This window comes from Patiria miniata, unplaced genomic scaffold (assembly GCF_015706575.1).
Source record: "Patiria miniata isolate m_02_andy unplaced genomic scaffold, ASM1570657v1 HiC_scaffold_7, whole genome shotgun sequence".
NCBI classification, from domain to species: Eukaryota; Metazoa; Echinodermata; class Asteroidea; order Valvatida; family Asterinidae; genus Patiria; species Patiria miniata.
In genome coordinates, this window is record NW_024037074.1 from 20,763,105 (window position 1) to 21,006,897 (window position 243,793).

General features: G+C 39.6%; 4 protein-coding genes across 13 annotated transcripts; 3 read left to right on the top strand and 1 right to left on the bottom strand.

The window, feature by feature from the left end:
* Positions 1 to 15,324: 15,324 nt before the first annotated feature.
* Positions 15,325 to 62,779, bottom strand: LOC119745520 (ubiquitin-conjugating enzyme E2 Z-like). 2 transcript variants are annotated; one of them, XM_038221908.1, is made up of 8 exons: positions 62,704 to 62,779; positions 62,110 to 62,233; positions 56,058 to 56,127; positions 47,245 to 47,432; positions 34,702 to 34,813; positions 33,576 to 33,691; positions 19,648 to 19,738; positions 15,325 to 16,676 (listed from the first exon to the last, which is right to left on the bottom strand). In XM_038221908.1, the coding sequence occupies exons 2-8, from the start codon at positions 62,193 to 62,195 to the stop codon at positions 16,494 to 16,496; spliced, it is 846 nt and encodes a 281-aa protein (XP_038077836.1). In that variant the 5' UTR covers positions 62,196 to 62,233; positions 62,704 to 62,779; the 3' UTR covers positions 15,325 to 16,493. The 2 variants fall into 2 exon arrangements, with proteins under 2 accessions (XP_038077836.1, XP_038077835.1); XM_038221907.1 differs by lacking the exon at positions 62,704 to 62,779 and having other exon boundaries at positions 62,110 to 62,323.
* Positions 62,780 to 74,403: 11,624 nt separating this feature from the next.
* Positions 74,404 to 107,152, top strand: LOC119745326 (39S ribosomal protein L45, mitochondrial-like). 2 transcript variants are annotated; one of them, XM_038221613.1, is made up of 7 exons: positions 74,404 to 74,547; positions 86,456 to 86,714; positions 91,723 to 91,787; positions 93,321 to 93,472; positions 97,246 to 97,294; positions 99,626 to 99,775; positions 105,360 to 107,152. In XM_038221613.1, exons 1-7 carry the CDS (start codon positions 74,521 to 74,523, stop codon positions 105,588 to 105,590), a joined length of 933 nt encoding a protein of 310 aa, XP_038077541.1. In that variant the 5' UTR covers positions 74,404 to 74,520; the 3' UTR covers positions 105,591 to 107,152. The 2 variants fall into 2 exon arrangements, with proteins under 2 accessions (XP_038077541.1, XP_038077542.1); XM_038221614.1 differs by having other exon boundaries at positions 86,477 to 86,714.
* Positions 107,153 to 122,442: 15,290 nt separating this feature from the next.
* Positions 122,443 to 163,168, top strand: LOC119744565 (ubiquitin carboxyl-terminal hydrolase 8-like). 3 transcript variants are annotated; one of them, XM_038220542.1, is made up of 19 exons: positions 122,443 to 122,641; positions 124,880 to 125,069; positions 129,914 to 130,058; positions 131,170 to 131,255; positions 133,775 to 133,923; positions 135,965 to 136,124; positions 139,639 to 139,801; positions 141,001 to 141,148; positions 141,435 to 142,201; positions 142,713 to 143,355; positions 143,799 to 143,988; positions 145,642 to 145,735; positions 146,076 to 146,206; positions 147,686 to 147,902; positions 148,327 to 148,563; positions 149,060 to 149,202; positions 154,201 to 154,361; positions 158,918 to 159,006; positions 162,971 to 163,168. In XM_038220542.1, exons 2-19 carry the CDS (start codon positions 124,969 to 124,971, stop codon positions 163,022 to 163,024), a joined length of 3,678 nt encoding a protein of 1,225 aa, XP_038076470.1. In that variant the 5' UTR covers positions 122,443 to 122,641; positions 124,880 to 124,968; the 3' UTR covers positions 163,025 to 163,168. The 3 variants fall into 3 exon arrangements, with proteins under 3 accessions (XP_038076470.1, XP_038076471.1, XP_038076472.1); XM_038220543.1 differs by having other exon boundaries at positions 122,443 to 122,626; XM_038220544.1 differs by lacking the exon at positions 122,443 to 122,641 and adding an exon at positions 123,741 to 123,886.
* Positions 163,169 to 169,577: 6,409 nt separating this feature from the next.
* Positions 169,578 to 236,869, top strand: LOC119718743 (CUGBP Elav-like family member 3). 6 transcript variants are annotated; one of them, XM_038188142.1, is made up of 13 exons: positions 169,578 to 170,037; positions 170,294 to 170,376; positions 186,344 to 186,392; positions 190,518 to 190,646; positions 191,673 to 191,752; positions 196,197 to 196,364; positions 198,096 to 198,261; positions 199,382 to 199,537; positions 208,842 to 208,922; positions 212,098 to 212,259; positions 216,797 to 216,976; positions 220,142 to 220,298; positions 232,091 to 236,869. In XM_038188142.1, the coding sequence occupies exons 1-12, from the start codon at positions 169,629 to 169,631 to the stop codon at positions 220,267 to 220,269; spliced, it is 1,791 nt and encodes a 596-aa protein (XP_038044070.1). In that variant the 5' UTR covers positions 169,578 to 169,628; the 3' UTR covers positions 220,270 to 220,298; positions 232,091 to 236,869. The 6 variants fall into 6 exon arrangements, with proteins under 6 accessions (XP_038044070.1, XP_038044073.1, XP_038044069.1 ...); XM_038188141.1 differs by having other exon boundaries at positions 169,579 to 170,037; positions 198,093 to 198,261; XM_038188140.1 differs by having other exon boundaries at positions 169,580 to 170,037; positions 198,084 to 198,261.
* The last annotated feature ends 6,924 nt before the right edge of the window (positions 236,870 to 243,793 follow it).

Here is a 243,793-nt window from a genome sequence, read left to right on the forward strand (position 1 = left end):
CGATGAATATGTGCGCGTTCACGCGAGGGGGGGTGCTGATGGCAGATTGATCAAGTCGGAATTGCTAACTTTTGCACCACATGTATGCACATGCTCTGCAATACATGTACACACACGTACGTACAATACACGTGTTGCACAATGTGCATACAGTGTGTCACCAACCTCGTGCCCCGTGGGTACGATCTTGCAGCGCCATGTTGTTTCCCATCACGCGCCCCTGGAGTCGAGGCTGGTGTGTACGCGCATTGTTATACGGCACTAAAGTGGAACGCATGCTGAAGTGTACATTGTCGCGCTTCTGGAAAGACGTAAACTATTAGTGATTTTGAGGATTTTTTTTTAAGACATCGACTGAAGGCAATTCCGACTTGAGTCAAGTCTAATATCGTACAGGCATCGCGCAGTTTTGAATATTCGTACGTGACGAGACGCAAGCGCATTATGGGCGCGCCCGGCGGGCAATCTTCGAAATGCCCGCGCAGTACGCTCTGAATAGCCAGTCAGCATCGTTTACGTGTACATCACGGCCAGGGGTTAGTGAAGGAACGCGCACGCGCCCATGGAGTCGAGGCTGGACCACTGATCTCTATATAAAGACTGGATAGCTAATAAAGAGCCGCACAATGTACGAATTTGACGCCATATTGGTGAGACCGGCTGGTGATCTACAAAGGACAAGCTACCGTCTTTATAGACAGCATGATTTCTTTTGTAACGTCGCGGTTCACTTGACTTATATTTTGGCCACCACCACTGACCAACTGACCAAGGTTTTATAACTGGAATTTTTCTAACGTCGTGGTTAGTTTTATAATGCCGCAAATCACTTTTTCGGCGTTTTTGAAATAATAATCACTACTAGTCCAGCGGATATGTGAAAAAATTGTGCACTTCTGCATAAAAGCATGAAACTTGGCACAGATCTTTATAATCATATGAGAAAATGTTTTAGATGTGAAGCCATCGCAAATTTACCCTTTTAGGGGCGTGGCATTAATTTTTAAAAAAGGGGGGTGGGACTTGTCGTGCCCAAAGTGAAAACGGTTGTTCCCACTTGTTACAAAAGCAGGAAACTTCAGAAAGACATAATTATATAGATTATAAATGTTTTCCAGACTTGGAGCTACCACAAAAGTACCTTTTGGGGGGCGTGGCAGCCATTTAAAAAAAAAGGGGGGGGGGTAAATTATTATGACCACCTTATAAAATATTGTGCCCATATTTCATGAACGAATAAAACGTCCCCCAGACGTTTATGTTCGTCAGAAAAAAAATTCCAGATGTAGAGCCATCTCGAACACACCCTTTTGGGGGCGTGGCAACCATATTATGAAAAAAGGGGGGCGGGGTTTTCATAATGTCCACCATGGAAATATTGTTCCCACATTCACAGAGAAATGTAACTTTCCACAGATATTGACATTCATGAGAAAAAAAATTCAAGATGTAGAGCCATCTCGAACACACCCTTTTAGGGGCGTGGCAACCATATTAGGAAAAAAGGGGGCGGGGTTTTCATAATGTCCACCATGGAAATATTGTTCCCACATTCACAGAGAAATGGAACTTTCCACAAACATTGACATTCATGAGAAAAAAAATTCAAGATGTGGAGCCATCACGAATACACCCTTTTAGGGGCGTGGCAGCCATATTGAAAAAAAAGGGGGCGGGGCTCTCATTATGCCCACCATGGGAAAAATGTGCCCATATCTCATAAACGAATGAAGCTAATTCCCACAGACATTAATATTCACCAGAAAAAAACTCAAACGTGGAACCATAGCAAACACACCATTTTAGGGGCGTGGCAGCCATAGTAATATGGGGGGGGGTAGTCTTGATGCCCCTATAAAAAAAAGTTGTGCCTACCTTTCATAAATGGATTTAACTCCACACAGCAATATATATATGAGAATCTTTCTTTTTTTGAATGTGAAGCCATCACAAACTTGCCCTTTTAGAGGCATGGCATCCATTTTCAAAATGGGGGGAGGGGGGGGGGATACTCAATATGTCCACCGTGGACAATTTTGACCGCTTTTCACATAATAAAATCTACCTTCGATAGCTCTTCTAATGTGTTGGAGTAGGGCCGCCTTTACAGTTGGAAGTGACTGTTGGCAAACCCTTTTTTTCTTACACTCTTGCCTCATCTATATCAACCCAGTTACTGGTTCTGTCGTCTGTAGAATTATTATTAACCTCTCAACTGTAGCAATTTCTGAATTGGGGTATAAAAGGGGGTACCTCAATAAGTCTTGGAAAGACTAGTGTTACTTCTTCAAGTACATTGTGTTTCCCATACCTTTTTTGTGACAGACCCAAAGGCAGCAGTGTCGCTACTGATTTGTGTAATGGATGTGGTTGGGGGAGGAAAAAAACCCACTTATCAGAGCTTGATATACCATTTCTAAGAGAATGGCGGGGTTGTATGGTGGGTGTACACAGATTCATTAAGTGTGAAGTCATAGTGGACGTGACCACCACGGTGAGGAGGAGAACATCGTGTTGTGACCCAACCTAGTGTCAATGCGGCGCAACGGAAAGGGGGTAGGGGGATTTTTCAACCTCCCCCCCCCCACCAGGAGAAAAAGAGAACAGATAACGAACAAATAAAAAAATAAAATGAAAGTCAATATTTTACTTCACATTTAACGTATATTAAAAACTATCGAAATGGCCATGAAATGTGACTGTTTTAAACAGCGCCCCAAGCGTCATAGACACCCCCCCCCCCCTTTAAAAAAAAAAGGATTTCCTCATTGGCCCTTAAATGTTAAATGTTAGAGTTTAGGGCTGCCATTGTGTGCTGTGTATTCGTAATTATGAAATCACTCTGGAATTTAGATGTGCATTACAATATATGTACATGTACTTACATTGAACCCTGTAACTTGTTAGCCTAACGGTACTTACCCATGCTCTTTGGTGTAAGTCATTGTATTACCAAATCAACATTTTAAGAAATGAACAACAAAATATAAAACTGCAATTGTGGGCACAGTCAGCAGGCCCCTCACGCCTCTAAAAGGATGAGTTTGCTGTGGCTCCACATCTGAATTTATTTTCTTTCACGAAGTTGGTATGAAGTTTACTCATTTATGCAAGGTAGGCACAAGGCTCGATGGTGGGCAAAACAATTATTAGTAGCACCCCCTAATTATTTTTTTAAATATATGCCATGCCTCTAAAAGGGTAAGTTTGTGATGGCTTCACATTCGAAAAAAGAAAGATTCTCATAAAATATGGTCTGTGTGGAGTTAAATCCGTTTATGAAAGGTAGGCACAACTTTTTTTTATAGGGGCATCAAGACTACCTCCCCCCCCCCCATATTACTATGGCTGCCACGCCCCTAAAAGGGTGTGTTTGCTATGGTTCCACGTCTGAGTTTTTTTTTTCTGGTGAATATTAATGTCTGTGGGAATTAGCTTCATTCGTTTATGAGATATGGGCACATTTTTCCCATGGTGGGCATAATGAGAGCCCCGCCCCCTTTTTTCAATATGGCTGCCACGCCCCTAAAAGGGTGTATTCGTGATGGCTCCACATCTTGAATTTTTTTCTCATGAATGTCAATGTCTGTGGAAAGTTCCATTTCTCTGTGAATGTGGGAACAATATTTCCATGGTGGACATTATGAAAACCCCGCCCCCTTTTTTTCCTAATATGGTTGCCACGCCCCCAAAGGGTGTGTTCGAGATGGCTCTACATCTGGAATTTTTTTTCTCATGAACATAAACGTCTGGGGGACTTTTATTCGTTCATGAAATATGGGCACAATATTTTATAAGTTGGTCATAATAATTCCCCCCCCCTTTTTTTAAATGGCTGCCACGCCCCCCAAAAGGTACTTTTGTGGTAGCTCCAAGTCTGGAAAACATTTATAATCTATATAATTATGTCTTTCTGAAGTTTCCTGCTTTTGTAACAAGTGGGAACAACCGTTTTCACTTTGGGCACGACAAGTCCCACCCCCTTTTTTTAAAATTAATGCCACGCCCCTAAAAGGGTAAATTTGCGATGGCTCCACATCTAAAACATTTTCTCATATGATTATAAAGATCTGTGCCAAGTTTCATGCTTTTATGCAAAAGTGCACAATTCATCGATATTTTGTCACATATCCGCTGGACTATACGGAAATGTGTCCCTTTTAGAACATCATAATATGTGTACGTGACCAAAAAGCGCGTCAACTGTTGATACAACGCGCGCGTATTTACGCGTAGAACGTTCGTGTTATACGCGGCCATCTTTGTGAGACCGGGGGCGAATTGGTCAATATGCAAAGTCTACTGTGTGAATGTTGTATGCAATCCGCTATCCAGTCTTTATATAGAGATCAGTGGGCTGGACTCGAGGATACACCCACTGGAAAAGCCACAATACAACCCACACACTATAGAGCGAGGACCCAAGGCACACTACGTCTTAGACTTGACCCAAGTCGGGATTCTGTATGGTCCGTGTTCCGTGTATGTATAGTGCGCCGTCCCCGCTCATCAGTAGCACGCCCTCATGCGCCGCCCCCGCTATGCCTATGTGGATCGAGAACCCCGACTTACGGATCTGCCACACGTATGTACACAACCAATGAGCTCATCTACCGAAAATGGTAGCGGCCAACCAAATTGCAGAATTTTAGAAATAAACATACATCTTTAATAATGAGAGAACTTTGACCTTTGAGCTTGGCGTGAATGAATATGTACATATTCTGACTTATACGACCTCCAGAGAACAATTGAATGCATCCCCTGGTGTCTTTTAGAAGCCACCGACGATTGTGATGAAGCTACTTCACTTTTCTATGACTTCATCGAAGCGGCTGTGATTGATGTTGTACCAGTTGTCCGTCCACGGCGTCCATCTCCGCCATGGTTTGATGGTGAAGTTCGCCACGCCCTGAAAGCCAAGGAGCGTACATTTCGCAGGAAGAAGAAGAGTCCAACTCCTGCCAATTTAGAACTCTTTAAAGAAGCTCGATCTAACTTCAAGCAAATTGTGAGGGGGAAATATGCCAATTATTTATCCTCTGTAGCTGCAGACATTGGTAAAAATCCAAAGCGTTTTTGGAGTTTTATCAAGACTCGATCTTGCTCCCGTCAACACGCCTTGCCTTCAGTTCTCCGCAATGAAACGTCAGGATTTGAAGCAGCAGATTCAGCTGGTAAGGCAGATCTCCTGATGGATTGTTTCCAGTCTGTCTATGTGCCAGCATCCTCTGATGAATCCGACGCCACCATGCCTGTGCTTCAATCTTCGAACTTGGATGCTATGCCAGCCATTAGCATCACCAAATCTGATGTCATCTCCAAATTGTCTGATATTGATGTCTCCAAAGCCATTGGACCAGACAATTTATCAGGCTTTGTGCTTAAATCTTGTGCCAATGTACTTGGTGGTCCCTTAACATATTTGTTTAATAGGGCTACCCTTGAGGGTTGCTTTCCCTCTCGTTGGAAAGCTGCTAATATTGTTCCTATCCATAAATCTGGCAAAAAACACAATGTTGCTAACTACAGACCAATTTCCTTGCTCCCTCAGGTATCCAAGGATTTTGAAAAGATCTTAAGTGAGCATATCATGTGTCACGTCCAACCAGCCATCTCCGAGCAGCAGCATGGTTTCATCTCTGGCAGAGATTGCTCCACCAATCTAACATCATTATTGCAGGAGGCTTACCATGCTGTTGAACGGAGGGAGCAGTTGGATGTTATCTACACTGATTTCTCTAAGGTCTTTGATCGTGTCAACCATGATTTTCTCTTGTATAAACTCTCATCCTACAATGTTCATCCAGGTATTCTTCTATTGCTACGTAGCTACCTTTCTGGAAGAAAACATAGAGTTATTGTTGACGGGCATTGTTCTAAGTGGAATACCGTGCCCTCTGGTGTTCCCCAAGGCTCTATTTTAGGGCCTATTCTATTCACGTTATTCGTTAATGATATCACTCAACGCTTAAGCAATAAGTGTTTACTTTGATGGCCCCATCTAGAGTATTGTACAGTAGTGTTTAACTCCATATCTGCTTATCAGGCTCACAGGCTTGAAAGAGTCCAACAACGCTTTCTTAAGTTCATGTACAAGAATCTCAACAATAACAATGATGTTAATAACCTGGATTATCCTGATTTATGCGACCTGTATAGACTCCCTACCCTAAAGCACAGAAGAGATGTCAATGATTGTATGTTTCTATATAAACATTTACATAACTGTTACAATATTACAGATGCCAACCCATACAAGTTACATGCTCCAGCACGACGGACAAGGCATGCACACGAACACATCTTCCATGTCCCATGGAGTCGCGTTGAAGTGACAAAGCGTGGATTTGTTTCTAGGATCTCTACCACCTACAATGGGCTCCACGGGAAATGCGATGTGTTCGGTGCACCGTCTCTTCATTCTTTCCGTAGACAGGTGTCCCGTGCTCTTTCAAGTGGTTAATGTATGAATTTTTTACTTTTTTAATGCATTGTTGCTTTCATTTTTAACTCACTTGAATGAATCGTCATCGATTACTTCAAATATATGTATTACCATCCGTTTTTTGCAACTCCTTTTAATATTTTTATATCGTCATCACTTCTCTCCAAATTTATTTTCTTTCATGTGATTTGTTTTTATTATTTGTATTTCTGTAACAAAACTCTTGCTATCTTGTTTTTTCTTAGATAGTGTATTTTTTTCTTACTTTTTTGTTCTGTTTTCCTTTGTTCAGTTTTGTTCTGTTCTGCTTGGTTTGGATTTTTGTTTTGTTTTGTTCTGACAGAACCTTGCTCTGTTTGTTTTTGTTTTACTTTGTTTTCCTTGTCTTGTCTTGTTTTTGTTTTGTTTAGTTACGTTCGTTGTTTTGTTTTACTCTCCTTTTTTTCTCTTCTTTTTGTTGTTTTGTTTTGTTTGTTTTGTTGTCTTTGTGTTTGTCTCAAGTATATGTGCGTTGTGTCTTCTGGTTTTTTTTTTTTTTTTTTTTATCCATTACTTTTTAGCATTTTATATATCTATATATGCATATCCAATGAAATCGTCTCCTATCACATAATTCACAGTGCTCGTTTCATCCCTATATACATATAATTTGTTTTTAGTTTGTTTTTATATCATCAATATATATTTTTTATAATGATTCTTTTTGATCATATTTGTGTATATATATTTATATTTTTTTTTTAACAATTGTGTAATATTTTTTAACCAGTCCTGTAATTGGCGGTTTGTTCTGCTGTTGGATGTGGATAATAAATAAATAAATAAATAAATAAATAAACATAACTTGGATCTTTGACATGTACATGATGTAGCCGATTTGAGGTGCCGTGCATTTGAGGAAGCTAGCATGGAACACTATCATGACTATGGACGCAGCTATTGAATTTGCAAAAGGTATCCTTCGCCTTGCGGACGGCGACTTCAAACCCAAACAGACTGAGGCACTCCAAAGATCTAGTGGTAGGCGGCGGAGTGGAAACACACATTTTCTTCATACGCACTGGTGATGTCGTTACCGTTGTCACTGTCAGTTGTCATTTTGATTGCGTGTCATTGTACTTGGCAATAAAAGAACTGGAGACGTTCTGGCTCTTTTCGATGTTAGTGATCAATGCAGCGCACGGACCACGTACCCGAGAAGTCTCCTCTCTCAAATCACAATCAATACTGCGACCTAGGATTCGACATATTCGCGACTGGAAATCATCTCGCTGAATAGAGAAATACTTCTTATATAAAATCAATTCTCTATCACAAACTAGGCAAACGCGTCGCCGCACTGCCTTCAACGGAGTCGCCATGATGCTTGACGTCCGTAACATAAAACCCATAGAAAGTTATACGTACAATGGACTTCGACATTTCCATAAACCGGTCTCATTGAATAATGTATATTGGTTTGGAATATTCATTTTGCAATACCCTGCTGATCACAGAAATTGTAATCGAAAAGTTCTATCAAATATAACTTTCTTTCATACGCATGAGCATTATGTTTTAACTAAAAATTTCCTGAACTACCAGACGATTTTTCCTACGTCTATACCTTGCTTAGAATGAACTAGTCTAAATGTTTGGCTACTTTGATTGGCACACTGTTGGCATATAGCCATGCATAATCATGTAATGCATATGCAAATATGCACGTTGACGCCGGATCGCGGAACGGCAACCAGGTGAGGGCGCCCTATATAAGCTAAGGCCATTAATATTACGGCGTATGGATTTAATTCTGAACAACGGATTGAACAAAGCAAGGTAAGTCAAACTTGGGTCAAGTCTAACAACGTCTAGGTGATACACGTAAAATATTATGCACAGCCCACGTTCTATTATTCATGGTAGTGCACGCGTGGGGTATGCTCAGAATTTTCCGAAATGTGTATCTATTTATGGTTTATAAACAATGATAATCCTGAATCTCTAACACAAGTAATATAGTCAAGTGTACCTCATGGTTTATAAAAACAAAACCAAATTAAAAGTGCATAAAACAGTACTTTACTGGTATGTAAACCATAAAAAGAATGCACTAACCAATTAATTGACAAACAGCGCCCCATAAAGAAAAGCCAGCACTGAAGGAGGCTAGGAAAATTAACATCTCCTTTTTAGATATCGGATAAGCAGAGAAAGAAAGTAGATTTGAATAAAAAGACCAGCGAAAATGTAAAATTTGTTTTTCTGCTATTGTGACAGCAATAAGGGAATAAATGTGTGTTTCGGAGGTATTAGTGCAGTGCCCGTCTAAAATGTGCATGTTCGGGAAGCGCAAATTGCTTTGCCGCAGGTATTGGTTGCATGCTTGCAGAGTTTTTGAGAACTGCTCGTGCAAACAACGCACGCGATTCAATGGTGTTGTTTTCACAGGTTGAACGCACACTCACGTCAAAGTTTGTGCCAAGTTTGAAGTTGTTTGGGCGAGTGGTTCTCGAAAAAGCTGCAAAAAATAGCGCAGATATTCACCCCTACTGGACAATGGTATCGCCCTGCAGTAAGGTTGCTCAGTCGACCGCCTACAATGGTCGCTCAGTCGGCTGCATAAATGTGCCTGTGCAGCCACCACGTACGTTTACATACGGAAACATGGTATGCAGTGCTATTCACCCATACTGGACAATAGTATCGCCCTACAATGCATGTGCGCGAGTCGGTGTAGCATGAATTTAGGTTTTATGAAATACGGACTCATTGGTGGTATTGCGCATGCTCATGCATACATAATTAGGAGAGGGGCCGGTCACGTGAGAGGGTTTAACCAATAAATGGGAAAGGGTCCGATTTTCATACGAGCCCGTTTTTATGTGACACCGGTCCATTTTGCATTGTTTGCGTCATATTGAGCACGCGCGCTTTAGCTTGAACATGACGTAAACAATTGAAAAGAACATCAGTGCGTGGTGGTCTACATATACTGGCACGTTTGCCTCAGAAAATAGTACTTTTTTGCAGCTTTTTCGAGAACCGCTCGTCTAAACAACTTCAAACTTGACACTGCACATTCTGTGGTCCCGAGCAATACACCCGCCGATTTTCAACTTCACACGGTGCCCGGTTCTAGAGATAATCGACGTACAGACAGACAGACACACACACACACACACACACACACGTTCCTGGAATTATGAGCTCCGTGCGCTACCAAAAGAGGGCGCCGTTTTACCTAGCAACGACGCCTCATGGGCGGGACATTTCACTGGTTGACGCGCACTGTTCCTTGTGTGTGACCACTGATCTCTATATAAAGACTGGATAGCGGATATGCATACAACATTCACACAGTAGACTTTGCATATTGACCAATTCGCCCCCGGTCTCACGAAGATCGCCGCGTATAATACGAACGTTCTACGCGTAAATACGCGCGCGTTGTATAACATTTGACGCGCATTTTGGTCACGTACACATATTATGATGTTCTAAAAGGAACACATTTCCGTAGTGATTATTATTTCAAAAACGCCGAAAAAGTGATTTGCGGCATTATAAAAGTAATCACTACGTTAGAAAAATTGTAGTAAACCTTGGTCAGTTGGTCAGTGGTGGTGGCCAAAATATAAGTCAAGTGAGCCGCGACGTTACAAAAGAAATCAAGCTGTCTATAAAGACGGCAACTTGTCCTTTGTAGATCACCAGCCGGTCTCACCAATATGGCGTCAAATTCGTACATTGTGCGGCTCTGTATTAGCTATCCAGTCTTTATATAGAGATCAGTGTGTGTGACGCACGTACACCAGGGGATTTGTTCTATGTACACGCAGGGGTCGCGCTTCGCAGCAAATGAATTGCAGTCAGGCAAGATGGCGTCAGTCGGTCACCCCCAACTGTACTCTCTTTGCCGGTGAGGGGGTACTTGTGAACGGAGCGGATAGTAAGGACTAGTGCAGTGCCCGTCTAAAATGTGCATGTTCGGGAAGTGCAAATTGCTTTGCCGCTGGTATTGGTTGCATGCTTGCAGAGTTTTTGAGAACTGCTCGTGCCAAGTTTAAAGTTGTTTGGGCGAGTGGTTCTCGAAAAAGCTGCAAAAAGTAGCGCAGATATTAACCCCTACTGGACAATGGCATCACCCTGCAGAAAGGTTGCTCAGTCGACCGCCTATGGTCGCTCAGTCGGCTGCAAAAATAATGTGCCCGTGCAGCCACCACGTAGGTGTACATATACGGAAACATGGTATGCAGGTTGACCGTAAGGTCATGGCAAAATTCTGATAAATGCAATTCAAAAATCTGTCGGATTTATCAAAAATCTTCCAAATTCCCCAGATTACTCGAAATAGACTATAAACACTTAAGATCACATGCAGATGTTGTAATATTGCCTTAATTTAGGTTCAAATTACATTATAAACAATCTATAGCCACCTAAAGTTAGTATGTTAATAAAGATGTTATAAATGATGTATTTAAATTTCAGGCAAAACGCGGTTGCCGCAAGCCGGATGAAATCGACCTGGTTAGACCAGGCAACCTGTCCTACTTTGCAAGGGTTTGTTTAAAAAGATTGAAGCTTTTTTATAACAAATGTACCATATTTTTTTCAAATTTACAATTTTTTTTTACAAATTTGCTATTTTCTGAGAAATAACCATTTTTGAGGAATTCTGTCAGATATCCACCAAAAACATCCATTCTGTCAAATTTTCTGTCCTACTTTGCAAGTGTTTGTTTAAAAAGATTGAAGCTTTTTTTAACAAATGTACCATTTTTTTTTCAAATTTACAATTTTTTTTTTACAAATTTGCTATTTTCTGAGAAATAACCATTTTTGAAGAATTCTGCCAGAAATCTACCAAAAACATCCATTCTGTCAATTTTTCTGTCAAAATCGTTTTTTTTAGCAAAAAATCTGCCAAAGCCGAAAATCGGCTAAAACGGTCACTATGATGGTATGCAATGTATATATTCACCCTTACTGGACCACGGTGTCGCCCTACAATGCACGTGCATGTCTAGGCTATTATACTGGCACGTTTGCCTCAGAAAATAGTACTTTTTTGCAGCTTTTTTTTCGAGAACCGCTCGTCCAAACAACTTGAAACTTGACACTGCACATTCTGTTGTTCCGAGCAATACACCCGCCGATTTTCAACTTCATACGGTGCCCGGTTCTGGAGATAATCGGCGTACAGACAGACACCCACACACACACACACACACACCCATTCTGGAATTTGTATTCCTGTGGAGACATTTCTTTGTTCTCGTGTAGTAAAGTTTTCGAGTTTGAAATTGAAGTTTCAAAATGCTCTTATTTTAAACAGAATTAATTTCCTGGGCTGAAATTTGGACTAAATATCCCTTTTCTAAAACTCTTCCATTTGCGACGGATCAACCTACCTTGGAAATTCCTAGTTTTTGAGTAAAATCCATATATCTATTTCGTGAAATTCTTGTGGAGACGTATTCATCTATAGAAATGTTCTTCTGGAGACGTATACAATCTTTTGTTCCCTATTGTGTTCATGTCTCCGTAAGGTAGTAAATTCCAGCACACCCGCCAACACACACACACAGACTTGTTTCACATACCTAGTGTGGACTTTCCTTTCTTTTCGTGTAGTTAAGGAACACCAGTGGAAAAACTCATTTTTCTCAAACTGTGAAAACTCTTACAACCCAATTTTTTTTCAATGATTCCCTTTAGTGTTTCTCTTCATTCTGCTACAGATAAACCTAACCCAAAAATGCCTCTAAACCTGTTTTCCAGAAATGGGGAAACACTGTGTGGACGTGGGCAAGTCCACACTTCGTCGCTGCTACCTACATTATGTGGACGTCTTTTGTTCGGAAGTCCACACTGCGTATGTAAGACAAGCTCACCCCCACACACAGATTCCTGGAATTTTAGTATAGACTAGCGCAGGGCGAGTTGAAAATTTGCCTGTTCGGAAGGGGCAGAGAACTGCTCATTCAAACAACGCGCACGATTCACTGGTGTTGTTTTCGCCTAGCTCCATGGTTGAACGCACACTTACAGGTTAAACGCACACTTTCTACACATCGTCATCCCCTAGCACTGATATTTACCCGTACTGGACAATGGTATTGCCCTACAGTAAGACTTTGCTCAGTCGGCCGCCTGCAGTGATTGTTGCTCAGTCGACTACAAAATGTACCCGTGCAGCCACTGACGTACGCGTACTCACGTACGCGTACACACGGAAACATGGTGGGTCCTAGCTCTATGGTTATATGCAGTGCTATTCACCCATACTGGACAATGGTATCACCCTACAATGCATGTGCCCGTCCTTTTTCCATTGTTGCGTCATACTGATCACGCGCGGTTTAGCTCAAACATGACGTAAACAATTGAACATGTGCGTGTTTTAGGCAATAATCTGCCACGTTTGCCCCCCAAAATGTTCCTTTTTTGCAGCTTTTTGGAGAACCGCTCATCAAAACAACTTCAATCTTGGCACTGCACATTCTGGTGCAATACACCCGCCGATTTTTAACTTCATACGGTGCCCGGTTCTGGAGATAATCGAAATACAGACAGACAGACAGCCCGACAGACAGACAGACAGCCCGACAGACAGACAGACAGACAGATAGAGATAGATTCCTGGAATTATAGTAGAGATTATAACACTCCGTTTAAAACCGGTGTGAGTCTGGATGGGTGATAATTCCAGACTCACACCGGTTTTAAACAGAGTGTTTAATACCGACGGAACACATATTTATTTCCTTTCATAAATACCTTTTTGGTCAAAAGACCCAATCTTTTCGGTCCAAAAATCAAAATAAGTAAAAAACTAGACGTTGTTAACCATTTTTTTCAACAATTTTACTTCATGTTTTACGAAACACCCCTCTGACTATAATATGGAATGCCCCTCCACAATTGCGTGCGCGTCGCGCACTCCACCTCCATGGTCGCGCGTACTGCGCGATGTCGCGCAAAACGCAGCTGGGCTTGTGTAGTGTGAATTACTGACAGATCAGTGGTGTGAATATCGGACTATGAAATAATGATTCACTGGTAGTATTGCGCATGCATAAGTGGGGAATTTGAACGTTCAAACAATGGAACGTTAAAAGGCACCGGATTTCATGGGAGTCCAACTTTCATGTGACACTGGTGTTTAAGACCAGCTAGCCATGTCTTTATCATCCGTTTACGAGACGGGCTCTCGACCAATGGGAATGCCTAAACTGTCTTAGGTATTTATGAATAGATGTTTAATGTATGCATTTAAAGTACGGTTCTTATATTATTGGTATTCGGGAAAAAACACTTTTAAACATGCCTAAGAAAAACACAAAATGATGAAGTTATTAAAGCATTTCGTGGCATATTGTGTAAACCAAGTGTCACCATAATCAGACCCTCTCAGTTTTTACAAAAATATTTTACCTATAGCATTTCTTTCAGCAGTTATCCTGCAAAGCGCACCTTAGATATTAAACTTAAAATGATTCCAATCAAAAAATAAGGGGAAATTTCACAGTGCATGCAGTGAAGTCATTCTAACATCTCAGCATATTTAACATTAGTACATGTACTTTGGCCAGAAAAGATGTTTAATTCTTCAGTGATTCTCCAGTGAGGTGATTCATGTCACATGCAACATTATGTTGCCACAATGATGTTACCTTTTGTGAGGATGTGGTCTATAAAATGTTAATAAAGTGTCTAATAAAATGTCTAAATAAACCATATTTAATTTGACTGAAAATGAAGGCATCACAACGAACAAAAACAACATGAATAACATCCAGGTGGCTTTTTGGGGTGCCACCCACAAAGTACTCCCATTCACAACTGTAACTGAACCCTGTGAATAAGCACCACACCAAGGTGAAAATATCAGGGTGCCTAGTGCAATTGTTGCTATTTATATGCCCTGAAATATTGGTTTCCCCGTCAATTTGGAAAATGTGCATTTGAATTTGTAAAACATAAATTCAATTTTGCGCTGATTTTGAGAACGACGTATATCCGGGTTTCATTTTGGCAATAACTAGCATTCGATTTCATTTTGCATCATTCAAATAAATGAATGTGCATAATGTTTCATTTAAATGATTCCAAATACGTGATTAGGCTTTTGGTCGACGGATGCGTTGCCCATTATGACGAATGTGCAATCCAATTCGCAGAAAATCGATTTGTTATTGTGACACGGGCTGAATTGTACATTCTTTTTCACTTTGTCATAATTTACATTCGCAAAGTCTGCATTCAATTTAAATAAAGTATACGACTTATACAAATAATGATGCAGCTTTGATTGATTCATTGATTAATCAATGTATTGTTGGCCTAATTGATCATTAATGTGTTTGTTCTTATGTACACAAAGGCCGTTTTGAAATAGGCAATTGAATTGTTAGAAAGTTATAAATCTTACCAAAATTAAATCAATCAAAATATTCTTGTAAGCATATTACTGGGACAGTAAAGGGAAACATCACGTGTCATGTTACATGAGATCCGGGCGATATTTTGGTTGTTTCTTTGTCTTAATTGTATTTTAATGCTTTCTGTATTTTTTAAAGTTCTCTCTAATTTTATCAGTTGGATTGCTTGGTTATATGATGCGATTGTGGCAAATGCTGAGCAAAAAAAAGAACGATTGTGTTCATCTTAGGTTTTTATATAGGATTTATTACAATAGTTGGTAGGTTTTGAAAGACTACATCACTTTGGTTTTAAAAGCTCAATCATCATGAATATTCCAAAATTTAATCATTCAATCAAACATTCCTCATATGTTACTTTTGTGAACACATAAATGAATTCCAATTCTCAACCAGGCATACGTTAAAATACGATTTCGCGCTAAAATGAAATGTCAATATTGAAATGCATTGCACATTCGGGAATTCGTATGCTGATTTTTTACGACTGAATGCAACTTCATGGAAATAGAATTATCATTTGTTAAATAGAAACAGGGATTTGGAACGTTCATTCTATTTCGCACGAAAGCGAAAGCTTCTTTAACAAATTCTTGTACATATTTTCCGAAATTGTCCGGGAAAACCTATACTCAGAGTCATTCCTCTTTTCAATTCGTATGCTGATTTTTTTATGACTGAATGCAACTTCATGGAAATAGAATTATCATTTCTTAAATAGAAACAGGGATTTGGTACGTTCAGTCTATTTCGCACGAAAGCGAAAGCTTCTTTAACAAATTCTTGTACATATTTTCCGAAATTGTCCGGGAAAACCTATACTCAGAGTCATTCCTCTTTTCAAATAATTATACTTTGATCACTCACAGTTGAAAATTACAAGTTATGTGCACAGGCAACTGAGCATATATGCGTTATACCAATCATTATCTCATTGTGAGTAGCCCATACGGAACAATGTTCTGTTCCTGCATAATACGTATGCATGGAGAGTTGGGTAGGACCGCAATATAGCTATTTAAAGCAATTTGGCTCACTAGTTTTCCATGATAGTTCAGTAAACAATGAGTTGGTCCAGCCTGGCCAGTTGATGCTGGGCTAGGCCAATAACCCTTTTTCCCAACCAAGTAACATCACTAACCATAATTCACAGGAATTACTTTCCTTAGCAATTATGTCCTCCAAAACTACAGAGAAAAGGTAAAACTTCACATTTCGTTCACATTTTCAGTAAAACAAACCCCAAAGGACAAATTTATAAAAAGGCAGTTGCACTTGCCTTAATTGTTCATCCAAATGCTTGACTGCAACAAATTTGTAACCAAAATGCCTAAAAGGGCAAATTACTTTACCTTATTGTAGAAACATCAGGGGTTATGAGCAATTAGGCATGACTATTTTTTTAACCAGTCTGCTTCTGCTGCCTTAAAAGTTTGAAATGCTCTACTGGAAAGGTACGATTATGCATTCGAGTCGGTAACTTGCAGCAATCAGGACAATGAATCTGGCAATGAACCTTGTAGCAGAGCTACATTTCTGACAGCCCAGACATCACAGACAATTTGGATAGTAAAGACTTCTGGTTGTTCTGAGTTTACAGTGCATAATTATAAATATCAAGAAACTTTTTCTGACGGACAAGGTGATGATGTGTCCATTTCATTGTCAGAGGTACTACTGGAGTCTGCCTCTGAGGCTTTGTTTAAAGACTCTTCTTCGTCCAACTTCTGTTTAATTTTTTCCAGACTCATTTTTAACGCATTATACTGGAACTTTCCTCTTCTTTCACCGTACGGGTCCTGTAATAACAACAGGGGAAAATTTGAGATCGACATTAGGTGTTTGAAATGATTACAAAATAATGATGTGAAACATGTTTAAAATTTGTACATTTTTGTTATGACCAATCAAAAACTTTAATAATGGTTAGAATTATTTTCTTCAATAGACATATATATAATATATATAAAAAGAAAACACTGCCATACTCTAACGTAAACAAGAGATGCAATTTGTGTTTAGCAGAAAGGTACATAACCAGATCTAGGTACACTAAATAAGAGAAGCGAAATCATCTCCAAGTGCAGGCATCGAGACAGGTGATTCGAAATAAGGTAAGATGCTACTTGTATTCTATTTTTTGTCTTTTTGCTAATGAGTGCCTTATGGAACCAAACAGTCTGTCCAGAAGAGAAACATGCCAAATAAAAGTTCGATTAGCTCATATTCTGAATTTATTGCATGATATATAATTCTATAATATTGGATGGCTTTGAGGCGGATACAAGAATATATTGCACGAGCTATGACAATATTGCACGAGTCAAAGACGAGTGCAATATTGTCATAGCGAGTGCAATATTATACAAATATTGAGTGGCTCAGCGTGGAATGGGAGGAATATTATCGCAAGGTAAAATCTGGACTTTTCCATTTCACGAGGCGAAGCCGAGTGAAATGGAAAAGTCCAGATATTACCGAGCGATAATATTCCTCCCATTTCACAATTTAAAGCCACTCAATATTTGTTTTATATAACTGACATATAGATCCTTGTCATTTGATATATTTGAACTTTTATTTCAATACAAACCTGGAGGAAAATGTATTTGTCTCTTCCAAACCACCCCTTCACGAAAATGTTTGAACCCAACGCTGTAGCGCTGGCTCTTTGGAACAATACGCGCTACGCTGAACGCGCACACCAGCATGCATTTGCACACAAATACCGCGTCATGAAATATTGAGTGGCTTTAAATTGTGAAATGGGAGGAATATTATCGCTCAGTCAAATCTGGACTTTTCCATTTCACTCGGCTTCGCCTCGTGAAATGGAAAAGTCCAGATTTTACCTTGCGATAATCTTCCTCCCATCCCACGCTGAGCCACTCAATATTTGTATACTGTAATTGTTAACAACAGTGCGCGTATACCTGGCCTTCTGCACGCTTCATGCGTGCGGCGTGTTCCGTGTTCGACGGTACGCGTGCGCGCTACGCTCTGTCGAGTGGTTTGACAACTGTGACTTTCTATGCTCTTGATCAAGCGGGAACCTGCGAAAATGCCCGGATTGACTGCAATAACAATGTTATTGCAAGTCAACTTTTTATGAAAGCATACAATATGCTGATTTATTTTTACCGCTGGAAGCCTGATATAAATAATATATATATATATTATTTATATATATATATTATTTATATCAAATTTATTATTTATATATATATGTATTATTTATATGTATTATTTATATATATATATATATATCGAGCACTGTGAATTGTGATAGAAGACGATTTCATTGGATATATATATATATATATATATATATATATTTGTGGGCATGCTGTGTAGCACAGTAGAGCCAATAGAAAGCGTGAATATTAAAAGTATAACAGTGCTCACGCGGTGAACTCCATGCGGCCACTACAAGTGCACCACAACCAATCTCGTCTATTGCACCGCGTGTGAACGCTCTGGTAAGCTTAGCATTGCCGAAACCAAGCCCTGTCTTGTAATAACACTGTAATAACTGGAGTCAATGATCCGACTCGAGTCCGACCCGAGTCACAATTTTTGGTGACTGGACTTGCTCGAGTCCATATGGGTAAATAACTCGACTGGAGTCACTGTGAGCAAATGACTCAACTCAACTAGAGTCCCTCACAAGAAGACTCGACTCGACTCGAGTCGATCCAAGGCTAAAAAAACTTAAAGGCAAAACTTTGCAAAAATTTGCAATGACTTACGGTGCAAAATATGTTCACGTCACTTTTCTGATACCATACACTGGTCATGAAAATACGTACAACGTGTCACAGACTCCCACCTTGTGGTTCTGGAATGCACAAAATACTATCTTCAATCGTACCTATTTGTACGATAATATGCATTGCAAAACACGACTTATCAGCTTATTGAACTCCCTCTAAAAAATATTTCAATTGAGGGCGCACTGATCATTTGTAAGATCTCTTCAACATAAACACGATGATATGTCTGTCTTCGCTCGTACTCCCCGCCCTGCAAACAGGGCGCTGGGATACTTTGATGAGCTTCACAGAATCTTGTGAAGGAAATGGCATATGACCTATGTATAAAGCATCTGGCTGCAGCTGTTCAAAACCGCAGTTAGACAATATGCGCAAATGCTATCCGAAAACTTCCCATAGAAATGCACACGTTCCATACCAGATGTGATTTCTGTTTCATTGCGGACCATGTGGACACAATTGTGAGGGTCGCATAATGCAATCCGACCGTTCGTGATTCGAAACGGAGCCTGAGCAAGTGACGGGAATTGTAAATTTACAACACAGATAAGTTTTACAGAATTTCCTACATTATTACGCTTTTCAAAAAATAAAATAACATCTCTAAACTGGAATAAAAGAGTAATGAATCAGTCTTAACGGCCGTTTCAAACCTTGCAGAGTCATGACCTTGATGACGCGCAGGTCACTGGTCACGCAAAATCCAGCCAATCAGAGCGTGAATTCATCAGAGTATCCCAGCGTCCTGTTTGCAGGGCGGGGGTACGAGCGAAATGTCTGTCATGTTCCTTTATTTGTTTTGCTCAAAATGGAGGGTTTTCCCCCTTCCAGTTTTCAGTACCGGGTACTTATTTCAGAGGTAGGCTTTCTGTAGCTGATGTGTTTGGGTGAATAATGAATTATTCAGATATTCAGTTTGATTTCTCTGACGATAAAGAAAATGTTAAACACTTTTTGCATACATGTGCAAATTTTTTTTACTGTTAACCTGAGTTACCTGCATGCATTGTCCAGTAAGATGCGATTTATCAGTCACTGTACTCATGTAGTACTCATAAAATTCAGGAAAAGACTTCTTCATCACCTCTCTGAATATTTAAATGCACAGAAAAACACAAAGAGACTTTGTTAAAACAGCATATTAAAACATATTAGAGCACCATGTTACTACGTACTTGCATATTTTACATGTTATAAATCTTTGAAAGATAGAGTCAAAATGCTTAACATGCACAGAACATGTGCTTTCTTTTTTGAAAGAGAATTTTAAACTCATGGTGCTACATGTAAATGTACATGTACAAATGTATCTGCATATTTTCATCTCATTTGTTTGTTCCATTCCTGGGTATTACACAGTGTTGGAGTCGAGTCCTCAAAGCTGAGTACCAAGTTCTCCGAGTACTATAAGGGCCAAGTCCAGGGCAGAGTCAAAGTACACTGTAACGAGTCCGAGTCCAAAGCACCGAGTCCGAGTACATTCAAGGCCGAATGGTTCAACCATACATACAGCATAATATTTGAAGAAAAAAAAACTTTGCAAAATTGCATATACAGTACACACATTTCTGACCACAGTAGTAAAAAAAGTGACAATATAGCTAGAACGATGTTCAGTAAGCAGTACGCATACACACGACATGCACGTGAAAAGGCAAGGCGTTTTGAACACATACAATATTATTTGTGTAAAATTCCCAAGATTTCCCTAGGAAACGGACAAAACATGCGCTTTTTGTAGCACTGAGGATTCGTGAATCGGGAGCCAGTCAAGTCCATGCTTCTTATATTTCCTCAGCGCTGCACGGTTACACGTGAGATCATTTCGGGATTTTTCCCAAGCAAAATCCTATTAGGATTTAAACTTGGGGAAAATCCTGATATAGTCTCACTGGTAACGACTTGAGTTCCAGGTTGCAATGGAATTGATAACAAAAAGAATTTTACTCGATTTGTACTCCCGACTACAGGGGTCGAGTTCCCGAGTCCAAACCAACGAGTCCTTGCCAAAATTCGAGTACAAAGAATCAAGTACGGGCGAGTCCCAATCATTTTCGAGTACTGATGGTCGAGTACGGGCCGAGTACTTGAGTGTACTTGAGTTGTACTCCAGTACGTATTACAACCACCCATTCTAAATAAAAATAATAATAACTAGAGGTTCGCGTTTGTTTAGTTACAAATAAACGCAGAGTGGTCGGGCAGGCAATTTTGTCATTAAACACTGCGGAGATAAGTTATGAATATGTTTATGTATTAAGAACAAAGGATAAAGAATTTAATCCTTTCCAGTACAATCAAGTACTTTGCTTAAAAAATGCATCTTTAACGGTTTGATAAATATCAGTAAACATTCTTTGTACACATACAAGCTATTTCTGGCTTGATGACGTCATAAGTCAAAAACGGGAAGTGGATACTGGTTTATTTCGGAGTGGATAAATGTTCATTGTGAAGTAAAATAATATATGAAAATATGGAAAATATAAGTGTATGTATCGGTATTAATAACACAAAACTTTCGGTTTGATGACGGCACAGAATTTGGAAGCAAAAGGTGAAAATTGTAATGGATAGCTACCATAGGATAGCACCATACATAATGCATCAGAACCAAGTCAGTGGCATTATGTAGACACAAAGTCAAACCCTGATGACATATCAAGATGATGACATATCAAGAGGGATGTCAGCCAGTGAGCTTAAGAAAAGTACAAGATCGCTACAAGGACCAGAGTTCCTCCTAATGCCACAAGAACACTGGCCGAAGGAACCAGAAGTTATGCAACCCCTGAGACAGAGTGATCCAGAGCTTAAGAAAAGCAAGGAGAAAGTGCCGATATTTGCTGTGGAGTCTGAAGAGAACAAGGCGACAAACAAACTACTCCAACACTACTCATCGTGGTACAGGCTAAAGAAGGCTGTAGCATGGATCCTGCGAGTAAGAGAGTATTTGCAGAACAAGAATCGACGTGTGCCAAATGACTTGAAGAGGCCACTAAACAGTAGATGATCTCGACAAGACAGAACAAGCAATCATCAGACACGTTCAAGGACAAGTCTACCCAGACACTGCACACAACCGCCGACCCTGTGAAGAAATCCAGTCCTCTCAACAGACTGGACCCAAAAATGAACAGTGAAGGAGTGATGTGTGTCGGAGGGAGACTGAAGAATTCCAAGCTGCAGACACAAGAAAAACATCCTGTGGTCCTTCCAAAGAAGAATCACATCGTCAAGCTATTGGTGAGACACTTTCATGCTGCATCAGGTCACTCAGGGAGAAAGCATGTTATGTCATTGATGAGACAGCGGTATTGGGTGATCGGAGGAAGAACCACTGTACGACAGGTGTTGCATGACTGTTTTGTGTACAAACGCCGATCAGCTTCACCCAGCATTCAGAAGATGGCCAATCTACCAGAAGACCGAGTAACCCCTGAGAAAACGCCATTCAACTACGTCGGAGTAGACTGTTTTGGGCCATTTTTGGTCAAGCAAGGCCGAAGTCAAGAGAAAAAGGTTCAGCTGTATCTTTACCTGTTTGGCAATATAAGAGCAGTTCGAAGTTCTGCATTCTATGGAGACTCACTCCTTTCTCAATGCCTTGCAGCGATTCATCGCTAGACGCGGTCAACCAGAACTTATCAGATGCGACAATGGCACACATTTTGTCGGAGCTGAGCGTGAGCTGAGGGAAGGGATCAATCGATGGAACAAGCAGCAGGTCCATGAGTATCTTCTTCAAAAGGGAATCAGATGGAAATTCAACCCACCTGCAGCGTCCCACATGGGAGGACCCTGGGAGAGACAGATACGAACAGTCAGGAAAATTCTGAACACTGTTATGAAGCAACAAGTTCTGCATGACAAAAGCCTTTCGACCATAATGTGCTTGGTTGAATCAGTGATCAATGGACGCCCACTTACAGTAGTATCTGATGACGCCAGAGATCCAGAACCCTTGACACCAAACCATCTTCTGCTGTTGCATCAGAACAGCGCATTGCCAGTCGATATATTCCAGAACCAAGACCAGTTCAGCCGTAAAAGGTGGCAACAGGTGCAGTATCTTGTGGATGTTTTTTGGTACAGATGGATACAAGAATATGTACCCTACCTGCAGCAGCAAGGCAAGTGGAACGAGCCAATACGGAACATTGAGGTCGGAGACATCGTTCTCATTGTTGAGGATCAACCGAGAAACCAGTGGTCCTTGGGGAGAGTCGGCGAGATCTACACTGGTGAAGACAAGCTGGTCCAATCGGCAAAAATAAAGACAAGGTCAACCACACTCGTCAGGCCCATCCACAAGCTATGTCTGATGGAGTCTGCAGAAGCCAAGGAGAGATGAGGTATCAACTTTATATTGAAGAGCTTTACACCAGTTTTGGAGTACGGAGTAGGCAAGAGGAGAGTATCATTGTGTCATTTGTGGAATTTACACATGTAAATGATGTCATGCATTGAAGTATGACAGAGGTGCAAGCCTAGCGCCGCCTCTTCTTTGAGTTTTTGATTTGGCCAGACTCCACCCTACATGTATCATGCTGAATCGCACACCTGCGGACAGGGGCACAATGCTTCTCAAAAGTGGGTAGGACGTACCTCGATCAGGACTGATACGAGCGCAAAGCCCTTACGGCGTGGGGTTCGGGGCCCGCTTAAGGGCCCCTAAAAAATTTGGATTCTAGATGCTCTGTGGTGTGATCTGAGGCAATTTCTTACCACTTTCATGCTTTTCAAACTAGTATTTTCTTAGCAAAAGATAATAATTTGAACATCGTTTTCGAGGTTGGAGTCATTGAATCAGCTACCGGTATTCTGAGCTAGCCATAAAGGCGTGTGGTTCGGAGCCCGCTTAAGGGCCCCGACAAAAAAAAATGATTCTAGATGCTCTGATTTCTGACCTCTTTAACCAACATTTTCTTAGCAAAAGATAATAATTTTAACATAATTTTAGAGGTTTTTGTCAGCTAAAGGCATAAAAATGTTGGATTCTAAATGCTCTGTGGTTCGATCTGAGGCAATTTCTGACCACTTTGGCCAATACATTGTATTTTCTAAGCAAAAGATACATTGTAGTAAATAATAGGGCCCTGTAAATGAGACACTTGTAAGTTCAAATTTTTTTTTTTTTTTTTTTTGGGGGGGGGGGGGACATTTGATAGTGTCCCCCACCCCTCAAAAAGTGTGGGGGGGGGGAGACATGTCCCCCTGTCCCCCCCCCCCCCCCCCCCCCAGGATTGACGCCCATGCCTGCGGAGCACCGGAACAAGTCAAGAGAGAAACAGTTCTGTCATCTCGGACAAGCAACATTTCTGAGTTGGACTGCGCAATCTTTGAGAACATTGCAAAACATTTTTTAATCCATGCTTGACGTAGATCAGAGTGCCACTTTAAGTTTGTCAAATCAAGTGATTTTCAGATTTTATGCAAGTTGCATTAAATGTTGCTTAATGGTGTTGTAATTGTTGTTACTGCTGCATATGATTATTGTCCAAATTGGATCTCATCTTGAAATTCTACTGATTGTGAAAAAATATTTTCAAGACACTAAGTAATGTGATTTGTATTTCATGTACAATTTTGCTAATCTCTGTAAATAGTTTGGATTTGATTATGCACAGTATGTTTGAATTCTTGTGAAATTTTGCTACTGCTGGAGAGGAAGTTACAGTGGAATTCCGAATAGATGATACACAATGTGCATGTTTTTTCTATCAGATCTGAAGTCAAGTTGTTTTCTATTTGCAGTTGATTTTCCCATGATGGATCACTTAATATTCCGTGTATTATAGCCAAGTGTTAAAATGTTCATGTTTGTTATTACTAAAGTAACAGTTTCGGAAACTAGTTCATAGTTCAAGTTAAAGGAGCAACATAGTTCAGTGTAATTTTAGTAAATGATCATAATTTAGTATTCTCATTTAAGGGGCCGGGATGTCGCGGGTAGGACAGTTTTCGAGCTCGTTAGTGACGTAATAGGCACAGATTTTTCTTGGTCAACAGAGGGCGCTGTCAGCGCGCCAGCATTGTCACAAATTTCCATAAGTTTGTCGAAATCCGTCAAAAGGTTCCTTTGATTTTTGCATCATATTTTATACGCCCAATGTTATCGAACCAAACTTCTAGAGAGTACAAACCCAACGCACATTTTGCTACACGTTTGCTATTGGGCAATTCTTTGGTAACGGAATTACGGAATGTTGTCACTTTGTCAAGGATTATTCTTTCCCAAGAAAATATGTTCTATGCTAGGCAACTAATCTAAACATGGAAAGGGAGCCAAGACCCAGTAGAATTGATTGACCGCTAAAAAAAAAACCAATCCCACAAGATTACCCTTTAAGGGGCGGAGCTTAATATCGGTAACGGAATTACGGACGGAGGACAAGCATATTTGAGTTCTCGCATAAATTAATAAAACTCTCTGAAGTTTTGAAATTTTAAAATTGGACACTACCTGTTATTTGTAGAGTTCAGGGGTGTTGTTAACTACAATGCAGAACAAAGTTGAAAAAATAATCACTCTTTTCATAATTTGCATTTTAATCACGGTAACGGAATTACGCCTGGGCGGTAACGGAATTACGCCATAGATTTACATGTAATAGGTAAATGCAATACATTAACATTGAATTTAACATAAACTCATCACAATACAAATTTTAGAAGTTTATAAAATGCCACAAGGGGAAAGCTAAGTGAAAATTAGCAGATCAAAATGTAAATGTAGGCCTAAACATGTCTGGGCTTCATTTTTTAGGTCAAAGGTCAAGGTCAAATGAAAGCAGTCTGGTAATGGCTGCATTGCCTGTTAGCAATGTATATTTTTTTTTTACCGAAAATCGAAGTTTACTATGAACAATTGTATTATCGTATTTCACTAGTTTATCGTGGAAAATACAATAAAACTGCACTGGTTGGCATCTCTGAGCAAGGGAAGATGTTAAGTTATGCCAAGTAGAAGTACAAGTACAGTCTGGTACTCAACTTTCATATACTTGTTGTGGAATATATTTTCTGTGGGTACCAGACAACGGCTTTGGCAACACATATTTAAAGGGAATGTACATCATTGGCTTTTGCTGTAATTTTCAGAAATGAACTATTTGAGGGGTTAGTATAATAGATCAAATATTGTTACACTGACATGTTTGAAGTTTTGCGTTCGAAAATGCTGGAAAAACCAAGAAAAACATAACTGTTCAAGTAGTCTGGTTCCTTGACTCCACTAAAGGTAAAATGGATCAATTTATAGATGCCGGAAAATTGGAGGGTAAGGGAACCAGACTAGCTGGCCTGCACCCGTTCATGAACATGTAACAAATAGCAAACACAATTTGGACTGGAAAGAGTGTAAAGTTGGAGCAGTAGTTGAAAAATAGTTAGGTTTTCCAACGGTGGTCGGCCGACCACCGTTGGAAATGTATACAAAAATACAATTTTTGTGAAAATGACCACACCAGGTGTCATAATTTTACAGGATGCTTTAGACTGTCATTTACCAACATCTTAGTAAGGCATTTTGTAAAAACTTGGTAGTTTTATTTTTCGATGTTTGCAAATGTTGTATATTCCCTTTAACGAAAAAGTTATCCACATACCGCAGTGGGAGAATTTTGAATAAAGATAACTGTACAATATCAGAAAGCATCCAAACAACTATTAGCATTTTTTAAATAGTAAAAAAGAAAAAGTTAAATTAAAAAATATCAATGGAACACCTAATTATTTTTAATTGTATAATAGCAAATTATAGAGGGAAATGATTTAACAAGTAATTTAGTATTTAAAGTTATTGTCCAAGGTTACATGCAAATCTCCTATTTAATATGTCATGTACATAATCTGGAGGAAGTGTGCATACTTTGTGCATGCGTAATTCCGTTACCGTAATTCCGTTACCGTTTCGTAATTCCGTTACCACTTGGAAAAATGCCAAGAAATTACTATTTTAAAGTTTTTATTTTTCATTTATGTTTATAGTAGGGTCTTTTCTCAACATACATGATTTGAAGAAAAAAAACAAGAAAATTTGTGAAATAAGTAACTTTTGCCATTTTTTTGGTAACGGAATTACGTGCTAATTTTGACATTTTTAAATGAAGGCCTACACTATATATATATATATATATATTTAGATTTTTAGATTTTTTTTTAATGACCCTGAGTAATGTTAGTAACTTGTAACATCATAAAATAAATCAAATCTTTTCCCTATAATTCAGAAAGTAATACATACACAAAAAATTTTTTTTTTACCAAATCTGAACGTTTTTAATCATAAATTGCAGAAATCACTGTTTTTACCAGAAATATGTATTTCTTTTTCAATTTCGTTTTTGAGCTGAATTCCCCATTTAATTGAGGTCTGGAAAAAGTACAAAAAAAGGTTTAATATGTAAATATTTATTTTTGACATTTTTTGCTCTCCCATGGAGAATTGCCCTATTGGTACAATACAAGGGCATAGAGATTTAAATCGTCATCAAAGGAGTCCTTTTTGTTGTCATCCGTCACAACTATAACACTCGTGTGTCTACTAACTTACATTTCCACATACCGCAACATAGAACATCTGCCTTTCAATACAACATTGAGTACTCTGGACCTCAATTATGGAATAATGTACCATTCTCTCTTAGATGTTCAAGGTCATATAATATTTATAAACGCAAACTTAAATTGTACCTTATGTAATGTAATATATTTTATATGTGATGTGTCTCTGCACTTGGACTTTGTATGCGTGGCGATCCTACTCTTAGCCCATTATTATTTTTCATAACTTTGTTAACTGCTTAGAAGTAAACAATGTCATGTGTGTAATTGTTTTTCTGTTATAATTCGTCTGTTTTTGTGTAATGGCATGCCTGATACAAGCTATGCTTTCAAGGTTTTGCCACATCAAGTGGCCTTTATATTTTGATCAATACCTATAATATTTTTCATTTCTGTCATGAAGAGGAAATAAATGTGTTTTAATGCATTATTTGGATAAATTACATCATTTTTCTCACATTTGAACACTTTTGGCAGCCATGTTGGCGGCCATCCTGGCCGCCATCTTGAATATGAAGTATGATAGCCAAAAAAGGATACCAGAAATGAATTTGCGAGGGTAAAAAAAAGGAATGTTATTGATGCTCTTATCGCATTACTTGGTTGATAACTGACGTTTTCCACTTTTTTACCAATTAGGCGGCCATATTGGCTGCCATATTTGCCGCCATATTGGCCGCCATTTTGACTTTGAAGCATGATAGCAAGAAAAGAGATCCCAAAAAATGAATTTAATTGTTGCTTTTATCACACTATTTGCTGATATATGACTTTTTCCATTTTTTTCCCCATTTTGGCATCCATATTGGCCACCATTTTAGCCGCTATCATGCATTTGAAGCATGATAGCAAAAATGCGATACCAGAAATGAATTTGTGAAGGTCAAAAACCTATAACTAACAATTTCACTTATGATTTTATCATATTATTAGGCTGATAAGGGCAATTCTGTGAAAATGTCATCCTGAGGGTCATAAATTGTTTTTCATGATAAATGGTCATGTTGGCTACCATTTTGAAGCTGATAAGGTACAGAATACAACAAAAAAATCGCTCATTTTTACGTCAAATGCAACATTGACATGAAAATGGGTAAAAAAAACACTTATTGGTTAAAAAGCTTTGAACTTTTAATAAATTGCAATTTTAGGTATATTTTGCCAATTAATTAAGTAAATTTTGACACATTTTCTTGAATTTTGTAATTTTTAAGCAAAAAGCCGCGTTTTATTGCCTAGAATTACAAAATTGAATTTATTTTGCATTTTACCCAAAATCCTGCCGCTTTTAAATTTTACCAAAACATGTGTCAGTCTCTTACCGAAATATCTAAAAAATATTTGTTTAGTCTTTTATATTAGTAAGAATAACTTCTTTTTTTTTGGATTCTCTGTAGTCATCAAGCTATGAACAAAATTAACAAAGAAAATTCATGTACCATTTTGTAATTAATGAAATAAACCATGGTAACAGACTGACGCCTGTGGTAACAGACTGACGATGTACAAGTCTATGGCTCTAGATGCAAGGCATTGTGGGTAAAGTGCATAGTTAAATCAGGGGCCCAGGTGAAGGTATTCTGACCACTACAACTTCAGCCATGTGCTTTGGCCTATTTTCCTGAAATTTGGCAAGAATGTTGGTTGGTAGGTACTTAATAACTTGAACTCATTTGGTTGTGCTACTGCAACCACAAGAGGGCGCTTTGCTTTTTTATGTTTTTGCAATTTTTTGTCAAAAAAAAAGTATTTTTGGCATTATTTGTACATTTTGCATTCAAATGCTTTCAAATGTGGTACAAATATTGTTTGAGTCAATATAGAAGCATTCAAACAAACTTCGCCATCCTACGACAACACTAGAGGGCGCTATATCAACGTTTTGGGCCAAAATCATCATTTTTCTTGATTTACAAACACCTCAGTTGAGAATGCTTATTTTAATGTGAAATGTATCTTAAACTAAAAATACCGAACAACCTTGCATTTAAAACAAACTTGCAAACTGGTGTTTTTATCCCTCCTGCTGCAAAAAGGTCACAGATGGTCAAAATGTCCTCCCTCTCTCCCCGCTGTACTTGCAACACATTCATGCCAAGGTTTGGCAATTTTATCAGTCCAAAATGACATAGGCAACCTTAAACAGTCTTTTTGATGCTGAGGACCTTATTTATGGCATTTTTGAAGAGTAGGACTATCGTTGGTTTCGAGGTCCACATTACATCGTGGTGAGTTCTTTGTCAAATTTATTTTCTTGTTGTGTTTTGTCATCTTTAGTGCAGTGTTACCCAAATATTTCCCACAATATTTTCCTCTATCTGCGACTTTGCTAACTAGTTGGGTGAGTTTAGTAACTGATTTTATGAACTAATGAACTGGATTTTAGTTGTCTTTATAGGATCTAGGAGTGGAGCATGTAACTACACAATTGCCAAAGTTGCCAAGGATGGTCTTATATTTTAATCATTTTCTTAAACATATGCCAGAAATTGCCGAAGATGGATTACATCTTATTCATATAAAAGCTGGAATAAAAAACACTCATAAGTTAAACAATTTGCATATTTTTTTCGGCCATAATATTGTTGTGTGAATGCAACAACATCATAACTCAGTTCTGAGTTGTTTTGAGAAAAACTCATAAATATGTTGTAGTGGCTCGGCTGAATTATTGAGTTACATTAAATTAAAAGATAAAGTAACCTCAGGAAGGTAATTTATTCAGCAACATTTTTAATACCATGTACGTTTCACTCTTTGTTTTAAGATGTGATTTTAAGTTAAAGAACTTTTAATTGAATGAAATCAACATACGTTTTGAGACGAAAATTAGAAAATATAATTGAATTTGTTTTTCTGATAATTTGGTTTCAAGAAAATGCAAATATAAACTTAAATGGTGTCATCAACATGACTGTACAAACAACATTTTGCATATAAATGGTCTGTCTGGTTTGTAATCGATATACGACCTTATGACTTTAATCCATTACCTCATAATGACGCAATATATTTTAATGAAACTCTCTGGTAATAACGTTTAGATAAAGCTCAATAAAAATTCATAAAAGTTGAATTTTCACAAACTTGGCATTTACGTTTTTGCACTGACACAACGATGTGCATTCCACATAGATTTTTTTCCTGATTCCCCCCCCCCCCCCCCACCAACCGACCCTCTTTCAAAGCCAAAAAAATATGACAACCATAAAATTTAAACAGGGTGCCCAAAAAAACAAGTTCGGATGAAGTGACCTAGGGGACTACATGTACATGTATTATTACACAGCCAAGGATGGATTAAAGAGCTCCTGAATAATCCAGTTTGGTATTCCAAAATAGTCTGGTGCACAGCAAGATTTGACAATGTTTTTTTTCCCCATGATAACCACGGCAGACAAATACACACAAGGCTATGGGGGACGTGGTAACCAAATCTGCATTCTGTGCAATTTTTTGTGCAATCGAAAAGAGATGGAACTTTTGTTCGCAGAAAAGTTTTGACACACAAAACACCTAAAAATACTGTGCAGTCCAAATTTTTTTTGCAAAATGTTATATTTCAGAACACAATCATCTCTTCAATTTTCATGATACCTGCTATTAGGGGAGTATGTATGGGGGACCCCCCGTGCACCCCCCCCCCCAAAAAAAAAATCGGTAAAAACTGGAAAAAAGACATATATCAGCCAAATAATGTGCTAAAAACATACATAAAATGGTTAGTTATATGTTTTAAACCCTCAAAAATTCATTTTTGGTATATTTTTTTGCTATTATGCTTCAAATTCAAGATGGCGGCAAATTTGGCTGCCATATTGGTAAAAAATGGAAAAAGTCACATATCAGCCTAATAGTATGATAAAATCATAAATAAAATGGTAAAATATGATTTTGACCCTCTCAAATTCATTTCAGGTATCTCTTTTTTGCTATCATGCTTCCAATTCATGATGATGGCCAGGATGGTGGCCAATATGGCCGCCAAAAAAGTAAACAAAAGTTTAAAAAAAGTCATATATTAGCCATAAAATGAGATAAAAGCATCAATAAAATTGTTAGTTATATGTTTTTTACCCTTGTAAATTCATTTCTGGTATCTATTTCTTGCTATCATGTTTCAAATTCAAAATGGTGGCCAATATGGCGAACAATATGGCCGCCTTATTGGTAAAAAATCAAAAAAAAGGCATATATCAGCCAAATAAGGCCAAAAGAATAATAGTTCTGCTTCCAGTTTCCCTACCTACCCTATTTTGACAGCCCTTACCCTAATTTTCTTATTGGCAAAATGAGAAGAAAAAAAACACCCAAAACCATCACTTTATACCTTTTCCCTTGACTACATGCAGACGCCTCCATATGATCGTACACAAAAAAATTTGGCCAAAAAAAAAAAATCCCTACCTACCTACCCTATTTTCGAATGCCATGTTATTGGAAGCAGAACTATTTTTTTGTTTGGCCTAATGTGATACAAGCATCAATAAAAATGTTTGTTATATGTTTTTACCCTTGCAAATTCATTTTTGGTATCTTTTTTTGTTGTTGCTATAATGCTTCAAATTCAAAATGGCGGCCAATATGGTGGCCATTATAAAATAATAGAAAAACGTCATATAGGCCCTATGATCCAAATAATGTAGCCATGTGCTCTCTAGGAGGTAGAATTTCCTGGACATCTAATTCTACCTCCATGAACTGATCTCCTCCACTGCGCTGCCCTGTACCAGCCCTTTGAGCCTCAGCCGGTATTTTTGCCCCTCAGTCACCCAACGAACAACCTTCTGGTATGCAGCCTGTCAGCCTCCAAAGTTAACAAAGAGTTCTAAGCGGATTAGTGCCTATTGTGTAAACATGGTGTAAACAAGTTTCCAGACTCTATCTTTCCATAGATGGATGGCTGGCATATACTTATTCATTACATTTTGTTTTAGCGTATTACCTAGCAGTTTGGTTTCTATGAAAGTAAAATTTACCAAAAGAAGAAGCAGAAAGTAACCCCTAATTATTTATCATAACCATTTGCCCGTAATTAATTGACTCCCGAGGAAAGTGGCCAGTGGCCAGTTAATCTCTATAGCAGTCACACACTTAAGGGCTTTTGTTGACCATGGAGGATTAAGCGGATTAAATACCCCTCGTTGCTGGGACGTACCTGCAATTATCAGGCATGAACACAATACATCCCCTAGTTAGTGGGTGCCTCAGCCAGACTCTGGCCGGTTGCTTGACCAGTTTGAAGAAGATTAAACTAACCGGCCAAGTTACCGTCTGGCCTATACTTAAACCGGCCGTTGATGAAAGCCCGGCCTTACTACGGTCACTTAGACCACCATCTTCAATTTGGAACATGTTTGCAAGTAAGACAAATCCAGATATGCAGTGCAGTCTCAAGTACATCATCTCAACTTTCACTGATATATATCATTTACATCTATGGCCAATATATGGCTATTCTCTAATTTGACAATTTTTGGCAGTCATATTGGTAGCCATCTTGAATTTGGTTCATGGTAGCAAAACGAAAAAAAATGCTTGAAATGAATTTGTAAGGGTTAAGAGCATGTATCTAATATTTAAATGTATGCAATTATCATATTATTTGGCTAATATATATATTTTTCTCACATTTGACTGCTTTTGGAGGCCATATTTGCAGCCATCCTGGCCGCCATCTTAAACTTGAAGCATGTTAGCAAAAAATGGGATACCAGAAATGATTTTGCAAGGGTAAAAACATAACTAACAATTTTATTGACTCTTTTATCACACTATTTGGCTAATATATGACTTTTTTAAAATTTTGTTTACCATCTTAGCCGCCATCTTGAATTTGAAGCATAATAGCAAAAAAAGGATACCAGAAATGAATTTTTGAGGGTTTAAAACATATAACTTACCATTTTATTTATGCTTTTAGCACATTATTTGGCTAATATATGTCCTTTTTCCAGTTTTTACCAATTTTGGCGGCCATATTGGCCGCCATCTTGGATATCTTCTTCGCATCGGATTTTTTTTTACTGTTAACATCAAAAATGTGATTCAGGACCCTAAAAGACACCCAAAACAATTGGTGAAAGTTAGTTGGGGGGGGGGGGGGGGTGTGCACGGTCCCCCATACATACTCAACTATATGCTTTTGCATGCACACGATGCATTTTTATCCCGAAAGAAAAATTTACAAATCTTGATGTGCACATGCACAGTTGGTATACCAAACTCGCTTATTGCACTGAAACATACCAACCTGGGCGTGAAGACAATGTATGTATGTCATGGCAAAATCAAAAAATGATCAGTGTGTTGTGAATATTCTCCAAGTGGTAATATTTGAGTGTAGCAAGTACTAACCTGAGTGTTTTTGGCATAGATGGATTTTCACTTTCTAACATGTCACAAACAGCTACTCTAATGGTTTCATGGCGAATACAGTCATTGTAACGCTCACAGTCACCTGGCTGTCGTTCCTATCACACACGAAAAAACACAAAAAATACAAACACCACAATGCAAGTAATTTGTTTTTCTGTAAAACTTTTATGTATAAAGCAGAAGCCTTACACGTATTCAAATGTTCAAGATGTACTGTCTGTGCTACATTTATTTTAGAGTTGCATCCTGAATACTAGATTTGTTTTTTAAATTCTTAGTTTTCTAGCTATACAAATGTTACTCCCTTTTAAATGAGACATTGAATAAAAAAAGTTGGCCATGGAAGGAATAATTAATTTAAATTCAAAATTATTTGTGGTCCGACAATCCAATACTTGCAGGATACAGTGGTTCCTGCCCCAAATCAGTATTGATAAAGTAGGGACAGGGAACAGTCAATTGCAGGATGAAACTGGTAGTCCATAAAGGCAACTCAAAGTAAAAGCTTTTTCAGAGGGTTTTGAACGCCCAAAAATAGAAGAAAAAAAAATTGCTGTGGTAGGCAACTGCAATGCCATCTTAGGAAGGTCATCGGTCCCATGTTATACAAAACATGCAACTTTCACTGTGAAGACATGTAAAAGTGAATAAGATTTTCTTTCAACTATTATCAACAATTATTGATGATTGTTATTACTTGCAAGCTCTCCCATGACATCGGAACCTGTAATGAGAAAAAAATCCAAATTGCTACCTTGCTGTCGGCCAGATCGTTGCCGTGTATGCCACGACAATCAACATCATCATTTTTTGGGACACCTTGCAGTTTGCCTCATAAATGCTAATAGGTCATCTTGAAAGATTTGAAGATTTGCATGGCGAAGGTAGCAATAAGATAAGATTTATGTCAGCACCATGTGACAAATTTATCTCTTTTGTAAGTTTGCAAGGTTCTGAAAAGAACAGGGGAAAACTCGACGTTTCCTCAATGTTTCAGACAGTATGCTCTGCCTGTCATCTGGAGACTGCCTGACCCAAGGACGTAACTGCATGTACAGTATAATAATTGTCTTACAAAAATGTGAGTTTTCAAGTGATGGCTTACCTGCTCAAAACCAGGTTCATTGTGGTAGGGATTCTCATTCATGAGTGACTGAATGGAGATTAACACGCTGGACAGAGACTGGGCAGGACTCCAGGCTGGACCTGTCCAAGTTCTGTAACAACAAATGATATAACATCAACAATACAGCTAACTGCAATTAGTCAAACTCGGCTGGACCTAACCGCAATGGTTTTACATGTATGTACAATGTACATGTACATTCAAATTTTATATTTAGCAAATCAAATTGCACAATTCTCTCAGGACTAAGGATTTTACACAATGTATATTCACTTTAACAAAAAAGTAGGTCTAGGTCTGTTCGAGGAAAAGAACATACATGTAGGGCAGTTTATGTTTCGTTTTCATCCCTATGCAGTCAGGTAAATTATATGCAAGAACAATTTCCACGGCTAAGTTTTCCAGGTATAGGAATTTAAAATAGGCATCTTTAAGATAATGTCTCGTGTCCCACTATGATTTCATCACAACGTCACCCCAATTTTGTCTGTAACACGCCCCTCTTTATGTACAGGGTGTCCTGAAAATAATGGTGCATGTAAACCCCGCCATTTTCGCCAATTTACAACTGGAAGTTACTGCAAATGTTTACACGATCTTCAAGGTTACAGATTTAGCTTGAGAATACCTTTTGTTTAATTAAGATTGCTTTTGTAAATCCAGAGATATGTTTGAATAACCGCAAAGCCAAAAAAAACCATTCTGTGCCACTTTTAGGAAGAAAGTGCTTTAAAGATCAGACAATGCCAGTATGGCTCTTTTGATAAGATTATCCCTATGGGTGTAAGACAAACATTCCATTCACAGGATAATGTAGGGTTCTTATGTTGAAACAATTTAATAGTACACTACAGATAGGTTCACTTTTTTAAAACTTCAATGAAAGAGTTCAATTAAATATAAATAAATATTGCACACTCTGCTTAAAAATGTTAAAAATCACCAACAGTAAAGTCATTTGGTTTTAGACTAGGACAAGGCCTATAGTGATTTTAACTGCTTCACAGAAAGTGGCACAAAATGGGTTTCTAGGCTTTGCCGTTATTCAAACATATCTTTGGATTTACAAGAGCAATCTCAATGAAACAAACGGTATTCTCAAGCTAAATCTATTACCTTGAAGATGATGTAAACATCCGCAGGTTGTAAATTAGCAAAAATGGAGGGATTTACATGCACCATTTTTTTTCAGGACGCCCTGTACATACCAAATTCCAACCCAACTGAACTTACATTTCTCTCGATACAAAATCTTTAAGGTGATGTCATGACATTCTTTGTTTAGGGCCAACTTAACCTTGGGATCTTTGTCTGATCCTGGTTTGAAGTCAATCTGATTGCATTTTATGTCAACTTTTGCTTGTAGAAGAAAACTTAAAAGTAAAAAAAAATTAATAACAAATCAGGTAAGTAATTGTTTACAAATGTTTTGTTTTTATGCATATGCAGTCAGGGAAATGATATGCAAGAATATTATTCCACGACTTATTAAGCTAGCTGTTCTTGTAGTTCGCCATCAGAACGTCACTCAAATTATTGTCTGTAACATATCCTCATCAATGTACATACCAAGTTCCAACCCAATCCGACGTATAGTTCTCTGGATATAAAATAATATAATATACACCTTTAAGATTATGTCACATGACCATTTATGACGTCATGATGACATCACCTGTCGAGGGCCAACTTAATTTTGGGGTCTTTGGCTGTGCCTAGTTTGAAGTGTATCAGGTTGCATGTTATGTCATATTGTGCTTTTAGAAGAAATGTAAAAATTTTAAAATTAATCGGGTGATGCCGTCACTTTGGGTTTTGTATACTCTTAACAGTATCTACTTACCCACAAAGTTTCAAGATGATCGGACTTAGCCTTATACGTGGTTAAAAAAATGCATTTTTGATGATGTCATCATGATGTCACCTCAATTTCAGACTACCTACATACCTACAGTTATCTAGATATAGGACTTTAGATATACATGTTAAGGATGACATCACTCTTTGGGGAACAAGTTCACTATGGGCCCCGAAGTCCACACATGGGTTCCAAAGTTCACACATGGGTTAAGTTTTATGGGAATAGGACTTTGCTTTATGCCAAAAGTGTTTGGCTGAATAAAACATGTACAGTCTATGGCATTTCGGAGAGAACAAAAAGAAAAAAAAACAAGTAAAAAAAGGAAAATCTTAACAAAAACTAAGGCTTTTCCGCAAATTGGGGAAAAGCTAAAACAAAATCTTAAAAAAATCTTAACAAAAACAAAGGCTACATATTTTACCAAGCTGGGAATTTTACTGGATAAGAGTTGCGAACTCATGAATTTTCAAAGTACCGGAACATTTTCTACTCGTCAATCATTTTTCCTTGGAAAGTAGACAAACCAAGGTTTTAGAAACAGTTTTTGTTTTTCTTCTACTGCACTTGGATTTATTTTTATCAAGGCTTGAAGTTTCCCATATTTTGTGATGGAAATTTGAGTTCCCCTCTGTTACAGTTCTCAAAGATTTGATTATTGGTTGTCTATTGGGGATCAAAGGGTTAGGATGGCAAGGATGGTAGGGAGAATTGAGCCACTCTCTATCCACCAAATATCCCATTCAGCCTGCATCTCAATTAGCCTCTCCTAACCAAACTCCTACTGCTTGGCGTCTCACACCAATCCCTGTTAAAAACCTATGGCAGAGGTGTGAATGGGGAGTGTCTGGCACCTTAAAACAGGATGTATCGAGGTCCTGAGATGGGCACTTGATAGATACCTAGCAGATACCTAGCAGGAGACTTCAACGCACGCATTGGCTGTGACTTGAACTCCTGGAGTAATGTTATCAGCAAACACGACATTGGCAGCATGAATGAAAACGGTCAGCGACTACTCAAACTTCGTGCAACATACAAGTTATACAACCTATGCATCTGTAACACCTTCTTTGCTGGTTCATATGCCTCCAAAACAACATGGATGCACCCCCGCTCACGAAAACAGCATCAGCATTAACACGAGATTGTGTGGAGGAAGCAACTTCGAGACGTTATTCATTGCCGCAGTCTCCATTCAGCTGACTGTAATACGATCATGCCTTAGTGCGCTGTAGATTGAAAATCAGCACCAAGAAGTATCACACAGACAAATAAAAGCCTACACCAGCCATTGATGTCTCTAACACCAAAGACAGTAAATGTGTGGAGAAATTCCCGGAATTGCTTGGTGGTCAGTTCAGCAAAACATCAACATCTAAATCAACATCATTTACAGGCAGCTACAGAAATGTTATGAAATGTTCCATCTCAGCCTTTGGTGAACACAATGTTCAATGCCTCAATCGTGTACCACTTCGTCGCTACTGGTCAAAGCTTAGTGACCGCATCCAGTCATGTGCAGATACTGGTGATCTCCGAGGCCTGCACAGTGGGATAAGGGAAGCCATTGGCCCCACTCCTGAAAATCGGCCCAACTTCTGTCAACAGATGGTGTACTTATCACTGATCCCAGCAATCAACTAGAAAGATGGACAGAACATTATTGTTCTACCTACTCTCGTGATGCTGTTGTGACACAAGAAGTTCTGGAGTCATTACCATCCCTCAAAGTTCTTCATGACTTGGACAGCAGGTACATTTGTATAATATGCATGAAAGAAAAAGCTGAAAGAAAGCTATGAGCACCCTTCACAACAACAAGTCACTAGGTGCTGACGGCTTACCCCTAAGGTCTTTAAGTCAGGTGGGGATGTGCTGACATCAGAGCTTCACAGTATCATTTATCTGTGTTGGGAGAAGCATTGCATTCCAAGTGTACTTAAAAATGCAAATATCATCACGCTCTATAAGAACAAAGGGAGTCATCAAGAATGCAACAACTACAGAGGAATCTCACTTCTGAGCTTTGCAGGGAAGGTGTTTGCAAAGGTACTCTTTCCACGCCTACAGACTCTGGCTTACCGTGTTCTGCCAGAAAGCCAGTGTGGTTTTCGTTCAACAGTTGATATGGTGTTCACCCTTAAGCAGCTACAGGAGAAATGTACTGAGCAACGGCGTCCCCTGTATGTGGTCTTTGTTGACCTGTCAAAGGCCTTTGACAGCGTGAGTACGACTGGGCTTAATGCAAGTCTTCAAAGATTTGGCTGTCTGGACAATCTTCTCACAATTTTAACTGCTTTTCATCAAGACATGAACGCAACTACACAACACAATGGTAGCTGGTTAGACAAGAGACCTATCATCACTGGCGTTAAACAGGGGTGTGTTCTTGCTCCAACTCTCTTTGGCATCTTTGTGTCAGTATTTTTGTGCGTGCTTACCCCGGGCCATCTGGAATTCTCCTGCACACTAGAAGCTCAGGCAAGCTGTTTAACCTCACTCGTCTTCGTGCCATGTCGAAGGTAAATCACATCAGAGTCCATGAGCTTCTCTATGCAGATGATGCTGCTATTGTCTCGCACACAGACTTTGGTCTGCAATCCTCTTGCAACTCCTTTGCCAGAGCTTGTGATGCCTCAAGATCAACCTTGGCAAGATTGTTGTCCTCCCTCAAGGCAAAGCCAATCCACTAAATATTATGTTAAATGGCTCTACTCTTGGGGTGGTCAAGAACTTCACATACTTAGGAGCAACAGTCACCACCAACAGCTCATTGGATGCTGAGATAAGCTGTCGCATTGGTAAAGCCTCAACAACTTTTGGCAACCTTCGTAAGAGAGTGTGGAACAACAGAAATCAGAGTGTAAACCTCAAGATCCGTGTTTACACATCATGCGTTCTCAGCATCCTTCTCTACTGCAGCGAGACATGGGTAACATATTGTCGTCATGAACGCCCCCTGATTGCTTTCCACTTTTGATATCTCCGGTCAATCCTAGGCATATCCTGGGAAGCTAATGGATACCATGCTTAGAGCTCATTGCCTCCGTTGGACTGGCCATGTTTGTAGATAGGCTCCCGAAAAACATCTTCTACAGCGAGCTAGCAGATTCCCCCCGTCCACCTTGTTGCCCATGGCTGCGGTGTAAGGACGTTATAAAACCCGGCCTCACTGCGTTCGCCATCCCTCTCTCATCATGGGAAGAAATAACACAAGAACACTTGCTGTGGCGCGATAGATTACACAGTGGCTCACATGAATCTGCCGAGAAGCAAAAATCTTCCAGTACAAGTCTTTAAGACTTCATTTTGCAATTCTCCTGAGGCGTTATGTGTTATTACCAGTGTTGTAGTCGAGACCGGATAGTCCAAGACCGAGACCAAGACCTGAAGTTTCGAGACCGAGACCGAGACTAGCTCCTTCAAGGCGGACCGAGACTGAGACCAATATGGTCCGAGACCGATATGGTCCGAGACCGAGATCGGGACCGCGGATAATGAATATCAATAATCTAAATAAAAACCAAGACACATAATTACAGCTGAACAGTCTGTCCTTGAGATGCTGACGTTGATGTGAAGGAAGTGATTGAAAGCTAGGAATCTCTTGTACCTGCTTGTGTCATGCGAGTGCTCTTCATGTTTGCTTCATACCTTAAATTACAACATGGCAACAGAATCTGTTATTGTCACAAGCAATTAAAAAAATTGGAAATAACTCCATATTTCCTTGCCACTTTTTAAAAATATAAAGTGTAAATCTGATGAAGAAAGTCTAAATTAGGAGTACGAAAATTTTCACTTATTTTTTGCAATGTTGAAACTTGACAAAAGTAAAAAGTGAAAGGTGGATGTTTCATCTGTTATAGAAACTCGGACCCTTAACTCCACAGCCACCCCTTGGTTTCAGCTATGACTACTGACGGATATTTAAATGCAACATTAATTTTACATTTGGCCTCCTATAAAACCTGACTTAAAAAAAATTGAAGCAAAAAAAATTGATTTATTTTTTAAAATTTCCGTCATGGAAAATACCGGTAGACTTGTAGACCCAAAAGTTGCGAGGTGGTAACCAGATATGGATTTTTATTTTATTTGACTGGGATTTTGCTTTTTGAGGAATAATGGGGTACTTCAAATGAGCAGCCAGAAAATGGGGTCTCATCATACATTCTCATGGCAACAGTGAGTGGTAACTGGTAAGAGTGTGTGAATTCATTGCTGGAAAATCAGGTAGGAAATGTAATCTTTCTCCAAAATACTATCCCAAATTAAAGAGAAGATTTAGGTCAAAATGTCACTAATTTGGAGCACCTCGTTTATTTTCAGAAATAAGAAATACTTAAGTTAACGCCCATAGGGGTGGGCTAAACTACACAATCCCCGAAAATGGTTGGCCTTTATTGCATAAATTGGTACTTACTTTGCTTTATGTGCCCGACTCAAATGTCCACATTTTGGCTGGTCTCGACCCGAGACCAACCAAAATATCGAGACCAAAGGGGACCGAGACCAAGCCCAAGACCGCAGCTCCCGAGACCGAGATCAGCAAAAAGTGGTCTCGAGACTGGTCTCGAGACCTACAACACTGGCTATTACGGTTACACCTCTATGTTCCGACACCCCTATGTTCCGACTGCACATATTCCTATTCCTAACCCTAACCCTAACCCTAACCGGGAGTAACACAATCTAGGTTGTCGGAACATGGGGGTGTCGGAACATAGAGCAGTCACCGCTATTACTATACCTCATAAATATTCATCAGGCAACCACGGTATTTCATTGGTCCATTCCAGCAACTCAATCGTGTGAAAGTTTTTACTATCACCCTGCGTCTTTGTACGTGCGCGTGACGCACAAAAACCAGGGAGGTACTATCACACACCTGGGTCGCAGCCTTAGATTTGTTCCAGTACTGTGTTATCTCTTAACCATCGACGCATACGCTTTACGTGCATATCGTGGAGATCACAGAACCAGTGAGGACAGTTGTGGCTGTCTATTACGGCATACATCAAAATGGTGACCGGTGGTGCTCGCTTTGCGATTTTAAATGAGGAGGAACTGGGTGAAATTTAACACAAATAAATCCAGTGTTTTGTGTAAATGTTGAAGTTATTAAATGACACAACATTAACTTTTAACATTAACTACATTCTGTTTGTCTTCTTAAATTAAATTAATGTTTCACTTTATCCAAATACTGCATGATCAAAAACATGGTGGAATGGACCAATGAAACACCATATGTTATTGCGGGGAAATAGTGAAAACAAATGACCCCTCTGTGTTGGATGATTGGGACAATCTCCCTTGGCTAGTCCCAATCATCCAACACCTCGGGGTCATTAGTTTTCACTATTTCCCCACAAACCATGTTGTACATGTATTTGTATACTATCATCGACTACGATGTGCAGGCCAAGATGATGAAGTCTAATTCTGTCCTAATCCACCACTATATAATTTTCAACCAAAAGATAAAACACAACAGTCCTGAACTATTTTGAAAAAAAAATCACGTTGTCAAAAAAAAAACGTGAAAAAGTTGTGTAATTTTTACATGAACATATTTTTTTTGTTTTTGGTTCAAACTTGAATTCCTATCTTCTTTCAAGGTGACCTCACCTAGAAAGTAAAATAAAAATATCCTTTGATGTAATAGTATAGTTGATCTGATATTTTATCTCAAAATCTGTCCCGTCTGTCACAATTTACCCCTTTGCTATAACTTTGTCCCCTCTGTCACATTTTTTCAATCACTTCTAGGTTAAAAAAAAACTAAACATACATTTTTTGCAAACTCTTCTGGTTTTTAATATACATGTACTACTAGTCTTTCTTATTTGTGCCTACATTTATTTAGCATATAAATATCCCGTTTGTCACAACATTAATGAGCCTGGTGTTTCCAGGTCCATGTTTTGAATTACTAAGTCAAGTGTTCACTGATTATTGGCATGAAAGTGATTAAATTTAAAAGACAAAAAACATTACATTTCCCAGGGGAACAGATAGCTTTTTCCAATGAAAGTCAATTTCAAAATATGGAGTGGAGTTTCCGTCCCGGCTGTCACGCTGATTTCACTTTGTCTCTATACAGCCACTGAATCCTCTAGTTTCATGGATTGTTTTTTAACTTGAAATAATGAATGTTTACTTTGACCTTATACATAACTAAGATGGTTACACCTTACATATTGGTTGTGGCAGGCCTTTGAAAAAAAAGGTAGTGTAAATCTATCCTGTCTGCCACGCTGGTATTAGTTCAAGTCAAGTTAGTTTTCCCCTATATTCCTGATTAGTGGTGAAATGAAAACAGAGAGGTTTCAAATGTGTTTAACATAATCTAAACATACAGTGCACGTACACAGTGAACATCGCTGTGAACATTGACGTCATCGTGACGTCATCACGTGCCAAGTTACGTTGCATCAGTGGCGTACGCAGGATTTTTTCAAGGGGGGTGTTTCAAAATTGGATGTCGTCATTTATGACGCTAGAAATGAAGATGGTAAATTGTGTTGGCGCCAGAAATAAAAAATAGTATCAGTGGGCTAAACTTTACGCTAAAATAAAAGTCAGGAGTTTGTGTTGGCGCCAGAAATAAAAGAGGGTATATTTGGATGGGTTAAACTCGAAGGGCCGGGAACCCACGACCATCAGTAATCTTTTTGAGCTAAAGCATAGTAAATCGGGAAAAAAAATGTTCTGTGTCTTTAGAGTATGATGAACATATGAGTAAAGGGGTCAATGTGGGCAGTCCCCTCCCTCAACAGCATTTAAACCAAAAAAAAAGAAGAAATTCAAGAAAAAAAGTGACACGGGCTGCGGAAGTGCTAGGATCTGTTCTTGTTATTGACTAAAATCACTCAGCTTCGTCCCCTGGATCTCATGATTCTCATCCGTTGGGAATCTTTGTGTAAACCGCCCCACCCCTAAGGCCAAACTTCAGATACAGGATACATATGCGCTCTGGTCACAGGAGCGGATTCAGACTACCATTTGCCGGGGGCCTAGAATTATTGTAATGAAGGGTCCAGGACCTGCGAAGCCCTTACGGCGTGGGGTCCGGGGCCCGCTTAAGGGCCCCGGGGAAAAAAATGGATTTTAGATGCTCTGTGGTGCAATCTGAGGCGATTCCTGGCCACTTCCACCGTTTAGAAAACGTTTTAAACATCGAAAATTCCATTTAAATTTGTTATTTTTTTTTGTTGTTTTTAAAGTTTGTTACGTACTCAAAGTTGAGAACCATGTTCCATCTCCGTATTTTTTCACAATTTTCTATTTTGGAAAGGGATTTATGCCACTTGTAGAGCCATTCGCTGCTGAAGGTACAAAATGGTGGGGGCACCGCTAGGGTGAAATTATAGCATAGAGGGAATTTGAATCCCGAGACATACCGTTATTTCGTTTTACCGTTTTGGATTTCCTAAAAAACAAAAACAGTAAACGAATCATCGACTGTTTTGTCGTTTTACAGTGTTATAAAACGACAAGCGGTATTAAGATAAATACGGTTTCTCCGTTTTATAAGTTTAGTAAAATTCATTATAGCATAACGATCAATGATTTTTGTTTTACAGATTACACAAATACAGACTGTTTTTTTCATTCCAGTGTCATGGTTAACAGTCCGTGGTGCATTTTGTGGCGGTGGGCAAGGGGGTAGAGGGGGACCATGTTTTACACGAAGAAGTGTTACCTCGGCATAATTAATGCGTGATGTGATTCCTGGCGCGGACCCTGACCCCTTTCTCATGCGATTCAGTCAAGTTGGTGGGGCTTAAAGAGTTCCAAGCAAAATGGCGCTGTAAAACTTCAAGGGAGGACATTACTTTTCACAATGGAAACAGGATGGTAATAAGACGTTTGATGAAGTTGCAGACATTTTGAAGGAAACTGGGGTTCAAGTCGACGCGGCCCTTCAATAGCCAATTCGCAAATTTTGTCGTGAGAACGAAATGTAAGGAGCGGGGCCCAGGCAATGACTCGATCCCAAGGACGCATTAATTAACATTCCGGTGCGTTGCTTAATTGCCGAACCTAAAATCAAAAAATGGTCGGCAAGACTATTGACCGTTTTGTCATTGTCATGATTTTGTAAAACAACACTCTAAAAATAAAGCAACTAACCGTTTAACGCTTTTTACAATTAAAAACAACAACAAAAAGTATTTTTGTGTGTGACTTACATGTAATACCGTTTGACCGTTTTACAAAACTGTAAAACGAGAAAACGGTCAATGGTTCGTTTACTGTTTTTGTTTTTGAGGAAATCCAAAACAGTAAAACGTTAATTTGGCCGGAGGACCAATGCGAGCGCGGAGCGCGAAGCACTTACGGCGTGGGGTCCGGGGCCCGCTTAAGGGCCCCGGGAAATTTTGGATCGTAGATGCTCTGTGGTGCAATCTGAGGCGTTTCCTGGCCACTTTCCCCTGGTTTTTTTAGCAGAAGTTTTTTAAATTATGAGGGGATATTTTGTTTCATTTGTTTCAAATACATATAGGCCTATATACTCTTGCTCTTACAAAGTGTCTTCTGTATTCAAAGCTTAAAGTTGAGAACATGCACATAATTTGTAAGTGTTCCGCGCTCGGTCACATAACTCTCTTTTCCCTCCATATTTTTACATGGCAAAGGGGGGTGTTTAACAGCCAAAACACCCCCCCTGCGTACGCGCCTGCGTTGCATTATATGTGATTTTTCTGCGGTGACCATTTTCTAGCAGCTTTCTGCTAGATCTGACATATATATTTTCAAGGCCTATATCTCCATAACTAAGGTCCGATTGGGTTGAAACTTGGTACGTACCTAGACTGGGATGTGTTGCAGATGAAAATTGAAGTGATGTCACGATGACGTCATCACGTGACATGTGACGTCATATTAAAAGAGCATATTTTGAAGGCCTATATCTACAGAACTACAGGTCTGATTGGGTTGAAACTTGGTATGTACATAAACCGGGATGTGTTATAGATGACAATTTAAGTAATGTCACGATGACGTAATCATGTGACATGTGACGTCATATTGAAAGAGCATATTTTGAAGGCCTATATCTACAGAACTATAGGTCCGATTGGGTTGAAACTTGGTACGTACCTAGACCGGGATGTGTTATAGATGAAAATTGAAGTGACGTCACGATAACGTCATCACGTGACATGTGACGTCATATTAAAAGTGCATATTTTGAAGGCCAATATCTACAGAACTGTATTGGTCCTGATCACTACCGCACATGTTGTCCTATCAGCCTTACATGACATAAAAATACAATAACAAATTATTTTCCTTTTTGATGTGATGTCATCATCGTCATCACGTGACATGGGACGTCATAATTCAAAGCCCTATGAGAATGTAATCACATATTTATATGTCACCATTTAATATATACATAACTACACATCCTTCCTGGATGGAACTTATACTTGAAACTATGTCACATATATGTCACTAAAAAGTTACCGAAATAGCCCTGTGTATGTCCACAAACATAAATCTAGTTTCTTCTCTTTTTTTTTTCTTCCACTTTTTTTCCATAGGATAACACGTATTTTCATTCTGCAGGGCACTTTTGGACTTTTTTCAAATCCGATCGACTTCAAACCTGGCACACACTTAGACCACCATCTGAGGATTCAGGCAGAATCATTACTGACGTCATCATGACCATTACGTGTCACGTGACGTCATCCTAAAAGTGCATATTTTAAGGCCCTTTATCCAAAGAACCAGAAGCCCGTTGGGCTTCAAACTCGGTATGCAGGTATTCCGGGACGTGTTATAGACAAAAATTGCAGTGATGTCACGATGACGTCATCATGTGATTTTATATGAATTATTCAATTTTTGGACCTTTTAGTGATATCTCATAAACAGAACGTGGTAAATTCAAAAATGTTTTTGTAAAAGGTTTGTTAGGTCATAGATAGATGCACAAAATTTCATAAAATGTGTGACATCATCATGATGTCATCAAAAACGTGATTTTTTAAATTCACATATAAGGGTATGTCCAATCGTTATGAAACTTGGTGGGTAGGTAGGTATTGATAAAAGCATTCAAAATCTGAAGTGACGTCATCATGACGTCATCATCTGATTTTTTATTAATTTTTAAAATTTTTGTATTTTCTTCTAATTACTAAAAATAACATAAAATATGATCCGATCGACTTCAAGGTAGGGACTTACCCAGACCCTTAACTTGCATTGTTTCTAAACAAGAGATGTCGCGATGACGTCATCATTACTCATACGACATCATGTACATTTTGCTAATTTATAACACCAAACTCACTTCTAGACAGTCTAATGATTTTTAGAAGAATACATATGTACATGTACATTCCACTTGGATGAAACTCCTTCATGGCAGTTGTTGCTAAAACGGTCGAAAAAGCTCAGCGTTTGCCCACAAACACATTTCTAGTTGTATTTGTTAAATAAAATGAAAATGATCCATACTATTTCTAATGAGAATACTGTTCCATTTTACAGGTATTCAGCACTGGATAGTGTGCCTGACTACCGGTAGATAAGCATTAAATGATTTCTATCCAAATTAACATTTCAGAAACCTGGCTTTGAGCTTAAAAATTGCAGTAAAATGTTTTAATGAACTACATGAAAAAGAACCTTACCCAAGTATACTTAAGCAGACCTTGCCATTTCGATACAAATTGGGATTAAAACGGACCTTTCCTTCTCCTGTAGTGACCAGCTTAACACGCGGTGGCCTTATTGGGTAATCTGGTGGGAACCGGATCAAGAAATGGAAGAAACCTCCTTCATAGGGTGTGTCAAATGGACCTGTTATCAAGGCATGTACCTGGAAAAAAAATAATAACAGAGATAGTAATCCAATCTGTTAGGATAATAGAGAAAGCAAAAAAAGATGCAAGAGTACATAATGAAACAAAGAGGAGTCAGGTTGGTGTACTTTCCTCGCCTTCCACCGCGGTGACCCAGGTTTGATTCCTGCCTCGGCCAATACATGTATGTGGATTGGGTTTTCAGTCCCTGTTTTGGTTCAGTGGATTTCCTCAGAATTTTCATATGGAAATTCCTCCCACATTTAAAACTTCAGAGGATTCCCAAGTTAAAATAGTAAAAGCTTTTGAGTAAAATCTAAACTTACACAGATATTTAGTTTGTGAAAATTTGAAAGTGAAGAGAAAAAAATCTCTAAATGTACATGTAGTATACTAAATTTATATATATTTGAAGAGTCTTTATGCCAGACAAAATTAGTTCAACTTGATTTATTGGTGTTTTATCAGCCTTGATCTCCAGCTGTTTAACCTGGACATTTGCAATGTGAAACCTCCTTCGCCTCAAAGCCATACAACATGCACACCCACAACATCCATGTATGTATTCTAATATAATAACCTGTAGCCTATGATTCAAGGCAAAGTTTTGAAGTAGCCTTTCTGAATTTAGCACAAAGTAACAGCAGGAAGATAGCTGAATTTAAATGTTCTAAATATTTTTTTTAAAATCAGGGCAGGCTATGTCATCAGTTACAGTTGATTGACAGAAGAGATACAATACTGACATCACTTGCTGTTTGCTTACCAAGGAAAATAGGAAATACAAAAGCTGTTATCGGTGAGTTAAGAAGGAACACTGTACTGATGTTCCCCAATACCTATGTTCCCCAAATCCTTAAGGTTAGGGGTTAAGGTTAGGGTTAGGGTTGGGGAACATAGGTATGCACCCCTCTGTATTCACACACACGTACATGTATTTCAAATATCTGGGCATGTATCATTGTTAATTTCTGGAACCACTTAAAAGTGAAAATAATGCCTTTTTCTTAAGAAAGCAAGAACTGATGTGAGAGACGCATTGTGAAGGTTTGTGTATGCATCCATCGAACTAACATAGGTTCATGAAACCTACATTACCTCTTTTAAACTGGTTCAAAACAAACAGTTTATCTATGAGAAATACAAGTAAGTAAAGAATAAATGAGAACATGTTTTGGATTTAATATTTTTGGAGGTAAAAAAAAACAAATTAAAAAAAACAACCCACGAAGCAATCTCTGAAGGTGACTGCAGTTGGATCAGCAGGCCAAGGATCGATAAAAATTCATTTGGTGATGACGAAGTTGACTTCCATACTATGAAACTTTTGTGAAATGTGTCAGAACTGAAAATGTTGCGCAGCGTGAAATCGGCTGCAGAACTAACAAAACCAATTTAGACCAAAGCGGCAACCTTCCAGAACCAGGCGCATCGGCACAAAAAACGATTTTGTTAATCAAAACCAGAGCTGATTGCCTATCATGTGTACATGCAGCTACACCCACTTTGCTCACAGCTCAACATACATCTTTTTGGAACAATGACCACAGATGCTGGGTATCAACATGTCTGCAAAACTGCCTCTACATTGTATACTTACTAGTGGCTAAACCATGATGTCTGTGGTCATTTATTGGCAGTTTTGGCAACCAGCTGACACAGCTTTTGTTTTCGTTAAAGTTTATTTTTTTTACAAAAATGTAACGGGAGTAACCGATTTTGTGCGTCTTGTTTATCATACGTAACACATTTTCTGGATGTCATCTTTGGTGCTTAGGTAGGTCTGGGTCTACTCCATCTACCATGGGGATAACAGTTATTAAACCTTTTCAGTAAGGTAATTACAGCCCAAGGAAACTCAAAAGTACATCAAAAATGTAACGTGAGTAACCGTGGAATTGCCCAAAAGAGGATTCACAGCATGTCAACATTTAACACTTCTTTCATCAGATCATAGGATCAGATTGACTCCAATCTTGGTACAAACAAACAAGACTACAATGCAAAAATGTGTATTGACAAGTGCTATCAAGATGATGTCGCCGTATGGAATCGTTTGGGGAAACCATACCAACTTTTAAGGAACAAACAAAACACATTAAACTAGAGGTTCGCGTTTGTTGTTACAAACGCAGAGTGGTCAGGTAAACAATTTCATTAGACATTGTCCAGTTAAGTAAATGTATATGTTTATGTCAGAAAAAAGGATCAAGAACTTTAACATTTCCATTACCAATTATTTTGTAAAAAAGAATACGTCTTTTAGGATATATTTCAGTAAAGATTTAGGTACACGTACAAGCTATTTCCGGTTTGCTGACGTCATCAGTCAAAAAGGGAAAGGGGGATACTTGTTTATCATTACATGTAAGTAAAAATAACGCATGGAAACTTATGAAAATTAAGTGTATGTAATAATAACAGCAAATTTCCGGTTTGATGACGTCACAGTATTTAGAAGCAAAAGGCCAATATTAAGTGTAACAAATGTCATTTTTGGGGGCAAAAAACAAAGTCATGAGACAGCGATCAAATGATGGATTTAAATTAAAAATAAAATGATCATTGTTGAATTCTCCCCACAGTAACTTCCGGTCTGATGACGTCATGATTATGAAACCTTGCAAATTCATTTGTGGTTGCTCATGCGATATATAGGGGCAATTTAATAAAAATTTGATTGAGAGTTTTAACATTTCAAAGGATTAAACTGTTTTTGAGGTGCCGCTAGAGGGCGCCCTTTTGTGGGATGACGTCAAAATTATGTTTTTGTGTTTGGCATTCCTCATTTAACACTTCCATAATGTATTTGTCTGTAGTAAAATGCTTCCATTTCTATTGCACTTCCGGTAACACCGGAAGAGAAGGTCAAGCAGTTTTGTGCCCGGGCATAAGAAATGTTGCTCACAGCATAGTCTACAACCTCACGAAAAAAATGAACACGATACTCTATTTAGTTCAAAAGATATAATGCAAACTATTTTGTCAAATCGTGCCATCAAATTGCTTGTTATTTGATACCCGATGACGTTATTACATCTGCGTAACACGGTACAAGTTCACACTAGGTTTTATGATCATATCGTAAACCGTTCGGAAGAAACGGTGCTTTTTTTTTTTATTTCAGGCTAATGTCTACATTTTTAATTCACCTAAATTTCAAGACAAGGTCAAGACAAGGTCAAGATACATGTAGTTCACGTACACGACATAAAATGTTTAATTTTAAAATCTGATTACAAGGTTGGAACATGATTGATCATTTTGTTCAAGAGTTATAGGTGACAGAAGATCATCATTTTTTTAACGAAAATCGCTTGTAATTTGACTCCCGATGACGTCATAATGACGTCAGAGTAATATGCACCACTTAGGATGAGGGTCGATATATATTGAAAGTTACAAGTTCATATCATAAACCGTTTAGGAGAAAACCCGCGGAAACGTGCTGTACAGAAAAAAAAAAGATTAATCGTAACAATAATAGAGAGTGGTCGGGTTGTGCCCAACCACTCAATTAATTTCTTTTTTACAATAGGTTTGGCCATAGGTTTAGCAAATTGTGAGAAAGGTGTCATGACATCATCAATACAAAATAAAGACAAAAACTGCAAAAAAGCCCTATGTTCTGTTGCAAACAGACATAGTATCTCTAGTTCTTTTTTCTTTCTTCTTTTTCAGCCATTCCCCATAGCATTTGTACATGTACACGTTTTCATCGTGGAAGGCACTTTGGGCTAAAATCAATTCGATTGACTTTATACTTGGCACAAATTTAGACCAGCATCTGAAGATGTGTGCCGAATATTGATGTCATGACCTCATCACATGACCCTTGATGTCACAATACAGGTACATATTTTGAAATATCTCCATCACTACATGTCTGATTGGGTTGAAACTTGGTATGTACCTAAACCGGGATGTGTTGTAGATGAAAATTCAAGTGATGTAACGATGACATCATCATGATACGTAAGTGGCGCCCCTCTGGGTTGCACTGTGCTATGAGCTCTGCATGTTTGTAATATTAAGCCAGTCCTGTGTTTCCAGTTTGTTTACATTCTCCAACAATCTGTCAAGTATCACTCCAGCATCCTACTAGACTGGTTTTGTGACCAACAGAGACTTCTACTAAAGCAAATCAATGCTCCAAGTTTTACACCATATTTCTGAAACCTACATCAACAAGTATACAGCAGTACATGTACTACACATGGCTAGTGCTTTCTCCATCTGACTGAATGAACCATGGTCTGCATTTCCATTGTCTCTATTGTTGAGATTCTTTGGACCCTGACAGCAACAATTACATGTACATGTACATGTACATGTACATTCACAACAATGCTTACCAGTATCTACTCCTACTCAAGAGAAGATCTATTGTCAATTCAAGCTGAGTGTGCTGGAACCCCACTGCCATTAACCACCTATCACTTACTACAGGACTATGGTATATGTTCTGTTAAACCTACACACCAGGGACATCGCTCAGTTTTAAGACGTCCATTCCATTACTCTTCACCTTCTGCAGTTCCTGCTCATTCGGACCCGCGCCTTGCCCGGCGGGGCCGTGAGGCCACACCATCGGCCCCCGCATCTGTTTCAGTAGCTACATATAACGTACGTACCCTCACCAAAGACAGTCGCTTATATGAACTTACAAATTTCTGCAAGGAACAAAACATTGACATTTTATGCATCCAAGAGCATCGACGAGTTATAATTGACGAAACATCCGTTATTGACGTTGGCAAGGGCTGGACCGTCTATATGGCCTCAGCTCGAACTGGAGGGCACGGGGGTGTATCATTTCTACTGGCACCCCATATCAAATCGGCCATACTTGGCTTCGAAAAGTTACATGATCGAATCACTACAATAGCGATACAACTTCACAACATGAAACTGAACGTTCTGAATGCATACATGCCCACATCATGTGGCAACCTGCAAGAAACAGTCGACTGCATCGACATTATGAACTCTTACCTCGCTTCCAGATCCACACGCGATATAACTGTGGTTGCAGGCGACATGAACGCCGACTTACCTGCTGACGGTATTACCATCAAAAACTACCATGGCTTTCGACAAACAACCTCACCTCATACCAACGAAGTGGCTAATTTTGTTGCATCCAACGAACTCATTGCTATCAATGGGGTTATGAGACAAAAACAATCTAAAATCGTGACATTCTATGGACCTCGTAATCGAAAAGCTCGCCTGGACTACGTTTTCATCAGTCAAAGCAAGGCACGGATCATTCAAAAGGTACAAACGGTGAGATTACAGTGCGTGCGGTCCGACCACGCAATGGTGATCACACGACTCAGTCTCAGAGTATGGCGACCAACAAAACATCACAAGTCCGCAACGAGACCACCACACTGGCTGTCTCTCAAAGTAACCGCCACACGTCGACGGTTCGTGGAAGAGGTCACACGTTTACTTGGCGGACGTGACAACTACCGGTCTGTTGCTGAAGCAATACATGCTGCAGCAGATACAACTCTGCCCAAGTGCAAACGCAACCCACCACAAACGTGTTTATGGGACAACGACCTACAGGTACAACAGGCACGTTCGGCTTTGACAGAAGCACGAAGACGAAATCCGAACTCTGCTCAACTTGAGCTGGAAGCGTTCATTGACGAAACATACAAGCGCCGACGAGAAGAAATAATCAGTGAGGTGGCTGACGAAATCAATAAGCACCATGAAGCCGGACGAGGCAAAGCTGTTTGGAAAGGCATCGCGCATATGACATGCAAGAAGAACAGGCCACCAGCACTTATAGCAGCTGACTCGATCGAAGATCGACTTTCCAAAGTCCACGATCACTTCCGTGACTTGCTCAATGCCCCTCACCAACCAGTCACTCTAGAACCCATTACCATACAACAAATTGACCATGCACCTACCATAGATATCGGCCCAATAAACGACAGAGAACTACTCAAGGCTTGCAAAACCATACCGTGCGGGAAAGCAAGTGGTCCTGACAACATACCATCCGATGTCGCTAGACTGCTGTCAATAGCCAGCTTAACGCTTCCAACCATGAACTCCATCGTGGCTGGTAACCCACCACCCCCAGCGTTCACGACTTCCATCATTGTTACAGTACCGAAGAAGAGCAACTCAACATCGCTCAACAACCAACGTGGACTTTCGTTAATGTCAGTCAACGCCAAGTTGTTCAATCGAGTTATGCTTGAGCGTTTACGCGGCCGAATTGAATCTTTACTTTGGAATCTGCAAGCCGGCTTTCGACCCTACCGCAACACTACAGAGCAAATCTTGTGCATCAAACTCTGTATTGATACATGCAGTGCACGCAATAAGAGCCTTGTTGCTATATTCGCCGACTATAGCAAAGCATTTGACTATGTAGACAGAGCATGCCTACCTGAGATCCTCGAATTCTATGGAGTACCTACGCAAATAATCGATGCCATCATGTCTCTGTACACTAACACTGAAGCATACGTGCGAACATCATCAGGTGACACAGATCGGTTCAGAACAACATCTGGTGTGTTGCAAGGTGACACTTTGGCGCCATACCTGTTCATCATCCTGCTAGACTATGTTCTCCGCATTTCATTATGTGAAGATGCTGATGGGTACACGGTTCGCCGACGGCTGTCTTCACGTAACCTGGCAGTTAAGTTACCTGGTCTTGCCTACGCCGATGACGTTGTACTGATGAGTGATACAGTCGATGCTGCACAGCGCCAATTTCACCGTTTTGAACGTGCTTCAGCACAAGTTGGTCTGCGTATAAACCCGCAGAAAACTGTGGTCATGTACATTGGCATTGACCAAATTTCACCAATCCATACACTATCAGGTGATCCGCTGCCCCCGTGCACAGAGTTCTGCTACTTGGGATGCAACGTTAGCAACAGTCAATCAGCTTTCCAACGCCGACGACATCTCGCATGGGTGGCGTGCCGAAAACTCGATATAGTATGGACCTGTACAGCAAGCAATCACCTGAAGGTCAAACTATTTACTGCCTGCATTGAGTCGGTGCTGTTCTACAGTGGGGCCAGCTGGACGCTAACAGAAACGCTCGCAAAAACCATCGACGCATCACATCGAGCTTTGCTACGCTACGCACTCAACATCAGATACCCCAAACGCATCACCAATGTTGAACTTTATCGCCAAACCAAAATCCCACAGGCATCAACAACCCTTCGCAAACACCGCCTACAACTGATTGCCCACGCAACCAGGCGTGACACACCCCTCTCATTGCTCTTGGACAAAAACAACCAACCTACAGAACCATACCGAAGAGGTGGCGCACTTATGCGAACCTATCAACAGCAACTTCTGGACGACCTGAGGATGGTTGGTACGGACCTGACTCAACTACACCAAGCTCAACAGTAGAAACGAACAATTAATATGTTATTATGCAGCCACTAAGCAACGCCTGTGCGCTGCTCGCGCACAGACGTCACCATGATGATGATGAGATGTGACGTCACATTAAATGTACATATTATAAAGGTCTATATCTACAGAACAACATGTCCAATTTGGTTGAAAGTTGGTATGTACCTTTGGTTGAAAGTTGGTATGTACCTAGACCGGAATGTGTTATAGATAAAAATTTGAGTGGCGTCACGATGACGTCATCACATGACATGTGACGTCATATTAAAGGGGCACAAGGTCCTGAAATCCTCGAAAATTTCATGTTTTGGATTGTTTACTTAGCCTATTTCAAACATCTGGTTGAAAGGAAACCAACCTAATGTCTTACCGTTCCCGAGAAAAGACGGAAAAAAACCCGCTTGTTTACATCGGACACGACGGCCCGGGAGCACGAATACGTTTTTCATGTCGTTCTCAGTGTACGATGTTGTGTGTTTCAGGAACAGCGGTGACCAATCACAAATGCAAAAATAGTGGTTTCTTCAACGTCTGCAAAAGACGAACACTTCACGAATGAAATCACAACTAAGCATTCAAACAGCTCGAATTTATGGGGTCGCAAAAGTGGACCCCGAAATTCGTTCTCGCACGCATAATACAGGAATTACACAAAAATGCCCAGTTTTGAAAGGATAGTTGTGTCGATGTTTATATCCTACTTTTAAATGTTATTTCCGATTAAAATCATTTCGTTCAAAGTGCGTTTTGTAGCCCAATTGGGCTGTTCCAGGACCTAGTGTCCCTTTAAAAGTGCATATTTTGAAGGCCAGTATCTACAGAACTACAGGTTTGATTGGGTTAAAACTTGGTACCGGTATGTGTACCTAGACCAGGATGTGTTATGTATGAAAATTCAAGTGACGTTACAATGATGCCATCATGTAACATGTGACAACATATTAAATTGTGCATATTTTGAAGGCCAATATCTACAGAACTGTGTTGGTCCTGAGCACTCTACCGCACATGCTGTCATATCATTATCAGTCAATACAAGACATAAACAATACATACAATAAAAAATTACCGAAACAGCCGTATGTTTGTACCGGTACATAAACATAAGTAAATCTGTTGATTTTGTCCCGTCATTTAAAACACTGGACAACAGTGCTCTTTTAACTTCTGATTCGTTTTCTTGAATTTTATTAGCATTTATAAATTATTGGGCTTAGACTGACCTTTGTGATGTCCTCTTCCGGCACAACACACATACCTGGGGGAGGCTCTGCATAGATGTTCATGATGTCTCTGCAGTGCAAAGAAATAAGAAACTAACGCACATAAACCTTTCACTTTCAGGTTGTGATTAAGTTAAAAGGCATTTTCACACTAGGGAAAACTCGGGAATGCCCCTGGGAGACACACGGGTGAAATTAAGCCACGGTTCCTACTTTCTTCACAGTAGGGCCATGACTAAAATGTGCTTGTTTATGCATGTCCACATAAATTAAAATCATAAGGATTTAATAAGGCAAGTTTTGTCAGCCTTTTGATGTTTTAAAACATATCTGAATTCGGCACTAAAGAGCTCAGTACTTTATACATGATGCCACGGGTTGAAAACTTTTGAGGCGATATAAACACTGTTTGCGGGAAGAACGCAGGGATGAACTCATGGGTGAAAAATCGATAACCATCCCGGGGCAGCCCCGTGGTGGCCCTGGTTGAGTTTACCACAGGGATGGGTGCTCTAGTGTAGAAAGGCCTGTAAATGGTACATATGTACACATGTCTGTACATAAGTATACACATTGTAAGCCAAATATTTTTTAAATTCATTTTTTTTTTCTTTTGGTGCATTTTGACAACAAGCTTGTACAAGTTTTCTTTTACGACTAAGACAAACAATTGTCTTGGTATCCATGGGGCTTTTTTTACTTTAAGCTGAATGGAAGGAAATTTGTTCTTGTCCCCAGGGGAAATCACAAAACAGTTTTTCAGTCCAATATGGTGTGAGGTACTTTAAGATGAAAATAACGCCAAGATAACAGGATGCTGCTATGATCACTGGAAGGAAGAGGGGTCATCTATAGAATACTGGATATATGTCATTTGTTGGTGAAAAATAAGGTCCAAGGTGTTGCCACTGGATGATGTGTCCAGAGCATAATATATCAAAGTAATGAGCTGATCCATTTCAAGAGCAATCAAGCAGTCTACATAGAAGAGCAAATTGTCTGACCAGGTTGAGGTTCTTCTAGAGTAAATAGTAGACTGAAATCAATACAGATGTATGGCAAGGTAGTGGGAGCTACATTTTTGTTATAATAGAACATTATCAAAGTCTTTTAGATGTTACTAAGTGTCAAAGGAACATGTCCTACTTTAGATCCTAAATAACTCTGTTGTTTACCAATGGAATTATATCAAAATTTAAGATCATATAAACAAGGCATGACAAATTTTATAGAGCGAGTTCCATCATCTTTGTGCACGAGGATGAGATTTAAATGCTATACGTTCCTCGAACGGACATAGATCTGGTCTTCTTCTTGTTCCATGCAAAATCCCATGGACTTTGCACACGTCTTTTCTTGAAGCACCTTGACATGCATCTTTTGTCGTCATTCAAAGGTAGCATACATGTAAGTATAGTAAGTCCATACACTAGCAGGGTTATGTCCAGAACAGTGAGTCGTGGTGATGTCATCATGGGTCACATGATGTCATTTTGTGAGTGTGAAGCTGTTTCCACGTTGCTGTCATTAATATTTCTGTCAGTTTCACTTCTGCAGTCTCGACAATTTTCCTCGTCAGTGCCATCCACTCCTCCTTTTGTCAACAGTTGTACCGGTAGCTGCTCCAGGTTTGCGGTGTTGTGTAGGCGCTTGCCCACCATCTTCAGGTCGTTGTCGAGAACGATTGCTAGTGTGGTCCAAGGGCGTCCTGGCCAACCTTCCATGCCTGCTTCTGTTGTGCCGAAGTACTCGTCGATGAATTTCTGAGCAGAAGCAGGTACATTTCTCGGTAGCCGCAGGACATGGCCGAAGAGTCGACAGCGTGCTTCAAGGGTCCTGATGCTGAGTGGACCACAATTGCAGCAACGATAGAGTCATTTTTGGAGATACGATGTGGCCACCGCATGCCAATGATCTGTTGCAATTGGCTTCGGTGGAATGAGTCCAGTTGGTCTTTTTGTTTTTGAGTGAGGCCCCAGGTACCCGTGTTGTAGAGAAGTACTGGAAGCACGAACGTGTTGTAGAGGCGCAGACAGAGTTCCTCACTCACATGATGACGCAGTAGCCATAGTGTTTTCATCGTGTGGAATGCTACATTGGCTAGCTGCTTACACAGTGAGCGACATCTTAACCATATCCCAACAGTGAGCCGTGCTTCTTTGTCATACACCACTCCTCTCCTTCACGGTCTACCTGACGCTTCATTGTAGTGTGCTCAGTCTTCATGGGGTTGGTGGTTAGAAAGCATTGAAGCAGACTTCCTGGTGTGGTCTGCTCCACTGTGTCGAGAAATTCTCACGAGTACATGTACAAATGTAGCTCACAAAAAGTCTCTGTCATCAGCATATTATGCTACATCAAGAGGAAGACCACCATCTCTATTGCTTTGCATCTGCAGTTTCTCACGCAGGTCATGAAGAGCTGCTTCTAGGTATACCACAAACAGTACTAGAGACAGGCTGTCTCCCTGAGGTGTGCCGATAGTGGTGTCAAAGGGTTCGCAGTTCCCTTCTGCAGGCGGGGCACTAGTGATGTTTTTGCTAAAAGAAGTTGAATGATGCGTAATTCCAACTCGTCAAGAAACGTCTGAAGAACTTGCATCAACCGGTCTCTTCTGATAGTATCGAAGGCACGACTCATATCAAGCCTGAGAACCTTTGCACTCCACTTTATAAATTGTTGTGACTTGGCAGACAGCCAGCGGTAGCCAACACTACATCTGCTGTTCCACGACCTCGACAGAAGCCGCTTTGCCTTGAGAAATTCATCCACCTTCTCATAGATGCGGTTGAGGAGCGGTGCCAACAGCCAACCGCTTCGCTGCAATAGCTACGGAGGATGTCTATCCCGTCATCACCGACGACAGCACTGACGATCCATGGACTGAGGCCAAGTTGCAGATCGACTCCTACTACGAGGCCTTGACGCCCAGTGTCCAACCTGGCAAGAAACAGGAATGTTCTCTACTCCCCAACCAGCCCGACCCCTCATCAAGCAAGACCTCTTTCCAAGAGCAGCTGGCCGTGTTTGTGTTGGGAACCATGCTGATTGTATTAGATGTACAGATTACCGTCGGTATAGAGTTCCAGCTGTCTTGTGCACATGTTGCTGATGAAATATGATTTACTCAATGACGATGTAATCAATGAAAATGTAGATCTTCACCGATCTGTTGGTTCGGAATCGCGACGAGTATCATGTCACGTGGTTTGGTGACGTGCAGGATGAGCAATGAGGAGTTACAGGCGAACAATCCGTGTGCATCAAGAAAATGTGCCAGCGCAGATGTAGAAGTACAGATTACAGTCAATATAGAGTTCCAGCTGTTTTGTGCACTTGTTGCTGATGACACAGTACCTGCGAGACTTTACTGAACTTAGGTGCGATATCATGTTCGTATCTCTAGGTCAGCAAATCAGTCAGTGGCATAGTGGATGGTTTTTCTGCGTGTCTGTGTTGTCTGACCCCAGCAGCTGAACAGTCGAGAAATCTCTGGTCATTCGTTGCAAAATGTTAGAGCAACCTGTGAATACTGTCCATTCGCGGGACACCTCAGAACATCCATTTAATATTTAAATATATCTGCATAATGTATTACACGTAAAAATTGAGGTGATGTCATGATGTTATCATCAGAGTTGTAACAAGTCACTGATTGTTGTGACTCGAGTCGAGTCATTTTAAAGAAGTGACTCAAGTCAAATTAAGTCAAGTCATTAGGTCAAGAAGGTGGAGTTGAGTCGCAGTGTTTAGTTGAGTTGAGTCAAATACTTAGCTCGAGTCAATTCAAGTCACAAATATTGGAACAAAAAGGTACTTTATAACAAAATAAAGACAAGAGAGAAGTCATTTGTATCATTAACAGTTAAAAGAAGTGAAACTTCGGTCTTTTCTGGACAATCTGGTTTGACTTCGCTCGACTTCAAAACCAAATTGCAGTATCCAAAACTGTTTCTGACTATTTAAAAGTGGGCATGCATCTTTTGAATTTTCAAAAGGAGGGCATAAATTTAGCCGGAATTCTAATCCAAAGGAAAGAATTCCACACTCGGACGTCAGTCATCTGCCACTAAACACATCAATGTTTACCTCTCCTTGTGATTCCACCCAAGGAAGCTCCAGCAATGTGAAGCCATTTCAGAAAAAAAATTGTTTTTAGAGCATAATTTGGATGCACACATCAGCTCGGAAGCAGACAGTCTAGGCAGCCATTTTTTGACATTGGCTATTGATGTCTGCAACCAGGTTGACTGATTTAAATCACATTGATTTTAATCACTGATTTAAATAAAAATGATTTTTTTTTAAATCACCGATTTAAATCACTTTTTTTTTTTAATCTTATTTTTGGCAAATTAACTTGATTGAGGGACATTATTATTTAAATCAACTGATTCCACCTTATAAGTGTAAGATGCTAACATTCAAACACCCCTACATGTACTTCATCAGAATCGACTCAATAGTACGGCAGGAAAAATGGGTTCCCATGCACCCCCCCCCCCAAAAAAAAAACACCCCCACAAAATTCCAAGATGATTTTTAGAATCCCTAGGACATGGGATTAAAGAATTTTGATGTTGCCAGCGAAAAAAACATGTCCCATGATGCCCTAATTTGCACATTTCCAAGATGGCTGCCATGCGAATAATTAAAACGCTAAATGTCATACATAATCAGTGACCAATGAGCCGATTTTGATGATCTTTGTGTCAAAATTATGGATTTTTGGGGTGCTGAATTGATTTTCAAGGTTTCCAAAATAGCTGGAGGTCAAGGTCATGTGATTCAGGCAAAAGTCAAGGTCATTTTGGTAAAAAATTCGTCATTTTCATTTACCCAGCTCCCATAGATATGGCCTTCTTATTGCTTTACAAATTTCCCACATTATCCCAACTACCAAATCCATTTAATAGAAAAAACATGTGGCATTTTATTTTGGAATTAAAGTTATTAAAGAACAACGATCAATGAAAAGGAAAGATTTCCATATATATACGAAGTTCACTCAACACTCTGTGTACAAACCCTATGAGAGTGGACTGAAAAATCCTAAGTGTTTTCTAAGAAAATGCTTGTATTTTCTCACTGCTCAAATTGACTTTGGTGACATGAAATTGCTATCTGGGGGCTTGTTAGTCAATAGCCTACAGAGGAAAATTAGTGAACTTCGCATATATGGTAATCTTGCCGACTTTTTTTTTTAATTTCAGTGTAGTCATAATTTAACAGTCCGTGCATTTTGTGGTGGTGGGTAAGGGGGTGGAGCTGGAGGGGACCATGCCATGCACTAAGAAGTGTTACCGTGGTTTAAGTAATGTGTGGTGTGATTCTTGGAGTGACCAAGAGCAACAAAAAGGTAATTGTTTTGTAGTGACTTAATACCGTTTGACCGTTTTACAAAACTGTAGAACAACAAAACGGTCAATGGTTCGTTTACTGTTTATGTTTTTGAGGAAAGCCAAAACAGTAAAACGGAATAATGGTATGTCCCGGAATTGGAATGACCATATTTATCTTCATACCGTTTGACCGTTTCACAAAACTATTAAATGACAAAAGGCACAATTGGAGAATACCCCGCCAATCGATCTATTTAATGCACCTCATAGCCGGCTACGGAGTCACGGTTGATTGCCCTCAATAAACCTCAGCGCTACCTGTACATACTAGGCCTACACACGTCATGCTCCACTGCACTCCCATTCCGTATCGGCGTACTCCCATTCCTTTTGTGTTGCTCCGTTTCTCAAGCATAGTAAAGAGGACTCCCACTTCGCAGCCGCGTAGCCGGCAACAGGGTAGTTTGGTTTGGACTTAGGATTTTTTCAGTAATTCTTTTCCAGTGATTCCAACCAAGTAGCCAGAGATTTTAGGGGTGTATTTCCGAGTGGCGGGGTATTCTGCAATTACTCCTGACAAAATGGTCAATGGTTCGTTTACTGTTTTTGTTTGGAGGAAATCCAAAACAGAAAAAGGAAATAACGGTGTGTACCGGGATTCCCTTCTACCCTACACCCTATGACATGTATGACCCTCAATTTAGGCCTACCGTTTGATTCTTAATATACACTGATGAGTAGCTTTCTGTTGATCCCAATCCTTGCTTGTAGTTGGATCCCAAATAGTCATCTCCATGATGTTATGTACAGGTACAGCACTTCCACTGGCAGACTCTGCCATCATGAGAACGAGTAGTGCTAGTGCTCGTACTGGGTTTTCCTAAATATTCTACAACTAGTACAAAGTACTACTAGTACTAGTAGCCTAGTAGTAGTACTAGTCGGTTCGCACAAAATTTGGTTGGTTCCTTTGGTTTCTCGACCAGTGTGAGATTTGCATCAAGTTTTGATGGATTTCGAATTGCAGGCGTGCCATGCAAGTTGCAACCTTATACGTTAGACAGTAGGCCCCAATAAAAGTAGGACTATTGAAAACTCCATGGTTAAAGTATGCACTCGATCATTATTATCACTGTCGTGCACAGAGTGAGCTTTATGGTCACACTAGTATGTGGTTATGGTCGATCACATTTATGATGACTATAGTTATAGACTATCACAAGTATCATGGTCACACTGACCACAGGACGTGCACACATTGGCACACTGTTTACAAGCACAAGGGAAGAGAAAAGGTGAGCAACTTTTCTAGCGTCATCGAACACACATGGCAAACTAGAGATGATGCTAAAGTATTATGCAGCATAGCACCATGGAGGTAGGAAAGCACTGCAGCATCAACCTCGTCCCCAGTGCTTACTTTATTTCCAACCGCGTTTCCAATAGTCAACCCTGGATAGGAAACTCTGTACTTGTGCTCTGATTGGATACCGCAATTTGCTAGTAATGGATTTTTATCGTGTACTTGGTGCTATATATTCACAACGTGCAGTACGTGTTTTCGCGATCATTCGTCCACGCCTTCTCGAAAATACTAATTTCCTTTCCAATTTGCTCATATTAATATGAAATATGATACTGCATGTTGTCTCGATAAGATCGTAACAGTTTGATTTCAAAAATCGTATTTTCGTAACTCAGCACGCCGTGCTCGCGCTGCTACGAATTGTCTCTGTTTTTACCCCAGACACCGCATACAAAAACAAACGCTAATGTGTAACGCATTTCCAGGCACCAGACTGTTCCTCATTTGCATACGTGTGCAAAAATCTTGCACATGCAAATGATCCAATACCAGGGTGAGAGAGCAGGTAGTGGTGGGCGCGTACTGCTCGACACCCTGGGGACGAGGTTGCTGCAGCATGGATACATAATGCAGTATTATTGTCGAGCGCAATTTGAGTCCCAACCGCAAGTTTAAACTTGCGCGCGCAAGTTTAAACTTGCGCGAGGGACTCCCGAAGCACGCAAATTACACTGCGCCATTTTAATTTGCGTGCTTAAACTTGCGCAAAGGCAATCGCAATCTTTTTTTGCGGGCGGGATTTTCATTGATGAAGAATTTTTTTTTCAAAACACGAGTACATGGAGAAATAATGGAATAAATGAATGAACAAAGAAATAAATAAAAAGGGGAATTCAATTAGCGTCTATGAAAAGAAACATTGAGATTTAGCAGTGCTTATCAGAGAAGTTGTTTAAGGGTACGTGGGGGCGGGGCCGGGGAGGGGACCGGGCAAGCAATCAACTTAAGCACACTAGCGGCGAAGTTGCTTGGAAAGTGCACTGAAGTTGTTCAATAATGGAGACCAGCTTCAAGTTTTTTGCTTTGTAAACCTAATTAGCATTTTATTTATATTCTTGAATGTAAATAAATCATAATTTCCTAGGTGTAACCCGCTGTTAACGTAAAAAGAATGATTATGATCCCTTCAATTGTTCAAGTTTTGACGTTATAGTAATCATTTACATTATTTTTAAAATGCTTTAAATTACATTACATGTATTTTACAATTAAAAAGGTACTTATTCTTAAAAAAATACTCATTAATTTAGCAATTAATAAATTGGACGGTACAATAATTCATATTGTTTTTAAAAATACTTGCATAACATTTCGAGCGCTGTGTACACTTCAAAAATGCATACATGTAATTTGAAAACAAAATTAATGAACGCATTACTAATTTAATTATTTAATTAAATTTATAACAATTATTTTATTGCAGGCTCAATCATTCATATTAATGTTTATAACTTAAAAACGCTATGAATATTAAATGGTAATTATTTTAAAAAGTAAATAAATTTGCAAATGATTTAATTAATGAATTTTTTTTAATTTAATTAATTAATTCGACTTAATGAATAAATATGTTGTTTATTAAACAAAAATCCTAATGAGCCATAAACAATAATACACATCATGATGCAAAGTGCATAAATTGTTCGCATTACCACTCCTTTATATCTCTCCAATTTCCATACAGTCAACATCATTAGCATATTAATAAAATGTTTCTAAAAAAGGCATTAAGGCATTGTCTCCCGAAGCTCAGTGATGCTATTAAATCAGAGAAAAAAATCTGCTTTAAAAATAATGTTACATATCTGCATGAGTATACCCGGGGAAAAAAAATAGTTTAGCGGCTTTGTATGCGTGGCGGGGAAATCTATGTAGTGCGCGAGTTTAAACTTGCGTGCGCAATTTGTAGCAAGGAAATTAATGCGCGCAAGTTTAAACTTGCGCGGGGGACTCAAATTGCGCTCGACATTATTATTTTGCATTGCATATCATGCAGCGCAGTCGCCCATGCCACTGCGTACCGTACGCCGTGTATAACCTGGCCCTCTTGCGTCAAATCCGAACAACATGCTAAAAACGTACATGTACACACGGAGCAAGTCTCTTGTACATAACGTCTGATAATTATGAACAGCATAGGGCGTATCTTCTTTGTTTTTAGATAAGATGAGATTTTACACCAATTTTAATTGAAATAAGGACATGTTGTTTGTGATTGATGTAAGTTTTATGTATTTATATTGTAACGGACAGTCTATGCACACTTTTGTTGTCATTGCTTTCTAGCACCACTAGTGCTCCGGCGGAGGGGCTCCGGCGGCGCGCCCCTGAAGTACCTGCTAGTTTTGGTTCTGGCTGGCGCGCGCTCCGGTGTCACGGTCTCACTTTTCCGGCGTGCTAGCTTCTCCGGGTGGATTCGGCTGATAATTGAGCACGTTACAGTGCACGTTACAAGAGCACGATACATGCTCATGTGTCCGCTGTGCGTACTTTTCCTCGGGATGTATTCTGAAGTCTACCAGGCCCATTAATAACAACACATTGAGGGACACTCAAGAATGTGTTATATAACACTTCCTGTGGATCAAGTCATTCCACGGTCTTGCAAGCATTCTGATCATAGCGTCATGCATGTATGTGTGTTCATGGAGGAATAATTAAGAACGAACTCCTTCGTCGAGTTCCTTTTCGTTCGTGGTCCATTTTGTCTTTTTTTTTTGCAACCACGGCTTAAAATAAATGTTCCTTTCAAGTCTTTTGGGTTATTGGGAGTTGTGCGCGCCACGGAAATTCTGTACTCGACTGGTACTGTAAATATCCTAAAATCTTACGTGCGCCAGTACAACCCTGAATGACTCAGCACACATTAATAAAGTTGACGAAAATGTACACTCGGAGTGCGCAATTTTGTACATGCGTGTTGAAGCGAAATTTCCCTTTCGGAGAAGCTAGCACGCCGGAGAAGTGAGACCGTGACACCGGAAATAGGCTCTACAAATAGGTTGGGTTCTTTTGTTCACTTTCGCGGGTAGGGCTTGGCTTGATTCCAGGGTTGGGTATAGTTGCTACAATTGTATACATTTGTTCAGACTGTGTGCATGTATATAGACGTCTATGCTGCACTGGGAATTGATCAGTTGCAGTTCTGGTAGCGGTGCGGCAAGTTGCCCGCAGAGTCCGCTTGGCGAAATAAATGAGATCTTCTTTCAGAGTTAGAAATCCCGTGTGTCCCCTTTTCTTGCGTTTTGCTGGACTTGTCGGACAAGAGCCCAGTACTAGGATCCCGCTACAAATGGTGGAAGCTGGTGGGATATTGACGGGATTTTGGACTATAATGACTGGAAATGACAGAATCGTGGACGCCATCAACGATGTCATCATTGACGTTCGGAAGGTGGGAGACTCCTTGGAGCGGCAGATTTGTGGATCAGCCCATTCCTCGACAGACGTAATCCACAGGCAACTGGTTCAGCGGTAGGTGTGTTGCAGAGGATCAATAAAATGATCGCCGAATTGGAAGCGATGTACAGCTCCGATGATTCTACCAGTGCGTATCAGGATGAAGATGAATGACGAGCAAGCCTGTTCAGCGGTCCGGGGCAGAAGTTGATGCTAGGCTGGGTTGTCGCGTGAATGGGGAGACCACGAGTAGGGAGGCCGCTGCGAGCGATGATAGCCCTGCTGTTGACGTGGAGCCCCGTCCCGTGATACTGGCGAGCATGGCGGCTGTCCATCGGATCGAGCTTCGTGGATGCACCGACTTTTCCAGTCCTGATCCAACTGCTGCGGAGAACTTTAGCTGCACATCGATAGCTCCATCGTTGCGGACATCTCCATCGATGCACTGTACTGATCCACCGTTGTGGACGGCTCCGCTGGTGCATGCCGATCAGCCGGAGCACGCTGAACTCATCGACCGCCGTACTGCCGGGACAGCAACTCAGACCACGGACAATCGACCACAAGACACTGACCTTCATGTTCAGGTGACGGCAACCGAGTCGGAGCGGCACTATCCCCCGGCGAAAGCAGCCCCGCTGGAGCAAGCAACGACATTGACTTTCAGACCGCAGGTGCAGGTGACAGGGACAATAACGGTAAGCCAACAGACTGCGGATCCGGCGATGCAGGACGCATCAAAGAAGACGAGGCCGAAGGTACAGGGAGTACCACAGAAGACAGGATACCCGTTATGCAGGGAGCATCAAAGGCTGGGAATCCGCCGGTGCAGGGTGCACCACAGAAGATGAGGCCGCCGAAGAAGACAGGGAATCCGCCCGTGCGGGGCGCACCACAGAAGACAAGGCTGCCGGAGAAGACAACAGTGCGTGGACAGACACCACGGAAGACAACGGGGCCAAAGCAAGGTTGGGGAGTCAACGACCAGGTGGCAGTAGTACATCGATGTGACCTGTGTAGGCTACTTGACTGAAGACACTAAAGCTTGCGAAGTGCAACACAGACAGAGACTGGAGAGAAGTTCTCTCTTGGATGGACATTGTTTGGTGAAATAGTGAGGACATCAAGCAATTAGCAATTCGTGCGAACGAATTAGTAATCCGTGCGAACAAATTAGTAATTCGTGGGAACGAATTAGTAATTCGTGGGAACGAATTAGTAAATGACCAAAAAAAAAATTCCACCCTGTCCCTTCACGGGCTTCATGTATTTCCCTTATAACGATCCAAGTATGTGCTAAAAATCTTTGTGATATTATCTTTACTTTTCGTTGAAATTGGAAAAAAAAAGGCCAGGCTACGTGCATATTTGAAAATTGTAACACTGGCGTTAGCAATGTCTGTCAGTCTTTTCAAGCCTCAAAAGTATTAATAAGGTTCCTATCTATTATGGTGTGCAGTAAAAATTTGCATAATAGCCTCCTTCACGAGTTATTATTTGATAAATATCACCCTTTTTGCCGGCTTCCATTGGTCGATACCGAGACCCACGCCAAGTCGTCTCGTGTTGCCGGGCCGAAATCGGTCAACCGTAGCGCATACGGTGCTTTGCTGAACAATGCCTGTGGGTGATTCGGCAAAAAATCCTTGTCGAAATTTTCTTTAGAGAGTTCAAGGTGAAACGCAAGCGTTAGCAACAACAGATTAAGCTGAAATTCGGAACATACTTAGTTGATAAGTGTCTAACTACTCGTGAAATAACAACTTGAGTAGATTCCTAGAAATTGATATAAATACATAGATTTTGGAATTTCTTCCAGATTTGAAGGTCAGCTTTACCAGTAAACAATATTGACGTTTCGGCATCGATAACGGCGATTTTTTCACTGACATGAAGTTTAGAATTTCTTCTTCCGTTATATTTTAACATTTCAATCACACTGAGCATATTTTCTTAGAAACACAACGTTCAAAATGCCATGTTTTTGGGGGTGCAAGAATTTCACTGCTCTGTTATAGCATCTAAGTACGTAATCGGATTAGCTTTGCCTAACAACGGCAGACGCTTTGCGTTAGCAACCATATGGCTGTGAAGATATACATGTGCGCGCCGCGCGACAGCCAATGCAATCGGAGTCGACTTTACTAAATCGTGACGTCATTTCATTCCTAAATCAAGACTGAATGGTTGGATTGGTCAATCCGAAAGCAGTGTTTTGTAATACAACAACTAAACAGCCGGGCTCGATATCGCGTAACATGATACAGAGCGCGTGACACATTTTTTGTATCCATTGTCTATGACGCGCAACGGGTGAATGACCGAAGACCCGATATAGAAAGCGCCCGCTGATTGGTCAAAATCTAGGAGGTCAAAGAGGCCGGGGTCTTGCCTTATTAATCAGCGAATCTGTTCACGCATAATAGACTTTCAGCATTCGCCGTGGTGTACCTGGACTAGTCTGAGTATCACCCGAAAGTCTGACATCTCCTGACATGCAAACTTATGCAAACCGCGCGCCAGCCAATCGGAGTCGACTTTACTAAATCGTGACGTCATTTCATTCCCAAATAAGGACTAACACTGTGATTGGTCAATTCGAATGCAGTGTTTTGTAAATACAACAACAGACGGGAGCGCATTTGCGTAACATGACAACGAGCGCCGCGCGCCTTGACAGTTTATTTTTGTAATCCATGTCTATGACGCGCAGCGGGTGATTGACCGAAGACCCGATAGGCCTATAAAAAGCGCCCGCTGATTGGTCAAAATCTAGGAAGTCAAAAGGCGGAGCCCACGGCATTCGCCGTGGTCTATTACATAGACTATACCCGGACCGTACCGGGTAGCGAATCTTTTTTCCCCAAACGACATCCGCTTTCCATCTTCTGATTGGTCCATTACATGCATATCTAATACCCTGTTCTCCATAATACAAACCCAAGATAGGCTTTACGTCTTGTGAGAAATGTTCCTTCATCACCTTATTATCTAAAAAGGTAAAATGAGAAGAAGTGAAAAACGCTCACTGAGATTCGAACTCGGATCACCTGATTAGAAGTCGGGACGTCTTCCAACCAGTCCACGAATGAGCTGCCAATCGTCGGTGATTTAAACACTATTATTCCTTGACTGTTGTATGACTTATTCTCTAATTTCCCCGGACATCATGAATATGTATTACGCATAGAGAGCGCCCTCTCTTGATATTGTCCGATCTCGTTTGGGAAAAGACATTTCGCGACCGGGTACCCCCTCAATTTACAGGTCGGGGGGGGGGGGGGGGCGGTATGAGCGAAACATACATTAACATGTTATTTTCAGGTGATGCAGCAATTGCGAACTTTTGAAATCCCACGGTGACCGTTTTAGAAGATCTGACAGACTTTTTGGGGAAAAAAGGAATCTAGCAGAAGATCTAGCAGAATGAAATTGTTCAGACTCTTCCAGCAGAATTTTGTAAAATCGGTGATCCTAGCAGAAATAATAGCAGATTTGTTTTGAACAAGTTTCAATCACTTCAAACAAATAAAACCCTTGCACGGCGGGGACAGGGCAGGCCAGGCAAGGTCTAAGCGTTGAGGTTCCCTGACGTGTACGAATTCACAGTAAAGTACTCTATCCATTTGAAGCCAGGCTACCAATTTAACAAAAAAATGCTGAAAGTTTTTTTTCAAGGAAATTGTATATCATCTGCATGTGAGTATAAGTGTTTATAATGTGTTTCGTGTAAACCTGGGTGATTTAGCAGATTTTTGTGAAAACCTAGTAGAACTTTGCGATTTTCACGCACATGCTCAGCACATTATATTATACAGGTATACTTTAAATATTTCAATAATAAAGTTGATAAAAAATATTCTACCGAAATTACATTAACTTACATCAATATGCAATTGTAACTCCACTGCCCCGTGGGTAACTAAACTTCTTCTTATATCAATTAATAACAAAAACAAATTATATCTTTATAACATTGCTAAATCCGACAAAAATGCGAAAACTGAATATATTAAATATATTACTATTTCGGACTAGTTTCTTACGAAATTCTGATAAGCAATCTTGGTTGTCAGTTTGAGCAGGAAAAACCCAACAACATTCCTCACACGTGGAAGGTCATAAATGCATTCCTTAATAATTAAGCTGTCCTAGTAGTAGTAGAAGTAGTAGTAGTAGTAGTAGTAGTAGTAGTAGTAGTAGTAGTAGTAGTAGTAGTAGTAGTAGTATAGTAGTAGTAGTAGAATACTCATATTGCCTATTGTTTTAATTACTATTTTGTTAATTTAGGCCCTAGTATTCGAAGTACACATGATTCATTTGTCGATTTTCTCAATGATCCGAACCCAAAGTTTTTCTTTTTAAAGTAGATGAACAGGAAGTGATTGGTATCGTTAACAACTTACAGAATAAGTTCTGGTCCAGACCTAATTACTCATTCATCTATTATTAAAAGCGCATAGCGCGCACTCGAGTCCACTTGGGTGTTACTTCGTGGTGCCACTGGCGAATAATTATAGACCCATTTCTATTTGGACTTGCTAATCAAAAAAATGAAAAATGTTTTTATATTCGTATCGTTCAATTTCTTAATTATTATAAACCGACTGTCAATACGAATTTAGAAGTAAACACAGGGCCGGGGCGGGGAACGCTTTTCGAACGGGGGGCCAAAAAGCTAAGGGGCTCTTGCTCAGAAAAAACAATTGCGCATCTTCCGTGGGAGTGGAGGAAAAGATTGGTTCCGTTCTTTTCGCTGTTAGCCTATATGACGAGGAACAAATTATGAATACGTTGTCCATCTTGCTCTTTGTGTTTCTTTTGTACCTATAGCTATGTAGAAAGACAATTTTTTTTATCGCGAGAGGGGCACTGTTGCTTTTGATGGCCAGTTTATGACCGCCGTTTTATTCGCGTGAAGAGCACTATTATTTGTTAGGAGCCAGTTTTCCATCTTGAGAGGGGCACATGATTTTAATGTTGTGATCGGGGCACTAATTGTGCTTTTGAGGGGCAGTTTTCCATCTCGAGAAGTTATGGCAAAAAAGAACACCATTGTTTTAATGGTCAATTTTCCATCTCGAGAGGGGAAGACTTTTATTATTTCGAGAGGGTTATTTGTGCTTTCGAGTGGTAGTTTTCCATCTCGAGAAGGAACACAATTAATCTTGTTAATGCGAGAGGGGTTATGGAGGTTCAAAAGTGGACATCTGCTTTTCTGCTGCAGGATAGCAGAAAAGCAGATTGAACGCTTTGCTAAAATGCATTTTTTCTACTTTTCTGCTTTTCTGTTATCAGAAAAGCAGGTTTTACTTTTTGCTTTTCACTGACGGTTCAAAAGTGGGCATCTGCTTTTTTGCTACCAGAAAAGCAAATCGAACGTTTTGTCACGGTGGTTCAAAATAGTGGCCATCTGCTTTTCTGCTACAAAAACTGAACAGATTGAACGTTCCCGAACGCAACAATGCCACTCTAGTACCCACCAAAAAGTGGACGGTTCCAAGTGACTCTGCCTCTGTCGTTACGTCATCACAGCTTATGGCCACTTTTGCTTGAACCATGTAGGATGGAACGCCGTATTATCGCGGTACTTATCACGTTTCTCGTTCGGAATAGAGATTGCCCACTAACCTTCCAGAATTGTCCTGTCTTATGTGTAGTATAACTCTTCCTTTTTAAATTAATATAAAAAAATCTGACGGGTAGTGTGGTTTATTCCGTGTACGATGCCTGTGAAAATAGACATGCGCGGCGTGTGCGAACGGAGGTGGACTCCCTATTATCGCGGTATGCGGGAAGTGGTTTTTATAATGATCCCAACTTTTTTGTTCATAGTTTATGTTTGACCAAAACACCCCCTGAATAAAGTCTGATATTTTCCCTGTAACGTTCAAGTTGATTAAAGACAAAATGTCTGCAGGATGATTTCTTAAGACCCTGCCCTTCCCCCGAAAGGAGAACACAAATCCCTGAGGCAAGTCTACTGATCGGCGATTGAGGGCGCCATTCACTTTACACGGTGTGCCGTTTTATTTTCGCTAACGCGCGGTGCTTATTTTGATCCCGTAAAAGTTGTTACGATTTCGCGCTGCAAATATCGTCGTTCGACTTCATTTTACATTTGCAGCTCAAGAATGGGAACCAGACAATGGAACTTTCATGGACAGAGCGCAATTAAAGATTTATGTTAAAATATAAACGGTACCTTTTAGCAGACACGGTGAGGGAAAATTTTGCAAGTTTTGGAAAACGTTAATATTTATTAAAATCGTTAAAAGTCCCGAAAGACACAACATTTTTTAATCGTCCTTTTTATACAACTCGGTAGAAAATCCTTGATGACTGGTGAACTGGATAAAAATCGCCACTTGAAGGAGTTTTGACACTGTAAAAAGAGAAATTTCCCATGCCGCGATAATAGGGATGCCGCGATAATAGGGAGTCCGACTATACCGTGACAAAACGTTCGATCTGATTTTCTGGTAGCAGAAAAGCAGATGTCCACCTTTGAACCACCGTGACAAAATGTTCAATCTGCTTTTTCGGAAGCAGAAAAGCAGATGTCCCTTTAGCAATTTAAAGTAAAACCTGCTTTTCTGATAGCAGAAAATCAGAAAAGTAGAAAAATACATTTTAGCAAAACGTACAATCTGCTTTTCTGGTAGCAGAAAAACAGAAAAGTAGAAAAATACATTTAAACAAAACGTTCAATCTGCTTTTCTGCTATTTTTTCAGCGGAAAAGCAGATGTCCACTTTTGAACCTCCATCGAGGGGTACTTTTTTTTGAGGGGCAGTTTTGCATTACAAGAGAGGAGACAATTTTATGTGTTAGCGCGATCATTATACTGTCATACGTGTGCGTTTAAGGGGCAGTTTTGTTTTCATCTCGCGCTCGAGGGTACAATGGGGGGGGGGGGGGGCAACGGAGACCATTCCACCTCCCCCCCCCCCCCCAAAAGAAAACGAACCCAATTTTTTTTAAAGGGACGTCGCAATGAAGGCATGTACTGCATGACACCACCATCTTTTCCTTAAAAAAAAAGGGTGCAAGTGGTCAGACCGCACCACATGCATCTAGAAATCCCCCAAAACATTAGGGGCCCTTAAGCGGCCCCCGAGCAGCGCGGGCCGTAATTTTGTTGGACCCACTTGTGCCCTGGATCCGCCCTTTCGGGGGCACATTTATAACTGCAAGAGGGGGACTTTTGTTGGCCTGGTGAAATCTTGGGGGGAGGAAGTGCCCCCCTGCCCCCCCCCCCCCCCCGGGGTTCCGCTGCCCCTGCAAAATGGCGTAAATCTGTGCCGTCGTGCCGAGTGGGGATGGGGGATGACCAAAACCTGAATTGCCCGGCCGTAGACATTTGAAATGCGGGGGGAAGGGGGGGGGGGTGGAGAGGGAATTACACTAGGGGGCGCTCTTCAGGATATATCAATAAGTACAAGTATACTCGCACTTACATCTGAAAAGCTTTGGCACTTTGTTTCTCCATATTTCAGTGCTGTTGAATAGATTTAAGTTGTTGTAATGCTCGAAAAATCCCAGGGGAAAAAATGGGGGGGGGGGGGGTCACCCCCAGCTATGTCAAAGCAAATTTCCCATAGAAATTCATGAAATAAAATGCGACCCCCCCCCCCCCCCCCTCTTGTCTGACACCCTAATTCTTTTTTACTGGTAATAATGTCCGCCTTTCCACAAAATACGGACCGATCCAGCTTGGTTAGGGCATGGAGGAATAAGAACACAGGGGGTAGGCCTATAAATTATGTACACACATTCTGTGATAATTATAGCGTTAATAATCGTTGGATTTTAACAGCGCCCTCATAAAAAGTATGGTAAGAGTATGTTAGTGGTTTTCGGGATATGTTTTAATATATTTGAATTTTTTTGAGATACCGACTTAAAGTTATTCTGAGTTGAGTCAATTCTACCTTCCCACAATCATGACAATCACTTGTATCATTTTTATTTTTTTGCAGAATTTTCGAAACCCCGTATGCTTCTCCTTTCGGCTTCATTTCTGGCTTATTAAACTTCATCTTTGACTTCAAAATCATTTAAAACGTAACCAAATAGGTTTGATATGCTCTAATTATGTGATTCGTATAAGTAAGAAGGACATGACTTGAAATAAGTACAGAGCCGAAACCTCCACCCTTGGGTAATTTCTCTCAATCCGGAACGAGGCCGAACATTCAAAAAGGGCCTTCGTAATGACTACGTTTATTTCTATCACGAGAGGGCGCTATGTCAAAATGTCTGCCATATAAACACAACGTGTTTAATTTTAAGCAAAGATCCTACAGCGCCTCTTGAGGCTACACGCATTTAGTGCAAATCTTCATAGTTCCATCATGTCCATGTCTTCAAGAACATTAAAGGTTGGTTGACAGTCTTTCCCTCGTGTTCCTAGTTCCGGATTTTTCTTAGTTTTGGATAGCCTCTAGCTGGAGTTACCCAGCCCTGAGTTTTATCATTGGGTTGTCTATTAGGGCTGGAGCGCATTTTTCTCAAAACTTGTAGTATTTGCAAAAAAGATTTGGAAAATGTTCAATTTTGTCCCCGTTACACACTAATTGCAACTGCAACTCACCCCAAACTTGCCTGGAATAACCATTACACAGGTCCTTGAAGTAAAAAACGATCCACGATGAAGATTCAGCCTACAATTGCAGTGAAAACAGGAGGAATAACCGCTAACTTGACAACCTTGCTGGATTGGCCAGGACCGCTATTGGTTTGTGCACAAAAAAAATTGTGTACAATGAATGGCGGTCGATTAACAGGCACAGAGAGCGATCGCTGTCAACTACTCGTTTTGCCGGCTGCGCTGGCTGTTGGCGCGTGACGTCACGCGGAAGCGTAACACCCGATGACTGTTTCATGCACTATTGGTTGCGGTTCCAGTACCAAAGCTGTGATGCGAGTGGTAAACCTTATACTAGTGCATGAAACAGTCATCGGGTGTTACGCTTCCGCGTGACGTCACGCGCCAACAGCCAGCGCAGCCGGCAAAAACGAGTAGTTGACAGCGATCGCTCTCTGTGCCTGTTAATCGACCGCCATTCATTGTACACAATTTTTTTTGTGCACAAACCAATAGCGGTCCTGGCCAATCCAGCAAGGTTGTCAAGTTAGCGGTTATTCCTCCTGTTTTCACTGCAATTGTAGGCTGAATCTTCATCGTGGATCGTTTTTTACTTCAAGGACCTGTGTAATGGTTATTCCAGGCAAGTTTGGGGTGAGTTGCAGTTGCAATTAGTGTGTAACGGGGACAAAATTGAACATTTTCCAAATCTTTTTTGCAAATACTACAAGTTTTGAGAAAAATGCGCTCCAGCCCTAATAGACAACCCAGTGATAAAACTCAGGGCTGGGTAACTCCAGCTAGATAGCCTCTAGTCCGAGTAACTTGGACCCAACTAGCCCCATAAATGTGGCCTATTTATGGGACTGCCTCCGTAAACATAGGCCACACATCCACATGTACAAAAACGTGTCGCACTTTGCCAAATTTTGTTTATCACATTTAGGCTTAATTTGTAGGGTTTTTTTGCTTTAGAAGCATACTCACCCTCTTTATAGGCTAATCAGAAAGTGCTGCCTTTTTCAGATGTCTATTTTTCGTGAAATTTCCAGATTCATTTGCACACGTTTGCGTATCAAAATTTCAACATGAAATTTCACAAAAATTAGCCATCTGAAAAAGGCAGCACTTTCTGATTAGCCTATAAAGAGGGTGAGTATGCTTCTAAAGCAAACAAACCCTACAAACTAAGCCTAAATGTGAAAATCAAAATTTGGTAAAGTGCGACACGTATTTGTACATGTGGATGTGTGGCCTATGTTTACGGAGGCAGTCCCGTAAATAGGCCACATTTATGGGGCTAGGACCCAACTAGCCCCATAATTAAACTGGACTGCCTCCGTAAACATAGGCATGATAGGCCACGCATCCACATGTACAAAAACATGTCGCACTTTGCCAAATTTTGATTTTCACATTTAGGCTTACTTTGTAGGTTTTTTTGCTTTAGAAGCATTCTCACCCTCTTTATAGGCTAATCAGAAAGTGCTGCCTTTTTCAGATGTCTAATTTTTGTGAAATTTCATGTTGAAATTTTGATACGCAAACGTGTGCAAATGTATCTGGAAATTTCACGAAAAATGGACATCTGAAAAAGGCAGCACTTTCTGATTAGCCTATAAAGAGGGTGAGTAGTCAGAGTATGCTTCTGAAGCAAAAAACCCTACAAACTAAGCCTAAATGTGAAAATCAAAATTTGGCAAAGTGCGACACGTTTTTGTACATGTGGATGTGTGGCCTATGTTTACGGAGGCAGTCCAGTAAATAGGCCACATTTATGGGGCTAGGACCCAACTTATCGTAGCTGGACTGGAGTTACCCAGCCCTAAATTTTATCATTGGGTTGTCATTTAGGGCTGGAGGACATTTTTCACGTGAACCAGCAGAGTTGGCAGGTCCCAAAAAAAATTCGAAAATGTGCAATTTTGTCCCTGTTACACACTAATTTCAACTGGAACTCACCCAAACCTTGCCTGGAATAACCATTACACAGGTCCTTGAAGTAAAAAACGATCCTCGATGAAGATTCAGCCTACAATTGAAGTGAAAAAACGAGGCATAAACCGACAACCGTGCGGTCATCATGGCGAGGCCCGCAATTGGATTTGTGCACAGCGCGTTTACCAGTTTGTTCTTGCCGGCTGCGCTGGCTGATGGCGCATGACGTCACGCGGAAGCGGATTACCCGACGACTGTTTCATGCACGATAACCGGCAAACTTTGGTTGCCATCCAGCTATGATGCGAGTGGTAAACCTCAACAGTCGTCGGGTTTCCGTTTCCGCATTAGTGACGTCATGCGCCATCAGCCAGCGCAGCCGGCAAGAACGAACTGGTAAACGCGCTGTGCACAAATCCAATTGCAGGCCTCGCCATGACCGCACGGTTGTCGGTTTATGCCTCGTTTTTTTCACTTCAATTGTAGGCTGAATCTTCATCGTGGATCATTTTTTACTTCAAGGACCTGTGTAATGGTTATTCCAGGCAAGGTTTGGGTGAGTTCCAGTTGAAATTAGTGTGTAACAGGGACAAAATTGCACATTTTTGAAATTTTTTCGAATTTTTTTGGGACCTGCCAACTCTGCTGGTTCACGTGAAAAATGTCCTCCAGCCCTAAATGACAACCCAATGATAAAATTTAGGGCTGGGTAACTCCAGCTAAACTTATCGCCTTTTTAACATTTGGACATGACCCATGGGTGGTCTGGCAAATGTAGGGTCCAAGCTAGCCCAGGTTGGACGAAGTCTTCATTGCATTACGACTGACGTCCAGCAGGGGTGTGACATCTCAGCTTTAAAGCTGATTTCAGCTATTTTTGTTTTTGGATTTCAGCTCTTTTCCCTCACTTGCTGTGTAGGCCTACAAAAGTATAGGAGATTTCCAAAGTTCAGCTTTTTTACACCTTTTTCAGCTGTTTTCAGCTGGATGACAGTTCTCTACATAAGACCACCCAAAATTTTGACCAGAGTTTTGTTATGTTTTACCTCGTTATAGAACTTAAAGCTTATTTCATGCCTACATACTCTGTGTCCTTATCTATAGACTATTGGTCCGGGGGGTTCAGGAATTCCATATGTGATGCTGACCGACGTTAATCAGGAAAATAAACTCTAAAGCAACGTTAAACTTGTACCTGTTTGTAGACTCTTTTCATCAGTTTCTCATCACCGTACCGCGTCGTACGAAAGCGCACACGCTAGCGCCCTCCTTGGTTGGTTTTGGGGGGAACGTGCAGTGACGTCACTCCAGCCAACCGAAGTCATGAAAACACTCCACCAATGACCAAAGCCGAAACATGTTTCTGGTCACGGTCGCTAAAACATGCCTGGTCATTGGATAGGCGACCGCGCGCTTACAAGTTAGTGCGCATGCGTTTGAGGGTGGTTACTTAGTCTGGTTCCATTTAGACATGAGCGTCGGGAATAATTGTCAGGTCTGGGAACCAGACTAGTGGTTACTAAGCAAATTGCGCGTGTGCACTGTGCGTTCACGCTGCACGCCACGGACGTACGTCATGCATGTACGACTAGACTCGGCGGCCGGTGAGAAACTGATGAAAAGAGTCTACAACAACCTACAAGTTTAACGTTGCTTTAGAGTTTATTTTCCTGATTAAGGTCGGTCAGCATCGCATATGGAATTCCTGAACCCAGCGGCCCAATAGATAAGGACACATAGAATACTACGACGTAAAAATTGGCTTCTCCAACAAGGTAAAAATATTGAAAATATTGGTCATACATTTTTTCGCCCGGTTTTGAGCACTTCATATCCTGGACTCCCTCCGTAACGTAGGGAGGAAAGGGAGTCCACCTGGGCTAGGGTCCAAGCTAGACCCGTGAACGTGGCTTGTAAACTATGCCACGCTCTCGTACATGTTCGAACCCAGCGAAATCGTCCTTCCGTGACAAAGACTGAACATTGCCTTACCGTGTGATAAGTATTCACACATCAAGCTTTCTTGAACATGTTGAAATCTGCTTTTACGCCAAATCTGGCATTTAAACGATATTCGAGGTAAAATCTGGCAAGATCTCGACGTCCTGCAACCTCCTCCTGATGCATGTGATTTACCACGTGATAAATGCTGCAGATAATTTGGTATCGCACTGACGCTCCGGGCACTCCTGATGTCCGGATCATAAGTGCGATTCCAAACTATTAGCTGCGTTTATCACGTGGTCTCGTTATTGGCCAATCAGACGCCGCCTATCATATGCGCCACATGAAGCAGACGGGTAGCTCGGAGGGCTCCGATAATTTTGCACGCAAATGACCCTGGGTACTCGTCCAGGGCCATTTGTCAGGGTCACTTGTCAGGTTAAAATCTAATTTCTACACGTTCGTATGGGTCTTCAGCGATGGCAAATTTCGTCGAAATGACACATCCTGAACACGCGGACAGGCAAATTTAGATTTCTAGGTGAGTACTTAACATCCATACGAAATTATGTATGGCGGATCGATTTCGCTAGGTTCGAAAATACACAACAGCATGGCGTTGTATACAACGCCACGTTCACGGGTCAAGGTCCAAGCTAGTCCCACTAACTGGGGTGCTAGAACTCCTTTTTTGGCATTTGGGATGTTGGTCTGTCGTACTAGCGTCCCACAACGGAAATATTGTCAAAGTGACAATTTCAAAGTTCACCACAAAAATCACGCAAAATACTTGACAAAAATACCTTTGAAAGTAGTCCCACTAACTGGGTCGCTAGAACTCCTTTTTTGACATTTGGGATGTTGGTCGTACAACAGACCAACATCCCAAATGTCAAAAAAGGAGTTCTAGTGACCCAGTTAGTGGGACTACTTTGAAAGCACCTACATGTACTGGCATTTCCACATATCAAAGACGAAGTAATAGGGCTTCAATGATACTCACAAATATATTTTGGGTTGAAAATCCGTGAAATTCAACCACTATTGAACAGACATCATACAGCGATCATTCAAAAACGCAATGGCTTTTATCTACAACGCATTGTATATGGTAGTATGGACGTACATCATGTACACATACAAACACGTACGTGAAGCAGGGGCCGAGACACGACCGCGCGCGATCTACATGCGGAGTTGTGCTTCACGTCACGCGAAGATCAGCGCACGCACAACGTACGTAAACACACATGAACATGACGGCTGTGTACGTCGGATCGGCAACGCGAGGTTGGTGAGTAAAAACTCAGATTTTCCACCCAAAAAATTGTCCCATGATCCAAATGTCAATCGTTCTAAAACATATAGATCAACCAGCTCAACTTTTTTGGTTGATTTGTGTTTCAGAAAGTAGAATTTCAGACAAAGGTATTTCGTCTATCTAAGGGCATTTCCAAAAGCCATAGAGTGCTGACTCCCGAAAAATCACCATGCTAGAAGGCTGACGGAGAGAAGCCTTCTAATTCTAGAAGTAATTCATGACATGCCATAAGACCCTTTAAATTGTTCTCAACAAGCGGTAATTTTTAGAAAGTAACAAAATATTCTGATTAACTTAGGCCTACCGCTCACAATTAAATGTGTCTACCGAAAGTTGTGCCATCCATTTCTTTGCTAGATCGCCGAGCGCATGTGTGACGTCACTATCGAAGAAAAACGAGTTGCGCTGAATCAACGACTGTTGCGTATAATGATATGTGCTCCTCGCCAAAAGCCCATACTGCCTCCGCTCCCAACTATAGTTGGGCCAGCCCTATTGCAGAACTACAGTTGGGACCGTCCCAACTATAGTTGGATCCCAACTATAGTCATGATAGTCATGATAGTTGGGACCGATGCCATAGTTGGGGCGTAACAGGGTTGAATCGATCCCAATGATGCAAAAAAATGATGAAAACAGTCCCCTTTCCGTACCAAAGCTACAGTTTCAGTTTTAACGTGAACGCGAAGCGTTGTTGGCGTGTCGTCAGAGTCTTTTGGTCTGGGAACCGAGTCAACCGACCACAGACACCGTCTTTAAAGTGCATATCGCGGGCGGCGTCAGACAGGCCAATCACGAGGCACCTCGTATGTATGGGTCTTGTTACACAATACCTAGCTTGAGTAACTCTAGACCCGTGAACGTCGCTTGTAAACTATGCCACGCTCTGTTACCATTTCGAACCTAGCAAAATCGTCCCTATATATGACACAAACTGAACATGGACGCAAAATCTGGCGAAATCGAGAAGGCATCCAAGTTTTGTTTTTGTCCATTTTGCACTGAGCGAAACAGATTTCAGCTTGAAATCTTGACTTTCTAGGCAGAAAATAAGCCACTAAATCCATTTATGGCTGTATAAAAAGCGTCCCCTAAGGTCTTAGCTTCTAAAAACTGATGTAAACTTGATCAAAATGATTATTTTCTGTAAAAGTGATAAAAAGAAAAACTCTTTTTCTGGAACTAATCCATCGATTTTAATCGTGAAAGTAGCTTTCATAAGAAAAACTCCTCGGGTTAACTTCTGACGTTTTAAAACGAGTATAAAGGTCACTTAAAGCGGATAACACGTCATGTTTGTGACCGCCTTCAACCCCCAACTTCGGGGTCATTCGAACAAAAATGGCGATCGTGTGTTGGGCCACGAAAAATGAAAGCTGTAAAAAAACTCATCAAAAGTCACTTTTTTACGTCCAAACTGTAAGAAAATCTTACAGTGACATAATTTTGGTATCATTTCACTCAAGTTTGGGAAGTTGGGGGCAAAAAACTGTTCTGTAGCGATTTAAACTTCGTTAATTTTACGTGTGACCAGAATAGGAAATGTCAATATCGCGAACCCGCTGCGATAGCTAGACTATGCCCAGTACTTCTTGACATACGTTCATTTCACTTAAAGGTGTTAGGGTTGAATCGATTCCGACGATGCAACTGTTACGTCTCAAGTATGGCATCGATCCCAACTATAGTTGGGACCGTCCGGACGCGTCCCAACTATAGTGCGACAGTTGGGTCGGCCCAATGAAGTTAGGACGCTCGCCGCATGGCGCTGGATGAATGACGCCGCATTTTCACTGGTACCCCCAATCAAATCTTCAGATTTCACCCCCAAAACAGTCTTCAAACTGCCTTATGCGCCCCTGTAGGCTTCAGTGGGAATTGGAAATACAAATTAATGGTGGTGGTTAGGTTCACATACCGGTACCTTTGGGAAGAAAAGAGACATTTCACCTTCAATTCGGGAAACATCCTCGTCGCACACTTGTTTGAGATTAGTTTGAGACTGCTATTTTGAATTCAGGAAAAATTAACTTGTGCATGGCTCTGGCTTGACTGTTTTCTGGCTTCGCTCGTACCCCCCGTCCTGCAAACAGGGCGCTGGGAAGGGCAGATGAGCTTCACGGAATCTTGTGAAGGAAGTTGGGATGGCACTCTGGGTAATTTATCATGACCTATGTATAAAGCATCTGCCTGCAGCTGTAGACCGCAGTTAGCCAATGCGCGTAAATGCTATCCGAAAAGTTTGCCATAGAAATACATACACACCATACCGGATGTGATTTCTTTTTCATTGCGGACCATGTGGACAAATTTCGAGCGTCAAATGATATGCATCTCAACCCTTCGTGAATTCGAAACGGAGCCTGAGCAACTGACGGGAGTTGAAAATTTACAACACAGATAAGTTTTACAGATTTTCCTACATTATTATGGTTTTCAACCAAAAACAGGGCACTGCATTTATGAATGGGAATAAGAGAGTGATGAATGACTCAGTTTTAACGGCCGTTTCAAACCTTGCAGTGTCGTGGTCGTGATGACTTGCAGGTCACAGGTCACGCAAAATCTATCCAATCAGAGCGTTAATTGGTCAGCCCTTCCCAGCATCCTGTTTGCAGGGCGGGGGGTACGAGCGAATTTCCTGGCTAGCATCAGACAGACCAATCACAGGGCACTTTGATAAGGCGACCAATCCAGGTGACCAATTGAAGCGCCCTGTGGTTGGTCTGTCTGATGCTAGCCATGAGCTAGTCTGGTTCCCAGTTCCCATTGTCCTTCAGACTCCAATATTTTTAGGGGCCCCAGGAATCAGTCCAGCCAGGAGCCATGCACAAGTCAATTTTTCCTGAATTCAAAATGGTAGCCTCAAACATGGCGAGTGCGACGAGGATGTTCCCCCATGGAAGGTGAAATTTCTCTTTTCTTCCCAAAGGTATGTGAACCTAATCACCACCATTTGTATTTTCAATTCCCACTAGAGACTACAGGGGTGCATAAGGCAGTTTGAAGACTGTTTTGGGGGTGAAATCTGAAGATTTTGATTGTGGGTACGAGTGAAAATGGTCAAAAATAATTATTGGTAAACGCGATACAGCTATCAATCTCAGACTCTACTATCGCCCGACCATGTCCAACTGTTTAAAAAGGTGATTCGTAGAGTCCTAGTTACTCGGACTACTCACATAGAAGCATTCTTGAAGTCTGCTTTTTAAAGTTTTACGCCAAATCTTGCATTTGAACAAAATTTGAGGGAAAATCTGGCCCCAGATCTCGACGTTCTGCAACTTCCTGACTGACTACATTCACACCAACCTCGTCCCTAGTGCTTACTTTATTTCCAAACTCCTTTCCAATAGGAAGCAGGAAGTGGAGACGAGGTTGGACTTTCCCAAACTGACGCATGCGCATTTTATTATACCGTCTTGTTTCGTATGATTCGACGGCTGTTTTCTGTCGCAGCTAAAATAGACATCGTTTTAGACAATTTTCCAGTCCTTTCCTCTCTCACCGCACTGCGCGCGGGCACACTACTGCTCGTCTTGACGCGAAAATAAGAGGAAATCTAATTTTCATTTTTCTGAACAAACAACCTACTAAAAAAATACAAGGAATTCCTAAGCAAAAACTGCAAAGCAAATTTTACACCTTGGTTTTGAACATTTAGTTCTTGTGCTTTGTGTATTCATTAAAAAATAATAATAATAACACAAACAGGTGGATCTGGCTTCGTATAAATTGATTTCTTCGTATAAGAATATTCTTGTCTTTTTCACTCTAATATCCACATTTTATTTTCATTAAGTTGAAAAATGCAGTCATTACACTTTCCACCTCTTGTGCCATTGCATTGGCAAAATTGAATACAATGTAGTTGCTCTTCATGCTCTAGCTTACACCTGCTACTAAGATCAGAAAAAAAATCGAAAAGCTAGACATGGAAAAGATTCTTGCTGATCTCGTTGGTGAACTGGGATATAAATTAAGTACGCCACCAAGACAATCCAGAGGTCTTCTTATGGACAAAAAAGATGTAGTAGCTGTCCTCCCCACAGGATCTGGGATGCGACATGAAACAGCCGTCAATCTGTCCAAGCGACAACCATAATCGTATGCATCACATGAAGCAGACGGGTAGCTCGGAGGGCTCAAGTTTGCACGCAATTGACCCTGGGTACTTGTCCAGTTAACGTTAGAATTTTATTTCCACACGTTCGTATGGGTCTTCAGTTTTTGACAAATTTCTTCTAAATGACACATCCTGAACTCACGGATAGGCACACAAAGATTTCTAGGTACCGGTAAGTACTCAACCTGCATACAAAATGATGTACCACGGATCGATTTCGCGTGGTTCGAAATGATAATGCCGTATGGCATTGTATACAACGCCACGTTCACAGGTCTAGATAGACCCTTCCAGAATGGCCTCCCCAAAATTGTCCTTTTTCACCTCTATTATCCTAGCCAGATTCCATTTACATGTACGTACCTCATTAGGTCTGGGACCAGCCCTAAATCTAGCGAGGTCGCTAGATTGTGCAACGGTCGCTTGATCTAGCGACGATGACGTCAATTACGTCACCATTGATGAAGATGACGTCATTTGTTTGTTTTGTTTTTTATAGCTCCATGCACCAAGTTACCGAGAAAAAATTAAGCCGAAATTTGGCTAAAACGGTCACTCAATTACTGTAACCGCAGATCACAATAGTGTAATTTTACTGTTGATTGAAGCGTGGCTATAGGCTATGTTCGCAGGTGTAGAGTGACTCCAGCACCAATGCACATCAGGAATTTGATATATGGCTGGAGCTAAAACTATGTTGTAGATACTAGATTCTCAGAGGCCCTAAGAAACAGGTCTCTCTGTATCTGTATGACAAAAATGGTCCTTTTCCCTCCCAGATTTATTTAAACATAGTTCATTATGTTTAGTGGCATCTGGGTTGGGATTAATAGAGGGAAAAGGGACAATTTTTGTGATAAGATACAGAGAATCCCGTTTTTGAAGTTACTCAAGATAGGGTGATCGTGTATAGTATGGGCCCGGTTCCTATGGGAACAAATTCCACGTGTGTTAATGGTGTAAATCAAAGGCTTTCTTTTGTTCCGCTTCCCTTTTCCTTTGTTTGTACGTGGTGTAGACTCACACGACATCCTTCATTGAATCGAAGCAACGATGCATTTTTTCCTTGGTACATCACTCGGACCATGTGATTTCAAATATTTTGTTCCTACTCTACAGTCGTATAAACTCTTGCAGGATAGGTCGTCTAAAGCTGCGTCAGAATTTATACACACGCAGAAATGTACATACATCGTGTGGTTTCCTCGACCAGAGCCCAATAGCGCAAGACAGTGCATGCTTGCCAGTGCATGCAGGCGTGGGGCTATCTAGAAATAAGTCTTGAGGTATTGAGATCTTGCGTGGTCTGTTCCAGGAGAGAACAGAACCCAAATAATTGGAAATCAGTGGAATTTAAAGGCACAGTGGAATTTAAAGGCACAGTGCAGTTCAGCGGTGCACATTTACTTTATACTCAAGGTTGTGGAGTGGGCGAACGTACAGCAATACGTTCATTCAGTAAATGGCTACTGCCAAATAATTAGTGTCACAACACAACATGCAGTCAGCGCGAGCACAACTGTGAGTGTTTAGCAGTTTAGCACTGTGAAATTGTGGCTGACAGATAAACAAGTCATTAAAAGAACAAATATCTTTAAGTTCTCCGCTCATAAAAAGGTCAGTGATCCTAAGTAATTCAGAGAGTACCATCCTCAATTTATGAACTTCATTAACCCTAACCGAACTCAACCCATCAAAGTCCAACAGCAGATGTTGTTGAAATCTGTTAAAATGGGTACAGTACCCCTAAACTGATGGTCTTTTACATTGGGTTTGGCATACCTCCTTGGTAAGAATTTGCCTGGATGGGTATGGTTCCTAGTAAATTATGGTAGGAAGTTAGGGTTAAGCATTGGAAGAAAATAATAAAGCATCCTGGTGATTTTTGCTACACTACACACCACACAACGGAAACACAAGCTGTGTTCAGAGCTGCGGCATATGTCCTTGCTTGATGGATCATGGACTGAGCGGCCATGTGCATGCGCCGTCTGCAATTTGGGAAAATGATGCTGCTCAAATGAATCTTGAGAATCAGTGATTGCAGAGAAACAGAAACAATACGTACACAAACAAAAAACTGCCAGTCTTGTGAAATTACATGTACTAGCTAAAATGTTTAGATAGAGTTAGCTGTTTCCCAGGCATTCAAACTTTTCAGTTTATTGTCCTTATCGGGTGGATACAAGTCCAATGTGTGCTAAGCAAGACCTGAGAGACCAAACACTTGTAGTTGACGTTGATGTTGGGAAAGTGGTTTGGCAATGCTTTGTGCGCTCTCAATCAAAAAAGAAATTCTGAAAGGGGGAATAATTTTTTTAATAGTTCTTAAACATCTTGAATCTCCTAAAACTTATATAATTGTACAAGAAGTTCATGTTTGCTCTTATGCAGGTGCAGCAAGTGGCTTGTCTGTCATCATGTTGGCTCATTCCAGTCAGACACCGAACCCGCATTAATCCACCCAAGGCAACCAAAAAAGGTCGCTTACTGCTTAAAGACCAGGAACGGCTCAAGCTGAAGGAAGAATATAAGCAAGATCCGCAAAAGATGCTGATAGAAACGTTAAAGAAATCTGGCATTAAACCATGCCCATCCTTCACAGAACGTGCAGTCACAATAACTTGTACAGGTAATCTTTGTGTGTTGTTTGCCAATTAATGTCGAGGCAGGTATAAATTGAGAGGATGAGAAAGCAGTGGAGCCGTTGTAAACATCTGGTAAATTAGTAGGGGGATTGGCTGCAGAAAACGGCCCAAGCTGAATGTGAGGGCTGTTATTTGCGACCACTGAGGTTTTAAACCTTTCCCGACCGCACTGTTTATTTACATGGCTCTAAACCGAATTGTTAGCTCGGTAATGAGGAAATCAGCATGAAATATAGACCACCATTTGAAAACTCTAGATTTTCATTATCAAAATGGAAACAAAATGTGGCCTAGAGCATGGTGTCTTGCAACTGGTTCCTGATGTAGCTGGGGGCGTTTGCACGCCAGCTTGGGGTACAGGGTCTGGACCTCGTAGCTTGGGGAGTGAGTCCCGGCTAAGGGGTGGACTAATTGACAGTGAGATATGATGCTCAGTCATAGACTTAACTCCAGGCCAATGAGGCCTGGATGGATCCTTGGAATCCTGTAACAGACACTGTGGAACCAAACAACATGGTAGACGTCATTGCAAATCAATGCGCGTGAAAATATACGAACAGTCATTACTGAACTAAGGGGACTTTGTCTTCCAATCAATATTATGAAATAGATTCAATATAATTTGTAACATGGTGCTATATACATACATACATATAGGCATTTTTATAGCGCCCCACAAAGATCGGAGCGCTTTACAAAAGCTGACAAAATAATTAAAGATACAAACAAAAAATGCATTGATACAGATACAAAAAAAAAAAACTATACAAGCAAAATAACAACTGGCATGATTAAACAAATAAATGGGTTTTGAGTCTAATTTTGAAGAGCTGAAGTGTGTTGGCTTCCCGGATGTTACGGGGAAGGGAATTCCACAGCCGGGGAGCAGCGGCTTGAAAGGCACGATCTCCAGTACGCGACTTAGTTTGGGGGTTATGGAGACGTGTTTTGTCAAATGATGAGCGGGTGGCATAGACAGATGTGTTGAAAGAGATGAGTTCTTGGAGATATGAAGGTGCCATAGAGTTGATACATTTGTATACAATGACAAGAAGTTTAAAATTTATGCGTGCTCGAATATATAATTATCCCCACTCAATTGTGCAGAAAAATATTATCTGTGACAATGAAAATGCAAGAGCTAGTTTCCTATATAGTCCGTGGGACGAGAAGCCAAAAATGCTTTGGTTTTTGAGATACATGATCTGGTCCGCCAAATTTTATAAAACTTTCCAGACATGTAGTTTATGATGTACCATTTTAAAAAAACTTTGTTCCCCGATCCACAGTTTGTTTGGGAATGAGAAAACCTGGGTTAAAAATGCTGAAATTTCTGCATGAGAAAAAAACATAAGAATTAGTGCCCTCTATTGACACAGTCAGAAACCTTTTCGCACGCAATGAGTGCTTGCCAGATAATACTTCTTCCAAGTTTCATATTACATGCATATTCTAGATTTTTGTTATTATTTCTCATCAGGATGCCAAACCCTTTTTATTACAGTTTGTCCAACTTGAAATGATCAATGCAAGTTTGAAGATCGAATGTTATGTATTAGCTACTGGTACATACAAATTGATTGGCCGTATACATGTAGTTAAACTGTACCCCAGATGAGAATCTCAGTGTAACATCTTTCAGTTCTGTCCTAGCCTTTTTCAAGGCGCTAGTTGTTTTTAATCCGGCCATAGCGCGGTAATGCCTGCAGTCATAATGTCTATGCGCTATGCATGCAGTTCAGTGCATTAAAAATACAGCGCGAACAGCGACCTCACGCGGCCACTATTTTTATGCAAATCAGTTGGACCCAATATAGCGCCTTGGTTCAAACGTCCATGTGAGGTTTTGGGGGTGGTGCTCATTATGTTAATAGCCTTAGCTGACCTTAAATGTCGTTTTCTTATTGGTCGATCGTTGCGTGGAAACTTGCTTTGTAAAACGTGGCACCGTACATAATCCATACACGTGCACGTACACGTTATGTGTCTCTGCACACGGCACCAATGCACAAAAACTGTGGTTCCTGTCACGTCCGCAAAAGGCGAATAGCTAGCTGCAAACAATTTGATGACGTCCGGATTTACCAAGCCCCGCCTACACTCATCTGTATTCACATACGAGGTCGTGCGCTACAAATCCAGCGCAAAATAAAGAAAAACTTAAGCTTTTGCCGACGATTGAACCAAGGCGCGATATTGGGTCCAAACTAATTTGCATAGAAATGGTGGCCGGGTGAGGTCGCTGTTCGCGCTGTATTTTTATTGCACTGCATAATGCATGGCCCTAGCGAGGATATCGTTTACGCGCCATGGCCGGGATGAATAACATCTAGCGCCTTGACCAAGGCTAGTTCTGTCCCCCTTTTTTAGGGGGGGGGGGGGGGGGATTTTTGTCGAAAAGCCATAAATTAAATTTTTTTTAACAGACTTCCACCCCCCCCCTTTTCAATAGCAGCGACGCAGAATTTTAAAAAGGAATTATGTACATGTATATCAAATAAGTTGAAGCGTCTGATTACAAAACTACTCAAAAAACAACTCAAGTTGGCATTCATTAAAGGTACTTAGGTTGATTTCATTTTTGATTACACTTTTATAAAAAAAAAATGACTCATAAATAAAAAGAAGGCAATAACTGCAAATAAGTTTTTTTTTTATATTCCAGGCACAATGTGGTTTAAGTAATCACCAAAAGAAATACAAATAGTGATTTATTTAATATAATATAATTGTATTTCATTTATTAAATTTTTTTTGGGGGGGGGCCAATTTAAACATGCACAGTTTTTACCTACACAAGAATGGTATTAAGATGACATAAGTTTGTTCAATCTGTACTGAATGAGCATTACACATTTTATTTTCAACTGAGAAGACGAGCTATATGAGCGCCTGTATACATCACAGACCGATTGCATAATTGTTGTATATAACATGTGAAAAGTCTCATCAAATTGAAGGACCCACTTTCTGCTTGCAAACGTTTGTTAAGGGAAAATGAATATATTCCCCTATTTGGAAGCTTTGAGTGGAAGCATTACAACTGCAATTATTTTGTTTCAGCTTAAACCGTCTTACCGTTTTAATTATTTTGAATATTGTTTTAAGAACCGATTCATGTTTTGTTGATGCTTCATCCATTCCGTGAAAATCACCAATAAACCCCAATGGCCCACCCTCTTCCTTTTTTGAGGCTGCATCAAATTGTTATACCTTTTTTTTAAATTTCAGGCATCCTTTTTTTTAAAAGATGTTTCAAACACCAGATGCCAAACACTTCTGTTATTGTGGAAAACATGTTACCCTGAGATAAGAGTTCATTATAAAGAGATAAATTATTCTGATCTGGGGTACCAATCGAAGTTTATGTAGCAAATACATAATATTCAATCTTAACTTTAAAACTTGATCATTTCATGTTGGACAAAACTGCAACAAAGATATTTTGGCATCCAGATGAGAATTAACAAAAATCTACAATATAATATGAAAGAAGTATCATCTGGCAAGCACTCATTGGCTGAGTTCGGGCGGGTCTTGTTCTTGACATGGGTATATATCATTCTTGCAAACCCCAACGCGACGGGTAGGTGGCGTGTGATCCTATTCCAAGTGCATTGTTTTGAGTTGAGTTTCCGCCGCACCGTTCGAGTGCAAGAACAAGAAAAAATACTGGCTTCATTAACAGACCGCCAATCTCGTACGGCAATTGCGTGAGAAAAGGTTTTTGACTATGTCAATTGAGGGTGCTGTTTCTTATGTTTTTCTCCTGTAGAATTTTTGGCATTTTTATCCCAGATTATCTCATTCCCAAACAAACTGTGGATCAGGGAACAAAGTTTTTTCGATTATGGTACACCATAATCTACATGTACATGTCTGTCAGGGTGACCGTAAGGTCAGAGCCAAATTCTGCTAAATGCACATCAAAAGTCTGTCAGATTTATCAAAAATCTGCCAAATTCCCCAGAAAAATCACATGCACATTGATAGTATTGGCTTAATTAAGATTTAAATTACATAATAAACAATCTAGTCACATAAACTTAAGATGTTGTGAAGTTATTGGTAAATTTCGGGCAAAACGCGGATCTGGCCAAGACAAAGTCCGTTTCCCAGTGAAACTCAGCACCTAGACCAGCCAACCTGTCTATTATGCAAGGGTTTGTTTGAAAGGATTGAAGCTTTTTTAAACAGTGTACAAATGTACACTTTTTTGTTCAAATTTGCTGTTTTTCTGTCAAATAACCAATTTTGCAGAATTCTGCCAGATATCTGCCCAAAAACTCCATTCTGTCAAATTTTCTGTCAAACTCGTTGTTTTTTTTACAAAAATTCTGTCAAAGTTAAGTTAGCCAAAAAGCGGCTAAAACGGTCACCCTGGTGTCTGTGAAGTTTTATAAAATTCAGCGAACCAGACCGCGTGGCGAGCGAAAAAAGGCCTCGTCCCACGGAACTTCAACTTTTTACATGGAACTTCATGCTTTGGACAGCATCTTTTTGATCAATAATTCATGGGATGGGAAATAGCATACTGTATGTGCATTGATGCCAACCTTGATTTTTGATTTAAGGTTGAAATGAGTCTAACGGGCTCCGTGAGCGGGCGAGAGCCCTTTAGACGGGACACACTGCATGTATTTACTGGTTCGTAGTCGTTCGTATGCACGGCTAAGTTTATTCTAAATGTGCACAACATATTAGCATCTTCGCGTGAACGTTAGGCATCGTTGGAATGCTTCAAATGTAATTTCGAGTGGTCTCCCCCAACTCTCTCTTTCTACAGTTGAGGGGGTACTTGTGCACATAGACCATGGACAGATTTTCACTTGTTAGTTTTTCACTTGTGCAGTAGGGAGTGCATAATTTGCTCTCCATTATGACATACCAACTCAATTTAACACCTAAATATGTACACACTAAGTGTACACACATACCGGTAACACTGTGTATCCACACTTTAACACCAAAATATTTTCATTGTTGACACAGGGGAAATATTTGAGCCATATGTCCCGCCTGAAGGAGATGGCAAAGCTATGTCTTTAACACCTGAGGTGAGTATTTCAATTATTATGTTCTCAAGTGGATCCAACTACAGTTGAATCTCGTTAATACAAGCACGGTTTAGATAAGATTTCGGTTAAGACGAGCATATTTCGTCAGTCCCGACCGAAGTGTGCACATTACTATGCTTAATACGAGCTTGGGTGATACGAGATGACGGTTAAGACGAACACTTTTTGCGGTCTGGCAAGTGCAAACCTATTGCTATCTGTCTATTTCCACGTGCATTTGGGAAAACAACTTGTCAATCAACGAACCTATTCAGTTTTAATTGGCACCGTGATGATGCTTGCCAACTTCAGCGCTGTTTTTTTTATACCACTAGCACACAATTGTTTGCGTTTTCACGTGGTGCATGAGGGGGCTGAAAGCGGACAATGGGCGTTTGCGGTTACCAGGCTATCGGAGGAATTCTTTATAATGGCTCTCGTGCCACCTGAACGAACGAGGCAGACAATAGGCATTTGCGATTCCCGCGCGATCACAGGGTTTCTTTATGGTGCTGCTCGAAAGAAGAAGGCCGACAATGAGCGTTTGTCCCGTACCATCAAAGGGGAATCTTCAAGTTTACGACGGCTTGCGCGTCCGAACGCAAGAGCATGCCGCATCATTGCGGTAGGCATACCATGTTTATTGTGCTTGAAAATAAAATCCCTGGAAAAAAATAAAATATCCCCCCCCTACAAAAATTCACTTACCAAAATTAGAGTAGATGAATCAAGTTTAGAAAAAAAAAATTCGAAAAATATTTAAATACCCTCCCAAAATCTCAGCTTACTTTTAAAAAAAAAATTTAAAAAAATTATAAGTGTGTTACAAAACAACAAATCCCTGAAAAGTATAAAAGTACCCTCTCCAAAAACTGTATCCCAAAAGAATTAAAAATATGCAGTTTATTAATTTTTTGGAAAGTTGAAAAGAAGAAAAATAGAAGAAAGCACTCCCACTTGACTTGAGATACGTATGGCACCAACATGGGGCGTCATGGATGAATGGGCACACCATCGCGACGTATAATACGAGGAACAGATAATGGAAGGCTTTTTAATAGTCCGTTGGAGCTCGACTGTATGCATGACATACGTAGGTCTGAAACCCGCCTCGCCTCATGTATTCTAAATTCGGTAATGTTTGCGCACAACCAGCCACGGCAATAGGCCTTGTCACTTATTGGAGGTAATGAGCTCTTCAAAACCATCCCTTCGTGAAAATGTTTCAACTCAACTCTGTAGCTGGCTCTTTGGAAAATACGCCTTGTGCGGAACTAATACACCTTACACGCATGTTTTTGCACACAAATACCGCGTCATGGAACAAGAATGATCCTAACTGTTGAATAGTACTTCCCCAAAAAGTCCCATTCTCCATGGGCGAATGGGATTTTTTGAGCCCAGGCGTGAATGGGAGCAATAACGAATGTCACGTGATGTGAGTTTCACCAATCAAATGACAAGGATCTGTATGTCGGTTATATAAAAAAATGCTATTTACTTTTTTACATGTTTTTTCCCATTAATCTGCAGGGAGCCAAGCAGCGATTGGAAAGAGTAAAAAATATAGGTGTGACTCAGCTGAATCAACGTAAGATTCGCCAGTTTGAACCAGAATTTACAGCCTCCGAGTTTGCCTGGAAAGCACAAAAGATCTTCATCGATGCCCATAATGCCTTGCAAGAGTATGTACATATGTATATAAATTTAGTTGAACAGTTTTAAAGTCAAAGCAACATTATTGCTTTAAATGATGTTCCAATGGCACATGTTGAATCTCAAAGCATTGGCAAATTTCATATCATGTTTTCTTCAATGGCAAGAAAGACAGGTATCAATACAAAAGGCCATTTCACACTAGACCAAATCTCGGGGGTGGCCTTGGGGTGACGAGGGGGTGAAAATAAGCCATGTTTCACACTTTTTTACCAACATGCTACCCCCGAGCCACCCCCGGGATTGCTCATCCCTGGGGCGAGTTCAACCCTGCTCAGGACCAGGGTTAAAATCTTATCCCCGGGGTGAGACACTTTCCCCGGGGCAAAAACTGTAGTGTGAACGAGCAGGGGTAAATTCCCCAGGGGTGAGCATCAGAGGGTTGAAAAATACTCAGGTTTGATTTAATTGAAACAATTCATCTGTAAATACCGTAAATTCTGAACAATGTGCACCTTTTTGGTGACTTTTCAACCGAAGCGATCCCAACAGTACCATCCAACAACCAAGGGCTCGATCGTAATCAACTGGACCTGGCAAGTTGTAAAAAATCCAATAAAAAGGTCGGAAAATTTACCTGATATTTTGACATTATAATCCACACGGGGTTTTATTCATTTCTCTTCTAATTTATTTAATAATATTGGATGGGTAATAGTAAGTAATTATAGTGACATATATTCAGCCTCATTCCAAGCCTGTATCGGAGATTGACTACGAACGAACAAAATTCATGCAATATATGTATGTATGTACACGCATACAAAGTTTAAAAAGTTAAATGAAACCTGTCAAATTTAACTAGTTGCTAAGATAATATATGGATGCTTTTACAAATGCTCCGTTCTTATTTGGTAGCTTATCAGTTTTATGACGTCATTTTTAATGGTCCGTAGCACGCATGATAATCGAAGTCAGTGTAAAAATAGGGCCAAGACTCAATGTGCATTCGACTTCGTGGATTAAATGAGGCAAGTTTTGTCACATATTTAATGTTTTGTTTTAATATCTCAATTCAGCAATGAAAAGCCCAGCATTTTTCATAAGTATGGTATGTTGCCTAACAAGCCGCCCCGAGTTTTGAAACTCGAGTGAGAAACAGTTGAGCAAATCCCCAGGGGCGAACTCGCCCCGGAGCAAGAAGAACACAGTTTGCGCGAAACGAGTCTGAAACGGTGCGGGATTGAACTCAAGGGTGAAAAATCAAGTCACCCTGTGGTGTCCCCAGGGCGGCCCCAGGTGAGTTCGCCCTGGGGAAGGGTGTTGTGGTGGGAAAAGGCCTAAGAAGCATGAGTTTTGGCATACATATACAAGGGTGAAGGAAAAACTTTGTCTGTCCTAAGGGGCAAAGTGTAGTAGATCAGCACATGTCCACATACCTTAAATGCCATTGGTGCCTAGATACTGGTAAGATGACATTCCTACATCTTTATCATCTGCAAAGTTCAAGGGCAGTTTTCAACCAGATTTTGCCTGTGCCAACCCTTCTGGATGCTTGCACGAAGAGACAGTCATCTGCATAGGCTCATGACCAGGCTTTTTATGGGTGATGGGGCTTAATCCCCATCAACCCTTTGGATCTGTGCTTCTGAGAAAAAAAAATGAGAAATCAGTTGGACATTGGTAAAAACAAATTTTACTTATGACCTTCACATTGGGATTTTCGTACCTAGGTCTCCATGAGCGTCGCGAGGGGGGGGGGGTTTAAGCAAAAAAAAACACCAAAAACACAAAAAAATGGAGGGGAAAGAAAAAGAACTAGACTTGCTAGTGTTTGTGGACAAACACATGGCTGTTTCTTCACTTTAAATGAGATATCGCATGACTCGTAATGACTTCATGATGACGTCAATGTTCGACACACAACTGCAGGTGCTGGTCTAAGTGTGTGCCAGATATAAAGCAATCGGATTGATTTTAGTGCCCAAAGTGCCAGGAACTAACAAAACATGTACAAATGCAATGGGCAAAATGACTGGAAAAAACACACAAAAAATAGATTTACTTATGTTACAAACATACGGCTGTTTCGGTCATTTTTGGGTGGTTGGGCACAACCCGACCACTGATTGGAGTTGTTACGATTAATCTTTCTTTCTTTCTTTTTTTGAGTGGTCAGGCACAACCCGACCACTCTTTGGAGTTGTTGCGATTAATCTTCTTTGTTTCTTTTTTTTCCCCGGACAATAATTCTCCTAAACGGTATATGATATGAACTTGTAACTTTCAACATATATTGACCCTCATCCCAAGTGTTGCATATTACCCTGACGTCACGATGATGTCATCAGGTGTCAATTTACAAATGATTTTTGGTATAAATATGACAATTTTCCGTCAATAATAACTCATGAACAAATGAACGATCATGTTCATACTTTGTGATCTGATGGACAATATCTTGATGAACATTGTTTGTTTTAAAGTCAAGGTCGTTTGACCTTTCCTTCCGGGGCTACCGGAAGGTCAAAGTTAAGTGAATTCAAAACAAAGATGTTTGCTTGAAATCAAAACAAAGCAATATTTCTTCCGAACGAATTATGGTATGATCATAAAACATAGACAAAACAGTTTGCGCTATATCTTTTGAACTAAATAGAATATCGTGTTCGTTTTTTCGTGAGGTTGTAGACTATGCCGTGAGAACATTTCTTGTTCCCAGACACAAAACTGCTTGATCTTTACTTCCGTTGTTACCGGAAGTGCAATAAAAACTGAATGTAACTGAAAAGCGGAAGCATTTTACTACAGACATGTAGGCCTAAATTATGAAAGTGTTTAGTGAGGAATGCCAGACACAAAAAAAACAGTATGACTCAGTAGCAAGTAAATAAGAAATGTACATGTACACATTGTACCAAGGTCGCTGGCCCCTGTGCCCAAGTAATGCACCAGAACAGTGCGGTGACCATTCACGACCTGATCTCATAACAGATTGGGTTTCCAACTGAATTTATTCACTGAATTCACTGAACATGCAAATGCATGGTATGGAGAGAAGTGATGTTACAAAAACATTTGTTGACTTACATGTATAACGGTCATTGCGAAACAGTTTTCTCGTTTTGTCTCTCTTGCTGATAGAGTTGATATGTAAAACTATGGTTGTTCAAATTTTTATTTGTGTCTACATACATAATGTATGTGTAGACCTACATAAAATGCATGCTTTGATCACATCCATTACGACATACATTGTTTTTTTACTGGAAAGTTAAAATTTACATGTAACCTTGATAATTACAGTGGCTTTATTCACATGTTTTTCCACAACCGCAGCATTTGCTTTTCATTCAGTACAAGAATCTGGGGGAAACGTATAATCCAACATTTGGCCCATTTCACCCTGGTCCCAAAGTGGGTTACATATTCTCTCAAGATTTACACCACACCTTACCTCAAAGAGCATGATGTGTTTTACAGTGTGATTGACTTGACCAAGGTGTAATTGACTGTAGTGTTTATTAGAGTCATATACATGTATTAAGCATTAAGGGGAGTTTTTTTTTTGTGGCATCTTGAAAAATTTTAAAGTTGAAGTTATCCATTTTTAGCGTTACAAAAGTGATGAACTTCCCAGTGAGACATCAAACAAAAAATGGGTCCATGCTTAGTTAACATGTGATTCCATTCGGCTTTTGAATTAGGAGTGAGACTTAAACTCAAGTCAAGCAAGACTTCAAGTCAAGTGAGACTCAAGTGAGACTTAAACTCAAATTTGTGTATTTTAATTTTATCCTAGTTTTGACAAGAACATTCTTCATCAATTAGCGACAGAGAAGGCATATCCAGTAAGTACCTGCATATGTTACTTGTTTAAACACCCCCAATTTCTGTTGAAATGTACATGTTTGTTTTTCTCAGTGAAATACCTAGTTACAGCATTATTCTTTCCTTTTTGTATTTCAACCTCACTGTTGTGCATTACCCACAGGATTCCCCCCCTCAAAAAAATCTCAAAGCACACTTGCAAATACATGTATTGATATATATTTGAAAAGTATAGTTTGTTAGCTTTGCAACAAAGAAAAGTATTGATGTGTAAAGCTTTAAAAAGAGGGCAGTTTTGAGGGTCTGATTTTTTCAAACGATACAATGGGTCGTATGTATAAAAACTAGCATTTGCTTTTACTACCCATTTTTAAGCATTTACTTGCATTTGTATGAATAAAAATGAAGCAAATGCTTTTACTGGAAAGCATTTGCTGAAAGCTAAAAGTATTTACTTTTTACTTGCTAGCTTTCGCTAGACTAGAAGTGTTTACTTCATTTCGTATGAATAAAAAGGAGTAAATGCTTCAGATTTCAAGCATTTACTGGTCATTTTTCAAGGCTGGGTTGGGGCAACCTTGAAAATATAAAGCAAATACTTCTGCGCAAAAACTGCTGCATTTATTAATATTAATCGCCTCAAAATTGACACAAAACGTTAATAAACCACATATAATACCAAACACTGTATTTTGACTAACATTTATGCGCAATTTAAATACTTTTTTATTATGTATTTTATTACTAGAATTAGAAACGATAATTTCGCATTTTGCTCATGATATGAGAAGTGTTAGCGTAAAATTCAGTGCGGCACAGAATGATTAAGGATAAATTTTATCCAACGGCACCCTGGGGACTGAACAAAATGAAATCATTTGTTTAGTTTATTAGGTCACCAATCTTTGCAAACTAATTTTTTTAATATTTCAATAAACAAAACTCTTTGTGTATCGAATGTTGGTATGATTTTACCCACTTTAACACGTCTGTGATTTTTATGCAATTGTGACGTCTACAGGACACTGTGGACCTTTACAATTTTCATGAATGATGGAAGTATACTTTTTGTATTCTGCAACTGCCAAAAAGTGTCATCATTTTTGCTGGATTTGTACTACATGTACTGTATGCATCACCCTTGATTTGGACTATTACACCACTTGTAAACCATGTGTGTGTGCGCGGCAGTTCTTACACACAAAAGAAACCCTATTGTTGGCAATCATTCGTCCATGAAAACAATCCAACAGTAAGAAGCATTTGCTACCTGTTGTCTAGTAAATGCTGAACAGTAAAGGAAAACTTTTATTCATACGAAATCAAGCATTTGCTTTTCCTTAATGCTTGTACTAGCATTTACTAGTTTTATACATACGACCCATTATCTCATAGCATATATGCTGAGTTCTCTTCCCCATCTGCTGATACTCCTTCATGTTGTGTAGTGGTAGATAGTCAGGAGTTGATTGGCATTTTTTGGCAAGCTTTTAGGTTCACTCTAAGAGTGAGAATGAGAATTAAATATAGAGCAAGTATAGGTGGTGGTGGTGGTGAGATATGGTATATCAAGTATGGTTGACCCAACAATGTGACAGTACATATGGAGAGATTATTTCCAAAACATTGGGAAAAAAAAGGAAAAAGTTGCACCGTTGTAAAAACTTATAGAACATACACAGTATAACAGTGTTTCCAAACTACATGTTTTGCTGTGTACAAAAGTGCTTGAATAAATCCGTGTCATCTGATTGGTGGGTCGTTGATCACATGTCATAATTTATTCGCCCCAATGCACACCCCAGCTGCACCAAAAAAATACAAGTTCTATTCCACGGTACATAAAAGTTCCACTGCACGGCCACACTATTGGTGGCTCTGACCAATCAGATGATAACGATTTATTCATGTGTTGTATTAAATAATGAATGTTTCACATTTATGCTATGGAAAGAATGATTTCATTCGGTGACAGATTGAAAGTTCAATTCCACTCGGTTTCACCTCGTGAAATGGAACCTTCCATCCGTCACCTCATGAAATTATTACAATTGCACTCATAAACATTCATTATTTATGTATTTTTGTATTCTTAAATTGTTTTTAACTGTATTACAGCCGTCAAAACTGACTTCAGGTGACCAATAGAGGGCAGGATTGTGGAAACATGGCATTCATGCCATTGTTGGATTCAAACTCTTTATAAACCCATATGTGGCGTCAAATATTTGTTCATGTATTTTATTTGAGCGTAAAATTGCCTTGATAGTATTTGACAGTAGTTACATGTATTTGACTTGTGTAACCCACAGAGAATGTTTGAAATGTTTGGTATTTTCATTGTTATCCAGGAAATGACGAAAGGTTTCCGTTTCAAAACCATCAGATGGAAGTTTCTGGAGTCTATCGAGAAGCCAAGAGTTGTTCATATCCGTACCACAGATATGATAAATAAAGGAAACTTATATGGCCAAGTCACAGTTAGATTTCATTCCAAACAGGTAAGTTTATTTAAGTTTTGCACTCAAGCAAGTCACAGCCAATCATGATAGTATTATAAATGGTGGAAGGAAGGACAAGTCTGTCAATCTCTCCATGGCCTTATGTACATAAGAGAGGCGCTACTTTTCCATTGAAAGTCTGTACATACAAATCTTACCCATCTCTGCTGCACTGCTTCCAGTCTGTTTTGTGATCCTGATAATATGGGTCCCAGATGCCGGCGCAATACTCCAGCTTAGGTCTAACCAGGGTTTATTTGTAGGCAGGCTTTCACCTTTGCTGACCAGCAGTAACGGTTTCTACTAAGTAGCCCGAGCACCTTATTTTCTTTGGAGGTGGTATTACTGCTGATGTGATCAGCCCAGCTTTACTTGTGGTTTATTTCTACCCCCAGGTAGGTATGACAAGATTTGTATGTACAGACTTTCAATGGAAAAGTAGCGTCTCTTCAATGATCAAAAGTTTGGGGTGGAAATCACTGGAGGAGCGCAGAGCCATTTATAGACTCACACTTTTATACAAGTCCATTGACCACCAAGTAGCAGTCGACACAGATCATTAGCGGGCTAAATCAGAGAAGGGGGGAATAACAACGTAAAAATCTTCCGCAATCTCCTTTACCCATCCATCAGCACCGAAAGATTGCTTCAAATTCTCCTTCATACAAGGAGCCTTGTGGAGTGTAATCGCCTGCTTGCAAACGTAAGGGAAGCCGCAACTTTTCAAACCTTCAAGACCAATCTTGGCGACATCCAGATATCATCTTTAATAAGGAGGGGCCATCATTAGCATCCGCTAGCCACCAGGCACCTGCAACTTACATATCCCTTTAGCGAGGATTTTTGCAGTATCCAGCAGATGCAGACGCTAAGATTTTATACAACAGCACCTTCTTTAATGCCACCCACATTGCCCTGGGCAACAAGCAACACCTTGGCTTCCTCTTTTCTCTTAGCTGCGAGACAGAAAAGATGTCTTTTACAGTGCCTCCAATAATAGATACTTCATCTTTATCTGTATTCCTAATATCAGCAAGAGTTGTAATAATAAAGATAAGATATCATAGAACACCTTATTGTGTTTTCTAACTTTTTTTCGTTATTAAAGTGAAAGTTAATAAAAAGAAGGAACGAAAAATGTTGCTTCAGAAGGCATTGCCCCGAATCGTCTGTACTTTTTGTGTGTGGCTCGGCGGACAATGACGTCTTGCCGTCCCGCCAGACTGGAGACCATGCAGGTCGGGCAGAGCACGTTAAAGATTTGCTTACCCTGACCAATGCAGTGGGAACTGAGCCAAAAAGGAAATACGGGGCAGCAAGGGTGGCAAGACCAAGGGCAAATCCCAAGCTGCTACCAGTGTTCGTCCCTAGACTGAAGGAGTCAAACACAATAAATGGGGAAAACGGTCTCGTGTGCAGTCTGTAGTACTGTATCTGATACGATTTCCGTGTTTTCTGGTCGTGGGTTAACAGCTCCGCGTGTGAGCATGCCGAGTCCGGCCATTTTTCTCCTCCACTGGTTCTTTTCTCGGATCCCATTGTGAGCCAGGCCGGGCTGTATCTATTGCGGGAATGAAAGTTGAAAGCATTTAATTCAATTTCGGCATCATTATCAGCCCTCGCAGGAGCGGGGGAAAAGGGACCCGTGCATGGCCAACTCGCAGCCAAGGTTGCCCCTAATATCACCCCAGCTTCACAGGGTTTGAATATTCTTTCGAGAAAAACTTGAAGATGTTCTGAAAAAGTTAGGACTGCGCTCATCATCCTTCTTGCTGCTCCTCACAGAATATCTAGCCTGTGCCTGTGAAGAAGATTCCACCATCCCAGCGGATATGGTGACAGCAGCTTTTCACTATCTCTACAATACTCTGCATATTGCCCTTATACAATTCGCTAGAATCTCAACACTTGCCACTTGCTTTGACAACCTTTCACTGCCAGGCAACGACTTGTTTGCCAGCAAATTTCAAGAACTAATGGAGGCAGAGGCTAAAAGCACAGAGGCCACTGACAAAATCAATATGCGTAGCCTACCTCCAAAACACCTCAGGAGAACCCAAAAGCACGGAAAAGAAAACCCACTTTCCAGATCCCTGCTCGTCCACCCTTTAAGGCCGTTCGAAACTCCCCCTGAGGCCGATTTCAAGTCTCTTTGGACAGACAGGGTGGTCGTACATGACCTACCCAATCCAACCATAGGCCTCAGGCAAGTGGTCAGACATTCAAACCTCTGGCACAAGTGACATGCGCAACGTCCACCATCCTCCTATTGTTGGACCGGTAGGTCAAATTGAGAGCATTGGAACAGGAGATCAACTACTTTGGACAAAAGAAGCAGTCCGTATTGTGTACCCTGCACAGGGGGTACGGGGGTTAACATCAACCTTTTTCCTAACTTCCAAGAAAGAGACCGGCGTTTGGCGACCGCTACTGAATTTGAAACCCCTCAATAAATGTATTCGCCCAAACTGTTTAGTATGGAAACGTTGCAGGTAGTGCTAGACTCCATTCCACTTCGCTTATGGGCAGCATCACTCGACACGTACCTTCACATACCAGTTCATACAAATCACTACAAGTACCTCAGGTTTCACTACATGGGAACAACATACAAGTTCACAGTCCTTCCCTTTGGGTTTTCCACATGGCCACGAGTATTTACGAGAGAAGTGAAGGCAATAGGAGTATCACATTGCAGGCGGGGATCACCGTGTTTATGTACCTGGACGACTGGCTTAATCCGAGTGCCAGTTAAAGACTGACATGCAAACAGTGGTACAGTTAACCCAGAGTCTAGCTATAGACCTCAGGTTTATAATCAACGAGAAAAAGTCACATCAAATCCCAGCACAGTCACCAACATTCCTGGGTGCACTCCTGGACCTCAAACATGGATGGGCCCACCCAACAATGGATCGCATTGTGAACCTACTACAGTGTGTAGTGCTGTGTTTAGAAAATATATCTGCCCATGCAAGAGCATGGCCAGCATGGTGGACCTATAGTGCCATTTTGCCGGCTCAGGATGCGTCCTATTCAGCCTCATTTACTTATGTTTATCGGTCCAAGTTAACACCCACTGCACCATGTGGTGAGCATAACTACAATTCTGTCTCCACACCACACTTCTGGGAGGTAGGGGGGGGGGGATGTTTCTCCAGGCGAAGGTTTTCATTCACACTTCTTCTTACTTCAGTACCAACAGACAAACAGAAATGTTTGGTACTAGAAACAGAACTACAAACCCTCCTGCAAAAACAGCATTTTCACCTAATGGTAATTGACCACGGGATACCTGTGAAGTCGAACAATTCCACAGTAGTGTTATACATGAACGAGGGGAGCACCTCAACTTTGCCTTGAAACCTGCGACTATTGAGTGGTACATTGCACACAGGATAACACTTACTGCAATTCAACTGGCCTGAAAGCTGAACCTAATGGCAGATGCTGTCTTGAGGGGGAGAATTATCCTGATAGAATTGACACCACATTCAAACAATGGATCAGAATATTTTCCAAAGACTCAATTGCCACACATAGATCTGTTTGCTTCAGGTCTCCACAACCAACTACCAATATATTATATTCTTGGCCCCAATCCCAATGCCCAGGCAACAGATGCACTTTTTATCAGTTGCACAAACAAGTCAAGTTATACCATCCGCCAATTCCCCCTGCTTGAAAGGTTTTCAGGAAGATGTAGGCAGAACATTGCAAGATTTAATCCTCGTTGCCCATTGTGGCCCTGTCAAGTATAGTTCCACAACTAGTCGATCTCCTCATTCACTCACCGATACTTGGTGGATCAACCTCCTTGCACATTCCTGCTCCCAGAGCCACAGACTCTTCATCTGATGTTTTCTCAGCAGGCCTTCAGCAGACTCTCTAGCCATTATTGACAGTTATATAGCATCCCATTATGGCAGTGTAGTGGAGCAAAGACTAGTCTATAGATCACAGCCTCTTGGAGACAAGTCGGTGATAGTCTTACGGAATGGTTAGATCAAGGTCTTTATGTTGCCGCAGTGAGAGGCCACCATTCTGCCATAGCTTCCATCCACAAAAAAAAAAATGGTTCTGCAGTTTCAAATGACAGTATTGCTGAAACAACTTCATCCGGGCATATTTGTCAGTTGACTACCCCAACAGTGACTTAAAACCATCTTGGGACTTGCGCAGTCCTATCAGCCTTGACCAAAGCTCCATAGGGGCCTCTTTCTACTGAATGCTTGCCTGCTCCACTTGACATAGAAGACAGTCTTCCTGAAGAAGCTACAGCTCGGAAACACAGCGAGTTGCATGCCCTACTCATAGAGCAGGGACAAGTTTGATGGAAAGCACATTGAGTTTGACTGGTTCCTCATGAATGTTCCTAACTAAGTATTAGTTGCCTTCATTCAAACCTCATAATTTCATTGCGGAGGTCAAATATGTTTCATCCGTCCGAGATGATAAGTTATGGTGTCCAGTTCAGGCCCTCAAGTGGAATTAAAACGGGACCAAACTTCTCAGGGGTGCAACTGACCAGTTTTTTATTATGACATTTCAGCCATATATATTCAGGGTCATCATGTCATACAGTATCACAATGAGTTGTTAAGTACCGGATTGGCCTGTGGATGCAGAATCAATGCCCTAGCTAATGAAACAAGAGCTACATTGTGTTACGAGATCTTGGCCTGTTTGATAGGTGTCCCTTTGCCTAATATTTTACAGCCGGCTGCATGAGAAAACACCATCAACCTTTGTCTTATGTTCTCCGGTCATAGGGCCAAATGGAATGTATAGCCCTCAGTGCTGCCATATCATCTGATAATTCCATGTGTCAGAGTGGGAAGTCTCACATCTAGTCTTCTAGATTCCCTCAAGGGGCGAGTTCACCTCCACAAATACTGTACATGCAACCATAACTCACTGGGGGTGCACAAGTGGACACATACAGTGAAATCTCAAAGTCAAACTCTGATTACTTCAAACTCTTCTAAATCAAAGTAAAATCTTATTCCCGTCAATTGTTGTTGAATAGAAAATCCATTGGATAACTCAAAATTCTGCTTAACTCAAAATTTGAGCCAATTCCCTGAGGTTTGACTTATCGAGATTCCACTGTACCTAGTAAATCTTTTGTCCTTGCTAGACTGCATCTTTGGAAGCCTTATTCAAATAATTCAACATTAGACAGTGCTAGTTAAATGCAAATGTAAGTTTTATCTATGAAATGATGATAAAGCCTTTGATTTCTTGTCCTTGTTAAATGCACCTTCCACAGAAAAGACTTAATTCTCCTTTCTTCAATCAGTACTGAATACAACCTCTCCTCCCTCTCTCTCTCTCTCTCTCTCTCTTGGTCCTGTTGTTATTTTTTAATAAAAGACAATTCTCCAGTGATAAATATACATTGCATTTTTTTAATGGAAAGTCACCCCCAAGCGAGGCAATAAAAAGCCACTCAAGTCTGTAAAAGCCAGTTTGTTTTGTTGTTGGCGTACAGTTGTTCTCCAGTGGATGCAAAAGACAAGTTCTGGCTTATTTTTGTATCTGTTATTCCTCTTGTATAAAACTCCTTTTGTTTTTGTTACAGACACTAGCCATTTACGATCGCTTTGGACGCATAATGCTAGGGAGTGAAGACATCCCCAAAGACGTTTTGGACTATGTTGTGTTTGAGAAACATTTGTCAGGATTGTATGGATCATGGCGCATTCATGGCAAGATCATACCCGATTGGGCATCTTCACTTGAGCCAGTTATCCAAACTATGATAATGCAAGGACAAGGTGGTGAAACTGACATTGCAGTGGAGGACAGGTGAATAGTAGGTTAAAATAGTACGGAAATCAGATCTTCATAAGCATACAATAGCCAAGCAAGCAGTTGAATATGTGTGATCTATGATTAATGATTGATGGATGTCGAAGCACTGCATAGAAATATCTATCTGTGGACAATTAATGTGGTTTGAAACATTTCTGAGAATCTTTAACAATGCCAGTACCTAAATCATTAAAATACAATAGTTCAGGCTCTTAAAAACAATGATAAATAAACCTAATCCATGCCTTTGTTTAGTCCCATAATAGATGAAATTTAGACAAAGGCTATCAGTTTCGGTCCAAAAATTGGGCCATCGGTATCAAATGATCGAAAGGAGCAAAAATGCTCAAAGCAATTTTGGGGGAAAAAATGGAAAATTTGTGATAACTTTGAAGTGTGAGCGATGGCAGTTTTTTTTTGTATCATCACTTTTTCAATTTTTTTTCTTCAATATAGCCGACAATATGCTTGTTACCAGAATAATTGTATGTGGTAACAAGCATGTGTTGGTCGCCATTTAAAAAAAAAATATGTATATTTTCCTTGAATACCTTGCCAAAAATCACAATGAGTATTATTCCCCTCATTTGATACCGACCAAACCCAAGGCTGATTGCCTAACATGTAAAATGACAAAGTTACTTACAGGCACCTGTGTTGCTGTCAATAGTGATGGTGCATGCAATGACGAATGGTGTTTCTTGGTCATTAGGTTTTTGTTTTGGTAATTGAGGTACTTATAATGGATCACAAGTTCATGTACATCGCAGGTCCAGTCACAAGTAAATCACCTGTGGCCCCTGACCTGTCGCAATTACAGTGGGAAAAAAATATTCCTTTGTGACAGTCAATTGTATAGCTTGTTACTTGGTAAAAATGACTTGTAAAAGACTTGTAATGTCTTTGTCAAGTGATCCATGACAAGTACATGTACCTTGCTTTATACAGTGCTGGATAACAGTATAACAGTGATGCAGTGAGGAAAGCTGCCATTGGCAAACGTTAACGAGTGTGCACTTCTTTGCCCTGTGTATTTCCTTTGTTTGGGAGAGAGTGTTTTTCACTTACTGTTATTTTCATCTGTGGTTGTTTCAAATTCAGCGATGTACGTCCTCCTGCAGTTGCCTGATTTCAGGCTTTTTATAAAATTTTGTATACTTTTCTTTTATACTTCAAATTTGGGGCAAATATATCAGAGTTTACTTTCCCTCCATATTATGTCATTGATGAAAATCTTAACATTTATATCGTTTTTCTGTCATTGTACTCTTTCAGCTACTAGACAAATGTGCAGGGGGCTGGCAGATTAAGCATTGATTAAATAATGAACTTACGTCTCACTAGATTTATCAAAATCTACCCTAAATAGTTTTTTTTTAATGTCCTGTCTGTTGTAGATATATAGTAGAGGTGATTTAGCTTAAAGAGTGTCAGATAAACTACTGATAGACGAAACTGAGAATTTCATATAATTTAATAGACCGACCGTTGACTTTTTATGGTGAAAAAAACGGCTATGTGTGCTATCTTGTTTCAAATAAATAAGAAACGAGCTGTGAACTCTGGCAGTGAAACACAATGTTTTGAAGCAGTCATTATGCTCAAAACCCAATGCAAGTGCATGCAGGTTGTCATCAATGGCTGCAAATCCAGGACCTTTGCTGTCATTTCACTGGAAACAAGTCCGTGTAGATCACACAAGTTGTTCTTCACTTCCAAATGATCCCCACTTTAGTTCAGCCCACCTTCCACCGGTAATGGTTGGACTAAAGGGGTAATTGAGCAGTCTACCCAATTGAAGGAATAATGCAGGCTTCCCAATTTGCAGCGAGGAGGCAGATCTGCAATCTACAGCACCAGATGTTGACGAAGAGCTGTTGAAGGCAGCCTTTGCATTTTAGTGTCCTCGCAACAGCCTGAAGTGTTATCACGTAGCAAGCACAGTGTCAGTCTTACTTTTAGACCAAAAAGTTGGTTAAATCAAGAACATTTGGGCAGTTTGGTGTTGTGTCACGAACAACCGGATGTTTCACATCCACATCAAATTCTGTCAATCCAATCCGGGAAAAATGTGTGTGACTGGAATCTAGACTATCACTCCTTTTGCGAGGAGGCAGATCTGCAATCTACAGCACCAGATGTTGACGAAGAGCTGTTGAAGGCAGCCTTTGCATTTTAGTGTCCTCGCAACAGCCTGAAGTGTTATCACGTAGCAAGCACAGTGTCAGTCTTACTTTTAGACCAAAAAGTTGGTTAAATCAAGAACATTTGGGCAGTTTGGTGTTGTGTCACGAACAACCGGATGTTTCACATCCACATCAAATTCTGTCAATCCAATCCGGGAAAAATGTGTGTGACTGGAATCTAGACTATCACTCCTTTTGCAAGATGTTTGCGGACCAAAATTTGGTGCCCAAAAAATCCTTTGCACAATGATGAGGGTACTGTTTATAAAATGGACTTTACGTTGAGGTGATGTACAGTTTCTATTGGGTCTTGCCCTACATCAATAATTACAATATAACCTGATACTTCACCCCTAGGCCTGGTAGGGCACTTCCGGAACTTTTGAATTGGAAAATTAACATGCAAAAATTCTAAATTGCATCAAAGCTTTCCTTTGCCACGCCGAAACAGAACCTTCACAGCCCTCCACAGACAACCTATCCCTAGCACATTACTCGAGTAATGACTCGAGTCAATGACTCGACTCGAGTCGGACTCGAGTCGCAACTTTTGGTGACTCGACTCGACTCGAGTTACTGCGAGCAAATGACTCGACTCGAGTTCCTTATCAGAATGACTCGACTCGACTCTAGGAAGGCTGATAAGATTTGAGTCCCCAAAATAAAAGCAAAACTTGGCGATAAATATTTGCAATGACTTATGCCTGTGCTGGTTTTTGTTCACGTCACGTTAGAATGTTTGCGAATAATGTACACATGTACATTAGTACATGTGTACCTCTGACATCTCTTGATATGCAACTTTATGCAAGCCGTGCGCCAGCCAATCGGAGTCGACTTTACTTAATCGTGACGTCATTTTATTCCTAAATCAGGATTAAATGGTTTGATTGGTCAATTCGAATGCAGTGCTTTGTAATACATTACAACAACCGGCCCCATATCGCGTAACATGATACAGAGCGCGTGACACGTTTCTTTTAATCCATTGTCTGTGTGACGCGCAATGAGTGAATGACCGAAGACTCGATATAGAAAGCGCCCGCTGATTGGTCAAAATCTAGGAGGTCAAGAGGCGGGGTCTTGCCTAATTAATCAGCAAATCTGTTCACGCGAAATAGACCACGGCGAATTACATAGACTAGCCCGGAGGGGGGGGGGGGGGCGGCTACCGGAGATAATGTAGAAGCCGGAGCCCGACAAGAATACCGCAATGCAAATATTGCAAATATAGAAATAACTTAAGGAGATTCATAGAAATTGCGATAAATACAAAGATTTGAGGACGTTTTCGAACGATTTCTTCAAGCCTTGAAGGTCAGCTTTACCGGTAACCAGTATTGACGTTTCGGCATCGATGACGGTGAGTTTTGTCACTGACATGTTCACATGAAATTTAGAATTTCCTCTTCCGTTATAATTTAACATTTCAATCATAGAAAAAACACACCGTTCAAAAGGCAATGTTTTTGGGTGCATGAATTTCACTGCTCGGTCCCTTGCTCTATGGTTATGGTTGCTCTATGGTTTTCTAACAACGGGGAACGCTTATAGGCCTTCGCAACCACACGGCTGTACAGGTTCAGAAAAACACGTTTTTTTGCATCTTTACCATCGACAACTTTCTTTTCTTTTGCTTCTCAACGGTACGGCTCAATTGTAACCTACCAATAGTTCAAACAGTTGTGTCCTTTTGTCACTCACTTGTGTTCTTTTTGTTTCGTTTTAATTACCTAAGGACAGTGGCGTAGCTGTCGCCCCCCCCCCCCATGAAACCTTGTCGCCCCCCCATGAAACCTTGTCGCCCCCCAGTCGCCCCCACTGAGATTTTGAGTTTCTAAAAAAAATATCATTGATCTACATGACGCCCCCCCCCCCCATGAAATGTTCCAGCCCCCCCTCCCCCCCCCCCCCCCCCCCCCCCCCCCCCCCCCCCCCCCCCCTGAAAAATTCCTGGCTACGCCACTGCCTAAGGAGAAATAGAATAGAAATGTACTTTCCTCCGTAAGAATGGAGGAGGAAAGTGGAATTTGTATTCGTTTTTGCATTGGCACACAATACACGATTACGTTACTTTACTATCAACCTACGATAATGGCCATGCTGGCCACGCCCGAGCTCATTTTAGGTCGAGCAGTTAACTTTGCCGTTCCACTGAATTCCCCACCCAGCCCAAACCTAAGACTCACAAAACCTAAACTTAGTCTAACGACATATACATTATAATACAGGGTGTTTAAAAAAAAAAGGAAACCGAGCTTATTTTGTTGATTTCTCGGGTAAGACTAATTATTTAGGAAAATGGTAACCACCATTTTACATGTTTTTCCTGACACCACGAACTCCATTTTACCGCCACGGATGACTGAGCATCAAGTGATGAAAACTGACATGCCAGAAAAGGCCTTGTACCATATGCACCATAAGACCAATTGACAGTTTTCAGCATGTTGACAATAACAAAATCCAGGACGTACATTATCAAAGTCATTTATTCAATTGCTAAAACATATCAAGGTTTATCACTGTTCCTTTTAACCCCACTGTCCTTCAACATGCCCCCCCCCCCTCCCCCTCCATTCCTTTCAAAGCAAATCTCTGCCCCGGTTCTCATTGCTGTGAATGCATTCCTGATAACGCCTCTCTGTCCTCTCAAGTTCTCAACAGCAGCCACAATCCTGGCCCGTAGCTCATTGATGTCTCTGGGTGGCGACGTGTAAACCTTGTCCTTAAGAAGAAGTCACAATGGGTGAGGTCTGGGGACCGTGGTGGCCATTCGATCTCATGGTTGAGGGCAAACACTAATGTTGAAAAGGTACCTCAGTCTGTCTCTAACGATAATCCTCCGATGAGGTGGAGCCCGTCCTGGGCCCACCATAATCGCCTGAACACCCCCACCATGCGCGGAGTGTTGCTGCAACCGTGGAACGATTTTGTTGTCGATCATTTCAAGGTACTGTTCTCCATTAAGAGTGTCATCGAAGAAACAAGGTCCGATGAGTGTCCCATCTCCACATAGGCTTATCCAAAGAGAGATCTTCTCCCTACTCATGTTTACATCAACTTGGTGAAGAGAGGCGGGTTATGCCGCGATGCATATTCACGGACATTTTGATTATTGACTCTGCCATTCATATAAAAAAAACCAGCTTCATCCCCATGCTCCAAGTATCTGGGCTGTTGGTCAAGGAGCCACCGGCAAAATCGTAGTCGTCTGGCTAGATCCGCAGCAAGAAGTTGGTGACGCCTTTGCATTTTGTACGGGTACCAGTTGATCCAGCCGCAAAATCCTGTTGAAGGATGAAGATGAAATTGCTAAACCAGTCCGCCTGGCAGATACATAGGGGTTTCTTTCCAGTAACTCACGGACGGCCTGATGGTCTCATTTGATCGAGCCGTCCTTGGTCGACCAGAACGACACTTGTTGAGGTTTTAACTTGTACCTTCTCTCTGGTACTTCCTGATGTTCTACCAAATTGTGGACTTCGCAGGAACGCACGGTCTGGAAATTGTTCTGCAAATCGATCAGCAACTTGCTGAAGGCTCCCACTTCTCAACCACTCTGTCACGATGAAAACTCGCTGCTTCGTTGTTAGTTGCATCTTGCAAGGGTCTAGGTGGTCTGAGCAGTGCACGGCCTTTTAAGAAGACATGTACACGGGCCGGGTATGGTGAAATTTAAAAATTAAACGAAATGGAATATAATGTAATTGAAGTTTAATTATATTTCTACCGAGTCTATACCTATAGCACTGAAGGACTTACGTGAGATTGCACCTGTCACCGGTATGTTTCTTCACAGTTGAGAGAACCCATTGTTAAAGAAATGTTCCCCACTACATGTATATAACCGCACCCGAGGCTCGTATCCTCAGTGCGTTGTTTGTGCGAAGTTGTCCGTCAGAAAAACGGGATGGGTAAATATTATGGTCGTTTCCAAATTTTTGGGTGGGAACGTAAGTCCTTCAGTGCTAGGAAGTAGACTCGGTAGAATTATAATTAAACTTCAATTACATTATATTTAAACTTCAATTACATTATATTTCATTTCGTTTAACTTTTAAATTCTACCTCGCTATCCCTAGCACCTCGTCCTTACCTGAGATATTTAGAGACCACCTGACGGACAAGAACAAGAAGTCACCAAAATCATTTGGACTCGTGAACTTCAAAGATCGTTTAGTCTCATTAAGCCGTATGTTTCTTCTCATACATTCTTACAAAACTACTTATCGTAATAACTTAATGATCAACCATTCAGTTGCGTGGTAACACAATTTTGCTTCACGTCTCTATGGACGTTACAAAACTAATTGTCGTAATAAATTGTCGTAAAAAAATTCAAATCTGAAATTTATGAACAAATTCAAAGACATGCTCCAACAGTAAAGCAGAAGAAGAGTAACAAGCCAAAATGGATGACGAGAAAACTCATGAAAGAAATAAGGTGGAAAAGGAAATCATGGAAAACCTACAAAAACTCGAGAAGACAACTGAACACTAAGGACTATGAACACTTTCAACGATGCCAGAGAGCAGTTAAAAAAGAAGTCAAGAATGCAAAGTATAACTTTGAAAAGAAACTTGCAGAGAACATAAAGAAGGACACTGAGAGTTTCTACGCATACGTAAAGACCAAACAGAAATGTAGAGAGACAGTAGGACCATTAAAATAAAATGGCAAAGATGTTGAACCAGGAAGGGAGACAGCGGAAACCCTAAACAACTTTTTTTGTCAGTGTTCAGTAAAGAGGAGGGTGAAGTACCGGAACCAAGAAAAGTATTTCAAGGAGAAGAAAATGAGCAACTAGGGAGAGCGGAAGTGACATGAAAAAACTGAAGGAATTAAATCCTGAGAAGGCAGCAGGACCAGATGAAATCCCACCCAAACTACTGAAGGAACTAGCAAACCAAATATGTGACCCCATCACAGAGATATTCCAGAAATCAATCCAAGAAGGGGTTATTCCAGAGGACTGGAGGAAAGCCAATGTAGTGCCATTATTCAAGAAGGGGAGCAAAGCAGAGCCGGGGAATTACAGACCAGTCAGCCTAACTTCGACGGTGGGGAAGATGTTAGAATCAATTATAAGGGATGAAATAACTGCACACTTGGAAAAACATGACCTCATCAGGGACAGCCAACATGGATTCACAAAAGGCAGATCTTGTACCACAAACTTACTCATGCACATGGAATATATCACCCAGGAAATAGATACCAGTACCAGGAATACCAGTAGATGTGATATATTTGGATCTACAAAAGGCATTCGACACTGTGCCCACAAAAGATTACTGGCAAAGATGCAAGCACATGGGATAACAGGGAACGTAATTACATGGATTGAAGCATGGCTGAAAGATAGAAAGCAACAAGTCGCAGTCCAGGGAACAGAATCGATGTGGGGAGACGTAACAAGCTCTGTTATCCAAGGATCAGTTTTGGGACCAATCTGCTTCTTGATATACATGAATGACCTAGACGACGTGGTGGAGTCAAATATTAGTAAGTTTGCAGATGATACAAAAGTGGTAAGGGGAATTTCATCACCGTCGGACAGGGAAGTGCTGCAAGGTGGTCTGGATAATTTACATGGATGGGCATCAAAATGGTTAATGAAATTCAATGTCAAGAAATGTGGAGTAATGCACCTGGGCTTCAACAACACAAAGGAAGACTACAAACTGGCAGATGAGGAACTACAACATGTATCAGAAGAAAAAGACTTGGGAGTTCGGGTACAGAGTTCACTCAAAGTCAGTAAACAATGTGCCGAAGCATCGAAAAAAGCTAGAAAAATTGGGAATGATTCGGCGAAACATCCAACACAGGGATAAAAAAATCATGGATCTGATGGAGGAGGTGTGTGGTATCAAGGTAAATCAAGGTAAATCAAGGTAAATTAATACTCAACCACTCCTTTGCGTGGTATCAACTCAACAAAACAATTCTGTTTCTCGTCTCCATGGACGGTTTGCTTACAATAAAGTAATACAGAATCTGGTGTGTTCCACCATTTTACAATCTGTTAGTCATGAGAACCGATTCAGCAAACTTATTTTAGCAAACTTTCAGGTTGTTTGGTACAATTTTGCAAAGGTGGCGGACTGTGACCATCCAGCTGATCATAATAATGTTCAGCGGAGTTCCATGACTTAACGCAGCACTGCAGGCAGCAGCACGAGTACTATGGGCCTAATGTCCCTGTGTCAATGCCTGACATCGTCAGCGTGGACTTGACCCACAGAGAATTTGTCCCTACAACTTTGTGAGGTCGAACATAACTTAGAAATAAATATCTCTTATCTTTCCTAAGTGGGCGTGTCTTTTGCAGGTAAGTTTTCAGAACACGCATTACACAAAGCAAGTTGTCATGAGGATAAGCCTCTGATACAACGTTCACATGAGCTTTCCCTGCTTTACTAGTTTTAGTCCCTGCTTTACTAGTTTTAGTGTTTGACAACGCTGACCTGAAATCAGGGATAAAAGCATGACCAGTTTCATTGTTAGGTCCTTAAGGGTAAGGCTATTATTTGGCCCTAGACTTTTAAGGTAATTTAATACCACAGTCACATCCCATGCGCAAGTTGAACGCGCCAGTCAAAAACCGTTTGACGAGTGGGTGCGATCCCACGGTGATTCCACTCTTGGGAAGCACCACAGCTATTATACAACACCTGAATAAATCCCCGTCATCTGATTGGTGAATTGTAGATCACGTGACATATTATTATTCGGTATAAAGCACGGTGCGACCATGCGTTATACCCATGCGTTATACCGTTTCACTTTGCGCTTGTTCCATGACGCGGTATTTGCGTGCAAAATGCATGCTGGTGTGCGCGTTCAGCGTAGCGCGTATTGTTCCAAAGAGCCAGCGCTACAGCGTTGGGTTCAAACATTTTCGTGAAGGGGTAGTTCAACATCTTTAAAATCAAAATAAATTGTAGTTTATAATTTACCAATCATATGACGAGAATTTATTCAGGTGTTGTATAAAACAAATAACGAATGTTTTACGTTCGTGCGATGGAAAGAATCATTTCATTCGGTGACAGATTGAATGTTCTATTCCACTCGGCTTCGCCTCGTGGAATAGAACATTCAATCTGTCACCTCATGAAATTATTCTTACCATCGCACTCACAAACATTCGTTATTTGTATAATAACGCACTTTTCAGAGTGTTCAGGCTGCTGTATTGTGAACCATTATGAAATTGTTCATTCAGGCAGGCAATTACAGATGTGACTTATGCTCGAGTTGGATTCGTTTATGTGCGAGCACAGAACTGAAGCCATGTGCCCAGCGCCGTTCTGTATAGCAGCTCTGGGTAGAAGTTCGCCAGAACCGGGCGATGATGACATCGGTAGCCCTTCCTGATATGCCCTGCTGTCTGAGTGTTTCCCTGACAATAGGCATGCTACCAGTCGTAGATGATCCCGCAAGGGATGCAGTCTATGATCTGAACAAGGGAGAGAAAGTAAATCAGATTGCATTGGCAATATAACTGGTGGTTGAGCCAAAAGTTTAAGCATTTTTGGAAACCAAGACTGCGTGTGTCATAAAGGGACAATCAGTAACCCACATGCATTCTCATATTCAATTTTAGTGAGAACTTTGCCAATTAGGCAAAAAGGTGGAAATGTATAGAACCGAAACTGTTCCCAGTTCAGTGTGAATGCATCATAGCCCCTGGTTCTGGGTGCCATGATGCGTATCGGCATACCTGATGGTTAAGCCGTAAGGCAAACAAGTCAATATCGGGCACAAAGAATTTTTCTGTGATTCTTTTAAAAATGCCAGGATTAAGTTTCCACTCAAGGTCTTCATGAAAATGACGGGACGCAAAATCGGCCACAGTGTTTTCTGTGCCCGGTAAATGCGAGGCAGTGAGCCAAATTTCAATGCACCATTGCCAGATCTGTCTAGTCAACATATTGAGTGATTGGGATTGTGACCCACGAAAATGTTGTATGTATGCCACTACCGTGGTGTTATCGGATTTCACATGAATGCGAGTGTTTCTTTCACTCGAGAAAAATGCCTCAAGGGCAAGAAAACATGCTTTCAATTCCAAATAGTTAGTAATGTTTCTTATCATTTTCTAAGACTCTTCTGAATAGAGTGCCGTATGGGACTGCTATTTCACAAGAAACTAGCAGACCAATCACCTGCGCAACCTCCCGGATTTGTGGGCGGCTGGCTGCAAGTACATGTAGTTTAGTTATCATGTCAATTACATGGCTAGCCTTAGAAGGCGGTATAGAAATTGTCATGTGAACCGAGTTCAACACAAAACAGAGAAATGTGATTTCATCGGAAGGTGGGGTTACAGATTTATCGGTATTGATTGTGAAACCAAGCGCTTCAGTGAACATTATTCTTGCTTGAACATTGTCTAAGCATTCTTTCAAATTTGTACCAAATAGTAACGAGTCGTCTATGTAATCACAAGACTCATGCGCCTTAAAGACGCTGTTAAAAGGTTTCATTACCTTGGTAAATACACGTGGAGCGCATGAGAGCCCGAAAGGTAGGCACGTAAACTCGTACACTGTTGTACGCCAGACAAAGCGCAGGAATTTTCTGTGTTCTCTGGCTAAAGGCACTGAAAAGTATGCGTCCTTTAAGTCAATTGATGCCATGAAGCATTTAGGACGGATTAGCTGCAATGCTGATTGAATGGTTTCCATTTTGAAATGCGTATATTGTACAAATGCATTCAGCCCTCTAAGATTAATTATGGGCCGGAATGACCCGTCCTTTTTGGGTCTGAGAAAAATGTTGGATATAAATTCGCCATCACTGTGGCATGTCTCAACAATGGCTCCCTTTTGGAGCATTTTCTCAATTTTGAGTGATATGATGGCCATTTTCCAAAGGCCATTTTTCGAATTCGATACGATAATTTTGGATGGTGTGGAGAATCCAGAGATCATTATTGAGCTCTCGCCATTTGGCGACAAGTGTGCGAGTTTACCTGCCGTTTTAAGAACAATATCACATTTGTGAACGCTTAGGCCAAAAAAAAAAGTCTCCGGTTTCTGGTATGCGCGCGCTTCGCCGTAGCCATGCGCGTCGGCAAAATGAAAAAGGTTTTTTTTCAATGAAAGATGATGTCTCAAAACCGCCAAACTCACTGGTTTGACTGGAATCCTGCTGCTGCACAATTTTAACGTGTTTTTAGATGGGGTTATGATCGAGAATAAGCTTTATGTGGCCTTTCTGGACTCCCATATATTTGCACTAAGTTTAGTCGGGCACCATTTGCAGTCATCAGCCGACATTTGAAGCAAAAAAGTCGGGTAAAAAAAAAAAAAAGCCGCGTCGCCGCACCACTTTTTGGACAAGCTCCATACCAGGAACCGGAGACCTTTTTTTGGGCCTTACCGTTGGGTTTAAGTCGTTCGCTTGGACGTAGTGGAAACTGGCTTCTGTTTCTGGTATAGTGCCCTTGTGCCAGTTGGGGCGTTGGTAGTTTAAACCTTTCCCCTGGTAATGTTGGCGTCTCTCATTGCGCCCTCGAAATGTGTTGTCCTTTTGTCCCGGGTTGTACCCTGAGCCAAAACGATGACTGACCAAGTTTGTTAGTCTCTTGGATGTTCTTGCTCTGTTGGGGCAAGTATTCCTCAAAAAGCAACTCTGTGACTGGCACTTGTGCAGATCAGAGGCTCCAAATTGTTGGTTGAGGTCTGGTTTTATGAGTTCTCTGCGTCGGAGATTTATGGGCACTGTGGCCTTAAGAAGAGCCTGCTGTACCTTCTGGAACTTGATACATGTATCTGTTGATCGAGTTTTGGACTTGAGTGACGCTCATATTTCAGGGTTTACTCGTGTGCATTCAAATTGTGGAATGTTTGCAGGACGTTTGTAGTCCTTAAGTTTCATGCCGATCTTTTCGTCGGCGGCCTTGCGTCGCAGCATTTTGCCGACGACTGAGGCCAGTTTTTCGCCCACGGCAGTGCCGGCATCATGGTCGGCGTACAGCTGTTCGAAGGGTTGTAAGACCTCTCCAGTCGGTCTTCTCCTTCCCCTTGCTGTCCGTAATTCACTTACTGCTTTGTCGATTTCGACAGAGTCCTCCCCGGCCAGAGCTGCTTTCTTATACCTTTTGTTTCTTTGCAGGTGGATCGAAGAGAGAAGTGAGGACAGCCGTTTGGATTGTGACGGCATTGGAACATTCCCTGCCTCTCCCCCCCCCCCCCCCCCCCCCCACATTTGATTTTACGGAGGCCAAGTGTCCGGTGAAAAAACCGTGTCGACATTTCAGCACGGATGTGCAAGTGCCCCTTTTTGGTGATCCCCCCCCCCCCCCCCCCCCCAGTTTGAAAACCGTTCCGCCGCCGCTGCCCATGGAATTGCCTGAATGTTATGTCGACTCTGCGATTGCAGATGAGCAATTTCACAGCTTGTGACATACTAAGACAAACAAAACTTAACGTATTGTGGAAGGGGCGTGGCTTACTCGCATGATGGCGATGCCCAGTCTAATTCTACCTCCATGGTCTAACCTTCCCAAATAACTATGTACACTAATTATATTTCACTAACAGGTCTTTTATCCCCCTTTTCGTCATTCATCCGTTCATTTAACTCTTTAATCGTGTCTTCATTTATTCATTTCGTCATCTTTTCTTCTGGCCTCACAAGGCGAATGTCGGACACTTCGCCCCATTTCCACTTCGCCCCATGTCACTTCTCCCCTAACCACTTCGCCCCATCCCCACTTCGCCCCATTCCCACTTCACCCCATCCCCACTTTGCCCCATCCCCACTTCGCCCCAGCCCCACTTCGCCCCAGCCGTTACATGTAAAAAAATGAATCTCATCTATTTTATTGGCTTAAAAACAATCCCAAAAGATTCACTAATTGCCGCAGCGAAAATCATTGACTGATATCTGCTTGGTGTCATGCAGTCGAATGAGCATTTTTTTAAGCTCCGATTTTTAAAAAATTTTTTTTAAACACCTTTTATTAAACGGAAATGCAAACTGCATCCAAATTCCAAAATGTGAAAAACTTTGCCTGCACAAATTTCCCAACAGCGGCAGCACTCTTGAGCTACTAGTTTTCTGCATGCTGCGAGAAAAATAATCACATACAAGATTTCTGGCTACGCAACCGTTAGCTCCCATCCATGCATCACAGGGGCTTGGAGCCTCCTAGCAACAGTATTTCTAGGCAACCAGGTTGGAATGTGATAATTAATGGACACGCTGCCATGCAGCATGCACCTGTGGCTCAGATAGCTAGGAATTCCAGCATTATTGGTAATCGCTCCAAAGAACGTCCGCACTGGACTTTTTTTTGGTCAAACTAACCGAGACTATGGGTACTTTTCCCATTTTAAGTCCAGTGCGGACAGCCTAGGACGTTTTCCTCTCGGTTACTTTTCCTGAGTCCAGCGGTTACTTTTACTGGCCAACTGCTGCCCAGGAAAACTTCCCACGCGCCCAGGAAAACTGACCAGGTCACTTTTCCCGAGACGATAAGTCCAGTGCGGACAGTGCGAGTCGGTAAAAGCGGCTCAGGAAAGCGTACTTCCGGCCCGAGCGCCATGTTATGCATACAGAGACCGCAAGAACCTCAGTGCACGTGTGGCCGAACATTTTGTAGAAACACGCTGCGCCGTGTATCATCAAGTCCGAGCGGTAAAATCTCGTTAAAATATATATTTCAACGGACAAATACATACACAGAGAAGAGAGATCACGTTCTGAGAATTAATTTGCGGAAATTCTCTTTCTCCACCGATGTATGTTTTTTTCTACGATCCAAATTTGTCCTGATACGCTACTGTAGTCATGCACGGAACATCATGGTCCGGTACCGCACGTAGGCCGTAGTCACTGGTTCCTGGCCCACATCATAGCTTCGATTCTGTAAGCATGCGATGGGAACCAACGAATACTGATGGCACTGCTGCCGCACGGAACATCGTACAGCGGCATGGCTTCGACGACGTGCATCACAAATGCGTCAGAATTACAGGCCTTTTCGTCAAGATTTAGCGTGTCAAGATGAAATAATATCGTGTAAACGATTATGTTGTGCATGCAAATGGCGTGTGTAATATTACCGTGCGTATCGGCGGCTGAAAATGTCATCGGCAATTTGTTTTCTGTGTACGGTGAGTAATTATACTGACACTGTGACAGCTCGGTTACTTCTCCCACGCGGTCTGGGTAAATTTTCCCGTGTCGAAAGTCCAAGTGCGGACAGTGGTCACATTTGACCATTTCTCATTTTACTATCGTCTCGGTAAAACCTTCCAAAAAAAAAGTCCAGTGCGGACACGGCTATATTCATGAAAGCAGACGGTCCGTGATGAAATCAACCAATTGCGTTTTTATTTGCCAGGAACTGGCTCATTTCATTGGCTGAGATACTATCATCACTGTTTATCAGCTAGGAATTTTCCAATTACTGGCGGCCCGGTAAATGTAAATGATCGTGACCCTGTAAATGTGTCCGGGGGACACTTTTACCTAGGTAAATTTGTCCCCCTCCAGGTAAAAATGTCCCCCTGCCCAACGGTGAAAGTGTCCCCCTGGTAAATGTGTCCCCATGCAGTATGTAATAAGAGCAGCAGCGTGTTGCACGCGCCAGTACATGCTGCAAGATTTGAGGCTATGATTACACATTCGACATGTGTATATATATGCGTCTCCCTCTACAATGGAAATTCGTCCAATAGGAAATTTCGTTAATCCAAGGAGACGTTGTATCAATGCGACGAGGGCCATCGCCATGCATCGCCGCTGTGTTGGCCTATCGCGGTAGAATCGCGATAGACTTCACCGTACTCCGAATCGAAACATTGTGTTCACGTATCATCTAATAGACTAAATTAAATATTTTTTATATTCATGAAGGGCAGACTAAAAGTCCAAAATGTATACCTTGTAGAGTGAATTCATCAAAACGATAACCTTTTGGGTTTCAAAAGAGGAGGACAAAAAAAACTGGGGGACAGAATTACCTGGAGGGGACAGAATTACCTGGAGGGGGACAGAATTAACGGGCCAGGGAGGACACTTTTACCTAGGTAATTCCAGTGTCCCCCCGGACACTTTTACCGGGGGACAGAATTACCTGCCACACCGGCCGGGAGAATTAGTAATCTGCCCGGGCGAATTAGTTATCCGCCCGGGCGAAATGCTAATCCGCCCGGGCGAAATAGTAATCCGCCCGGGCGAAATAGTAATCCGCCCGGGCGAAGTAGTGGGCCTAAAAAAATATTTTCGGTCATGTCCTAAATACGCTTCCGTATCCGACACCCCACAAGGCGCTAGCATTATTTTTACACCCAAAATTGTAGCACGCGTTTACCTACTCAACGCTAGGGGCGCCCTTCCAGTTTTGGCCAAGTTCGCGCAAGGACTATCGGTCCTACTAAAGCGCGTCAACAAGCGTCAACAAGCGTCAACAAGTTTTAGTAGTCGTTAAGTGCGCGTCAACAAATTTTTTATAGGCTTTTGAACAATAAAAACAGCTTTATATGGTAGAAAAAGCAATAATGAACATCTTCTGCATATCAATTAAAGTTAAAATTATTTTAAAACTTGGTTTTTTGAACGCGAAATGTACGACGAATTTGTCGATAAAAGTAGGCCGCCATCTTGTTTATGTGTAGCTAGCCGTACTACGCATGCGTGAAGTGTAAAGAGCCATACTACGCATGCGCGAAGTCTACAGCGCCATCCAAACAAGATGGCGGCCTACTTTTATCGACAAATTCGTCATACATTTCGCGTTCAAAAAACCAAGTTTTAAAATAATTTTAACTTTAATTGATATGCAGAAGATGTTCATTATTGCTTTTTCTACCATATAAAGCTGTTTTTATTGTTCAAAAGCCTACAAAAAATTTGTTGACGCGCACTTAAAGACTACTAAAACTTGTTGACGCTTGTTGACGCTTGTTGACGCGCTTTAGTAGGACCCAGGGGCGTTTTCGAATCCCTGTTCTTGACAACACGCGTGTAACACGAGAACGTGTTCTCGAACTGGTTGTTACGAACGCGCGGGTGCGTGTCGCATCGATATAAAAGCAATGCAAAATGGCCGACAATCGTCTGAATTTGTACTTAGGCCTATTCCAAATGAACGAGGACAACTGTTGCAAAACCGGACATGCGGGGATGAAATTGCAGACCTGCATTATAATGGTATTCTTATTCCAATCATTAGGGTATTAGCAACAACAAAAAAGAAGCACAAAACAAGGCTACGACTATTGCGCAGTGAATCTGCACAGTCCGCCATTTTGTTCAAGCTGCACCTCGCCGAACCCTCCATCAACCGGGGAGTGAAAAAATCGATCCGCGAACGCCCTCTCGGGTCTGTTCGTCACGTTCGAGACCGCTGTTCTCGTGTCGGGTTAACCCGGGTGTTGTCAAGAACAGGGATTCGAAAACGCCCATGACCAATGGTTAACTAACGTTTGCCCGAACTCTGTCTAGTCGACGATGGTTGACTACGCAAGTCGACTATTTGGAACCAGCCTACTGGGGTTGGTTGCTTCGCTGGTAACCAATAGCCGCGCGCATTCATAACGCAAGCAGAGAGCCAGGATCCAGAAAGTTTGCGATGACATTTTGACCAGCGTTTGACTAGAGACGTTCGCACGTTGCTATCAGTGCGCAGGCGTAAGGTACGTCACAAATCAACCACTAGTCGACTAATGGTCCTTGCCCGAACTTGGCCTAGTTGCCTAACTTAATGACGCCATCGCGTACAAGTACAAATTACACACAGGAAAATCTGTTTTCCTTGCTGTTTGGGAAGCTGTGGATGAACTTGACTACGTACGCACCTCCATTTCTACTTCTCCCACCGTACGTCCTGCCATGGTGACTAATCGTGTAGTTTTAGGACCCCGTTTACATTATTAATAATAGGCAGTGGATATTTTGCCGGAGACGGCAAACCTTCAGTAAACGTTAGTTTGCCGGATATGCACTGAACATGCGCAGTTACTGTTTTTTTTGTACTCCAACATTTTCCGGTGACAAATTTTAGTCTGGCTCCATGCCAATATCATCGTTGTAACCTCGTATTCACAAGATGGGATTCAGACCATTTTATAATTTCGGACTTTATTTCCCTTTTAAAAAAAATCCTCCAGAGCCACAAATCTGAATCAGAAAATGTAATACTCTGCAATAAAATGTTTGAGACATGTTATTGTTAAAATAATAAAAGAAGAATATTCTTATTTATTTGGGGATGGAAAAAAAAACCTTAAAAATGTGGCGAGGATCAGGATTCGAACTCGGGACATCCCACTCACTAGAGCAATTGCTTATCCACTGCACCGCTTGTGCTACACAACTTTGATGAGAATTTAATACATATTATAATTCAGCCCTATCTTAAAGAGTACAGCGCCCTCTGTTGATATGGATTGCCGCCGGCAAACCTTTAGTAAACGTTAGTTTGCCGGCATTACCTCCGACAAAATATCCACTACCTTAATAATAACATGAGAGTGAGACTTGAGAACGAACAGTCCAAGACACGGACTCACACTCAGTCACTCAGTCACAGTAGTTTGTTTTGCTAGGCCCTACAACTTTTTTTCATCATATTCATAGACCTAGCTCGGTCACTTCATGTTCACTCTTTTTCAGCATAGTTTTTAGTGGCGATCGTGAAGTGTAGGGCCCAGTCCTGTTTTGTTTTGATCAAATTAGTCAAAAATATTTTTTATTGCTCAAAAATCACCTTTACAATTAGCTTGAGCATAGCTTGAGTAACTCCAGCTGACATGCTCATATTCATTCACATGTAGCGCTGGAGGCATAACCTGTTCGTTAGAATGTGGTAGCAAGAAGAGACCCTAAAAAAAAGGGCCTTTCAAATATTGTTTATTTTCACCTCTAATATCCCACCCCAGAGTTCATTTACATACCTCATACATTCAGCAGTCCAACAGGGAATGTGCTATGACTTTGTAATGTGACTATGACTATGACAGTGTAATGTGGAACGCTTGTATCGTTGGTACCCATGCTACTTTCACCATGTTTTCACACATGGGTGGGAGCAGCGAATTATTAGCAGACGATCAGCTGTTTCGAGCACCCGCCATGCATGTGAGTTGACGTTCAATTGTCATGATTACTGTGTTTAATGCTGTTTGTTTTCGTGATTTCACATCATATCCAAAGAATCCAAGACAGATACATAACAAAACAATTGTTGACTGCTGTGATGTGGGATATATGACGTTTTGAACACCTCAGTTGCTATGTGCCCCTCATCATATCCAAAGAATCCAAGACAGAGGTACAACAAAACAATTGTTGACTGCTGTGATGTGGGATATATGCTGTGATGAGGGGCGCATAGCACCCTCGGCTTCGCCTCATGTGCTGTGCGCCCCTCGGGTGTTTAACACGTCATATCCCACATCACAGCAGTCAGGTGTAAAGGTAAAGGGGGACGAACCTGTGTTCACAGGAACGGAGTGCCCATCTCTTTTTCATTAGCGATTGGGCCAGACTCATATGCTGCTGTGGGGGGATCGCCACACCTCCTCCACAGTGAGTTTGTTACCTTCCCAGCATTGAATAATGCCGGTACCCATTTAACACCTGGGTTGAGAGGAGTAATTGAGGTAAAGCGCCTTACTCAAGGGCACAACATGCATGAGAGGTTGTGAACCCACAACCTCTCAATCACGAATCCTGTGCTCCACCGCTAGTCCACACGTGCCCATCACGTGAGAGAGAGTTACAGCAGTCAACAATTGTTAATTGAAGTCCAGCTGTCTAATTTGATTAGCAATGAGAACGTACATTGACTCTCATACAACTTTGTTTTTACTCATCTTTGGACGCGCTGCAAAAGTAGCCCCTCAGTGTTGAAAGAGAGAGACAGAGTAAAAGCAGACACGTGTAAGCCATTGCACAAGTCTTGCATTAATCACTCTGCGTGAACCAATGTGTTTATGAACTGTCACCATCACTAGTGGCTCTTGTGAGTAGGCACGAGGCACCTATGACCATCTGCCATGTCTGCTGTTCCTGCATGGAAACCAGTCTACATACATTGTATTAAATGTGTATTGGTTTTCTTCACTACAGATGACAAAGCTGACCAGGTGTAGATTGCCCTGATGCAGTGACTTGCTCTGAGGATATCTAAGGAGGCGGCAGTTTCAATCCATATCACCATGCCTGTCAAACAGAAGAAGGAGCTGTATATCGCCAAGTCGATGCAAGAACTCAACCTAAAGGCACAGGTTGATACCGACAGAAACACAAAAATAAAAATGTAAGTTTAGGCCAAAAAAAAAATATTCGGTCTCTGGTCAGACCGAAGTTACGAAATTGATGCGGCGACGCGGTTTTTTTTTTTTTTTTGGTGGCTTTTTTTTTTCAAGCTTGAATTGTACAGTCAAGGTGTGTACTATTTTGCTTTTTTGTGTCCTCATTATACATTGGTGTCCTCCATAATTTGCCTTGGTACCCTTTATCATTTGCCTTGGTGCAATTTCCCCATTCCTTGAATCCTTGGTGCTCCTTGGTACAAAAATTTGAGGAGGTGCAGCAATAGAGGGTGCTGTTGTAGCTTCCGTGTTAATTTGAAGAAAAAAACAAGGTTGACGCGCATGATTAAAATCGACGCGCGCGCTGACCAGCGACCGAGTATTTTTTTTTTTTGCCTTATCTCAGAAGATACATGTATATTATGCAACTCTCTTCTTTCATCCTCCACAAATATTGATTATGGGTAGTTTTGGTCTGAAATTTGCTGATAATATTTAACATTTGTTGACTAGTGTGATGTCTGATCAGGGTTCTCCCCAGGATTTTTTCAAACCTGTGGGGGAAGTTTTGTTGTGATTCACCAACCTGCGAAGCCACGGCGTGGGGTTCGGGGCCCGCTTAAGGGCCCCGAAAAATTTTGAACTTTAGAGGCTCTCTGGTGCATTTTAGAGCAAATCTGGGGAGTCTTTAAGGAAGATTTTTCCTTAAAATTTAGAGGAGATCTTGTGATATTTTTTGTAATTAGAGAAAAAAAATATCAACGTTTTTAACTTCAAAAAAAAAAATCAACATTTCTAAACCTGTGTTAAACCTTCTTGATCTAGAAAGTATGGATTATATTTACAAGCAAGTTTCAAATTAAGAAATTAAGGTGAAGAAAAAAAATCACTTTTGCTTCCGACTACATGGCTTTCAAAATAGCGTCGGTAGGTCGGAAAAATTATTTCGCCATTTTTTTGGGCTGCTGATTGAATCATGGAGGAATAAAAACACATGATTGAATGGAGCATATTGAACAAGGAATCATGTAGTTTTGTGCCTGGATTATTTTCCTTTGCACCACGAAAATTATCAAGACTGACCATCAGAAGTGATTAAAACTTGCCTCACCTAATTAAAAATATATTTGAGGAGGTTGATTCCACTATGCTTAACGTACATCGATCACGGCCCCTGGCACTGCCAACATTCAGTCTGGCCGGCCGTACATCGCGCAGTATCAGTGTGCATTACTGCACTGTGTACGGCCCTACTGCTTCTAAGAAGCACGCTACGATGTTTCGCCACAAGTTCGAGCTTTGCAATCTCGTCATTTTAATGGAAAATACATACACAGAAAATAAAGATCACGTTCTGTGAATTAATTTGCAGAAATTCTCTTTCTCCATCGATGTTTGTTTGGTGTTTTTACGATCCAACTTCGGCCGACATCATCATCATGTATGCACGCACGAGGCAGTAGTCACTGGTTCCGGTCCTTCATCATAGCATTGATACTGTTAGCACGCGAAGGGAACCAGTGTACCGTGCTGTATGCGCTAATATATAGCTGGCGGTTGACGCGAAAGACCCGTCATCGTGTGCATTTTGATCACGCATGCATCAGAAATGCGGGATTTTTGTCAAGATTTTGCATGTCAAGATGAAATAATGGTGTATGAAACGATTATGTTGTGCATTTTAATGGCTTGTATAATAATTATATTGTGCGTATCGGGGGCTGAAAAATGTGATCGGCATTTTTGTCGGCGTATCGGGCCGCAATTCCAGCGTATCGGGCCGATACGCACGTTTGTACGTGGGGAGAACCCTGCTGATATAACGTTTGTAACACCTGAGGGGCACATAGCCCCTAGGGGAAGCCTCGGGTGGTATGCGCCCCGACAAGTTGAAATGGTTAGAAATTACACATACATGTACATGGAAGATTGCAATGAAATCAGTGCGATGTAACTCCAGGTAACTGCAGGCTTTCCTGCAGGACATGAGACCGAACCCGGTTGTGCATGCATTGCATGTAGCTCAGTTGCAAGCGAGCATGTAACGTGCATTTGTATGAGGTTAGCCATTGTACATGCATTTTTATAGACTTGACACGTGGCCATACTCGACTAATGAAATTAAAGTATCCAAGCACCCGATATAACAATAATAGTCATCCCATGAGTGCTAGTGGAACATGGAATAATGTAGTGTGTCTGTTCGGTCTCGTGGTATGTGGAACGCAAGACGCACTACATTTTTCGTGTTCATGGGAGCAACTTTATCTTCAGGCAAACTTTATGCACAGTAAAGATGGCAAACTTTTCAGCAGGTACTCTATTATACGTACACACAAGAGGAATGGCACATACATCTTGGAGTAGCATGAAACACAGAAGCGATATCAATGTCTGATTACGTATTTAAGTGAGTGGTCGAGCACAACCGACCACTGTCTAGAATTGTTCCGATTAATCTTCTTTGTTTTGTTTTTTTCCGGACAATACTTCTCAGCGTTTTTTCTCCTAAACGATACATGATACGAACTTGTAAGTTCCAGATGTTGGGTGTTATTACTACATACACTAAAAATGTCCATATTTCTATGGGTTATTTTTACCTAATGATAAACAGGTATCCTCCTTGAACTAAATCAGTATTCCCTTCCCTTTTTGACTGATGACGTCATCAAATCGGAAATAACTTGAACGTGTACCTAATATGTATACTGAAATTAATCATTCCCTAATAGACGCATTTTTTGTACAAAATAAGTGGTTGCTCTGGAAAGGTTAAAGTTCGAGAATCTTTGTTCTGACATAAACATATTCATAACTTAACTGGACAATGTATAATGAAATAGTTGTCTACCCGACCACTCTGCGTTTGTAACATAAAATGCGAACCTCTAGTATCGCACTGTTGTTGCCATGGATCGACCAATCAGGATCAAGAATTCAAATCTGAATATAATATACTTGATAAACAGCTCTTCAGTAACAACAAAGCTGCCAAATTATCAGCATCCAGACTCCAACCGGTCTTAAAGGGAATATTTTATACAATATTTGCTTTTGCTGCAATTTTCAGAAATAAATGGATTTGGAGGATTAGTACCGGTATGTTATAGAAAATATTGTTAAACTGACTTGCTTCATGTTTTGGGTTCGTTGGCATCGTTGGGAATGATCACAACTTTTAAAATCGATCTGTCTGAAATATATTTCTTTTAATTTAAACAAATTTTATTATCGGCAAGATTTGATGACTTTTTTGGAGCAAATTTGGTGTGGTATCATTGTAAAATACACCACTAAAGTTAACCCTTACTCTCTGAGGGTAGTTTACTGCATGTCAGTTGGTTATGCCAATGCCCTCCAGCTGCAGTATATTGGCAGATAAACTATCTTGACAGTGAAGGCTCCAATTGGCAGGAGTTGGAGGCCCTGGAGGGTGCCTGATACTGACCAGCTGGGGGCACTCACTTTGTTATCAGAGGACTCTCATTGTTCTCTGTGGCATGTATTGGAGTGCCTGTCCAGTTACCCTTGAAATGACATGGCAGATATTGGAGGGCCATGCAAAAAACATAGGAGATTTTCTTGAGGCACATATTGGCATGCGTTGGAGGGTCAAGTAGGGTAAGGGTTAATCAGCATAAAAGTGGCCCCTTCCCCCCCCCCCCCAAAAAAAGTCCTGATTGACTGACCCTATTTTGAAAACAACATGGGATGCAATTGTGACCTGGAAGTCTTGCAGGGTTAGGGTTTCACTAAAAGATACATGTATAATACCACTGCAGATATAATACCTTGGGATCAAAAACAGTACGTGTGACTGTTTGCTTTTCAAGTTCAAAACCACTTGCCTGGGTTGGAAAAAAAACCCTACAGAAAAGGTACCTACATGTACATGTACACTGAAAACCAGTGTTGGAGGTCTCTAGGAGGTTTAGCTCTCAGACCCTTTCTTGCCACTTTGAAGGTCTTGAATTAAGGAGGTCTCAGTCCATTGATGTTGTGATTCATTGCCTCGTAACACCCTTTTGAGAAGGATAAAAACAAAAGTTTAGGGTTTTGAACCATACAAACTATTCAAATGAGGAGTTTATTACAGTTTTGTTACACCATTGATTTGGTAATTAGTGTGCATTAAAGATGTTGTGTAGCATCAAAACTGAGAATGTCAAGGAGGAGATAGATATTATCTTCTAGTCAGTTAACAATCAGACTCACCAACGCAAAGTTTAAAAAAGGAATAAGACAACAGATGAAGATGAAAGAAATCCCTAAATTGTTCCAGACCATCATTGTATGTTGTACTAATTTCATTCTTGGATGGCCTTTTGCAGCTCTAATCTTTATAACAAACATTTTGAAGATACATGTATGTGACACATTGACAATAGATTTATTGAAAAAAATACCCTCCAAAAAAATCATGAATATTGTGTAAATTCATGACGCTGTGTCTTTTAAAAATATTTCTTAATTGAGATTTTTTTCTTCAGAACATGAGTGAACGAGTACGAGTATTTATAATTTCTTCTTGACAGATAATGGAAATTTCATCTTTAGTTTGGATTTTAAAAACACACACTGTATGTTTAAGTGTCATAGGTCTACACATTCCTAAAATATACACACATGTCTGAATGTATTTTGATGTGACAAGAGTTGATGATCTGTTGTAGAACCTGTTCCAATGGCTTGAAATATATGAGAAGTGTTTGTTGTAATCAAATGAATGGCAGTGTTTAAAAATTTGATATTTACAAGAAGAAATGATGTAAAGATTTGTATTTTCCAGTGATAAATGTTGAGAGTGAGTTTTATGACCAGTTCTGACTGGTTTACTTTCTTGCAGATACTGTCGGTCTGCTGATAAGATGTTTCAAGAGGCTGAAAAAGCTGACAGGAATCAGGATGAGGAACGTGCATATGTCCTGTACATGAAGTTTACTTGCTTAGTACAGTATATATTAAAAGCAAAGGAATACAAAGCAGATAAGGTATGTACAAGATATCTACCAGCTGTACCACATTGTACATTATTCATTGATGAATCCAACATGTACATGTACGCATGTTCTGAAGGTGATAATAATTGTGTATAACATTTGAATAATGAATGACACATGAATCAATTGAAATTGTCTATAAAAAGCCTGTATATAAAAACCTTGTCATCCCACATGTAGCCCGATGTAGGTATGCACAATCAGCAACATTATTTCATTGCCATGCTATTGTGGAATTTTTCATTATCTCAGGCTTGCGATTTTTCAGACTTTATCTGAAATCAGACTTTTTGAATCTGAGAGAAAGACATTAGTAGTAAAGAAAGATGTCTTTCAGAAATTTCATCAAATTTCAGACTTTGTTCAAAATTGACAATCTCATCCCTGTTATTATCAAGTGAGTATAGTGTCAACCTAAGTTAAGTTTTTTATTAATTGATAAGATCATTAAGATGTATTCATAAATACCTTAGACAGTAATTATCAGCACCCAGACTCAAGCGGTCTTAAACAAAGTGATTAAAACCTCCCGAGCACACATTTATTCCCTTAATAACCCTAACCCCCTAGGCCCTTTTTGCTTAGAACCATCCTCAATCCTCTAAAATCCTCCAAAATTTTGCAACTCCGCCTAAATTTTTCAAAATTGTCAGACAGTCCTGCCTCAAAATGCATTCATCGTCAATCCTCCAAAATCCTCCTCATCCCAAAATTTTGCACTCATGTTTAAATGAAGGATAACCAACGCCAAATCCTTCAAAATCATCAGACAGTCCTGCCACAAAATGCATTCATCCTCAATCCTCCAAAATCCTCTTGTGCTTCAATCACCATTCATCCTCAATCCTCCAAAATCCTCCAAAATCCTCATGTGCTTCAATCACCATTCATCCTCAATCCTCTAGAATCCTCCAAAACCGCCAGGAGGATTTTGGAGGAGTGAGGTGGGTTAGGGATAATGGTTATTTGTGGTGTTGCAATGTTGATAGAAGTCAGTCTAATACAGACACTGCATGAACCCATTTCCGTTTTCGGTTTCCTCAGAGCCAATCCTACCTCCACAAATCAACATTTACCACTGAATTTTGTTTGTTTGTTACAGGAATATTATGACTCCCTTGGAGGCATAAAGAATGTCTTGCCTGCTATTGAAAAGGCTGAGTCTCTTCAAAAATCTCTAATAAAACGGTAAGGAATTAAAATTTCAACAGGTAAATCACTTTTTATGTATTTGTTAAAGTCATGTTTATGCATGAGTGCATACAGCTTTATATTACATTGAATATCTTCACGGAACTAGATTCTGCTAGTGATAAAGAATGAATGGCTTTGGCATTGGTTAGTCGCAAATGATAAAAGTAAAGTTGACCAATGCCCTGGTATTTGGTCCTTTTATTTGGGACCCTTCACATACAGGAATGTATACTCTCTTAAGTGGTTCCTTTTCAAGTTCATAGAGTACCATTAATTAAAAAGATGTAGTTTAGTGACTCACTTTTGTTTCCAATTAATAGAGTAATTTGAGGAGATTAAAAGGCCAAAGAGAATGAGCTTTTGTTCATACCTACCAAAATATGGTTAATAAAAAATCAGGCTTCCTTTGTAAGGCAGTAAAAAGGGAAAACAAAGAAGAATGGAGGTGAAACATGCAGAGTACCGCAGTGTGCCATATATTCTTGTTCATGCGCATAGCTTAAGGGGCCATTCAGAATAGTGTGTTTAAAAGATTTGATCGTTTTTCGAAATTGTGTGTGAGTGGGTCAAAGGAAATAACTGAAAAATCAAAATTCAGTTTTTAATTAAAGTAATAGAAAAAGAATACTGAAAGAAAAAGGGGAAAACCCCAAATACCCAGCGGTCTCTCAGAGGTCGTCCGTCGTGTTTGTGCTGTTCCGTTGTAATTGGTTAACCTTGTTTCGATCGCCGACCTTTGGGTCTCGATAGTCCACCTCGTTCCAATGGTAGATAAATGGGGAGATCGCGAGGGACCTTCAAGCATATGGGGACGAGGTTGGGTTTATTGCAAACATTGAAGTATACTTATTTACAATTCTCTGTAATGGTCAGTGTTTTTTTTTTCCGGTACAACGTGCGCTGGCCAATACGGAAGTACAACAAGGTTCGGTACATCCAGGCTTGAATTGAAGACTAGAGCAGCGCTGACACATTTTTTTGCGATAAACATGGCTGCCATCATGAGTGCATTTTTGTGCAAGATCCTGCCGGATCTGTAACACTTTCGGGCAAAGTAAAAGTTTTTTTTTTTATAAATATAGTGGCATAGAAAACTGAAAAACATTGTACAAAGTTCTGTGTGCTTGGCAATTTCCTCTTCTGTTTCAACTACAAAGTTACATGCTGGAAGCCTGGAAAAGCCATTGAAAACTCCTGAGCTGGGACAGCATTGACCTAAAATAATTATCTGCTTAATTTGTAGCATTACTTTGTACTTCAGTACATATCTTGAGTAATCATTCAACATATAACAATAAAAATGGGGGGGGGGGGGCAAATCAATTTCTAAAAAATATTGAAATTTTTAAACATCGACTATTCAGAATTAACAATTAAAGTGTGTGAAGACAGCAGGATGCGAACCAGCACATGGTCCAGAACAAATCTAGCTGATGTCAGACTTTGGTACTCTTTTACTGTGACATCATGGTTTTTGTAATGTGTAAATCAGGGTGCTGTTTTGGCACATGAACACAACTTGAGTAATGTGACAACTTAGCTTGGAATGCTCAGTAACATGGCTGAATAAACCACTTATCTTTTCCTAAACTGAACTCAATCTTGCCATGAGTTATCATTTAATGGTGACATCATCAGATTTCCACTAGCAAGCCAATTTCTTTAACCCTTCTGCTGTTTAATAGGTCACAAATGGTCAAACTTTCCTTCCACTTTCCCTGCTGTACTTTTAACAAACCTATGGGTCACCTGACCAATATTGACCCAAGTAACAGCATGGTTCAGCTAAAGTGACTACAATGAACCAAATACAAACTAGACCTGCACTTTTGTTGAGTTACAAATGTAGGGTGATCAGGCAGACGATTATGTCACCAGACACTGCCCAGTTAACTTAAGAATTCTTTCATCAGAGCAGAAAAAAAGAATCAAGAAATTTGGACTGTTCCAGTTGGTCCATTTGTTTTAATTTGAAAACAATGCATCTTTTGGGTTTGATAAATGTCAGTATGCATTGTGTTTACTGGTACATGTTACGGTTAATAGATGATGTCATCTGTTAAAAAATGTGCAAACCAGAGAGGATGCATATCAAGTGAAAAGGACGTCTGAAAATATGAAATATACAATGAATGTACAAGTGTGTGTACTGATAACACCTAGCTTCTGGTGAATGACATGACAATGCAGCATTAGGAAGTCCAAGGCCAACATTGTACCCGATATCATTACTTGTGCCACAAAGTGTGGGCAGCATGTGAATGGGACATGGCACAAGTAGCCATGATGTTAATAGAGTAATGATAGCAGTCACTGAGGAGGTCATTATATAACTCTAGCCTTATATCACAATAAGTGATTTCAGCAAAGATGAAACGGCATCCATTAATTTGTTACCCCCCCCCCCTGCCTCAGCATGTATATGACATGTTGTCACAGTGATGTATGGACCACATACATAACATGTATGCAAAGATCATGTACAGATGCTTGATTGACTATTCCTCTTTTAGTTATGAGGATCTAAAGGAAGAGGAAGAGATCAAAGCCAAATTTGAGACTGAAGATCAGGCATCCCAGGACAGTGTTGACAAACCAAGAGATGCAAACATAAATGGAGAGGCATTAAGACAGGATGCTTCTCTTGAAAGTACAGACTTTGGTGAGCAAATTATTTATTTCATCCTCATCTTTTATTTAAAACTTTTATTTAGTAAGCAGTGTACATTATTTATTATGCCCCGCGGCGAAGCCGAAGGGGCATACTGTTTCCGCCTTGTCCTTCCGTGGGTGGGTGTGTGCGTGCGTGGGTGGGTGTGTGTGTCCGATAAATCTTGTCAGCGCGATAACTTGAGAAATACTTAACATACATTTATGAACTTCAAATTTGGTTTGTGTATTGTTCTTGGTAATCCTAAGAAGCCTATTGCATTTGGGGCCGAAAGGTCAAGGGTCAAGGTCACAGTGGCTAAAACAATAGAAATCTTGTCAGCACGATAACTTGAGAAATACTTTACATATGCACTTCAAATTTGGTTTGTGTATTGTTCTTGGTAATCCTAAGAAGCCTATCGCATTTGGGGTCGAAAGGTCAAGGGTCAAGGTCACAGTGGCTAAAACAATAGAAATCTTGTATTTATTCTGAGATCATAGGGATTAATTCATATAAAACCTACAGAAAACACTAATGCTGTCAATGAACGTTCCATGTGACCAAGGTACATGTAAGTTGATAAAAGAGTGGTGTTATGTCATGGGAACAGTCACGGTTGCAGGGCATTTGTGTTTGTAAACACACCTGACTTGTTTTATTTATTTATTTGATAACCAACAGCGGAGACGGGTATTTACAGGTATCGTAAAAATATATAAATATACATGTACTTATTTAAAATTACAACTAAAATTTAACAAATATACATTTTTAATGCACATTTTTTAATCAACAGGAATATTAACCATTACTGATTAAAAAACAAACAAGCAAACAGACGACCCAACAACAAATATATAAAACAGGGAAAAAAATTAAATAATAAATAAACAAATAAATTAAAACTAATTAAGTATTAAAAGAATATACATGTAGATGAACAAACGAGCAAACAAACAAACAAACAAACAAACTGACAACAGACATAGATAGACAGCTGTACACCCCGACAGACCAACAACAGACAGACCAATAAACAAACAAATAAACAAACAAACAAACAAACAAACAACTCCAACAAACTGACAAAAGACAGACAAACAGACAGAGACACACCGCCCAACAGACAGACTGACATCAGACAGACCGACAAACAAATAGTTCCCCTTAAAAACCCAAACAAACAAACAAACAAACAAACAAATTCAAAATATAATTAAAATTAGAGTTCAATTAAAATTATCAGTTAAGATAAAAACATTAAAAATCTACATTAATGTTTTTGGTGATGTTAGCATAGACCATTATCTTGATGATGTAACTGACCAGCGGCTGCACTGTAGATGTTCAGAACTAATTAAGTGTTAACTGTTGAATACAGTTAGATATATATATCGGTACAATGTTCAAAACAAATGGAGGCAAGCAAAGTATTATAAGATGGAATTTAACAAAATTTAACATGCAAAGTAGATTATAATTTTGTTACATAAAAAGGCTTAAAAGATACCTGGATGTAATAAAGAATTAATAATAAAAGCAATGCATAGTAACCTTGTCAAATAGAGGAGTATGTACAGTGTCAATTATTCCAGAAGCATGTTCTACTCACGAATAATTAAGTCTGTCTGTGTGCCATGTGCCACGAGGCTGATAATGAATTAATCTTCAAGCAAACTTTAGGCACAGTCCCCCATGCATGCTGTACATGCACTTTTCAACAGTTATCCTGCTACACACACATGCAGTAGGAAAAGCATGTGCATCTTAAAATAGCATGATATGCAGAGTGCGATGTGGGACGTGTTATTACGTATAATATCAAATTGTTGTTGCAATGGATCAACCAATGAGGATCGAGGATTCCAGTTTTCTAGAAGATATATTTTTACATCTTCATTTCTGGAAACCCTGACTTTTAAGGGGTAATGTAAAAAAACCCAGCCGTTAAAAAAGAAGGGAAACAAAAAAGTTTAAGTGTATATTTTGTAATTTTGATTCATTTTCATAAACTCAATGAGTTTATTTCTTGTGTCATTCCAACTTGCAGGTCAAAATGGAGCTGTGACTGCTTGCCAACTTTACAGGCTGTTCCAGGATAGCACAAGGAAGATTCTTGTAATTGATGTGAGATCTAGTGAGCAGTACAAGTCTTCACATATAAGGAACCCACAAGTTATCAATGTACCACAGGAAGTTATCAAACCAGGGTGAGCATCATGACACCAGTCAGCCAATAAGATCTGTGTCAAATCACCACAGTTTTTATTGTTTCATTACTTACCTAACACAATGGGGTCAGCTGATAGCTATCTACCAATCAATAGCCTTGAGGACATTTCTCGCCAAGATTGTTTCACAGTTTGTAAAGTTATTCATAACACACATCCTGTTGTTCCCTTATCCCAGTTGGTTAGATCACAGTCATGTTGGATGTACAAATATAGGTTAGTACACGAATTAGATGTGCATCAAGTACATTGTGTGTGCAATATACATGTACTTGATGTAGTGCCTGAAGCCCATTTCACAAACCTTTACGTGATGGCATACGGTATCTCCTCATGCTACATTTTAAAAAGTAAATTTAGTAAAGTAAACCATTTCACGTTGTGCAACACTTCACATTGTGCAACATTTCAGTTATGACACAAAAGTTTCAAGTTGCATGAGCCTACGACTTATGCAGCAATGTATTACATACATTGCACAGTCATTTTAGGTGGCTTAAGTTACAGTATAGCAACTGGCTATATTATATTACTATACCTCATACATATTCATGATCCTGAGCCAAACTGTCACTGGGCAATTCACCATCACATACCAGATGTTATTTTTGCAGTTTACCAAGCGGGTGCTCGAGGATTCACGCACAGGGTAAATGCGCATGCGTCGTAGACTGTTGCTCAGGTTACCCGTACGACAGTCTACTATGCATGCGCTTCACAAAGCAATTGTGGAACTATCGCATGGGTAAAGTATGCACGCGCAAACATCACCCAAGCGAGCTACACACGAAGAGATGGTTGCACAGTACGTTATACATTAGTTTTCCCGAGCTCAATGATGCCGAACCGGAGAATATTTTTTGGACAATAAATACACTCACACACTTACAACTGTAGTCACTGTAATGGAAACGAATTGAAATGGTGAAGTTGAGCAATAATATTCTTTTGGTGAGCTGGACAAGTTTCTCCGAAGATTTTGTTTTAGGTGCTTACTGCAACAACAACAAAAATCAGCAGGTGAATATGTACGAGGTATAGTAAAACAAATATAACATGGTTTATTTTGGGTGGACAGTCGGTATTATCTCCGCTTGGTATTGAAAGTTGACAAATAATTTCGTCAGATTTGCCTCGGGAACTAGTTTGTCAACTAGTTTGTGAACTAGTTTATCGACTAGTTTATGAACTAGTTTATCGACTAGTTTGTGAACTAGTTTATCGACTAGTTTGTGAACTAGTTTATCGACTAGTTTGTGAACTAGTTTATCGACTAGTTTGTGAACTAGTTTATCGACTAGTTTGTGAACTAGTTTATCGACTAGTTTGTCCCCAATACCTCAGGGCTAATATCGACCGTCCACCCTCAAACCATTTGTACACTGAGTTATTGTGATCATTGTAGAATGATCATTGTAATTTCACAGCTTTGTTTTGTAGGTACACAAGTTGCTTTGTTTAAATTGCGGTATTCCAGAGAACGCCCGACAAATCTATTTTTGGCGAGCTGCGAAGCAGATGCGAGCCTATGTAATACCAATTTCCGTCCGTCTGTCCGGGCGCCCGTCGGGCCGGGCCGCCCGTCTGTCCGTCCGTCCGTCGGGACGTCCGTCCGTCTGTCCGTCTGTCATTTTGGGGATGTGCATGAGCTTCTGGTTTGATCTTTTAGTTTATGGGGTTGGAGTAGGGATGGGGTAGGGGTGGGATGGGGTAGGGGTGGGGGGGGGTGGGGTGGGGTGGGGTGGGGTGGGGTGGGGTGGGGTGGGGTGGGGTGGGGTGGGGTGGGGTGGGGTGGGTGGGGTGGGGTGGGGTGGGGTGGGGTGGGTGGGGTGGGGGGGTGGGGGGGGGGGGTGGGGTGGGGTGGGGTGGGGTGGGGTGGGGTGGGGTGGGGTGGGGTGGGGTGGGGTGGGGTGGGGTGGGGTGGGGTGGGGTGGGGTGGGGTGGGGTGGGGTGGGGTGGGGTGGGGTGGGGTGGGGTGGGGTGGGGTGGGGTGGGGTGGGGTGGGGTGGGGTGGGGTGGGGTGGGGTGGGGTGGGGTGGGGTGGGGTGGGGTGGGGTGGGGTGGGGTGGGGGAGGGGATAGGGTTGGAGTTAGGGTTTGTGTGAGTAGGATGAGTAGGGGAGCTAGGATGGGTGGGGCGGGGTGGGTTGGGGTGGGGAGAGGGGTTGGAATACTGGGTTTGGGTGGGGTGGGGATTTGTAGGGGTGGGGTGGGAACAGGTAGGGAGAGGATGGGCATGGATGTAGGGGTTGGGTTAGGAGGGGGTTGGGGAGGGGGCGGGATATAGGATCGGAGTAGGGGTTGGGTTGGGGATGTGTAGGGATGGGTAGGGATGGGTTGTAGGGGTTGGATAAGGGGAGGGGGCAGTATATAGGGATCAGAGTAGGGGTTGCATGGGGTCAGGTGGGGATGTATGGGTGGGGGAATGGGGTGGGCGGGATATTGGAATTCGAGTAAGGGTTAGGATGGGGATGTGTAGGGTGGGTAAGGACAGATAAGGGAAGATAGGGTAGGTGGGTGTAGGGGGTGGGGTAGGGGAGGGTACAGGTCAGGGGAGGGGGAAGGAGATAGGGATTGGAGTTTGAGTAGGGTTGGGATGTGTAGGTGATAGGGTGGGGATGGTTAGGGGAGGATGGAATGGGTGTGGGTAGGGGGTTGGGTGGGGGAGGGGGCGGGTTGGAGATGGGGTAAGGTTTTGGGATGGGGTAAGGTTCGGGGGAGGTGGTGATGGTGCTGTGTCTACATGTACAGTATGTATACCCATTCTTGTTCTGCATTTGTGGCGACTTCACAAGAGTTTTCCCATGGTACTACAAGTATGGGGACCAGAAGACACTGTTGGGGCTGCAAAAATCCACAAGTGGGTCCTAATTACCCTAACAATGGAAAACTCCCCCATAATACAGTGACGGCTAACCTATATACATATATATTTATTAGGTAATCTGTTAACTTTTTTATGTTGACATTTAAAACCTGACCCCTGCACCTAGGCACATCAACAAGAATCCTGATCCCCTTCCATCATGCCCATCCTCAACCCTACCTTCAGCCTCCCTTCCTGCCTTGGACAGCGAGCCATGGCGGCTTCGCCGTTCTAGTTTAAGTTGCGGTGATTTACCAACTATTTTGAGCCTGGCTTAAAAACATATACAAACAGCCACTGTAAAGTCTGCTGTTATTTTGGGGTCGGGCTAACTTTCAACCTGTGTACTGCATGCACTTGTAGGCATTAATTCTCCATTTTAAATTGTACACAAAATCATAGCCTTTGGTTCCATGAAACAAGGATGTTTTACAATGTAATACTGTATATGCCTTTTTTCCCAGGTATGTGGAAAAGTTGCATTTTTAAAGAAAAAGGTACTTGTCTGTAGGAATGCAGTTTGATCAAATTTGCCCACAGGAACGAATTACTTGTCCTGTGTAATCAGATAAGCATTTTATTGTCAGCCATGTTTTGAACATTGATCACCCTTTTGTATATTCTTTAGAACCACTGTAACTCTGATTGCTAAGGGCCTTTCATCTGAAGTCAAGGAGATGTGGAACATGCGAGGTAGTGTTGATTGTATTGTGATGCTCGATTGGAATAGTACAGCTGGAGACCTGACAAAGGGTTCCACATTGGCAAGCTTGAAAGATGCTCTCAGCAAGGTAAAGAGATAATTCAAAAGCCTAAAACAATTTCACCAAACACATCTTAACTTAGTTAATTGTAGCTTAAGCAACATGTCTTGGAAAGAAAGTAGTATCCAGGCACCACTTTTTTGGCTGTGTACAAATCCTGTGGAGAGTCAATTGCATTGGGACTTCATAGCTTGTATGAGGAGCTTGCAACACTGTCACAGTGTCTTTATTAACTGGCGTTGTTGAGACCCCTCAAATGTTTCTCATTCCAAGATTAATGTATTTTCAATATTACTGCAGTGACTGACCTTCAGTGAGATACCGGTAATATATGATTAAATAAAAAATGGCGTCAGGATGCAGCATTCTTTCCAATGTCTTTAGCTGTTTACCCTGAAGCACATTAGCAAACATTTGGGTCATGTAAAAGAATAAATTTCAGGTGATATAATTTTGGCGTAGTCCCACATGAGATGCACAACAAGTTGGTGTGATGTTTCCCCCGGGATGCTTTGCTGACCATATGATACAGATACAGATACAGATGAATGCTGCGATGCATGCAGTACACCATTTCACAAATCAAAATTTGTTTTGAAAGTGTGTTGCAGTATGAGTGTATTTTGAGCACGATACAGTATCAACGCCTGTTTCATTCATTGACACTGATATTAAGCAAAGAGTTGGTGGAGTTTCTCTCCAACGTTTCAATATATACAATTGTGAAAATGGACATTTTAAAGTTGACTTTTCAGGGTAAATCACATTTGCTTGAATGTACATGTACGTGTATCTTTGAATTACACGTATTGTCTCTTTATTAAGGTCTTGTTTCTTTGTTATACAGTAAAAAGTGTTTTTGAACGAAAGAGTTGATATGTTACACAGACACAATGGAACAGACACAATGTAACTTGTAACTCATTGTATTGTGACTTCGTTTTACTGTTGTCAAAAAAAACATGATGAGTTTAACCAATTTTAAGTTTCTTATCAAAGGTTGAAGTAGTATATTTTAGAAACTCCAAAATATTTCCTTGAGATGGAAATGTGCATTTTTCATTATTTATTTTAAAAAAATAAAAAGGTTGTGCAAGTTTCGTGCAAACCACAAGATAATTGGTCAATTACTGAGCTCAAGACAAGATCAATTCCAATGCATTAATTCTTTCACATGTCAGAAATTTAACAATTAACCGAACCTTCCTGTTATTTTCCTTTGACAGTGGGATTCAACAATAACTTTAAAAATGGAGCCTGTTGTGCTGGATGGAGGATTTGGAAGTTGGTTGTTGCGATATCCTATGTTTACCACCAATCCCCATGTGACCAGGCCACCGGTGGATAGTGCCTCTTCAACAAGTTTGCACTTGTGTAGGTAGCATATGCTTAGCATATGTTTGGGTCTTACTTTCTCATTGGTATTTTATGTCACATGAAAACTTTCTTCTGGAGTAGAAGTAATTTTTTTTTATAAGATGAGGCTTTGCCTCACCTTGTGTATGGAGTCCATTGACAATATTGTTCCTCTCTGTTCCTCGGTTAAGGAACCATGTATGTATGCACACACACTCACTGACATACAATGATGGCATGTACAAATTATATTTTGTCCAGCTACTAGAGACAGGTGTCATGACTTCAATTTTTTTGTCCACAGTGGATTTTGACTATCCATCTCTTGAAGATGATCAGCCAAAGCCTGAGACCAAACCAAGCCCACCTATTCAAAATGGACCTGCGGCAAAGCCATCCATTTCTGTTGGTCGTAATGAGCAGACAGCACTATCTGGCAATGATGTCAACTCCGCAACCAGTTCTGTATTATCCCCTGCTTCTTCTGCTGTCAGTTCTTTCAAAAGTACCCCCACTGTCAATAGATCCAGCAAGCCCAAACAACTAAATGCAAACTCATATCCAACGAACATTCCTTCAGCAATCTCAATGAATGAAGATAACACCATGGAAGTAGCAGCCAAGGTTTCTCTGAGTTCAAATAAAGAGGAACACGCCTACAGATCAAAAATAAGTGTGCCTTCAGTCCCAGATGCTGAATCCCCTCAATTGTCTAATGAAAAGCCAGTGATTCCTAATCGATCTCTGAAGCCATTGGTACAAGACGATAAGACGAAAATTGCAGGTAAAGAGAATGGAAATATTGAAGTAATAGCTGGTGAGAGTAATTCTAAGAAAGAGAGTGCAATAGGCAACCAGAATCTGATGAAAGAAGTCAGGCAGGTGGACAAAGCAGATAAGGAAGAGAAAACAGGAGGTGAAGGAGAGATAGCAAGGATGCAAAGAGAACATCGAATACAAGAGCAACAGGCTAAGTTGGAGCTAGAGAAAATGAGACAGGAAAAGATGAAAACAGAAAACAAACAGCTACGCCTCGAAAAGGCACATATCGAAAAACAACTCGAAGAAAAGGTATTATAAATATGCGTAATTCATCACGAGTAAACTATACCCAATATTAAATGACATTTTTCTGTTGCCTTTGCATTTGTCATAATGACAATCCATCTCACTAAACTGATGGAAAACAAAAACTGTTATTATGTGTTCATATCAGTGCACATTTCAACAGTAAATCCCGGCCTTATTTGATGCCAAATACATCTGGTGATTTAGTTGTCTTTTTGTTACCAGTGGTTTTAAAGACGAGTACAATACATTTAGCTGTAAAAGATTAATTAAAAGAGAAACTGCTGAGGACAGATGTCTGTTTGTAATGGATGTAATAATTCAGGGAAGACATGGCATTTGTACAATGCCTGTTCCACAATATAGTGGTCATTGTAGCAGTAAGTGACTATATAATGTGCTCTCTGACATTCCAGTATGGCATTTCACATCTTATGACAAAACTTTCTCTTATTAATCAGTATTTTGCATTGTTTTTGTGCGTTGACTCACAATTTTTGTTTTTGTACCACAGATAGCAGCACTGAAACGTATGCAACAGGAGCTTGAGGCACAACGTCAACAAAAACAGAGCAAAGAAACAGTTGCTGAAGATGAACAGCATCGATTGCAGAAGGAAGAAAGAGAGAAGAAAGAAGCTGATGGAGGATGTGATGCAAAACCACTACGGTTGAGTGCAAACCAAGGTGTCAAACAAGATGTCAAACTGCAGGATGAAGCTTTGCCTAAGCTAACGGCAAAAACTTTAGATTCTCCAGTAGAAGGAGATTCAGAGCCTCAATTACAAGAGGAGATAGGTAATCACAAAACCTCACGTGAAGATACAAGGAAGCCAGCACAACCAGTTAATAAGCATCAACAACATGCCTCATCTACACCAGTCACTTCTATGTCTGCCCCATCAGTTCCCATCTCAACGCCATCCAATACTATGCAGATATCAAGCACTGGTACTACTTCAACATTACCTGCTGGCTGGGAGAAGAAGCTTCATCTTACCAGCAACAAGTATTATTACATAGATCATAATACAGGGACTACTCACTGGAGTCCTCCTACTATTGGACCAGGGGGAGCAGCAACAACAGCTACTGCATCATCTACAAAGCCTGTTACAACAGTATCTTCTGAACAACGGCTTGACACCAGAGGATCAGGTATATATGGTTTACACTTTCAAAAGATGGAAACTTCAGGTAACTGTTAAAAGATACTGTTGAAAGGTGCACTGCATAGACATAAGTGTAACAATACCATTTCCTTGCATCTGAATTCAGAATAGTTCAATTGGCCTTCATTCTTTTATGATTAAAGTAGTCTTCAAAAACGTCTAAATCTCTACAATTTAAGTATTATTTTGCACAACAGTGAAAATGTAAATTCAAAATTCTGGGCCTGAAATAAATTGTTTTGGTTGCGGAATTGTACAAAAATGACAATCCTTATAATGCAAAGGTATGACAAGTTCACTTAAGGAAGTTCAGTTTTTTCCAACTGTGACATGATGTAGTACAAGGTCAAATATGTTAAAACATGTTTTGAAGGAATTTCCATACAGTATGATATTGGCACATAGATACCCCTCTATTACATGTATCAGGATCTCCGTCAAAGACTTCAACTCCGTCTTCTACCACCAAGACTCGCTTGAAGTCGGACTCATCAGAGGCTCCTCAATCCAACTTGAAGAGATCATTTTCATCACCAAATGTTGCACAGATGGTCATTAATGAACAGGAGGAGATACCTCGAATTCCATCTGTTAACAGAGCTAACAAGCCAATACAAAGGTAACTTGTTTATACAACTATAAAAATGTACAGGATGGGGATTTCATCAAGTTCATTTTCTTCAGCTGCAAAAAAATGTAAAGGAACATGCAATGTAATTCTTTTAATACAATTCTCGAAAATGCGCCTTTGTGTTCCATTCAACCTTTTTTCAATTATTGTTTTGCCATTTCAAAGTTTTTTGGGGTTTTAATGCTTATGCCAATTTACTTATTCATGAGCAAAATTGTGATGTAATTCCGGGCAGAAACCTCAATGTTATAGCTATTTCAGCACAAAAAGTTGCTGGAATTTGGCATGTTTTGGTGTCTTATTTTCTCTTTTGTGATTCGTTGTTGAGTCATTTCATTGCAGTCAGCTAATAAGCAGCCCTTTCTGACAAATGTGTTCAATGAGCAAATGTTTGGTTTACAGTGTGAACAGAAAACCCTTAAACTGAACAGTGTTTTCTTGAAAAGACATCAAAGCAACAGTGCCCTCAGTTGTCGGGGAAAAGCATGGACTTTTGTTTAATTGTTTAAAAAGTTGCACATTCCAATAAAATGAACCAAAAAGGGATGTCAAATAGGTTCATACATTTAAGAGAAGTGGAAGTTGCACAAAATGCGTTCCTAGGAAAAAATCATTGCATGCCCCCTTGTGTGTCAAAAACCACAAAATAGCAATGGCTGTATGCACAAGTATAAATTGTGAAAATAATATTGGGCACTTGATATACATGTAATTGATAGGTAATGATTCTCAAATGAACTGATGGAAAATGTTTCCATGGAGCAGCAAATTTAGTGCTGTTTGATTAATTAGTGTCTATTTATTTAAGTTAATACACAGAGCCCATGTACATTGAGTCAATATTGTACTTTGTATTAACTTTATTAAAAGGTGCATGTTGTGAGTGAAGATTAATGTTGGAAAAAAGTGCAATGATTATAAATAATTCAACTGTTTCTTTACTTCATGTGCTTTGCTGATCTCACAAACTAGGAATGTGACGTTACCATTTTCACGAAGGGATGGGCATTTCAAAAATTGTTTTTTATTTCAGTTTTGAGTCATGTCACTTTTTGCTGTAAAACATCACACTCAACCAGTCTGACTTGCTTTTGGAAGCAAATGTTGCTTGTCTTAATAACTATGGGGCCTGACATCACCATGGTTGCATTTTGCATTTTCATTAGAACTACAAAAAGTGAGATTCCCGCTTTCCCTAATGGACGGACATCGTTGATACATTTTGGATGCGCATGCATGAACATACACGCCCACTCCCTATAGTAAAACACATTGCACAGAAAGAATTTTAAATTTGGTCAACTGGAATTTTCTTTTAACAAAGAGAGGGGTACCTTTGCTGGTAATTTTGTCTAAATGACAACAGTTTCAATGGTTACCGATCACTGGAAAGGAAAGTTCTCTAAGAATCATTTTATTGAATTTGATTGACTGCTTTGAGTGGATGCATTGTAGTACATTTTTCAATTTGAAAACAAGAGAACTTTTCCTGCATGTTTTCTTTTAAGTTGGCATTCCCATCCTTTCATGCAGATTGTAGGCCAGAAATTGTAGGGTTCAGCTTTTAATAACCAATTGCTAATATGATTAGCTCATATTAAGGTGATATCCCAGAGTTGTGTTCCATTGTACTTGTACCAGGATGCCATCTTCTTCAATAGTACAGTCAGCACAACCTAAAATACTGCCATCTGTCACACGGGCACGCAACCTCAATCCAGTCTATGGTAACCAAGTAAGTTACATCGCAATCAGTTTTATTCCAGAATTATAGATTCATATCTCAAGAAAACTAATCCTTTTGAATGTAAGAAAGATTGAATTGAAGTGAGAAATGAGTTAAGACCCAAATAAGAGATGCTTGTGTGGCCTTTATTGCTAGATTGTACAGAACAGTGCGTTAATTCAGCAAACCAACCAGGATTTTAGCAATATGTTCATGCGTACCCATATCTTTCTGCTAAAGTTTTGTGGAGTAAAAATATTTGAATACCCAAAAGGAGTCACATTTTGTAAACATTTTGGGGACGAATACTACATTGTCATTTTGATGCATATTCGCATTATCTACACAGGGACGATCGCTAACTGGCTTACGTAACCTTGGAAACACATGCTTCATGAACTCGGTAGTCCAGTGCTTAAGCAATTCAACACCGCTAACTTACTACTTCATCACTGACAAGTATGTTCCTGATATCAATAGGTAAGTTTCATCTACAGTAAAAAGTATTGTAGACATATTGCATGAGCATGAGAGACCAAACTGGTTGCTATATTTGTTGTGAGCTGTTTCACGGAAGGTCAATTACATATAGGCAATTCCATGGTAACTCACGTTACATTTGGAGGGGGTCTTCTGTCAACTCTGTGCTGTTATTCTATAAAGTAAAAGCATCTAGGGTGGACTTTTAACAGAAGATTCCTTGAAACTAAAGTGACTAAACTACAAAAAAAACAGGGGCCTACAAAAGAACTTTCTGTTTTCAAACATTCTTTCAAGACCCTCCTTTTCCCAGAGTTTTTTTGAACTGCCTGATTTTTTTCTTCTTCTGGATTGATTGTTTTGTTAGTCGTTTTGTCATCTTACCCCTGTTTGTTTTTTTCCCCTGTTCAGTGTTAAGTGCTGTGATCTTGGTATAGCGAGGTATAAATACTCTAATATGACCTTTAGGAGACACTTTAGAGTCATGTGGAATTTGTGAGACATTTCAATGTCTCCCTAATGCCTCGGCCTGTATTTAGAGGCAAAATGGCTAGATCGATTGCTCGTGGTACAATTACTAAAAAAAAAACCTCAAAATTTGTGGCAGTAGGATAAGGTAAAATTGGGGTTAGGGGTCATTAAAGTTGGAAGAAACTTTGTGCACAAGTCTATGGGAATGTCTCCCCAGTGATCCATTATTGGTAATTACTTTGTTGCCTAAACAAAGTTTTTGGGGACACTTACCAGTTCTAAATTCTGTATGTCCGTATCCCCGTATGACAGTACACACCAGAGGTACTTGTGGGGTACCCGAACAAAGGGAACGGTACCCCACAAGTGAAATCTTTAGAAAAAAAGATACCCACAAGTGAAGGCTTTAGAAAAAGGGATAAAAGAACAACAATGCTCCCACCCCGGAACTCCCATCTGCTGGAACGTCCAGCAAGTCAGCTTCTCAGCTGCCAGTAAGGATGATTAGCCCCAAATTATTATTATAAAGGTGCATGTCAGAAGCCATGAATCTGTAATGGTACCGTAGGGTGAAAATCAACAGGGTATGAACAATTCCATAGGAATGCTTTTGTCACGGTTCATTTGAATAGTTAAATATAAATTTTTTGTCATTTAGTCTTGCAAAAAGTTTCAAAATGGAGATCTGTAAACATAGAATACATCAGATAAGCTTTGAAGATTTGCATGGTGAAGCTTACCATTGCATCCTGTGACAAATCTGTTTTTGTGGCGGGCAGAGCATACTGTCCGAAACATTGAGTTTCCTCAGTTCTTTTCAGACCCTCAATATTTACAAAAGGAGGTTTGTTACATGGTGCCACAGTAACTTAATCTTATAGAATACATCCTTTTCAAATAAAATCAGGTTCTTGGTTTTGGTAGAGTCCATATCTACTGTTTTCTAGAGCTTTTTGGTTGAGGCCTGCTTGGAGGACTACTGCATTGAAATATTACTTTCATTATCAGGCAAAATCCACTTGGTCGTGGGGGTAATGTGGCGCAGGAATTTGCTGTAGTGATCAAGGCTATTTGGTCAGGTCAGTATCGATCCATCTCACCACTAGACCTCCGTGACACCGTCACCAAGTATGTTCCTGAGTTTCGAAAGAACATCGGTCACCACCATGACTCACAGGAATTTCTCTTATTTCTACTGGATGGATTACATGAAGATCTCAATCAGGTTTGAAACATATTTCATTAAAGGAACAATTGTGTAATCGCTTTTGGATTGGCAAATGGTGACAAAAATATAGGTTGCCACTGTGGATAAAAAAGGCAAAAATTTGATTGGTTTTGTAAAACAGTGTCAAAAATTAACACCAAGTTAGGTCAGGTAACCACCAAATTTTGCTTTTTTGTCGTTTTTGGGGGGGATACTCTGATATTATTGTTTTAGTTCATGATATCATGTCACTTCCCAGTGTATTAACCAACAAAGTGCCTGCACTGTTTGATATCAGTCCTGAAAATGTAGAATTGATAAACTTAAAGCTCCCATTGTCAGATTTCAATATAAGGCACAGTGCCCAGTTCCTGTATTTAAAGCTAATGTCAGTACATGTAGGCCAAGGATTCACTTTTAAGTTTCTTTTTATGTGCCCAAGGTTAAGAAGCGAGAGTACATCAAAGAGGAAGAATTAGAGAAGTATCCTGACCAGACAGCTGCTGAAATATCCTGGACATATCACAACCGACTCAACCAGTCCATCATTGTTACATTGTTCCAAGGCCAGTTTAAATCAACAGTCTGCTGCTTGTCATGTGGTCACAAATCTGTCAAGTTTGAGGCATTCATGTACTTGTCACTGCCTCTTCCTTCGTCAAGCCGATGCACATTACAGGTAGCGTCCATTTGAAAAATGTAACACTTCATTTTTTGACAACTTGTACATGCATGTTGTTAGATTATTCAAAATTTAGAGGAAAATGCAGAGGGAATAAGCTGTGTCAGTGTAGTGTGAATTTAGGACAATGAAATACTGACTCATTGGTAGTATTGTGTATGCTTATGCGAGGATTGTGAATGTTCAACTAATAAAAGGGTAAAAAGGACCAGATTTCATAGGAGTCCAAATTTCATGTGACACAGGAAAAGCATTTAGACCGGCCATGTGATGGGCTCTCGACCAATAGGAATTGGTAAACTGTCTTAGGAATTTATAAATGTACATGTATCTTGCATATAAAACTGAATCTTTGAATATGTTAAATATTGAAAATTATGTCAATCATCATCCATTTGAAATTGACTAGCTTTCTGTGCTTTGAGATCATCCCACATTGAAGCTGATCCTCAGAATTTGTTGATTAGGAAGAATCTTGTTTCTCATTTTACAGCAATGTCTCAAGAAATTCTCAACAGAGGAAAAATTGAGTGGAGACAATGCTATTTACTGTTCCCGATGTAAAACCAACAGGGATTCTGCTAAGGTCATCCTCATCTGGAAGCTACCCCGTATCCTTCTAATACATCTCAAGAGGTATTCATCCATAGTCAAAATGTTCATTTATTACAAGAAAGTATGTGGCTGACAATAATTGCTAATGATTTTCCAATACTCATTTGTACATTAACCCTCAGACCAGAACAAAAGAACCTTGCGTGACTGAATATGTTGAAAACACCAAACCCCCCCCCCCAAAAAAAAGCGGAATTCTGTTATTATTTCTCCGTTCTGAACCAGCCTGTATTATTGAGAATACCACCGATTTCCCTGAGTTCCAGTGGCTTTTTTTTATTTCAAAAGCATCAGACTATATGTTAAAGCAAAATGAATCAAAACAAATGTAAATAATTTGTACGTTGGTCTCTTCCCAACCCTTGCAGTCAGTGGCGTAAATCTGTGCCGTTGAGTGGGGGGATGGGGGATGACCAAAATCCTAAAATTGCAAATTGCCCGGCCGTGGAAATATGAAAGGGGGGGGGTGCTCTTCAGGATAAAGATGTATATCAGTATGTATATACTCAGGCTAACATTTTTCAAGCTTTTGTACTTTAATTTGTTTCTCCATTGTTTAGTACTATTAAGTTCATTTTAGGTGTTTGGACATTCGGAAAATACCTCAAAATCCGCATATCATTTTCTCATCATAAAAACTTCGGGGGATGATTTCATAGCCCCCCCCCCCCCCCCCCAGTCTATAACATGATTTGAACATGCATTAACAAAATGTTGAAACAGCCATGTGTTAATTTGTCCACAAACATAAAGTCTTGTTTTCTATTTACTCCTGTTTGATTATTGTTGGCACCTTGTACTGTTTTTTTTTTTTACCTTTTTTTTTTTTTTAACATCTTCCATGCTGTTAGTTGCATAGTTCCATGTACATACATTATAAATGCATACATTGTAGTTGTTTTTTGTTTGTTTGTGATATGGTTTTAAACCAAATGAATGTACATGTACCATATTACATGTAATGTCCCTATGTAGCCAGGCCTGGATTAAGTGTTTCATAGGCCCTACGCACTAGTGTTTCGTAGGCCCTAGTCCGCCCTAGGTACCAGTAAAACGAACCGCACCTTGCATTGGTAATATAACTCTATTATGCCCGCTGGCTCGCGTGCCGCGTGCTTCAGAACGACAAACATTATGTAAATGTTATACCTACATGTAGTACACATGCAGCTAATCTGCGTCAGGTGGGTAAAATTATAGAATTACCAAATTCCTGATACAGTTTGCCAAAATAAAATCACCTTTTTAAAGTTATGTGAATTAAAACTGGATGGTATGTGGTTTATTGAGGGAACTTACCGAACATGTTGGCCGCAATCAACTCAGTGGAGGTTTACTTTCCGACATTTCTGACCTGCAAAGTCTTTGATGACCTCGTCGAAATAGAGCAGCTGCAGCAGATCACTTTCTATAGACAGAAGCCCAAGTGATGTCAGACGTTTTTGGTCCATGGTTGATCGTAGGCAGTTCTTGAGTCTTTTCAGTTTTGAGAATGAGCGTTCCCCTTCGCAACTTGTGCCGAAAATTGACAGGGAAATCCTCAAGGCAACATTTACATTTGGGAAGCATGAGACAAGCTTTTCCTCGATTTGTGCCTTCAACATTGCAGAGGCTGAGGTTTTGTCTTTGTGCATGTTCAAATACAAAACAAACTCGTCTACAAACGCTTTTTCGAGATCACATGAGAAGTGTTCTACCAGTTGCTGAGCATGGCTTGCTGCTGCATCACTTGTCAGATTTCTGTCCGTGAGGAAGCCAAACCCGTCATTGAGAGTGGCAGCTCGTCGTTTTTTTCATCTCAACAATGAGACAGTCCACTATGGGAATGAATGTCTGCAAGCGGAATCTTTCCCTCGCACTTAGGCTTTCTGTGGTGTCTTCGCCTGATTCTCTGAAGAAGTTTTTCTCACCCGATTTTGTTGTGTTACTTCTCAGTACTCACTTGAGCTGATGTCCTTTGCTTTGTGTTTGTCGATCACTGTTCATGTGCGATATCATTGAGTGTCTTGTGAATTTTACCATAATTGGCGGACAAGGCTCTTATCGCATCACTCCATGCAGACCACCTGGTTTCTGAAACACTCTGTACAAGATGACTCCTTTTTTTTATGTTTCCCAACAAAAAAGGACCATCGCTTTGGTGATGCAGACAGGAAGGTATATGTGGACTGCAAGATTCTGAAAAAGTTCACCGCTTCCAGGCAACTTTCGTCCGCGGCCGAGCCCACCAAATTCAAGCTATGGGCAGCACAAGGTACCCATTTGGTCAGACTGTTAACTTCTCGAAATCTCGCCTGAACTCCAGAATACGCTCCACTCATGTCACTTGCATTGTCGTAGGCTTGTGATCAACAGTTGTCAATGCGTATTCCGTGAGAGTGGAATGTCTCTTGCAAATGTCAAAGAGGTATTTGCCGTCATGCTGCTCTATTAGTATGAAGTGCAAGAATCTCTCAGTCACAGTTCCATCCCGGCGTGCAAAATCGGAACACTACAGCTAGCTGGTTAATATGAGCAATGTCGGGTGTAGAATCAATACTGATTCCATAATATTTGGCATCCTTGATTTCAGACACAATCTCGGATACTACCTTTGCTGCCAGTATTTCAATAAATTCGTCGCATATACAGTGTAGTTGAGGAAAGATAAATGAGATGTTGCCTTTGCCAGGATTTCCACGTCTACAGAGATGCTCGGATAGAAAAGGGTCGAACTCCGCTAACAATTCTGGACAGCCGAGGTAGTTTCCTTTTCTAGGGCAGCCAAGGATTTCAGTATCACCACGGAAGGGTAACCCCGCTCGATCCTAGAAGATTTTTGTAGTGTGAAGAGGTTCGAAAGTGCGCTCATGTGATCCTTGGATTGTTCGTGGAATTTAATTCTGGTGTGTGCATTTTTCCAGTCATCAAAACCAGTTTGAAATTGGTGTTCAGATGGTGCTGTCATTGAAAACAACTTGCAGACATAACAATACACTCTGGCAGTTGAAAGGGAGTAAATCAGCCAGTCTCTCTTTACAGTTTCTCCGTTTGCAAGTTTTCTGTAGAAATATTCTTTACTCCCGTACCTTATCTTCTCGCCAAATGGCCTACCATACTGTGAGAAATCTGCATGCAAATTTTGGTCAGGGATATGTTTTGCAAAATGCTCCTTAAGACACGGTCTTTTAAATACCATTTGGGAGGATCACCTTTGAAACTGGCCTGCGGTATTTGTTCAGGTTCTGGTTGACTCTCATATGATTCATTTTGTCTAACATGTTGGTTTGCAATTTCAGCAGTCATTTTTGGCACTGAGCTGCCACCAATGTTATTACCAACATTGTGACTTACCAACATTGTTTTCCTCGGTACCACCATTATCTACATCGTGATCTTGGTTTTCCTCAGTAACTCCGCCACCATTGTTACCTACATCGTGATCTTGGTTTTCCTCAGTAACTCCGCCACCATTGTTACCTACATCGTGATCTTGGTTTTCCTCAGTAACTCCGCCACCATTGTTACCTACATCGTGATCTTGGTTTTCCTCAGTAACTTTGCCACCATTGTTACCTACATCGTGATCTTGGTTTTCCTCAGTAACTCCGCCACCATTGTTACCTACATCGTGATCTTGGTTTTCCTCAGTAACTTTGCCACCATTGTTACCTACATCGTGATCTTGGTTTTCCTCGGTAACTCCGCCACCATTGTTACCTATATCGTGATCTTGGTTTTCATCAGTAACTTTGCCACCATTGTTACCTATATCGTGATCTTGGTTTTCCTCAGTAACTTCGCCACCATTGTTACCTATATCATGATCTTGGTTTTCCTCAGTAACTCCGCCACCATTGTTACCCATATCGTGATCTTGGTTTTCCTCAGTAACTCCGCCACCATTGTTACCTACATCGTGATCTTGGTTTTCCTCAGTAACTTTGCCACCATTGTTACCTACATCGTGATCTTGGTTTTCCTCAGTTACAGCGTCAGATGCTTCGTCGGTGTTAACTGCAGTCTCGGGATTTTCAGGAATCTTTTTCAAGAAATTCAGCAACGAACCTTTCATGCGGCTCAGTGATTCTTCCTGCTTCTCTCTCTTCTTGCGCTTCGCGTGACCCGCCTCATGCTTTCTCTTATATCCAACCGACATGTTGACTATATATACTTGACTTTCAAATTCTATAATGAACAGATCGCTGACAAATTCTCAGCCGTGGCCTGGCAACAGGTGTATCCTATTCGTGTTTAATAAGCAGCTATCAGTAGACACTATCACGAATAGGCCTGGCCTATAATAACACACGCACATGTGGACACAAAACCCATGGTACTGGTACAGTTTCATGCAGCTACGAGTTATTACAAAGTATACATGTATTGAGGTTCGCGGTATGGGAACACAGTCAGCTATGTTCTAGCTAGTTTAAAGCTTTCCAAAAATCAAAATTCAGAGAGAGAACTGTTGAAACTTAAAAAAATTATTTGTCATGATGATGTGATATGTGACTTATCACACACTGTCGCACACTGTAGTATTTTCGTAGGCCCTCAATTTTTTGTAGGCCCTCGAATTTAATCCGGGCCTGTATGTAGCTAAGTACCGGTAGTATTTATTATTTTTTCAATGGCTTATGTCTTATTCAACCATTGGCCACAATCAATGGCTACATTTAATGATTGAATTGTGGGGGATCCAGTATTTATAGAAGGGGCGTGGGGGGCTTCACCAAAAATGGAGGTGAAACCTGACCACACAAACCAGGCATATATTTGCTTACATGTATGTGGACGAAAGTTTCTGTCTTTGAAATTGACAGCAGAAGAAACAGGGAAAAAATACAAGGTGTACCTAAAAAAAAATTTAAATGGGGAAAAATAAGGGGCTGTGCGTCGGCTGCTGCCCCATTGGATCTACAACTAGAATGAGTTTATGTACCATTTCAGACTATCTAGCGCCTTGAATTGTTGGTAGATACGTGCGCTATATAAAACTTCGGTATTATTATTATTATCATCTTGCTTTTGTCTTAGATTTTACTATGAAGGCATGTGGCGTCAGAAGCTTCAGACTATGGTTGATTTCCCTCTACATAACATGGACATGTCACCTTATACAAGAGGACCCAAACCACCCAAGCCATACTACTTATATGCAGTCTCTAACCACATTGGAACTATGGATGGAGGACATTGTGAGTGCCTTTTATGTAGTTTACTTTTGATTGGTGTTTAGTTTCTCAGTACTCTTTGCTATTGTTCTGTTTTTAGCACCCTTGATATTCTTCTGTGTATTTGTATATCTGTGATATTTTGGCAAAGTTGTAGAAAAGTCTTTGTTTTAGTCTTGTCTTTCTTCTTGGGTCTGTATCTCAAATCCCATAGACTACTTAAGGGGGCACTAGCTCCTGAAATCCCCGAAAAATTTCATGTTTTGGATTGTTTACTTATCCTATTTCAAACATCTGGTTGAAAGGAAACTAACCTAATGTCTTACCATTCCCGAGAAAAGACGAAAAACAACCCCGGTATTTACATCGGACATGACGGAGCACGAATACGTTTTTCCTGTCGTTCCCTGTTTCAGTGTTCGTACGATATACACGTTTGACTCGGGAACAGCGGTGACCAATCACCAATGCACAAAATATATTTTCTTCGACGTCCGCAAAAGGCGAACACTTTACGAATGATATCACAACAGCTCAACTTTTGGGGTCACAAAAGTGGACCCCGAAATTTGTTTTTGTTGTGTGGATGTTTATATCCTACTTTTAAATGTTCTTTCCGCATTTTGTGGCCCAATTGGGCTGTTCCAGGACCCAGTGACCCTTTAACGTGAGTTACCATGGAATTGCCCATATGTAATAATTCTCGTGGTGTAGGACCACCCCCCCATCCACAGTAGTATGGGCTGATTCTACTAGTGAGGACTACCGATGCTACAAACAAGAACTTCCCCTTAAAGCACCCCCTCCCCCTTGCATACATATTGGATCCAGTGTCTGTATGCTCGAAAAAAGAGGACATGTAAGGACAGCATGACCACAAAATACTGTGGGAAAATAATCTGACTGAATGGCTAGTGCCGTCTAAGGCAATATATGGCATATGTAGAAGTTCTTTACCAATAATTACTGGCTAGTAGAATCAGGCCATAAGTTCTCAGTGGACCAGTGTTGTAGGTCTCGAGACCGGTCTCGGTCTCGAGACCGGTCTCGAGACCACTTTTTGCTGGTCTCGGTCTCGGTCTCGGTCTCGGAAGCTGTGGTCTCGGTCTTGGTCTCGGTCTCGGTCCCCTTTGGTCTCGATATTTTGGCTGGTCTCGGATCGAGACCGGCAATATGTAGCTTTTACAGCTCGATCGATTACTTTGTGTTCACTTCGTTCAGTACCGTTGTTAGTTAAAACATTTGCTAGCCCGTAGATCAAGCTTGTTATATATCGTGGTCGGTTTGCCGGACTCGACTGCACGTTGGAAAGTCCCCAAAGTACATGTAAAGCTGCAGCAGTACCAGTCACTGAACGATTTGGAGCAAGTTCGGCATTTATCTGTTGAGTCGGGCACATAAAGCATGCAAAGTATGAACTTGTAACAATTTATGCAATAAGGGTCAACCATTTTCGGGGATTGTGTAGTTTAGCCCACCCCTGTGGGCGTAATCACTTGCATTTTGTATTCTAATAATAAATGAGGTGCTTCAAATTAGTTATATTTTCGACCCCACACAATGTTCTCTTTAATTTGGGACAGTATTTTGAAGAAAAAGTAAATTTTTCTACCTGATTTTCCAGCATTGATCTCACACACTCTTACCAGTTACCACTCACTGTTGCCATGAGAGTGTATGATGAGACCCCATTTTCTGGCTGCTCATTTTGAAGTACCCCATTATTCCTCAAAAATTAAAATCCCGTTCAGAAAAAAAATTAAAAATCCATATCTGGCACATTCTGGCTACCACCTCGCAACTTGTGGGTCTACATGTACAAGTCCACATTCTAGGACAGAAATTTAAAAATTAATTCAACATTTTCTAGCTCCCATTTTTTAAAATCAAGTACACAAGTCTTGTTAGAAGTTAAGTCCTATATTTATTTTAGGAAAAAAGAGGCACAATGTAAAATTAAAATTGCATCTTTAAATATCCGTTAGAAGTCATAGCTGAAACCAAGGGTGACTGTGGAGTTTAGGATCCGAGTTCCTATAACAGATGAAACATCTACCTTTAACTTTTTACTTTTGTCACGATTGGGTGCAGACAACATGTCAAAGCCCATATTTCTTAAGTGTAACTACTTTTTGCTCAAGTAAGGTGTCATGTATCAATTTGTCAACACTGCCACTGGTCAACATTTTGGTCTGTATTCTTTGTGAATAGAAGGGTTACATTTTTCAACTATAATAACGTGTCTTGTTTTTTTTATTTCGACTATTGTTATTTATTATCAGCGGTCTCGGTCTCGGTCTCGGTCTCGGTCTCGGACCATATTGGTCTCGGTCTCGGTCCGCCTTGAAGGGGCTGGTCTCGGTCTCGGTCTCGGTCTCGAATCTTCAGGTCTCGGTCTTGGTCTCGGTCTCGGACTATCCGGTCTCGACTACAACACTGCAGTGGACCAGAGACTCTGAACCCCCCTCCCCCCCGACATCAAGCTGGATACTCCACTGAGTACAGTTATGTCGAGATATTTTTTATCATCTTTGTGATAGTAGATGTCATAAGTTGACCTGTAAAAGAACTGACATCTGCTGTCATTCTTGATCTAAGATTTCTTTTTCTGCATGTAGATTTCATATCTGTCAATTAACAAAAAGGAAACGATTAAAGTATGCTTTACAGGTTTTACAAATCTCACACTGTGTAGTGCATTTGAAGAGGCAGATTTGTACTTTCCTTTCCCCCTGGTAAGGGTTTCGCTTTTACATGTAACCAGTGTTGTAGCCAGGCATTAAATAGCGCTAAAAAATACTTGCTTCCGTTTGTTCGTATACAAGTGCGGCAACTTCGAACATTGTGCACTGGCCGTATGACACAACAAAACATAAACAAGATCCAACCGCACGTACCCCGTGATGTCGCGCCATTCATATGAACATAAATACCGGTACGTACGTACGCATTCACTATGATGAAAGCAATAAGCATGTGCTGTTTTGTGTTGCTTAGTTCCAGCGCTACGCACGGATGTACGTGTCACCAAAAGGTCACGTACAGAGTGCTCTGTAGACCACACCATTTCGCGGTATCAGGTGTGCTTTCTAAAAGTCAGTTCACCAGCATTTACGCTGTTTCAAAATTACAACTTTTAATGGAGTCCAAAACATATCCCTGTTCGAATATAAGTTCTTATATGTCGAAACTTAATTTTCGTAAAGGATTTATTCGAGAAACGATGTAAAACTCCAAAGAAAGGTTAATGCACCCCTACGATGTCAATGGATCCGTCCATAAAGATGGCCGCACGTGAGGAATTTTTTTCGAAGAATGTCGCTTTCGAAAATTAGGATTTTTGACAGTTTGATTGTTAAAAGGGATCTGTTTGTTCTTAGGAAAATACCAATCAGCAAGTTTTGCAACATAGCAAATTTTTTTTAGCGCTCCAGGAATGCGTTGCTTTCTCAAATACTGAGGGAAAGTTTGGTCGTGTAGTTCGCTCGTGTAGCCCGGCGCGTGCAGGCCTGCACCGGGCCGGGCCGCGGCCGGGATAGGAAGCAATTCCCGGTGATTATTTCACATCGTCATTATCTACAATTATATTTTTTAACATAATAAAATTAGATTTCTCTCTTAAATTGTGTTGTAGCATGTGGAAATTGCAGTCGCCGAATGTTTTCTGTCTTGAGACCGCCATGATTTTACAATTTCTTTTCCTGCCGATCTGCCGATGGTTTTATTTACAAATTTAAAATCTGAGCTAAGTGCTACGCCAATGTGACAAGGCTTCTTGAAATTGAAACTGGACTGAATTAAAACCAATAATAATTCTGGGAAAATGTGATGGCCAAATAACTGCACATTACATGCAAAAAGGGAGGGATAAACTCAGAGGACCACGTGATTCAATTTTCGGACGTCGGACTGACAGGACTCATGAGACTAAAAGTAAAACGAGTGTTAGCTGGACGTGGAGGTACAAGTTACATGCAGGCCTAATTACTTCCTGTTTTAGTTTTAGATTGATTAACTCTGACTTCAAACTTGAATTCAATGAATAGTTACATGAATATGAAATGTTCATGCTATTTGTTCGCGCACTTAATATTGATAAACTAAATCTCAACTTTTTATAAAACATTGAGGAACTACTAAAAATGGTTAAACAATAGAAAGCATCGATCTTGTAACAATTTATACATTATAAACATGCTCTAAAATTTGAAAACAGACGAAAGTTTACAAGAACAAGAGTATGTATTTGAAACAAATAAAACAAAATTTCTTATAATTCTAAACACTTCTGCAAAAAAAAAATCAGGGGAAAGATGCCAGGACTCGCCTCCGATTGCACCACAGAGCACCTAGAATCCAAAATTTTCCCGAGCTCTTAAGCCATAAAAAGGCTCGCATTAGCCACGCTCGCATTAGTTCTCGAACCCAATAACCCCTATGCTATAATTTCACTCTGGCTAGGACACTGCCATGTAACACATCGCTGAAATTATGTGATATGAAGAGTACTTGTTACAGATGTATAGATAAATTTAAAATTCAGTTAGAATAATAATTCTGTTTGTTTAATTATTCACTAGATACAGCTTGTTGTCTGAATGTCAACAACAACCGTTGGTACAAGTTTGATGATCATGAAGTGCATGATGCATCGCAAAGTAACATAAAGGTACGTAAACACCCCCCCCCCCCCCCCCCCCCACCACACGCACAAGAGTATATTTGCCTGCAATCGGTGATCGCTTTTGTTTGTACACTAACTATTTAGGAAGACATCCCTTATGTTTTGTACACGAATCCAAATTTGGGACCTCTCGGGAATTGGGGACCCTATTGTCCGCTATTGTTCAACGTCTCCTATTGAATGCAGAAGCACAAGGAGTTGTACATATTGGGGTAATGGGGCACCCACTATTGTCCACCTTTACTTCCTTACTACTGTTCTCCTTTGTTTCTATCAAAATCCCTAACGCTATGGCTTTTCTGCTGTGGCATGTGTGGGGTACCAAGATTTCTAAAGACCAACTTGCAGGGTACCATTGACCCTGTTGTCGCTCTTTGTTCTCAGTACCACGTGTGTACTCATATGTAAGTACACACAGTCTTGAAGTTTCACATGCCTGAGGACAATGCTACGGTGTTTCCCATCTGTCCCTGTAATATAACACTCTCCCATAGTCCAGTCACATGCATGTAACCGTACAATCGAGGACCGTTTTCAACAAAAGACCCATTGTTCGAGGACTGAAAGGATCTCTTCTTCTCCCTTTGTGCATCTGTCCTCTATTGTAAAGCCATACAAGTACACACAAACACACCCAGGTTTGTTGGTGTAAATCGTGGATTTTCTATTCCTCATCATCGATCTTTTGTTTATACTCATAACTTTTTTGCAACAGCTCCCATTGGTTTTGTACACATTTTCTAATCGAGGTCGTCCTCGATTGACTCCTGTACTCAATTACCCGATGATGCTTCACATGTTTGTCCTCAATTTACATCATAAACACGCACACATTGTCTTTCCCTATGTCCCTATAATATAACACTCTTCTATAGACTTCAGCACACAAACTCACGATCGAGGACCGTTTTCAAAGAAAGATGAACTCTCGAGGATAACAAAGAATCTGTAATTCTCCCTTTGTCTGTCTGTCCTTGGGGTGTATGTAATTCATGTACACAGAGACACGGACAAAATGTGGATATTTAAAGTGTGTTGTGTTTATCTGTTGAATCTTATTAACTTTTCAGTCCGCACAGTTGTATTTATCATTAGGTTTGACAACAAGGCATTGTCTTTCCCTTGTCCCTATAATATAATGCTATCCCATAGACCAAGCACACACTAACTTTTGAGGACCGTTTTCAACAAAAGATGAACTTACGTTGACAACTCCAACGATCAGGGGAAAATAATCAGGGGAAAATAATCAGGGGTACAGTATTAAGACTTTTTATAATATCATAATAAGATAATAGTATAACCGAAAAAAATTACCATTAGGGATACACTCCAGTAGACCTGTGCGCAATAATTTTTCTGACTTTCCTAACCCCTAACCCCAATGTTACTATATTACCCCCACGAATTGGATCATAAGCAATCGATCTAGCCTATTTGCTACACTAAAATTGTGCCTCTAAATAGGAGCTGAGGCATTAGTGAGACATTGAAATGTCTCCCTAATTCCACATGTCCCCCAAAGGTATAACTTCTGATGCTTAAGTGTCTCCCAAATGCAAATGGTATAATTTATGAAAATAATAACGATAATAACACTAATAATAATATTGAAGTACCGAAAATGGCACCTTTTACCATAGACAGGTGCACAAACAAAAAGCTATCATTAACCCCATTTAAACTCCCGCACCCCCCCCCCTCACCCAAACAGATTTTTAGTATAATTTTTGAAGCTCAGAAATCATTTTAAGCATTTTGAAACAAAAAGTTGCTCTACAAATGGAAGTTAACAGATTTAGGAAGACACCAACATGTCTCACTCAGTGGTGGATAAGGAGGGGTTACTGGGGGGGGGGGGGGGGGGGGGCTCTCACTGAAAATTCACTGAATTCACTGAAAATGTCAGATGTCCGTTGATAACACAGGTAAAGTAGCAACATGTATTGCAAGTAATTCATCACAATGTAAAAGTCAGCAAATAACATACCATTGCTTAAAAAGTTGAGTCTTTAAAAGTTTCTTGAATGTTGACCGCAAGTCTGCAGCACGTATGGAGTTTTGAAGGTGGTTCCAGAGCTTCCAGGCCGTACATGCATGAATGCTTGTTCACCATAAAATACAGTAAAAACATGAGCTGGACCAGATTACGGATGTCAAACATAAAGGATGTGGAGGACTGTACTCATGAAGTGGTTCAGCAATCTAGTCTGGTCCTCTCCTATGTAGGATCTTTTGAGCAGCAGGATCTCATGTATGGAGCATTGATTAATTGGCAGTCAATCAAGGGATTCCTCACTGCACAGTTCTGCACTCGCTGGAGCTTGTAAATCTCTGACTAGGGGAGTCTGTACAAGACAGAGTTGCAACAATCCAGCCTAGATGTAACAGAGACATGGATAAATGCAGTTCAGCTGTCATCATCAAGATGGCCAATACATGCAGTGCTGAGAAAGATGAACACAGATCCTGTTGACATGGTCAGTCATAAGTAGGTTATGATCAACTATAACTGGCAGAGTCCTTGCTGACCCTTTTGGATGGATTGTTTGCTGGCCTTTTTGTTGGTATGATTACAAACGACAAGTCTTGTGCAGTCACTCTGTTTTACACTGTTGAGATATGAGGCACAGCTTGTTAGCAGTAGATCATACATAGTTTATGTATCCATGCATCTTATGAAGTGCCTCATCTCTCTTGGCTGAATCGAGGTCAATTACAGTTACATACAGTTATGTATCATCTGCATAAACTGCTGCATGGATGTCGTAGGATGCAATCCTGTCCTAATATTTTTGTTCTTATTTAACGCATTGCATCATCCGATAAATCTCAATGCCCTTTGAGGGCACTACGTGTATGGAAGCTATTCGGCAAGTTTACTCCCGCAAAATGTAATGTTTCAATTAAAGTTAAATGTAAACTTAAGTCAGGAACCTTGCATTCACCCTCATTCACTCAAAATTGTTGCCTATTGACACAGCTTGGGTCACCTCCTTTAGGTAGGAGGAGAACCACTTGACTGAAAGTTTGTTCAGAGATTCTTTGAAGACAGCAGATGGAAGGGGATGATTCTGTCAAGTCCTGATGGGAGATGATATGATCAAACCACTCACCTCTTTACATACCTCCTGAAATGATGAGAAGGCGCTGGAGATGGTGTCCTTGCTAGACATATCTGAACATCAGCTGAACATCGATCCAGCACATTTCCCACCTTCTGCTGAAAACGGTCCATTTGTCTTGTGTCCAAATTGTGTGGATTGTTGGGAGCTGGTAGCACCAGGCCCTGGTAATGGATTTGTTAGCTGAATCATGGCATGAAAGAGGCCAGAATGATTTGGCATCTGTGAGCAAAGCATTGTAAGGATTACACTCTTGCTGGTATTACTTTTTATAAAGTGTGTGACCAGAGCTCACAAAAAGACAATTTTGTTAGTGAAGTTTCTCGCTCTCTGCAGCCTGCATTGAATTTGCATATCAGGGAGCATGTGGGTGTAAAATGATGTTCCGGCAAACCAAAGAATGATTATAAGTGTCAGTGATGTCAGGTTGCTGTAGTAAGGGGTTAAGAATTAATATCCTGCCTGAGACTATCCACGTTGATGGCAGTGGGGTATCCGAGCCCCCCCCCCCCCCCCCCTTGTGGCATTAAAAAAACAAATGAATTAGCAATGTTTCGACGATTTTAAAACGTTGATGCTGTAAAGTCTTAATTTTGCCCCTTTAATTTTAACTAGTACATGTACAATTTGAATACTACGATCCAAGGCAGCAGTTCTCAGGCTAGTGTAGAACTCTGGGTAACTATAAAAGATACATGTATCTCAAAGTATGAGGAGGTAGCTGGAACCAAGTAATAAATCACGGTTCTCTTTTAGCATTCTTAGGTTTTAACATTTATACTTAACAGTAACTGAATATCCATTCTACTTTCTGTTGTTTACAGAGTGCAGCAGCCTACATCCTTTTCTATTCTTCAATGGACCAGCTTATTCCATAGAACTTCATTGCAGTTTATGTGATGTTGCTAGTAACACTTCATCAACTTCAAGATTTAACCCTGTAAGTTAATACAAGTAACTGTATGCAATGCAGAACAGGTAAACTTCTATTAAAATGGGTATTATTGGATCGTTATTATCAATTTTTTTTTTATTCTTAATAAACATTTTTTTTAAAAGAAAAGAGTGATGAAACCTGATGAAACCTGACTGTGATTCAAATGGAGACCAGGAATAAAATGATCCATAGTTTTCAAATATTTACACAGCTCAATTAATGTAACCCTGTACTGGAAGATTTAAACACCCCACTTACCTAATTGTTGAAAACAGTCAGTCTTGCTCATGGAAAACAGTCTGATGTCATAAACATACTAAATTAACAACACCAGATGTTGCAATACTTTGTAATGTATAACACTAACGAACGTCAGAATCATATGCGAGAATAGTCTGAAGCCCAAGCTCATGCATGGAATAATACTGCCTCATGCATATTCAACCAGTTTGCCATTGCATTCAGAGCAGGCACTCTTCATAAAGTTTAGTTGTCCTCACATTTATCTTTCCCACTATAGGGAATACACGTGACAACAAATGAAGATCAAATTGTACTGCTAAAATATGTCAAAATGTATGTCATCAATACTTTCTAATTATGGTAATCATATTTCAGTATGTAGTGTAAATATAATTACAGAACATTCATTTATCCAAACATTTGATGTTGTGGTGTTATAAATTTGCATATATGTAAAAGCATTATGGGATAAAGGGCTGGTTTGTACATGACTAAAGAGTGAATGTTTTACAACTCTTGCACATCTCTTGCAAACTTCTTGCACATTAAATCATAAAAAAGGTATTGATGGAGATTGCATTATTATTCTTGTTACAAGCATTTAAAAACAGTAGCTTACTTTCATTTACATACTTTTTATAATATAGGTTTTCCCGGCCAATTTCCTAAAATGTTCATTAACTTCGGAAAATTGGTCATTCATTTTCGTCTGAATATGAATGCATGTCTCATTTCAATTCAACGAAAGTTCAATCGTTTTCATTGTCCCTGCATTCAGTTTTGAGAAACAGATGGCCAATTACATTACCTGTGCATTCATTTACGCAAGCATGCCTTTTCGTGCAGAGTTCGGGCATACAATTTTGTGAATGTGCAATCAAAAGTACGTTTTTCTCATTCAAAATAGTAGATTGCATCACATAACATTAAACTGAAAGTGAAATAGAATGGGCAATGTTTGAAATCGCCCTCTAAAAGCGAAAAGGAAGTCTTGTAAACGAACTGAATGAGCATAAACAAAAGGTGCTGCTCAATCACTTAATTGCTTGAACTGAAATGGAATAGAATGCTCTGGCAGTGAAAATGAAACACGTGTTCACAGCGATTCTCAAATATAGACGAAAATGAATGACTGATTTTCAGAAGTGAATGAACATTTTAGGAAATTGGCCGGGAAAACCTATACATGTACATGTAAAATTAGAATTACGGATGAATGAACAAAAGTTCAAGTACATTTTCAAAGTTTGGAGAGTTTGAATTTTCCATCCTAGCAGAATCCAAACATTGGACCTTTCGTTTACAGTCATTCCAGTTTATGAGCAGTAGGCAGAAGCTTATAATTTCTTGACAATAAGTATTTTCTTCTGATGTATGCTTATTGAATTAAATGGAGAAAATGGCTGTTCCAAAATGTGTGGTCCATAATAGTTATCAAAAAGATATTTTTTTTTCCAGAGATTTTGCATTTGTACCAGATGCAAACGCAGGGTGATCAGGCGTGCAACTATTTCATTGGACACTGTCTGATTCTGTTGTGAATGTTTTTTATGTAAAAACTGAAAAAGAATTATGAAGTATATTTTCCAGTTTAACCATTTCTGCATTTGAAAAGGTTTGATTTTGGGTATGATTTCATTTGACATGTTACTTCTGGTTTGATGTCATCAGCTAAAATGTGAAAAACCAATGTTGACGAGATACACATGGAAGATAAAGTGAAAAGAACTGGAAGATTAAGTGTTAAGCAACTTTGCCTACAGAAATAAATAAAATTATGAACTTGATTGTTTATTTTGTTCATGCGCTTTCAATAAATGAAAATGGTCACTTTTTGAAGTAAAATCACTTGTAATATGATACATGTAATGATAATGTCATCAAGATGTCACAGTTATACTGTAATTTGTTTTTAGTGTTTTTACTCAACCTGTAATTGGCGGTTATATTTGATGTTGGCTGATGGAAATCTAAATAAATATAAATATGTGCACACTTTCAGATCGGGGTTGATGTTTGTTCTAAGTTTGAAATTTATAACATGTAAATGAAAAGCGCGGAAAATTATATTCCAGAAAAAAAAAAACGCTTCACAATTTTAAAATGGTGATGGCTTCTCTGAAGTCAGAAGTGAAAGAAAAGGAAAAAAACACAACAGAGCTGCCAAGCTACATTTTCAATCTAAATTTGTTTTGCTAGGAACCTTCCTGAACCTTTGAAAATACTCCACTGCAGTAAACTAATGTAACATTCTTTGTACACAATGTACATGTACTTAAACATTCAAGAGGATGGATTAAGTCACTCTCACATAATTCACAGTGGCTGAGCTTTACCTCCCTCTATTCTGCAAAAATCCCACAGAATTCCCTGATGAATTTTCATTGGTATGGGAAAGTAAGGGTGAAATTATAAGTCAAAGAGTATAAACTGGTGGGTGTGAAAGATAAGCTTTGATTTGTACCTCCAGCCAGTGCAGATGGTGTCAGCCTGCACATACTGCACAACCACAGTTTCAGCATGTAACCTAGATATGTACAGGACAGAGAGCTGTTTTTTTCCCCCCATGGGTGTTAATTCTTGATGTGAACTTCGCCAAGGTCTGAAATAAATGTAGTGCAATCATTGGCAAGATTTACAAATTGAAAATGTATCCACTCGTAAACCATATGTACATCTTTTTGCAGGCCCTCTTTTTGATTGTTTTACTTCCCTTAAAACAACATAAATCAAGGCTTTTAAACTTTTGTTAAGAAGTATGCTACATTAAGGAATTTCTTAATTTGTTTTAAAAATACTACATAAAAAGGTAACCATGTCTATTTTTAATACAAATATTTAAAACTTTGACTTTTGTTGAAGGCTTTGCTTCAATGACTCAGAAAATATATAAACAAGAATCTTAAAATATCTTAAAACTGTAATAATTGATGTAATTTGGTTTAAATGCAGTTTCAAATTTAAGTGCATTTTAAAGGAGGTTCATGCTGTACATCATTATGATGACAGGAAATTAGAATGCTGAGAGAGAGCACACAAATCCTTTACATGCTCATAATGAGTCCATTTTCAGTCGTTCCAATTGAAGCCTGTATTGCTCTGTTATCCATGTATTTGGCTGATTCAGATGGTGTACATGTACATGTAGGTAATGCTCTAACTTGCTGACCACTTAAAACATCACCCAAGGCTCAGCAGCTCTAAATCAATAATTGAACCAGTCAACACTGGCTCCACTGGCTGAAAACAGATAGCTGCTATGCAATTCAGGCCAACTCAGCCGATGGGCATCAATACATGTATATTAATATACATCATAGAATTTAATTAACATACTAATATAAGATGCTCTGTTACCATTGATTTGTTGTAAAATATGTTAAGGTATACAGTAGATATAATACAATGAATACATATCCTGGTACATCATTTATGCCGAAATAATACAGTTAGGGCACATTATTTGGTCCGCCAATAAGCTGTAAATTAATATTTCGCTGATAAATAAATTATGTGTGTATTCATATGTACATTATAGGTTCCATTGTGAGAATTATGAGTGTTGTCAGTTTTACCATTTTGTTAAAAGAATAAGCACTTGATTGATTTTCTAAATTTTAGTATATGTAAGATGAAATACCATTTGTTTGTAAAATATGAAAATCAAAAGTAATGACAAAGCTGTTGATTTCCTTAAGGGAAAATAGTGATTAAAGTTATTGCAATTATTCAATCGCAGATTGTGTATATTGTGGTATTTGTTCAGTCAGTATGATAGATGTCATGATGGCAGGTATACAAAGATGATTCACCTGTATTTTTTTCCAGTTTTAAGACATTTATATAAACCTTGGTTTGACTTGGTGTGAGAATGAATGTCTTATCAAATTTTGTTGATTATGATAAACTTTCAAGAACACTTTCAGACACTTAAACAAAAAAAGCCTTGTTTGTTCAGATTTTTTTGTTTGTCATCTTCTCGTCTTCTCTTCAAGAAATTAAAAAAAAAAAACACCTACCCCAAAAAAGCTACCATATTGTACACTTTTTTTTTTTCCTAGGTGGCACTATTGTCACTTTTACAGCTCATATCATGATGAAATGTAACCTGAACAAAGACCCTATTCTGAATTTGGTCAAAGTATAAATAAGAATGGTGAAGTTTGTCATACGATGATGTCATCAAATCTAATGTATCATTTTAAAGATGTACTGCATGTGCTCTTCAACAAATTTCGTACTTGTACATTAGAAGTTGTAAGAAGAAAACATCGCATTAAAGTGAATCTATAAGTAACACTAACTCTCCAGGCGTTTTTGCTAGGATGCTGTAAAATCCTCAGTTATTTCTTGAATGTGGTCCTTGGAGGGGTGGCCACTGCCTCAATCCTGCGAAATCCTCCAGCAATCACTGTCGATATGTTGAGGCAGAGCCAGTAACATGCTGGAGCAGTGTGGAGGATTTAAAGTATAATCCAGGCCTAAATTTATGCACAGCTGAGCATAAACAACACAAGGTCTGGCCTTGACACACTGCATCCTCCAAAATCAGCCACACATCTTTGCCATATGTTCAATCCTGCAGAATCCTCCATTTTGCAAAGAGGATTTTGGAGGACTTGGGAAGTTTAGGGTTAATCAGATCGACTTGAAACTGCACACAATAGGATTTTGAAATTTAATTGTTTTCCTTAGGATGTCATGATGAGTACAGACTGAGTTTTCTGTGATCACTGCATACTTGAATTTGATATTTTTATGTAGAAAACAAATACCTTTTGTGATAGCTTTGATTATACAACGGATGTCAACAGAATCCTTAATAACTGTGACATCATCACATGCATGACATAATTGAACCTGCCATTTGGTCCAATTATGATTAGAATAGGTAAGTTTCACATAGAAATGGATATCAACATCATAATCTAACATTTAAAGGCCAAGAAAAGCCGAGTGTGCTGTCATCGACAGACTTTTAGTTAATTTTTAAATTCACCCTGGACAGTTCAACAAATAACATATTAATATGCTTCTTGAAAACCTTTGCGAAAAACAAAACCCTTTTATATGGATATTGGTTCAAATTTAGTCACTTTTTGTTCATTTATATATACATACAATGTATGTTTATTGGTTGATGCCTGGATAAAGTTGTCATTTACTTGTCTATGTGGTTACACCCTGTCCACTGGTAGTTATATTTGTCCGTTTTTTGTCATTTTATAATGCCTATTATGCTTGTTTAATGTTTGCACAATTAATTGTCACTTGAAAGTTTGATCTTTTGTTAAACATGTATATTAACAAATTGTGGCTTTTATATTCTCTTTATTCATCTTTAGTTGTTTACAGGAGTGTCAATTTTATGTCATGTACTTGTACAATTTCAGCATTAATGCTACCTGATGCATTTTTTTTGATAAACCAAAATGAATACATAAGTAAAACACCTAAATTCACTACAACTTAGTACAATATTAGGATGTAAGAGATAAAATACTTTTTTGATGTAAAATAAATGTTTATTTGCATGGTCATTTTTTGTTGAACTAACATTTTTTTACGTATATGATTTTTTTACTTATATAGAAATTTAATTATTCTTCATTAGTTTATTGAGAATTTAAAAACAACAATTCTCAAAAACAACAAGTAAAATTGAACGCTGTCTGTGGATAAGGTCTGTCACTATGTTGGATAATGCATCATTGCAGTACATTTTTCAGCACAGCATGGACATACCCAAATTTGAATGCTGTACACTTTTTTGTAAACAAATTTCATGTCATGCTTACATGAATATATTGTAATTAGCACATGAAGTGAATAAATAAAATACATGTAAATAAGTATGGTCTAAGAAAGAAAGGCAATGAAGTTTTTGTACCTGCAATCAAACAAAACAGCCAAAGAAATAAAAAAAACACCCTGAAAAAAGGCAATAATTACAAAATGCAAGAAGTAAAGCTTTGGGATATACCACCCTAAACCTCATCTCAACTCGTTTTGCTTGAGTATACATTTACATTTGTAGGACAAAATAATACAAAAGCTGGGAAAAAAATCTCGTATTCTTGGCTACTAAAATACAATGGCGTATGCTTGTGTCTGCATATTGACCAGTATGTAAATTGTCATGATTGGCTCGCTTTGTTGTCTTAGCTGTGCGCGCGCGTGCCATAGTAATGCTTGCTTGTTGACTGGTGTAGTACAGTACTGTGGTCAGCACTGTACTGCGCACGAGCGCTGGGATGTTGCTCATTGAACCATGTGTGTTTGACATCACGTACTGCTAGCGCATGCACAGCGCGGCAAGCTTATTACCAGACCGTTGCCTGCCTCCGCTGTCACTGCTGCTCCTTCGTTCTCCACTCGCATCTCATAACATTAACCCATTAAGTACACAGTCAAGCCCGGCCTTCACTTTGCTGGCAAACGGTACAATGACGATCATGGCAGCGACGCAAGTAAGCAGCGGTCAGGAAACAGTTCCTCATCAAATGCCCGCTCAGCAGCAACCTCCGTTGAAATCTTGTATGACGAGTCCACCGCAAACCATCCCTATGAAAGATCATGATGCTATCAAGCTTTTCGTCGGTCAGATTCCAAGGAATCTGGAAGAGAAAGAAATTCGGCCCATCTTTGAAGAACACGGCCGCATCTACGAGCTGACGATTTTAAAAGACCGTTATACCGGCATGCACAAAGGTTGGTTAGCTCAGCTGTTTCTGTTCTGGCTGCACATTTGTTTTACGACTGTTCGCAGGCATAGGCCTACTCCTTGAAGTGGCAATTTTGTTTAACTTTAAGGAGTTTCCCGTGCATGTCATATCATGGAGGAATTACACAACGGGTTATAACCTTTTTTTGCAGTATACTTTTTTTTTGCAGTAACAATGTTGAATATTTTGTTAGATTCAGTGTGGGTTTGTTGTTGACTAAATTCTATGTGAAAACTCTATAGGTTGTGCCTTCTTGACATACTGTGATCGTGAGAGTGCTATTCGAGCACAGACGGCTCTCCATGGACAGAAAACACTACCAGGGGTACGTATGTGTATTTATTTGCCACATGGCGGGCTTGAATAAACCAGTTCCCATAAACCACTGCATCTATTGCCGAAAGGCTAAAGCCTTTACGAGTTTCATTCATAATCGCAGTTCTTTGTCCTTGTTCTGTCAAAGCAAACCGGTCGCGTGCCGTTGACTGGCCATCCAGGCGTTGTTTGTGTATGATGTCTGTTGTGTTGGCTCTTTTTGGAACCGAGCGTGGACTGTCATTCCATGGTTGTTGTATTGGCGGGGTTCCAAATAAATGCACACAGTGCAGTATAAACTGTAAATTTGTGTAACTAAAGTGTGGATAGCTCCATGAAATGACTAAAAAGTGATGAGTGTCACATGGACAGTTTTTTTTTTCAGGACTGCATTTTTAAAGGATATGTTGTGTGGTAATTTTAGAGTGATTAGAGTGGTATCAATCATTACATTGGGATGCACTGTTAACAATTTGACTTTTTTCTTTTCAATTTTTATTAAAACTCAAAAGAGTTATTTGTTATGTAAAAGTTGTACATGTATGTCGGTGGCAGGCTCATCTTTGTTCTGGCTTTGCTAAGGCAGAGGGGGAAAAAAATCAGTTTCTCGTCCATGCTTTTTTAAAAACTGAGGGAGACGGGCACTTTTTCCTTTTATTTCTTTTCTCCCAAGATGGCAATTATTTGCTGAGATGGTGGATGTATCCTTCCATTTTCTCGATTCTTGCTGATACAAAGTAGTGTCTGAAGAACATGAATAAAAAGACCATATATTGACAGTTTAGTTGCAAAATATATTGCAAATGTATAATTAAAAAAAGGAGGCTGGCAGCAAAGGACAAGAAACTGGTTTATTCTTTTACTGTTTGGCTTGTTGCATTTGTGCCCTCGAGCCGTCAGAAGTGGTCAAAAAGGAAAATTTCTCCAGAACAATTTGTACTTAAGAAAATGGTTTTAAGTAAAATTAGCCCCCGACTCTCAATAGGTGTGTGATAAATCATATTAAATTAGATGATTTAGTGACTGTTAGGGTTGTGTGGGCCAAGAATGTTAATGCAATTTTAAATGAGTTCAAACTTTTTTTTAGAATTTCAAGATGAAACATTTCTAACGTGATATTTTAAATGCACACTTCGTGGATACACTGACTGGTTTCCAATTCCTAGTGCGTTAAATGCAAAGACATACCTTTGTTGCAAAGTCACCTGAATTAAGATTCTAAGTAAACTGATGACATTTGATAAGGTCATCCCTCAAGATGTTTTGAACAGTATACTTTTCAAAGAATTCTTTAATTATTCCAATAAATTTCAATTTATAAAATATTTTACAACTTTACATGTCCATACTATCAATTTTTTTTTTTTAAATGTCTTTATATCAGAGTACATGTACCGGTAGTATCATAAGTTCAGGTTTCAGGCTATATGTGTTGCATTGTACAATGCAAAGTAATCATTATGGAATTTTTAAAAAATGCATACAGAGCAAATGCTGTCGATGTTTTCAGATGTTTCTTTGTTGTTAGCCATTGCACAATAGCCTTTTCACATATTGTTGGCATCGCATATTATTATATACTCAAGAAATGGAAAGTTGTGTACAAAATGCCTGTAGGTAAAATTGGTGAACACAAATGACGTGTCCATTGTGCTTGAAACACCCGTTGATGAAAAAAATGTTTTAATAGAATTTGGACAGATTGCACAGAATGTTGATGGCAACATTGTGTACCACGATATTTGACTGGACTGATTTTTATTGCTTTAACTCATCCATATACCCCCCCCCCCCCAGCAATGATACTTTTTTTTTCTATTTAGACTGCACATAATACATGAAACAATACACATGTGATCCACTTCAGTAAGAACTCATTAAGACTACCAATCAATATGGCATCTGCCTCGGGAGTCTTGTTTGTATCCTTCCTTTTGTCAGTGTATTCCTTACGTATTGACAAGATGTGTATATGAAGCAGATGGCTACATGTAGTCCTGCTTTGTTTGTCTGCTTGTGAACCCCAATTACTCATTGTCCATAGCTTGGCTATTCCTGTTCAGATGAAATTTTAATGAGCACACCTGTAGTATTAATGACAGGATATGGTTGCATGTTATGGACGTATTCCATGACTTTAGTAAATGCTTAAGGTGGTAGGTTAATTTCTTTCCATTTTTGCTCGTACATGTCACTTCAAATAATGGTTTGGAAAGGGATGTCCGAATCATTTTTTTGACAAAGAAAAAATACATCTGCTATTAAACTATTATTGCAGTATGTGCATAGTCTTTTGGTTAACAAATAAATAGCAAGAATACTTTTCTTTGATAATGTGTGTTTTTGAGTACATGATACATGTATGTATACTATAATATTTATGAGTGATAGATTATTGGTGTGAATCCATGATACTAGGGTGTTATAGGTAGCCCCCCTTATACATTGTCAGCATATGTACCAGCTGTTCTCAGCTGTTCTTGAAGCTGCTAAGTGATAGGGTCTGCACAAAGAGGTGGCACGTGCCAATGTTGACACTGGCACAAGAGGTTGCCCTTTGTTCCCCCTGGCTTTCTTCTGGTCATGGCCCTATGGTACAACCTTTGTTTTCTTTAGCCATGGACCCTTGGCTAAGCATTACCGAAGCCTTTGCCTAGTAATGTCCTGGGTTTTGCCTGGGTTTCATAAACTGCTCTCTTGTTGTGAGTACTATTTGGAGTACCATGGGTTTCATGGCATCTGACAATATAAGCCTACATACCTACCCACACAAAGACCTTAATAAATTGGGTTGTCAGTAGATGGATGTGACAGTACACATTTCAGCTACAAAACAAATAAGTGGATAAATAAAATAAAAATGAATTGAATCAATACTCAAATACATATACATGTATACATGTGTACAAGTAGATGCTGTATACTAAATGGAAATTTATAATTTGTGTTTTAAAGGCATCAAAGCTACGGTAGGTCTCAAAGCGCTTTACAGTTATCGCAGCTATCACATCCAACAAAATTTAAATGACAGGTAGTTCATGTTCAAGTTTCTACATGTATCATGTGACCCATATTACATTGGATACAATTTAGTGCGTTTGAAGTCTGTTACAACATGTATGCGACCGCATAGCCCCATAAACTTAATGTGGCCAATTTACTGGACTACCTCCGTAAATAAAGGCCACACTTCCACCATGTACAAAAACATGTCGAACTTTGTCAAATTTTGATTTTCACATTTCGGCTTAGTTTGTAGTTTATTTTTGCTTTGGAAACATACTCACCCTCTTTAGCTAATCAGAAAGTGCTGCCTTTTTCAGATGTCTAATTTTCGTGAAATTTCATGTTGAAATTTTGATATGCAAACGTGTGCAAACAAATCTGGAAATTTCACGAAAAATAGTGCCCCTTTATTTACAGAGGTAGTCCAGTAAATTGGGCACATTTATGGGGCTAGCAACCGCACAAATACTAAGGCAGACAATATTCAGCCGTTTTGTGGCTAAATGTTTATTACCATGCTATTCACGAAATCTTCAGAAACACACACATTCCAACCTCTAACTACTATACCGGTAGGTATCAAGTTAAAGGGTACAACAAGACCTTCCATTTAAGTGATGAAAATACTGATGTAAAGCGCTATCATCTTAGTTAAAAGAGCTATATATTATTTTTTTTGGTATGCCAGTGAGATGGGATATTGAGAAGTGTAAAAAAAACACCATTGTTTTCGGGCTAAATTGATGTATTTTACAATGTAAGTTGTCATTTATGGCACCTTGTTTTCACATGCAGATGCAAGTGTTAATGTGAGTTTTTGTTTATCAGACGGAGAGAAAGGTTCATATTTTATGCGAAAAGAATTAAAAAAAATTGCAAAAGAAAAACATCATTTCAAACTGATTATTTTATACTTTGCAATGTACACGTAGTTTCAGACAAGTACGTCAGACACCCATAATGGGATTTCTGTAAGTCTTCAGAACACGGTCAGAGCATACCGACCCGAACGTCAAGTTATACATACATGGTTCTTCTCAGAACCATTCTCTTAGTTGAGAAATTATTCGCACATGGTGTTTCCGCAAACCTTTCAGCCTCAAATCTTACTTATTCAGTTTGTCGGAGTACATCCGACACCATGGTGTTTTGAGCCAATTTCTACTGCAGCTAAAAAGTTGGATGAATAATTTCCTCACGTTGTAAATCATTGCATTTACTTACTCAGCGTTTTATAAACCAACACAGTTGATTGCAGTTGTCATAATTTGTTGACTAAATGTATGTTTGCAAAAAAAAAATACTTAAATAATTAACCATACAGTGTGTAAATGGTAAAACATGAGAAGATTCACTGGAAATGTTTAATACTGTTGCCAAGGCTTCTTCATACTCTACCACTAATACTTCATACATTTATGTATGTCTTAAAAAACTAAGTTGAACAAATGTCAATGACAGCAAATTTCCCCTGATTATTATTCTTAACGTTACACTACATTTACTGTACATTTACATTTGCACAAGAAGTATCAACTAGCCTTTGGTCAGTTCAAACACTCAGCACGAAAATGCTCAAGACTCGCTTAGAATGTACACTCATACATGTAATGGGAAATATCATTTTGTGCATTTGATTATATGGAAGAAATGTCCGATTTTTTTTTTTACATGTACTGGTAAATGTACTACGGTATACCGGTATGTTGCATTTCACAGTGTTATCTAAATGGAAACTGATAAGACTGCAATGAATAGAATTTTAAGAGTTAGCCTAATGGCCCTATTGGTGTAAATGATGATCAGTCTATCACAAACATGGTCACAACCTTGAAATAACGTTGATTGTTTGAGGTTTTGGATGAGAAATATGTAAGCATGAAAGGGATTGACCATATATGGTTGCCCAAATTCCTCGAGATGTGAGCAGGGCACACCGGGTCACGCTGAGTAGAAGTTTTATGACCAGAAAAGCCTGCATATGTACCGGGGGTACAGTATGGACTGTGAAATATACCAAGAAAGGGACATGTACCGGTGTGTAAAACCAGGCTTCAAGAAAGAACTCAAAGCATATTTGAACTTAGTAATTATATTTGACTTAAGAAACCTTTCAGTTACATTCCATCATTTCTACTTTGTGTTTTGTTTTAAACCTCAGAAATCTATCTCTGAGTTAAAAAAACGTCTTGGACGAGGACAATTAGGCCTACAGCATTTATGACAGCTGTTAGTTTATGGTTTCTGTTCACCCACAGTTGTTGAATCACCTTCGCCGCCATTTTGAATATATATTATGTCCGACTTTCTTCGGAATTGTGCACCTAAAAAAGACACATTAAAATTAAAGAACAAAAATTTGAATATAAGAGCAACTCAATAATGAGAAAAATTAAGACACAATAATCCCATAAATGTACACAATAAAAAGTCAACTGATTGAACCCATCTAACAAGTAAAATATGTAGTTCATTAGCCTGTAAAATAGTTCATTCAGTCTTACACCATAACGTACACCACTTAAATTGATTGCACAAGTTATGCCATAATTTGTTGTGCAAATTGTGGACTTTACAATGTAACAAATTATAAGATATTTTCATTCTCAATGATCAATCTAGTCTTTGTTTCGTGTTTTAAGCCAACTAAAAGCAATGTTTACTTGCAAGTGCTGCAATAAAGCATTTAAATAGCAATGGAAATGTTCATATTAACAATGGGTTTCAGTTTTCTACAAGCTACTGTACCTATCGAGTTCTCTCAACCAAACAATATAAACCGATGCAACAATCTGGAAACTATTATTCAACACATCAAGTCAACATATATGTCACAAATCAGAAGAAAGTGTAACATTCCTGTGTTGTAACACACTACTGTATGAAAGTTGGGGGAAACATTTGTTTCCATCCTTTTACATTGTGAGAGCTGTGGTCTTCATACAAATTGGACTTTCTGCATTATGAACACTTGCATTTTTTGAAAACCCCCTAAACATATTCCATCTCACTGCCACATCATTCAAATGAAAGGTCTTGCTGTCCCTTTAATTTGATATCACATGTGAGGTTGTGTTGCTTGTAGTTCTGAAGATTTCCTAAATTTTCCACTTTCAGCCTTGTCCACTTTTGCGTAGAATTGCCCACATAGTTACACCATGAAAATTGTTTAAATTATAAGACTATTATATACATTGCACTTACATACATTGTATTTTACGTTTCATTGAAACATGTGTCTTTTTGTTGAAAATAATCCAAGCAAATAGTTGTACCCTCATAATATGGGAACGTAAGGCACCCGTAAACAGGTAATGTACTCTATAATGAGCATTTTGATCTGTTTGAGATGTTCGTGTAGTAGGTACTGACTTGAGCATCACAATATGACGTTCATAGGTGTATTGTTATTGTGTCTTGACCACTCGCTGTGCATGAGTCATTCACATTTGCATAATTTATTTGTGTCCCTCACTGCACTACATGTACCTGTCTGCAGTTATTTTTTTTACATTGCACACTGAGCAGGCGAAATAATTACATGTATGCACATGTTTTTCGTACCTTTGAATTGAAAATTTGTTACATACAATGGCAAAAACATTTGCCTGAAATTACAGTATTAGTACATACAGTACGATCAATTTGTACCACATCGTGTTTCTGAATTTAAATATTCGTTAAATTGTCTACAAATACACACATTTACATGTAGAAAATTCCAGGCATGATTTTTTTTTTTAGTATTGAATTGATACATAAAGGTACATGTATTATGTACTCGTTTACATGTACATGAACATGATATTCATTTAAAAAAATTTACCCTACATGTGTGTAAAAATCCCAACTTGGGCAAAAACGGTTTGTAACTATTGAACAGAAGTGTTTCAAGACTGTTTATCCACTCTCAAATGCAAGCAGTTTCAGCATTTTAATCAGGTGCTGTTATTAACTATTCCAACATTAACTATTAACTACATTTGCCTTCTTGGTTTTTTATTTAAAAGAATAGTGTAAATTATGTGTAATTTAAAAACATTTCAAACAAAAAATGCAATGCACATGTGTGCAGCATTACATATTGGGTAACATTTCCACCGCATAATATTGAACAAAGAATATTCAAGTTTTGCGGGTTGCGAAAATGTAAGTACCCGTACTTGTGTCTCGAGTAACCAACATCTAATTTTGTGTGTGTACATGTATAGGTCTGAAAACACCCCAGGTATTCTGAAACTACCGTACTGATCATAATCCCATTTTGTGAACACTTTCCTTTGCATAAAAAACTTAAATTTCAAAATCACATTTATGTTATAGAGCACATCATGTGCCCACTCTGTACAGCCACATGCATTACCAGTTGAAAATGACTTTAGAATTCAATTTTATATTTAGCCATAGTTGTATGTTGTACAGAGGCAAATCTGTAATTGCTCATAAAAAATTGGTTGAAAGTGTGCTCAGCTTTCCTTGGCATTTATTGTGCTCTTGATATCCTTCTCTTTTCTCACCTCAGGATAATCTTATAATGCAGTACATGTAGCTGTATTACAATCCCCCTCAAACACTTGTACCAGTACATGTATGTACATGTATATGTACAATGCAACGATTGTATCATAGAGGAAATGGGTAAAAAAAGAAGTACATGTACATGTATGTGAATTGATTTGTGAATATATATTGAAAGGGGAGGTTGTGTTGAAATTGTTGATTTAAAAAAATGAAATCATGTTTTCATGACTAAATAAATCACTCCAGAATTTTTTTTTTACATTAAAATAACTACCCCATGCCTAAATGGAATCAAAACATTGAATGGACAGCAGCCCAACTTGGCAAGGTTTGAGCTACATTGCAAGCTATGGTTTTCAATCATATTGACAAGGGATTACTAATTTTACATGATAAAACCCCCAGAAATGTTACAAATTATCAATTTATTCCGGGAACAACATTATGATGATAATTTTATGCACTTACCTCTCTAAACATATGCACCTCCCCTTTCAACGCACAGTCCACAGTGACAGCACATATTTCTGAGATCTTATCTCGCTACTGATTCAGTAGGGTTAGCCTTTGCTTTGAAACCAATGGTGCTCAGTCATCAATGATTAGTGGTCAAGTTCATGTAAACTAACCAATTATTTTCAGATAACTGTTCATGCAGTGTTCCCCGAAAAATTTGAGTGCAATTTTCATGCACACATAAGATACAATTTACATCTACAATGTACATGTAGGATTTACTAACAAACAATTTAGACTTGGAATTTTATTTACAATGGAAGAGTTTTAAAAAAGATGAATTATAAACAAAATATCATCCAAAATTATACTAAACATTATTACATATTTTTTTAATGCTAAAACAAGAATTTAGATAATGAATGACATGGAGCTGGAGTTCTGAAAGGGACATTCAAAATTGATGCCATCCAATACTATAAGATTTCAGAAAAAATTAACATTGGTTTATTACAATTAAGTGTCAACTGAATATTTGTTTTCATGAACTTGCTGGTGGTTATTGTACTTCAGAAAAAAAATTGATGCTTGTCTTAAATATTGTGGATTGTTTGTCAATTATGATACAAATCACATTTACACCAGTCATATTTGACATCAGAATGATTGAAAAATTGATATACAATAATGTAGAACAGGATGAATTAAATATGTACGAGTCCTCTCTGGAAGCAGTACTAAGGCTGATGTTTGATGAATGATTATGTATTCACACTGCGTCTAGGTTATTTCAGCATCACAAGTATCTGTAAGTCACAGCAACAGAGGCATGTAAGCGCAGGTATTGATTGTATTGCCCACCAGACTAAGCATTATGAGGCATGTGAGCATAGCAGCTTGGCTACAACCAGTCATGAATTTATTATCTTGTGATTATACAGCAGATGGATTGGTTGCGTATAATATAAACCTCCAATAACATGTAGAAACAGACTGGTGCCTTTGAATGGCTCTCCAAAGAAAGTTCACATTAGGAATTGTGTATTATGAATATTTTTCAATGGTTCATACTGAGTAGACAGTTTGTCATACTGTACCCGGTAAAGATTATTTAAGATTTGGTGATGCTTTGAATACATGTATGTGCAACCTTGAAGACTTTGTCAGCATTTTCTTTAGTAATTTGTCTTTTGCATGTTTTTCGTTCTCCTGGGTTTGCTAATTAGATACTTGTCCTTCTTGTGCCTTTGTTGGTTGTTTTTTTACTGTTTTGCTTTTAAAATTGTTTTCCGGGTTGATCTGTCTGTGTATTCTAATCTGTGTGTTCTATAATTTTGGGGTCGTTTTTCTTCAGTGATTTCACTGACTTTTTTTTTTTACGCTAACGTGGTTTATAATTATTATAGTTTTTGGTCAGACACATCATTATTGATGGCAGTTTTTACAAACTTTTGTCTAGACCAGGACAATTTTTTTGAAAATAGATCTTTTGTTATTTATTATTTTATTATAGATAATTGATTATTTTATAAATAGAAACAAAGGCTGAAAATTAGCAGTGATTTCACCCTTTCAGTATCCCACAAAACTGTAACCATTGGTCCCAGAGAGTGTTCCATTAATCATCCATAGTAGATGGATTATTACATGACATACATGAATGAATGAATGAATGAATACCGGTATTACTCAGTGAGTCATTGTGACATGGATATCGTTGCTGAACTTGATGTCATATCCAAAAATTTAAAATTTCTATAAAAACTAGATGAAAAAATGAATTTATAAAGAATTCTTCTCCTACTTGTACATTTGTTTCAGATGTCAAGAATGGTGTACATTGTACAACTTACCGGTAGCTCTGATTTTGAGACCAGGACAAGGGTTTCGATCAATCATTGATTTTAAACTGTGGTATACATCAGCCTATTGGCCCAATTGAGTTCATTTTTATGTGGAGGTTTGCTTTTTCACAAAATTTTTATAGAACATTCTCTAGATAATTAGTGGTCTACCTCTCCTGTTTCTACTGGGATTTTAGATAGAACTGTTTGTGGATCATTCAACAGAATGTTGTTCATTCAAAAGACAAGTCAACCAGTGAAAAATAGGGAAATAGTCAAGCTCACAAAGAAAATGGGGTGCCGTAGGACATGTAGGAAGACGGACGTGCTCTAAATTTTCATGTTACATGTACCAGGTACGCTCATAAAAGTCCCAAGTGACGGACAGAGTCTTCCCTTTTAACCAGTCACACGTCAATTCATTGTTGACAGTGTTATACATGTACGTGTACATGTGTATGTAAAGAGAAGTAAGGTTACTGCTTCGTTAGAAGATACTTCTACCATCAGCATATAGAACCAAGCCAGTTGTTTTTGAAATACCGGTACTATGTAAAACAAAATGAATAAAATGTGTGCTTGGCTGGTTTTAAATACCAACGGTATGTTTAAGACCGGTTTGGAGTCTGGGCGCTGATAATGACCCGAGCTGAGGCACATACTTATTCCCATTCATAAATACCTTTTCGATCAAACATTCAAGACAAGTTGAAATATTAATGATTTTGTGCAACAAGTTTACTTCTTTTTTTTTAACCTCTGGCAGGAGCTTCTACATGTCACTTGGTGGTCGGTCGGTCTGTCTGGCCCCTGAAAATTGACCAAAACATTTGACCAAAATTAATTGACTAATTGACTATTATTTTATGCCGTCGTCATTAAATGCACTCTTGAAAGTTTTCGGAACACGGGTTTTGTTTCGATGGATGCGTTTATTTTGCATCTGTCCCCGGAAATTGAACAAAATACGCACCCTAAGTTTCCTAAAAATAGGTCTACCAAATAGAAATTAGAAAAAGCAAACAAAATAAATTTAATACTAACAATTCTGAAAGATGTTTATGACAAGTTTGTAAATGGTGGCAAAATATGTGCAGTAATGTTATGATCACATGGTATTTTGTGAAGTGGTTGGACGGTATCCAGAAGAAGGAAATGTCCCCAAAATCAGGCGGATCCAGGCCCCTCCCCCCCCCCCCCCCAGCTCTGTCAACTTTTTTTTTCCTATTCATAAAAAACAATGCTAACCCCCCCCCCCCCTCCCCCCTGCTCTGACACCCCAAAACAATGTTACTGGTATTATGCTTGTGCCCAAATATGGACGGAGCCTGCTGGGTTACGGGGGTATTTTTACACTATGCTGTAATATACATGTAGTGTTAATAAATGTAGGATTTCAACAGCGCCCCATTGAAAGTATGGTACAAGCCCATCCCTCCCCCCCCCACCCCCCTCTTCAACCAATATAAAGGGTAAAAGAGACCAAATTTTATAGGAGTCCAAATTCCATGTGTCACTGGGAAAGTGTTTTGGACCAGCCAGCTGGTGGTGTATCAACCATCTAAGACTGGCCACGTGACGGGATCCCGATCAATAGGAATGGGTAAACTGTCTTAGGCATTTACAATGTATGAATATTAATTAAAGTGGACTCATTGTCCTGAAATCGCCAAAATTTGTATGTTCAAGATTGTTTACTTATCCTATTTCAAAGGTCTAGTTGAAAGAAAACTAACATGTACCAGTAATGTGACACTGTTCCTGAAAAAAAGACGAAAAACCAACCAGTTGTTTACTTCTGACACAGTGGACATTTTGTGGTGTACACATGCATATTTCCAGCCATAAATATAAGTCTCCTTCTTGAACGTTGTCCCCAGCTTCTGTTTCCATGATGTCAGATGATTCAATGTACGGTACACGTCTAGTGTGTGAGCACATACTGTACAAGTACACAAACAGCCAATTTTTAAAGGATGGTTGTGTGGAAGTTTATCTTCTACTTTTAAATGCTCTTTCCAATTCATATCATTTTGTTTAAAACACGTCTTTGTAACCCAATTGGCTGTTTTCCAGGATGCAGTGGGCGAAGAGCAAAGGTCCTAGCAGAGGACACTTGGGTACTCCACAAGAGATAGATTTTAAAATTAGACAGACATTAGAGAGTGCAACCTCCATCAAGGCTGAACAATTCCTTGCCATATTGTCAGTACACCCAAAAGAAATACTTGCATAAGGCCCATTAACGCGGCGTCAATAACAACGCCATGTTCCAGTGTCGCGCAAAAACACTCTAAATTCTCACACAGCCCGTACAATGTGAACGAGCACAACTTTGATTTCTGAAGTCACTGCTGGTACTCTGAGTCATGTACGCGCAAAATGGTACCAACCAACCAACGCCGATGAAAACATAACCTCCTTAGTGGAAGTAACAATGAGTATTATGCAAATTGCTTTAATATTTTTCAAGATAGGAATGTAAGTTACCACTATTATGTGATCTGAAGTAAACTTTACTAAGTAAAACTGTTTGGAAAACTACCTCAACACTTTTCCAACTTTTCGAGCAGAAGTTCCATGCTTGTTTGGCAAAAAGTCAACTTGTGTGGAGGTTTTTCCTGACTTTAAAAAGTATTTGAATTGCCAAATTCTAGAATCATCACTTAACTTTCTAGTAACAGAGCTGAAAATACCCACTCGTAATCTGGACTGCGGTATTTTCAGAAAAATATCATCAGTACAGTTCTTTCTGCGATATATGACATTGACTGAACTCAGGGGTGTGAAATCTCAGCTTTTTAGCTGATTTCAGCTTTTTTTGTTGGATTTCAGCTTTTTCTCCTCATTTGCTGTGTACAAAAGTATAGGAGATTTCCAAAATTCAGCTTTTTTACACCCTTTTCAGCTGTTTTCAGCTATTTTTATCAGTGGTCACTCACACCCCTGTGAACTAGACCGTTGTTATAGTGGTTTTTGAAGATGCATATTGTGTTTGACCAAGTCTAATGTATATCTGATGAACAGATGTTCAGTTCATCTTTCTTCAAAAGTAGTTTTCATGTACCGTACATTTACTGTCTAATAAGCGCTTTCACGGTACTATGCGCCATCTTGTTCGCAGGGCAAAAAGAACCCATGTTGCTAGATGCCGACGCATTTTGGAATGAATGCATGATGACTTGGAAGTGCAAAAATTTTCAATGCGTACACAGCATTGTGTCTAACTTTGCCCTGTAAGCAATATGGCGCATATTACCATGAAATTACTTATTGACATTTACAGTACATGTACTTGCTTTAACGTTATCATATGAACACCTTTTTTTAAACTTCTAATTGCATTTGGTTTGGTTTAGGGGTATTTTTTGGCACTCGTCTTCATGTGAATCGTCCGGCATTTTCATGAAGGGACGAATTGGGCCACGGGGTGTTGAACAGTGGTTTTGAGAAAAACAAGTTTAAGTTGGTCACCTTTTGAAATAAATATTTTGACTACTTTTGGAGCACATGCTGACTACTTTTTGATACATAGGCCTCTATAGTGAGCTGAGATCTTAAACTTCAAAGATGTACCAATTACAGTATAATAGAACAATTAATTGTGGACTACATGTAATTAATATCCATAGAGATTTGTCTGTTCTTGAAAACTCAAAATCCCACAACCCTGTTGCTTTGGCAAATTGCCAATACCCATTGCCCATACCCTTTGCGCGAATTTGTCTTCTTGTGAAAACTTAAAATCACACACGCACGTTGTTTTGCCCTTCGCGCACGCTCTATTCATCTCTTCGTGAAAACTTAAATTCCACACGCCCTTTGTTTTTGCCCCATAGAACAACTTGATAGAGTTTGAATTTGTCTCTTCGTGAAAACTCAAAATACGATTTGGGTGAAATTTTCCCTACATTGATTGTCATTTTTTCATGGATTTAAACTGATTTTTACCAAAAAGACTTCGCCAAAACTTTCGTTGCTGTTCATTCAACCGATTTCGGCTGGAAAAAGAATTTTGAAAAAAAAATGGGTTTTTTTTTTTACTAATTCATCCCTTCGTGAAAACGCTGACAATATGTAGGCCTACTTCTGGTCTAGTATTTGACCTGCATTTACTCCCCCTTCACTCTAGTAATTTAGATTTAAACCTGAAGTTCTACTCTGAATGACGTGGTCGAACTACAGGTGGAAGTTGATCAGCGTGAAATCGCCAACTATGAAGGATGCTACAAATTTACCAAATATCTTGAGATACTTTACAAAAAAAACCCACAAATACACAAAAGAGAGACTTCAGTTCATGTATATGTAACTTTCTTGTAATTATTTAAAAAAAAAACCAACGATTTAATATTCATGGTCATTAAATATACAGGCCTGTAAAAAAGTTCACAATACACATTATAAGGTAAGAATAAATGCAAGACAAATATTTGGTATATATACTTGTGTAGCATGAAACTTAATGTACTATTGTGACCTCACTCCATTCAGCAAACCGTTGATTCTTTTTAAGAATTTACATTCAACTGCGCTCATCTTACCTGAGCATTACTACATACATGTATACATGTATGTATTATTCCGTTGAGGACGCTAACCATTCGCTAAGATTGTATTTCCCACAGTACACAGTACCTTATGGGCCTGCCATTAATAATAATAATAATTTGGGAGGCTTATCATCCTTACTCGCAGCTGAATAGTTGAATTGCGAAGGAGGCGGCTACAACGTGGTCAAGCCGCTGGCATGTACAGGCGCAGGCTTGTCTGGCAGCCAGCCTCATCGACCCATATGACCACGGAGCACGGACTGAGATCGAAAGTGTTTGAATTTTTTTGGAGGGAGGAAAACCGGAGGGCCTGTAAAAAAAACCTGTGGCACAGGAGAGAACTCTACTCACATCTCACATAGCATGTATGGTCCGCGGGCAGGATTCGAACCAGGGTCACAGTGGTGAGGGATGAGTGCTTTACGCACAAGCCAGCCATGCCACCCATACTTCCTCTTTTTTTTCTTAGCGCACTATGGGAAAGACTTGATTTCATTAGCTCTCGAATTTGCTCATATGTCTGATCATTTCAAGTCTTTCTCCAGCCATTCCTTTGCTAAATCCATGGTTTCATTGTACTATTAGAAGTCCTGTCTGTTTGTTTCTACAATTTGGTGAGCTTTGGTGACATTTTGGTTGGTTGTCGGTACCATTCCAGCTGACATGCTTGGTTCCACCTTTCGCTGTCTTGACAGCTCACTTCAGGAATTTCTCAGCGAACCCACCAGGCGTTAGGCCTACCAGGCGTGGTTCTATGGTATTATTACATTTTCTGGAGAGGGCAGGATTCTAAAAGTTAACAAAATGGCACGTATTGTGTTTTGGAAACAAAGTAGTAAGTAGTACAACGTTGTAACTAGACATTAATTTTTTATGTTAAGTTTTAAGACTGCTTTTAGTAATTGTATAGCCTTTAGTCAAGTCCCACGCGCCTATACATGTACCTGGACCATCCGGACACGTAATGCACCCAGGATGCTGGCACGTAAAAAGACTAGCACGAGCGGCGAAGCCGCGAGGGCCTTTGCTATCTCGTGGAACTAATCGCTTATTCATTTATTCACGTAATATAAATCAAGCAATATAAACCAATCATCTAAGGGTGGTTTGCGGTTACCAGCAACAGTACACGCGCCATGGCGCGCGTGCTGTCTGGTGCCAGACAACGGCTGATTTATGTTAGTAATTCTGCATTTTCATTGGTAAATTCACAACGGGTAATGCATTATGCATGTCTACCAAATCGGTAGACAAATGTAAAGAAAAACATAAGCGTTCTCAACGAGATGGTAAAGTCCCTCGCGGCTTCGCCGCTTGGCTAGTCTGTTTACGTGTCAGCTTTTCCATGCTTCATAAAACGTGAAAGTTGGAACATTTGAGTTTGCATGGAGATCTCTGTTTAGCACTTGAACTATCATGTAAATCTCATTTACTGAAATGTTTTCATTCCCTTACATATCAAGAAGTACGTGAATTTCATGTACACATTGCAATTGTATCTTTGCACATTGTACTGTGAATGTAAGTTTGCAGTGCATGGGGCAATGAGCATACATCCTATGATACTGATTTGTATGCTGTCTTGTTTGATCTTTAGATGAACCGCCCGATGCAAGTCAAGCCGGCCGACAGTGAAAGCAGAGGAGGTTTGTAGTCTAATGGTCCATTATCACTTCAAAGCAAGGCATTACATTTTCATAAATACTTAAATGCATGTTTTTCCCCGCAGAACCGAAAGGTTGAAACTGTGCGGTAGTACAAATATGTACATATGCACATGTTTAAATCAGGGTTCAGGGGTGAATCCAACTTTGGCTCGGGGGGGGGGGGGGGGGGTCAGGTGTAGGTGTGAACGAGTGCTGATGGCACATCTCTGCTAGTGGGGTCCAATAAATATCTCCTTCATTCTGGGGCATATTAACAACAGTTTCACGGGAAAAGTTGCAAAAAAGTCTCACGGGGGGTCAAAAATGAAACTTGTTGTATGGATACAACATGTTTATTTGTTGAAAGTACATACATAAAGGTACTAGAAAATGTTAAAGTCAAGGCTTAAACATTTTTTTGTTTCAATTTTAAGGCACTTTACACTTTGCAGACCATAAAATTTGTCAAATAAAGGTAGGCATCATAAACTGCTAATTCCACATCTCAAACATGCTTAGAGTTGCTTTAAAATGATTGATAGTCATCACAGTAGTCATGTCTTGAATATTAATGCACTTTAGGCTATGAAAAATACCATGTTTTTTCATATAATGACGGAAAATTCAATTTTATAGCTCTCTTTTCCTTGAAACACAAACTTTCATAATTTCTGTTTTACAGAAAACCATGTAGCCTGCTGATTATTTGCACTTTTGTCCAAAGGCTGTATACATGGTAGAACAATTGGCAAAAAAATTGTGAGTATAGTGTGCTGTGTTACAGAGTTACCATGGTCTTTATCATTGCTATGAAAATGGTTTACTTTGTTCAGGAAAGGACAACAATTTTAACAATTACTACATTCAGTCAAGTTTGATCTTATGAAGCAGCATTACAAGAAAAATAACCATAAAACTAGAGTTGGGAGGCTATACATGTGTGAGGCAGATCAGTTTGTACCTTGTTATTGCTCCACCTAACTAAATTTACGTTCAGGAAAGGACAAACTATTTAACAATGTTTAGCATACTGGTAGCACCGTGCATTTCCTGCATGACAATAAAGTTAGTTCTTATTCCTCCATGGTCTGAAGTTATCATGTCCATTCAAATGATTATATGTAATTACTGCTGGTGAAAACATAACTTTGTATTGAGACACTGATATGTACATGCCCCACAAAGAAATGCCTTGATAATTAAACTGTACTATCCAGTGAAAAAAAAAAAACTAGTCAGCATGGCGTTTTTTACAAAATGGGATCTAAGGAATAGGCACATCAAGCCAACAACAGTTTAAAGAATTTGTACACACGTACAGTACATGTGGGGTATGCACGGAGGAAGGTTCATGTGTATCTGTACTTGTTCCTTGTTAAATGTTTCAAACATCTGAACATGTTCAGGAAAGGACACACATTTTAACAAGGATCAACATACAAGTTGTGCATGATCAGTGCATAAGCTTGACTGTTCCATTTTTCACAGCAATTAAACTAATGAAATGGCTGCACACAGAAAGAATTGATAAAACAGTGCGGTACAATGTATTACAGATGTTGTTAAACTTGTTAAAAAAAAGTGTCCTATCCTGAACACTTGAATACACAGAAACTAGACTAAAACAGTAAATTTTGATTACATTTACTCAAACTAATGTGTATATTTTGTGGAAGGGATGGTTTGAAACTGTAAATTAGCCAATTCCTGACAAATATTGGATTTAAGTGTGACTTGTAAAGATAAATGTATATGCACATGTTTACTCATATTGTGTGTAATCATGAGTGAGTAAATGACCTGTAAGAACAAAACATTAACACTTTCTTGCAATTTAGTTGGTTTTAATTTTAGAACATAAAGTTTACAGACAATATAAGCATAAACTTCATCAAATTTCTGCAACAATGGTTTTTCCAAGTACTCTGTTAAACTATATGTTCAGGAAAGGACAATGCAGTTTAACGACAATGTCATGACAGCAACAAGGTTCGAGTCGGATTCTTTTTGTAGTCTGTTAAATCTAGTAAGTACACCCCTAGGTACATGTTTATGTCAAAAAAGTTTTATCTCTGACTTCCTGTAAAAAAAGGGGGGCCATGTTCAGGAAAGGACATTTTTAACAAACATTTGCATGGTATATGCGGCTGCTGCTGTATCAAATTTACTTGTGATTATCCAATTCCCATCTTTTTATACTTGATTACTGGAGTGTGTAGCATCATTTTGACAGGCAATAAGTTGTGTATTCTTTCTTTTAATTCTGGGAAAAAACATCATGTTCAGGAAAGGACATTTTGAAAAAACGTTTAACAAACACATCAATGTCTCACTCAAAACGGCATTAAGAAAGAACGAGTTGGCCAATCCTAATGAAATCTGGTGTACATATTTTTGGGACATACTTCAATGTCCTTGCAAGTCTGGGTGGTTCCCATTGCATTTATTTTTAATTCTCATCAATTGCAGTTTCTAGAAAATGTGAGTGAGACTCCAAATCTTGTGCTTTAGCACCCATGTGAGCTTATAATTTGAAAACCATAATGCGTACAGCTGCGATTTTTTTTCTGGAGATTGCTACAACATTACAGTCCTTGTGAGACAAAAACCAGCAAATTCCAACAAAGTCTTCCTATGAAATAAAGCATCGATTTCCTATTTTTCATTTTGCAACCTTTCCCGTGAAACTGCCCTAAAAAGAGAATTTTTATATTTCTTCAACCCCAATTATGGATTTTCTATGAGCCGGACCTTTGAAATATATGGCTTTACTTGAAAAATATTACCTCTTTGCTATTAATATGATGATTTTTAACCACATACAGAAACTCAAGGTGTTCAAGTCACTGTAGATACTATTTTGGGTGTGGGTGCAAACCAATGCCTTACTATCTCAAATAGTTGGGCACTCGCCATAATGGCCAGTGTGTAATTTTTTTCAGGTGATCTCCAACTTGGGTTTCACACAATGCATTTAGGTATGTATGGGCTCCATGCACAAGTCCCCCCTCAATGGTAAGAAAGGGAGAGTTGTGGGAAATCACTTGGAGCTAGACATTCGAACGCATTGCCGATGACTCCTGATGTCATCTTGTATCAAGCGATACTTTTTATAGCTCATGAACAAAATGAACAATCGTACCTACTTAATTTGTTGTGGGGTTGAAGTTGCCTGACCTTTACTTATAATGACACAGTTTTTGACTGGGAGATAGCATTTGACGTCACATTATACATGTAGGTGCATATTTGGAAGGCCTACATGTACGGTATATCTACATAACTGCAGGTCCAATTGGGTTGATACTTGGTATGTACCTACATTTTAAACCGGGATGTGTTACTGATGAAAATCGTAATGAATTCATGATGGTGTCATCGCATGACAAGTCGTCACATTAAATGTGCATTTTTCTAAGGCCAATACCTCCAGAGCTATAGGTCCGATTTGGTTGCAACTTGGTATGTACTAGACTGGGATGTGTTATAGATGAATTCTTAAGTGATCATGATGACGTCATTACACGTCATGTGACGTCACACTAAAAAAAATTTTTTCCTATGGCCTATATCTGCAGAACTACAGGTCCAATTTGGTTGTAACTTTGGTATGTACATGTACCTAAGCTGGGATGTGTTGTAGATGAAAATTGAAGTGACGTCATAATGACATCATCACATGTCATGTGACATCACATTAAAGGTGCATTTTTCTATGGCCTATATCCGTGCACAACTATTTGTTCTGATCACTCTGAATTTTACTACTGCACATGTACGTCCTGTCAGTCTAGATAGCATGACATTGAAATACACATGTACAATAACAAAATGCCAAAACAGCCATGTGTTCGTCCACAAACATAAGTCTAGTTACTCAATGATGTCATCATTACAAAAGATACATATAAATAGTATGTATCAATATAGTGACATCTTCACAACTTCAAACACTCTGAATTTGAAGAACCCAAGAATATGTGTTTTATAAAGTCCAAATTCCACCATGCTTCTGTTTAACATAGTGACTTCTTTATGAACGTAGCAGTATACATACACACAACCTTTAGTTGGTGTTGTTTGTGGAAATGTGAGTTAACATTTATTTGTTGTTTTGTTTTTCAGAGGACAGGAAGCTGTTTGTGGGTATGCTAAATAAACATCACTCTGATGAAGATGTGCGTGCAATGTTCAGCCGATTTGGCAAGATTGATGAGTGTACCGTTTTACGTGATGCTAATGGCGTCAGTCGAGGTTAGTGATTTGGTCGATTCCTGATCATTGTTAGTTTCTATAAAAAAATTCTTCTTTGTTAGTAGTTTTGGTGAAGGATGCAGAAACCGCTAGTGCAGTTTTCAGCTATATTGTTTATACATTGAATGTTCTACGCAACTGAATAAATCACAGATAGCATTATTAATACCGTACATAAGTATGTATAAAAAGACAGGGAAAAAAATTCTCCCAAGAGAATCGCAACAGAAACCATATCACAGAAACACCGACTCAGCACGTCTCAGGGAGTTTTTGCTCTCTTTTTTTGGTGGCCTAAAATATTCAATTTGCAGAGGTAACATTTTTAGATGAAACTTTTACTAATATGAAGGTTGTAAATCTTTGACATGTAAAATATTAAAGCTTATGGACACCATTTGCAAACATTCAAAAATGAAACCAAAACCTATCATAACATATCCTATACTTAACTGTAAGTAACTAATAGGATAATGAATCCTGTGCGATCTCACGACCGGTATGCTGTCAGTTTTGAGAAAAGGAGTCGTCATCATTACCTAGCAATGGTGAGGACCAAACCATTGCGCTTTCAACGGAAACCTTCAACATGTATGCTTTGCGTCGAGAAAATGGAAATGTATTTTCACAGTTTTCACAAAAAGTGTGATATCTATTGAGCTGAAAGTTAGACGGGTTAATACTTAAGTAATGTGATTCAGATTTGTTGTGTTGTTCCTTGAATCGGAAAAACAAATGTACTTTTGCAACACTGTCCATTACCTTTCAATCGTACACATGGACACCTGTTTTAGAAAGACGTGCCATTCTGGGTGTTGAAAAAGGTTCGTACATGTAAATGATTCAGTATTTTATGTAACATTTCAGTTGCATTAAAAATTGATACATGTATGTACGTACAAGTTGTAAATGAAATAATCTACAAAAGCCATTGAAAGGAGTTTAAGAAATATGTCGTGGAGGGTACATTGTATGTTGCTGTGGTAAAAGATAAACCACCTTGAATATCTATGGTATTTTACACAGGGTGTGCATTCATCAAATTTAACTCAAGGAAGGAAGCATTGGCAGCCATTAATAACATCAACGGAACTGTGTCTATGCCTGTGAGTACTCAAAAAAATGTATATTCATATGTTGCAGTGACTTTGTTCAGGCCAGCTCGTCCTTCAGACACGACCTTAATGATCCGTAGTGGATGCTACATGTAGCACACTGTACATGTTTTTCTCTTTTTTTTGCACTAACGTCTTGGGTATCCAGCATGGATAGTTTGACTTTTTCTTTATTGTTCCCCAAGGCTTTCCTAGGGGACCAATCAACTACCGCAAAATTTGAATTATATGCACTTTGTGTAGGTGCATGCACTGCATTCATCTCAACTGGGCATAGCACCCAATGGCAACCCAACATTTTCCATGTATCGCTTGCTTAACTTCTGGCAATGACGATTGGAATTGTAAAAACGTTCCTTTTGTAGGTCAATGTATAATAACTTTGACAAGATACGTCAGTATCAACAACAATATTGACAATAGCAAATTCTACTCATGATTTTCAAAGACTAGTACATTTGCATATTACTTGTTTAATAGTGTCAAATTTAAAACATCTTTCAACAAATTGGTGCATATTACTTGCATATGATCTTCAATCCTGAAGGCACAGTGTTCCTCATTAAGAATAATTCTCTCAATTGACAGTCTAATTTCGCATGTGATGGCCACGCCCTGTCCATGCAGGATTCCCAAGTCATTTTGAAATTTCTTTCGTTCTGATGGTGCATGGCAGTTGCACAACTGAAAGTAGCCAGGATCAGATAATCTTTATGTTTTAACGAACATCAGTTGCAGGATCCGATCAAACAATTAAGGGATCTCTACTGGTATCTTGGGTCAAAGATGGATCAAGATTGCCACAGAACATCCTGTACGCCCTTTATGCCCTAAACATTTCCACTTCCCCGACATGACTTTTTGACCAATCACAGCCATGACTTGGCTAATGAAATGTCCGACAAAATGTGTGCACTAATTACGCATGACATGCGGGGCTTGAACTTGCAGTGTGGCACTGGAAAGGGGAGTGTGTTGACGCTCATGTGTGCAGTGGGTGGGGCTTAATAATGAATCGGTCTTTTGCTGGATCACATCCAGATAAAGGTCCCAAGAGTTCCTTTCTTTGGATTAAAAAAGATGTGTACATGTACATTATATACCATATTGCAAGTAGAAGGGCCATCTGGCATGCATGGGCAGATAAGTCACTAGAAGCCATGGATCCCTGACTCTTCCTTTTTTTGTTAAATATGGCTTACCGGTACGTGTTCTTGGCAAATGGTGAAACAATATTCAAGGGATTTTGAGTTATCAAGTGATTCATGTTGATTGTACGAGAAGTGTGAATGGCAATACCTAAATCTAATGCCGTTGGAATATCTTGGCTTTTGCCCAATTTATCATGATTTTCCCAGGCCAACAAAGTGCCCGTCTCGCGGTTTTAAATGTGCTCCCTCGAATTGAAAACAAAACTGCCCCTCACACGCACACATGAAAGCATATGATCATGCAACAAATAAAATTGTCTTCTCCCTTGTAATGCAAAATTGCCCCTCAAAAACACAAGTACCCATCTCGCATTAACAAGATTGTGCACCTTCTCGAGAAGGAAAACTACACCTGGAAAGCAAAAATACCCCTCTTGAAATAACAAAATTGTGCCCCTCTCAAATGATGGAAATTGGCCATCAAAAACAATAGTGTTTGATCGCAAAAAGTAAGTGTTCTTTCAGCAAAGTGAAAACAATTCTCATAGGGATGTATGTGAATTGTTTTCGTTTTGCTGAAAGAACACATACCGGTACCTTTTTTGTGATCCATGGACAGAACTTTAAAATGGTGTCTGTGTTCAAAATGCTGTAACTTGAAAAGTTCATGAGTGATTTGAATTATTCTTGTACTAATTTAAGAAAGCTCATTGATTGGGCTTTCATATCCCAGATTTTGAATGTGCTACAGGCAAAACTTCATTCAAAAATTGGTCCTGCTATTTGGAATGTGGTGTTATTGTTTTTTACTCACCCTGTATTAATCATTTCGTTGGATGCACTACATGCTTTTCTGTTTATGTTTGTTCACATCCAAATGCCATCACTGTCCTCAAAGCATTCATTCAGTTTTTCCCACTCATTGCCTCACTCTGTAATACCTTGCCTGTATTTCCCCGGCATTATAATAGGAACCTTACAACTGATACTTGTACATGTACATTTGTATGTGTACGGGATACGTACAAGTACATGTATGTGGCTCGAGGAAAATTGTCAATTACATCAATATTTTGCAAAGTTGCATTTTTTCACCAGGCCTAGATCTCAACATGTTGATATTAGATAAACGTTGCAAATAGTGTACCTGATAAAGTAACCCTGCAAAATATTGATGTAATTAACAGTCGACTCTTTCCATGCAGCATTTGTCTTCTGAACTTGCATCATGCATCACTTCTAATCGTCCCTATTCTAATCGTCCCTATTCTTTCCCCTCTTTGTCTGTTTATGTAGCTGTCACATTGAGTTTTGAGTGGTCTTAATTTCTAGGGCTTTGTGATGAGCTATATTATTCCCCCCCCCCCCCAAAAAATCTCCCTGTTTAGAACTTAAAAACTAACCTTGAGTACAATACCACCAATTTGGGATGCAGTGAATGTTTTTGTGGACCGCTTTCCAGCAGAGATGACAGTTTAATTTTACAGTTGTTGCCTATTTCAGTGGCGCACCCAGGATTTGGTTGGGGGGGGGCTCACAATTTTTTTTCTCCAAATATTTCAGAAGTTTAAATTTTTTCAAAAAATGTTGCCCAAAATTGTTTGCCGCAGAAAAAAATTGTTTGTTTGTTTTGTTTGTTGGGGGGGGGGGGACTATTTTGACATTGGTGGCTCCACTTACACCAATACTACTCGAAAATGGGCCACATACATATCACCAAAGTCAAATCGTGGGACTAAAAGAAAAATTTACACAAAAAACAAAACAAAAAATGGCAACCTCTTGGGGGGGGGTACCCCCCTGCCTTTTTGGGTTTTTTTTTTTGTTTTTTTTTACTGATATAAAAATCAAATGAGAAGATGGCAAATTGGTTGAATCTCTTCTGGAGGTGGACAGAGATCATTTGTGACAAGCTCATACACTATATGCTTTGGAATTATTTCTGTGTGATGTCTCTTTTAATGTCATTACTGATGGAATTGTACAATATGTATTAATTCAATAGTGCAATTTCAATCAAATGAAAGAATACAGTTTAGTACCTTGTTTTGTCTGCTTTAGTACCTCGAATGTGTAAGTGTGTATGAGTTGATTGGAAAGTCTCCTCTTTCCATTGATGGAGGAAAGGGAATTTCTTGACATTCAAATTTTCCAGTTTTAGTGTTTCTGACTCTGTTTGGCAGTTTTCTCTATAGCACATTGTTGATGAATATACCGGTACCACAGACAACTAGAGCTACAGCGTTTTTGAAGTTACAAATGCAGGAAACTATTTCACTGGACATTACCCATTTAAGTTGTTTATATTTTTAGGTCTGAACAGAAAAGAATCAAAAAATTATTAGATTGGAACCATATTTATACGTACAAGTTACCTCCGGTTCGATGAAGTCATCAGTTAAACATGTGGAAGCTGAATATTGATTTAGTTCAGACAGGATACAATCATGAATTGAAAAGAACTTCTGAACATACGAAGATTGCAATAAATGTATAAGTGTATGTTACTTTTATGTATCAATAACGCCTAAATTCCGGTTCGATGACGTCACCATTAGAAAGCCCAAGGTCAAAATTATAGCTGATATCACTTTTTGTTCTACGAACATCTTCGTTAGACATCAAATTATGAACTTGAGCAATTGTTAAAAAAGAAAGGAAACTGATCATTTCAAATTTTCCCTGCAATAACTTCCATTTTAATGACATCATGATCCTGAAACTAAAAGTCAGTTGCGGTTGTCCAAAGAATATCTGTGGGCAATTTGGTAAAATTTTGACAAATGGTTTTAAATAAAAATGTTCAACTGTTTTTGGCGCACCACTATAGGATAGGACGCCGTGTTGGGTGATGATGTTATCATGTCGTTTTTGGTGTTTGGCATCTCTCACTTTTCCATCGTTTCCATCATTTGGTTGATTGTAGTAAGATGCTACTGTTTTCAAGTTCAATTCTCATTGCACCTCTAGTAACAAAGTTACCTCCAGTAATCCAAAGTATTGCCCGAAGCAATGTCTACCACATTACAAAAAATGAGAACGGTCCTACAGTCATTTGAAAAGTTATAGAACCAAGTAATTGTTCAAATTTAACCCAAAATTGCTTGTAATTTGATACCCCATGACATCATCATGACATCAGAGTAATATGCACACCTCGGGATCAGAGTTGATACTTTGTTGAAAGTTGAAAGTTTATACCATTGAATGTTTAGAAGAGGAGTAAAATGAATATAAAAATAAGATGACTGTTGAACACTTGATGTTGCGATTGTGTCTTACAGGGTTCCTCTACAGGCCTGGTGGTGAAGTTTGCTGATACGGAAAAAGAAAGACAAATGCGTCGTATGCAGCAGTCTGTTCCTGCTGGGCCAGTATCGGGATTCTTCAGTCCAACATTGTCCATTACTCCAATGGGAGGATTAGGAGCTTACGGTGCATATGCACAAGCTGTGAGTACGAAGCAGGATATTTTCACAGTAATTATGTTACATGTTTTTGGTTTATATTTGTTATACACAAGTACATCACACAGATGGGTGGATATCGTTTTTCCCAAAAAGTATGGACTCTGTTTTCTTTGAGGAGGCATGGCTATGGTTTTAAGATAGATGTTAAAAGAAAAATGCCAAAAACATTTCATCTTAGGATGAGCAGTGAATGAATTAAAAATAAAATTGAAATATATACATGTATTTTGAGATATGTCAGATCTTGCTTTCTTTTTGGTATCTTTATTCCCTATGACGAAAGAAACTTCGAAATTTGCAAGCATTGAAATACATGTATGATTAGTCTTTGTTACTCTTTGCATTACTACTTCAATATCATGGGGCCTGAAAACAAGCAGCATTTTTATCTGACTATACAACAGAAATTTGTTTTTTGTTTAAAAAAAGTTTGTCTTCCATATTAACTACATGTATATTAAAGGTCAAATATGTACAGTGGATTTCTGAACAAATAAGTAAAAATTTGTCTGTATTATTATATTTACATTTTAAAATGTCCTAATTTTTCAATGCAGAGCCTGTTTTCAAAATTATGCCCCATGTTTCATTTCAGATTTGGAGATCTCAGATCCATAAAGTCCCTTTACATGTAGATTTTAACAAATGCTTTTGAATGGTATTTGAAAATTAAACTGAAAAAGGTTACAGAAAATCAGTAATGTCATGAGAATGCAGGCAACTAGAGAAAACATTGTTGTAAACATGTATTGAGTATTTACATTGCACATGGGTACCTCAGAGGGCCAGAAATGTTAAGAAGTAATTTTGTTTTTAGTTAGGTTGCAAATTATGTTGTAATTTTTTAGATGTACGTGTACATGAATCTAAATACAACTTGCATATTTGTGTACATGTACATGTAAGTGATGCAACTGAGAATTGGAAAAGGAGAAAAGGCTGTTGTTTTTTGTGGGTGTTGGGCATATTATGAAAATCACTTCTAACCAGTTCGCGCCGGGATTATTTTGAAAAGAATGGAATGAGGCGCAGGATTATTTTTTGACTCAACCTCAAGCCAGCGGGTTGAAGCCATCACCCTCAGGCAGCACACTCGTATTTCTGGCCTTGCTTGCTGCCAGCGGGTCACTGACAGATATTTCACGCTCCCTGCGTGTGTATCTGTCATCCGTTCTGAATACCCCAAAACCTTTGCGTGTATACACGTCATCCGGCACGAACTGGTTAAGGGCTATCATACTACATGTACAAGCGAATACAAACTTGTGTAAAGTGAAGTTGACAGATCAATAATAATTCGCAATGCTACATGTATGTATTTGCCAGAGTTGAAATGTGCTCATCGCTTGTGAATTGGCATTGCAATTCATTCTCTGCATGACAACACAAATTTACATTCATGTCCACTTTGGCAAATGCCTTCATAGGCCATGCTGGAATTGGATTCAGCTTACAGTATCGATCCTTAATTGAGGAGTACTTTCATCACAATACAACCAGTTCTTTCCCACCCAACTGCAATGACTTGTAAGGCCACATACTAGTTTGATACATGTACGGCTTTGTTGGGGGTAATTGCAGATGACCCGATATAGGTGTATTGTGTGTGTAGTTTGTTTGTCATGCAGTAGGTATTGTTTATGTCTGTGTGGTCACTGTATGTTTGAAAATTGAAAGATTAATTCATTTGGTTTTCTTAAGTTCATGCAGCAGCAGGCAGCATTGATGGCTTGTGGACAAACCATGGCAACAGCATACATGAATCCAATGACTGCAGCTTTGTCTGCGGCCCAAGTCCAACAGATGAATGCGGTTGCTGCTGCTAATGGCTTCACTGCAGGAACCACTACTATGACACCTACCGCTAGTGACTTTGCATGTAAGATATTATCCAACCGCATTAAGATTCAAATTTTAAGAAGTTATATGCACAATTCCTTTATATACCAGTACTTTATATACAGAGTTTTATTGGTTCCTTCAATAAAAAAAATAAACAAACAAATACTAGGTGTACATTGTCCATCTGCTATTAGTGTGCACTATTGGTTAAAGGCGTAGTTTGGTCCAGAAGTCTGAAAATTGAGTGTTCATTTTTTTTTCTTTTCATATTTCCAAGGTAACAGAAAATCCACATAAGATCTTAAATTTATGAAGAAAATATTGAAAACCTCCATTTAAATTGTTTACATCTGATGTGGCAGTATTTTTTTTTGGCCAATACATGTTTCCAATAGTGAATTATAAAGCCATCAAAGTCTGTAAAACCCAAACTGTCAATATTAGACTGGCTCCACATAAAAATCGCAATAGTGACAATTCCATATGTGATACTGGATTCCAGTATTAGTTTTAGACTTACGCACATGGCAATACTAGTTCACAGGCATTTGGAGCAACTTTTCGGACAGAAACATGTTACTCAAATGACAACTAGCACTCCAATGGCTTGATTTTTGAGGATCAAAATTATCAACAACAAGAATTACCCCAAAATTCATTTGTGCAATAATTGCAGGGAAAATGTAAGTTTTCAAGGTATACATGTAGTTGTATAAGCATTTAAAGTCTACTTTTAAAAGATTTGTTAGTAATCATTTCTTGAGAAATGCATTTAAGAGCCCGAAAGAGTGCATTTGGATGAAAGTGCCCCTTAAAGAAGAACAAAGGAAACAGTACATGTAATTCAAGCTAACATACATGGGTTTGTTTATGGTGTAAACTGAGGATACACATGTGAAACGTCATTGAGTAATTGAGGACAGGAGTCAAATCGAGGACGACCTCGATTAGAAAACGTGTACAAAACCAATGGAAGTTGTTTAAAAAGTTAGAGTATAAACAAAAGATCGATGACGAGGAACAATAGAAAATCCTCAATTTACACAAAAAAAATTAACCTGATATTTGTATTTCCTTCTAAGAATAAAAAAGCCTTAACCATTGCATTTTTGGAGATAATAAGGCTATCAATAATCTTTTTGTGTTCTATTTGCTAGTTGCAACTCCAGGGACAGGCCAAGCCACAGTAAATTGCACAACACCTTCTTTGCCATCACCTACCATGCCAACTTACACCATGGCTCTACCTGCTAATGGCCAGAACAGTGAAGCTGTCTACACCAATGGTATACATCAGTATACTGGAGAGTATGGTAAGTATGTATGTTAACTTCAGGTTGCAGCGCTAAGGCATCATTTACCATTATGAAATGACAGTCCCATCATATACTGGATGAAGTTATGTACATTGCATACTTTCAGGCACTTCCCACCTAGGGTAACTGTCGTCAAGATTCCCTCAAACCTGAGAAGATATCAAAAGTTTGTTATTGAATGGTGTGCACTGAGAGTATTATCTGACTTAGTTAACCTCCACTTGTGACATCATGCTATTAATTTTAAAGCTTCATAAGGAACGTCGCTGTTTAGAAGTAATGGCAGGAGTGAGCAACAAAATAGAATAGGCCTACATGTTTATATTTCTGCACTCATTTAACCCATAGAGCGTTGCTACATGTAGATATGCAATATTCCCAAAGAAAACAAAAGACACTTGCTAAGATTGATTTCCTACCTGGTATTACACGTTCTCTCTTTTCTTAATGTGGTCTCATGAAAGACAAGTTTTTCTGGGCTCCAATTTTGCTTTTAATAGCCATTCAGGTACGCTATGTCCTTGTAGTTGTTGTCGCGTTTCTGCATCTTACTCTCACATTGCGGTGCGACCTGAACCAAAGCTTCAAACCCGTTCCGTGCACTGGATGTCAGCCTTTATTACATTGTTGGATTGTGTATGTACCTTGCTGCCACCTCACAGCATACCTGTCTTTTCCACTGGTGTTTCTTTTGGCGGTATTGACACATTTTCCCAGCATCGTGATGTATCTGTTTGTTATGGCGGGTTTTGCAGTCAATCACCTGAACCCGATATTATTTTGAGCAGTTCCTCAGTAACAGACGTCATGATTTAACCAAGATCAATGGAAATAAGGAGGAATGCAAACTTTTCCTCGGACTGTCTCCAGGACTTGTCCAAGCCCTTGTGTTGGACCATTGTCTGACCTAGTTGCGTTTGCACCTGCCGATGACCCACCAAGGCTATACTTACCTCACATAGCGACCTGCCTGCTAGATTCTTTGGCAGTTTCAGTGTTTGCACCTTGTTTCCCTGACAACCGTCCGCAGAAAGCTCAGATTGGGGATTGTCACGATCTGCTGCCTTGATGATTCCCTCTGGGTTACCCTCGGCTAGTTATTTTGAGTCTTTTGTTTTTCTGGCATGCTAGCCCACCATGTAGCAGTTTTACTTCTCAACACGATTTCTCTCCTCAGATTGGGCAGGTAAGAGCCAGGAATCCCTGCCTTTCCTGGCCATACATGTTACAGACGCAGAAGGTATGATGAGCATGGGGTAGATCAACAGGGCAAAGGCACACACCTCAAGTTCATTATTCATACCTGCCCGCCTAACGACTCAAGCATGCACCATTGCATGGGAAACATATTGCAAGTTTGGTGGGGAAGGACCCTAGTTGGGATAGATGAGCTTACCCAGCGTTTCCACTTAATACTTACCAATGGCAGCCTCAGACGAGCATTGGCAATGGATACCCAGACTGCACGGTCCTCCATTAGTGATCTAATCTCAGGGGTCCCAGCTGTCCCAGTGTCCCTACACAGTGTGTTGATAAGAGTTGGGGGGGGGCATCCTTTCTTGCGGCAACAATGCCTTGGCTCCCAGAGCACCAGCTGACTACCTGCTAGCTCCTTGTATCTCACACAGTGGCCGACGAGCCTCATTCGTCTGCTGGCGATCTTATCAGAAAAGCGTTGGTAATGTACTCTTTCCAGCTCATGTTCAGTGCCACCATAAGCATTCTTGTATAGCATCCATCAAGAGATTTTTCTAGGGATGATGTAAGACACCAGCTCTCGCAACTATACAGGAGTATTGTCTCAACTGTAGCTTCATGTACAAGAATCTAATCAAAGTTTGATGCTTTGGGAGAGATTAGATGCCCAGATCCGTCTCATGTTGTTCAGAGCCTTCCATGCTTGAGCTTTCCTTACTTTGATATCCTGTTCTGCGTTGTTTACCCATGCACCTAGGTAGGGGAAGTCAGTGACTTCTTTGAGGGGTTCCCCATTGCAGGACTTGAGACTTGGGCGATCAGGTGTTTCCAGATTCCATCCAAATAGTCCATTGGCCTGTGTGCCTATCTGTCCTTGATCTCCCTATTTTCCTGAATATGATCAAACAGGAGCTATGCTGGCAGCTTTGCAGACAGTCCCTCAGTTTACAATAATTGCGCCGCCCTTATGCCTCTCCTTAAAGGCATGCTTATATTCCCCCCCCCCCTCCCAAGATAGCCTCCTGCATTCTGGGACGTTGGGTAGGTTCTACACCAACTCAATTGAGCCCTCAGTTAGGCCACTCTTGTGGATGTCTTTGGTTTGACGGCCTTCATCCTGGCAGATGCAATGGCTCACTGCATTAGCAAATGTCATCCCTTGATCCTTACTCTGTGTCACATACATTGGGAGCCAGGCAACATAATACATTGTGTACATCTTATCCCCCATTACTCCATTCATAATAACAATAATATTAATAATAATAATAATAATATTGATTATTTATACTACACTACACCAGGATCAGAGTACCTAACAATAAGGGGAAAAATACAAATGGGTCAGGACGACAGAACGACTAACAATACAATAAATTCAGAAGAAACAAACAGGCAGTTTGAAAGGTCTGGGAAAAGGAGGGTCTTTAAAGAACACTTGAAAACTTACCACTCTGCTTGTCTTGCAAAGGAACAGCCCCAAGTGGTACAGCTGGAACCAGATTTCTCCCTCGTGGTACCCTGTTGTACCAACCAGTAACAGCCTACCTCTTCCTGGTTCTGTAGGCGTTTATTGGTAGGGCTCTAGTTTTTCATACAGTATGCTGACCATTTTGTACACTTTTTCTTGTTGCGTACTTTAACCAACCTGAACAGAAGATCCCCCCAGGTGTGTGGCTTGATTCTGCTAGCAAGAATTTTCCTGTAGAATTGCCCCCCCCCCCTCCAACTTTTGTGTACACATATACTCACGTCACTTGTCTGTATATGTACGCTTGAGAATAGAGGATGTGTTGCAGGCTAACATCTAGCGCCCTCTAAGGGGAATTTTTGCATACATGAGTAATGTTCTATGTGTACTGTTCTCTTTATTTTCCTGCTCCATTATTAGAGTGGAAGTGGGAGCCATTGACATTCAACAAATAGAGGGTATTGTCTCAATGCGTTTCAGTAGCATGATGTCACAGGTGGAGGTTTGTGTGATAAGCTCTTATTCCCTGTGTGGCTTATCCACATCTATTTAGTTTACATTGTTGAGACACTTATGAATATTGTTTTCCACTTTCCTCTCTGGTTTGAGTATGTAGTGAATGATTGCTTGGTATATATTGAATTGGTGGTGGTCATTGGGTTAGCTGTTGTGGTTGTTGGTTGTTTGCTATAGTGCCTTGTCAAGTTAGAATATAAAGGGGTTGGCATGTTAACCAACTTGTGTCGTGCTCTTTTGTGCCTCAAGTATTATCAGTATTGTATTTTCAGTGGCAAGCAGTTTCCATTGGAATGTTGAAGGAGTTGTACGCACCAATTTTTGTGTCCTTTTGATGGCTGTTGATGTTTGAAATAGATTCAATTTGTACATGTTTGTGTACTCTTTTGTGATTTACAGTGGTTCATTGTTTTAACACCTGCATACAATTGCGACTTCTTTTTTTGTCAAGTGAAACAAAAAATTATACATCAATAATGTGGACTGACAATAAAGTGCTGATGCTAACGAGTCTTAGGTAGGCTTAAGCGACAGTTAAATGAAGATGTTCATGTCTGTCTTGTCTATCTTATTCTTTGAAACATTTGATCACAAACACTCATGAGTTTTCATAAGTTAATTCAAAGTTACACACTTTTTTATTTACATGTACATGGGCAATTACACGGTTATTTGCAATACACTTTGTTGCGTCCTTTTACATTCTGAGTGCTGTGGTCTTCATTCTTCTATTAACTTACCCAACAAACAAGTTGTATGTTCTCTCAATTGAGCATGTCACTCTTTGGAAATGTGGTTCACATTACTTGCATTACACAAAGAGGACCCGTATGCCAAAAATTGTCTTCTTTCAATTCAGTTGTTTCCTAAAAGTGAAACTGCAATAGCAAATTTATGAGTATTTTTATGATATACAAAAGTATAAATGTGGACAGTAAAAAAAATGTAGACCAAATTCAGGTAAAAAGTAGCCCTCTCTTGTCTGGTCCAAATGTCTGATATATCTAAGCATGTAAATTTATGCGACCCCACGCACCAGCCAATCGGAGTCCACATAATGTCATTTCATTCCGAAATCTGGACTAATTTGTTGATTGGTCCTTTTGGATGACATGCTTTTTTAATACAACAACGGGCAAAGACATCTAATAAAACCTAGACACGACATTGGCTCTCAAAACTGTTACACATGTATTAGCAAAATGCTGTGCGTATTATGCAAACACTCATTGTTGGAGGGACGTGAACGCACAAAATATTATGTGATGATCATTCAAATCCACAGGACAGATTGCGCATCACGTAGCAGGACGCAGCGTATGTTACAATTCACAACTTAAAAGCATAAAAGATGTATGTCTAGGTTTTATTAGATGTCATGATAACGGCTACCGAAGACCCCATATAGACTGAGAAGGTGCCCGCTGAATGGTCAGAATTTCAAGGTCAAGACGCGGTCTTATTTGCATAATTATTGGCCAAATCTTCCCGCATATTATAGACCCTTGCTGTGCAAGGGGATATTCCATAGACTAGGTAAACAGATGCTAGAAAGAAAAAGGCTGGTTACTCCAATTACGGTTACTCGCATTTTTTTCTTGGCTACCCATATTTGGTACAAGTTAAGACATAGAAGCTAATAACCAAACAACAAAACTGACCTTTCTCTCTGCCTTAAAAACATAAACTCACAATAATACGTGCCTTTTGCATGCAAAAACAAGGTGCCAAAATGACTACCTAAATTCTATAATTTAGCCACTAAAGTACCCCAGTTTTTTGACAAAAATATTCACTTAACAATATTCCATCTCACTGGTATCAATGTGAAAGTTATTTGTTGTCTCCTTCAATTTGATATCACATTTGAGGTTGTGATGCTCGTAGTTCTGAAGATGTCATAAAGTTTCCACTTTTCAGTTATGTCCACTTTTGCATGGAATTGACCTAGTATTCTTGAAATTGCAATTCTGTAGTTAATTAAATGGCTATGGTAATAAGGCGTAGATATTAGCTTCAGCACTATTACTAAGTATAAAGACTAAATTTCTGTTATATGAAACATAACTTTGATATATTAATCTTAAGTCAATCTAGCTGTAGAGTTGAAATTATGTGATAAACGTGTATTAAACCAAATGTAGATTGCTTTAAGCAATTGTAGACCTTGAAAATTACACACATGGGTGCAATTTTCACAAAGATTTATGAAATTTCCAGAATTTTAAAATCTACAAAAAGTTACATCCATGGCAACCTGATAATGGAGCCGTTTGTACATTGTGCCATTTACACTGTATGCCTATATGAAATTGGACAAAGTTATCATAGCATCCATTCATAATAAGTTGTACCGTTTAACATACATTGTATGAGTATAGATATTTTATGCATACCAGGTCCCCCCACCACTAAAAATCTTTGCTACGCCACTGCACTCCAGCCCTAGGACTGTGGCCCTAAAGTTGTGCAAACCTGGTCAAAAATTGACCAGACCCAACCCATTACTGAAGGTTTGGGTAAGTAGGTCGTGTCAGCTTTGATTTATGTTTGCACTGTTCTGATTGGATTGATTAGGTAAAAAAAAAATTAATCCCACTCATTCGAAAATATAATGCACACACACGCACACCCTATAAAATGGACCCTAGAATGTGACTGGGCTGAATCTACATTATTCAGACCCTGTGCCCTCATTTGGTAATACTGTTTGCCCCATCTTGTTGCCTCCACAGCGAATGCCTGTACTTCTATTTACATAAAGCTTTCTGATCGAGGCATTGACTCCTAGTGTCATGTAATAAGACTTGTCAGCTGTTGAAGTGGGAATGTGTAGGAGAAGTGGTAGCAGACTGGAATGAGTAGTTCAAGTTTTTTCCATTTGATTGTTACATCTCCAGCTTCCAACACCTTAGTCCATGTGTGTTGAATTTCTGCCTTGTAATACAATAATACAATAAAGTCAGTGTACAGTGTTATCTTACTCATAAATGGTTTTACAGCGCCAGCTGAACAACTTGAATAGCTAGAAATAATAAGAAAACGTGAGTCATTAATGAAATAAATATGTTTAAGGGTCTTTGTAAAGACATCCAAGGAAGGACACATCAATGTACCATCGAAGATCAATCTCATAGTGGCTAGACTGCACATGTTGTGTTTTTAGGTTTATTAGGGGTCAACAAAACACAGTTCAAGTGATGCAGTTATGAGTAGAATGACCATTAATAATATTTTGGCCCCATACTAGTATCAGATCTTGCTAGTTTGTTAAGAAACTGAATAAGTTCCATTGTTATTTGGCATCTAGGTTGTTTATTGCTGCGTGTACACCGAATCCCGCAGGGAGATCAAAGGAGCTAGGATCTGATCCAGCAAGGGGGGTCAAACAGTGATCTGATCCGGCAAGGGGGTCAATAACCTTCCTTCAGTTGTAAATGGTTGATCCGAATCAGGATGGGATTGAGTGTAAACGCAGCACTGGATAGCATTTTGTTATAAGTCTATTGTCCGTGATATATGCCCAATAAACAGCTAGGCACTTGGGCTTGTAGGTGAATGACACACGACACAAAACAAGCCTAATTGGTATCAGACGAGAGAATTGAGGATCAGCTCTACACCTAAATAACTTCCATTTCTACTGGAGTCTCTTGTTTCATCTTTAGTCTTATGATTAATGAGGTCCAAAAACCTAAAGTGCCTCATTCTGTTACCATTCAAAAGTTTTGTTAGCATATTCACTAGAGTTTGGTTTTTTTGGGGGGAGGACCCCCCCCCCCCACCGAAAAAAACAAAAACAATGGTCAGTCATAAACAATTAAAGAATTGCAGAACATGACCTGTGAATGCCACTGTCAAAGTGCTTTTCTACTTGAAAAACAGCAAATTCCTATGGACCTACATGGACCATTTACACAGGTTTTTTTGCAAGCTGTCATTTCCTAATTTCTAGCAGGCATGCATGATATCAACGTCCACAGATAATTATGTTTAGAAGGATTGTAGTAACTTGAATGTCTCCTTCAGGGCTGCACTGTTGATTGTAGCATTATTGTCAGGATTGTCTCATATTGATTTGTCTTTCTTGGTTGATATGGCGTGGATTGAGCTGGATGAAATTCTCCTTTTATGATCTTGACGAGGAAGTGGATATTAAAGTGATGAATATCTATAATTTGTACTGAATGTATTGGTGAGAAGGTTTTGGATTATCACAGTTCTAAAGTAGTTTGTAACCATAGAGCTATATTTAATGACTAAAGCACTGACCCCTCATTCTCACGCGTGAAGATAATTTGAAGCTGTCCTGCGCAGAACATAATGAAATTAGATGGAGTGAATTTTGAAAGTTTACTCCAAATGCAAGTTCAACATACAGTACGCAAACAACTTCAGCGCATCATGTGGGTTTAAAAACGTCACGTTTAAAAACGTTTGCGTAGAGCAAAATTTAACATTCATTTACTGATTGTGTGTTTCCGTTTTGGGCGTATCGGCTTTGATAACACACTGGTGTAGTACGCAAACACAGATATGTGACCCACTCCACAAAAAGGGTATTATGTTGCAAAAAAAGTGAAATTGAGTTATAAATAAACATGGTTGGAAAGCCATGTTTCATTTGGTATATAATAGAGCTCCATGCATAGCCCCCCCCCCCCCCCCCCCCCCTGTTCTGGAGATATGACGTATTTGCATATTAATTGCTTCCTTGGAGTTTGAATTACACAACTGAGAAAACAGGCTTTGAAATAGCTGGCTCTGTTGTAGATTGGGGCACTATCACTATGCACATAAAATTGTGTTTTTTCCCCCACTTTATTCATCAACATTAACAGTTCTGTGAATGAACCCTGAAGCTGGTATTAAAGATGTCATTCATGACAAAAAATTAAAATCACATTTTGACCCTCGCAACGTTGAGCAGGCCATTACACGATAAGGCATAGCACGACTTAATACCCTTTTTTGTAGAGTGGGTCACATATGCAAATAGACGTACAAAAGCCTTAGGCCTACGCAATTTTGAGTTTTCCATAGGTTTGTGCACAATAACGATGCGCCCAGCAGGCGCCACTTTGTACATCGAGCCAGCCTCTAGTAAGGCAAACAAAAATAATAGTTCTGCTTCCGGTTACCCTACCTACCCTACCGTATTTTGACAGCCCCTACCCTATTTTAACAGCCCCTACCCTAATTTTTTTTTGGAAATATGAGGAAAACCTCCCGAAAATCATCAGTTACTATTTGTTACCCCTGACTTACAGGCAGACACCTCCATATGATCGTACACAAAAAAAATTCCCCCCCAAAAATGTTTTCCCTACCTACTTACCCTATTTTCAAATGCCATGTAATCGGAAGCAGAACTTTGGGGGGGGGGGGCTAATTTGATATATAGCTCTATATTTGTAACTGATCTTTGTTTTGGTGTTCCAGAGGACAGGTGATTAACTGTGTGGTCATATATTAGTTGTTCTTTTCCACTATTTTCTGCATTCACCTGATCATGGAGTCCCTTGCTGTCAGTACATCAGAGAACCTGTAGGAGTCTGTGCATATTAGTAATAAGTTCCTGTTGTTTTCTGTGACATGGGATCAACAAGACGTACTCCATAGAAATCAGAGACTTGTCATTTTGTGTCCAGAGGAACTTCTTGCAAGTGTGCATTCAGTTTGCCAGTTCGTTTATCCTTTTTTCCAAGTAAAAAAAATAACGCTGATGAACAATTGTAACAGGTTACTTACAGCATTACAATAGAGCGATCGATGACGCTATGTCACCACTCACAGGAACTCCAGTGGGAGGGACACGCTGGATGCACACATTTGTTCAAGCGCGCACAATTAAATTGTATTCTGAAAGTGAGCATCAGGGGCAACAGGCAGTGCATATATAGTCTCTCCCAGTGGTCACTCCCAACTTACTCTACTGAGCAGGTACATGTACATGTGTACTTGTACAGCGAGTCCTTTACCTATTCAAAATAATATCCTTTGAATATTAAGTCCAACTTCCATTCAGCACTTTGGAAAAAGGACCTATAATATTTATGAAACATTAATTTATCCCATTTTGTCATAATTGTTTGTGTGCATCAACTTTGTTTTCAGCTCAGGCTACTGCTGCTGCTGCTGCTGCAGCTACTACTGATCCATTGCAGCAGGCATACACTGGGATGCAACAATATGCTGGTAATGATACATAAATACATTTTTATTTTGAACCTATAACCGTAACTGCAAAGTTATGTAGAAACCACCCCAAGCATAAAAGGCTGACCTTATGAAATGAGGATTTAGTTCATTTTATTAAGCATACATTGTACATGTGCTTTTTTAGGTTGGTTTTGTTTGTTACCTCATATTTTGGTGGCAAGGATGCCCTTAAAAAAGTTTAGGTTATGTCAGAAGTTGAGAGGATCAAGGTCACACTGGTGATAGAGGAGTGTTCTGATGAGGATTTGTATCTTGGGGAAGACTATGAAGGCCTCATAACTCTTTTACTCCATGAGGTCTGCAACACATACCAATGTGGTCTGTATACATGTCATGTTTCAGATGATGATTAATCTGCGGTTGATTTCACAAACTGTACGCAATGGCATAACTCCACTTAAGCCACATTTTATGGTGTAAGTTGTGCAACATGTCAAAACTAAGCAACAAATTTGTGACAAGGCTGCACAACAAGCTTAGTAAATCCTACGCGTGGCATACATTCCGTACTGTTTCCAAAATCAGCTGAAGGCCTGTAATGTGGGCCATAAGTGGCAATCGGTTGCACAAAAGACCATAAACAAAAGCACTTGGGAAGAGATATAATTCTAAGCAACTAAAAAAGAGTATTATTTTCATATGTTTGGGCATTAATATAATGGTCAAGGCCAGTTGTAGGAAATACAATTTATTTATTGGTTTCAGGATTTTAAGTTGGTTTCCAAATGATATATTTTTAGAAACACCTATCAGAAGGCTGCCCTTAAAGGAAACAATGTGATGGGGTTCAAGAGGTCAAAGTTAATATCTTTGAGAAAAAATGTTGAATACTTTTCTATAATCAGTTGTGTTCAGTTTTTCTCTTTAACCCTAGCTAAGTGCCTACATAGTTTTACTAAGTAGAACACCATGTCCATCAAACTCCATCACAACGCTGCTTCACATAATGCTTCAGGACCAAATCTGTTGAAATCCACCACTAGTGCTGGTGGATTTTGATGGACTTGGTACACCTGGCTTATCTGCCAAAATCCCCCAAAATGGGGGGATGGATTTTGATGAAGTTGGTACGGTTAAGGTTTAACATTTGACAGGTTGCCATAAGGTGACAAGTTGTTCTTAATTTAGGGTCAAAGATCAATATTAGTAGCTTAACTATCACCTAACTTCCCCAAGGCATTTTAACAAATAGGCTTTTTCCCCCAACTTTTTGTATGAGAAAATATTTCACTAAAATCATAAATGTGATGGCAAGTTTAACATAAACTGGCAATACATGTATGCAGCATTGGTTTTCTTCCCTATTTTTTCCCATTCTTGACGTATTGTCACCGTATACATTTTTTTCCCAGAGCAGAATAATTTTTTGTTGGCACTGTAGCCCGTATGTTCACAAACAAGTCTGTAGAAACCTTTAGAAGATACAATAATGTCATTTTGTACCTTGCTTACGTCAAGATGATAAGTTGGTTCATTCATGTTGAAAGAAATGTAACTTCTTCTGAAATATTTCATATAAAAAAATCAATAAAGTGGGTTATGAAAAGGAATAATCATAAAAATAAAGAGCAGTGTGAAAAATGGAAGAATATTAAATCATTTTATTTTGAGGATAGCTGTTCTAAAACCATGTAGGAACATTTGCAATTACCCAGAAAAATTTCTACCAATTTAATGATGGAAACCTAGCTCAAAGTGAAGATAGGACTGGTATCAAATACCCTGTGAAATTATCCCACCTGAAATGGTATTGTCTGGAAGAAAACTAACTTTGAAGGTGGTTTCCAAATAGGGTGCCTGCAGGCACACTTATTGTTACATGCCTCAGCAAAGGAACCCAGTTACGAGACCAAACAACTTGTGCATATGCTTTCTCTGTTTTCTTAAAATATATAAGATTCACCCGGCCCAAACATCAACAAGTAAGTTGTTACACACCCTCCTTCCGATTTTGAGCAATTAATCTCCCAATGACAACAAAAATGCATAGAAAGCAAATGGTCCTACATACCTCTAAGTATTGACTTTCTCAAGAAGAAACCAGAGCTATTTGATGTACATGTACCTTGAAATTGTCACATTAGGAAGAAACAGCACAGCAACATGAATTATACATTGTTCACCCTTCTTAAGTTTTTGAGCAATTTTGTTGCTCCGAACGTGTATAAGTATTATTCTTTTTTTACCTCATTTTATTAATTACTGAAAAATTATTTTTCATTTATTATGTAGCATGCTATTGCACGTCTGTTGTCATGCATTCAAGTATTCCTCTTTTCACCTTACTTCTTAAAGTCTGTATTTGACATTTGTTTGTATTTTTATGGCAATTGTAAAATGTTGTCATTTTGTATGACCAGTGTAATTGAATGTGCCAATGTGGGCTTGCGGTTGATTACATTTACAATTTTGATCATAAAAAATAACATGCAATGTGACTGATGCCTGCCCTTAAAAATAAAAATTAAAAACCAAAAAATCCCAAACAAACAGCCCCAACAACACAACAAACGAGCAAAAAAGTATAACAGCAACAGCAACATGAAACTACGTTAACGAGCAGAAAAGTGTCAATAGAGTCATAAATTATCCCCTGATGATGAAAATGTGGATAACAACAAAAGAAGATAAAATGTTATTTGAAAAATCATGCTGCCATTTATTTGACAGCGTTAATTTTATTCAGACTGAATGGTTGGAAGGTTCGTATTCTGAAACCATGACACAACAGTTCATCTGATGGGTATCTATCATACTCATTGAATTGGTTCCCACAAAACTGGTTTAAGCACAAGAAATTGACCCCTGAAAAAGGTTATAAAAAGGCACATACTTTACACCAATTAGTCACAGCATTCAGTGGCTATTAGGAAGGAATTTGAGTCCTGAAAACATTTTGTAGGTAACAACTATTTTGGATATACATGTATGCTGATTAATTAAGAACCTTTTGAAGAACTTTTTTCTCACAGCTCTCCTCGTTTCTTCACTTGAGAGGTGCTCAATATTATGTTTCTAGTTTTGTATCACCTTAACTATTTCAAACATTAATGTTGCCAGATTATTGTTTGCCTTGTCAGTCTTGCAATGATCTAGACTTATAGTTTCATTAACTATGGCACATTCATTGTTGCTTTCTGTGTATCTGCAGCTACCTATCCCAATGCCTATGGGCAACTAGCCCAGGGATTCCCTGCCCAGCAGACAACAGTCATGCAAACCCCTCAGGCTAGGGAGGGTGAGTATGCCACCGTCATCACTAAAGAGCAACGTGAGGGAGATTCACATTTATACAACGTACCTGACAATGGCAGTATGTCTTGTTGATCAATTTATGGAATGCCTGTTTAATGCAGTGTGTATAGTGATGGGGCTTGTGCTGTGCAGAGACCAACTGTTTTGCATGCAGTTTATTTCTTTCTAAATCAGTCATGTACAAAAATTGGCTATAATGTGTGCAGTGCTCTTAAGTTAATGTACACATATTTATAGACAAGACTTATGCATTGTTAACAAATTTGCTTGGTCTTGTGTGTGTACGTCAAAGTGAGGCTCCCTCCACATTAGCATGATTAGTGGGTTTTATAGACAATCACAATTATCACACATTTAACTGATGCAAAAGGTTCAATGAATGTACTTTATATTTTTTGTCACTCATTTGAATTCCTACCTGTTTCTTAATGCAATTAGACATTTGTCAGTGTTTTTAAAATAAAAGCGTACGCATGCCTCCACAGCATTTGGTGCACTATGGCCTACTGCGTCATTGCCATGAGTGCAATACATGCTAGCACATACATGTACATGTATGTCTTCATTGCTTTTATTACAATTTGATTGATGTACACAAATTACAAATTGTCGAAAAAAGTACCAAAAATGTAGGTTTGGACCCAAACGGAAATAAATGGGTAAATGCATAGTGTCCCTTAGTAGTAATCACCATGACTTCATATTCTACATGTAGTTTATTGTCTAATGAACAGCTTTGCTGAAATAAAGGAAAATCAGTGAGCCAAAAATCGACCCCCCCCCCTAAAAAATAAATAAATAATAATGTTCATGATTAAAGTATTTTGCTCATTGGTCACATTCGTCTCTGTTTCATGAAAGTCAATATTGAAGAAACTTAGATTCCTTTCAAGAAAATCATAACAGCAGTTCCTGTTATTAAAATTGTGAAATGTATCACATTGCAATAATTTCATGCAGTAAAATCCCTCCAGTAATTATCATTTACAGGGTGGTAAAGATGCCCACCCCTTTGTATAAAAAACAAAATGCAAATTTACTTACTAAAATATTTGAGCTACTGTTTTGCCATAGTAGGGGCTGGTGCGCATGTTTAAATATGTGCAGCTGAAAATTTGTTAAGTTGACCGTCCCTTTCTGGCAAACGCAAATTACACATGTACCGTTTTACCTATTTTCTTATAATACAATTTTTTTGAGGGGAGGGGGGATCATGTATGTGTATCTTCATTAAAGTGCAAAATGCATTTATGAAGAAGTCTGCCACTTCACCTTGAATATAATTTAAAAGTTAATTAGGTTTTGCTTATGGAAGATGCCAGAAGGGATTGCACAATTTCAAAATTGAAATGCCTTTTTTTACACCACCGTCAGTTCATGAAAATGGTGATGTGTTGTCTCTTTGCTGCAGGGAGAATAACAAATGAGCTAAAACTAGAGGCCTATGTCTGTTTAAGAACAGAACATAGGGCTTTTCTGCATTATGATTTTTTTTATGAGTTTATGCTTTTGTTTGGCGAAGTGCAGTCATATAAACGATAATTTTGTGTACAAAATGCATTTAATGTAAAATATAAAAGTTTAAACATTTATTAATAACCAATTGGTAATGTAATAATGTAATTGATAATCTTGACGTCATTTGGCATACAATTTTGCATGCTAGTAGCATTATCTACCTTCCCACCAAGTTTCATGGTGATCGGACCTACCTTTTTATGTGCTAATTTTTTTTTTTTTGCATTTTTGATGACGTCACAATGACATCACACATTTTTCACATTGTTTGGAAATATCTATAACCTATCAAACCTACTGGTATTACAAAAAACACATACAAGGGTAGGTCCTCCCCTATTTAATCCGTCCTTTGTTCTTCCTTCCACTGCATTCCCTGTTGTCTCTACCCACACTGGTGTGCTCCCCCCCCCCCCCCACCCACTAAATCCCCCTTGGTCTGTCCCCCATTGAATCAGTCCTTTGTTCGCTCTCTTACTCCTTTCCCTTTGATCCACACCCACATTGGTCAGTCCCCTGTTTAATTTTGTTGTATTTTTCCTCCCAACCCTGCATGCTTGTGAGTCCCTACATGTTTGTTTCTTGTGTTTGTTTCTTGTACCTCTGTCATTTTGCCTCTGAAGCAGATCTTGTTGAGATCAAAACGTCAGGCCGTAATTTTTTAGATTCAAAAATAATTTTGAATTTAGCATGTTGTGGTCGTGAGATATGCAATAATCTTCAAAATTCCAGAAATCTATATAAGATCACATGATGAAATCACCATCTATAACACATCCCTATCTATAAACATACGAAGTTTCAATGCAATTGGAGTTTTAGTTCTCTACATATAGGACTATGAAAATGCAGATTTATGATGATGTCACATGGCCCTTGATCATGAGTCATAATGACGGCACTTGTCAGTGCATACATTTACAATGTGATCTTGTTCTGTGTCGTCAAGTTTGGAGTCGATCTGAGCAAAGACAATGTCACATTTTGTGAGCAAAATGAAATATACATTTTTTTTAAAATTCATAAAAAATCAACCGATGACCTCATCATGACATCACTTTGGTATTTGCATTTTAATAATATCTAGCTTCCCGCCAAGTTTCATGACAATAGGACCTTCCCTTATATACGTGTTTTGAAAAATTGCATTTTTGATGACGTCACCACCACCACCACGTCACACACTTCACTTTTTTGTGTGCAAATCTGTATGACCCAACCAACCTATTACAGAAATAATTTTGAGTTTAGCATGTTGCATTTGTGAGATACATCAATGAACTTGAAAATGTCAAAAATCCATGTAAAATCATATGATAACGTTGTCATGAAGTCACCTCAATTTTCATCCTGGTTAGTACCCATCCCGGTATGTGTACTGACACAGTTTCAACCCAATCAACCTTGTAGTTCTGTAGATATGGGCCATTGAAAAATGCACCTTTAAGATGAAGTCACATGACACGTTGGGTGCATTCGATTACTTCCCCTAGCTTACTCGCGCCTGGCTCCTCACGTGATGACAGATATGCGCGAGGAGCTCAATAAACGAACGATTTCGGGTAAAGTTTCGTGCAAGAGCTGGAAAGTTGAACTTTGACATGACACAGGCTGCATCCGAATCAACTGTCTAGAGCTAGGTCTAGGTCCACGCCCATTGAAAATACGCGGGGAAGCGCTGACAATAGACATAGCCGTAGCTCTGGAAGCCCATTTCGAAAAAAATGTTGCAACCTGATGCCACTTCAGCGGTTTGTGTTCATAGTCTATGGACAATCAAAACAAATTTTTAAGTATTTCCTAACAAAATTGGAAATGTTTCTCAGTCCCAGATTCACGTCTTATCATCATTTTTGCAATGAATGAAAAAAGTCGCGTCAGGTTGCAACATTTTTTACGCCCGTTTCGGACACGGCTGGCCTGAGGCCCCCGCCGGACGGCACGTTGGCAGCCATGTTTATTGCATGGCCTTATGGGATACTTACCCAAGTAACCGGCTCGGCGAGTCGGTTACTGGGCCAGGCTCGAGTAAGCGCGAGAAGTCACGTGAGAGGTAAATCGAACGCTGTCGCGCTTGCACAAGTAAGTGCGGGGGAAGTAATCGAACGTGCTGATGATGACGTCATCATGACATTACTCCTTGGGACACAACTTTGCTATTGGGACTATGTCCATGCTACCAGTAACTTTGAATGGTGTATGACAAAGATGAATGCCAAAAGTGGATGGGGGAAAAATCATGCAAAAAGTCTATGGGATTTGGGATAGAATAAAAAGACGAGGAAAAAGAAAGAAAAAAATCAGAACACAAACAAAGGTTTTCTGCAACTTTGCGGAAAAGCCAATGAGCTGTTTCTGCAACCATAAGATGGTGACATATTGACCAATTTTAAAAACAAATCAGTGAATAATATGCCCATCATTTGTACTGTGCACTGGCAGAGTTTCTCCTGAAAGAATTTACATTTTATAAACCTTATGCCAGTCAACATTGTATGGCTACAAAGCAAAGAGAATTACTTTGCATTTTAGCATCCATTCCACATTGTAATATTTCATCTTGTGTACAATTGTTTTGTTTTGGCACGTTAAATGTTAAATAAGCCATTTGTAATTTAATTTGAGTAATGCCTGGTATCTTGTTTTTTGGTTTATTTTTGTTTTTGTGTTATTTTTTTAATTTTTTCTTCAAAACAAATTTCTCTGTCATACCACACGATTTAGAAAATGATTGTCTTTTTTTTTTTTACCAGTCTCACTCCTTGTAACAAAAATACGAAATCTACAAAGCTCTATTTGGAGTGCACAAACTCCCAATTCAGCCCTCAACCCTAGCTACATGTAGGTCTACAAAATGCAATAAGTGTGATTTGTAAATGACCACACATTGAAAGAATTTCAAATCTTCCATTTAATTTCAAAGAAAAGGCACCTACATTGCTCCATAGCTTTTCAAAAATTGTGCTACATGGCATCATAAGAGATGCCTGGTTCAACAGGGTTCAGGGCAGGGAACACAGGAGGTACAATAAAGTACTCTATGCACCTAATCATTTTTGCTGGTCTTTTTTAAACAGCTGCTGTGATGTCTCCTGTCCGCTTCTCTCTTGCTGGTCCTGAAGGCTGCAATTTATTCATCTATCACTTGCCACAGGAATTTGGTGATGCTGAACTGATGCAGATGTTCCTGCCCTTTGGCAACGTCATCAGTTCCAAGGTCTTTGTTGATCGCTGCACTAATCAGAGTAAATGCTTTGGTAAGTTAACACTGCACTATAGTGTCCCATTGTTTGCAGACACTTGAAGGGTATTATTAGGGCATCTTCTTTCCTATGAATCAACAGTGCGATCATTACAATGGTAAGTCCACCATCTGCAACCAGTTGAGGGTGGCGTCGTCAAGATCTATGAGTCGCTGTATGCCATTCAGAGGGCTGAATACCGGAGAGTCACCTGCAATGTGGTGAACAGTTTGCGGGCTGCCACTCACGCATCTGTTCAAGTCTGCAGCTCCGAATTTTTGCAGAAAGCTGCACGTCTTGCCCCAGCCGGTGCGCAGGTGATTGAGGCGGACCCACGCTTTCCGTTTGGAAGTTGTATCCTGGCGGCTTTAAATCAAGGCTTATCCACAAACTCATGCAGCCGAGACTTCTTATTAGCTTCCCACGATTCTTTTCCATAGAGTAAAATGCCTGGCAACTGATACGTTTCTCTGAGGCATCTGCCAGGCTGGTCTGATTTCGCTGCCAGCTTCAGTGTGAGGTAGATGTGGCATAGGTAGATAGGCTGGATCCTGGTGACCTTGGGAAGGAGAGCTGTTGGGGTTGGAGCTATGGCACCTGTGATTACACATAGCACATCATTGATGGTGGTGTCGACAGCTTTGGTGTGCTTGCTGTGGGCCCAGGGATTGCGTATTCGGCAGTAGACTACACTAGAGCCAGGGCTGATATGCACTGTGTGGGGAAGCAGTCTGTTCCAGCGAGCGTCGACCTGCGTCTTTGTCTTTTCCATGACCTTTTTGATGTGTGGGGTGAATATGAGTTGAGCGGTCGAGAGGTACGCCCAGTTACACTGGTTCACACCATCCAGCTTGATTACCAGCTCCTTTTTCACCATTCTGTTTGCCAATCTATGAGCCTGGTGAGTTTTACGTTGGGGATGACTTTTTCCAACAGTCAGCGGACTGACGAGAATAGTGCGCGTAGCCACGTATGATCCATTGGGTCTATTCCAATAACAAAGTTTCAGTTAATCTTTTTAATCTAATCAGCAGATCATAGGTACTTTCAAAACACCTAATCAGTGATAAGGAAGATTCTAATAGGGAGAAATTCTAAGAATATGTCTTCCTACAATTTTTGGTGTTATTATTCACAAATTGCTGCCCATAGGGGAAAAGTCGCCTAAGCTGGACAAGTAGGTATAAGTACATGAACCTCAAAAGAAGTTAGCTGCCGGTTTACCGAACGAATAAAAAATGACAACTTTAGATCCTCTGTATGACACTGGAGTCAGCATGTACAATGCACGCCTTTCAGCGCTGACTTTCCGTATATAGGCATGTACATGTATGCGCTCATACACCAATCACATAACATGGCGCATTATGTCCAGGAGCATGAAGCGTGCTCAGCAACCAATCACAAAGGTGTTCTTTTCAGTATGCATATTGGTGCTAAGAGAAAGTAAACCAAGTAGGTTTCGCGGCTACCAAACCTTCCAGTAGACTTCCGCGGAAACATTGAAATGTTGCATTCTTCTGAAGGGTGGACCTTGGTAAAGTGTGTTTAGTCTTCTTTAATTAAGCCAAATAGCAAAACGTTTGATGGGAAAGTTCTTCTGAAAGCAGAAAAGCAAATGGCCAGGCCACTTTTCGGCTGGCTAAAGTAAAATCTGCTTTTTGTCTGCTAGCAAAAGGAGGAAAAGTAAATTCTACTTTTCTGGTAGCAGAAAGTCAGAAAAGTTGAAAACAGATCTTTTAAAACTTTAATCTGCTTTTCTGCTATTCTGATAACAGAAAAGCAGATGTCCACTTTTTTGTCCTCCATAGGCCCATTTGTGTCATCATCTGAGACACATGCTTGCTTACGGAGCTAATCCTACCCACTATTGAACCCCGGATACTCCTGGGATGGTGAAAGATACATGTATATTCACCGCACTTTAGCCCCAGCAGACCATGTGCAGAATTATGAAGGGTAACACCTCCTCCTGAGTACCAAAGTGTTGAGTACCACCGAAGTCCCAGTACATGTACTTTGACCAGTGAGAATGGTATAGGAATCAGAGTTCAAGTTCTTGGACCCCAGAGTACAAGTACAAGTTTGAGTACTTAAAACAATCACCATTTGCCAAAGACTAGCTAGGGTAGGCCCACTGGAGCAGTCAGGGACAGTGTGTAAAGGGTTTGGTATCAAAGGAGCCCACATACTTGTATGGACTCTGTTTATGAACACTGTACTGCAAGAGAGTCCATGAAAGATCTCAAAAGTTACAAAATAAACGTGAGCAAATGAGTTATTCCTGTTTGCTGTCTTCATCGATGAAAAAAACTGCCAGCATTTACATGTATTTTTAGTTACAAGCAGGGTTGTAATAACTCGAGTCAATGACTCGACTCGAGTCCAACTCCAGTCACAATTTTTGGTGTCTCGACTCGACTCGAGTCCCTAAGGCTAAATGACTCAACTCGACTTGAGTCACTGCGATCAAATCACTCGACTGCACTCCAGACCGTCATCAGAAGACTGGACTCGACTCGAGCAAAGGTTAATAAGACTCGAGTCTCAAAAATAAAAGCAAAACTTTGCGAAAAATATTTGCAATGACTTACGGTGCAAAAGTTATGATCATGTCACTTTGCGAATACAGTTCAATAGGGCAGCCGCTTGTCACGTACAAACATACAACGTGCCACATACTATCAGGAACCAGATTTTAAACTTATTTTCCAATTCGTTGTTTCATCATTGGCTTTGGGCAATTTCTTATAAAGCTCTTGGAATCGAATGCTAGCTAAATTTTTGCCCTCCTTTTAAAACTTAAACAGATACGTGCCCACTTTAATCAGAAACAGTTTTGTTTAATGCAATATTTTTTTAGATGATGTCAGCGATCAGCGGAAACAATTCTAGACCCGAAGCCAAACCAAATAAGGTCGAAGTTTCACTTCTTGTGAACTGTTAGTGATACAAATGACCTTGTCTGTATTTGTTATATAGTGTTCATATATTTGTGACTCAAATTAACTCGAGCTAAATATTTGACTCAACTCGACTTGACTCGACCTTCTTGACCTAATGACTCGAGTCACTTCTTTAAAATGACTCGACTCGACTTGAGTCACAAAAAAATCAGTGATTTGTTACAACTCTGGTTACAAGTATTTAATTCATCTCATAAATGTGATTGATAAACAGGATTTGTGAGCTTTGACAACCCGAATAGTGCACAGACTGCCATCCAGACCATGAATGGCTTCCAGATTGGCATGAAACGTCTCAAGGTGCAGTTGAAGCGTCCCAAGGATGCTAACAAACCCTACTAGCTTCACCTGGGCCAGTTGATTTGCCACAGGTGAGTTACAACTACAGCAATTATAGGTCAGAATGTTTGTTTGCAGCAAGGCAACCAACAAAGAATTGATGCAGGTGTAAGGTTTTGGTTGTTTCTTTTACATGTATCAGTTCATGTGTGAACAGTATTGGCACATACAGTTCTTAAATCTCTTGAAATATCATAGGGTTTAATTTTCTACATGTCGTGTACTAAGATAACATTTTTCTTTCCTGTTTTTGGTCACATAAAAGGAAACCCTGATCATCATTAATGTTAGGAGGTACCCTGTTGCAAATGCTCTACCTGGAAACCTCCTGGCATAGCAACCAAGGTCCTTAATGACAACCCAGATTTAATAAGCTACAGTAAGTTTGCAACTCAGTGGGATATGGCAGCTCTTGTACGTACATGATGTATGTGGGCAGTTTTGTGAATTTACAATTTGATCTTTCCATGTGGTGTTTAAGAATGCAAAGGTATGGGTCCCTGTTCAGTGTGACTGTCCATGTATCATTACAGTGAAGGTACAAGTTTTATGTACCTAAAATTACATTACTTTTCAGTCTGAAAAGATTGCAATAATAAAGATTGCTGAAGTTGGTCAGACAAATGATAATTTAGGGAAATATAAACTAATGATAAATGAGAGAAATAAAAACTAATAAAGCCTAATGTCAGGCAAGAACCCTTTTTGTAGGGATAAGCTAAGAGCCCTCAATCACTTTACTTCAGTAAAGCCAGGAATTCTTTTAGAGAAGAGAGTTATACAGAAAGGAGAAAAAAATATCAACAACATAATTGGCGCAGTGCCATCCACGTGGTGCCCTTGTGCCCAACAGATTACAAGACATGGATAGTGAAAGTCATTATCTCTCTATAGTAAGTGATCTTGAACTAAAAAATTTCCATTCAGGTTCATTTTGAGTAGTAACAATAGAACAAAGATAAAAACCCACAATATAATGTGTATTGACTTGTTTCAATACAATCCAAATACATGTATGCCTTGTTCAGTGACGGTTGGCTGAAGCCAAAGGGCTGCCCCTCGTGCACATGTGCACAGATGACTTGTTGTGTTTCATCAGATGATAGGATGTTGGAAATGGTAGGTTGCAGTCTTCATAGACACATACATGTATATGGCTATGGTACTTTCTTCTTCTTTTTTGGAGGAGGGTCAGAATGAGTACCATACTGGTAGGAATAAAAAAGGAATAGCTGCTCATAGTACAACTACTAATAGTATCAAGCAAAGAGTAACAAAGGTTAGAGCAACAAAAAATACATGCATCCTTGCTGACAAAATGTTGGTCTTTTCTCTTCTCATCTAAATGCATTTCATTTCCTAATGCCTGTATTTAAAATTTGGCACATTCGTCATATTTTTCTGCTATAAGATAATACCCAATTTTATTGGAGTCATCCGTAGTGGCAACAGGCATCCTTCTGTCTTGGGAGACTGTGGATCTGCACCAACTCCTCCCACCTTTGAAGTTCATGCCCAGTGCCTACATGTCACCTTGAATTTTAGGTGAGAATTGCCTGGTTTTCTTGTGCCAGATGCCAACTTTCCTAAGAGGACCTACCCAATCCAGAAGAGTTGGTGGTGTTGTAGCAAGATGTTCAGGTTCAGGGTCTGGAGGCACCTCAGGCTGCACATATGGAAGGCATTGAGTTTCTGTTCTAGGCTGGAGTAGAGGTACCAGGACTCGCCGCCCCGAGTTCTAAGTGGACTGAGGATGTAGGCCTAAAACTGCAATCATGATGTGGATTGTCAGTTTTTTTATTATTCTCTTTGTCAGCCTGGCGAGGATGGCGTATGCCTGGCCAACCTGTCTGTTGAGTTCAGAATCTAGGGAGAGTATACAACCTCCATCCTGTAGTTGATGACAGAAGCAGGAGGTTGCTCAACATCCTGGCCAATCAAATTTGTTGTCTTCAAGTTGATCACCCAGCTGAAGTCTTGACAAACATGCGAAAAACAATCCATAAGGCTTTGTAGCTGTTCTGAGAATGAGATATCAGTGCTACCTTAACGGCAAAGAGCAGTCTCTAATGAGAGTCAAGAGAGATTGAATAGTTTCCCAGCTGATCTGATGAGTAGGTAAATTCCTTCAGTTAATGATCCAGGTATTTTTCTGCGTAGTGTTGCAAGCCAACCCTCAGGCAAGGTCTACTTTCAACCTTCAGGCAAGTTACCTTGGGAGGGTAACCTGCTCTCTCATTTCTTTAATCTCATTCATCCAACTCCTCAATCATGGGCAGGCATTCTATTGCTTTCAGTGCAGCATAGGATACATCCGAGTAGTGTTTTACCCATCTTTCCACCTGTTTGCCTTTGTCATGGATGGTCTGGCTTGTAGCTGACTTACGTCAGGCTGTCTTGTTCAGTGTTGGGTTGATGGCTTTCTGATGCTGTTGACTTCTCCTCGGATGTTGCCAGTATCGACTGACTGCTCGCACAAAGCTGCAGTGGATAGTCATTATGCAGGGATGTGACGTTTTCTGTATTAAGTCAGCAGAGTATGTTGGTTTGGGCAACCCTTGTATTCTGTGAGCGCTGCATGCCTTTCCGTTTAAACAGGACTTGGCTCACTGGAGTAAGTCTGGAACCAGTTGTTCTTTTACTTATTTCTTCCCAAAGACTGAGAGTGGTGTGTTATACGAAGAGTGTTTCTTTTTGTTTCTTTTTTGGAGGTCAACATTTAGAGCATTATCTAGAGCTCTGACAAAAGTTTTACAGCTTTCTCTGGATGTGATTTTTAAAATTCATTTTTGGCTTTTCCACAAATTTTGCAAAAAAACCTAAATTGTTTTGTTAAGATTTTTTTCTTCTTTTTTTTGTTCTATCCCAAATCCCTAGATTTTGTACATTTTTTGTGTGATTGGTTCTTCGGACATTAAAGATGACGTCATCAACTGATTTGTTATTTTGTCTAATTCCAAAATTTGACATGAAATGCAATCAGATTGACTTTAAACTAGGCACAGACTATAACTCTAAGCTAAAGTTAGTCGTAAACAAGTTATATCATGACGATGTCATCATGGGTCATGTGACTTCATCTTAAAGATGTATTAATAAATGTATTATATCTAGGAAACTACAAGGCCAATTAGGTTGAAACATTGTACTTACATAGTCAGGTATGTGTTGTAAATACCAATTGAGGTGACGTCATGGTGACGTCATATGATTTTTAATTGATTTTTATTTTATTCTATCTAGATGGAATAAAATACAAATATCAATAACTGAATATGCTAAATTCTAAACTCTCTTTGTTAGAGGTTTGAAAGGTCATATATTTGCCCAAAGTTTGTTCAATAGATGCGGAAAAGCCCTGTGGTCTGTTCTGCGAAAATTAATAGACCTCTAGTTCCTTTTTTTATTTTTTAGCTGTTTCGCAAAATCTGCCATTTTCTTTAAAGTTTTTGTTTTCTCCTTTTTCAGACTCCTCTCCATAGGTGTTGTACACGTTTTTTCTTCTGCCAGTACGCTTATTTCGGTCAATTTTGGGGACAGATTAGCGCATCGTGATTTTCGCGTAGGAGGCTTCAAGGGCGTGTGGGACGGTGCGTGGGATGCCACTTCCCTATGGTTTATGAAAGTGCAGTCAGGTTCCCGCCACCTACTCTGAATTCATAAATAGTGAAACATACGTGCTCTTGGTAGGAGTCTGATCTGACACTGTCCTGATGATCAAGTCTATTTGGTGCCAGTCCTTGGATCTGGAATGTCTCCAGGACATCCTCCTTTCATAACAGTGTCAACAACAGTGTGTTTATTCCTGATGAATAAATGAAAACCATAGAGTGCTCGGGCGATGTCAGTTAAGCGTTACGGGGAATAATAGCCAGGCAGTTTGGGACGGTAAACTGACTAAAGGGTATAAAATGTTAATAAGTAATAATAATAAATACCTTGGAGAGTTGATAGCTTCTGATTGGTCGAGACTCGATCACTGGGGGTGCATTAATGGTGATATAAAGACCGGCCTCAAAAACAAGCGATTAAGTGGCCCCTGGACCAACGTTGGTCCAGCATCATGTAAGCCAATGATTGGCCAAATATACATGTACAACAATCCTACGGCAGCTTGTAACAATGCAGCAATACACATGTGCTCAACCACCATCTTGTGAAGACTTAGGCGCGCGTATGCAACGCAGTTGCTATGCGCGCAGAATAAGTCTTCGCACAACATGTTTGTACTGAGGATGTTTACGCGTATGAAGAAAGCATGGATCTGCGATTTATTTTCTGTAAACACGTCGCCCACGGACATATTAAATGTTTCTAAACCGAGCATCTTTGTAATTCTGGATGCAAGGAATATGTAAACGAACTTCCAGCTTCCTTCGTCGGGTAAAACTATATGAAAACTGTGCTATGCTGCAGGCTTGGCCGGACAGGTTCCTTGGTCTATGTCCTGACTCCCAATCGAGGGGGCGAGTACATGTACCGAAAAGTTTTCCAAAATTGTTTTCTTTCATTTACATGTATCTCGGAATTAATCATCACACAACACGAAATGTCATTGTAAGGATCATCATCTTAAGCAATAGAAATCACCCTTTAATGTCTTTTTGAATTCTAGGGACAATAATCAGTAGTCAATCATGAAGCCCATGCCCTGTTGTCAGGGATCAAACGTGTAGCCATAGGTGTATTTGATAAAATGCAAACTTCAAGCAAATGGATTTAGCCATGCCTTTTATAGGATGTGGTTACGATATATTAAATATTTTCATTATCACAGACGAATTCTGTTTTCAAAAATAAAATTACTATTGATTTAAAGGGGAATTACGTCCTGGTATGTGCCCAATTGGACTCCAAAACGCATTTTAAGCAAAATGATGATAATTGGAAAGAACATCTAAAAGTAGGATATAAACGTCCACACAACCATCCTTTACAAACTGGGCGCTTTTGTGTTATTTTTGTGAGAATGAATTTCGGGGTCAAAATTTTGAATCCAAAATTTGAGCTGTTGGGTGCTAGTCGTGAATTCTGCCCCACATGTTCCACCAGTGCATCACATTCTGCGGACGTGCGAGAAACAACATTTGTGTATTGGTGCTGTGTGCAGTATGTGTTACACACACGCACAACTTGTACCGTACATTGAATGAACATGGCTGGAAATACGCACATGTGTAATCCTCAAATTGTCCTCCGCATCAGAAGTAAACAACCGGGCTTTTTCGTCTTTTCTCAGGAACAGTGCGACATTAGATTAGTTTCCTCTCAACCAGAACTTTGCAATAGGATGAGTGAACATAAAAATCTTGGCAATTTCTGGACGTAATGCCCCTTTAATTAACAGTATTAGTTTTAACAACTGTAAGTATTAGAAACTACTGGAAATGGTAGAGAGGCATCCCAACATGCTTGTGCACAAAATGTTACCAACTTTATAAGTTTCCCTTATCCTACCTCCACAAATTTTGGTAAATTTATGTTTTGGACTACGAGCAATGTCTCCCTAATGTTTGATGTCTCCTGAAGGTATAACTAGTGACGAAAAAAAATCTCCTTAATCAAGGGTACATTAACAGGAATTGATAGACCTACACCAGAAATGAATTAAATGTCACTCCTAAACAGCAGTGCATTAACCTTAGTCTACTGTACATGCACCACACCATAACAGCTGGTAATCTGCCTCAATAGTCAACAACCTCTCCTAGGGTGGGTGCCAAGACAAACGCATGCATACATATCTCTATATCCTGGAATTACAAGTACAATCCATATTAAGGAGCTATTGAAACTGCCTATAAAATGTTCAAAAAAAGGAAGATAGGAAGTTGAGGGGGAAAATTCTGAAGGAATTTTTATGATAAAAAAATGTTGTTTTTGATAAAGCATGGACAGTCACAAAAGCCTTCTGGAAAAATCCTTGTGGTTGTAATCTAAATTGGTGGATCTGCTCTGTGTTCTCTATCATGTTAGTTGTTTCCATCAAACTTGCTATTTCCAATTTCTGGTTTTTGTGGTGGTACTGTATTCATTTTGGAGGAAGATTTTTGGCATGTTTTGGAGAGTGGATGTATTTAAGTGTATTTTGTTCATTGTTGTATACCTTATTGTATAGACTAATCTGGCAACTGCAATTAGAAGACATTGTTGAGGCAGTACCACACTGCATACTGTTTTTTAAATTCGACGGAACATTGACTGCACATGTACCACCTGTGATCAAGCAAGGTACCAGTAAATGTCTTTCAATTGTAGTCACTGTATTACATGTACCTATAGTTTATTTTATTTTTTTACAAGTAGTGTCAATTATTTGTGGAAAAATAACATGTAACTGGTGAAAAATTATAGCATCTTAGAACTCCAACAATTTGAAAAAAATAACTTAATTACTACATAAAAAAATAGAACTTCACAAAATTCTTAATGGTTTAAAAGAATTTCAAGTCTGCTGCTGATTATTGTGAAGATCAACGTCCCATGTTGTGTGACTTTAAAACTTACCAATATTAACTGGTTATGATACAAAGATGAGGTTGCCATTTTATTACTAAATAAAGCCAAGAGCAAAAATGTATTTCCTACACATATGACATTGAGTAAATAAATAATTTTTTAAAAAATAACTGGGTTGGTGGGTAAATCTTCTTTTTTTTCCCCCTGTTTTTTTTTTGGGGGGGGGCAGAAAGTATAGGATTGGATGGTGGTCCATTATTTTTCATACATTCGCAACATTTATCATGTGAATCCACTGTTAATTCAGCATTTGCTGAACTATGTTTATAGGTTTCAGTGCATGTTGGTGCCGGTGTGGCAAGACTGACTGCAGACCAATCCCCCCCCCCCCCCCCCAGAAAAATACAATTCAATACAAAAAAAAAATACAATTTCAAAAATGCAGGACAAAAACTAGGGTGGGGGTGGTACAATAGTTTGTTTTATTTTTTTGCAATAAAAATATGTAGGTTCTGCGTAAGTTGTTAGGTTGGGTGGGATAGCAGGAAACACAGGTATATTTGTTTTCTTAACCTGTCTCCATTTTTCTGATAAGCATGGTGTGGGGGCACAAAAGGTAGTCTGACTACAGGGGTGTTAAATCTCAGCTTTAAAACTGATTTCAGCTTTTTTTGTTTTGGATTTCAGCTTTTTCCCCTCACTTACTGTGTACAAAAGTATAGGAGATTTTCAAAGTTCAGCTTTTTTACACCTTTTTCAGCTGTTTTCAGCTATTTTTATCAGTGGTCACTCACACCCCCAGTCTGAGGCCTTCTCCCCCTCACGCTGGTATTCACAGCGGAACTTCTTCCCCATCTGCAGTGGAGCCATATGCTTTTGTTAGGCAGTCCAGGTATTCCTTGGCCAATCCAGACTCGCCTACCACCCAGACAACGTCTAAGGCTGGAGAGAGCAAGGATTCAGTTACATGTACTCCCTTCTTTTCTTCCTCAGATACATGTATATTGTCATCCTTCAGCAGCTGTTCGACGAGTTGCAATTAGTACTTTTTGCCACTTATTGGAGCATGGCATTCTATTCAAGTGTTGAGTCACAACCTCCTCTCTCAACATTACCAAATACATTATAGGTGTAATATAATGGTTGTTGTTGGGCTAACTTTTCTTTTATTGTTATTTTCATACTTCCAGTCAGTTGTCTGAATCAAACCTCTAAAATCATTCATGGATTAGAATCTTAAAAGCAAGAGGATTCAGAAATGTGCATATACACTGTTACTTTTGCCATAATGAGAAATTGGCACATTCGCATTGCATTAACTTCACCACCAAGATATATACTTTGTTTAACTAGGGTCACAAGTTAACGATTATTGGGTAATAAGGTATGACCCGATCACCTTCAAAAATCTTTGGAGTTTTTCTTTCTTTCTTTATTTTTTTTTTCAGGAAGATAATTCTGCACAACTATTCTTCTAAAAAGTAAAACATTAAATCGTGACACTTTAAACAAAGATAAACCCTGATCTGGAAGTGTGTATATTAGATTACTTTGACGTCATGATGACATCATCTGGTATCAAATTACAAGTTATTTTAGTTCAAAATATGACCAACTTATCACTTGTACCTTTTAAATAAAATAATCCATTATGTTAATACTCAATCAGATAGACCATTAATTGATAGCATTTTTGACCTTTTTTCCAGGTCTACTAGAAGGTCTAAGTTAAGTGAATATTCAATACAGACGGAAGCCTCAAAATCAAAACGAACCAAATTTCTTCCAAACAGTTAAGGGGATGATAATTAAAAAAAACTGGTATGAAATTGAACCCTGGTCCGCAGATGTGAAGAACTTTGTGACGTCATCATGACGTCATCAAGACGTCATCAGGTATCAAATTACAAGCTATTTAGGATCAAAATTTGAATAATTACTTTGAACTATAACTTTTTGAATGAATGGAGTACCGTTCTCATTGTTTGTGATGGCTTACACATTGCCTCGGGCGTTATTTTGGATTCCCGGGCACAAAGTCGTTTGACATTTGCTAACACCGGTGTTATCCAACTCCTATGATAATCGGACTCCTTTTCCCTAGTATTGGTTAATCCCTCGCACGTGGCAGGTCACTCTCTCACATATGATCCTAAAAATAGCATATTATCGTACTTCCACTTGCACAATACTACCAATTGGTTTTTTTTGTTTGAAGGGGAGTGATGTACACTTGCCAAATCTTGACAGTTTGGCACACCCCCCATTATTGCCAGCAAAGCGACACTTGCCCCATACCTTCTTGGTGGTCTTCTTGGTAGTCTTAAGAAGCCTATTGCTTTTGGGGCCCAAAGGTCAAGGTCACTATTGCTAAAACAATAGAAATATTGTCAGCACGATTGCTTGAGAAATACTTTACTTAAGAACTTCAAAAATTGTGGGTTGCTCTTGGTTGTCTTATCAAGCCTTTTGCTTTTGGGGCCGCTGGGTCAAGGGTCAAGGTCACTATTGCTAACACAATAGAATTCTTCCATTTTGGATAGGGACATAAATGTATAAAATTATAATAAAAAAAAAAAAATATAATAAATTTATTTTTTTTAAATGCCAGCATGTCGGGGGGATTGTGCAAGTCTCACTTGCAGTATTTTTAAGGGCATACCGTCTACCATGACCTGCTGCCGCAGGGTTGTGCTGTAATCTGAAGAGAAGACTGGCCGAGCAGCCATCTGCCCCCCGCAGTACCAACCAGTCTCTCATAAGAAGAATGGCTAGCTTCCCATAAGGGTCTACTGCATATTTAGTAATGCTCTATGGGTCAAGTAGAATCAGCCCACAAGTCTGGGAGATTTTCATAGATTTTTTTATTTCTGGTGAAATCCACAGAGGTTTCATTGTCGGTCGCCTAAACAATGTTTTTGGGGACACTTATCTAGTCCTAAATTCTGTAACCCCAGTATGACTGTATCCCCGCTTGTATGTTAAAGTTAATAGGTTAAGCTTTTGAAAAAATGTATAACTTCACATGGATTTTGTTGAAACTTGGATGCAGTGACACTTGGGTGGGAAGATACTGTCTTCATCAGATTACTGAGGTCAAAGGTCATTTAGGGGTCATTACAGGTCATTGTTCAAATATGCTTTAAATGCTTCTTTGTCTACAGAATTTGATGGGTTTTAATGTAACTTGGATGGATTGATCCTTGGGATCTCTACAGAAATTGGAGGTCAAAGGTCATGTAGGGGTCATTTGAGGTCATTTAAAAATGCACTGAATTTGACTTTTTTCGACAGAAAATGGGTGTTCGCTAACGTTGCTGAGAATAAAGGTTTAGGGCTGCTGACAGTGATGTGTTGTTTTGACGATGTAATGTCAAAGGTCATCCAGAGGTCAATTTAGGTCATAATTCATAATTCATAATGGAAACAATGTGAAATGCTATTGTTTAATAGAAACAAATACATTCCAGGAGCCAATCATTTCTTCGACTGAAAACGAACAGTTCCGTTAAGAACATGAAACATATAGAGGATCGACCGCAAAAAAAAACGACACAGTGTTGACTAATGGAACTAAATACTATAGCCAAATAACCAACCTTACGATCTTTTAATTAAAAAAAAATGAAATAATAATGTATAGGCCTAATGCAAATTTGGATTATTTCAATTCAATTGCTTTAGAAAGTGGCTTGAATGCCATCTCTTTTTAACTATTTGCATTTAATGTACACTTTGGTACAGGTCAAGGGAGCCAATTATCTTGAGCTTAAAATCTGAAGATATGTGTGCGACCATGGTACTTACTACATATGGGCACTTACAGGGTACTGAGAACAAAGAGCAACAAAAGGGTCAATGGTACTCCACAGCTGAAAAGCCATAGCGTTAGGGATTTTAATAGAAACAAAGGAGAACAGTAGTAGGGAAGTAAAGGTGGCTTATAGTGGTACCCCATAAACCCAATATGTAAAAGGGGTGGGTGTGTGTTTGTGGGAGAGGGGTTTGTTGTTAAAGGGCCTGTTACATTATATGCGCTCTCATAGGAGACCTTACGGCGACCAAAAATAATTAAATAGATTTAATAATCGCACCGAGGAGGCAAGAAAATGACAATTTTCTGTCTCGAGTGGCCAGAAAGTAGCTCAAGCTATGCTCATACTGTGCTCATCCCGCACTTACGATGTGCTGAACTCGCTCTCTATGCGCCCCTGTCAAGCCCAATTACTCGATCTAGTCGCTGCCGCTGCGCTGTCACTGCGCTCACACTACGCCCTGCTCGCTGTTGATACGTCCTAGTAGCTCGCGCCGCGCTCTCTATCCATCCAAAATAAGCTCACGTGTCGTCACTTGCACTGTATAAATACCACGACAAAACGGTCAATCCAAAGTCCAGTTTCAAAATTATTCTACAAGTTCATCTCAGTCGAGTTACTTTCTCAAGGAGACTACATGGACTGCCTTGCGCCTAGGCTGTGTCAATGCCACGTGAATGTCGCACGATTCACGCTCGCACAACGCCCGAGTTGCGTCATAACGGTGCCCGGGCGAGAGCGCAGAGGTGTTGCTATTGTTTTGAGCATGTTCAAAAACTTTGGCGCTCATCAGAGACCATTAAGACCCACTGGCGCCATCTGGCGATCTAGTAGTTGTTGTTGCGCCCCAGCTATTTTTCAAGGATGCAGTGAGAGTGCATAATGATCGCAGACAGTGTGACATGGCCTCAATGGCCATATTGAAATGACCGAGCATTCACATAGCATCACTGCTGCTAGAGGGGCTGCCAATTTTTTTGTTTTCATTCATCATGTGATTCATGCGGCTCATATCAAAAGTACATGTTACTTGCTTAATAAACAGTACATTGTAAGTGTGCCAAATGTTTTGATATGCACAACAAAAAAACTGTAATTTACAATTGTTCTATGGAATTAAAAATTTCTTATGTTTTTCATCATTTCTTTGGTATGATTTGCTTCAAAAGCTAGATTTCATTTGATGGCACATGCACTTTTATTCCATATTTGGCTGTTTTTATTAACTGTTATGTATTATGTAATGCATATTTGCATGTTGAAGTAGAAAAAACTGTGACAGAGATGACATGGAAGTGATAGCTCCCATAAAGGCCAATTTTAGTTGTATGAACTCTAAATTGGGTCCATGATTGCATGCATTGTTTGGTAAGGGGACATCTGAAATTTATTGAGAAACGCATCTACAGTCGGTTTCCTTTCCTCGGTGTCAATATACTATTACTCAAAACAACTACATTATGTTTGATTGAACTGTGCATGTCAGTGGAATAGAATGTCTGTGATGTGATCACTTATTGAAAGTCTTTTTTTTTTTTTTGTCTGTGTAGGTAAACTGCAGCTTGAATGTGGACTGTAAAGAGCAGCAGCATCATCCATGACAAAGAACTCCAAACATGCTAATTTATCACTGAATCTACAACTGCTGAAGTGATGGCAAAACCACGGGTAACTGAACATGCCAATTAACGATTCAAGATTGAGACAAGGCAAACATACAGAACATGTTATACCCCCTTTTTTCCCTCTTTAATTTAATTATTTGAAAATAGATTCAACACATATTGCAAACAGGAATTAGATGAGTCATTAAGGAATGGTCTCACCAACTCCCACCTTATTGAAAACTTCAAGTATGTCGTTATAGTGAACTTCATTATTTGAAGTAGTCCTCACATATTTCTTCAAAAATTGCCATTTGCGCCAAATACGCAAGTGCTGGCTAACATTGTTGTATGAATTCTGATTGAAAAAGAGTCATCTAATATCTGTAAGGTCTTTCATTTTATGCCTCAAAACATACTGGGGTTGTCATGCAAGGAGGGTAGTAAACATATATGTAGTCAATAGTAGGCAGTCCAAGAAGTATTTCTTTCCAGCTAAGTTTGGGAGTTGAACAGACTTTTTGGCTTGCATGGACAGCCAATTATAGAGAGTTTTAAATGTCAGGTAATCGTATTGAGTGCCCATTTATGTACTATCAACTGATAGTTGTTTTTTACTTTTCTGCATGACTTTTTTTCCCATGTGGCCGGGTTTGATATATTATGTGTGAATTTATTGACTGTTCAACTTAAATCATAACGACAGCAATAGTCTGCTTCCTTGAGATTTAGAAAAATTTGATGATATCCAATTCAATTTGAATGTTACAACTGTGTTTTCTGTACTATTCCATCCGTCCAGAATTTCACCTTTGTTTCCTGTGAATTCAAAAGGCTTGGTTAGACCAGTTAATTCAAAGGTGCAATTTATGGCAGCATATACATATTTTTGAGAAATTGTATTTATTTTTAAATTCATGTTTCTGTGCCCATTTTAAAAAGACCAAATTTGAGATACACGAGTGATGTGTGCAATATCATGTTAACACACTTTGTGAAGTTTTGATGGAATGATTTCTTGTCATCAATTGTGGTTCTTAGTGGGTTTAATTTAAACATGTCACTTAACACGTATGTCATTCTTTGGAAAATGTTACTAGTAATGAGGCGTTGGTGCCTGAAATGTTAAATATGGTTTAGAATTAAATTTTCCAGACTTTGTATTCATACCCTAGTATCCAGAATCTATTCAAAATAATATCCATTCAGAAATCTTACTTGTATTCGTGGTGTGGATTCAGTGTATAGTTGTGGCTTGGGAGTGCTGCAATGGGTTCATTACTCAAGCCAACACAGGTTTATATATGTTTATAATTTGAAGTGCAATATTTGGTTTTTCAAAATGTAGGAAAAGAATTGTTGAAATAGTAAAAACCATGTAACTACCATAAGTGTACCACACATAAGTTGAATGATTGCACATTGACATGGACGGGTAACAAAGCTTTAAATGTGTGGTAGCAAACAGTGATCTACAGTCATCCAAACACAGTGCATGCCTTGCTGTTTCATTTCGAAATCCTGTATTTGTCACATGTACCATTTTAAATGATGAAGTGAGAAAGAGTGCAGGGGAAATTGGCAATTATGAATTACTGGACTGTGACCAAAGATGTTCATTCCTCATTGACAATTGCATTCCAGTAATGGTACTGTTGTTTGTATTAGTTGGCATCGCTGAGAATAAGAGACATCAGAAGGATGTTTTAAGAGTAACATTTTTTCATAACATTAGAACTCAGTGATATAAACTAGAAGTATTTTCATTTGGAAGTTTTGTACTTAAACATTATTTATAACAATATTAATTCAAAATTATGTTCTAAACAACACTTATATAGTATTGTTTATTTATCCATTAGTTCAATTATTTATACTGCTCTTTCTTGGATATGAAATGATTGTACTTGAAAGAAGTACTTAATCACAACATGTTGACCATTTTGTGTATACCTCTACTTAAAAACAAATAGTCGATTAAGAAAACATTTGAATAAAAGTTGTTTTAATTATTAAACTTGTTTTTGGATACCATGGTAAACATCATGAACAGAGTTTAGAATATAATGTTTACTTTATTGAAGAATGGTAAAATAGTAAATCAGTTCATAATAGTTGTATATCAATTATGTGCATGTCCTATGGATTTATGTGCATGTCCTATGGATTCGTGATTAATTCAGTGTTTTATGTTTGCTATTGGCACTGTTTCATATGCTGATTACAACTCCTGCAATTTCACTGCCAGACAAGCTGCTTTGCGTTTTTTGTTTGTATTAATTTTGACAAGTATTTATTATAAAACGTAACAGTATGAGTTTCAGTTGGCAAAGATTGTGTTTATAACATGAATTATTATTGTACCTCAGATGAATTGCACACAAAATGTAAAACACAGTAAAGAGCACCGTAATATATAAAATGTATTTAACAGGTCAGAGGACTTGTAGTACTTATTTATTTTAAAACACATTTATATTTATCATTATGAAGAGTTAACACAGCGAAAGAATTGTAGGTATCAATGCTTATTTAAGAGTAGTATGACTTAATTTAAAAGTCTAAATACATTTGAAGTAAGACTTTCTGCATGTACATATTGCTGAGTAATAGTATACATGATTCAAAACGACTTAATTCATTTGTAGAATATAGGTTAAGTAGAGAGATGAACCAAGGCAGTAGGTAGCATTTACTGGTCTAAAAGCAGGCTGTACTTGCCTTTCACTATCTGTAGTAATAGGCCTATATCAAAGTATATTGAGTAGAATTAATTAAATTTAAAGTAGGACATGGAAAATATTATGCTATTATGTAGACAGGTAACTGCATATAAGATTAATAAGCTTTGTATTTCTTGATATCTGCACAGTGTGAGTTGGGATCGTACATTTTCATTCACTTTGAATACAAAGTTTTTTACCAAACTTTTGGGATTAAATAATAACAGAGACTTATAATGATATGCCTTTATTTTTTAACATCACGTGTAATTCTGGAATATATGTATTAAATGTTGACCAATTTTGAAATTCTTTGTGGTGGTTGTGGTACACCATATCTAAGATATTTTAAATGGTGAAAATAGTTTGTGATCTTCTTAACTTGTGCCCATGTCATCCATTAGTGTTCAATGGTTAATGGTGGTGGTGGTTGTGATGGTTGTGATGGTGATTAATTGTGATGGTTAATGTATTGCACATTTGAGTAACAGTGATCCAGGCCATGCCTCAGTTGTTCATCTATTGTCGTTGAATGTGACAGACTCTTCATTCACTGTGGCTTTTGAGGAAACAATTCCGATTTCCAATTTTGATAAGCACAAGCAGTGTAAAACTAAACTCGTAGCAGCCTCAATTGTCTACCGTAATCCTTGGACAAAGATAATTGTTTTCACGAGCAGACAGCAGTAATGGTGGCCAATCTATCCAATTTTGAGAACTTGTTTATAATGGTTAGTGTACAAACTCACTGAATAAGAGACTGGTTCCTGAGCAGCTGGAGCCAAATTGTGTTTGTAAAGAAGTTGTTTTTCCTTTGTAAAAATACAATCTAATGGTATTATGCTAAAGAGCTTTTGATACTCTATACTTTTTTAACATTGTAGACATGGAAAGTACAGATCCAACTTACAGTGTGCAGAGAATAGTAATATAATATAAGAGTTAACATATGATATTTAGAAAAGTATTTAATAATCACAAACTGTAGTCATATTCGCAAACATGTAGTTTATAGTAATGTAGTAGATGTAATACACAGAAATCGTTAAGTATACAAGATTAATTAAAAAAAAAAAAAGCAAGAAGTGTACATTGACAACTAAATAGTGGCTATATGGGGATTGTGAAAGTCTGTAAATTCTCATCAAATTAGCCGTTGTCTGAAGGGTGTTATTTCGGGGTCCGCCTGGTAGTCCGAAGGTTCCATAGTCCGAAGCTTTATTGATCCAAAGGTTCCATAGTCCCTATATACATGTACAAACATTTCCCATAACCGGAGGTTCATCAGTCCGAAAATGAAATAAGGTTAGTTAATCCATGGAGCTTTATAGCTCCATGGTTAATCCGAGCATTTGATGTGATAGTCCGAAGGTTCGTTAGTCCGTCTGTACTGACCAGGACCACTTGTGGGGAACGGTACCCCACAAGTGAAATATTTAGAAAAAGAGATAAAAGGACAACAATGCTCCTTCCCCACAAGTCCTGCCGGTGAAGTCGGACGAACGAACCTTCGGACTATCAAACCTTCGGTCAATCGAGCGGTCACCGTTATTTCAGTTAAAAATATATAAATGTAATACTCACAATAATGGAGTTGGGTTTGGCAGTGTTTGAGTACTATGTTTAGAATACCATCGACAGGTGGAGGGAAAAAACAATCCACAGATTTCATTGAGATGGTTGACAATACTTTCCTCTACCGTAATATCGCATCTGGAAGTGACTCGATATGACAACTGCTGACTGGTTGAAACAAACAGGTGTATGTGGAAATTAATAACCATGTGGCATTTATCATGACACGCCTTATGATCTATACAAGCTGTGTCAGCTTTGAACAAATAAGATTGTAAACAAATGTGCGTATGAAGAATGATTCGTTTTATTTTATAAGTCACCATTGAATGTAAACATAAAAAAATCACGAATTTTTCCTTTGTTCAAAGATAAAAGTAACGACTTAAGAAAATGAAATAAAGCACACAGCACAGCATCGACAGCAGTCATGATTCCTTCACTTTTCATACTTCAAATTATAAAGACTAGCAATGTGTTTTCGCTGCTTGGTGTCAGCAAATCAAAAACGAAAACAGAAGAATCGATATGCATTCAAGCGGGTGAAGAGAGACGGGTAAAATTGGAGCACTTTTCAGTCGGTCAATGCTGATAGTGTCTGTGCGATAATTGTTCAAATCGACGACAAAGACGTTTAGCGGAACGGTTGAGAACTTTGCACGGGTTAACGTTTACGCACATAATCTCGACGTACGAAATTACGCACAGATTCTCGGCGAACGAAAACATGGTTATATGAATGTAAATCGTCTTAAACGTCAAGTTGGTTTTTGTCCGTTGTTGCACGTAGCCTTGGTCAAGGCGTTCGTCCGTATCCGTCCGTATACGGTATTCGGCGGCATATCCTGCAGTGCATGTCAAAATACAGCGCGAACAGCGACCTCATGCGCGCACTATCTATATGCAAGTCATTTGGATCCGATCGAACGCCTTGTTTCAATCGTCCATTTGAGGTTTGGGGATGGTGTTATTATGCTAATAGCCTAAGCTGACCTTCAAAGTCGTTTTCTTATTGGTCTTATTGTGTGTCTCACATTTTTGCACACACCATCAATGCACACAAAAATATGGTTCTCTGACACGTCCGCAACTGGAGACGAATAGCTGCAAATAATTTGATGACGTCGGGATTTACTAAGGTGTGATTGGACACTCCAAATGCGGCCCCGCCTACACCTATCTGTATTTGCACATGAGGTCGTGCGCTAGAAATCTAGCGCAAAATAAAGAAAAACATAAGCTTTCGCCGACGATTGAACCAAGGCGTTCGATCGGATCCAAATTATTTGCATAAAATAATAGTGGCCGCATGAGGTCGCTGATCACACTAACTCCGCTCGTACCCCCCGCCCTGAAAACAGGACGCTGGGATCTGATGAATTCGCGCTCTGATTGGTTGGATTTTGCGTGACCTGTGACCCTGCGGGTCATCACGGTCATGACTCTGCAAGGTTTGACACGGCCGTTAAGACTGATTCATTACTCTTTTATTCCAGTTCAGAGATTTTTTTTTCGTTGAAAACCGTAATAATGTAGGAAATTCTGTAAAACCTATCTAAAGCCAGATGCTTTATACATAGGTCATAGGATACTTCCTTCACAAGATTCTGTGAAGCTCATCAGCGTATCCCAGCGTCCTGTTTGCAGGGCGGGGTACGAACACACTAACATGCAGTGCATAGCGAGGATATGCCGCCGAAAACCATACCCGTGGACGAAAAATGACGAACGCCTTGACCAGCAAGGCTATGTTACGCGCGGTGTGTTGGTGGCTGAAGTTCATGCATGGGTACGCTTCAGGCGATGAACATAGTTTGTCGGTTCCAACTCAGCAATGTCACTAGAACTGTTGAAAAATTCGTCTGGTCAGCGAAAGATAGTGCCATATACGAGTTGAGCAACACTGTGATGGAAATCAGATTTGACTGCTGTTTGGTACCGAGCATGTTGGTGAGCGCCGAAAAGAGCTGATTCGAACTGAGTACCATGATCATTTGGGATCGTTGATGGTACACCAAAAGCAACCCATTTGGTAATGAAAGCACGGGCTACTGTTTCTGCTGTGATGTCAGGCAGTGGGATGACTTCTGCATGGCCGCGTGAAGCCATCAATGCAAGTTAGGAAGTTGGCAAAGGACCAACAAGATAGACGTGTAGGCCTACACGATCAAATCGTGCACTTGACCTTAAAACCGGGAAAGACGTGCAGCGGTGTAACGATGGATTTTAGCTCGCTGACACGGTACGCAAGATTTTGTCCAATTTCTTACATCAAGTTGATAATTTGGCCAGACATAGCGGTCTGTGATGAGGCGTTGAGTGCACGAATACCAGGGTGTGACAAGGAATGAAATGCGTTGAATACCTGACGTCGCAAGTCCTTTGGAACGAATGGTCGTGGATTACCTGTGGACATGTCGCAGGTAAAGGTTGTGTCGAATGATGGGAGTGGCACGTCTTTGAAAGACAGCGAAGATGAGGATTGGCGAAGTTGTTGGAGTTCGTCACACTGTCGTAATGGGTTGTCATCACCTTTCTGATGTCACAGGTGAATTGTGGAACAAAATTAAGATGGCGAATCTCACGTGGGGAATGTCTGTCCATTGATGCCGACAGAACGTATGACATTGTGAGTGGCTGTGATCAGTGAGCACGTGAAACTCTCGGCCCTTTAGCGAGTGACGGAAAGGCGAATGGCCAGATACACAGCTAAGAATTCTCGCCCAAAGGTGCTGTAGCGCGTTTCGGCTGGTGGGAGCTTTTTGGAGAAGAATGAGATTGGCTGCCATGAATCATCTACCCATTGTTGAAGAACAGCTCCTACTGCAACATCCGAAGCATCTATGTGAGGAGGGTAGCGTTTGCGAGAGCAGCTTTGATCTCTTCAAATGAGGCTGTAGCTGCGTCATTCAATGTTATTGGTGCTGCATTTTATGCAGTGTTGTAGTTAGCAGAGCTGTGAGAGGATGGAGGTTCTGTGAGAATAGCACCGTTGGATAAAGCGATGGTAGAAATTAACAAGTCCAAGAAATTCTCTCAGCTTTGTCAGTGTAGTAGGCTGAGGAAAGTTCAAGATTTCCGGACGAAAGTTCAAGGTGTCCGAGGAACTAAAGTGAGTTCGCTCCAAACCGACATTTTGCCAGGTTGATGATGACTCCGTACTGACTGAGACGATCGAACAGTAGACGGAGATGTTGTGCGTGCTGGTCGGCATATGTGCTAGCGACCAACAGATCGTCAATGTAAGCGTAGCAAAACTCAAGTACACGAGTGACTACATCCATGAATCGCTGAAATGTTTTGGCGGCGTTGCGTAGCCCAAATGGCATGCGGACAAATTCAAATAGTCCGAAGGGTGAAGTGATGGCCGTTTTCGAGATTCAGTCAGGTTACCATTGTGATTTGATGATGAGTACGGACAAGATTAATCTTCGAAAATACTGTCATACCGTGCAGTGATGCAGCGAAATATTGGAGGCGAGGAACAGGATATCGGTCAGGCACAGTAGAGCGATTGAGTCCGCGATAGTCTCCACATAGTCGCCAGTCGCCAGGTTGTTTCTTGGGGACCATGACGAAATGGAGATGACCAGTTACTGTCCGATAGAAATTATGTGTTGGAACTCGTCTCTCGCTACTTTAAGACGGTCCGGTGCAAGACGGCGTGGGCGTGCGGTAGTAGGTTGACCTGCCGTGACGATGTGATGTGTGACATTGTGTTTCACTGGTATGTCACGATAGCAAGTTCTTGTGATGTCACGTCGGGGTAATCTTTCAGAATGTCCGCGAACTGTGATGAGGTTAGCGTCGCGAGGACAGGATTGAGCAGTTTTCGAGGATGTTCCTGTGTCACCACTCCAAAATTTGGCTAATTCTAAAAATTGGGAATGGTAACCCCGGATCCTATAGGACACGCCAACAGACACAATAAATGACAAGAAAGAACAAACTTCAAATATTTCCAATTATATTAACAACTCTCCAAGTTCTGAGCACTATAATTATGTACAGCAAAATCTTATAATCAAATTCTTCAATTTAAATCACACTCTTGATCTTGGAAGAAGATTCCCAATTCAACTTCAGATCAGGTGAATTACTTCCAACTTATTGAATCAATCAATGACAAGATCATAAAAACACTTATGTTCAATTAATCAGTTAAATCACTTCCAAATTATTACATCAATCGATGACAAGGATCATAAAAAGTACGTTCAATCAATTAATTACAAAATCATAAAAAAAACCACTGTTCAGTCAAACAGACACTATCAATTTGTTTCCAAATGTAACTCCGTTACCAGACTTCTCTTAATTATTTATAGTTCGGGCACTTCCCTTTTACCAGTTTCTACAAACTTTAAAGCGTTGGAGTTCTGGCGTGTGAGGGCTCGCAAGACCGTGGTGGGCACAACTCACAGGACTCGGCCAGCTACGCCTCAGTAAATACTCTACATCCGTCTACAGCACCTCAGTGGTAGACTCCTTCTCCAGGCGGTGTTAGAGTCGACAGGGGAATACTCTCAACAAAAAGGCCATAAATATAAATCCAAAACCTTCCTAGTTCTCAAATATCTACATAGATTATGATCTAGTTTGTCATATCGTCAAATTCAATTTTCACAATTGCATATCATCAAAATTCTCACTGCTAAATAGTTAACTCCAGTCTCCTCGAAATTGTTCAATCAGAATCGTTATTTCACAATGAACTTAATAATTCTTATCACTAATCTTTAAGGCTGTAACTCAGTTCATGACATACTTGAACTTAGATATAATAGGCAGGAAAATCACAAATTTAATCTACTTACGGTAATTTGCTGTGCAGCTTTCTTGGGGAGGCGAACTGTTGCCAGGAAATGTCAAAGACGACCGGGACAGTTTTACGGCTGGACTTTGGCCTGAATTTACCAAATTCTAGATACGGAACTGAATTTCCGTTCTCTCTTCCCATATGGATCAAACGGATCCACAAAGGCTATGATCTGCTGTTCTCAGATATCTGATGCAAGGGAAGTTACAACCGGTCTCTCAAGCACACGATCGCTCTCCAAAACTCTGTCTTTTCTCGAACAAGTCAAAATGTCTTCTGCCTCTCTCTATCTCTCTCTCTCTCACAACAAAACAAACTCCAACATACCACACACAAAAGGCCCTAAACGGCGTTTCCGAAAAGTACAAAACGATCTATTCTTTATTGACTGACGTGATTTGTTCAACAATTAGGGTGGGCGTTCTCTGACAATTACCATGGCCTTGTACAAATGCTGTTGCGTAAGATAGAAGGGCTTTTTTAACACTCCACGAACGCCTTAGCTCTAAGTGGCTGAGTAAAGTCTACGAGGGACTGACTGACACGTTATTGGTTAAAACTTTCGGACGATTTCATTTAGGCCTATGGCGGGGTGCACAGGTATATACAAAATAAAACAATAATGAGCGGAACGCGGTAAACACATGATCGGCAAAAAATAATTATATACTTGTCGGTTGCACTGTAACATCCTGTAACACTCAAGGTAGTTGTTGCATCAATTAATCTGCGATTGCGAAGATCGACAAGGAAATTGAAGTAGGCTATGGCAGAAAATCAGCGCCTATGCTTGCATGTTGGACATCAGCAACAATGAAAACACAGCGGCATGGCCGCCGGAGTCCAATGTCCAGAGTCAAAGATCTTTCTCCGTAAGTAGCAGTGGTTGAGGAATTGGCTGCTTGAAGATCTTGACCGGGACGACGATGAGCATGCTCACGAGAGGAACATGGTATGACGCTTACCTCTGCTGCTGTGTCGATGAGAAATTGCTGTTTTGTTGCTCTGTCCGTAACGTAGAATAGGCGACTAGACAAGGACGGGCCAGCAGAGTTTATCGCCGCTAGTTGCTACCTTGGCCGTTTCTCGAGGTTGAGGAGGCAGGTGTAGTGTAGGAGTAGGCTTTGGTGCACTTATGGGCATTAGCACCAACTTGCGATGATACCAGCAGACCGTATGAGGATATGGACTGCTGGTGCGGCTACGACTGCTGCTTCGAAGCTGATATCGACTGGACAAGGCGGAAACTTGTGCTTGTAGCTGGGCTGTTTGATAAGTCAGTGTTTGAAATGGCGTAGTCTGATGTGGTAAATTCTCCACACAATACATTTATAACTGATACATTTTAAAGAAGAAGATTTTAAACAATACATTTATAACCGGTCCATTCAGTTCATTTGGAAAATCAAATGATGCCTTGCATCAGGTCATTCTTAAAACCCTATATGTATATAAATCAGAAAAAAGTGGGTTTTTTTAATGCGTGTTCGAGATTATTTTCAAGTTTTGGTAAAAAAAAATTACCCTTCACCCTTCAAATTTTTTAAAGACATGCTGTTATAATTTATAAGGACTCATTAAAGGCAATAGTGAAAGGGGCGGATCCAGGGGGGCCTGCTAGGATTAGTTGTACATATTGCAAAATTATTATTGGGATCTGGACCACGAACTGCGACGAGCGCGCGCGAGACGAGACAAAATGGCAGCGACTAGCGAGAGGAGACCTTTGGTGTAAAATAATGCTGTAGATTGCAGCCCCCTCTGGAAAAACATCCCGGCGACGCCCATGGGCAAGTGGAAACTTCTAGTGCCGTTTTGTTCGAATTTATGCAGACGGTCTGTTATGGCCACGGCCCCATTGCTGCGAAATGAGCAAGACATATATTAACAGTGAGAGAAAGTACAATAAAATATATTATGTGAGGCGCTACACAACATTGCAACTATCGCTCTGTCACACCCGTTTAGCTGTTGCAATTTAAGTGAATCCCGTTTGGAGACCCAAACCACTTGCATAACTTGCATAAGACAGAAAGAATTCAATCAGAAAAATGATTTAAATTTCAAGAAAAATATGTACAAAATGTATTAATAGAAAATGATAATTACTTTAATTATAATTACAATTATATACAGTAAATCTAGTCAACCTGGTGAATTGTGGAATATGTAAATAAAGAAGCTAGAATTTACTTGTAGGCCTCTGTTGGAAGCTGATAGGTCCAACGTATTAAATGTTCAAAAAAATCAACCAATCAATGAAAAGTACCAAGAAAAAGGAATGATCAAGAATTAAACGGAAATACAAAATATATGCGTATATCAAATAAACTCAGATTAATAAATTAAACTTACAACTTAAGACTCTATTGTTTGCTTAATTCAAGTAAATAGATCACTAACTAATTAAACAATAAACATACAAATAAACGATAAAATATTCCGGAATATGTGCACTGTCTAACTAAATCGGCCCACCGCGGTTTTGTCGCACTAGACTGTCCTGGGTTTCGTCGAGAGTCCGGCGATCTA

What these genes read in the sequence shown, in the direction of transcription:
- LOC119744565 (XM_038220542.1), top strand. Translation starts at nt 124,969, where the DNA reads ATGCCTGTCAAACAGAAGAAGGAGCTGTATATCGCCAAGTCGATGCAA. An exon ending in AGAAACACAAAAATAAAAAT is followed by an intron (nt 125,070 to 129,913) that starts GTAAGTTTAGGC and finishes ACTTTCTTGCAG; the next exon opens with ATACTGTCGGTCTGCTGATA. An exon ending in GCTTGACACCAGAGGATCAG is followed by an intron (nt 143,356 to 143,798) that starts GTATATATGGTT and finishes TACATGTATCAG; the next exon opens with GATCTCCGTCAAAGACTTCA.
- LOC119718743 (XM_038188140.1), top strand. Translation starts at nt 169,629, where the DNA reads ATGCACAGCGCGGCAAGCTTATTACCAGACCGTTGCCTGCCTCCGCTG. An exon ending in ACGGAACTGTGTCTATGCCT is followed by an intron (nt 191,753 to 196,196) that starts GTGAGTACTCAA and finishes TGTGTCTTACAG; the next exon opens with GGTTCCTCTACAGGCCTGGT. An exon ending in TAATCAGAGTAAATGCTTTG is followed by an intron (nt 216,977 to 220,141) that starts GTAAGTTAACAC and finishes ATTGATAAACAG; the next exon opens with GATTTGTGAGCTTTGACAAC.
- LOC119745326 (XM_038221613.1), top strand. Translation starts at nt 74,521, where the DNA reads ATGTCCATGTCTTCAAGAACATTAAAG. An exon ending in CGACAGAGAAGGCATATCCA is followed by an intron (nt 97,295 to 99,625) that starts GTAAGTACCTGC and finishes ATTGTTATCCAG; the next exon opens with GAAATGACGAAAGGTTTCCG. An exon ending in TTAGATTTCATTCCAAACAG is followed by an intron (nt 99,776 to 105,359) that starts GTAAGTTTATTT and finishes TTTTTGTTACAG; the next exon opens with ACACTAGCCATTTACGATCG.
- LOC119745520 (XM_038221907.1), bottom strand. Translation starts at nt 62,243, where the DNA reads ATGATGGCAGAGTCTGCCAGTGGAAGTGCTGTACCTGTACATAACATC. An exon ending in TCTATGCCAAAAACACTCAG is followed by an intron (nt 19,739 to 33,575) that starts GTTAGTACTTGC and finishes TTAAATATTCAG; the next exon opens with AGAGGTGATGAAGAAGTCTT. An exon ending in TTACTGGACAATGCATGCAG is followed by an intron (nt 16,677 to 19,647) that starts GTAACTCAGGTT and finishes TTGTTATTACAG; the next exon opens with GACCCGTACGGTGAAAGAAG.